General features: G+C 42.2%; 2 protein-coding genes, 1 long non-coding RNA gene and 2 pseudogenes across 27 annotated transcripts; 2 read left to right on the plus strand and 3 right to left on the minus strand.

The window, feature by feature from the left end:
• Positions 1-7627: 7627 nt before the first annotated feature.
• On the minus strand, positions 7628-26398 carry LOC129460835 (uncharacterized). Its single transcript, XR_008650319.1, has 3 exons — positions 25978-26398; positions 19265-19553; positions 7628-7758 (listed from the first exon to the last, which is right to left on the minus strand). It is a non-coding gene; the product is annotated as an uncharacterized lncRNA (long non-coding RNA).
• Positions 26399-26604: 206 nt separating this feature from the next.
• SEH1L (SEH1 like nucleoporin) lies at positions 26605-59778 on the plus strand. 4 transcript variants are annotated; one of them, XM_055239404.2, is made up of 9 exons: positions 26605-26918; positions 30516-30566; positions 34150-34296; positions 41720-41931; positions 45865-45963; positions 53483-53623; positions 54757-54914; positions 56268-56418; positions 57479-59778. In XM_055239404.2, exons 1-9 carry the CDS (start codon positions 26808-26810, stop codon positions 57489-57491), a joined length of 1083 nt encoding a protein of 360 aa, XP_055095379.1. In that variant the 5' UTR covers positions 26605-26807; the 3' UTR covers positions 57492-59778. The 4 variants fall into 4 exon arrangements, with proteins under 4 accessions (XP_055095379.1, XP_055095362.1, XP_055095371.1 ...); XM_055239387.2 differs by having other exon boundaries at positions 59098-59778; XM_055239396.2 differs by having other exon boundaries at positions 26706-28014.
• A 3787-nt stretch (positions 59779-63565) lies between these two features.
• CEP192 (centrosomal protein 192) lies at positions 63566-195875 on the plus strand. Of its 22 annotated transcripts, none has more exons than XM_055239275.2 (46): positions 63622-63715; positions 64371-64536; positions 71359-71526; positions 73375-73500; positions 80385-80560; positions 84868-84920; positions 87211-87331; positions 89054-89202; positions 90647-90782; positions 91249-91373; positions 101881-102220; positions 102684-102827; positions 109088-109152; positions 110228-110437; positions 113105-113231; positions 114457-114587; positions 121408-122230; positions 122314-122440; positions 127257-127428; positions 130105-131023; positions 131903-132051; positions 133399-133629; positions 142168-142293; positions 142431-142574; positions 142696-142759; positions 143186-143325; positions 143423-143515; positions 144073-144191; positions 145382-145555; positions 147119-147209; positions 147373-147549; positions 161379-161639; positions 161894-162009; positions 163816-163925; positions 166727-166877; positions 169849-170027; positions 170535-170658; positions 172208-172313; positions 173012-173219; positions 176209-176288; positions 177669-177764; positions 184576-184695; positions 185134-185255; positions 187381-187510; positions 188584-188642; positions 195473-195875. In XM_055239275.2, the coding sequence occupies exons 2-46, from the start codon at positions 64430-64432 to the stop codon at positions 195609-195611; spliced, it is 7728 nt and encodes a 2575-aa protein (XP_055095250.2). In that variant the 5' UTR covers positions 63622-63715; positions 64371-64429; the 3' UTR covers positions 195612-195875. The 22 variants fall into 22 exon arrangements, with proteins under 22 accessions (XP_055095290.2, XP_063497332.1, XP_055095299.2 ...); XM_055239356.2 differs by lacking the exon at positions 63622-63715 and having other exon boundaries at positions 63725-64536; positions 130105-130371; positions 130930-131023; XM_055239315.2 differs by lacking the exon at positions 64371-64536 and having other exon boundaries at positions 63566-63715.
• Positions 195876-210937: 15062 nt separating this feature from the next.
• LOC129489731 (mRNA turnover protein 4 homolog) lies at positions 210938-211653 on the minus strand (annotated as a pseudogene).
• Positions 211654-223982: 12329 nt separating this feature from the next.
• Positions 223983-225279, minus strand: LOC129488374 (WD repeat-containing protein 89-like; annotated as a pseudogene).
• Positions 225280-265340: the final 40061 nt, after the last annotated feature.

The following is a 265340-nucleotide window of genomic DNA, read 5'->3' on the forward strand; positions in this document are numbered from 1 at the left end:
AGGCAGGCGTTTACCAAAAAAGCTTTCATAAGCACATCAAAGTTCATATTTTAGCTGCTTAAGAAAAAAATTAACTATGGGACATTTCCATAAACAATAGACCAGGCATGGTAGCTCATGCCTGTAATCCCAGCACTCTGGGGGGCCGAGGCAGGTAGATAGTCTGAGGTCAGGAGTTCTAGGCCAGCCTGGCCAACATGGTGAAACTCTGTCTCTACCAAAAATACAAAACATTAGCTGGGCGTGGTACTGCACGCCTGTAATCCCAGCTACATGGGAGGCTGAAGCATGAGAATCACTTGAACCCGGGAGGTGGAGGTTGCAGTGAGCTGAGATCACACCACTGCACTCCAGCCTGGGCAACAAAGTGAGACTCCATCTCATAAATAAATAAATAAATATTTTGTCTTAATGACTCATTTGCAGAAGTCAATGTATCATTCAAGGCAATGAAGTTTAGCATTATAGAGTTCAAGATCATATACAAAGACCTGTCCTCAAATTCCCCTCAGATGAAAAACAGTATGCCAGTAAGCTTAGTAAATAATTCACGGAAAAAAAAAATACATCTCTAGAAAATGAATTTTTTAAAAATTTTGTTCATTAAATTGCACTGTTTATAATAGCAACAAATTGGATGCCCGCCAGTAGAAGACTGGTTAAAATACTAGCACATAGTAAATGCTCACTAAATGCTTACTGAATGAATACATGAATGATAACAGTTTCCATTGCTTCCAAAGCTCCCTTGCTTCCCTCCTATTCTCTAGGCTCCTGTTGATTCTGTGAGCCCCAAAAGCTCTCCAATAAATCTTGTCTCTGTTTATGATTGCAACCCAAAAAAGCTGATGGATATATAATATTAAATGTGGTAAAAAACCAAATTCACTTTATACCAATTCCATTCTACAAACAATATTATATTTCCGTTCAATATAATTATAAAGGTATAGCTTTAGAATTAGTTTGGTTGTTTCTTGATATACCAAATCCTACTTCAACCCTTAAGAGGTTTAAAAATAAAGTGAGGTCTCATCACTTGACATATGTATCAGAATGGAACACTGGTAATTAGAAGGACTTATAGGAGATCATAAGCTCCAATGGACAGAGATGTCCCAGACAGTCACAAGGTGAAAAAAGGCACACCAGTGACAATTAGGAAGACGCACAGGTTGGTGGTAGGCATATTGATTTAGTCGCAAGTAGAATCGGCCAAGTAGGACAATGAAGAAGGATACTGAAGGATATTGAAAGGATACTGAAAAACAGGGTCAAGGAAAGCAGAGGGCGCTCTTTAGTGAAGGACTTAATACAAAATAGGTAGCAGGAAAACCCAAGATTATCCTATTCAAAATATGGGACCTGAAGGACAGAACTAGTAGGGGAAAGCAGTTCTATGCTGTAACTTACACTCCACAAGTACTGCCATCCAAATAACCTGTATTTGGGCTGGGTGCCGTGACTCACACTTGTAGTCTCAGTGCTTTGGGAGCCTGAGGCAGGAGAATCATTTGAAGCCAGGAGTTCAAGACCAGGTTGGGTAACAAAGTGAGAGCCCATCTGTACAAAATAAAAAGTTAGCTGGGGCCAGGCACGGTGGCTCGTGCCTGTAATCCCAGCACTTTGGAAGACCGAGGCAGGTGGATCACCTGAGGTCAGGAGTTTGAGACCAGCCTGGCCAACATGATAAAACCCCATCTCTACTAAGAATATAAAAATTAGCCGGGCATGGTGGCGCGTGCCTGTAATCCCAGCTACTCAGGAGACTGAGGCAGAAGAATTGCTTGAATCTGGGCAGCAGAGATTGTGGTGAGCCAAGATCGCGCCACTGCACTCCAGCCTGAGTGACAGAGTGAGACTCTGTCTCAAAAAAAAAAAAAGAAAGAAAACTTTAAGATAAAAGAATGTATGAGTTGGCTTTCATTCATTTATGATTTGAACAAATATATTTGCATTTGCCAAGATGTATTAGTCCCTTATTCTACCTTGACAAAACCACGATCCGGGTACAATGAGGCATGAGAAACCTTGGCAGCAATTGCCTTCATGCCGTCCAGAGGCAGAAACATTGTTTCCAGGTGGGAGCTCCAGATTCCAAACTTCTCACCTGGAAGTGACCTTGAGTGGATGATAAAAATCTCCCTTCTCACCCCCATCTTTTACACTGAAAACACCCTTAATTTCAGTGAGAAATGGAATCAGTGTAATGATGGATGAATCACAAATACACACGCGCGCACACACACACACACACACACACACACACACTTGACCCTCTTGCCTCAGCCCCCCAAGTAGCTGGGATTACAGGCACCTGCCACCACACCTGGCCTAAAAAAAAACTAAGGTTTGCAGATTACTCCATGAATATTGAGTTATTATTAGCAAGTTCTGTAAGTTGACTGGAAAACATCTATCATAAGGCAGGGCAGCCACTAACGGGCAGAAACAGGAGCCATGCAGAAGAATCCATTACGTCGTCCTCCAGCATCACTGAGAAAAATGACTGTATGATAATTCATTGTGAAGGGCTGGACTCTACAAGGACTTTATAAATCCCAATGTCAGCATATCCATTCCTCACACAGAGTGGCTAATGTATATTTTTCATGCAACTTTCTAAGAATTAAAATGTATTCATATAGAAAAGTATCTGTCATTTATTTTTGCTGGATTCTAATTTATAATCATGAAAATCAATAATCTAATTTGAATTTACTTGCTCTTCTTACCATCATCTAAATCATTATTAAATGAAGCCAAGTGATCTGCTTCTCTTCATCTCTAAGTGGAAATGCACATTCAATTTATTTTAAAACATTTTGCAAAGCAACATCACTTTCGGAAAACACTTAATAATTGCCTGGCAAATTATTCTCTATGGCCTACTGCTATTCTTGTTGTATTCAAGAGCTCGATGCAGGAAAACCTCAGGGGACTGAATAAGGAGCATCCTCCTGTTCTAAAGATAGGCCAAAGGGAAAGAAGCCCAGTCTCCACAATCTTTCTCCCAAAACTTTGATGTTCAGTTAGCTACGTTTAGCTGTCCTGGCCCTTCTTGTGCTAAGCTTGGTTTGTTCCCATCTCTCTGTTGCACTCAGGAGCTGAAGGTGCCCTTTTCCATGCAGTGTAGACATAGTTGCGGAGGCACAGGGGAGACAGGGCACCCTGCTGCAGGAGGGTCTGAGGGCACAGTGCTGCCTGCAAAGCCTGTGCTCAGCATGGCTCTTCCTAGTTCAGCACAGGAACTGCTTGCCCTTCTTCTGTGTCCCCACGCCTAGAGGAGATATTCAAAATATGTAAGGGCCAGGACGGTGAGGGCACTGATGAATCAGAACAGATGCCCATCAGTAAGCTGAACCGGGACTTCCCAGCTAATGGTCAGCCCTGTTCAGACCCCTAACCCCTAAACTGCCTCCTCAGCTCTCCATCCACCCCAGCCCCTTGAGAGTGTTTCTAGATACCAAAGAGTAGCCAAATGTGTCAGGAGACATGGCCTAGGGCAAGACATGCGGGAGCAGCATTCTGGTCTGGACAAATGACACGGGAGGATGAGCCTCAAGGAAGACGGTAGGAAAGAGAGAGAAGTACCAAAGAAAGTAGAATTAAAAAGAGACAGGCTGGGCCGGGGTGGGCCAGGCGCGGTGGCTCACGCCTGTAATCCCAGCACTTTGGGAGGCCGAGGCAGGCGGATCACGAGGTCAGGAGATCGAGACCATCCTGGCTAACACGGTGAAACCCCGTGTCTACTGAAAAAAATACAAAAAAATTAGCCGGGTGTGGTGGCGGGCGCCTGTAGTCCCAGCTACTCGGAAGACTGAGGCAGGAGAATGGCGTGAACCCAGGAGGTGGAGCTTGCAGTGAGCCGAGATTGTGCCACTGCACTCCAGCCTGGGCGACACAGCAAGACTCTGTTTCAAAAAAAAAAAAAAAAAAGAGACAGGCTGGGCACAGTGGCTCACGCCTGTAATCCCATCACTTTGGGAGGCTGAGGGGGTACAGATCACTTGAGGTCAGGAGTTCAAGACCAGCCTGACCAACATGGAGAAACCCTGTCTCTACTAAAAATACAAAAATTAGCCAGTCCTGGTGATGCACGGCTGTAATCCCAGCTATTTGGGAGACTAAGGTGGGAGAATTGCTTGAACCTGGGAGGCGGAGGCTCCAGTGAACCAAGATCATGCCACCGCACTCCAGCCTGGGCAACAGAGGGAGACTCTGTCTTAAAAAGAAGAAAGAAAAGAAAAAGGAGATAGACACACACCCCGCTGCTGGGATACTTGCAGTTGGGCCAGGTCTGCAGGGACTCAGATGATCTGCTCTGGCTCTCACCCAACAGCTTGGAGTGGTCCAACTCATCTCACAGGGAGTGGGCAGTTAAAGGGTCTGCTCTTTTGCATGTTTGCACCTGGGGCATGGTCCTCAGAACAGGCAGGAATGCAGAAGAGGGGGTAAAGCCCCTCAGAGTGCCAAAGGGTGTGTTCATATGCCTGACAATATGCTCTTCTGGCAGGGAGATTGGCAGCTGCATATGCCTGGGAGGATTTGGGGAACCCAGGGACCTGCATGTCCAGCTGGAAATGCCACACTTCTTCCTCCTCTGTGTAGCCTTCTCGGAGTGGACATGTTTCTGTGTCCGCTGCCGTTAGAGAAACCTTATGCCATTTCATTGTTTGTGTTTTGTGAATCGCTCTCTACTGTGGCAGCAGCACACATACACATTTGCAGATAGATTCCAGAACAAGAGTGTTAATTGACCGTCCACAAAAGCACTTGGCTCCCAGGTTATAAGCCACATTTTCTATATTATTTATCTTTCTTCCAAGACAGAACTCCCGTGAGGAAAAGGCTGACTCACAACCATTTCTCCAGTCACCTCCCTTGAAGAACATTAGGGTGGGAAGCTTCCTGGTGAAAGGACCTTTGTTCCCTGGATGCAGTCTTTGGCTCTGTCTCCCCTAGACATTCCTAGGAAAAGGGGAGCACATCTAAGGAAAACAAAGCTGCAGTTTGGCTCATCAGTGGGACTTACCCTTGGAAGGTGATAGCTGAAAGGCAACCTGGAAGTGATTTTTGTTCAGCAGTCAGCTGTGTATAATGACAACTATTGAATAATGAGGCCTACGGCTAGTTGATTGATTAAAATGGAGCGTGGTGTAGTGCCTGGCCACTCAAAATACGATCCATGGATCAGTATCAGCACTACCTGAAGCTTATCAGAAAAAGTAGCACTTCGTCCCATCCCAGACCTATTGTGTGCGAATCTGCATTTTAACAAGACCCCCAGGTGAGCTGTAGAAGTGAGCTGCAGTTTGAGAAGCCCTGGTGTGGTGTGCAAAGGTGCTGGACTTGGAGTTGGACGATCTGGCTCCTTGTGCCAGCTCTGAGCCTTACTAACCATGTGACCTCTGAGCCTCAGCTTCTTTATCTGCAAAATGGAGATGATCCTAATAATCTCTTCGAATATTTCCTTACACGGTTGTTATAAATCAGCCTAAAATAAATATATGAAAGCATTCTGTAAATGTACGTCACTCTAATTAAAGCACTATGTTAATAAGGCCACGTATGTTTAGTGTGGATTTGATTCCTGTGTTGATGTTACCTAAAGCTCTATGTTGTCCCAGGCTTAAACAGTTGCTTGCAGACATGAGCCTTGATTCTCAGAGAATCCAAGTATGAGAGTGAACCGATTTAGGATTGCTGAATATGTGACATGTCTCATGCCAATTTCAGCCTCAAAGTTTTGCATTTAGGATATCTGCAATGCCAGACTCCGTGCTACTGCCAGCCCATGCTGCCTGCACTGTTTCTGTCCCCCATTCCTTTCTTTAACTTGAAGCACAAGGCATTAAAAAAACAAATAAAGGCAGGGCACGGTGGCTCACGCCTGTAATCCTAGCACTTTGGGAGGCCGAGGCGGGCGGATCACGAGGTCAGGAGATTGAGACCATCCTGGCTAACACGGGGAAACCCCGTCTCTACTAAAAATAGAAAAAATTAGCCGGGTGTGGTGGTGGGTGCCTGTAGTCCCAGCTACTCAGAAGGCTGAGGCAGGAGAATAGCGTGAACCCGAGAGGCAGAGCTTGCAGTGAGCCGAGATCGAGCCACTGCACTCCAGCCTGGGCAACACAGCGAGACTCCATCTCAAAAAAATAAAAAACCCCAAAACAAAAACAAATAAATACCCCATGGAGATATTATTTTGTACAATTTCCTCATATATCTAAAGCATTATAATAACCCCCACACTCCTAGTCTTTTATCTATGGCAAATATTGGTGACCTGAAAATTTTGCCTAAAATAGAAGATATTATATGTAACTATGAGAAATTTTAAGTTGAAACCTGATACTGTCCTGCAAATATCATAATCTGTGCATGTAGTGACATCATAGACATCTGCTTATGATTACTTAATTATTAAAACACTCTTTCTAGAGCCCGATTATCAACTCCATCTTAGAGATGAGAAAATGGAGGTATGAAGCCATTTTAAGTGACTTGCCTAGGGTCACATCGTAGGCAAGTGTTGGAGCCAAGTCAAAGCCAGATGATTTGATTCCGAACCCTGCATACTGGACCCCAGTTTTGTCCTTCCAGGAAAAGAAGGAAATAAGCACTAGGCCAACGGTCTCAACCTTGGCTACATGCTGGAGTCATCTGTGGAGCTTTGAAAACTACTAACGTCACATAGACTGGGAAAAAATATTCACAGCTCATTTATCTGACAAATGTCTTGTATATGGAATATATAAAGAATTCCCACAAATTAACTAAAAAAAGAGAAACAACACAGTGTTTAAAAATGGGCGAAAGACTTGAATACATGTTTCACAAAAGATGATATGATGATATACGAATAGCCAATAAGCAAATGAAAAGATGCTTAACATCATTTGTAATCAAAGGACTGAAAATAAAACGACAATGAGAAATCCTTTCAAACTCACTAGGAGGGCTAACATCAAAAAGATGATCACACCAATGTTGGCAAAGACGTAGGGTGACTGAAGCTCTTGCACATGGCTGTGGGGAGTTTAAAATAGGACAGCCATGTGGGAGAACTAGAGCAAATCTTTATAACAACATTAATGTTCAACCTAGAAATTCCTTCCTATGTACTTAATGGGGAGAGAAATAAATAGGTTCCCAAAAGAGTCTTCTCCAAGAATGCTCATACAACATTGTTCCAGTTTATCCAGTGTGACTAGAAAAATCCCCCCACGCTGGTGAAATACAACCAGCATTTTTCATGCCCATTGATTCTGCCCGTGGTCAGGAACTGAGAAGGGGCATAGCAGAGCAGCTCTTGTCTGCCCCACGATTGCCAATGTCGGGCACAGCTTGTCCTCAATGGCCCTCCCACTCACACGCCAGCCTTGGGGCTGGGCAGCTGAAGACTGGGCCCAGCCAGGACTTCCATTTGGGGTGTCTGCAGTGGCCTCCAAGCATGGCGGGCTCAGAGCCCTAAAGCCAGTGTTCCCAGAGAACTCCCAGCTCTGGGAAGCTGCCTGGCCTTTTTATTTGCATGGCCTTTTGTAACACAGCCTCAGAAGTAACATAGGGTCTGTAGTAGTCTACTCAGGCTGTCATAATAAAACATCACAGACAGGTGGCTTAAACAACAGATATTTATTTTTTTCTCACAGTTTTGGAGGCTGGAAGTCCAAGATCAAGGTGCCAGCAGGGTCAGGTCCTAGCTTGTGAACAGCCAGTTTCTTGCTGTGTGCTCCCAGTTCCTTCCCTCTGCACCTGTGCGGGGAGGGAGGGCGACTGAGCTCTGGTGTCTCCTCTTCTTATGAGGACACGCCAGGCCTGTTGAATCAGGGCCCCACCCTTATGACCTCATTTAATTGTAATTGCCTCCCTAAAAGTCTTACCTGCAAATACAGCCACACTAGGGATTAGGACTTTGACATGGGAATTTTGAGGGACACTGTTCAATCTTTTACTAGTCTCTATTAGTTGAAGCAATCCCAAACCTGGCTGGCTCCAGTGGGAGGGGCTATAGAAACCATTTCTGATGAGTGTCAAAGACTGTGGCCCTGCTTCAAAACCTCAGCCTCATTCATAAAAACCCCAAACTGTAAACAATTCAAAAATCCATCACCATCAAAATGGATAAATACATCATGATAGATTCATGTAACCAAATGTTACTCAGCAATAAAAAGGAGCATACAACCACATGGGTGAATCTCAAAAACATTGTTTTGAGCAAAAAAAGCCAGACCTACCAAAAAAACAAACCATGTGATTCCATTTATATGAAGTCTAAGAAGAGATAAAACTCATCTATTGTGATGAAAGTCTGAAAGTGGTTGCCTCTTGGGGTTGGAGTTCATTGCAAGGGGCATTATAGACATAATCTTCGGTTGTGATGGGGATGCTCTGTATCTCGTTTCAGATGTTGGTTACAGGGGTGTCTACAACTGTCAAGTGTCTTTGAAGTAAACATCTAATAATATGTACATTTCGGTGTCATGTGGATTTTTTTATCTATTTACAAAAGTAATAATGATGACGATGCTGGGTCCTGCTCCCAGAGATTCTCATTCAGTTAATCTGGGGCAGATCCTGGGCAAGAGGATCTTCAAAACTTTTCCACAGGATTCCAAGGGAAAGTAAAGCTGAAGACCACCATGCCAGGCCAGCACAGTTCTCAGGGGGAGGGGAGACCGACAGAGTATTCTTCGTGAGAATCAAGGGCTTGCTGTGTGACAGATGGCCACGCACTTTGCTTAAAACAACTCGAATTTGTTCTTACAGTTCTAGAGGTCAGAAGTTTAAAATTAGTCTTAAGGAGGCCCCTGGAGAATATCCATTCTGCTTTAGTCTATTTGGGCTACTATAACAAAATACCACAAATTGAGTGGCTTCTAAACAACAGAAATGTATTTCTCATAGTATGGAGGCTGGGAAGTCCAAGATCAAGATGGATTTGGTGCCTGGTGAGGGCTCATCTTCTCACTGGAAGGCGCAAGCTAGCTCTTTTGGTGGGTCTCTTTTACAAGGATGCCAATTTCAATCATGAGGGTCCACCTTCATGACCTAATCACCTCCCCAAGACCCCACCTCCCAATATCATCACCTTGGGGGTTAGAATGAAACACATGAATTTGGGGAGACACAAACATTCAGACCATAGTGCCTGCCCTGGCCCTTCCAGCTTCCAGGGCTGTCTATTTGCTCTGGAAAGAGCGACTCTATCTTCCAAGCAACTGCCCTTTGTTGTAAGCAGTGTAAGCAAACTGCCCTTTGCTTTGGAGAAAGACACTATTGTTTGTCTTCTAAGGCTGTTCATTTCACCAACATTCTTGAAAAGGTAACCCAGAACAAAGGGAAGCCAGTGTCTCACTGCAAGACATGGCCGCATCACTCCAATGACATCACCTCCTCTGACACTGACCCTCCTGCAACTCCCTTACAAGGACTGTTCCGTCACACTGGGCCCACCCAAACAAGCCACGACCATCTCCCCATCTCAAGGCTCTTAACTTGCTCACATCTGCAGAGGTTCTTTACCATGTAAAGTAACCTATTCACAGGTCCTGGGGATTGGGACATGGACATACTTGAGGGGCCATTATTCAGCCACCACACTGTGATGCTCAAAATGAACTTTGTTGAGATGTCAGAGTGAAGACTAAATCTTCACCTAGAATATTGGAAACCAAAGGGCTCAGAAAGTTTCCAGAGCCATCTCAAACTATTTCTTAAAAGTGACCTACAAAAAAATTTCCATATCTCCCTAGACTATAGCATTACACATCAGCTGTCCCAAATAAATGGGCCCTCGGGTAGTGGTCGCATTAACCGAAAACTCTATTTTCTTTTTCAGATCCCAGGACAACAAGCCCCATTACAACGTAGGAACTTGAGAACAGTAACTGCCCTTTGTGACAAGGGGAAGAGGAGGTGCAAACGTTAGTTACAATAGCAGTGAGGAGTACTGGTGGTGGCATGCATTCCCATTTCTCCCTTTACAGAAAGATTGAAGTGGATCCCAGCTGATTCTTACAAGTATGTTGGTAGGACTGATCATGAAGCATTCTCTCTTCTTCCCTCTCTCTGTCCAAACATTTTTAAGAACTTACTGTGTACTGGGCAAAGAACGCTTGGGAAGACCCTGTGCTTCCTTCCCCACTGTCTCATTCTTCCAGTGTCTTCCAGAGGCAATTCCTGCAGTTCTTGCAGTGGTTGCTAGTTTCCCTGCTTATGAACTGCCAATTGCTTACCTCTGCTTACAGGACAAAGTTCCGGGCCTCCAGTCTGGCACCTGGGGTCCCATCTTGTCTATGCAGTGTTCTCCCTCAGGACTCACAAAATGAATCTCACACCCCAGCAAAGTCCACCTAAATAGGGACACCTAGCCATTTTTTATTGTGTTGCTTAAATACTAAATTCTTGACATAAGGCATCATAAAGTTTCCTTCCTGCAGGATGCTGAAGTTGCTGGACCTCAAGGTTGCTGCCATTGCCACCACGATGCACAACGGCCTGAGAACTTCTCTGGCTCAAGGGCTGCTTCCTGATGCCCAGCCATGTCTGACTCTGCCTGGCTACACTGACTTCTTCTTGCCTAAACTCCAGAGACCCATCTGTTCTGTTACTTACCCATCACCTAGGAATGGTTTGATCCCAGTCACCTGACAAACTTCTGGAAACTCAAATGCATCACACTAGGAGAAGGTTGGATCCCTGAAACCCATCCATGAAGGCCTGAGTAGTCCCAGGATCTCAGCTAAGAAACTACTGGTCTAGGCCATCTCTGAGGTCCTTTCCTCCAGTGAAAATCTATAATTCTGTAATTTTACTCCAATTGTGTCCTTTCAATACATAATACAAATTATAGTGGGAAGAAAAGATCCCAGGGAAGTCAGCAAGGAAGACCCGCCCTTCCCTTATTCCCAGCCACTGCAGGCATCCCACGCCTGCAACATACACTCTTTTTGGCAAGGCAGTCAATCCAAAATGCTCTCTGACCCCTTCACAGGAAAGAGATTGAGCCCTTCATCCCTGCCCCAACTGTTGCTGCTTGGACACTAAGAAAGAGGCTAGAATAGCAAGGGTTTCCCTCAACAGCAGGACTGTTGACCCAAGGTAGAAAGGTGGCTCTCCTGGGCTCCTGCCACCTGGCTTTGCCCTTCTCAGCCCTGCTACTGCCTCTGCAAGAGCCTTCTCTCGCCTTCAACCTCAATCAGAAAGGAAAACATGCACTCGGGGCTTCTTTTGGTTTAGATAGGCTCCCCCTCCAGAGCACAGAAGTGAGGAGCAGAGGATGTCTGCATGACATTTTCTCCAGTGCTTGCTATGGGGAGACAAGAAGAACACCACTGCCCAAAAGTTCCAGAGGGGAATGCCACTCAAGGCCATGGGCCCCAGGCAGCCCATTACTGTGCAGATGGCAGTCTCCTGGTGCAGAGGACTGATGTGAATCCTCAGAAAGCCTAGAGGTGCCATTCTGCAGCCACCTCCTCCATTCTAGCAGCACATTTTTCTCCCCTACCACACCTCCCGGAGGAAGAGGACCCTCCTCATCCTCTATACTCCTGTTGCCAGAGGAGTCTCCCTGGATGTTTCACATTTTTGCATGCCTTGCAGTCTTTGCATGTCTGCCTTCCCTTTGTTCTGGGTTACCTTTTCAACAATGTTGGTGAAATGAACAGCCTTGGAAGACAAACAATAGTGTCTTTCTCCAAAGCAATGGGCAGTTTGCTCACACTGCTTACAACAAAGGACAGTTGCCTGGAAGATAGAAAGAGCAGCTCTTTCCAGAGCAAATGGCTAGGCAGGCTTACTGTCCATTGTGAAACATTCAGGGTCCCCAAGCTCAGAGACTGTCCTGAATTGCAAGCCACTGCTTGTGCGGGTGTCATCCGGCCCCACATGCTAGGACTTAGATAGGGCAAGGAAATGGGGGCACTATGGCCATAGTGATTGTTGTAAATAATAACACGGCTTCTAGCTAGGCACAGTGGTTCATGCCTGTAGTCCCAGAACTTTGGGGGTGCTGAGGCAGGAGGATCGCTTGAGCCCAGGAATTTGAGGCTGCAGTGAGCGATGATTGCATCACTGCACTCCAGCTTGGGCAACAGAGTGAGACCCTGTCTATAAAAAAAAATAAATACATAACACAGATCCTGCCAGTATCCATATCCACTAGTCTGTGGCAGCCCAACACATTAGCTGGCAAGTAAAGTCCCAGACCCCTCCAGGGCGTTGACACTCCCTAGTGCTGGGCTGAGGGCACATCAGCCCCTCTCCTCTCCCCCTGCCACAGCTTACTTCTGTGAAGCCCTCCCGTGTCCTGAGCACTTCAATTTTATTTTATTTTATTATTATTATTATTTTTGAGACAGACTCTCACTCTGTCGCCCAGGCTGGAGTGCAGTGGCGTGATCTTGGCTCACTGCACCCACCACTTCCAGGGTTCAAGCAATTTTCCTGCCTCAGCCTCCCGAGTAGCTGGGATTACAGGCACCCACCACCACACCCAGCTAATTTTTGTGTTTTTCGTAGAGACGGGGTCTCGCCATGTTGAGCAGGCTAGTCTCGAACTCCTGACCTTGTCATCTGCCTGCCTCGGCCTCCCAAAGTGCTGGTACAGGCGTGAGCCACTGCACCCGGCCAAATTTTATCAACTCAATTAACACCAAATTTAGAAATGTAAAGATTTTATTTCTAGTTTGACGATAAGCTGCCTGCCCTGTGACAGACCACTGAAAAATTCAGCTGTGGCTGACACCTAGGAATTTGCAGTTAAGGACATCTCCAAGTTCTATATGAGATGTCATAGTGCCACCTGCTGGCTCCTGTCTCACAGGAACTCTACACATGCAGATGGTGGGTCTTACCCCGCAGTGCGCACACAGTTCACGGATGAACCTGAGGAAAGTAGGGATGGAGCTCACAAATGTCATGTAGAACAAAAGGAGCTGGGTAAGAAAAGTATAGATTGTGTAATTTCATGTACAGGAAGCACAAAACAAGTGAAACTTCACAAAACAAGTGAAACTAACTATACCAGTCAGGGTTTCGCAGAGAACTAATGGGAGATATATGGATATATTTTAAATGAATTTATTTAAGGGAATTGGCTTATGTGATTGTGGGGCCTGGCTGGTCTATAATCTGTAGGGCAGGTCAGCAAACCAGAAAAAGTCTGGTAGGATTTCTGTGTTACAGTCTTGAGGCAGGATTCCTTCTTTTTCCCTGTTCTCTTGAGAGTCTTTGCTTTCAAGTCCTTCAACTGAATGGGTGAGGCCCACTCTCATTATTGAGGGCAATCTCCTTAAAGTCAATGGATTGTAGATATTAGTCATACCTACAAAATATCTTCACAGCAACTTCTAGACCTGGTGTTTGAGCAAACACCTGGGCACCATAGCTTAACCACAGTGACACATAAAATTAACTACTGCAGGCTGGGCGCGGTGGCTCATGCCTGTAATCCCAGCACTTTGGGAGGCCGAGGTGGGCGGATCACGAGGTCAAGAGATCAAGACCATCCTGGCCAACATGGTGAAACCCCGTCTCTACTAAAAATACAAAAATTAGCTGGGCATGGTGGCACGCACCTTAGTCTCAGCTACTTAGGAGGCTGAGGCAGGAGAATCACTTGAGCCTGGGAGGCTGAGTTTGCAGTGAGCCGAGATCACACCACTGCACTCCAGCCTGGCAACAGAGTGAGACCCTGTCTCAAATAAATAAATAAATAAATAAATAAAATTAACTACTGCAGTCAACTCTTTGTCAACGTGGCACCTCTACGTATCTCCTTAAACTATACTTAATCTCCAGATAACAGCAAAATCATACTTGCACCTCACCTGATTCAACTATCTTGGGTAAAATCAGAGACACACTGACCCTTCCCCAGAAGAGGACGTAGGGTTCTTGGGCCATGTTTACTCTTCTCTTTGGTATCCTATAACTGAAATACTAAGATATGTCTTATGTAATATAAGGGAATAAGAGAGAGAAGAAGACAAAGATATTTTCTTTTTTTTTTTTTTTTTGAGACAGAGTCTGGCTCTTTCACCGAGGCTGGAGTGCAGTGGCGCGATCTCGGCTCACTGCAGGCTCTGCCCCCCGGGGTTCACGCCATTCTCCTGCCTCAGCCTCCCGCGTAGCTGGGACTACAGGCGCCCGCCACCTCACCCGGCTAATTTTTTGTATTTTTAGTAGAGACGGGGTTTCACTGTGTTAGCCAGGATGGTCTCGATCTCCTGACCTCGTGATCCGCCGGCCTCGGCCTCCCGAAGTGCTGGGATTACAGGCGTGAGCCACCGCGCCCGGCCGACAAAGATATTTTCTAAACACACACACACTTCCTTATTGTAACCAAATAAGGAAGAAATACTCATAACAATTACAGTCCCCATTTTTGTAACTGGCCATATGGTTGTAGCTGGTATTTATAACTATCTGCTTCCACTACCCATTCTAGATTCCCTTTGCCCTCAGCAAGCACCTTAGCTGGTCATGGTTTGTCACCTGGTGGGGTGACCCAAACCTTCCTTCCTGAAGAGTTTGGACCATTTAGTAGTGTGGCCTGAATTAGGTTGTTACAGTTTTCCATTGACCTGAATCACAGTGCAGAGTAATATTGAGATCTCCTGTACTCCAGATGCACTCTTACTTACCTCCGTAGGGGAGTAGCAGCCCAATTTTCCCTTGGTAGCCAGGACCAATCACCCCAGAAAACACAGCAGCTCCCTTCTTAGCCTGTTGACTCAGAAGCATGAGGAGCCCCAAGTGGCTGGGTGGCATGTTAACTGAGAGTTCAGTGGAATCACTGTTGTGTTTCCTGGTGGAAGCACTCTTCCCTTTGGAACTAAGACTTTTAGATCAGCAGAGCATCAGGTCACAGAACAGGAAGGAAACATTTTGCTAGGGGGTCAGTATAGGGGTAATAGTGAATGGCGCCACTTCCGTTTCCATCCCTTGATTCCTGGACTTACGTATCATGGCTATTGGCAAAGCAGCACCCTATATTGGATGCTAACTTATATTTATTTATTTTGAGACAGGGTCTTGCTCTGTCACCCAAGCTGGAGTGCAGTGGCATGATCAAGGCTCACTGCAGCCTTGGCCTTCCAGGCCCAAGTGACCCTCCCGTCTCAGCTTCCTGAGTAGCTGGGAGCACAGGTGCATGCCACCATGCCCAGCTAATTTTTAAACTTTTTTTAAAAATAGCGACAGGGTCTTGCTATGTGTCTTAGGCTGGTTTCAAACTCTTGAGCTCAAGTGATCCCCCAACCTCAGCCTCCCAAAGTGCTGGGATTACAGGCATGAGCCACCACACCCAGCCCCTTGGGTGCTAATTTAGAGCATATACAACCTCCTGGAGAATACTGCCCCAGCCCTGCAAGGCATTACCACCTGACACTGTATCTGAGTCTTCAAAACGCTGTTTCACCGTTCTGATCAAGGCACTCACTTCACAGCAGAAAAAGTGCAGCAGTGGGCACAGGCTTATGGAAGTCACTGGTCTTACCATGTTCCCCACCATCCTGAAGCAGTAGGCAGAATGGAACAGTGAATAGAATAGAACAGGCTGAATAGGATAGAAGCAAGGCTTTGTAGAACCTACCACAGTGGTGAATATGGCATTCTTTGGATCCATGGATAAGTTTTGGCAGAGGCATTGTGTACAGGGAAAGCAAATCCATATTCAGATTAAATGTCCACTCCAGGAAGGACAAAATACCGACCTACCATGATGGAAGGAGTCCAATGTAACCAACATGCCACCTGTAGCTGGCTGATCATCCTGGGGAATGGTGCCATATTGGAGCCTCAGTGTTGGAATCTACTGCTGACAGACTGGGCACTTGGTGGTGGGTGTAGCCAGGTTGGCCTTAGTGAGTGGAAGTCCATGTTGCTGAACCCATGTGTAACCTCCATCCTGACACCATGGCCGCTTTGTTCATGAACTCATTGGGCATGACCAGGTGGCTACGGAAAGAGACTGCCTTGCATCCACAGAACAGGTCATTCTATCCTATTATTAAAATTCTCCTCTGTAGATGTCACCATTTGGTGGGCATTCATATGGAACACAAATATCTTCCATGTTTTGCTCATTCACAGAGAGAGAGAGACATCAAATTTCCTTGTCACCAATTTCCAATAATGTTCCTTCCAAATCCCTGACCATCAAGCAAAATCTCATAAGTGAATATACAATTATACCTCTTGCCATGTCTCCTTTCAAAAAAAAACCCACTGGATTCATTGCCCAAAGTTGGGGATTGCTCCCACTGGGAGGAATTCCCTTCACCACTGTTTCTTGGGGATGTCCCAGAAAGGGACTATTATGCTGTAGTTGTCCATATTGGGGTGCCCGCATATCACACAGAACCACCTATGTGCCTGGTATATTTCGTCTTGTCTTCCTCAGTCAACTGATTGTAGGAAACCCTGTATGAGGCCATAGATGGGGGCTGGAACAGATAAGATTGTGTGGCAGGACTAGAAGCCAAGGGCCCCACTCAGAACTAGCAGCTTTTTGGGTCACTTGGTTGATGAGCTGGAGTGGCACACCCAAATGAAGAATGTCTTGCCTCCAAAATCCAAAAGGGCATTGTACCTCTTTTTTGGTTATAGGTGGAGCCAAATGCAACAACTTGTCTTTCATTTTGTAAGGAATATCTTGACATGCCCTACACCATTGGATCCCTGGAAATTTCACTGAGGGAGAAGATCCCTGAATTTTAGTTGGATTTATTTCCCATTCTCTGACATGCACATTTCTTACTAATAAGTCTAGAGCAGTTGCTACATCAGGTCCAATCTGCATAATGTCATAAATGTACTAAACTGGTGTGATATCTTGTGGAAAAGAAAGGTAATCAAAATCCCTGAAGACCATATTATGATAGGAACAGAGAGTTTAATCTACTCCTGACATAAGACAATTTTTATGGACTGAATTGTATTCTTCCAAGTTCTTATGTTGACGTCCTAACCCCTAATCTGACTATGTTTGGAGAGAGGGCCTGTAGGGAGGTAATTAAAATTAAATAAGATCACAAGAGTGGGGCCCTTATCTGATAGAACTGGTGAACTTATAAGAAAAGGAAGAGACAACAGAGATTTCTCTCTACACATAAGCATAGAACAAAGGCTGTGTGAGGACGCAGTAAAAAGGTGGCTGTCTACAAGCCAAGAAGAGAGTCCTCAATAGAAATCAAATCTGCCAGCACCTCCATCTGGGACTTTTAGCCTCTGGAACTGTGAAAAAGTAAATTTCTGGGCCTGGTGCAGTGGCTCATGCCTGTAATCCTAGCACTTTGGGAGGCTGAGGTGGGTGGATCATCTGAGGTCAGGAGTTTGAGACCAGCCTGGCCAACTTGGTGAAACCCTGTCTCTACCAAAAATACAAAAATTTGCCGGGCATGGTGGTGTGTGCCTTAATCCCAACTACTTGGGAGACTGAGGGAGGAGAATCGCTTGAATGGAGGTGGAGGTTGCAGTGAACCAAGACCGTGCCACTGGACTCCAGCCTGGGTGACAGAGCGAGACTCTGTCTCAAAAACAAAAACAAAAAAAGTAAATTTCTGTTGTTTAAACACCCGGTCTGTGGTATTTTGTTATGGCAGCCTGAGCAGACTAATAAAACAGTAAAGATGTATTGCTGGCCTTGCTAGCTGGAAGCAAATTGCTTCTGGTAATCTTTATTAACAGATATTGAGGAAAAAGCATTTGCCAATCGATAGCTGCACACCAAGTACCAGGGCACCAAGGCATGTGTTAATTTACTCAAGCAGTGAAACCACAACTGAAACAGCAGTTGCGATTGGGGTGGCCACCTGGTTAAGTATACAGGTGTCATTCTCCAAGAGCCATCTTTTTTTCTGCACAGGCCAAATAAGCTAATTGAAGGGGATGTGGTAGAAGTCACCATCCCTGCTTTGTTCAAGTCCTTGATGATGACGCTAATCTCTGAAATCCCTCCAGCAATTTGGGATTGTTTTTGGTTTACTATTTTTCCTAGGAAGAGGCAGTTCTAGTGGCTTCCACTTGGCTTTTCCTACCACAATATCCCTCACTCCACAGGAACCAGTGTGGGGAATCTGCCAGCTGCTGAGTAGCTGGTCTATACCAGTTATGCATCCTGGAACTGCGAAAGTAACCACTGGATGGGTTTAGGGACCTACTGGCCCAGAGTGAGATGGACCTGGGCTCCATTGACCATTTTACTTCCATAAGCCCCTACTCTGAATGGCCTCCTGGAATTAGTGTGAGTTCAGAGCCAGTTCAGTAATTCCACTAAAGTCTGATTATTTTATTTTTCACAATGTACAATCACCATGGTAAAAGACCTTAGGTCCTGTTGGGGACACCTGAGAGGAAGATTAACAGTATACATTTTTGACAGTGTAGCAGGGTCCTTCCTCAAGGCGACCTTGATTTCCCTTCATTCAAGGGATTCTGGGTCTGGGAATTGAGTGAAGAGCTGCGACTCTTTGTTTTTATGATTCAAGTTAGGTGTTTGTTCACTTGACCTAGAACTCTTCTAATTATACAGATCAAGTAAAAATTTAATAGGCTGTCCGTCTACTGTCTTCTAGGGACACCACGATCAACAGCCAATGCCATAGGTCTCTGCCAGTCAGACTATTATTACCGCTTTGACTCTACTGCCCATTATGGTGACCATGCTCTCCTTGCTTTTGGCAATTACATGTTGCCACTTGTCCCCTTCTATCCCAGAAACCAATGATCTGCACTGCACCTAAGGATTCCCAGTTCTGTGACAGTAGATCCCACTGCAATTTCTGACCTACGAGGAAAAGCAACCACAGGAGCTCCTCAAGGATGCAGGGGCTCCCCTCACAAATGTATTTCTCAGTCATGGTGAAAGATGTGTCCTCTGGATGCTCCTAAGGTGGGTGAGCAGGGGTCACATGTTAAATCTAATATTCCAACCTCCCTATACCTTCCTCTACAGTACACAAAGTCAGCTCTGCCATTTCAGCTTTATTTAGTGTGGGCCACCTTTTGGTCCATACTTCAGCTAAACTAAACTGTCAGAGCCCTTTTCTAAGCCCTGGAGGTACAGCACTGAATCCAGAAGATCTGACTAGTGGGCCCATCTCAATAAATTACCCCCAATCCAACTTCATGTTCCTTGCATCATTATCCCACACCCTAATACTCATTCCCAAGATTTGTCTGTACAAATTGGAACCATCATGCAGTTCTTTTGGACCTCAGTGAACCTCCTGAGTCACATTTTGTATCTCACCTTTTGGGCCTTGTAGGGACTTGAGTCTTGTCATAGTTCTAGAAGCAAAGAGGGGTTCCTAGGGTAGGTCCTGAGGAATCAGCAGTGTCTTCTGAGGCAGCTACCTCAGAAGAGGCCACCACAGGTTCCCACTTGATAGCGGAGTCAATATCCTCAGATGGGGTGGAAGGCTTGCTTCTACTGGCAAAAAAGAATCCACAGAATTTAGGAGCTCAATGTCCCCAGTTTCACCAGGATCTTCCCACAGGTCCCCATTCAAATTTTTAGGTGTCCTTCTCATATGAAGGCACTAGGAGAGAGAGAAAAAATTCAGGACCCTGTTCCTTCCCAATTCCTGCCCTTACTTTAACAGCAGAGGCTCCTGTGAGGTTGGGAATTCAATTTGTGTCATAATTCAACCACTTGCAGGATGATACTCTGGATTTGGCTTTCAGAAACGTCAGCTCTGTGGCTACAGGAGATGTGTTTTTCTTTTATTTTCTTTCTTTCTTTTTTTTCAGGGCAGACACAGAAACTTTCCATTCAGTTATGTAATGGTTGAGCTGGGAGTTTGAAACCCTGAGTTCATCCTTTCTTTCCCTATCTTGTCAAGCACAATTAACAGCACCAGCCAATTTCATTATACTCATTAATTTGATAAAAATGTTCTAAGGTGGCAAATATATGGTCACTCAGAACCTTGCCTCTCATGAATATTTGAGTAGGAGTGTCCAATGGCGATATTTTGGGTATCTCTATTGCCATAACACACTATAGGTGCTCCCTTTACCACTGGAAGTAGAGTCATTACTGCATTAAAATCCAACCAGATTAGAGAACCAATTCCAGAAACCACAGAACCAATTCCAAAAACTCATCCTTAAGATTCTGTTCTTCTAGGCTGGGCGTGGTGACTCACGCCTGTAATCCCAGCACTTTGGGAGGCCGAGGCAGGTGGATCACAAGGTGAGGAGATGGAGACCATCCTGGCTAACACGGTGAAACCCCATCTGTACTAAAAATAAAAAAGAATTAGCCGGGTGTGGTGGTGGGTGCCTGTAGTCCCAGCTACTTGGGAGACTGAGGCAGGAGAATGGCGTGAACCCGGGAGGCGGAGATTGCAGTGAGCCGAGACCACGCCACTGCACTCCAACCTGCTGGGAGACAGAGCGAGACTCCGTCTCAAAAAAAAAAAAAAAGAAAAAAAAAGATTCTGTTTTTCTAGAACCACTCTCAGTATGAAATCTGTAAAATCTGTATCAGTCAGGGTTCTCCAGAGAAACAAGACAATATTTACATCTTTCTTTCTTATTTCTAGGAATACAAAAGGGTTTTTCTTAAGCAATTGACTCATGTGATTGTGCAGGCTGTTAAGTCTAAAATCCTTAGGACAAACTGGTGGGCTGGATAGGGGGTAGGAAAGGATGTTGCAGTCTTGAGTCTCTCATATGTAGGGTAGGTTAGGAACTCAGGAAGGATTTCTGTGTTACACAGACTTGAGGCAGAATTCTTTTTTTCTTTGGGAAACCTGAGTCTTTTACCTTAAGGCCTTCAATTGGATGGATGAGGCCCAGCTACCTTATCAAGGTTAATCTCCTTTACTTAAAGGCAACTTGTAGGGACAAGAGTGACTTTTTATTTTTTTTGAGATGGAGTCTTGCTCTGTCACCCAGGCTGGAGTGCAGTGGTGTGATACAGTGTCAGCCTACCTGGTTCAAGTGATTCTTGTGCCTCAGCCTCCTGAGTAGCTGAGATTACAGGTGCCCGCCATTGCACCCGGCTAGTTTTTGTATTTTTATTAGAGACAGGGTTCCACCATGTTGGCCAGGCTGGTCTTTAACTCCTGACCTCAGGTGATCTGCCTGCCTCGGCCTCCCAAAGTGTTGGGATTACAGGCGTGAGCCACCGCCCCTGGCCAATTTAAAATGCCAGTCTACCATGTAAGTTCCCACTAACCCTGAGTTTGAGAATGTCTCCAAAATGTCTAGTTGATGTATTACTCTTTATGTAGGAACACCTATTTATTGTAAGTTGCCTCCAAAACCACCTTTGTTGTTGCAGAAATCACAGGCTGTGATAACCATAGCCACCCACATGTTCCTTCCAGAGCACGTAGGCATTTTTCCCAAGCTGTGTGTCTGGGGAGTTATGGAGTGGGGATCTGCCTATCTTGCAGTCACCCAAGACTGCAAGACCCAAGACTTCTGTCTGTAAGTTCCCCTAGTAAGTCAATAAATATAATCCCCTAATAAATCCCCCAAAATATAATCCCCTAATAAATCATCCAAAACTGACCAACTGGATTTGTCTGCCTCTTTCTTTGGTTTCTCAGCTCCTTCGGCAGCTGAGGGTCTCTTCGTATATATTAATATGACCCTTTCACGGAACACAATTGATTGCAGATGTTAATCCCATCTACGAAATACCTTTATAGCAACATCTAGACTAGTGTTTGAGCAAAGAACTGGGCTTCATAGCCTAACCATGGTGACACATAAAAGTAATCATCACACAACCTATGCTGTTAGGAAGGAGGTCGGTAGTTACTGCTGGGGGAGGGGTGTAGAGACCAGAAGGGACCACAGGGGAGCTTTAAGGGTGTGAGTCATGCTCCCCTTTTCGAGGTGATGATGGCTGCATGGATGTGTTCAGTTTGTGAAAATCCAATGAGCTGTGTACACTTATGATATGCATACATTTTGGAATCTGTATTATACTTCATTAAAAAGTAAAATGTTAAGGACAAAGGTAGTAAGACAAAAAGCAATGGAAATAAGAAAAAAAGGCTTACATCAGATATGGAGACTTTACAAATTGCAAGACATTAACATATATAACTCTATATTAATAAGTTTAAATATTTCAGTGAAATGGCTGATTATTTATTTGAGACAGTGTCTCACTCTGTCGCCCAGGCTGGAGTGCAGTGGCATGATTTCAGCTCACCGCAACCTCTGCCTCCTGGGCTCAAGTGATCCTCTTCCTGTCTCAGCCTCTTGAGTGGCTGAAATACGGGCGTGCACCACCACACCTGGCTAATTTCTTTTCTGTAGAGACGAGGTCTCACTATGTTGCCCAGGCTGGCCTTGAACTCCTGAGCTCAAGCAATGTTTCTACTTCGGCCTCACAAAGTGCTGAGATTACAGGCATGAGCTACCATGCCCAGCACAAAATGGCTGATTTTTTAAAGGAAGATATAAATGATCAAAATTGTCTTGACAAAAGGTAAAAAATCTGAAAAGGCCATGAATAAAATAATTTTAAAAGGTAGTTAAAATTAACTATACCTATCATCACCAAAGGCATCAGGCTGATAAAATTTTGTGAACATCATCTACAAAATCTTCATGGAATCTTCTACAAAATCTTCATAGGAATCTTTCAGTTCCTATGCTATTTAAACTGGCTCAGAGCAGGAAAAAAATGTGAAAGCTTCTTAACTCATTGTAGGTTATTTATTTATTTATATTTTGGAGATGGAGTCTCGCTCTGTTGCCCAGGCTGGAGTGCAGTGGTGCAATCTCGGCTCACTGCAACCTCTGCCTCCAGGGTTAGAGCAATTCTCCTGCCTCAGCCTCCTGAGTAGCTGAGATTACAGGCGCTCACCACCACGCCCGGCTAATTTTTGTATTTTTATAGAAATGGGGTTTCACCATGTTGGCCAGGCTGGTCTTGAACTCCTGACCTCAAGTGATCTGCCTGCCTCAGCCTCCCAAAATGTTGGGATTACAGGTGCGAGCTGCCATGCCCAGCCTTCATTGTAGGTCGTATTCTTTCCAGAATACGAACTGGAAACCTCCAAACTTGTTTTTCCAGACTCTTATTAGCTCTCTATTTCTAGTTAGGTTCTGCCATTGAGAGACAGTAGGGGATTCAGATATAGGAGGAAGAAGACCTTTTCTCCAATTTGTGGAGACAGCTCACATAGCTGAGTAGTGGTGGCAATGGGTGAGCCTGGCTTCCTGCTCAGGGGTGATTTGAACAGCAGCAGTAGCAGCAGCATTCAGCCCTAGCTCCAGCAATACTAGCAGAGGCTCCAGGAACCTGAGCTGTTTAGATATTGTGGGCTCCCATGGCTGTTGCTCTGTTGGATGCCTGCAGTGTAAGCTGGAGCATTGGCTCCTGGCTTTCTGCCTGCTAGTGGTAAAGGTGCCAATGTCAGCAGCCTCAGAGTCAATGACGGTAGCTCTGGGTAAAACTATTTTCCCTTTCACGCTTCCAGCCCAGTTTCCCGTAGTTACTAGTCTCTGGGTAATCTCACATGTTCCCTTTTTGCTCTTAATTAACCCCTTGGATATATATGTAATCAGTTTCCTGTGTTAAATTCTTTTTTTTTAGATAGTGTCTCCCTGTGTTGCCCAGGATGGAGTCCTGTGGCACGATCTCAGCTCCACCACCACTCCTGGGGCTATTTTTTTGTATTTTTATTTTGTATTTTTAGTAGAGACGGGGGTCTCACCACGTTGCCCAGGCTGGTCTTGAACTCCTGAGCTCAGATAATCTGCCCGCCTCGGCCTCCCAAAGTGCTGGATTACATGGTAATTTAGCCACCAGGCCTGGCTGACACAACCACTTTGGAAGACAGTTTGTAAGTTTCTTGTAAAACCAGGCCAGGCACAGTGGCTTATGCCTGTAATCCAAGCCCTTTGGGAGGCCAAGGCAGGAGGATCGCTTGAGCCCAGGAGTTTGAGACCAGCCTGGTCAACATGGTGAAACCCCATCTCTGCAAAAAATAGAAAAATTAGCTGGGTGTGGTGGCACTGTGCCTGTAGTCCCAGCTGCTTGGGAGGCTGAGGTGGGAGAATCATCTGAACCCAGGGAATTTAAAGCTGCAGTGAGCCATGACTGTCTGCCATGACAGAGTGAGACCCTGTCTCAAAAAACAAAACAAAACCCCAAAAAACAAAACTAAACTTATTCTTACAATATGATCCAGCAATCATGCTTCTTGGTATCTACCCAAAGGAGTTGCGAACATGTCCACACAAAAACCTGTACACAGATGTTTGTAGGAGCTTTATTGATAATTGCCCAAACACAGAAACAACCAGAATGCCCTTTAGTTGGTGAATGAATAAACACTGTTACAGCCTGACAATGGAATAATATTCAGCACTAAAAAGAAATGAACTCTCAAGACAAGACATGGAGAAAGCTTAAATGCATATTACTATAAGGAAGGAAGCCAATCTGAAAAGGCTAGCCACTCCAAGATTCCCATTATATGCCATTTTGGAAAAGTCAAAACCATGCAGTCAGTGGAAAGATCAACGGTTGCCAGGTGTTGTCGGAAGAAAGGGATGAACAGGAGCACTAACGATTTTCAGGGCAAACTATTCCGCGTGATACTATAATCGTGGATGCATGTCATTATATATTTGCCAAAACCCATAGCATAAAACACCAGGAGTGAATCCTAATGCAAACTCTGAATTTTGGGTGATAATGATGTGTCAATGTAGGTTCACTGATCATAACAAAGGTACCACTTTGGTATGGGATGTTGACAGTGGAGGATGCTGTGCATGTGTGACAGTAGGGGTACATACGGGAACTCTTATTTTCTGCTCAATTTTGCTGTGAACCTGAAAGTGTTCTAAAAACTAAAGTCTATTTTTAAAAATCCAATGTTTCACCTAGTTCAACACTTCACTCCCACTCTGACAATCTCTGGCAACCACTGATCTGTTTACTGTCTGTATTTAAATTTAATTACAATAATTTTTAAACTGTTTTGATATTTTTATAATAATCCATATATTTGGATTGGACTTTTATAGTGAGCACTTTCTTTGGAAATGAGTGTCTTTGACCTTCAAAAAAGTTATAGTTGTTATCAGTTAATCATAAGAGGTGGGGCCCACCTCTTAAAGGCCGGGTGCGGTGGCTCACGCCTGTAATCCTAGCACTTTGGGAGGCCAAGGCGGGCGGATCACAAGGTCAGGAGATCGAGACCATCCTGGCTAACGCGGTGAAACCCCGTCTCTACTAAAAAAAATACAAAAAATTAGCCGGGCGTAGTGGCGGGCACCTGTAGTCCCAGCTACTCGGGAGGCTGAGGCAGGAGAATGGCGTGAACCCGGGAGGCGGAGCTTGCCGATATGGCGCCACTGCACTCCAGCCTGGGCGACAGAGCAAGACTCCCTCTCAAAAAAAAAAAAAAAAAAAGTAGCAATAAAATCTTATTTATGGTTGAAAAAGGTCAGGTCATTGCGCCACTTCTCTTTGCAGGTTTCTGTGCAATCCATCAGGGGACAGCTGGGACTAATCATTTAAAACACTTTCCAGCCTGCTAATTGTACCATACCTCACATTTTTGTCATTCCTGGCCAAAATCCAAAGGGCAAGTCCCTTCTGCAGCCTCATTTTTTTTTTCTGTACTTTCGCTCCCCTGACGCAAGCTTCCACTGTCTCTCATCCTAACTTTACCACTACGCCCTCTAGAATGCCTTTTCCAGATACGCAAAACCCCCTGAGTCGTTGGCGTCTCGGAAGAGGCTCCTCTACTTTCCGGTTTTGGCAGAATCCTTGATCTGAGCCAGGCCTCTTCCCAGGGGCTCTGGCCCTCTTCACTTCCTTTTCCCCGGAGGACTCTGGCTCCCGGCTAGCAGGCAGCCCACTTCCCCCGGCCGCTTCCTTCCCCCGGGATGACACGTTTCTACAAGCGGACTCTTCTAATTCATACTATTTCCCTACCCCAGTGGTGGCTCCTAGCACCCCCAGGCCTGTTCCACCTGTAAAATCTTGACACATTTAAACTACTACTTCTGATCCTTTCCTCTCCGTCCAGCCTTCGCTCTTCGGCTGCCGAGCCTGGACTGCTTGTCATCCCCTCAGGCGTCTCCCCGGCCCTCCCTGCTCTTCAGCCGTCCCGGCGGAGCGCGGCTCCAGACCAAACCCACGGTTCGCCTTCTCCACCTGCTCCGCGCGCCTCGCACGTGTCTAGGGGGAAACACATCCAAACGTCGACTTAAATGATTCGGCGCCGAGGACCGTGAGAGGCAGTCTTCACTTTTTCATCTTTCTTCATTTGCACAGTATACCAATAAGCTCTTACTACTTCTCAGCACAGGTAACTCGCCTTTTGCAGAGCAGCCTCCGCCGCCGAACGGTCAGAGCCTGGAGTAGCCCGCACCAGGATCGTAGGGCATGACGGGCCGGGGGCGGGACGAGGATTGACGAGCCGGGAACAGGGCGGGGCTTGAGGGGGCGGGAGGGTGGGGCGAGGCATGACGGCCCTGGGGTGGGGTAGGCGGGGCTTGACGGGCCAGGGGCGGGGCGAGGCTTGAGGGACCCGAGGGTGGGGCAAGTCATGATGGGCAGGGGCGTGGGCGGGGCTTGAGGGGCCAAGGGACTGTGTGGGACTTGACTGTGTGGGGCTTGCCGGTGGGTGGGGCGAGGCTTGAAGGACAGGGATGTGTGGGCGGGGCTTGATGGGCAGGGGCGGTGCGGGGGCGTGGGCAGCACGCGCCGTGCGCTCCCCGGCTGCGAGGTCTGGCTGGGCTGTGGGCCGCGCGCCGCCGCCGCTACTGTCCTCTTCGGAGGCGCGGGCCCGACGGAAACCATGTTTGTGGCTCGCAGCATCGCGGCGGACCACAAGGATCTCATCCACGATGTCTCTTTCGACTTCCACGGGCGGCGGATGGCGACCTGCTCCAGCGATCAGAGCGTTAAGGTGCGCGCGGCGCTTGCGGGCGGGGCCGACCCCAGAAGGAGGGGGAGTGGGTGGGCGGCGCGGGGAACGGGGCTGTGTCTTGGTTTCAATGACGCCGCTGGAAGCTGTGGGGTGGCGGGCGAGCCCTGGCTGGACCGGGCGGAAGCTCTCCCCGCCCGCGTATTGTGGGGTCACAGCGGCCTCGCCGGCCGCCCTCCCGTGCGCCTGCGCAGCTGGTGCCACGTGCGCGCTCCCGCCCGCAGGGTACGCCGGGCCCTCTCCCAGGCCGCGCTGCCGGGGCTGCTGGCGGGAACACGGGTGTCCCACCGTCAGCTTCGGCGTCGTGGGTCTTGCCCGCGCTGTTCACCCGAGGACCTGCAGTGGGACCTGGTGGGAGACTTTGCCTGGCTGGCGCTGCGTCGAGTTCTGTGCTCCGCTGGTGTTCTCTCACCAGGGCACATGGTTTTCTCCGTGGGTTCAGAGCAGGAGCTCGCTTTGTTACGCCAAGGAAGAAAAATACAAACCATTTACATCCGATGATTTCTCTGCTTGCTGCCCAGGAATCGGAGGGTTTGTTTCTTGAAGTTCCCGTAAACGTCTGTAGACACTTCCGACAAGCAGAATTTCTTTTTTTTTTTTTTTTGAGACGGAGTCTTACTCTGTCACCCAGGCTGGAGTGCAATGGCACGATCTCGGATCCCTGCAACGTCCGCCTCCCGGGTTCAAGCGATTATCCTGCCTCAGCCTCCCAAGTAGCAGGGATTACAGGTGCATGCCACCACGCCCGGCTAATTTTTTTGTATTTTTTAGTAGAGACAGGGTTTCACCATGTGGGCCAGGCTGGTCTCGAATTCCTGACCTCGTGATCCACCCGCCTTGGCGCCTCGGCCTTCCAAAGTGCTGGGATTACAGGCGTGAGCCACCGCGCCCGGCCAACAAGCAGAATTTCTAAAGTGGGGATGCTATATGAGATTTAGGAACCTCCCAGATGTGTTGCAGGATAAATGAAAGCTGGAGTGCGGATTATTTGGTTCTCGACAACTCCAGAGTAACTGGAAATCTAAAGGACAGTTTTTCCTTTTTCACATTCGAGTTTGATACCAGTGATCTCTCAAAGGTAAACTTTTTATAAATAGTATTGCAATTCTTAAAAGATGTAGTTTCTTTTTTAAAACAAGTGTATTTTTGTTGTAATAAACTACGTTAACCGTTTTTTGTTTTTGTTTTTTTTTTTAAAACGGAGTCTTGCTCTGTCGCCCAGGCTGGAATGCAGTGGCGCAATCTCGGCTCACTGCAAGCTCCGCCTCCCGGTTTCACGCCATCCTGCTGCCTCAGCCTCCCGAGTAGCTGGGACTGCAGGCGCCCGCCACCACGCCCGGCTAATTTTTTGTATTTTTAGTAGAGACGGGGTTTCACCATGTTAGCCAGGATGGTCTCGATCTCCTGACCTCGTGATCTGCCCACCTGGGCCTCCCAAAGTGCTAGGATTACAGGCGTGAGCCACCGCGCCCGGCCCACGTTAACCGTTTTAAAGTGTAGAATTCAGTGGCATTGAGCACAGCATTCACATTGCTGTGCAGCGTCGCCACTGCCCATCTCCAGAACCTTTTCATCATCCTAAACTGAAACTGTACCCGAGAGCACCCTGTTCCCCCACCCCATTCTCTGGTAACCTCTATTCTACTGCTTTCTATTAATTTGCATATTCTAGGTACCTCAGATAAATAGAATCATAGAATATTCGCCCTTTTATATTTGGTTTATTTCACTTAGTATAATTTTTTTTTCTTTTTTCTTTTTTTTTGAGACAGAGTCTGGCTCTGTCACCCAGGCTGGAGTGCAGTGGTGCTATCTTGGCTTGTTGCAGCCTCAACATACCAGGTTCAAGCCATCCTCCCACCTCAGCCTCCCCAGTAGCTGGGACTACAGGTGCACGCCACCACGCCTGGCCAATTAAACATTTTTTTTTTTGTAGTGGCAGAGTCTTGCTGCGTTGCCCAGGCTAGTCTCGAACTCCTGGGCTCAAGTGATCCTCTCACCTCAGCCTCCCAGAATGCTGGGATTACAGGTGTGAGTCACCTTGCCCAGCCCTGTTAGGTCCATTTATTCCAGAGTACTTTTTTTTTTAAAGGAGGAGCCATATATTTATTTGTATATATTTTTAATTGAGCAAGTAATATATTTTTCTTTTTAGAAAGTGAAAAAATTATAAACTTGTTGCTACTGTGTGTTAATATTTATTGATTTCCTCTGTTTTTCCTTTAACGTTTTAAGTTGTCATGGTAGAGTGTGTGTATATACATATATGTCTTGTAAGAAATAGTGTTGCACTGAAAATTTTCATTAGTTTAGCATTTTATGTATTTTGAATGATTTTCTTAGGCTAATTCTAGAAGATAAATTAGTGGATATTTTAAAAACTATTGAAGAGAATTGACAAGTTGCTATTTTGCAGGTCGTACCGTTTTATACTGCCAGTGATAGTATTAATTTGATAATGTTATTGCCCTCACTACATTTTTAACAGGTGAAATTGGCACCTTCTTATTGTAATCTATATTTTTTCTGGATAATAAGGTTCAATTTTTTTGTTTTGAGATGGAGTCTTGCCATGTTGCCCAGGCTGGAGTGCAATGGCTATTCACGGGCGTGATCGTAGCCTTAAACTCCTGGGCTCAAGTAATCCCTCCTGCCTCAGCCTCTTGAGTAGCTGGGACTACAGGTGTGCACCACCATGCCTGGTTTCAATATTTTTGCTTTACCATTTGTTACATGTACAGTTGAGCCTGTTGTTTGTAGATTCTGTATTTTTTGAATTTGTCTACTCTGAAATTCACTTGTACCCCGAAAGTCACACTGCTTTCGCAGTCATTTGTGCATGTGTGAGGAGCGGTGAAAAGTTTGAGTCTCAGGACAGACGTTTCCCATTGAGGTGAAACCAGGCGATACTCTATTTTGGCTCATACTGTAAGCAGGTGTTTTTCATGATCTATTTAGTGCAATGATTATTTGTTCTTTCTATTGGTGATTTTGCTGTTTAAAATGGTCTCCAAGCATAGTGACTGTAACTAATTGTCTCTGTTACCTAATAGAGCTCAGCTTCCTGAATCCCTTGGTGCTTGGCCCAGTGCTTGACACATTCAGGGTTCTCAATGTACATATATTTTTTGAGACAGAGTCTCACTCTGTCTCCCAGGCTGGAGTGCAGTAGCGTGAGAGTCTCAGCTCACTGCAACCTCTGCCTCCGGGGTTCAAGCGATTGTCTTGCCTCAGCCTCCCTAGTAGCTGGGACTGTAGGCATGCGGCACCATGCCTGGCTAATTTTTGTATCTTTAGTAGAGATGGGGTTTCACCACGTTGTCTAGGCTGGTCTCGAACTCCTGACCTCAGGTGATCCGTTTGCCTTGGCCTCCCAAAGTGCTGGGATTACAGGCGTGAGCCATCGCACCCAGCCTCTCAATAAATATTTAATTGAATGAATGAATGTTTACTTGCTGGTCGTATTCTTTTGTGAATTACATGTTCACCTCTTTCCTTGTACACTGATTCAGTCTTACAGTTTTTGTATCAATTTGTAGGAATTTTTGTATAAAATATCTGCCTTTTATTTTCTTATAGGTCTGGGATAAAAGTGAAAGTGGTGATTGGCATTGTACTGCTAGCTGGAAGGTTAGTATTTATTTTTACAGTTATTAAAATACAGAAATATTTACTGTTTATTTTATAGTTATCTATGAATTGTTTCGAGAAAATAACGTTTATACAGTAGTTCTTTTCCTGGGAAGACATTTTACTGTTTTTCGCTATTAAAGTAACAAGTGTGTTTCTCAGAATTTGAGAGTAAGAAAATCTGTAATTCTGTAGCATTCTAACATAATTATCTTAGTAATTCAGAATATTCCTTTTGCCTTTACATATTTTAATAGTTGTGATGTTTCATACATAGTTTTCTCTGTAAAAAAAACAAAAAGCCTTTACTCAAGTAGAAATTTTCTTCTTTTTTTTTTTTTTCTTTTTTGAGATGGAGAGTCTCGCTCTCTTGCCCAGGTGGGAGTGCAGTGGCATGATCTCGGCTCACTGCAACCTCCGCCTGTTGGGTTCAAGTGATTCTTCTGCCTCAGCCTCCCAAGTAGCTGGGACTATAGGCGCGCACCATGACGCCCTGCTAATTTTTGTGTTTTTAGTAGAGATGGGGTTTCGCCATGTTGGCCAGGCTGGTCTCTAACTCCTGACCTCAGGTGATCCACCCTCGGCTTCCCAAAGTGCTGGGATTACAGGCGTGAGCCACCGTGCCCGGCCGAGTAGAAATTTTCATACCTTAAAAGTCATCCATTTTAAATGTACAGTTCAGTGAGTTTTAGTAAACTTGCATAGTTGTGTAGTCATCACTATAATCCAGTTTTAGAACATTTCTCTCAAACTCAGAAATTCCTTTGTATCCTATTCCCACTCCAAGCCCCACCCAGGCAACCACTGATCCATTTTCAGTCTCCATAGATTTCTTCTCTCCTCTCCCCTCCCTCTCCTCTCCCCTCCCGGCCTCTCCTCTCTTTTCTTTTCTTTTCTTTTTTTTTGAGCTGGAGTCTTGCTCTGTCGCCCAGGCTGGAGTGCAGTGGTGTGATGTTGGCTCATTGCAACCTCTGCCTCCTGGGTTCAAGCGATTCTTCTGCCTCAGCCTCCTGAGTAGCTGGAATTACAGGCGCATGCCACTACACCTGGCTAATTTTTGTATTTTTGGTAGAGACAGTGTTTCACTATGTTGACCAGGCTGGTCTCGAACTCCTGACCTCAAGTGATCCGCCCGCCTTGGCCTTCCAAAGTGCTGAGATTACAGACGTGAGCCACCATGCCCGGCCTGGTTTATCCTTTCTAGAAAAAATTTCATAGAAACGGAATTTTGAAATACATAGTCCTTTGTGTCTGGCCACTTTCCCTTTGCATGTTTTGAGGTTCACCCATATTGTGTCATGTGTCAATTTGTTCCTTTGATACTGAGTAGTCCGTTGTACATATATTGCCACGTTTTGTTTGTTCACCAGTTGACGGACATTTGAGTTGTTTCTTGTTTTTGGCTGTTATGAGTAATGTTAAGAACGTGCCATGTAAGTCTGTGTGGACATATATTTTCATTTCTTTTGGATAGATGCGTAGGAGTGGAATTGATGGGCTATATATACTTAGCTTTCTAAGAAACTGCGAAACTCTTCCAAAGTGGCGTGCCCACCAGCCATGTGTAAGGTTCCAGTTTCTCTACATACTCACCTACACTTGATGATATCTGTCTTTTTTATTATAGCCATTTTAGTAGTTGAGAAGTGACCACAAAAATCATTGGATTTTGATTTGTATTTCCTTAATACCTCATGTTGATTATTTTTTCATATGCTTATTTACCATTCATGTATCTTCTTTTGTGAAAGGTCTATCCAAGGTCCCCTCCCTTTTGAGGTGAGATTAACTTATCATAAAATTAATAATTTCAGAGTAAACAATTAATTGGCATTTACTTCATTTACAGTGTTGTGTAACTACCACCTCTTTCTAGTTCTAAAACATTTTTATTACTCCAAAAGGAAACCCCTATCTCTTGCTTTTAAGCCTAACATATTTCATATGTACTTTTCTATATCTTTAAAGGCTTTTTATTAACAGCCAATAAATATACCATTTTGCTTAACTAGTGGATATTTGTTTCCATTTTATTGTGATGAGCATCTTTGTGCAAACCTTATTCTTTAGTTAGATTGCATTTTACTGTAAATCTAATAAAACTTATCTGCCTTAGTGTGCATTTTTAACTTTATAGCCCTGTATAAGTAAGAATTAAAGATGATACAGAAAAGACTGGACAAAACGAGGTTAAAAAAAGGGTGCAAAATGTACCTTTAGTTGGTGACATTGTAACCATGTAGAAGTTATTGGTTAAACTATTTTTATGTTGTTGAATGTAAAAAATGTTGGCTATACAGTGTGAAACACATTTTCTGAATGTTGTTTGTTATTATACAGTATTTTCCCTGAGAAGCACCTAGCAAATTCTTTTGATGGTGAAATTCTTTAAGACCTTTGTATCCCTTCTCCAACCCCCTCCCCTCCCACCCCTTGGCCAACAGGAGGGGTGTAAGGATTTGGGCTTCCCCATATTTGCTCTTCCTACAATAGTCTATTATCAATAGACTATATTGTCAGTTGAAATCATTTAAGCATTTTATGGCTATAATCTCTATATATTGTTAGACTTTTGAAGCAAATAATTTTTTTTTTGGAGAGAAGGTCTTGCTGTGTCACCCAGGCTGGAGTGCAGTGGCACAGTCTTGGCTTACTGCAGCCTCAACCTTCCAGGCTGAAGTGATCCTCCCACCTCAGCCTCCCAAGCAGCTGGGACCATAAGTGCACACCACCACGCGTGACTAATTTTTTGTATTTTTTGTAGTGATGGCGTTTTGCCTTATTGCCCAGACTGGTCTTGAACCCCTGGGCTCAAGCAGTCTGCCCACCTCAGCCCCCCAAAGGGCTGAGAATACAGGCATGAGCCACTATGCCTGGTTGAATCAAATGAAAAAAAAAAAGCCTTTTTTTAATTGAGCTATAATTTACATACCATAATGTGCACCCATTTAAAGTGTACAATTTAGTGATTTTAAGTATATTCATTAAATTGGCAACCACCACCACTTCTAATTTCAGAACATTGTTTACCACCTCTAAAGGAAACCCTGTACTCATTTAGCAGTCACTTCTTGTTTACTCTGCTCCCAGCTGCTGGTAACCCCTAATCTACTTTCTGTCTCTATGGATTTTGGAGCAAATAAATCCAATGTTATTTATTTTATTAGGTGGATATTTTCTGTAGAAACAATTTGCAAGTAAAATGGTGGACTTGTAGAATCTTTGTTTCAAAGGTTGGTTATGCTAAACTCTGAAGCAACTCTCCAACTATCAGCACTGGAAGTAGTCAAGTTTATCTGGCTAGATTTTTCTTTTATTAGTAAAATGTCAGAAGAACTGGACTCCAGAAGCATTACAATCCTAAATATAGAATGTCTTCTAAAGGTTAAAACATTCTGGAATTTAACTTTTTATTTACATGTTATGTTGATCAGTTTTCTCCTCCCATAGAAGTAAAACTATATTCTGCTTCCTCACGTAAAACCAGTATTTATGAAATATGAATAAGTATTTAGGGGAAAAAAAGCCGTGGGATAATGAATATTTGTTCTGTTCTTTTTTTTTTTTTTTTTTGATTCCCCAGACACATAGTGGATCTGTATGGCGTGTGACATGGGCCCATCCTGAATTTGGACAGGTTTTGGCTTCCTGTTCTTTTGACCGAACAGCTGCTGTATGGGAAGAAATAGTAGGAGAATCAAATGATAAACTGCGAGGACAGAGCCACTGGGTGAGACATTTGTTAGTATTCTGGGGACCGGGAAGACATGAGCAGCCAAGGAGCATTAGTCTGAAGGCTACCTCAGATAATTGGTAAAATATCACCACTCCCCTCTAGTTTTACCAGTTCTAAAGTTCTTTCTTCCATGTTTTTTTCTTCCTTGTTTATTTCATTTTAACTTGGGTCTGAAGCAATACTTAGGAGCATCATTGCATTGTTTAAAACTTTTATGATGAATCCAGAATATTTGCTTTGTATTTGATTTTACCTATTAGTATATTTTATGATAGTAATATATGATTTTAAAGTATTCTGGCTCACTGTAGTCTCAAAACTCCTGGCCCCACCTCAGCCTCCTGAGTTGCTGAGATTATAGGCATGAGCCACTGTGCCTAACTCTAAAATTCTTTTTTTTTTAACCTTAAACTCTTAAAGGTTAATAAAATTCTTTTTTTTTTTTTTTTTTTTTTGAGACGGAGTCTCACTGTGTTGCCCAGGCTGGAGTGCAGTGGCGCCATCTCGGCTCACTGCAAGCTCCGCCTCCCAGGTTCACACCATTCTCCTGCCTCAACCTCCTGAGTAGCTGGGACTACAGGCGCCCGCCACCACGCCTGTCTAATTTTTTGTATTTTTAGTAGAGATGGGGTTTCACTGTACTAGCCAGGATGGTCTCGATCTCCTGACCTCGTGATCTGCCTGTTGGCCTCCGAAAGTGCTGGGATTACAGGCGTGAGCCACCGCACCCGGCCTAGGGTTAATAAAATTCTTTGAAGACCAGGCGTGGTGGCTCAGGCCTGTAATCCCAGCACTTTGGGAGGCCAAGGCAGGCGGATCACGAGGTCAGGGGATGGGAGACCATCCTGGCTAACGTGGTGAAACCCTGTCTCTACTAAAAAGACAAAAAATTAGCCTGGCGTGGTGGCAGGCGCCTGTAGTCCCAGCTACTCAGGAGGCTGAGGCAGGAGAATGGCGTGAACCTGGGAGGTGGAGCTTGCAGTGAGCCGAGATTGCGCCACTGCACTCCAGCCTGGGCGACAGAGTGAGACTCGTCTCAAAAAAAAAAAAATTCTTTAAAAATTGTTTCTTCTGTTTTGTGGTTACTTTTGTTTTCTTAGGAAATATACTGTCCTCGGCTGGGCGCGGTGGCTCACGCCTATAATCCCAGCACTTTAGGAGGCCAAGCTGGACAGATCACCTGAGGTCAGGAGTTTGAGACCAGCCTGACCAACATGGAGAAACTCCATCTCTACTAAAAATACAAAAATTAGCTGGGCATGGTGGCGCATACCTGTAATCCCAGCTACTCAGGAGGCTGAGGCAGGAGAATCGCTTGAACCCGGGAGGCGGAGGTTGTGGTGAGCCGAGACCGTGCCATCACACTCCAGCCTGGGGAACAAGAGCGAGACTTCATCTCAGAAAAAAAAAATACACTCTCCTTTATCTGCATCTGCTTTTATCGCTGTCTTTGCCTGATTGGATGTTTGAATTTGGGCAAGAACATAATATAATCTGTGTGCTGTTGAAGTTCCTCATCTAGGCTGGGCGCAGTGGCTCACGCTTGTAATCCTAGCACTTTGGGAGGCCGAGGCGGGCGGATCACGAGGTCAGGAGATCGAGACTACGGTGAAACCCCGTCTCTACTAAAAATACAAAAAATTAGCCGGGCGTGGTGGTGGGCGCCTGTAGTCCCAGCTACTTGGAGAGGCTGAGGCAGGAGAATGGCGTGAACCCGGGAAGCGGAGCTTGCAGTGAGCCGAGATCGCGCCACTGCACTCCAGCCTGGGCGACAGAGCAAGACTCCGTCTAAAAAAAAAAAAAAAAGAAGTTCCTCATCTATAAAGTGAAAACATTGAACTAAGTTATATTGAAGACTCTTTCCAGCATTTTCATATGAAGGTATTACTGTCTGCAGGCTTTTTTTTCCCCCTTTATGATTTGTTTTTTGTAATAGATAATCATGCACATGGTTTAAAATTCAAAAGAAACAAAAGGAAGTATGTAGTGGGAGTGTCCTGCTATTACCCCTCACCTGCCCTCCCTAATGCATGATACTGCATTAGAGCCAGTCACAGCTCATTGCAGTCTCAACCTCCTGGGCTCAAGTGATCCTCCCACCTTAGCCCCACAAGTAGCTGGGATCACAGGCTTGCACCACAGGCTAATTTTTTTATTTTGTAGAGATGAGGTTTCACCATGTTGCTCAGGCTGGTCTTGAACTCCTGGACTGAAGCAATCGTCCCACCTCGGCCTCCCAAAGTGCTGTGATCATAAGCGTGAGCCACTACGAGGGCCATGATACAATTTTTTATTGTGGTAAAATATGTATAGCATAATATTCCTCATTTTAACTATTTGTTTTGTTTTTTTTTTTTGAGACGGAGTCTTGCTCTGTCACCCAGGCTAGAGTGCAGTGGTGGGATCTCAGCTCACTGCATTCTCCGCCTCTGGGGTTCAAGCGATTCTCCTGCCTCAGTCTCCTGAGTAGCTGGGACTACAGGCATGTGCCACCATGCCTGGCTAATTTTTTTGTCTTTTTTGAAGAGACAGGGTTTCACCATGTTGGTCAGGCTGGTCATGAACTCCTGACCTCAAATGATTCGCCTGCCTTGGCCTCCCGAAGTGCTGGGATTACAGGTGTGAGCCACCGTGCCTGGCCCATTTTAACTATTTGTAAGTGGTATAATTCAGTAGAATTAATTACGTTCACAGTGCTGTGTACCCATCACTGTTATCTGTACTCAAAACTGTTCATCATTGCCAACATAAACTCCATATTGTTAAAGAATGCCTCCCCCTTCCTCCTCCCTCTACCCCTATTCAACTGTCTGTCTATAAATTTGACTAGGTACTGCATGTAAGTGGAATCACAGTATTTGTCCATTTGTGACTGGCTTATTTCACTAAGTAAAATGTTTTCATGGTCTGTCCATGTTGTAGCATATATTAACTTTATTCCTTTTTATGGCTGGGTAATAATATTCCATTGTGTGTGTATACCACATTTTGTTTATCCATTCATTTGTAGATGGACCCTTGGGTTGTTTCCACTTCGTGGCTATTGTGAATACTACTACTTATGAGCATTGTTGTACAGTTAAATGTTTGAGACCGTGCTTTCGATTCTTTTGGAAATATACCTAGGAGTAGAATTGCTGGCTCATATGGGAGTTCTATGAGTCACGTTTTTAGGAACTGTCAGACTTTTCCATAGCAGCTACACCATTTTACATTCCTACCAGCAATGCTTAAGGATTCCAATTTTTCCAAATCTTCATCAGCACTTGTTGTGCTTTTTATTGTAGCCATCCTAGTGACTGTGTTGTGAAGTGGTATCTCCATTGTGGTTCTGATTTGCATTTCTCTAATAATTCTGATGTTGACCATATTTTCATGTGCTCATTGGTCAATTGTATGTCTTCCTTGGGAAAATACTATTCATATCCTTTGCCCATTTTTTTAAATTGGGTTTTTTGTTGTTGTAGGAGTTCTTTATATATTCTGGATATTAATCCCTTATCTGTTATAGGTTGAGTATTCCTTATCCATAATGCCAGGATCCAGAAATGTTTTGGATTTCGGATTTTGGATTTTCGAATGTTTGCATTTATACTTACCAGTTAAGCATTTGCCTACTTATTTATTTATTTAATAGAGTTGTGCAGGCTGGTCTTGAACTCCTGGGTTCAAGCGATCCTCTACCTTGGCCCCACAGAGTGCTGGGATTACAGGTGTAAGCCACCGTGCCCAGCCCCAGTTAAGCATTCTGAATCCAAAAATCTGAAATTCAGAATGCTTCAATAAGCATTTTCTTTGAGCATCATGCCAATGCTCAAAAAATTTTGGAGTTTGGAGCATTTCAGATTTCAGATTTTTGGATTTGATATGCACAACCTGTAAATGATTTGCAAATATTTTCTCCCATTCTGTGGGTTGCCTTTTTCACTCTTGGTGGTTTCCTTTGATGCACAAAATTTTAAAATTTTGAAGTCTAGTTTATCTAAATTTTTTTCTTTTGTTTCCCATGCTTTTGGTGTTATATCCAGGAAAGCATTGCCAAATCCAGTGTCATGAAGACTTTCCCCAATGTTTTCTTCTAAGGTTGTTATAGAATCCTCAATTCAGGCTTGATGTATCCCCAATGTGGAGCTGAGAGCAAACACTGAGTCACCGGTACTTGGAGATAGAGAAAGGTTTATTCGATTTGGCTAAAGTAAGAAGATGGGAGGGCAAGATCTCTCAAATCCATCTAAACAAAAGGAAGCATTGGGTAGTTTTTATGTGACTATAGCTAGTAAGGGAGGGGAAGTTTCACAGAATCTAGTGGAAAAGTCTGTGTTTTTTTAGTCTCAGATAACACCTTGAGCAACCAGATGTCTGGTTGTTAGCAGCTGGTCACAGTGTCTTTAAAGCCATTCATTTCTTCTGGCAACATTTTTCTTTACATGACACTGAAGTTATCTTCTCTTGATTGACAAACAAGCAGTACATCAACAGTTTATCATTATATTGTGGCAACAAGGGATATTCAGCAAAAAGTGAGTGGTTAACGTGCAAGCAAGCAAGGGCCTGATAAAAATTATTTATTTCAGTCATTAAAAAATGTTAGGGTGCTGAAATCTAGTTTTTCCAGCACCATTTATTAAAAAGACCGTTCTTTCCCCTGTTGAATGGTCTTGACACCTTTGCTGAAAATAATGGCTATATATATGGAGGATTGCGTTCTGGGCTGTCTTGTGGACCATTGGTCTGTTTGTCTCCTTGTCCTAATAGCACACTGTTTAAATTCCGGTAGCTTTGTAGCTTGAGTGGCTATTCAGACTGTTTTACAGCTCTTCTCGGGGTAGGAGTATGTCTGATTGCCTTTGCACTAGGGCTTCCCTAAGCCAAACAGCTGCTTATGGGGAGGAGGGAATAGAAATTTATAGAATTACAAAAGTTTTTTCGGCGTTATGTCTGAGGTGTGTCACTTCAGTATACTCTAGATTGGATTTGGGAGTGGTGGCATAAGAAGGACTTTTCTTCAAATTTCAAGATACTTATTTGTATTTAGTTTAGTCACCTTTCATTAATATATTAGCAGTGGCAAATCCATATGGGTCTGCAGCAGCCTCATTTCTTGCCTCTTCAAAAGAAAGAATTCCACCTAGGGGCATAAGGCAGAGTAAGAGACTAAGATAAGTTTTAGAGCCAGAGTGGAAATTTGTTAAAAAATTTTACAGCAGAAATGAAGTAAAATACACGTGGAAGAGGGCCAAGTGGGTGACTTGAGAGAGTCAAATGCATGGTTTGATCTTGGACTTGGGTTATTACACATTGGCATGCTTCCCAGGGGTTGTGTCTCTTCTCTAATTCTTCCGTTGGGGTGGGCAGTCCGCATGTGCAGTGGCCCACTAGTGCTTGGGAGGGGCCGCACGTGCAGTGTATTTACTGGAGTTGTGCAGATGCTCACTTGAGGTGTTTTTCCCTTAACAGAATGTTCCTAGAAGGTCATAGATCAGTTAAGCTCCACCATTTTGCCTCTTAGTGCACATGCTTGAGCCCAGTCCATCCAACTCCTCAGATCTTATCAGGAAGCTGCTGATCACCAGTTTCAGGTGTTTCTATCTATTGGGAGACTGCCTTTCCCTGGCACTGGCTGCAACCAATGATTAGTTTAGAGAGAAAGTTTAACTGCCTGACCATCACCTGATGGTTGCTTGACATTCCTGGTGGGGTGGGGTCCTCTGCTGCCCTGCTCATGTCTGACTACCTACTGTAACAAATGCATTTATTTTCTCAACGTTTGTGTTTATATTAATTATTCAGTGGTGTCTGTAGACAAAAGTTTGCTAAGATGTTATCTTTGAAGTTTACATAATATTATCCTTTTAATATTGAGACTCTTTAAGAAGCATTTTGGTAACCATAGCCAGTAATCTGTTGATTTCTAAACTTTATTGACTTTGTTTTTTTTTTTGAGACAAAGTCTCGCTCTGTCACCCAGCCTGGTGTGCAGTGGCATAATCTCGGCTCAGTGCAGCCTCCGCCGACCACATTCAAGCGATTCTCCTGCCTTAGCCTCCCTAGTAGCTGGGATTGCAGGCGCCCGCCACAATGTTTGGCTAATTTGAATATTTTTAGTAGAGATGGGGTTTCACTATGTTGGCCAGGCTGGTCTTGAACTCCTGACCTCAAGTGATCACCTGCCTCAGCCTCCCAAAGTGCTGGGATTACAGGTCTGAGCCACTGCATCTGAGCTTATTCATGTTTTTAGTAAAGTTTCATCTTATCTATGTGCCAGAAGATAACTTCTAAATGTGATGTTGGAATTTTACAGTGATCACAAAGCTTGCTTTCTACCATTCTTTTGGTCCCTGTTAAATGCCTTCACTTAAAAGTGCATGGTAGCTGGGTGCAGTGGCTCACACCTGTAATCCTAGCAACTCGGGAGGCTGAGATGGAAAGATCACTTGAGGCCAGGAGTTTGAGACCCGTCTGGGCAACATAGTGAGACCCCCATCTCTATAAAAATAAGAAAAATTAGCTGGGCATGGTGGCAGGTGCCTGTCATTCCAGCTACTGGGAAGGCTGAGGCAAAAGGATCACTTGAGCCATGATCATGGTACTGTACTCCAGCCTGGGTGACAGAGCAAGACCCTGTCCCTAAGAAAAAAAAAAAAAGAAAGAATAATAGTGGTCCAAATGGGATTAACAGGAAATTATTCTTGAGAGAAGAAATTGCATGCCTTTCTTAGTGTTTTTTTTTTTTTTTTGAGACAGGGTCTTATTCAGTCACCCAGGCTGGAGTGCAGTGGTATGATCTTTGCTCACTGTACCTTCTGCCCCACTGGCTCAAGCGCTCCACCCGCCTCAGCCTCCCGAATAGCTGGGGCCACAGGCGTGCACCACCACACCTGGCTATTTTTTTTTTTTTTTTTTTTTTAAGTTTTTAGTAGAGACGGTGTCTTGCCATGTTGCCCGGGCTGGTCTTGAACTCCTGAGCTCAAGCAGTCTGCCTGCCTCAGTTTCCCAAAGTTTTGGGATTACGGGTGTAAGCCATTGCGCCTGACTCATTTACTGTTAAAGGGTCTAATGCTTGCAGCATGCTTTGACAAAACTACTTGTTTGAAAATTCTAACATTTTCTTTTTTTTTGTGATCAGTTTGCTTAAGAGAGATTACTTATATAATAAAGGTAGGCTTTTGGAGGTAGACTTTTTTTTCATTAAAGGGAGTAATTAATTATAGCTCACTAATTTGTTAGTGATTCCCAGCTATATATGTGGTATTTTGCCGTGTACTTGTAGGAAATTGTGGCCCAGGCATGTATCCAAGCTTATATACCTAGTGAATGACAGAGGAGTTTCTGTGTGATTCCAGAGTCTGTGTGTCTTTTCAACTCTACCATGCTTTCTTTTTGTACATAATTTAAATTGCTAATTTTTTTTTTTTAGGTTAAAAGGACAACTCTGGTGGATAGCAGAACATCTGTTACTGATGTGAAGTTTGCTCCCAAGCACATGGGTCTTATGTTAGCAACCTGTTCGGCAGATGGTATAGTAAGAATCTATGAGGCCCCAGATGTTATGAATCTCAGCCAGTGGTCTTTGCAGCATGAGATCTCATGTAAGCTAAGCTGTAGCTGTATTTCTTGGAACCCTTCAAGGTAAGTTTAAATATTAAACCTCTGATAACATCCTAGTAAAATAAACTAGTAATTTTTAAGCTAACAATTTGATAATTTGTTCTGTCAAAGGTGCTTCTTGTCAAGATATATAGAGTATACGTTGTCCATTTTTCACCCAGGCATGTCACTTGTCCCTGTTTTCACTCCACAGAGGAAGCCAGCGTTGTAAATATTTTCATGTGAACCTTTTGAATGTTTTCTATGCATATACAAATAACTATTTAATGTAGTCATAAACACACATATATGCAAACATGCCCAGATATTTACTAGCACAGGTAGACACAGAACACACAGATATTGAAACCCATACATTTGATTGATCGATTGATTGGTTGATTGAGACAGAGTGTTGCTCAGTTGCCCAGGCTGGAGTGCAGTGGTGCCATCTTGGCTCACAGCAGCCTCCACCTCCTGAGTTCAAACAATTCTCCTGCCTCAGCCTCCCAAGTAGCTAGAATTACAGGCATGCACCACCACATCCGCCTAATTTTTGCATTTTTAGTAGAGACGGGGTTTTACCATGTTGGCCAGACTGGTCTTGAACTTCTAACCTCAGGTGATCTGCCTGCCTTGGCCTCCAAGAGTGCTGGGATGACAGGCGTGAGCCACTGCACCCAGCCAGAAACCCTTACATTTTCCTTCCTTGCAATTAGCTTTTTTCACTTAAAGATACATTGTGGGCATTTTTCCATGTATTAATATATCTAGTTCTACCTCATTTCTTTTTAACTGCTGTATAGAGCATGACTATATGAATATTACCATAGTTGCCTTTTATTAAACTGTTTTTAAACAATTATAAGCATCACTTGGTGAAGAAAAAAATTGAAATAATCTATAAGAATACAAAAAGAAAGGTAAGGTTCCTTTACCCCCTAAAAACAAATGCTGTTAATAGTTCTGTTTTCAGACTTTAATTCTGGTAGTCACTAGTATGTTTTTAAAGGATTTACTTATACCTCTGGTTCTTGCTATGTTATCTTTTTTTTTTCTAATTTTTATTCTGCTATTTTTCCACATGTTCTTGCTATGTTATCATTAAAGAATATCCAAACTGCCAAGAGCAGGCTGGGGCACCCTCAAACTGACAAAGCAAGAAAGATTTTCCATTGAGCACAATGAACCATTTGAGCATATTTTCTTCCTCCCTGCCCCTTTCCCTGTTGGTTTTGGAGTACTCCTTTATTTCCAGCTGTTACCTTTTCTCTTTCAAGTTCTAATTGTCTCAGTAAGACAATGTTTTTTGACCAAATCACTCCATGATTGTCCGTGACTCATTTCTATTCTTTGCATTTATTAATTGGAGGTTGGACCTTCTGGAATTTTCTACGTACTGCTGGTGATACGGACTCTTTTTTCCTTTGTATTTTCTTTCTCAGTCTGATTTGCTTCCTGACTTCCTGGAAACCCTCTAAATTTCTTGATTTCTAATGACACTCTTTCTAGATTTCTAGCCCTGTACAATAATATTCTTTCATCATTTCAGTGGGCTTTAGGATCCAGGTGATCTGTCTACACTATTCAGTCAGAAAGCTGGATGGTTTTTCTCACTGTTTAGCTGTGTATCATACTTAGAAAGTGGTTTAAATGTGAATATCTTATTTCTGGTTATACAGTTGAGGTAATCCTCAGTTCAGGTTGCTGTCTGGACATTTCATGACTGGATTTAAAAATATTTTTAAGGCCGGGTGCGGTGGCTCACATAATTCCAGCACTTTGGGAAGCTGAGGCGGGCAGATCACCTAAGGTCGGGAGTTCGCGACCAGTCTGACCAACATGGAGAAAACCCCTCTGTACTAAAAATACAAAATTAGCTGGGTTTGGTGGCACATGCCTGTAATGCTAGCTACTCAGGAGGCTGAGGCAGGAGAATCATTGAACCTGGAAGGTGGAGGTTGCGGTGAGCTAAAATTGTGCCATTGCACTCCAGCCTGGGCAACAAGAGTGAAACTCTGTATCCCCCTCGCTCCGCCAAAAAAAATAAAAAAATAAAAACAACGAACAGAGAATTTTAAAAATCTCACATTTTTTTAGCTGGGTGTGGTGGTGCACACCTGTAGTCCCAGCTACTTGGGAGGAGGATTGCTTGAGCCCAGAAGTTCAAGTCCAGCCTGGGCAACATAGTGAGACTCCAGTCTCAATTAAAAAAAAACTTGGCCAGGCGTGGTGGCTTGTGCCTGTAATCCCAGCACTTTGGGAGGCCGAGGCGGGCAGATCACGAGGTCAGGAGATCGAGACCATCCTGGCCAACATGATGAAACCTCATCTTTACTAAAAATACAAAAATTAGCTGGGTGTGGTGGCGCGTGCCTGTAATTCCAGCCACTCGGGAGGCCAAGGTGCGAGAATCGCTTGAATCCAAGAGGTGGAGGTTGCAGTGAACCAAGATCATGCCACTGCACTCCAGCCTGGTGACAGTGAGACTCCATCTCAAAAAAAAAAAAAAAAAAAAAAAATCAAAACTAAGTATTTGTAGAACACTGAAAATGGAAGTTTGTGGCCGGGTGTGGTGGTTCACGCCTGTAATCTCAGCTACTCAGGAGGCTGAGACAGGAGAATCACTTGAACCCAGGAGGTGGAAGTTGCAGTGATCAAGAGATCACCACTGCACTCCAGCCTGGATGACAGAGCAAGGCTCTGTCTGAAAAAAACAGGAAAAAAAAGCAAAAGGAAGTTTGTGAGATACAGAAATTGCTGTGGAATTTACATCTATTTGAATGGCCAAAAATTATTATAAATAACTTATAATTTTATTTTATTACTGTAGCATTTTGTAGTTTGCCTGGTAATTTTCTTAATTAGATAATTTGATCTAATTACCTGAAGCTTTAGTAATAAAGAACTAAATTTTTTTGTCAGTTACCACATTTTGTTTTTAGCTTTAAGAGGTTAGTAGTTCACAATATTGAGGCTAAAGGTTAAGCAAGGGTGCCAGGTTCACAGAGATATTAATTAATCTGGATAAGAGAGGCAAAGGAAATTATGTTAATTAGGCATAGAAATTAAAAAGTCATTCACCTTATAGTTCAAGAGAGCCATTCTTTCATTGCTTATCTTTTGCCTTTTTCAAAATGAGGTTGACCACAGATGAGTCTAGGGAGGGGAATGACATGGGGATCATGACGTCTACAGGGGTAGTCTTTTCCACTTTTCCCCTGTCCATCTGTTTTTTCTTCTTCTTTTCTTTTTTTTTTTTTTTTTTTGAAAGAGACTCTCACTTTGTCGCCGAGGCTAGAGTGCAGTGGCACGATCATAGCTCACTGCAGCCTCCAACTCCTGGGCTCAAGTGATCCTCCTGCCCCAGCTCCTAAGTAGCTGAGTCAAATGGCACACGCCACCACACCAGGCTAATTAAACAAAGTTTTTGTAGAGATAGAGTCTCATTATGTGGCCCGGGTTCTTCTTGAACTCCTGGCCTCAAATGATCCTCTCTCCTGAGTCTCTCAAAATGCTGGGATTACAGGCGTGAGCCACCCTGCCCCAGTGTTTCTTCTTTTTGTCAAAGCACTTAAGATCTTTTTGTCATGAAGTTAGTCACAGTAGGGTTACTTTTTGTTTCATAGTTAATGACCAAAAATTTCAGGAGGAAAAATTACTAAGACCTCTTAAGTATCTTTTAAAAATATGTTGAATGCTTGAAAGCTTTTTTTCAGGCAAAGAGCTCCTTTCTATCTGAGCCATAATAATATGCTAAAAACAGGTCATAAAGATGGAATCCTCAGTTCCCATGTGTGATGTTCTCAGGTGCATACTTGCAGTGTGGCCATGTCAGCGGTGTGGCAGAGACCTAGATGTCACTAGTAGTGACAGGCTGACTGTAAGCTGGCTGCTTGCCTCCAGTGTGTTCATTCTGTGAATGAAATGTGTATTTCTTTTGTTATCTAAAATGTTCTTTCTCCACGTTTCTAGCTCTCGTGCTCATTCCCCCATGATCGCCGTAGGAAGTGATGACAGTAGCCCCAATGCAATGGCCAAGGTTCAGATTTTTGAATATAATGAAAACACCAGGTCAGTCCCGCTTTGGTTTTAATAATTGTTCAGAATTGCATTTAATTTTTTAAAATGTTATTTCTTTATTCATTTACAGAATTATGTATTATTCATCATATGTTTGCTGATTTACTGTAATATACCAAGTTCTGTGCTAGGCTGTGATAGTACAGGCATGAGTGATAAAGAGGAGAAGGTAGACCAGCCTGGCCAATATGGTGAAATCCCGTCTCTACTAAAAATACAAAAAATTAGCCGGGTGTGGTAGCAGGTGCCTGTAATCCCAGCTACTCGGGAGGCTGAGGTAGGAGAATCGCTTGAACCCAGGAGGCGGAGGTTGCAGTGAGCTGAGATCGTGCTATTGCACTCCAGGCTGGGTAACAAGAGCGAAACCCTGCCTCAAAAAAAAAAAAAAAAAAAAAAAGAGGGGAAGGTAATTGATCTCCCAGTATGTACCATCTTGCAGTGAAACAAAAAATAATAGTAAAAAACGGTGATGAATTTTATAAAGTGGAAGAATTAGGGTGCTAAAGAGCTTACACCTGGGGAACCCAATCTGGTTTAGGGGCTAGGAAGATTCACCTAGAAGATGACCTATAGGGTGAGTAGAAGTTAGCCAGACAAAGAGGGCAGAAGCACTCCTGGTGGAGAAAACTGCATGTGGTAAGGCCCGTGAGCAAGAGAGGGGGAGTATATTTATCCTGTGGTTGGAACATGCTGGGCAAAAACGAGTGTGGAGAGAAATAGGCAAGACTTGTATCTATAAGAAGTAGTGTCCAGTGTTTCAGTTTTATCTTACAGGTGATGTGAATAGGGAATAATGGGATCAGATGGATCTTCCATAGGTGTGACAAGTGTTTTGGAGGGAAACATGGTGGATTCAGGGCTAGGATGCTGTGAAGACAGTCCAGGTGGGAGAGTACGTGGCTTTGGGATAGTAGTAGCAGTGGCATGGAGATAAGTGGACAACTTGAGAATAATTGAGAAGTGGTATCAATAGGATCTGGTGATTGATGGGATTTGAGAATTGAGGGAGAAGGGGGAAGGTGTTAAGATGATTTCCAAGGTTCTGGATTAAGAGTTCAGTGTGTAATTTCAATCTGTGTAATTTCTTGAGATAAGGAACTCTGGGAACAAGGCAGATTTGGGTAGAGTGTGGCAGCATGTGAAGGTAAGTTAATTTTGGTCAGCCGAGATACAAGTGTCTGCAAAGCTTCTGAGAGCCAAAAGCAGTGTCTCAGAGGCACACTACTCAGTCTTACAGGAGAAGAGAGCACCTGTCAGATGATCAGATGGGCTTCGTAGGTACTAGACAAAATTCTTGGGTCTAATAGCCAGATCTTAGGCAGGGCCAGCATTAGAGAAGGAACTAGTGTTACTCCTGTGGGCTCTGCAATTCCAAATGTTACTATCTGGGTTACCAAGGGGGTCTTACACCTTCTACCTTCCTAGATTGTTGATGTCTGCAGAGAGGCTCGGTCTTCAACAGTGCCATCCAGTAGAACGTGCTGCAGTGATGGGAAGTAGTCTTAGAGATTTTCATGGTGTTTTAAGCTGTAAAAACTATGAGCCCTATTAATAGCACATTTTATAGAGGTTTCATGAAGTGTTGGGCTTGTTAAAGTAAATTTCAATCTGAGCTAAGCAGAATGAATATGTAGACATAAGCCCAAAACGTAAAAGGTATATCATTGGCCATGTGAGGTGACTCATGCCTGCAATCCCAGCACTTTGGGAGGCCGAGGTGGGTGGATCACTTGAGTCTAGGAATTCAAGACCAGCCTGGACAACACGATGAAACCCTTTTCGCTACAAAAAGTACAAAAATTAGCTGTGGGGATGGTGGTGCATGCCTGTAGTTCCAGCTACATGGGAGGCTGAGGTGGGAGGATCACCTGAGCCTGGGAGGTCGAGGCTGCGGTAAGTCAAAATTGCACCACTTCACTCTGGCAGTGTCAAAAAAAATTTTTTTCTAAAACATAGGAAAAGAAAATATTTCATAAATAAGATTTGAGTAAAAAGACAAATAACTTGCAGTTCTGAAAGAAAATACAGGCAAATAGAAATTACCTAATTTTTTTTTTTTTTTTTTGAGTCAGAGTCTCACTCTGTCGCCCAGGCTGGAGTGCAGTGGTGCAATCTCAGCTCACTGCAACCTCTACCTCCCAAGTTCAAGTGATTCTCCTGCTTTAGCCTCCTGAATAGCTGGGATTACAAGTGCGTGCCACCACACCTGGCTAATTTTTGTATTTTTAGTAGAAACAGGGTTTCACCATGTTGGCCAGGCTGGTCTCGAACTCCTGACCTCAGGTGATCCATCCACCTCGGCCTCCCAAAGTGCTGGGATTACAGGTGTGAGCCACCACGGCTGGCCTAGAAATTACCTAAGTATTTCTAAATTACCTAAATAATCCAATGTTAAAAATAATCTGACATTGCATTTGAGTCTAGTCTCTTAGCTAGCAGAATAATTCTACACTGGGGCTGGATTCCCTGTATTATGTCATGTGACAAGGAGCCTGAGGGTGGAGCAGTTCTGGGGTTAGGTAGTGACTCAGTTGCTCAATGATGACATCAAGGACCAACCTAAATATTTTCCACTTTTTTCTTGCTGTCATGCTTAGTACATTGGTGACAGTTCCCTCTTATGATCACAAAAAGGCTGCACAATGTCAGGGTTTACATGTTGATACAAAGAAGGGCATTCTAGAAAAAAACACCTTTCCTAGAAGTATCTTAGCAGGCTTCTTATCAGGTGCTAGCAGCTGGAGTTTGGTCATCCAGCCATGCTTTAGCTGCAAGGGAGTGAGACAGCAAGTGTCTGGCATTTTCAGCATCAAAAATGAGGGGAAGTGGTATTGGGGAAAGAATGTCTGCAGGTGGGGGTGTGTGCTATTGACTTGGGAAGTAATCAAACCTATTAAGTTCAGCACTTTTTGGAGTTCTGTTGCTAGTTCTTTGAGGTAAGCATTGTTTGAAGGTTCTTATTTAGATTGAACGTGGAGGAGATGTGATAGTGGACTATGGAGTATCGTTATTAATACCTGTTTATCTTTTTCTTTTTTTTTTTTCTTTGAGATGGAGTCTCGCTCTGTTTCCAGGCTAGAGTGCAGTGGCGCAACCTTGGCTCGCTTCAACCTTCGCCTCCTGGGTTCAAGCGATTCTCCTGCCTCAGCCTCCCAGGTAGCTGGGACTACAGGCGCCCGCCACCATGCCCAGCTAACTTTCGTATTTTTAGTAGAGACGAGGTTTCACCACTTTGGCCAGGATGGTCTCGATCTCTTGATCTTGTGATCCGCCCACCTCAGCCTTCTAAAATGCTGGGATTACAGGCGTGAGCCACCACGCCCGGCCTGTTTATCTTTTTCTAAGTAGTATCACCATTTAGTAGACAGGAGACATTTGCCAAATTAACCAGTGTTGGATATATTTATTTTTATTTGTGAGTGAAAATACTAAAACAGATCTAGGATTGATAGTGATAATAGAACTGCCATGTGTTTATATAGGTTACAGGGCATTTTTATGTGTATTATGAAGTTTGAATCCTACCAACCACCTTGTAAGTAGGGGAGACAGCTTTTATTAACACTGTTTTACAAATGAGGAAACTGAGACCAACAGAGTGAATGACTAGTCTAAGATCCAGAGTCAGGACCAGAAACAAAGTCTTTTTTGTTCATTCCCTTCATTTACACTCTCATTGAGGACCTTATTTGGCTCCTTCTGATAGGAGAAGCTTTAGATAACCTTAATTATTTTTATTTTTTACTTTTTTTGAGACGAAGTTTCACTCTTGTTGCCCAGGTTGGAGTGCAATGGTGTGATCTCGGCTCACCGTAACCTCCGCCGCCTGGGTTCAAGCAGTTCTCCTGCCTTAGCCTCCCAAGTAGCTGGGATCACAGGCATGTGCCACCACACTCAGCTGATTTTGTACTTTTAGTAGAGACGGGGTTTCTCCATGTTGGTCAGGCTGGTCTCGAACTGCCGACCTCAGGTGATCTGCCTACCTCGGCCTCCCAAAATGTTGGGATTACAGGCGTGAGCCACCGTGCCCAGCCACCTTAATTAATTACAATATATAGCTTGCCTCAGGTAAGAAAAAAAAAATCTCACTTTTTCAACATTTCATAAGCAGCATGGACTGTATTAAGAGCTGAAGGAGCTCACAGCACCTAGGATATGGATGAGGATGGTCACCTGCTAGAGATGGCAGCACATACCTACTTGGTAGGGCAAGAAGTTTCAGCAGATGATGTCTGAGCACGAATCTTGAAAGACAGAGGGTGTTCTGCAGGCAGAGAGGAGGCAGGAGCAAAGACAAGGGCGTGGGGTCGTGGCGGTGGGTCGGGAGGCTAATGCAGGGGAGAGACAGGGGAGGGGCAGGCCAGCAGGCCAGGCAGATTTTGGAGAGTGATGCTTGCCAAGTCTGGTCTCTATCCTGGCAGCATTTGGACTTCTGCAGGGTCCAGTAGAGTTACTAGGTTGTATTTACCTTTTAGGGAGATGACTTTGGCAGCTGTGTGGACGGGGAGCAGGAACTCAGGGATGAATGCAGTAGCCCACTATGATGTGGAATGAGGACATGCACTGTGGCGTGGGATGAAGAGGGACTGGGGAGACTTGTCTAGGAGGCACCAGCTGTAGGTCACGTGAGTCTTGGTTTCTGACCTAGCTGATGGTAGTGCCACTTGTGGAGATGGGGACTGTGCAAAGAGGAGTGAATGTGGTAAGCACAATTTATTTTAGACATACGTTTGAGGTGCGTTTGGAACATCCAGGTGGGGATGTCTAAAGGCAGATGGATAGAATAGCTGAGATTAGTTGTCAATTGCTGCACGACAGCATTATCACTCAGTGGCTGAAACAGTACAGATTCGGTATTGCAGTGTCTGTGGGTCAAGAGTCAGGCCAGACTGGGAAAGACTCCACTTCGGAGCGCACCTGGTTGTTGGCAGCACTCGTGTTCCTGCCACAAGACCCTCCCTTGTGTCCTCACAGCACGGCAGCTGCTTCTGCAAGGCCTGAAAGCAGGAGAGTCTTCTCATAAGGCGGGCGTCACAGGCTTGTGCGTTGTAGTCACACAAGTGTTGTCCCACCACCTTGCCATGTTCCTTCCCCTGGGTAGAAAACAAGCCACGGGCCCCACTCACACTCATGGGGAGGAGCCTCCACAAGGGCGTGACCACCAGGAGGTGCGGTTCATGGGGGCACTTAGAATCTCTCTGCCACAGTACTGGTGTTCCTCCCACTTTATGGAGAACTTGCTGAAGGTCATTACCGCCTGGATTCAAACACGTTCTGGCTGCAGCATGTGTGCTCTTAGCTCTGCCTGTCCTATTTCTGGCCTTTGGTAGAAGGCCAGAATCTATCCCCTGAATTGCTGGGGATAGATTTAGGAATTATTGGTTTATAGGTACTGAAACCATGGGTGTAGAAACCATGCATATTCTGGCTGGACGCAGTGGCTCACGCCTGAATCCCAAAACTTTGGGAGGCCGAGGTGGGCAGATCACGAGGTCAGAAGATCGAGACCATTCTGGCTAACACGGTGAAACACCGTCTCTACTAAAAAATAGAAAAAAAAAAAAAAGTTGGCCGGGCGTGGTGGCGGGCCCCTGTAGTCCCAGCTACTCCGGACGCTGAGGCAGGAGAATGGCATGAACCCGGGAGGCGGAGCTTGCAGTGAGCCGATATCGCGCCACTGCGCTCCAGCCTGGGCGACAGAGCGAGACTCTGTCTCAAAAAAAAAAAAAAAAAAAAGCATATTTTGATTGTGTAGGCCCCAGGAGGGGGCTGAGATTCTGGATTTCCCAGAAGCTCCCAGGCTGCTGCAGACCACACAGTAGAAGCAGGGATGTGGATGAGATTGCTTAGGGTGATTGGATGGGTGAGAAAGATCAAGGAGAGAACCCTGAGGTGTGTACCAGCTTGGTAGATATTTTAGGAAGAATGTTGGGATGAAAAGAAGGTCAAGTACAGAATGCTGTAGAAAGGTGGGATGGGGAGATCTCTCCACCCAGTCTCCTACATGTAGGGTTAGGATATTGAATATCCTACATGCAGGATATTCAATCTTAGAAGAACCTAGTAGAAAACTCTGATCTACCACTACCTTCATTATCCTCTTATTCTGTATTTATAGATAAAGAAATAGAATTGCAAGGATGAAATAGCCTTTGCATAGTTTCCTTTTATTATCACTTAATTCCTGCTGGGCGCAGTGGCTCACACCTGTAATCCTAGCACTTTGGGAGGCAGAGGCGAGTGGATCACCTGAGATCAGGAGTTCAAGACCAGCCTGACCAACATGGTGAAACCCCGTCTCTACTAAAAATACAAAATTAGCCAGGCATAGTGGTGCACACTTGTAATCCCAGCTACTCAGGAGGCTGAGGCAGGAGAATCACTTGAACCCAGGAGGCAGAGGTTTCAGTGAGCCAAGATTGTGCCATTGCACTCCAGCACAAGAGTGAAACTGTCTCAAAAAAACAAAAAACCTCAATTCCTGTTACCAGCTTTACTTTTTTATTTACACTCAAATACTTAGGCAATGTGTTACTCTTTTCCTAAGAAAGATGTTAGTGGCTAATAAATCAAGACCTTTTTTTTTTTATTTTTTATTTTTACAATTGAGTCTTACTCTGTTGCCCAGGCTGGAGTGCAGTGGTGTAATCTCAGCTCACTGCAACCTCCGCCTCCTGGGCTCAAGCCATCCTCCCACCTCAGCCTCCTGAGTAGCTGGGACTATGGGTGTGCACCACCATGCCCAGCTATTTTTGTATTTTTTGTAAAGATGGGGTCTTGCTGTGTTGCGCAGGCTGGTCTTGAACTACTGGGTTCAAGCAATTCTCCCACCTCAGCCTCCCAAAATGCTGGGATTACAGGTGTGAGCCACTGTGGCCAGCCAAGACCTTATTCTAATTAAATTTTTATTAAAGCATTTCAAGCTAAATGTACATTATCAAAGGAGGTAACGTGGGAGGTTGTATTAATTTCCTAGGGCCGCCATAACAAATTACCACAAATCAGGTGGCTTAACACAGAAATGTATTCACTCACAGTTCTGGAGGTCGGAAGACTGAAATCAAGGTGTTGCCGGGGCTGTGCTTCCTCTAGAATCCTTCCTGGTCTAGTCCAGCTCCTGCTGGCTCCGGGAGTTCTTTGGCTTGTGGCAGCATAACTCCAATCTCTGCCTCTGTGTTCACATGGCCGCCTCCTGTCTGTCTCTGCATTTCTCCTCTTCTTTTTAAAGGATACTTACTGCACATTGGATTTAGGACCCACCCTAAATCTAGGATGTCATTCTGAGGTCCTTAATTACATTTTCCAAGACGCTTTTTTTGAATAAGGTCACATTCACAGGGTCTGGGGGTCAGGACTTGGATATATTCTTTTGGGGGCCACTGTTGAGCCCACTGCAGAGGTGAGCACTACATGATTGTGAGCAGTGTGAAAAAGTGAGATGCAGTGATGTGTGGATTTTTGCACATTTTATTTCTAAAATGTTAATGTAAATTGTTTGTTTTTCCATTAGGAAATATGCAAAAGCTGAAACTCTTATGACAGTCACTGATCCCGTTCATGATATTGCATTCGCTCCAAATTTGGGAAGATCTTTCCATATTCTAGCAATAGCAACCAAAGATGTGAGAATTTTTACATTAAAGCCTGTGAGGTGAGTTTTAGAAGCATATGAATTTGAAAATACTCTTGTCTCCTGATTACTTTTGTGGAGGAGAGAGTAGAGGTAACTATGATTTGGTTTATATTTCTGCTCTGGAAGTTTTACTTAAAAATGTAAACTCTGAAATATCTTTTAAAAATGGTCTTTTACAGTTACTTTTAAATTAATGTCATTTTTGAAGAATGGATTATTTAATGAACATTTTATATATAAATATATGTCTTTTTGGAAAGGTGAATTGAGTAAAGAGCAGATTTATATTCTCTTAACTGTGCTTTATTTAGGCTAATACTAACAATTCTCCAAATATAACTGATAATCTATAAATATTTAATGACAAGTGGCAATCTATTTAGGGAAAACTAAATTAGTATTGAGACAGTCTTGTGAATAACATATTTAACTTTAATTTTGAATTGTGAATTTCAGTTCTTTTCTTTCCGTTCTTTCATTCTTTGCTACTTGCTGCCCTGCCCTTTTTTTTTGAGGCAAGGTCTCACTCCATCACCCAGGCTGGAGGGCAGTGGCTTGATCTTGGCTCACTGCAACCTCCACCTCCCAGGTTCAAGCAATTCTCGTGCCTCAGCCTCCTGAGTAGCTGGGAATACAGGCGCCCACCACCATGCCTGGCTAATTTTTTATTTTGTATTTTTAGTAGGCATGGGGTTTCGCCATGTTGGCCAGGCTAGTCTTGAACTCCTGGCCTCAAGTGATCTGTCCACCTTGGCCTCCCAAAGTGCTGGGATTACAGGCGTGAGCAACTGCGCCTGGCCTTGCCCTGCCTTTTTAAATTAATTATTGTCATCTATTTTATTCTTCGGCCTTGTGTGGGAGAATAAAATCATCCTGTTTTGTTGTTTCTTTCATCCATGAAACAATCACTGAAAATCATTTATGTGCTGGGACCACTCCAGGTCTTGGCGAGTTAGATGAAAATGACATTGGCCCAGCTCAAGGGCCAAGGGGTGGCGTTTGTGCAGATGTGCACATTATTATAAAGTGATGTGGTGGTGAGTCCCACTTGTATTAATTTAGAATTTTATATATGTGTATATATATATATATATATATATATATTTTAAAACTTTGCTTGGAATGCCTCAGAAAATGTTTTTTATTAACAGGAAAGAACTGACTTCCTCTGGTGGGCCAACAAAGTTTGAAATCCATATAGTGGCTCAATTTGATAATCATAATTCTCAGGTCTGGCGAGTGAGTTGGAATATAACAGGAACGGTGCTAGCATCTTCAGGAGATGATGGGTGTGTAAGATTGTGGAAAGGTAAGATTTCAGTGAAGGGGTAATTGTTGGTTTATATTTCTGCTCTGGAATTTTTACTTAAAATGTAAACTCTGAAATATTTTTTAAAAATGGTCTTTTACAGTTACTTTTTAATGTCATGTTATTTTGAACATCAGTTTACCTAGTTCATAGCAATTAATGACTGAATTGGTTTTTAAGTTATATGGAACAGAGCAGCTTTTAAAACTAAAGTAATTACAACAGAATATGCAATATCTCCAATAAAAAGATACCAGTTGTCATATACGTACCTTACATGACTGCTCTACAAACTCAGGCTAGGACTGTAGACGCTCCTATTTTATCAAATAAATTGCTTTAGACAATCCGTCCTTAATAGGAGAAAATCCAGTATCTTCCCTGCTTCTTCTCTGCAGCTCCCAAAAATTAAGAGCCTTGGGGGCCCTGATTGTAAGTTTCTTATAAGTGCCAGGCTGAGTGAGAAGGTCTGGTCAGTTGACACTGACTGTGGTCTCTGTAGCTTGGTTCTGCACTTCTCCTTGGATGATTATCCGTTGGGCAGAGATGTCTGTGATTTGTGCACCACCATAGAATGGTGTCCCATACTTAGCATTCAAAATTATAGCTATCTTAGTTTATTTACCATTTAGCAGTTATTGTTTCCCAAAGTGCAGTTTGGGTAAGCTTCAGGGCCTCCCATGTTTAATTTTGGGCTTTGGTAAAACCAGCCCAGACCTTCCTTTCCTCAGTGTAATTTGATTTTAGGGGCTTTGCTGTCCTTTTCTGCCTCTAGGCTTTAGTCAGGACCACCTTGCCGTGCTCCCCAGCAGGCTGCCTCACTTGATTTTCTTGGCCTAATTGTCTTCAGAGACCAATTTTTCATTTAAACTAATAAGGCCATTTTGGATAAGCCACTGAAGCGCCAAAGGTTTTGTTACCTACATCCATTTCAGAAGACATTAGGTACCCTTATAACTTATACTTGCATAATTAAGAAGACAACTTCATTACCTTACATATATATGTAAGTGAAATTCATTATAATAAAGACTTTAATATTATAATGAAGATTTTAATATTAACTTCATAATGTGGTAGCTCAGAGAATTGTCTTTGCTAATATCTGTAAGATGGGTGGTGAAAGCTTTATATTTTTAAAATTAGTGATACTTTGAAGACTTCTAAAAAACTGTGAAAACTAAGATAATATGTCTTTCATTTAAAAAGTATCTTTAATGTTTATTCTGAAAGAAATGTAGCTCATAGCCTCTCTCTTGTTTCTTTAATTGTAGTTTAAGGACATGGGTACAGATTTGTGCCCTTAGGCATTGGTATTAATCATGTTAATGTATTTGATTATTTTCCTTTCAGCTAATTATATGGACAATTGGAAGTGTACTGGTATTTTGAAAGGTAATGGGAGCCCAGTCAATGGGAGTTCTCAGCAGGGAACCTCAAATCCTTCCCTAGGTTCAAATATTCCAAGTCTTCAGAATTCATTAAATGGATCTTCTGCTGGCAGGTAGGCTGCTTCATGGGAAAACTGGAAATTATCTTTGTTTTAAAATCATTCTGGTAGCCATACTTAAGGTGGATTATTTCATGGATTATAAGATGGAGTGGAAATGTTCACATGTGCTTATATTAGCATTTAAGAATTCATTTTGTTAGCTCTGTATTTGGCTTACTTGGTCATAATATTTGCAGGTAGGTTATGAGGTCATTACATTATATTCTGAAGCTTTAGTGGTTTATTGGTAGAAATGTTTACAGGTTTAAGATTCAACTTTGCTTCTGCAACAGTGAGAGGAAGGTTATCTGGTTTAATGGTAAGAGTTTTAGTCCAAATGAACATTAGTGTTTTTTTAGTGCTTGTAGTGTGGTTTTTGCATTAGGTCAAACTGAAATTTTAAATAAAATACATTTCTTAAGGCTTTTTAAAAGAGAGTACATTAAGTTATTTGGCTTTTGTGTTTAAAACTTTAATAGAAATAAGAGGAAATAATAAACCCGAGATTGATTTTTAGAATATTTAGCATATGTTACATTCTTGTATATCATAATAAGGAATATTTGATGTCATCTAAAGAGTCATCCTTTTGTTTCCATGTTCAAATTTTAAATATGTGAATTTGTAAGATAAAATTATTTTAATATGCCTTTGTGAATAATTTGGAATAGAATTCAGGAAACGTCAAAACACAGCCTAATGAATTGTCCTGTGGTTATATCCTCTTGTTATCCTATGTAAAAGAAGAAAATTGTATTTAAAATTTCAACTATTTTTATATTGTTATGTTTTTATAAAGAAGTCCTGCTTTTGATTTTGAGGTTTTAAGTATGTGCATCAAAACAATTTCAGGTTACCGTGGAAGATACCAGATTTTAAAGATTATTTCATGAAACAAATAATATTAGAGTTGATTTTTTAAAGTCTGGTTTTTGGTCACTGCCTGTACTGCATATTTTCTTTTGTAAATAGCTTCTATTTTTTGATCTGTATTCTTTATTGTGCCAATAGCCATCTGTGTTAGATCTGTGATGCATTTTCCCTTTTCCATTTGTATTATGTCCTTTAACAGAAAGCACAGCTGAGTACAAGCTAACTGGAGTAACTTTGCTGTTTTGCTGCTTGTTGCATGCACACAGGAATGGAAAGCGAGCTCCTTTTCCCCTTCCCCAGCGCCGTTTGACCTCTCCCAAGATACACCAGCAGCCTGCTTACTACTAAACGCAATCCAAAAGGCCTTTAAAAATACGGTGTATATTTTTTTGTACTAGTCAGTTTATTGACAGTATTTGAAACTTTTGAAATATAAATGGAGAGGCTTTCTGTTGAGACATTGTCACCAAAACAATTTTTTGAAATGTTCATGAAACTAATTTGGGTTTAAAGATTAAAAGGGTTGTTACCATTCTTATCTGAGTAGTTGGGAGGAGGGGAAATATCACTTTATTTCATTTGGAAAACATAGACATATTTCTTTTGCTTTCTTAAAACAGCTTAAAATGATGAACTTTTATAATTTGAAGATTCAATAAATATTTTTTATAAAGATTGTTTTGAGTGCTGATTTGTTTACTTTTTGTAGATTTGCTTTATACATGATATTCAGTACAACTCTGTCATTTCTTTGTAATATTTTAAAAATATTAGTAAAGGAGTGAATTAATAAAGTAGTAATAGTAAAGTGAAAGGAACTTGACTGTACAGTTTGTAGCCAGGTTAAGCATTTGGTATTGTTTCATTTACAATTTGGGACTAAGATGGAAACACTTTTTATAAGTTTTTAATTTATAGTCACTAAAGAGATAAATGTTTCTTATATATATTTGTGTATTTTTATGGTGTTATTTATTCCATGGCTTAGTTTCCTTCAAATCAAAATTTGGACACACACTATTAAGAGAAGCCATTAAAATTTTACTAAAATTGTGCATGTAAATTAATGTCAGCATTCCATGTCTCAAGATTTTCTTAATTTAGTTGGCTGTTTAAATTAATTCATATCCTGTAAAGCTCAGCTTTAAATTTTTTGATCTGTATTTATTTAAGTTTGCTAAGATGCGTAAGTATTACCAGTAAGTTACAAGATGGAAGAATAACAGTAGGGCACAGTCATTCTGTGAATCCTTTTACTTATCAAAATTTGGTAGCTATTCTAAGGCTTTTGCAGAAAAATAAGTGTTCAATGTTTGTAGTTCTTCAAAAGCATGTTGCAGTAGCCAGCCATACTATGTGTGTTCCCAGTATCATGTGTGCACTAAAAAAAATGTGTGCTTGCTGCTGCTGTGAGTGAACCATTGCTTAAGATAAAAAACTTACTAGATTTGTAAATGTACAGAATAGCATCAGATGTTTCTGAGAGATTAGAAAATGTTTTGAATTTATAAAATTAATGTTTTTTTTGTAACATTTATATTGATTTTTTTGACATTTTAAGTTTAACAGATTGTATTCCTTTCAAGTTTCTATACTTGCTTAAGCAATCTTGATTTCAGTAAGGGTCTTGATTTGTGCTATTATGTTCTGTTAGTTTTGGCATGAATATACTAAAGCTTTTTTTTTTTTTTCTAGCATGTGTTTTCTCCTCTTTGGTTCTCTTTGTATTTACTACTTTTCTCTTTTTCTTGTGTTTTTTTTTTTTTTTTTCCTGTTTTTGTTTTGTTTGGTGTTTTGTTCCTGTCTTCATTGTTTCAGGTATTTCTTTCCCCCTCTGGATTCCCCACGGGCTGGATCGAGATGGTCCAGTTATGCCCAGCTCCTTCCTCCTCCTCCTCCTCCTCCTCCTCCTCTGGTAGAGCACTCTTGCGATGCTGACACTGCCAACCTCCAGTATCCTCACCCTCGCAGACGATATCTCTCTCGGCCTCTTAATCCCTTACCTGAGAATGAAGGGGTTTAAAACACTGATTTAACATTGAAAGGCCTTATTCAAGTGCTTGTAAATGCTTTCATTTCTGGCTGCTTTTTGTTTTTCTTCATTTTCTTTCAGAAGATTTTTCTAACTTAGGGTCTGTCTTGCATGTATTACAACCAGAATACAGTGTTTAGAACCTAAATCTGTTTGTGCGTCTGCATCAAAGGAACATTTGCTTCACTGGGTGATAACCTTTGATGAAATGAGATATGTCCAAGTAACGTTAACTGTGAAGTTACACACAGTAGCTGACTTCAAAGTGCCTGTTCTATAAATTTTATTTTAAACTGTTACCATAGTCTTAAGTTGTTTATGCTTTATCAGACTGGCTAATATGAAAGCATATTATTATGAAGTTTATTCTGCCTTTGTGACCTTAAAAAATGGATTTCATTTTACAGGCTAATGTTGCAACTGACTAGTATGTAAAATAAATCATTCCTGTGTATAAAGCAGCAAAACCTAATGTGGACTTTTTGTTTTTTTGTTTTGTTTTTTTTTTTTTTTTTTTTTAAAGGAAATTGCCTTTCACTACTTGGAATTACTGTTTAAAGCTTTTGGAATTATTATCCAAGTAGGTTATGTAATAAAATATATTTAAAAATATACGAATCTCTTGCCTTATAAAAACAATGTATTTTATTTAAGATAATTGCTAAGGCTTACTCTGTCACAAAAAACCCAAACAAACAAAAATTAGGAGATGTGAGCAAATATTACATTTATTTAAAAGGTAGAAAGTCAGTATGTAGACTGCTAACATTTAGAATGGACAGATGTTGACTTTCAATCTAATTAGTCAACATTAGAATATTTTCTAAAATATTTTAAAATGAGAATGTACTTGATTGTAGTTGTGGTAAAATGGTTAAAACTAGTAATATGCTTGTTGGTTCAGTTTTGTCAGGAATTGTCAAGGGTTTAACCTCTTATCAGGGCTAGAGAGAGAGGTGTTTTGAACAGTATTTCATGTGTCTTATCAGGTAATCACATAGGTGACATAATTATTATAACTATTCTAATTTTCAAAGACGCCTTTCCTTGAATAGTGTCCTATCTCTAGTACTTCTTAATATGCAGAGGATTAAGAGCTGATAGAAAGATTCTATTCATTTTATTTTTTATTTTTTAAGACAGGGTCTCACCCTGTTGCCCAGGCTAGAGTGTAGTGGCATGATCATGGCTCACTGCAGCCTTGAACTTCCGGGCTCAAGCGATCCCCCCCACCTCAGTCTCTTGAGTAGCTGGGACTGCTGATGCACGCCACCATGCCCTGGCTATTTAAAAAAAATTTTTTTTTACTGAGGGGTCTCACTTTTTGCCTAGGCTGGTCTCAAACTCCTAGGCTCAATCCATCATCCCACCTTGGCCTCCCAAAGTGCTGGGATTACAGGCATGAGTCACCTCACCTAGCCTATTCATTTTAGTTTAAGGAACATTTGAGTTTTGTTGTCTAATAATCCAAGTGTTTTATCTCTAAAGTTAGCATTTCAATGTAAATATCTTTTTCAAATAATTCTCAAAGGTCTTCCGCTGGTTAAATGACTTGCTAGGCTTGTAACCTTATGGAGGATCAAACAAGAAGTCTTAATGCTGAATCTAACTCAGAATTAAGAAGCCACGTCTTTGAGCTTTCAGACATAGAGGTACCCGGGATAAGAATGGAATAATGAAATTGAGACCATTCTCCAATTTAATTTAGTGAATCCTGAGCATCTACCACGTGCAAGATACTGTGCCAAACACTGGGGTATGTAGAAAAATAGAAAGGTAGTCTGCACACAAACTTACACTCGTGGGAGGAGGCATTTTTAGAATTTACAAAAGATAATGGGTTCAGCTTTGTACTAATGGTAGAAATTGTATAGTAGGCATAAAAGAGACAAGTTATTTGAGCTGGCAGAATTTGGAAGGGATGTCTGATTTCAATAGGTAAAAGAGGGCCAGGGTGTGTTTACAGAATAGGATATAAGTAACAGTCTGATGAAAGAGTAGGGTTCATTTAGGGAACTAGTGGGACATTAACCTGAAATCATACCGTGTGGTTACATTGTAGAAGGTTTTGAGTATTGGTGGCTGAGGCATACCACTTTAAGCAGCTGGTAAAAGGAGAGCTGAGAGATGTCTGAACTTAAAACTGGATAGGCCTCACTTCTAATTCCCTGGGAGGCACCCGGGTCATGGGGCCTCTGCAGGCTCTACTCAGTGTCTAAAGAGATTTAGAAATCACAGTGGGAGTTCTGTTCCTCCTTTCCAGTTGGCAAGTGAGGTGAGATACTGAGGTATAAGATAATAGCTAATGTTTGTTGAGTATTTCCATGGGCCATTACTTTTCTAGATGCCTTACAGGAGTAGCTTTAAATTCTCACAGTAAGCCTCTGAGGCAAGCGCTTTAATTATCCCCATTTTACAGACAAGGAAACCGGCTGGTTAAAGCTACTTGCCCAAGGCTACACAGTTTGGAAGAGGGAGGTAGAGCCAGGATTCAGATCCAGGCAGCCTGGCGTCAGAGTCCAGGCTCTCCTTCTGCCGAGACTCTGAATCAGAGATCTCTGTAATAGAGTCCTGTCAGGTTACTGAGTGTTGTGGGGAGTGCTGTGGTGACTTGAGGATATTTACGGAGAAAGGACATTTATTAACAAGGATCTGGTGTGAGTGACAGTCCGGAACCTGTAGACACATTTAAGCAGTTCACCTCCAATGTGTGACCACTTTGTAGAAAAAGAGGTTAAGAGAGGTCAGCTCTAGGGCTAAGCATTTGGCATACTTTTTTGGGATTCAGAAAATCTGGAGATTTTCTGCATTTATCTTTGCTCATTGAGTGTGGACAAAGGTAGAATAAAGGTAATTACTCTTTGCAAATACCAAGGCTGCAGGGTTCCAAGAAGAGGTGTCGAACTGTGGAGATATCACTGAGTTTGACAATTAGGAGTCTATTCCTGATAAATGTTAAAGTTTTCAGGACCCAGCTAGACACCATGAAATGCGTCAAAATAAGGTGTAAAAAGTGGAAGCCTGGCTTCCTCTGTGGAAAAAAAAGTGGAGACCATTAAGGGAAGGAGACAAGAATGGTCATTAGGTAATGAAACAGAATCAAGGAAGGGGTGTGTGTGGGTGTGTGGTTTGAGTGGTTGTGTGTGGAGGGTGTGTGTGGTGTGTGGGTGATGTGTGTTGTGTATGTGGGTGTGTGTGGGGGGTGTGTATGTGGGTGTGTTGTGTATGGATGTGTATATACGTGTGTGTGGTGCATATGTCGGTGTGTGGGGCTGTGTGTGGTGTGTTTGTGGTGTGTGTGTGGTGTATCGGTGTGTGCTCTGTGTGTTTGGATAGAGAGGTGCTGCATTTTTGTAGGCAGAGAGAAGGAAACCAGTTGAGAGGATGTCCAAGAATGACAGGTGAGCCATGTTTGCAGGAGGTAGAAAGTGGTCAAGTAAACAGACGTCTTTCCCCACCAAGCAACCTCAGGTCTAGCGACTTCTAAACTTTGCGTTTTCCCTATTCTTTCCTCCAAGGTGCGCCGGGCGTCTTTCAGTAACTTGAACGAAGTTAAGGAGTTAGCTTCGGAAAAGAGGGGCTCTTTTCCCTCTGTGACTATATGGAATAAATTTTGAGATAAGGGACCTTACTGAAAAAGACTGATACATTTTGAGTGAAAGGCATGGTCTCAGTGAAGTAGTTAAGGGCCTGTGCCGAGCAGATGGCGGTGACGGGTTTTGTGGCCTAAGAAGGATGGAGAAAAGTAGGAAGCAATCGAGACAAAGCCTACTCTGCCACAAAGAGGCGACTGGATGTGGCGAAATGTCATGAAACTTGGATCCCGAGGAATTAGCTGATTGAAGGTGAAACCTGACGCCTTTCAGCGCCTACCTACAGGAAAGGTCTGCATCTGCCCACGGAAGGACGAAACCTATCGGGGGGGATTTGTTGGCGGGGAATACTTCTTTGCGCATAGAGTGACTGGCGGTGCCCTGGAGCCCCAAACTGAATAAAGTAAGCATTATTTTCAAATTCGCCAAGACTTTGTAGGCGGCGCCAACGGGAGCCGTCCCCCGAGTCCCAGCCAGCGCAGAGTTCCATCTCCTCCTCCGGAGTCGCAGGGTGCGCGGCTTCCTTGCTTCAAATTCAGGAACGCGCTGTCCCCACCAATCACCGGGCTTCTTCCCGCCCCATCTCTTCGTGCTGTCCAATCAAAAGCCGGCTCAGTCTCCTCCCCTTGCCTGGTGCCGCGAACAGACGTAAACCAGAGGCGGGCGCGGTACGGCCGTTCAGGGCGCCAGCCGGTGTTGGGGGGGGGCGCCACGCGCACGCGCACGCTCACTTGCAGCGCCCTGGGACACCCCTTCACTCCGTGGACCTTCCCGCTGCACGCTGCCATCCGCAGTCGGGGACGCGGGCTTGGTGAGGAGGGACGCCGGTGCCTGGGCCTGCGCCTGGGCGGGAGGCAGACGCATGCCCCTTTGGCCTACGTTTCGGCTGCCGGACCGGCGGGACAGTGACGGTTGGGCCGGGAGGGGGCGCAGGCTGTGGGGCGGCCTCTGGGCGCGAGCGGGGTGACTGCCGCGCTGCCCGCGCCTCTGCGCCTGGCCCAGCCTCTGAGCTGAGCTCCGCCTGATTGGGATTAATTGCACGCCTCTGTGTCATTGGGCTTTGGCCGGGCGTGATGAGACAGACTGTTAGGGGATCACGTCCTTCTTTCCTCCCCTCTTGTCTGAGGACTTCCACCTCTTGAGGGACAGGCCCTCTCCGTGCTTCCCTCTGGAGTTTCTTGCAATGTGCTTGTGAAGTGACCGGTGGTGTTTCCTTTATGTGCATTGTGATGGGCGGTTCTGTTTCTCCTTTTTGTTTAAAATTCTGACCAAGGAAGTAACCTTGTTAACTTAATGCTTAATGCCCTTGTCTTCCGTTTACTCACTTGATTTGGTTTCTGCTAGGTTGCGTTCATTTATTCCTAATAGTTTACCTACATTCCTTGCCTATGATTTCATTATCAACAGAACGTGAAATGAGACGAATGTTAATACACTCTACTTTTACTTTGCTGTTACTTTCAAAGTTTGTTTAGTAAAACATGAGGACCTCTTCAAGGCAGTCGTTTGGAGAACAGCTATTTATATGACCATATTTCCATTTGCTGTTACTATTTTGAGGTCATTCGATTGGCGTTTTTACTGCTCCAAAATCAACTTTTTCTCCAAATTTCAGTTTTCTGGGCAAAAACGGCAAGCCTTGAACAATAATATACCGAATGTCTACCTGGTTTAAAAGTATATCTTAAAGTGCCAAGAGTAAATTATGAGTTTTGGGGAAGTTTGACTCGGCTTTGGGTTCCACGGCGTGTGCTTTTAAATGTGTTTAATTGTATACATAGACCTACGATTAATGATTATAGTCAGTAATCTTTTATGTACCTAGGAATGTAATTAGTGAGTCCAGATGTGAAATTTGAGGTCACTAAGGAAATAGCAAGAGAAATTGCAAATATAGCTACTCAGTTCAAATATGGTAGAAGAAAAGATAACATATTGTCTTCACTTGAGATGATGGAGGAGGGGTGGGTAATGCAATAATGTGAGAAATTAAAGGAAATTTCCTTTAGGAATATGTTATGTCCCTGAATGGTTTACAAGTGTAATCTTTTCTGGAGAAGAAACTAGGTATTAGGTTACATCTTGAGGAATCTTCCTGTGGGTTTTGTTACCTTTGCACCTTTAGCAAAGCTCTGTTGAAGCACTCAACACTATCGTAGTTGACAGGGATTGTCAGCTCCCTGAGGGGAGCTGCCTTATTTATTTTTGCATTCTTGGTGCCAAGTAGAGGGTTCTTCATGGTTTGTGTTTGATAATGAATGTTGCATGAATGATCTTTGCATAATTTCTGAGTTTTCTTTGGATTAGGCCCTTATAAATCGGAACAACTGTTGAAGAGTTTTCTATAAATTTTAATAGTTTACATGTCTGTATATGAATGAATAACAGTAATTACAAGGCTAGACTTGGGGAGGCTAGTTGGGAGACTTGTGTGATAGTTCAGAATAAAAAGTGATGGGCAATGGGCATTAGGAATATAGAAGTAGGTCTCGGCTCCAGAGTTGTATTTGATGTTAGAAGCGTTAGAATTTGGTGAGAGGGCAGGAGGGATCAGGATGGTCCTAGGTCTCCAGCTTGTATTGCCAGTTAATAGGGATGGATTTGGGTGAAGACTAAAGATAACGGCAGGAATGAATGGAGGAAAGGTAACAAGTTTGGTTTTGTATTTTGTATTGCATTCGAGGGTAAGGTAGATGTCAGAGAGCCATTTGGAAGTATGGTCGTTCCCTCAAGTTATCCATGGGATTGGTTCCAGGACCTGCCCCTGCCCCAGGATACCAAAATCCTCTGGATGCTCAAGTTCCTTACATAGATTGGTGTAGTATTTGCATATAACTGATGCATATGCTCCTGTATATTTATTTAAGACAGGGTCTCACTTTGTTGCCCAGGCTGGATTGCAGTGGCTATTCACTTGCGTGGTCATAGCTCACTGCAGCCTCAAACTTTTGGGCTTAAGCCGTCCTTCCACCATGGCCTCCTGAGTAGCTGGAACTCCAAGGCATGCACCACCGGGAGGTGGAATTAGTGCAGAGGAAAGAATACCCTGGGGCCAGACTTGCCTAGGTGGGAATCCTCTGGCCTCATTTGTGCTGTGTGGACTGGAAAGTCTCTTAATTCTTTCAGCCTCAGTTTCCTCAATAATAGGGATGATGGCTACCTTACAAATTTGACATGGGGATTAGAAAAATGTATGTGAAATAATTAGCACATTACTTAATAATAGACACTGAGTATCAGCAAACTAGGGGTTATAGATTCTTTCTTACAACTCGTTTTTTCAATTTGTATTTCCAGTTCTCTGTCAGGTATTGGGAATATGTGGATGAACAAGATAGACATTTCCCCAAGAAGCTGCTCTTCTAAATTTATAGGGGTTAAAGTTAGAGTTTACCCACTGACTGAGAATGTTGTCATTCATTCCTTTCACAGATACTTAGTGAGTACCTGCTGTGTGCTAGGCATTGTTCTAAGTGTTAAGGAAATAGTGATGGACAGATAGGCAAGGCCCCTGCTCTTAGGGAGAAATTATTTCATTGGAAGAAGACAGATAAATACAAGAATAAATAGTGATAAATGCTGAAGAAATTTAAATGGATGTGATTGACTGTGGTGCTGTTTGACTTAAGAGATAAACTTCTATTAGAAGGTAACATAAATTGAGGTGAATGTTAGGAAGGAAGGAGCTAACTAGGCAAAGATCTGGGAGAAGAATATTCTAGACCTTGTGGGTGGGCTTTGCGGGTATTACAAGAATAGAAAATCTAGTATGTGGTGAATGAGCCTGAGAGGGTGGGAGAGAGTGACGGGCCTCAGAGTTTTCAGAAGAGGCACGGCACTTGATTCATAGTTAATGGTCTTTTTGCTTGCTTCTTGGGTAATTAATTGTAGGGCGGCAAGAATAAAAACATGGGGAAGGGTGAGGAGGCTTTTCAGTAGGGTAAGGTGGTAGTAATGGAGATAGGAAGATATAGACTATTTCAGGGTGTGTTTGGAACATAGACATGTTTTGCCCTCAGGAATGGACTACACCAGTAGATGTGTTTTGTTTGACAACAGTGTTTGTATTGAATTTAACTAGCTTTAGGTAGAGCCTGTAATTTCCAGCTGACCTCAGTCCTTATAATTCTGTTTTCTAACAATATTTGTTCCTGAAGACATTCGAGTTGAGATTCCCTAGTGTGTAAGAAGTAAATTGCATGATGCAAAGTCTGAGGTCAGAATCCTGGGTAACCCTAACATATGAGGAGCAAATAAAGGAAGAGAATGTCAGATGAGTTATGAAAGTATGGACTGTGGAGTATTCTTCTAAGATGCCTGGCCATGAAGGGAAGGTGAGAAGGTGGTGGCAGGACATGCAAATGAAAGATCAGGGCAGGTTGTTTCCTGCCTCCTCCATCCTAACATGGGAGACTTTTGAACATGTTTATGGAAATCAAGAAGAGAGAATAGTTGGAAATATCAAAGAGAAGAAAATGCTGGGGCATGATCTGAGAGCAGAGAGCTTATATGATGGTGATGAATTTGCTGTGTATTGACATAATTTGAAAATTTTTATTCATTCATTCACTCAAGTTTATTGAGCGTCTCATGCCAGCACTGTTCTAGCTAGGAATGCAGTGGCAAACCAAATGGGCAAAGTTCCTGCCCTCATAGAGCTTACATTCTAATGTGGGGAGAAAAAGAGATAACAAGTGAGTTACATAGCATGCAGGCGGTGGTCAGTACTGTAGAACAGAGAAAGCAGGGAAAGGAGGTTGGGAAGTGCCCTGTTCAAATCTGTAGGTTGATGAGGCAAGGCCTGACAGTTAAGTGAACATTTGCACAAAGACCTGAAAGAAGTGAAGGTATAAGATGTGTGAATAGCTGGAGCATCAGGGGCTGGGCAGAGGTCAGAGCTAGGGTGGAGGTCCTGGAGCGGAGCTGGCTTAGCATGTTTCAGGAACAGCAGGGAGGTTAGGATGGCTGGAATGGAGTGAGCAAGGGAGAATAGTAGAGGAGACGAGGTCACAGATTATCTGGGCCCTGGTTGGCCATCTTAAAGACTGCCTTTTACTCTGAATAAGATGGGGAACCAGTGGAGGGAGGGTTTCAGCTAAGGAGTAAGGGCGTTTCACTAATGTCATAGGGTGACTTTCATGTGTGGAGAATAGACTAGGGGAGGCAGAGAGGAGGCCTGGAGACCAAAGGCTGTTGCAGTGAGTGTCCAGGCAGGAAGTGGTGGTGGCCTGACCAAGGTCATAGCAGGGTTGGGGGGTAGGTTGGGGGGATGCAGCAAGGTCCTGGGCAGGTTGTTAATGTATAACTCTAGAGATTTGCATAGGGATTTCACATGATGGGGTGTGAGAAGGATCTCAGAGATGACTACGGTTTTTGGCCTAAGCAGCTAGGTGTTGGAGTTGTCATTTTCGCTGGTGGGGAAGGCTGAAGGGCAGGCATTTCTTGAGGGGATGGGAATGAATTGCAATCAAGATTCAAATATAGGTGCTTGTTAGACATCTAAGTGGAAGTGTTATATAGGCGGTTGAATATCTGAGGTTCGGGGAAAGGCCCAAGATGGAGGTGTACATTTTTCATGATATTTTAAGCTTTGAAATTGAAGGCAATCACCCAGAGAGGGTGAGTTGATGGAAGAAGTTGAAGATCAAGCCCTGGAGGCTTCCACTCTGTGGAGGTCCAGGAGATAAGGAGGAATTGGCCAAGGAGAAGGAAAAGCAGCAGCAGGTGGAGTTGGAGGAGAACCAGACAGCTGTGTCTTAGAAACGAAGCCAAGAAAGTATTTCCCCAAGGAAGGAGTAATCACCTGGATGTTAGGCTACAGAAAAAGGACTGGAGGTAGATTATAGTATGCTACGGCTTGGCCACAGGGAGATCAGGGCTGATGCTGACAAGCATTTTTTTGGTGATGTGGTGGGATGAAAGCCAGAGTGGGGTGCGTTCAGGAGAGGATGGGAGTGGAACTGGATGCCAGTCATGATTCCTCTGGAAGCCTGTGATAAAGGGAGCATGGATAGGTGTGGTGGCAGTTCAGGGGGATAATGGGCGTGTGAGGTAGAGGAAGGCTTTTTTAAAAGGTGGGAGAAATAACAGCATGCCCAGCGTGGGAGGGCTTGCACAGACAGAAGACTCGATCATGTTAAGGAAGGGGGCCGATTGGTAGAGTGGTTGTCAGTGCAGTGAGGGGTTGGGATCGAGTGCAAAGTGAAGAGGTGGGCTTCAGACAGGGGCATGGACACTTCATAAACTGATATGGGATAATTTAGGAGTCAGACCGAGGGGTCGAGGAGGATATATTATTTAGGTGCACCGGCCCAGTCGGATTAACATCCAAAAAGTCTGAGCCCTGAACAAGTCTGAGCCGTGAACAAAGAGTTAAGTTAACTTTTAAGGATTTCGTGGGGCAGCCGGGGGGATCTGTGCAGGAGGAAGCATATTACAGAAGCAAGAAACAAAGACAGTTATTCAATTAATTGAGACATGCATTATATCATTTCTTACTTTCCAAGGAAAAACGTGTTTTATGGCTTGAGTTTATCTGTCTAGTGACCTTGCAGCTGCACAGCTAGAGAAACAGGGTCTTCACAATGCCTGGGAAAGGAGGAGAGATAAGGCTTACTAGCCGCAGAAAAATAGGCAGATAATTTTTAAAGGGCTCCAGCTCTTTCTCTTTCTCAGGGGGAATTGGGTTTTCTTACATAGAACTGAGTTTCTGCTTACACATTCTTTAATTTCTTTTAACTCCTATTCCAAAACAAGTAAGTTCTTCTTATTTTGGGGGGGATAGAGTCTCGCTCCATCGCCCAGGCTGGAGTGCAGGGGTGCAGTCTCGGCTCACTGCAACCTCCACCTCCCAGATTTAGGTGATTCTCCTGCCTTAGCCTCCCAAGTAGCTGGGATTACAGGTGCCCGCCATGACGCCCAATTAGTTTTTGTATTTTTAGTAGAGACGAGGTTTCACCACGTTGGCCAGGCTGGTCTTGAACTCCTGACCTCAAGTGATTCGCCTGCCTCAGCCTCCCAAAATGCTGGGATTACAGACATGAGCCATCGAACCTGGCCTCATAATCTCTTTAGTGGTCATAAAACTTTTTCTTTTTATATTTTATAATTAGTCCATACTGTCTAAAATCTATGCTTTAATCCAATTTGTCATTGATCCTAGTGTACTCCGTTATTACTGAAGTAGCTCTTTGAATAGTCTTCCAGGTTTTTAAGTCCTCTCCCTTCCTGTATTATAGGTTGATTGTGTCAGTTCTTTGTTGGTTGCAGAATACAGTTCAAACTTTCCAATACACCATTTCAGACTTTTAGAATCTGGCTCCATTCTGTTATTCTAGCTTCGTTTACTGTGTTATTTTGTCCACCTGCTGCCAAAATACATTGGAGTATTTGCTACTGCCAGCATAGACCTAGCACTTAGAGTGGATTTTCGAGTCAGACCTGGGTTTGAATCTTACTAATTGCAACCTTGGGAAAATTGAGCTAATTTAGTCTCTCAGTTTGTTTCTTCACCTGTAAAATGGGATAATACCTACACTGTAAGATTTTCTGTGGATTCCGTGAGCTAAGTTAGTAGATATGCAATAAAATTTAATTCTTTTCCTTCTTGGCTCATGTTTGTCATCCTAAATAAACTCTGTCATCCCATACTCTGCCTGTAAAAGTTCTTCTCAGTCTTCAAGGCGCATTGCCAATATCCTCTCATTTTTTTTAGCTTTTCCTGATTATTTATCTTTTTATCCTCCTGTCCTTATTTCCTTTACTGATTTCCATGCAGTGTGTATATGATACGTACTCTGAAAAATTGCTGAGAGTGGCTAACATCTTCAGAGTACCGTGGTCCGGTTCTCTAGTAATAGCATAGGTTTTGTGCTGTTGTTTTCCAGATTTAGTAATTTGGGTACCCCTTTTACCACTTTTACCTTGTCCATGTGCCAACTATACTTTAACTGAAAATTTTTCTTTGAATGGGTTCACTTTTTAATTCACTCTTAACAACACTGTGAGATCCGGGCTAGATTTTTGCTAGTTGTACTTTTTCTGTTTCTTATTAGAATGAGTATGTAATACCAAACTTTTAAATATGTCCTAAAATCATTTGTATATACCATCAGTGTTATGCCATCTTTGCTTTCTTTACTAGATAAGTTTGTAGTAATTCATTTTCCTTGCTACACCAAGCAAAGGGCAAATTAAAATGTGTTGTATTGTATTATTATGTTAATTATAAGAAGGTAAGTTTAATGTTTAAGGTTTCTATTCTTATCTATAAAGTAGCAAAGTATTCTGAGATTTATTTTACCTCAGACTATTTGCCTATTTCCCCCTTACTGTTGCTAAAAAAAAAAAGGATTTTTTTCCTAAGGTTTATTAGTTTTCTAAGACAATGCTTGTAATCATTTAAAAACATTTTATGGTAATATGTGACCTATAGAAATACTTTTGTTATTGCAGTGAGATGGAAGATTTTCGAGGTATAGCAGAAGAATCATTTCCAAGCTTTCTCACCAATTCATTATTTGGTAACAGTGGGATTTTGGAAAATGTCACTCTTTCTTCAAATCTTGGCTTGCCTGTTGCTGTTTCCACACTTGCTAGGAATAGATCCAGCACTGATAACAGGTAAGATTTTGTTTGAACAGATTTTTTTCCAGGTCCGTAAAGCCTATAGCATGCTGATATTTATGTTCTGTTTCTCAGTCAAGCTTGAGATTTTTGTTTTATCTATGAGGAAGATGGCCAAATATGTGAAAAGAATATAGAAAAGACAGAATTTACTATCTCTTTCCCCATTGCATTGCCTTTTCAGTGGGTAGGTTTGGGTGGGTTTGGGATTTGAGCACCAGTTACCTATTTTGGTCTATTTTTTTTTTTTTTGTCTATAGTGTTTTGGATTTGTATTAGTTCAGTCATACTAATGGCTAGTAATGTAAAACAAGTTGTGTTAGCGAAGTTCAAAGGCAAATTAATCAGAAGGTTATAGGAGTACCTCTTGGCATCAAGGGGAGGAGTGCAGAGCTTTGCTGCAAGAAGGGACAAGAATTGAGATTTGGGAAGCCATCAGGACTTGGGTTTTTGTCATCCCACTCTATTACTCTCTGTATAACTCATTCTTTTCTCTTTTTTTTTTTTTTGCTAATTAAAAAAATATTTTGTAGAGATAGGATCTTGCTGTGTTAGCTAGGCTATTCTTGAACTCTTGGGCTCAAGTGATCCTCCTGCCTCAGCTTCCCAAAGCATTGGGATTACAGGTGTGAGCTACCATACCTGGCCTCTTCTCTTTTTTAATACACTGGTTTTATTTGCTTTTCTGTTCATGTTACAGAATATGGCAACACAAATTCTCAAAAGACATCTATGAATTACATTTCTAGCTACACAAGGAGACTAATGAACTGTCTCTTGATATCTCATGAGTTTCTGGTCCATCTTAGGTTAGGTGTCTGTTCCAAATCCAGTCACCTGTGACTAGAGTTTTAGGTCATTGGATCTATTTAGAGGTATGACAGAGCCTCACTTTTTAATTCGTTTCAGCCAGGTTTACTCTTTACTGGACTTGCATGGCTGTCTTTCTTGTTCTCTTCCAGCTTTCAATCTGTCCTGGGTTTCTGAGGTAACTTGGCTCTTGTCATTCTAGTAACTTTCAGCTCCTGAAGTCAAGTTTCTCTTTCTTAGAAACTCAACCAGGCTGGGCGTGGTGGCTCATGCCTGTAATCCCAGCACTTTAGGAGGCCAAGGCAGGCAGATCACTTGAGTTCAGGAGTTCGAGACCAGCCTGGCCAACATGGTGAAACCCTGTTTACTAAAAATACAAACATTAGCCAGGCGTGATGGCGCATGCCTCTAATCCCAGCTACTGGGGAGGCTGAGACAGGAGAATTGCTTGAACCCGGAAGGCGGAGGTTGCAGTGAGCTGAGATTGGGCCAGTGCACTCCAGCCTGGACGACAGAGGGAGACTCTGTCTCAAAAAAAACCCCCAAAACTCGACAGCTTTTATTTTCTTTACTTTTAAAATTTCTGTTTTATTACCAGATTGATGTTTGGTTAAATACACCTTGTTTTGTATCTTCAACTGGATTGTGTATAGTTTACACATCCATTACATGTAGGGTCTTGCATAATATATAAAGTTTGCCTATGCTTAAACTGGCCACTTTCTTGTCCTCTCTCAACCTAAACATTTAGCGAGGAGCACCAACTTGACCTTTGGGATGAAGGGGTTGTATTAACACTCTCAGCTCTTTTAGCTTTAAGATTTTTGTGACTGTATTGTTGAATACAGATAAACTCCCTATTGCCAAGCCACAGGTTTCTGTGCTTTGCACAGAGGATGATGGTTTGAAATACAGGGGCCCTATATGTTTTTACCCCTGGTGGTTGGTTTTACTGTCACGCAGCCCTATGTCATGATGACATTTAAATATGTGTAATTTAATTCTTAACAATTAAAACAAATTTTTTTTATATAGGTATCCTGATATCCAGGCATCTTACTTAGTAGAAGGCAGATTTTCAGTTCCATCCGGGTCATCTCCCGGAAGCCAGAGTGATGCTGAACCAAGAGAGAGGTTACAGCTTAGCTTCCAGGATGATGAGTAAGTTCATACCTTCATTTGCTTGTACTGTGTTAAAAGTGGCTCTTACGCAGTCTTGTGGAAAATGACAATGTGATTGTGTATGTAATTAATTCTGATTAATTCTAAGAATCTTGAAGAGTTTTCTTTTCTTTTTTTTTTTTTTTTTTGAGGCGGAGTTTCACTCACTCCGTTGCCCAGGCTATAGTGCAATGGTGTGATCTCGGCTCACTGCAACTTCTGCCTCCCTGGTTCAAGCGATTCTCCTGCCGAAGCCTCCTGAGTAGCTGGGATTACAGGCAGGTGCCACTACGCCCAGCTAATTGTCTTTGTATTTTTAGTAGAGACGGGATTTCACCATGTTGGCCAGGCTGGTCTCAAACTCCTGACCTCAAGTGAACCGCCCCGCCCACCTTGGCCTCCCAAAGTGCTGGGATTAGAATTGTAGGCGTGAGCCACCGCGCCTGGCCAAGAGTTTTCTTTATGCATTTTAATCACATGTTTAGTCTTTCAAAACATTTTTTTTTGGATTCTAAAAGTAACATGTGCTTTTGAAAAAAACAGACAATATAGAAAATTATTTGTAAGACAGTAAAGGCCTGTAATCCCACTAACTAGAGAGCAGCCATTGAGTACATTTTTATTTGTAGTCTTCCATACTATTTTGTATGTGTATTTATGCCTTTAAATCTTCTTTTTAATTCTAATATGAGGTTATAGAAAAAGAAAAATGAAAATAAATTTTTTTTTTTTACAAAATAAGATTAAACTCTTATTCTGTTTATTACACAAAAAATTAAGATGCAGTATTATCTTCAGCTTTCAATTACAATTAATATGAATCTGTGTCATAAAGTTAATGACTATACTCAGGTCTATGTTGGTCATTTAGATTATTGCAGTTTTGCTATTATAAATGTGATGAACTTCCCCATATGTACATTTATATATACATTTTTCACACCTAGGATATTAAGATTTCTAGGGTTTACATTGCTGAGGCAAAAATAGTTTATTTTAAAGACCATTACAAATTAACACGTTTCTCTTTAGAAAACTTGTACCAGTTTATTCTGAATGCTGACTTCTCCCAGCCCTGCCCAACATTTGATGGTGCTATTTTTAATCTTTGATTTTTAGAGGTAAAAATAATTTATATAATACACATGTATATATGCATGGAAGAAAGTCTGGAAGTCTAAAAAACGAAAATGGTAATGGTGGTATTATAGACAATCTTGTTTTCTGTGTTTAAATTTGTATTTGAGTATTTATGGGATTGAACCCACTTTAATGTCTGTTCATTACTTAAATTTATGTTGTGAATTGCCTCTTGATAGCCTTTATATATAAGTGCTTTCTTTATATTAAAGATGTTAACCCTTGTATATTCATTCCTTCAGTGTGTAATTTTGACTGAGTGCCTGCTGTGTGCCACACACTTTTCCAGGTGGTTAGGAAATACCAGTGACTAAAACAGATGTTAAACAAGACACTGAAATATGCTAATTTTATAGTACATTGGAAGGGAAAAGTGCTAGAAAAAAATAGAATATAATAAGGAGGGTTATTAAGTAGGCTGAAGGCAGTGGTCAGTATGGGTCTCATTGTGGACATAAGATATGAGCCAAGGGCACAATGGCTCATGCCTGTAATCCCAACACTTTGGAAGGCTAAGGCGGGTAGATCGCCTGAGGTCAGGAGTTCAAGACCAGCCTGGCCAACATGGTGAAATCCCATCTCTACCAAAAACACAAAATTTAGCCAAGCGTAATGGCATGTGGCTGTAATCCTAGCTACTTGGGAGGCTGTGGCAGGAGAATTGCTTGAACCTGGGAGGTGGAGGTTGCAATGAGCCGAGATCACGCCACTGCACTCCAGCCTGAGCAACAGAGTGAGACTCTGTCTTAAAAAAAAAAAAAAAAAAGAAAAAAGGTATGAGCCAAGACTTGAGGGAGGGAGTTAACTATGTGGATGCCAGGGGGAAGCAGACTTCAGGCCAAAGGTGCGGCCAGCTTGAAGGAACTAAGGCAGGAGTGTAGCCCATGTGGTTCACAGGGCAGCAGGGAGGCTGGGGAGGTGGTGAGCAGGACCTTGACTCTGACTCAGAGATACGGGAAGCCACTAGAGGGCTCCATCTGAATTGTGTTTTAAAAGTCCCACCCTGAAAATCACTTGAGCCCAGGAGATCTGGGCTGCAGTGTGCCGTGATTGCACCACTGCACCCTAGCCTGGGTGACAGAGTGAGACCCTGTCTCAAAAAAAGGCCCACTCTGGCTGTTATGTGGAAAAGAGACTGTAGGAGGCGAGAGTGGGAGCATCATGGGCACAGAGCCTTGATTGTCTGGGAGTGAGGCAGGTGGAAGAGAGCAACCAGGCCTGGTCCTCAGGATGCTTCACAGTGAGAAGCTGGGGACAGGAGGAATCAACAGCGAGATTAAGAGTTAGTGATCAGAGGCAGGAGGAAAACAAGCATCTTGGAAACCATGTCAAGAGCATGTATAAAAAGAGTTACCCAACTATGTCAAATAAAATGAGGGCAAAAAATTGACCCTTGGAATTAGCATAGATTAGGTCATTGGTAACCCCAATAAGTAGTTTGGTGGAAGTAGGGGCAGGCACCATGGCCTACTCAGAATGAGTTTCAGAGAGAACGGGAGTTACTGTTAGAGGCAGTAGACAGCTTGTGGAGTTTTGCTGCGAAAGGGAGCAGAGAAACGAGGTTATGACAGCTGGATGGTTGTAGTGGATGAAGAGAAGTTTCACTTTTTTTTGTGGTGGGAGAAGTTGCTGCATGTTTACTTGATAATAGGAATAATATCCTGGAAAGGGTAAAACTTGCTGATGTAGAAAGGGAAGAGAATTGCTGCAGCAACGTCTGTGTCAGTAAGAGAGGGTAGGCCACAATGTGCAGTGCGGGGAGTGGCTTTAGCTGGGTAGGACTGCGGACAGTTCCTCTGTGGGAACAGGTGGGAGGACGGCCTGGGTGGGTGCATGTAGTGGTAAGAATCTGTGGAAGTTACCTTTTCAGTGCTTCAGGCTGAAAGTAGGGTTAGTGAACTAGGAAGCATAGTCATCAAGTCAGAGTGAGGGTGGAGGAGGAGGCATTGGTGGTTTAAAAAAAAGATGTAAAATTATCACATGGGAGCATAGGAAAATGAATGGACAGGGTTGAAATGTTAGGATTCCTGGACAACATCAAGGGCTCAACTTGAGGGCCATGGGCATGACTGTTCAGGATGATTGTGATGTTTCCTCAGCCACACTGAGCTGTAAGAGTGCAGATGAAGAGGAGGCAGAGAATTGGATTTAACCAGAGTTGTAGTTTATAAAGGGAGTGAGGGACAAGGTTGCTGAGGATGTAAGATTGGCCATGGGCTTTAGGTTAAGGAGGAGGAGAGGATATGGACAAGGGGAGGGAGAGTGATGTGGTGGTACAGATGGGTTGGAGGTACAGGTGGGGTTAGCATCATATAGTTGTGGTACTAGAGGCAAGAGGGGTAGTAGGTGATTCAAAGCTGTGAGGATCTAGGGAGAGCAACCTGGAAGTGGCACTGAGGGGAGGAAGGGCGTATATATATTCCATCTCCACACCAGGTGATGATGCCACAGCTGTGGGAGAGATGAGGGTCCCCACTTATCAGAGCTTGGGGGTAGCAATGTCCTCACAGGCTATTCAGGCTTTCATTAAAGCAGTAAGGTGAAAGGAATGTTCAGAGAAGAGATTCAGGAATGGCAGATCTTGTCAACCCAGCTCGGTAAATTATAGAAGGCACAGTAGAAGGGTTTTGTTTGTTGGGGAGTAGAAGGGCTGTGCAGTCTTAAGGGGCTTGGAGTGCCAGCAGTGAGGCATCCTGGGCTGCTTTTAGGAGCTGAAAATCAGTAAAGGGCATTGTGAAGTTAGTCCCACTCACCTGTTGCTGTGAGGAAACCGCAAATGTCAGGGATGGGAGGGCATCTTGAGGGTATCCTTTTGACTCTTGCTGGAGGCCAGGAGTTCTGGAAACTGGTCTTGTTGGTCCTTGTTGATTGAAGACAGGAGGCCTGGCGAGGTGGAGTCTTAGACTCAGTGCCTGGGGAGAGGTAAGTGCTTAGAGCTAGCTCTTGACTCTTGAAGAGTCTGAAGCCCTGAGTTGCTGGTCTGAGTATAGGGCCTCCTTGGACACTGTACTAGAGGGTCAGCAGCCTGGAGGGGCATGGCCTCAGTCTCCTGGTGAGGGATGGCTTCTCTGACCCCTTCTTGGGGAGAAGGGAATTTGTGTTTCAAAATGTCTTTATTCTAATCTTGGAATAAACTAATACTTTAGCTGAGTATAGAATTTAGGATAAATATAAATTTTCACACAATTTTGAAGATACTGCTACATTGTACATGAAGTCTGGTATAATCTTGATAGTTGGTTTTTTATCTGAACTATGTTTTCTCTCTGGAAATTTTAGAATCCCATCTGAGTCCCTTGTGGGTGGGGCTATTTCCCCCCATTCACTGAATTCTAATTGGCATTGGTTTAGAGATCAGTTCTAGATAATTATGGTTTTTCTTCTAGTTTTTCCTTTTCTTTTTCCAGAACTACTGTTTTGGATTGCGTGGGTTGTTCTATATCTACTTTTTTTTCCCTTTTTTTCTGTTTTAGTGCAAAAAGACATTGTTCTAGGTAAGTTTCTTTTTTTTTCCTGCTCATTAAATCATTTGGCAATCATAATTTTAATCATGAGAGCTCTTTTTTTTTGACGGGCCCTTTTTGTGGATGTACACTTGACCCTTGAACAACCCGAGTTTGGACTGTGTGGTTCCACTTATAAGCAGATTTCTTTCAACCAAACGTGGATGGAAAATACAGTATTCGTGGATGTGAAATCCGAGTGTAGTCAGTGCTAACTGTAGGACTTGAATATTGCATATTTTGGTACACGCGGGGGTCCTGGAACCAGTCCCCCATGTATACCGAGGGTTGACTATAACAGCTACATGGATACTTTTGAAGATTCTAATTAGAAATTTTGAAAGTTCTGTAAACTGTTCCTTTTCTCCGGGGCTGCTTGCGTAGTTTGTTCATTTTTATTTTTGTCTCTAGAGCTGCTCCTTTTTTTCTTGTCTGATTTGTGGCTGTCTTCTAGGCTGCCTAGTGTGGGCATCCTTATCTTTTGTGTATGTAACTCTTATTTCTCATTGGCTTTCACGCAAGAGGGATGTTGTTCCTGGCCATTTACGGTAGAGTGTGCAGGTTGGAGTCTTAAATTTTATGCCAGATGTTTAATGCTTTCTTCTGGGTCGCTGTTACTGCTGTCGCTTCGTTCTCCACAGGCATTGTCTGTGCCTTGATTGCAGGCAAGCCCTTCCCTCCCCATTATCAGGTGTTCACTGTCGTGTGTGCATGGCTGTTGTCTCTGGGGTGGGAAAGAAGGGTGGGTGCTCCTGCCATGCTTCATGCCGTGCTTTCACTACCCCCTCTCCTGCCCTCCCCGACTCCCTCCTGCCCTCCTTCTGACTGTAGTCACGGAACATTTTTGTGTTTCTCCCTGGCAGATTTGTTTCCTTTTCTGCTTCCGGGCCCTTCTGTTCTTGGATTGTGGCTTTCTTTCCCCCTGCACACCCCATCTGCTTTTCAGATTCCAGAATCTGGGGTAAGCGTGGGTTAGGACTGGTAGTTCTTACCCAGATTGCTTCACTTTTATAGATTTCCTTACTGTCATTTTATTGGACACTTGGAAGTTTCTCTTGCCTCTTTAACTTGAAACTCATGACTTAGTTTGAAAAATTTTTTGAGCTAATAAAAATATGGGATAGCTATAGTTTTGAGGAAGTAGCATTTTTAGAGGGATGGTGGTGAATGTAGAGTGCCCTGCTCTCAACTGTCCCTGTCATTCGAAAGTTCTGGTGGTCATACTACATGCTTTTCTCAGAGAGGGCTTTAAACATGGAAATGGACCTAACTGTCCTGACTTGTTTATTTATTTCCTATCACCATCTTGCTCCCCCCCTCTTTTCCTTTCTGTCCTTGCTACCGCTTGACTTTGTAACTATGTATAGTCTTTCCACCTATGCCTTTCCTTTCCTGTACTCAATGACATTTTCCTGTACCTACCCACGAGTGCACCTTTGGCTTAAGCTAGTGACTTTTTATGTACTATAGCCCCAGTAAAGAGATGGAGAAACTGGGAAGTAAATTGTAGTTAGGGTTGGAGAGTTGCCTCAGGCATGAAAGGTTGGGATTTGAGAAATATGGAAGGACTTTAAAAAAAAAAATCCATCCTGGCCAAATATGAGTCTGGCTCTAGGTATCAGTTTGTCATGTAATGAATTTGTTGCATTTAGAGGCTTTTTCCTGAAGTTCTGTTCCCACCCTTCTCTTTCTGTGGTGAGCTGCTCTAGACCCAAGAGCTTTTGGAGTAGGGTGGGAGGAAAATTGCCTGTAAGAAAAATACTTTCATCCACACAGAAAACAGCAGAGGTAGAAAGAAAGATAAGGACAAGAACTAGGACTAGGGATAAAAGTAAAAATAATTGAAACCTTTATTAATTCAGAGATTTGGCTGTTTTGGCAAATATGCCAATATCCTTTAAGTCTGCAGATTTTAGAAAGCTGAATTATGTAGACTGGTAATTTCAAGGTTACTTATTTTGGAAGTAAAAAAACCACTTTTTGCTGCTTGAAAGAGTAGCAGTATGACGTTCTCTTTGATTTTGGTAGACTGTGTATCACTGGACCCAAAATGTTGGTTCAGTCCCCAGAATACACTGCAGTGTTAGCAGTTGTAGTTTTCTGGCTAGACTCAAATGTTTCTTTTTATTGCTTCCATTTTTTCTTTTTAAGAGGTGAAATACATAACTGATTAATAGATATTTTGTAGATTTACCCAAGGTAACTAACATTTTATCATTCTTCTGTTTCCTAATAAAAAAGTTCTATCTCTAGGAAAAAGAGCTATGTGGAAAGTCAACGTTTGTCAAATGCTCTCAGCAAACAGTCAGCTTTACAAATGGGGACAGCAGGACCAGAAGAGGAGCCAGCTGGAGCTACAGAATCCTTGCAGGGCCAAGATCTCTTCAATAGGGCTTCACCACTGGAACAAGCACAAGGTACTGAGCTATTTGAAATTATTTCTTAATGCATATGTTTTAATTTCCTTTTTCATTTCCTTATCTTTGGATTTTTTTTTTTTTTTGAGGCAGGGTCTCACTCCTGTCGCCCAGGCTGGTGTGCAGTGGCGTGATCACAACTCACTGCAGTCTCAACTTCCTGGGCTGCTCAACCTGTCTTCCCACCTCAGCTTCCTTAGTAGCTGGGTCTACAGGCACACACCACCATGCTAGGCTAACTTTTTGTGTTTTTAATAGAGACAAGGTTTCACCATGTTGCCCAGGCTGGGCTCGAACTCCTGAACTCAAGTGATCTGCTGTGCCTTGGCCTGCCAAAATGCTGGGATTATGGGCATGAGCCACTGTGCCTGGCTTTTTTTTTTTTTTTTTTTTTTGCTTAATTTTGAGATGGGTTCTAGCTGTGTTGCCCAGGCTGGTCATGAACTCCTGGGTTCAAGCAATTCTCCCTCCTCAGCCTCTCGAGTAGCTGGGACTGGATGCGTGCATCGTCACTCCTGGCTTCGATGTATTCATCTTGTACTATCATACTGTAAACTGAAAATGCTTTGGTTTGCATTGTACCTATTAATATCATATTTACAGTACTTTTATAGGAAAGGTCTCCTCTTAACCTTGTTGACTGATTTAAGCTGAAATTCTCTTTGCTTTGGAAACCATGCTGTCGGATGGCCACAGCATACTTGATATTCAAGACAAGCCTATTTTTAGTGCATCTTCCACTTTTCTCCCACCAATTTATATTCTTATCGAGAGTCAATTTTGTTTCTAAGCCTATTTTTTTTTATAAAACTGGTGAATTATAAGTTCTAAAAGAAATTACTGTTTCTAAGAAAACTAGGTTGAATGCATTGGAAATACTCAAGGGTAAGTCATTTGAAAAATTGCCCTAGGGCCAGGCATGGTGGCTCACACCTGTAATCTTAACACTTTGGGAGGCTGAGGTGGGCAGATCACCTGAGGTCAGAAGTTCAAGACTAACCTGGCCAACATGGCGAAACCCTGTCTCTCCTAAAAATACAAAAATTAGCCAGGCATGGTGGTGGCTACCTGTAATCCCAGCTACTTGGGAGGCTGAGGCAGGAAAATTGCTTGAACCCGGGAGGTGGAGGTTGCAGTGAGCCGAGATTGTGCCACTGCACTCCAGCCTGGGTGACAGTGAAAGACTTCGTCTCAAAAAGAAAAATTGCTCTCAAATTAGATGTGGAGAAGAAACTACAAAAATATGGGGGGTCAGGCACTGTGGCTCATGCCTGTAATTCCAGCTGAGGTGGGTGAAAGGCTTGAGCCCAGGAATTCAATATCAGCCTGGGCAACAAGGTGAAACTCTGTCTGTACAAAAAATACAAAAATTAGCAGGGTGTAGTGCTGTGCTCCTTAAGTCCCAGCTACTTGGGAGGCTGAGGTGGGATTGCTTAAGCCCAGGCGGTCAAGGTGATCATGCCATTGCACTCCAGCCTGGGAGACAGACCCAGACCCTATCTCAAAAATAAATAAATAAAAAAATATATAGGGAAAGTGGTTTAAAAAAATCATAGGCTTCTGCTGTCTGATTCCTCTTAAGTACTCCACATTCACTTTCATCAGAGAAATCAAAACTGGAAATTGAAAAGTACATTCTATGCACTTACATAGTGTGGTATTCTGTAACTCCAAACTAGTTCAGTACTCAAAAGGACTTGCCTGATTGTATGTTGTAAGATTGGTGAATGAGTACACATTATGTTAGAAAAATTTTAAGAGAGGTTTGTATTTCTCTTGATGAAAAATGTTATATATATGAAAGAAAAGAGTGGTATTATCACTCAAATAAGCAATAAAAGAAAAAAATGGATGAATTGGATTTCAGAATTAAAAACTTTTATGCTTCAAAAGACACTATCAAGAAAGGGAAAAGACTGGGCCGGGCATGGTGGCTCACGCTGGTAATGTCAGCACTTTGGATGGCCAAGGTGGGCGGATCACCTGAGGCCGGGAGTTCGAGACCAGCCTGACCAACATGGAGAAATCCTGTCTCTACTAAAAATACAAAATTAGCCGGGCATGGTGGCACATGCCCTTAATCCCAGCTACGCGAGAGGCTGAGGCAGGAGAATCGCTTGAACCCAGTAGGTGGAGGTTGTGGTGAGCCGAGGTCACGCCATTGCACTCCAGTCTGGGTAATAAGAGTGAAACTCCGTCTCAAAACGAAAAAAAGAGAAATTGTACAAATGGCCAGTAAACACATGAAAATATACCCAGTATCATTAGACATCCAGGAAATGCAATTCAAAACCACAATGAGGCGGGGCACAATGGTTCATGCCTGTAATCCCAGCGCTTTGGGAGGCCGAGGTGAGTGGATCTTTTGAGGTCAGGAGTTCGAGACAGCCTGGCCAACATGGTGAACCCCTGCCTCTACTAAAACAACAAAAATTAGCTGGGCGTGGTGGCGGGCGCCCGTAGTCCCAGCTGCTTGGGAGGCTGAGGCAGGAGAATCACTTGAACCTGGGAGGTGGAGGTTGCAGTGAGCCGATTGCGCCACTGCGTTCCAGCCTGGGTGACAGAGAGAGACTCTGTCTCAAAAAAAAAAAAAAATAAGTAAATAAAAACAGAACCACAGTGAGATGCTGCTTCACACTCACTAGGCTAACTATAATAAAAAGGAAAATAACGTGTTTGTGAGGATATGGAGAAATTGAAATTCTCATACATTATTGGTAGCAATGTAAAGTGGCACAGCCACTTTGGAAAGCAGTTTGACAGTTCCTCAAAATGTTAAACATTGTGTTACCATGTGACTCCGCATTTGCACTGCTAGGTATATACCCAAGAGAAAGGAAACCGTATGTCCACACAAAAACTTGTTTTTGTTTTGTTTTGTTTTTTTTTGAGACAGAGTCTTGCTCTGTCACACCCAGTGCGTGGTGTGATCTCGGCTCAGTGCAGCCTCTGCCTCTTGAGATCCAGTGATTCTCCTGCCTCAGCCTCGCAAGTAGCTGGGATTACAGGCATGCACCACTACACCCAGCTAATTTTTGTGTATTTAGTAGAGACGGGGTTTAGCCATATTGGCTAGGCTGGTCTCGAACTCCTGACCTCAAGTAATCCACCTGCCTCAGCCTCCCAAAGTGCTGGGATTACAGGCATGAGCCACTGTGTCTGACCTCACACAAAACCTTGTACATGAATGTTCATAGCAGCATTACTCACAACAGCCAAAAAGTGGAAGCAATTCAGATGTTAATCAACTGATGAATGGACAAAGAAAATGTAGTATGGCCACGTGAGTGGAGTAGTACTCATCCACAAAAAGGAGCAAAGTACTGATACATGCTTTAATACAGGTGAGCCTTGAAAACATGCCAAGTGAAAGAAGAAAGACACAGAAGGCCACAAAATGTATGGTTCTGTTTATCCATAGGGAAATCTACAGATACAGAATAGCAAATAACAGAAAGTAAATTATTGGTTGTCAGAGGCTGGAAGGTAGTGGGAATGGGGAGTGATTGCTAATGGGTGTAGTGTTTCATTTTGGAATAATGAAAATAGTGGTGATGACTGCACAACCTAGTGAACATACTAAAAGCCACTGAACTGTATACCTTAAAAGAGTGAATTAATGATATATGAATTGTATGTATCAATTAAAAAAACTTCCCATGTACCTATCCATTGGTATAAGATTTTGTCATACTTGCATCATCTCTCTTTTTCACTACTTTTTTCTGATATTTAAAAATTTTAGATGCCGTTTGTGCATATTTCAGTATGCATCTCCAAAAGCATGGACATTTTCTTACATAACCACAGTGCTATTAACACAGCTAACGAACTTAGTGTTTCTTTTTTTATTATCTGATACAGTTGTTTGTATTGATTTGTGTGAATGGGGGTTCTGAGAGAGGTTTTGTTATGCTGCAGCACCTTTGTTGCATTTCGTGTGTCAGTGCCTTGTTGAAATACTCTAGGTCAGTCACACTGTAGTTTGTCCCGCTATTTGGGTTTGTCCCTTTGCTTACTCAAGGTGCCATTTCTCTTGTTTCTCTCTCCACATCTTCAAAGCAAAAGTTAGCTGTAAAGTCTTGATTAGATACATATTCAAGTTCTTTGGTACAATTTTTTTTATGAATTCCCCACCCTAACATTTAAAAACATGTAACTGACCTATGATGGATTCGTATACATCATTTAAAAGTGCTTTTATTCTATTTCAACAGAAAAATATTTCTTGCTATTTTTAGGTATCGTTGGGTATTTGGTTGATAAAATAACCTGGTCTCTCAGTTTGTTTTTGTTTTCTTATACAGACTCACCTATCGATTTTCATTTACAGTCATGGATGAATAATAAGGAACCCAAGGTAACCTTTTATATATTTGTTATAATTTTCTGGAGTATTATAGGGCAGTAAAATTTCATATTTCGCATATATAAGTGTTAATATTAGTTAGACGTCATCTACTTTTTTTCTAGTAGAGCTCTAACTTATCCAGCTTCAGTAAAAATGGGAGTTTCTCTCAAATAATGAGAAGGTTCAGGGGTAATACTGGTGCCTAGGACTGTATTCTTGGGCTTGGTGATGTCAGAGCTGAGTCCATCTGTTTGCTCTGCTTCACTCTGTACCGGCTTCATCTAGAGTGTTAGCTCCATGAGGGCAAGCATTTCTTTGTGTGTGTGTGTATGTGTTTCATTGTATCCTGAGTGCCTGAGTGTCTGGAATGGTTCTCGGCCCTTGGTTGTCACTTAATAATTTGTTAAATGATACAGAAGCTGTCTCATTTGTTGGCAGCACAAGCCTATACTCTTAACACTTGTGATCAGAAAAGAGAAAAAAGACAAGTCTAATGAGCTCACTTGGCTCATATGTCCTCACCTCTGCAAATCACTGTGCCAAGGGATGGGTTGGGATGAGCCTGGATCTAATGTCCACTTCTGTGTGTGTGCTTGTGCATGAGTGTGTATACATGCGCAGATAGAGGAATGCAAGTGACAACCCCACTGGACCACGTGAAGTATAAAGGATGGGCTCTTCAAAGGAGAGATGCTGAGAAGATAAACAGTTTATGCCCAACATTACCACCAAACCTGAATTTATGAGACTTACTTACAAAATATAAGCTAAACACTGTTAAAACTTATAAAAAGGAGGGACACTTTTTGTTTTGTAAGAGTTGTAAAGTTTATTTTTATAGAATGATTGCAAAAGGGTCTAAAGTAAAAGTTATTTCCCTGTGCCAGTGATTGGCAAACCATAGCTTATGGCCTGCATCCAGTCTGCTGGCTGTTTTTGTAAAGTTTTATTGGAATACGGTTGTGCCCATTTGTGTATGTTTTGTTTATGGCTGTTATTTGTACTACAACAGCAGAATTGAGAAGTTGTGACAGAGATTGTACTGCTCATAAAGCCTGAAGTATTTATTATCTGGCCCCTACACAAAATGTTTGTTGACCCTGCCCTATGCACTCATCCTGTATGTGACCCCTAGTAAGTTTCAAGTGCGAGAGATGCTTTTTAGAGGAAGTTAGGTGGAGTGAAATTGAAATTAATTAATTTTTGAAATTAATAATATAAGGGACCTTAAAACTGGAAAGCAACAAAAGTATAGAAACATGAGACGCTTGATTAAAAAGAGGAAGAAATGAGAATAGGGGAAAATAAATGTGTTAGAAAACAGACTGAAGGGAGCTGCTACTATGTGTAGGTCTCATCTCACCTGTGGAGCTATACTACTTTATCAGAATGGAGACATTTTCCAGGGACCAAGCATGGCAGAGTACACGGCGTTCTCAGTAGCCAACATGACCAAAAAGACAGGGATGTTTTACATATTGTGCTTTCCCATACAGATTTTTTCCCAATTTGTATATTATAAAAACTTTCAAAGCACAGAGCTTATATTGCACAGCTGTTAACATTTGCCATATTCTGAGTGATCATCTATTTTAAATAACAGTAGATTATAGTAGTCCTTGATGCCCCCGGTGCTTAGATATTTGTGAGAATAGCTCAGCACTGTCCTCTCTAAATGTAAAATTGGATTAAGATTCCATGTTTCTGTTTTAAAAATCAGTGTGCATTTTGCAATATAATTCCTATGCTGGTGTTATTTACATATATATGTAATATATATGAAATATAATCACACTTAGAGGGAAATGTTACATTTTCATTCTGGGCCTTGAGTATCCTTATTAAATGGCTGCGTGCCCTTTAGGGTTACGTGTTCCCTGGTTGAGGAGCAGAGAAATTGATTTTTCCAATGTAATGGTGCAAAGAGTTCCTTAGATACAGGCTGCCGGGTCTAGCTTTGCTGTTATCTTCACTTTCTCGTAAGACTTGTGTTGCTCAAGTTCAGTTATGTATTTGTGTACTTACTATGTTACCAGCCTCTCTGAGCATGTGCACAGTTTGAGAGAAGCCTTAAGTTTTAAGGACGTTTTATTGGGTAGGTCAGGTGAGGGAGGTGGCGTGGGGGAAAGGGAAGTTATTAATACATGTACAATTGCTAGCCCTTTATTGCCTAAGCTGTGATTTACAGATACTGAACACATTGGAGGTTGAGAACGTACTTGGTCCTTTTTGTAGCCTTGTACTATGCTCTTCAGAGCCCTGAATGTGTTTCTCTTACTTGCCATTTTGTTTCTTATAGATTGTTGTGCTTGATGCTGGAAAACATTTTGAAGACAAGACTCTAAACAGTGACCTAAGCCACACTAGCTTATTAGAAAGTGAGAAACTTATGTTACCGACAAGCTTGGAAGATTCTTCTGGTACTGCAGAGTAACCTGTGTTTCCCTGGTCTGCACCTTGCCACTCCACTTTATTCTTCTTTGTTGCAGTAGTTATGATGCCAACTTTTTGGGGTTTTTGTCCTTACCTTTTCTTCCTACCTGCCAGCACTCAAATGGCCACTTCTATTAAGTGATGGAATTCAAGAATTTATTTCTATATATCTATCCTGATATGATTATACTCATCCTCAGTTTAACATTGTTAGAGTACAAAGTAGTCACCTGGAGGTGCCCTTCGGTATATAGCACTGTGTTTAGAAATTGGGGGAACCATGAGATTTTTTTTTTTTTGAGATGGGGTCTTACTCTGTCACCCGGGCTGGAGTGCAGTGGTGCGATCTCGGCTTACCACAACCTCTGCCTCCTGGGTTCAAGTGATTCTCCTGCCTCAACCTCCTGAGTAGCTGGGATCACAGGCGCCCACCACCATGTCTGGCTAATTTTTATATTTTTAGTAGAGACAGGGTTTCACCATGTTGGCCAGGCTGGTATGGAACTCCTGACTTAAAGTGATCTGCCCACCTCGGCCTCCCAAAGTGTTGGGATTACAGGCGTGAGCCACCGCGCCTGGCCGGAACCATGAAATATTTGGCCTCTGCTCTTGGACACCTTAGTCAGGTGCAGAGAAGAGATGCAGAGCCAATTGTCATATTGGGTTTCATAAACCCAACAGGCCCCAAATGTGCCTGGGAATTATAGGGGCTGAGAAATTAACTCTGATTGAGGCAGGTACTGAAGCTTTCTAGAAAAAGGATGGAGCCTGTGCCAGGCCTTAGATATGGAAGGAGGAGGACATGTCAGGAAGCAGGAACAGCATCAGCAAAGGCCCTGCTGTAAGCACGTGGGTTGTGTTTTGGGGAACAGCCAGGGGTTTTGTGTGGCAAGTTTACAGCACCTATAGGAGGCCACATTGATAAATAAGCCCAGAAAAGTAGACTGGGGCCACATTATGCATGGCTTTGAAAGCCAGGCTGATGAGCTGAGTGAGCATCACATCCATGGAGAGCAGGTTTTGCTACCAAAGGAGTTTTCAGACTTTTTTGGATTTGTGGATAAATAATCGTTGACCTGAATGTATCCAATCTTTGATTGCTTTAGTATGCTAGATTCTTGTAGACAGAATTGCTAAGATATAGGTGATGAGTGTTGTTGAGACTCTTAATGTTGATTGCAAAATTGATCTCTAAAATGACATTGCCAACTTAGAAGACCATGACTGATTGAGAGTTTATGTTTTATTTTGTGCTGCTGAGCTGGGTGTTACACTGTTAAAAACCCCTGCAGTGGCCTTTCTCCTTCCCACCCTCCTCCCTCCTTCCTCCCTTTCTTCCTTTTACTTCTCCTGTGATAGGCTTATCTATACTTTTTTGATAGAGGTAACCATTTGCCACAACATTTTCTGGAAAGTCTGCTTTCTTCTCATTGATCTGTGATGCCACATTTATTGTATCCTGACTTTTGATAACATGCCAGGGTCTGTTTCTGTCCTGTCTTCTCAAAGAGGTTAAATATTTATCTTGTATTAAAATGTTCATAATGGTTTATAATTGACTGAAGTTACAATAGTTTTCTCATGTCAAAAAAAACCACCAAAATCTTAGTCCATTGACTCATTTCTGTCTTATCGGCCTTTTTAATTACAAATTATTGCTTAGTCACTACTTTAAAGCATGTACTATTTTTTCTCGATTTTATCAATAGATGATGATATTGATGATGAAATGTTTTATGATGATCATTTGGAGGCTTATTTTGAACAACTGGCAATTCCAGGAATGATATATGAAGACCTAGAAGGACCAGAACCTCCAGAAAAAGGTTTTAAGTTACCTACAAATGGTCTTAGTCAGGTGTGTTCCAGTCTTTATGATTTTTCAGAAATTTGACATTAGAAAATTACTATTGGTCTCCTTGAATGTTCACATGAAATGTAAGCCTTTGGACTTTGGACTCTGTGTTTCCGAGGTGTGAATTGATGAGAAATGCCTACCCTTTCTTCCTTCTTGGTACCTTTCCCTCACCTACAGGAAATTAAAGGAGTAACACAGTGGACATCTACACCCTCTTCCTCCAGTTAACCAATTGCTAAAGTTTGCCACCTTTGCATTTTCTTTCTCTCTCCGTAAATACTTTCTTCTCTGAATCATTTGAAAGTAAGTCACAGAGAGTATGACATTTCACTCGAATACTTCAGCATTTATCTTTTGTAGATAAGGACATTTTCCTGCATAACCACAATTCTGTTACCTAACTTTGATATAATAATTTAAATTACTGTACAGTCCATATTCACATTTACCCAATTATCCCCAGGATATCCTTTATTCTTACTATTTTTTATCTACAATTTAATCAAAGATTAACCTTGCCTTTGGTTGTTGTGTCTCTTTATTCTCTTTTAATTTGGAGTAGTTCTTACATGACATGATCTATTTTGTAAAATCTAGGCCCTTTGTTTTGTAGAGTGAACCATAATCTAGTCAGGAGGGAAAAATAACCATAATCTGTTTTCCCTCCTGACTAGATTAGATTAAACATTTTGGCAAGAATACAGATTAAACAGTTTCTCATGAGTGGATTCATAGTAAACCAGGCAGTGTTGTGTACTTCTCATTGCCCTACACCGGGAGATGTTTATCTCTCCCACAATTGGTGATACTGTTTTTGACAATTTTGGCTAAGTTGATGTCAGCTAGATGTCTCCTTGTGAAGGTAGCTTTTCCCCTTTGTTATTAATAAGTCAACTGTGGGCCCGGCGCGGTGGCTCACGCTTGTAATCCCAGCACTTTGGGAGGCTGAGGCGGGTGGATCACGAGGTCAGGAGATCGAGACCACGGTGAAACCCCGTCTCTACTAAAAATACAAAAAATTAGCCGGGCGTGGTGGTGGGCGCCTGTAGTCCCAGCTACTCGGAGAGGCTGAGGCAGGAGAATGGCGTGAACCCGGGAGGCGGAGCTTGCAGTGAGCCGAGATTGCGCCACTGCACTCCAGCCTGGGTGACAGAGCGAGACTCCGTCTCAAAAAAAAAAAAAAAAAAAAAAAAAAAAAAAAAGTCAACTGTGGGATGAGATATCAGCCCTTTGATCATCTTATTCCCTGACAGCTCTTCACTAGCTGGTTTCAGTGTCCTTGCTGACTCTTGGAAATATTGATTACTCTCGTGGTGACAATGGCGATTTTTCTAATTCCTTCTACATTTATTTTCTGGCATCCTTCAGTAAAGCCACATTTTCTCCCTCAAAATATTTCATTTTAATTTAAAAGATTAATACAGCTAAGATATTCTTTCAACAGGCAAATGAAAACGGTAGCTTAAACTGCAAGTTTCAATCAGAAAATAACAGCTCTCTGATTTCCCTGGACTCACACTCTTCTGAAACAACTCACAAAGAGTCTGAGGAAAGCCAAGTTATTTGTCTACCTGGGACTAGTAAGTATAGAAATATGATTCTTTTGTTCTTAAATTCTAGTTTTGACTTTACCTTTTTTTAAAAAAAAATATTTCTCGGGTATGATTTAGCATATATTAACTCTTCTAGTCCCTCAGGTCTTTAGACAGTCTAAAACTTTTCAAAAGAGCTTTTAATAATAGCTGAGTAAATTAGTGTTAATAGAAATACTGTAGTATATATTTCTTGGATTGAATATTACAAATAATTGTATTCTATCCAGACATTGATAATTAAATATGAATTCTTTGGGTATGGTAGCAGTTTATCATGTTTATTATTGCTTCTTACTGTTGCTTATTTTCTCTTTATAAAAATGGCTAAATTTGTCATAGGAGTGCTAAGTATTAGGTTTACATAAAATAATTTGACTAGCAAGAATCAGTTATTATGTTAGATTACTCAGATTTGATGTGGCTACGTTAACATTTTTCTTTATTTTTTCAGGTAATTCTATAGGTACTGGAGGTAGTAGAAGGCACACAGATGATATTTTACCATTTTCCTCTGGTACTTGGGGAACTGAGAAAGAAATAGAAAATTTGAAGGGTATTGTTCCAGATCTTAACAGTGTAAGTTATGCATTTTTCTTAGATATCCTATGAAAAAAGGAATAAGGGATCTTTTGTGTTTATATGATACCAGTTTTTTTCAAAGAAACAGTTACTGTTGACTTCTGGAAAATACAGAAAAAGTAAAGAACTCACTACTGATAATGTTTTGATATGTTTATAAGTATCTTTCATACAATTATATACATTTTCTTGCATTTAAATATTTAATGACTTGATTTAGATTAGTCATTTGGAAAGTTCTTTAGCCCAGTGTCCAGTCATTACGTGAAAAAGCAAACGGATCTTTTACCTTGCTCAAACATATTTGTTTTTCATTGTTTCAGTTTTTTTCTGTTTGTTAATAGTACCCCATTTCTCCTGTGCCTGAAGCTTAGTAGTCATTTCTGACTCATACCTATTCATTATGCCCTTTTTTAGTAGTGTTATTATAGTTTTATAAACTGTGATTTGAATTTTGCGTGTAGGTTAATTTTTTCTCACTTAGACCCACTTGTCTAGTATTGATTAAAATAATGCTTGCTTTTTTGCTTTATTCTGTGCATCTCTATTTTGTACATGTTAAATATATTTTTAATTTAAATTTTAACTTGTAAAATACATGTAACGTAAAATTTACTATCTTAATCTTTTTTTTTTTTTTTTTTTTTGAGACAGAGTCTCACTCTGTCATCCAGGCTGGAGTGCAATGGCGTGATCTCAGCTCACTGCAACTTCTGCCTCCCAGGTTCAAGCAATTCTCCTGTCTCAGCCTCCCAAGTAGCTGGGATTACAGGCGCACATCACCACCCGATTAATTTTTGTATTTTTAGTAGAGATGGAGTTTCACCATGATGGTCAGGCAGGTCTCAAACTCCTGGCCTCAAGTAATCTGCCCACCTTGGCTTCCCAAATTGCTGGGATTACAGGAGTGAGCCACCACTCCCGGCCACTATCTTAATCATTTTTAAGTGTACAGTTCAATACATTTACAGTTAAGTACATTTACATTGTGCAGCCAATCTTCAGGACTCTTCGTCTTGTAAAACTAAAACTCTACCCATTAAACAACAAACCTCAATTCCCTCCTGCCTTCCACCTCATGGCAACTACCATTCTACTTTCTGTCTCTATGAATTTGCCCACTCTGGGTAACCTCATATGAGTGAAATCATACAATATTTGGCCTTCTGTGTCTGGCTTATTTTATTAAGTGTGATGTTTTCAAGGTCTGTTCGTGTCGTAGCATATATCAACATTTCATTTTTTCTTATGGCCAAATAATATTCTATTATATATACCACATTTTATTTATCCCTTCATCCTTCTGTGGACACTTGGGTGTTTCTGTCTTTTGGCTTTTGAGTGTAATGCTGCCATGAACATCAGTATAGAAATACCTGTTCGAGTCCTAGCTTTCAGTTTGTTTGGATATATATGTAGGAGTGAAATTGTTGGGTCATATGGTAATTCTCTGTTTAATGTTTTGAGGAACTGCCACAGTGTTTTTCACAGCAGCTGCACCAGTTTACATCCACCAGCAAAACACTAGGATTCCAATTTTTCCACATCCTATTTAACACTCTTTACTTTTTTCCCTTTTCAAATTATAGTTATCCTAATGAGTATGAAGTAGTATCTCATTGTGGTTTTGATTTGCATTTCCCTGATGACAGTGTTATTGAACATCTTTTTATGTGCTTCTTTTCATGTATGTCTTCCTTGGGGAAATGTTCATTTAAGGCCTTTGCCCACGTTTTAATTGAGTTTTTTTGTTGTTGTTGAATTGTAGAGTTCTTTATGTCATCTGGATATTAATTCCTTACCAAATATATGAATTGCAAATTTTTCTCCCATTCTGTAGGTTGTCTTTTACTTTCTTGATATTGTCCTTTCACGTGCAAAAATTTTAAATTATGATGTAGTGTGATCTATTTTTATATTACTACCTGTGCTTTTGTTGTTATAGCTATGAAATTGTTGTCAAATTCAGTGTCATGAAGATTTTCCTGTTTTATTCTAAGAGTTTTATAGAGTTAGCTCTTACATTTAGATTGTTGATCTGTGACTTTGTGAAAGAAAAAGGAAAAAGGGAAAAAGAGAAAACGATCGTTGATTTGTTTGGAGTTTATTTTTATATATGGTGTTAGGTAAGGGTCTAACTAACATCATTCTTTTGCATGTGGATATTAAATTTTCTCAGCACCATTTATTAAAAAGGCTGTTCTTTCTCCATTCAGTGGTCTTGGCACTTTTGTCGGAAATCAATTTATCATGTATGTGAGGGTTTATTTCTGGCTTCTCTAGCCCATTGGTCTATTTGTCTGTCTTTTTGACAGTGCCACACTGCTTTAATCACTGTATCTTTGTAGGACGTTGGGAAGTGTTAGTCCTTCGTCCTTCAACTTAATTCTTCTTTTTCAAGATTTTTTTGGCTGAGGCCCTTTGCAATTCCATATGAATTTGAGGATCAGCTTTTCCATTTCTTTAGAAAAGGCTGTTGAAATTTTGAGAGGGATTTTGTTGAATCTAGAGGTCACTTTGGGTAGTATTGATACCTTTGCAATGTTAAGTCTTCATATTCATGAAGACACAGGATGTCTGTCCATTTGTTTAGGTCTTTAGGTCTTCTTTCTTTCAACAGTGTTTTGTAGCTTTCAGTGTGTCTTTCACTTCCTTGATTAGATTTATTCCCAAGTACTTTAGTCTTTTAGATGCTATTGTAAATGGAATTGCTTTCTTAATTTACATTTTGGATTGTTTATTGCTGGTGTTCAGAAACATCTGATTTTTGTGTGCTGATCTTGTACCTTCTAGATTTTTCTCCAGTGTTATCTTCTAGGAGATTTATAGTTTTGCATTTTACATTTAGGCCTGTCATCCATTTTCAGTTAATTTTTGTGAAAGGTGTAATGTCTTTTTTGAGATTCGTTTTTTTGCATATAAATATCCAATTGTTCCAGCACCATTTGTGAAAAGACTATCTTTGCTTCATTGTGTTGCCATTGTTCCTTTGTCAAAGATTAGTTTGACTATATGTATGTGGATCAGTTTTTAGAATCTCTGTTCTGCTGATCTGTTTGTTCTTTCACCAATACGTCACTGTCTTGATTACTGCAGCTTTATTAAGTAATGAAATTGAACAGTGTCTTCTCACTTTATTCTTATTTTTCAAGATTGAGTTGGTTATTCTGGGTCTTTTGCCTCTTTGTGTAAACTTTATTTTTTTAATTTTTCTTTGTATTGTTTGAGATGGAGTCTCTCTCTGTCACCCAGGCTGGAGTGCAGTGGCGTGATTTTGGCTCACTGCAACCCCCACCTCCCGGGTTCAAGTGATCCTCTCTCCTCAGCCTGCCAAGTAGCTGGGATTACAAGTGTACGCCACCATGCCCAGCTAATTTTTGTATTTTCAGTAGAGATGAGGTTTCACCATGTTGGCCAGACTGGTCTCAAACTTCTGATTTCAAATGATCCACCCCCCTCTGCCTCCCAAAGTTCTGGGATTACAGGCATAAGCCACCATGCCCAGCCTGTGTAATCTTTAGAATCAGTTTGTCAGTATCCAAATTCAGAACTTGGCTGGGATTTTGATTGGTATTAAATTGAATGTATAGGTGAAGTTGGGAAGAACTGACATACATTGAATATCTCTCTATTTATTTGGTTTTCTTTTATTTCTTTCTCAGAGTTTTGTAGTTTTCTCGAATATAGATGTTATATATATTTTGTTAGATTTATACCTAACTTATTTCATATATGGGGGTGTTAATGTAGATAGTATTGTTTTAAATTTCAAATTCTACTTGTTCATTGCTAGTGTATAGGAAAGGAGTTAACTTTTATATAATAGACATGTATGCTGTCATCTTTTATTAGTTCCAGGAATTTTTTTGTCAGTTCTTTTGGATTTTCTGCATAGATAATCATGTCATCTACAAACAAAGACAGTTTATTTCTTCCCAATCTGTATACATTTTATTTCCTTTTCCTGTCTTATTGCATTAGATAGGACTTAAAGACAGTTTTTATTTCCTCCCAATCTATATACATTTTATTTCCTTTTCGTGTCTTAATTGCATTAGCTAGGACTTATAGTATGATGTTGAAAAGTAGTGGTGAGAGGAGACATCTTTGCCTTATTTCTGATCTTAGGCTTCTAGCTTCTTACTATTAAGTATGATGCTAGCTATAGGTTTCTTAAGGTTTTTAACCTTTATCTTATTTTTATCAAGTTGAGAATGTTTCTCTCTCTAGTTTACTGGGAATTTTTATCATGAATGGGTGTTAGATTTTTGTCAAAAAAAATTTTTTTTTTTGCAGCTATTGATATAATCACGTGATTTTGTTTTTTTTTTGTAGTCTGTTGATGTGATAGATTACATTAATTGATTTTTGATTGTTGAACCAGGCTTGCATGCCTGGAATCTCCTTGGTTATGATGTATAATTCTTTTTATATATTATTTGATTTGATTTTCTAATATTTTGTTGAGTTTTGAATCTGTGTTTATGGGATAAATTGGTCAGTAGTTTTATTTTTTCGTGATGTCTTTAGTTTGGGTATTAGGATGATGCTGACTTCATAGAATCTGTTAGTAAGTATTCCCTCTGCTATTTTCTGAAAAAGGTTGTAGAGAATTAGTATAATGTTTTCCTTAAATGTTTGGTGGAATTCACTGTTGAACCTATCTGGGCATGGTGCATTCTATTTTGGAAGTTTATTCATTATTGCCTTAATTTCTTTGTCAGATAGGAGCCTACTCAAATTGTGTATCTATTGTGTGGGTTTTTTTCTGATAAGAAGAATGTGTATTCTGCTGTTTTTGGGTGAAGTATTCCATAGATGTCCATTATATCTAGTTGATTGTTAGTGTTGAGTTCAACTGTGTTGTTATTGAATCTCTTCTCACTGGATCTGTTTCTGATAGAGGAGTGTTGAGGTCACCAGTTATGATAGTTGGTTCATCTATTTCTCTTTGTAGTTCTATTAGTTTTTACTACCTGTATTTTGATGCTCTCTTGTAAGGTGTTTACACATTAAGGATGGTTATGTCTTCCTAGAGAATTGATTCTTCTATATCATTATGTAGTACCCTGCCTTATCTCTGATAACTTTCCCTACTTTGAAGTCTGCTCTGTCTGAAAGTCATATAGCTATTCCTGCTTCCTTTTGATTCGTGTTTTAATGGTATATCTTTCTCCATCCATTTACTTTTAATCTACATGTTGGTTTCTTGTAGACATCATATACTTAGGTCTTGTTTTTTGATTCTCCTCTGAAAATCTCTTTCAGTTGGTGTGTTTGTTTGTTTATTTATTTATTTATTTTTTGAGGTGGAGTCTTGCTCTGTTGCCAGGCTGGAATGCAGTGGTGCGATCTCGGCTCACTGCAACCTCTGACTCCCTGGTTCAAGTGATTCTCCTGCCTCAGCCTCCCGAGTAGCTAGAATTACAGGCATGCACCACCACGCCCAGCTAATTTTTGTATTTTTAGTAGGGACGGGGTTTCGCCATGTTGGCCAGGATGGTCTTGATCTCCTGACCTCATGATCCACCCGCCTTGGCCTCCCAAAGTGCTGGGATTACAGGCGTGAGCCACCATGCCTGGCGTATTTATTTTTATTCATTTATTTTTTTGAGACCGAGTCTCACTCTGTTGCGCAGGCTCTAGTGCAGTGGTGCGATCTCAGCTCTCTGTGACCTCCACCTCCTGAGTTCAAGCAATTCTCCTGCCTCAGCCTCCCGAGTAGCTGGGATTACACGTGTGCGCCACCCCACCTGGCTAATTTTTTTGTATTTTTAGTAGAGATGGGGTTTCACCATGTTGGCCAGGCTGGTCTTGAACTCCTGACCTCAAGTGATCCACCCGCCTTGGCCTCCCAAAGTGCTGGAATTACAGGCGTGACCCACTGCACCCAGCCAGTTGGTGTATTTAGACCATTGACTTTGAAAGTGATTAATTGATATAGTTGGATTAATGTCTACCATGTTGTTCTTGTTTTTTTTCCCTATTTTTTTCTTCCAGTCTTATTCTTCTCTTTGTGGTTTTATTTTAAGAATATTATTATTATTATTATTATTATTACTATTTTGAGACAGGGTCTCTATGTTGCCCAGACTGGAGTGCAGTGGCAGGATCATAGCTAACTACAGCCTCGAACTGCTAGGCTCAAGCAATCCTCCTGCCTCAGCCTTCTGAGTAGTTGGGACAACAGGCACATGTCACTACACCTGGCTAACTTTTAAATTTTTTGTAGAGCTAGTGTCTTGCTATGTTGCCCAGTCTGGTCTTGAGCTCCTGGCCTCCTGAAGTGCTGGGATTACAGGGGCCAGCCACTGTGCCTGGCCTCTTTGTGGTCTTAATTCAGCATTTTATATGATTCCATTTTCTCTTTGTTAGCATATCAGATATAATTCTTTTTTGTCCCACTTTTTTTAGTGGTTGCTCTAGAGTTTGCAGTGTATATTTACAATTAATCCATATTCACTTTCAGATAACATTATACTGCTTAACAGGTAGCTTGAGAAATGATAATAACAAAATATTCCTAATTCCTCCCTCTCATTCCTTGTATCATTGCTATCATTCATTTCACTTACATATAAGTATATATAAGCATATATGTGTGTCTGTATATAGACACACACCCTCACCTATATATGCTCATACATACAGGTAAGCATACATAATTGAATACATTGTTGCCATTATTTTTCTGAACATTGTGTTATTAGACCAATTAAAAATTAGAAAAATAAAATGTTTGTTTTACCTTTACTTATTCTGTCTTTGATGCTCTTCCTTTCTTTGTAGATTTAAGATTCTGATCTATATATTTTTCTTCTCTCAAAATAACTTCTTAAAAAATTTCTTGCAAGGCAGGTCTGCTGGCAACAAATGTCTTCAATTTTTGCTTGTCTGAGAAAGTATTTCCCTTTCATGTTTGAAGGCTAATTTCTCAGGGTACAGAATTAGAAATTGATGGTTTCTTTCTTTCAACTCTTTAAAGTAGTTTACTTCACTGCCTTCTTGCTTGGCATGGTTTCTGAGGAGGTGCCAAATGTTGCTCTTTGTTCTCTGTGAGTAAGGTGATTTTTTTTCTCTCTGGTTTCTTTAGGATTTTTTCTTTATCTTTGATTTTCTGTAGTTTGAGATGATATGCTTAGGTGAAGTATTGGTTTTGGTTTTTATTTATTTTTTTCTAAGTACAGCCCTGTTGCAGTATGCCTTTATCTTGTTTGGTGTTCTGTGAGCTTCCTGGTATGTGGCTTGTTGTCTGAATTAATTTGGAGAAATTCTCAGTCATTATTGTTGCAAATATTCTGTTGCTTTCTGTTTGTCTTCTCTTTTTGATGTCTCCGTTATGCATATGTTATACATTTTGTAGTTGTCCTGCAGTTTTTTGAGATTGTTTTTTTCATTCATTGTTGTCTTTGCATTCAGTTTTAGAAGTCCATTGGCATATCCTGGAGCTCAGAGTATCTTTCCTGTGCTGTGTCCAGTCTACTAATGAGCCCAGCATAGACATTCCTCACGTGTGACAGTTTTTGACCTCTGGCATTTCTTTCTGATTCTTTCTCATAAGTTCCATTTCTCTGTTTACATTGCCACTCTGTTCTTTCATGTTGTCTGCTGTATCCATTAGAGCCCTTAGAATATTCATCATAATTGTTTTTGATTTCTGGCCTGAGTATACCAACATCCCTGCCATATCTGGTTCTGCTGGTTCTGATGCTTGCCTTGTCTCTTCAAACTGTGTTTTTTTTGCCTTTTAGTATGCCTTTTAATTTTTTCTTGTTAGCTGGACGTGATGTACCAAGTAAAAGAACTGCTGTAAATAGGCCTTTCATTATGTTGTGGTAAGGTGTTAGGGAGGGAAAGCATTCCGTAATTCTGTGATTCGGTCTCAGTCTTTAAGTGAGCCTGTGTCTTTAGACTGTGCACTCCACAAGTGTTTCTCAGTTTTTTCCTCCCCTTAGGATGGACAGGGTGGCTAGAGGGAGCTGGAGTTTGGGTATTTACCTTTCCCCAGGCTACTTAGGCTCAGATAAAACCCCAGCAGGTTAGGTTTTCTTGAGGTTTGTTCTTGTTTTTTCTAAGAACAAAGTGTCCTGTTATATTTCAAAATTTCCCCTTTCTCCTCCCCATACTGGAAGCGCAAGGGGATTTTTCTCCATTATTTGCTATGAGAACTTGGTCGTGCTGCAGGTAAAACTCACAAAAGCATGGGGCCCACCTATGACTGGATCCTCTGGAGTTTTTAACTCTCAGACTTTTCCACACTGAGCCTGCAGCAATTCACCAGTTACATGTGAGGTGTTCCTTCTCTGCTGGTTACTGTGGAGGTTTCTGCTTGGGAGTATATCCCCTGGTATGTTAGGATTCTCTGTATTTGCCTGTCTCTCCAGTTTTAGAGGCCCCAGTTTATCCTGTTACCTTCTCTTAGGGATCTAAGAAGAGTTGTTGATTTGTCAGTTTGTTCATCTTTTTACTTGTCGTCGGGATGGAGTGGCGACTTCCAAGCCCTTTACACTCAGAACTGGAAGCTAGAAGTTGTAACTGCCTCCTTTATTCAAGATTAAGTTGCTTTACGGATGAGACAGCCAGTTTTCCACATTATGTTTCTTTTTAATCTTTGCAAGTGTTGTATATGAAAAGCAGTTATCTTGTTTTAAATGGCATTTGACATTTTTTTTTCTGTTGGGGTATTTGTATTTTAACTTAATTTTATAAGGTTTTTATGTTATGGAAATATATTGATTTTTTATATGTTTTAGGCTTTAATGTGTGTATGAGCTTCCTAGGTGGCCAGAGCAAATTACCACAGGCATGCCTAAAACAACAGAAATTTATTTCCTCACAGTTATGGAGGCCAAAAGTCTGAAATCAAGGTGTTAGGAGGGCGGTTCTCCCTCCTAAGTCTCTTAGAGGAGAATCTTTCCTGGTTCTCCCGGCTTCTGCTGGCTCCTGGTGTTCCTTGGCTTGTAGCAGCAGCACTCACATCTCTCTCTCTGTGTTCACGCAGCCTTGTCCTCTGTGTCTTTGTCTAAAATTTTCTTCTCTTGTCTCTGATACAGACATTGGTCATTGTGATTAGGGTCCCTAAATCCAGGATGGTCTTATCTCAAGATCCTTAAGTTAATTACATCCGTAAAGACCTTGTTTCAGAATAATATCACAATTTATAGTTACCTGGCTTAGGACTTGGATATATCTTTTTGAGGGGACACAATTCAAGACATTAGAGTGTTACACTTAGAAGATGTTATCCACTGAAGAATATAAGACAATCCATCAGTATTTTTTCCTAGTACTCTTATGTCTAAATCTTTAAGTCATCTGGAATTTATTTTGATGTTTTGTTTATTTATTTTATTTATTTATTTTTTGAGACGAAGTCTCACTCTTGTCCCCCAGGCTGGAGTGCAATGGCGGGATCTTGGCTCACTGCAACCTCCGCCTCCCGGGTTCAAGCAATTCTCTTGCCTCAGCCTCCCGAGTAGCTGGGATTACAGGCATCTGCCACCATGCCCAGCTAATTTTTGTATTTTTAGTAGAGATGGGGTTTCACCATGTTGGCGAGGCTGGTTTCGAACCCCTGACCTCAGGTGATCTGCCCGCCTCGGCCTCCCAAAGTGCTGGGATTACAGGTGTGAGCTACTGCGCCTGGCCTTGATATTTATTTTTATATAGTAATGTTGGCAAAGCACCCAGTTAATAAATGGTGGCACTAGGATTTGAACCTATGTCTTTCTTATTCGAAAGTCATCACTTATTTAGAACGACCTTCTTTTAGTGTTGTAACTTTCAGAAACTGTGCCTTACCACGTTGTTCTTATTGCTTGTCTTATTATAGCAGAAAGGACTGCTGTTAATAAGTTTCATTGGCATGCGATACCATGGTGGCAGCCAAATGTCCACGAACAGTATTGAAGACACTTGAGCCCTTTTTCAGCAGTTGTTATTTTAGGAAAGCATAAGAAGTGCCCCTTGGAAAAATGTTTTGGAGAGCATAGTTTGAAAGCACTGGATTAATTTGCTCTGTCTGATACAAATTTTACTGGACTGGCCAGGGCCATTTGTAGTATAAACTGCTTTACTCCTATTAAAAGATATTAATATCTGATATTAATATCAAGGGCTGTTTATCCATATTAATTTTATGAGGCTAGTCACACTAATAGGCTTACCATGTTTGTAGAGACTTTTATTGGTAATGATAAAAGTTGGGCTGACAGCATTTCTATCATCCTGTAATGTAATGCACACATAGAGCCCACTTTTGGTATGTAAATCTCTTGATGTGTTTCCCATGACCACATCACAAAGTTTGGTTTTGGTAAGTTGCTCATCATTGGTTCATATATTCACATATAGTCTAGAATCCAGTGAATACTGTGTGTTCTCTTCTTTCATATAATAAACATTTTATATCAACTATATAATTTTTCCCATAAATTTTAAAATAAGTTATAAAAAACAAGACTTACTGTTGCTCTGTTAAAAAATCTGATTTTTTTTTTTAAAGGAATGTGCAAGTAAAGATGTTCTGGTGAAGACCCTCAGGGCTATTGACGTGAAACTTAACTCTGATAATTTTCATGATGCAAATGCCAATAGAGGTGGTTTTGACCTGACTGACCCTGTAAAACAGGTGGCAGAGTGTCCTCATCAAAATAAGACAGTTTTGCACATGGATGGATGTTTAGACACTGAGACTCCTACAGTGTCCATTCAAGAAAATGTGGATGTAGCCTCTTTGAAGCCTATTAGTGACAGTGAAATTAATTTCACTGATGCCCTTTGGTCACCAGCTTGTGAAAGGCGAACATGTGAATGTCACGAGTCCATCGAAAAGAATAAAGACAGTAAGTGGACTTTTAAAAAAATAGAGTGAAAGAAATAGATGTTTGTACATTTTGAATAGGACATATTTTCATGTGAAACGTGCCCGTCTTTCCTGTTGAAATATTTTAGTGTTTTATAGTTTAAACAAAATTTTAAATCTACTCGTACAGGGAGGATTGCTCAGAAATGGTATCTTTTCCCAGAGATCTAGTGAAAATGTACCTTTCTAGCTAAGTCTTAGCGTTCTTTCTTTATTCCTCATTCTCCATTATAGACTTTTTTTGTGAGTAAGGCTGGCTTGCTTTCCATCAAAGAGATACTTTTCTTTTGGGGAAATGGGATTTCCTTTTTCAAACTAGCTTTGGCAAACTTCAGTACTGTTGATAACTAAGGTAGTCATCTAAATTTAAAAAAAATTGAGAATGTTTTGTCATTTTAGTTGTTACATGTGTCATTTGATATTTTGGGAATTTTATTTTATAGAAACAGATCTCCCACAGAGTGTGGTCTATCAAAATGAAGAGGGTAGGTGGGTCACAGACCTTGCCTATTACACATCTTTTAATAGCAAACAAAATTTAAATATGTCTCTAAGTGATGAGATGAATGAAGACTTCAGATCTGGTTGTAAGTATATGGATAAACATTTATGGTGACATTTTCACTGTTTCTGATCTTTCTGAGATTACTGTGTATATGTTGGTCAGCCATATCAGATCCCTTCTGGACTATCACTGTATTCTGGAAGCACTTCACTTGTGTTTATAGGACCCAAGGTTTTAGTTAGCCAGTCTTAATCATTGTAGAATGAGCCAAGCCATTTCCTTAAGCAAAGCCAATGAGTGAGAATAGCATTCATATAGTACCGTGTAGACCCCATAGTATTCCAGGGCTGGAAGGGACTTTAGGTTTTGCTTGTCCCTTTAAAATTTCTGACCTGAGCAAAGGAAATGTCCTGATAAATCAGCAGTTACAAAAACCAGTCTATGAAAGGTAGAAAGTGTGGTAGAAATGATGGAAGAAAAGTAACCAAAAAGATAATGAAATCTCAAGGGATAAAAGCGTGAAAAGCAGTTAGGTTGTTGATTAGCATCATCCGTGACAGTGAGTATAGAAACTGGTTTAGGTCTACACAACGCCAGGTCACGGGATTTTGAGCCGGAGGCTGTGAAGATGCTATGCTGCAACCCTCAGGGCTGAGCTCTTCTGTAACTGGAAGGAGCCATGCTGCTCAGGGGCCTGTCAAGCCTGGCCTTATTGTTAATAGGCTTGCGCCAGAGGAAGAAATTATCCCACCTACTGCTTGTACTAAGCTTCTTTAAGAAAGTCTCGTGATGTGGAATTACAGCAATAAATGAGATAGTATGCCAGTCCTTAAGAAACTGTTTATCAGCCCAGAATGATGAGACAAGAATGCAGTACACAGTCATCGGCATCATGAGAAACTCAAACCAAAAGCACTGTTATTTAGAGAAGAAACAAACGTTGCATGAGTAGGTAGCAAAAGAATTTCACATAGGAAGCCACTTTTGAGGTAGAGTTTTCACAGGTAATCGTTTGGGGGCATGAGAAATTTCAAATGGAGAGAAAGCTCAGTTGGAAAGGAATGAGATGGTGAAGTGTGGGCATGTTTGAGAAGGTGCATGGTCCAGTGTGGCCAGCCTTTATGGCAGGATAAAGGGAGAGTGGCCAGAAGCTAGGAGGTGAAGCTGGAGAGGTCAGTAGGGCCAGGGAGTGGATTGAGTTTTGACCACCATGCCCAAGATTGAGGCTTGTCTGGAAAGCGTCAGGACTCATTGCTTGTGGAACTTGCTTGGTGAGTCTTCTCCTGGTAGTCAGGGTTGTTTGGGATAGTTCTTAGGATGTTGTAGAAATCTAGGTGTCCCAGTGAAAATGAAGAGAGTAGCTAGTGAAAGACGTAGAAGTAAAATGGTTAGGATTTGATGGCTGGATTTCAGGGGATAGTAGAGAGGCAGGAAGGGAGGAGGGTCTGTGGTCTGAGTTACTTGGGTCGATGGTGATACCATTACCTGAGGCGGGGAGTCAGAAGAAAGTGTAGATTTTGGGTGATTGTGGTTTGAGGCAGAAGTAGTCATTAGTGGAAATAGGGGTCAGAAGTGTGAAGCTGAGTTGCGGTTAGGACTTGTTCAATGATATCTTGATCTAAAAATGATGATGCAGACTGAATGGTGGATATTTATCACTTAAAAGATCATGGAATTCTCATGTGTTGCTGGTGGGAGTGTAAATTGGTACAGCCGTTTTGGAAACCTGTTTGACAGTGTCTTGTAAGGGTGAACTTTGTGAACTTCATACTTAATGACCTAATAATTCTACACCTGAGTACATATGCAGCAGAATAGGGTGTGTGTATTCACCAAAAGACATACTAAAATGTTTATAGCAGCACTAATTTTATCAGCCCCAAATTCTCAAATTCCCATCAGCAGTGGAAGTTTCCAAGTCACTGCAGAACCACCCTCCTCTCCCTCAGCCATAGAATGGATTATGTTTATTCATACCCTGGAATATTAGGTTGCAATGAGAATGAGTGATGTGAAGCTACATGCAACAACATGGATGAATCTCAGGAACATGTGGAATGACATAAAGCTGACTAAGAACACACACTCTGTAGTTCTATTTGTATACAGCTCGGCAGTGCACTCCTGCAGAGCCAGCCACAGGGTAGTGGCTACATGTGGATGGGCAGGTAGCATGGGAAGCAGGCTCAGGTGGTTTGGGTACTGGCAGTATTATGCTTCTTAATCTGTGCCGTTGGCTACGCAGATGTGTTCAGATTGTGAAAATTCCTTGAGCTGTACACTTCACCTCTCTATCGTAAAAAGTTTTTAAAAATTAGCAAACTGAGAATAAAAGATTTGCAATTCATATTACAGGTTTAAAGCCCATTCCCCTAATATATAAACAGTTCTAATAATAATAAGAAGACCAACTACCCCAAAATTGGAAGCAATTTATAGAAAAAGAAATAAAAATGATCCTTAAGTGTACAACAAAAAATGTTCATTTTTACTCATGGAAAGAAATGCAGTGTAAATCCACCCAGTCATAGTATTTTTCAGTTATTTCCTTGGTAGTGATCCAAAAGTTTGGCAATAAAACTGTCTTAGCAAAGATGTGAGGGACACAGGTATGCTAGTCCATTCTTGGCACAGCCTCCACATATAATGACATTGCAGCATCTAGCAAAGTTACGCATGTAGTATCCTGTAACCGAGCAGTTCTGCTTCTGGGAATTTATTCTTCGGATACACTTGCACAAATGGTACATGGTGTATGTGCAAGCTCATTACTTGCAGCATTGTCTGTAATAACAACGTTAGAAGCAATGCAGATGGACAAAATAGGGTATAAATTAAGGTGTATCCATACAAGGAAGTACCCTGTGGCTATACAGAATGGTAAAGGAGCTCTTTAGTTACTCAAATGGAATGATCACCGGAATAAATTAAAGGTAAAATCCACCTCAAAGCACATAAAGTGTTCTAATATTTGTGTAGAAAGGTAGGAGAGGGGAGGATGTACATACAGATATTTGTAAAGACATACAACGGAAAGATAAAACAAGATACTGACTACAGGAATGTCTAGCTACTTGAACTCAAAAATCAAACATTCAGATAGACATTTCAGAAATATTTTAGCTATTGGTTGCTTCTGGGGGTGTGGGAAACTAGGATCAGGGATGGGGAGATAGTTTTCAGTATATACCCTTGTAAGTCTTTGGTTAACTTTGAAAAGCTCTTTATTGTGGTGTCATAAATGCACCTTTTAAATTTGAATTATTAGATGTGTTACTATTAAAAAATAAAATAAAAAATGATAATGGAAAGATTGAATGAAACCATCCTTGTGCTTAGGGAATGAATACTAGTCTGGTTGGAAAGGATGACTATTATGGGTGGGGAGGAAAGGGAAACGGGGAGATGGAAAACTATTAAAAAGGTTGGTGGACAGAAAACCTGATGGGTGCTGGGAAGGATGGACTAGATCCAGGGAACTAGGGGTGAAGGTAGCATTAATGAAATGGGAGCCTTTTTACTGAAAAGGAGAAAGGAACTTTAAAAATGTAATAGGAGATATTCAGAAGAGGAAGGTTGGAAAAAAGGGTGTAATCTTGTAACGTCCAAGTCATTTTAAGTGAAAATTTGCCTACTTATAAACTTTATTCAGAACAGTTCCTTAAGAGCGCCTGCCTCGGCTGGGTTCGGTGGCTCACGCCTGTAATCCCAGCACTTTGGGAGGCCAAGGTGGGCGGATCGCCAGGTCAGGAGACGAGACCATCCTGGCTAACATGGTGAAACCCTGTCTCTACTAAAAAAAAAAAAAAAAAAACAAAAAATTAGCCGGGCGTGGTGGTGGGCCCCAGTAGTCCCAGCTACTCAGGAGGGGGCTGAGGCAGGAGAATGGCGTGAACCCAGAAGGTGGCGTTTGCAGTGAGCTGAGATTGTGCCACTGTGCTCCAGACTAGACGACAGAGCAAAACTGTCTCAAAAAAAAAAAAAAAAAGAGAGAGACTGCCTCCTCTTCTTCCCCATGCCTGCCTTCCTCCTTGCCGATAGCTCAGCTCCATCTATTCAAGGTGCTGCATTGCTGCTGCTTATGACCTGAGAGTTTGACAGTGGGGGAAACACAAATGGGCTGCTTCCATGTTTAGCCTCGGAAGCATTCAGTACAAGAGGATTGTTGTTTTAGGTATGCCAAAGAATTGGCATAGATTCTCATAAAAAGTGAAGTTCTGCTTTCTTATTGGCTGTGATTCATTTCTGATGAGTAGACAAGATAACAGTGTTAATATTAGATGTTTCTTTGAAGAATCCCTTATAGTTCAGAGAAAACACACTTAGGATTATAGTAAATCCTATTTTGAGCTGTTTGGTCAATTATTTAAAAACCAGGTGATATTAAGTCCTCAAAGTAAATTTTCTTTTGGGTTACCTTCTGTATTAGTTCGTTTTTATGCTGCAGATAAAGACATACCCGAAACTGGGAACAAAAAGAGGTTTACTTGGACTTATAGTTCCACGTGGCTAGGGAAGCCTCAGAATCATGGTGAGAGGCAAAAGGCACTCCTTACATGGCGGCAGCAAGAGAAAAAATGAGGAAGAAGCAAAAGTGGAAACCCCTGATAAACCCATCAGATCTTGTGAGACTTATTCACTATCATGAGAATGCCATGGGAAAGACGGGCCTCCATGTTTCAATTACCTCCCTCTGGGTCCCTCCCACAACATTTGAGAATTCTGGGCGATACAATTCAAGTTGAGATTTGGGTGGAGACACAGCCAAACCATATTACCCTCTTTTGGGCTGAGTTTCCTACTTCCCTTCTCTTGGCTGTCAGATTTGGTTGGTTGGTCCTTTCGTCTTTTAGGGCAGTGGTTTTTAACTTAGCTTGAGTCATAGATTCCACAATGAATCTTCATAGAAATATATGAAATGTATCATTTTGCATATAATTTTAAGGGCTTTATGGTTCTCCTGATGCTCATTCCTAGGTTCTATGCTGTAGGTTAAGAATGTGTTTTTTCTTAGGCTGGGCATTTTGGCTTATGCCTGTAATCCTAGCCCTTTGGGAAGCCAAGGTGGGTGAATTGCTTGAGCCCAGGAGTTTGAGACCAGGATGGGCAACATGGCAAAACCCTATCTCTACCAAAAAGTACAAAAATTAGCTGAGGGTGGTGGCACACGCTTGTAGGCCCAGCTATTGGGGAAGCTGAGGCGGGAGAATCGCTTGAGCCCAGGAGGTAGAGGTTGCAGTGAGCCAAGATTGTGCCACTGCACCCCAGCCTGTGCAACAGAGCCAGACCTTGGTCACTTAACAAGGTAAAGAACTAGCAGTGTTCTGACAGGTAGGAAGCCTCAGTGGTCTTTGGTGCTCTGCTTTTCCTGAATAGAAATATCCTGTGCCTGCTTTTCTTTTGTCTTAGGTTGTGAATGTGGAACACAGTCTAGGGTCCCAAAGGAGCAGTGTGGATCTGATTGGTCCCTCATGGACACATGATAGTGGGGAGCCTCCGTCATGTTTGGGCCATGAGTAGACTGTGCCCTCTGGGTCACCATTCACTTTTCTCCTTTCTGCTCCAACCCTGCAGTGCCAGGCAGAGGCCCAGAGTGCTGCAGCCAGGCAGTCTGGCATCTGGCTAGTATACATTTCACCAACACATTTAAAGTTCTTGGCAATTCTGATGCCTCAGCCAGGGTCTTGGGCCTCCTAGTTTGCCATGAATCCACCACTCCCAGTTGTATTTCTGGCCCTGGCCCTCTTTGCCCATTTGCCCCATCCCTCTGAGGCATTTTAGTGATGGCCTTTGGCCTGGGGTTGAGTGTGCTTAGGCTGGCGTTCCTTTCCCAGGGGGAGCTGAGGTGTGCGGCAGGAGCCTTGAGGGCAGACATTAGGGGACTCCCAGTCTTTATCCAGACCGGGGTTCCCTGGGATGGGGGGCAAGCGGTCCTGGGGCACCCTTGCAGCTATCTTCATGACAAGCTTATAGAGGGCTTATTAGTCTGATGACTCCCGATGAAATTCCACCAGCATTCATGAATGAGTGCCTCAATGCAAGAGTGCCAAACTCTCCAAAGCAAACATTAATTTTAGAAAGAAAAAGCTTTCATTGTAAAGCCCCTGAGTAAATTGGGGTAAGTTAGTGACAAAATCAACTACAGCAAGGTGTTCTTTAGCAAAAGTTTGACAACCACAGACTTAAGCATTTAATACAGATGCATCAATCATGAGTGCAAGCTTTTACATACTTGTTACAACTTTATTTCCTTGGTATTTCATTTTCCTAACTTGTATGTGTGTGCTAGTGCTTGTTTAGGCATTAATGTAATGTGTTTATATAAACATATTCTTTTTTAAGCTGAAGCATTTGATTTGATTGCACAAGATGAAGAAGAATTTAATAAAGAGCATCAATTTATACAGGTTTGTAATTATTTGTTTTATCCAAAATTTAAAAATTTTCCTGTATTAATGTAAGTGTAGGCAAAATGTTCATTTCTTTCTGAATATACAGTTAGTATAGAATTATTTCATATTTTTCTTATGGCTAGACAACTTCTGCATTTTCCCTCATACTCTAAATAAAATACTCTAAATTATTAATTGAAGATCATTGACATACTGAAATATATCTTTAATTCACTTAGAATTGCTTTAATGGCATTAATGGATATTTCCATAGTTTATTTTTATTTTTTGAGACAGGGGCTTGCTGTGTCACCCAGGCTGGAGTGCAGTGGTGATCATAGTTCACTGCAGCCTCAAGGTTTTGGGCTCAGGTGATCCTCCTGCCTCAGCCTCCTGTGTAGCTGGGATTCAGGCATGTACTACCATGCATAGCTATTTTTTTATTTTTTATTTTTTGTAGTGATGGAGGCTTGTTACGTTGCCTAGACTGGTCTCAAACTCCTGGGTTCAAGCAATCCTTCCATCTTGGCCTCCCAAAGTGCTGGGATTACAGGTGTGAGCCAGTGTACCAGGCTGTATTTCTATAGTTTTAAAAATATGTTTTAAAGTGAAGTAATCCTATTTGTTTTTTTATGAAGATTCTTATTTATGACAATCTTATTTCAATCTTATTTTGAAGATTCAAAATTTATGATAGTGTTTGATGAAGCAATAGATGAAGATAACATTCTTATTATTTTTCAGATGGGGTCTCGCCATGTTGCTCAGGCTGGTCTTGAACTCCTGGGCTCACACGAGTCTCCCGTCTTGGCCTCCCAGGTAGCTGGGATTACAGGAAAGCACTGTCATGAGCAACTCATGATCGTGTGTATTATAACTCAAGTGTTCAAAAATACTCATTTTCCTTTTCCGGACTTCATTAGCTGTGGTAGCTGATGATACTTCAGTTTGTCCCAATTTTTTTTTTGTCTAGTTTTTTCAAAATTACTTTTTAAATTTTCTTGGTAAGACTTTTTTAGTTTTTGTATATTAGAACAACAGAAAAGTGACTTGCTGGGGGAAAGAAACGAAACAATAACTTTCTCCCTAGGAAGAAAACATAGATGCTCATAATACTTCGGTTGCACTGGGCGATACGTCCTGGGGAGCTACAATTAATTACAGTCTGTTGAGGAAATCACGTAGCACATCAGATTTGGATAAAGATGATGCCAGTTATTTACGTCTATCTTTAGGAGAGTTCTTTGCTCAAAGATCTGAAGCTCTTGGTTGCCTTGGTGGTGGTAACAATGTGAAAAGAGTAAGTATGGAATCTGTTGGAAGTGCTCACAGTCACCAGATTTTAGATTTTGAGTATTATGATGGCACAGTGACTTTAAAATGGAGATAGAATAGGGTGGGACAGAAGAGTGGTAAAAAACGTAGGTTTCATCATCAGTCAGACCTTTACCGCAGTTCTAGCTCTGTCTTTTAGCTAATTCTAGGACATTGAGCAATTTAACTCCTCTGTGCCTTAATTTCCCATTTCTTAACAGCACAGTTTTATAGGGCTTTGTAAGATTTAAATGTGATGGTTCACGTAAAGCATTTAGCACTAAGCCAACATGTAGTAAGTATTTAATAGTTGTTAATTGCTGTTGTTATTGTTGGTTGGTGTGAAGAATTCTAAAATTGATTTTTAAAAACTATTGTCTAAAGAGATGTTTTGAAATATAGAAGTGTTTTGATTTAATTAAATGTAATGCATGTACAATTAAAAAGACACAAGTTATTCAGATAGTGATAAGTGCTGTAAAGCATGAGTGAGGAGAAGGAGCTACTTTAGCTGTGCTGGTCAGGCTGACATTTGGGGGAAGACATTGAGTTGGCATCTCAGTGATGAAAAGGAGGCAGCAGGCTGGGCGCAGTGGCTCACACCTGTAATCCCAGCACTTTGGGAGGCTGAGGTGGGCGGATCACTTGGGGTCAGGAGTTCGAGACCAACCGGCCAACATGGTGAAACCCTGTCTCTACCAAAACTATAAAAAATTAGCCAGATGTGGTGGTGCGTGGCTGTAATCCTAGCTACTTGGGAGGCTGAGGTAGGAGAATTGCTTGAACCCAGGAGGTGGAGAGTTGCAGTGAGCCGAGATCACGCCATTGCACACCAGCCTGGTCAACAGAGCGAGACTCCATCTCAAAAAAAAAAAAAAAAAAAAAAGTGTTTTTTTTTTGTAAGAAGAAATAAGACTTCTCCCTACATTAGTGACCTGGCCTTTGTCTGTGTGCAGCCCTGGAGGTAGGAACCAGGGTGGCATATTGGAGGAATGGAAAGCAGGCAGGCAGAGCTGCTCTGAGGAGCAGGGTAGGCGGGTGTGAAGGGAGAATGGCAGATGATTCCAAGGGCAGATCATAAGGGCTTCTGGTGGGGGGGGGGGTTTATCTCAGATGAACTAGAAGAAAGTGCTTAGAGGCACAGGGCAACTTTGTTGTGGTGCCGGCCCATCTCCAGGTGCAGCAGGCTGCTGCCATATGTCAGGTGCCCAGGTAGTGAAAGTCAGCAAAAGACAGAAGAGGGAAAGAAGCAGGCAAACACTTAGGAAATGGGAGAGACGTGATGAAGGCTGGGGACAAGGATGACCTAGTAGAAGCAGAGAAAAGGGCAAGAATTCAAGATTTATTCTATAGAGTCAAAGAATTTGTTGATAAATTCGACAGGGAATTAGGGTTATTGGAGGGATTGTTTATCAAAACTGGATTTCATTAAGAGTATGATTTTGAAATAACAGATGTAGTGTTAGAGGTCACAGATGATTCATAGAAGTTTGAAATTGAACTGTGGTCATGCTCAGTGCAGTGGATTGAAAAATGAAAATAAATACTTTAGAAAGGTAGATTTTTCTGCTTGAATTGATTGTGCCTTTGAGATTATGACAGAAGTTGAAGAGTAACTGAATTCCTTATTAATGGAATTATAGTAGGGAAAGATAAGGTAGACAAAACACTGGATCATGAAAAGAATGGATCTAATATTTGGAATTTTTGTTTTGGTATAAGTGATGAAGTTTTATTTGCATTCAAGTTACTGAATCAAGGGAAGAAATTAAGATATTAATCACAATTAATAAATTAATCACTTGGGAAAGTGAAGACCAATAAAAAATTGAGTGTATTTAATGAGTTCACTTTTAGTTCTGTCATGTGACTGCTGTATAAGAAAGACAAGTGGAAACTGCCTACCCTTTAGCAAGCTCCTTGAATGGAAACCTTCCAGAAACTTTCATGCAAGTTGGTAGGAGCATCCCTAATCTTAATACACATTTTTCAAGGATGTGTTTATTCTATAAAATAAAGTACCTTTATATTGTAATTTCCAGGAAGCAGGAGTTTTTATCGTTTTTCTCATTAATATGTCACTGATGATTAAACAGTGCCTAACACATAATGGGTGTTCAATAATAATTATTGAAGGAATAAAGTATAATTTCTGTGTTGTTTTTTTGAGACAGAGTCTGCTCTGTTGCCCAGGCTAGACTGCAGTGGCATGATCTCAGCTCACCACAACCTCTGGTGCCTCAGCCTCCTGAGTAGCTGGGATACCGGTGTGCACCACCATCCCTGGCCAATTTTTATAGTTTTAATAGAGGCAAAGTTTTGCCAAGTTGGCCAGGCCGTGGCCTCCCAAAGTGCTAGGATTACAGGTGTGAGCCACTGCGCTTGGCCTCATTTCTGTTGTTTTAATTTGAATTTCTTAGTAAGGGCAATTTATTTGACAATATGAGTTCTAATGATTAAAAGGTAGCTAGTATTAAGGAAATGAAAGGTTCTACCTGGACCTTTGAAGGTCATCTGTAGTAATTTGAGGTTAAGTGGGAAGAACAGTTTTTTGATGTCATTTAGCCATTTTACCACTATTAGATAAAATAATCTAGAATTTCTCAAAGCAGTTGAAAATCAAAGAAATAATTTACATTTAATTATTTTGTAGCCATCATTTGGCTATTTTATTAGATCACCAGAGAAGAGAGAACCTATTGCCTTAATAAGAAAATCTGATGTATCGAGAGGTAATTTGGAAAAAGAAATGGCTCATCTTAACCATGATCTATATTCAGGTAACGGATTCAATGAAGGGGCTTTTAGGAATCTTTTTTTTCTTAAATGTGTAACTTAGGGGTTAAATGTGTGACCATGTTCTTTATGAGTGAAAATGTATGTAACACTTTATAGTTTCTCAGTGTTGGTTATAGATTTGATTCATATGTAACCCCATATATCCTTTTCAATCTAAAGTGCAAACAAGTCAGCCAAAATCTATCTAAATTTGTAAAAACCACAGTAAATGAAATAATTTCAGATGGGCTAGTTAATGTTGGCTATTGAATTATTGAGTTAATTAATCGTAGATATAATTTATTATTTAGGTTGACTTTTAAAGAGATGTTTTGAGATTTAGACTATGATAATCTTTGAGAAATTTTTATGATAAATATCTATAATATTTTTAATCAAATGTTCTTGGTCAACTTAGAATTATCAAGCAGCTACTTTTTGTTAGTACAATGTCTTGTGCTACATATCATATAAAGTTGTATAAGATATGCTCCATTCCTTAAAGAGCCTGTATTCTAGCAGGGGAGTTGGGACAAAGGCTCCATGTATACAAATTGAGCTCATTTTCCATTTCTCTAAAGATGCACTCACTTATTTCTTTCTTTTCTTCTCTTTTTTTGAGACAGAGCCTCTGTCACACAGTGGCATGATCTCGGCTCACTGCAATCTCCACCTTCTGGGTCAAGCGATTCTCCCACCTCAGCCTCCCAAGTAGCTGGGATCACAGGCTCGCGCCACCACACCCAGCTAATTTTTTGTATTTTTGGTAGAGATAAGGTTTCACCACGTTGGCCAGGCTGGTCTCAAACTCCTGACCTCAAGTGATCAGCCCACCTCAGACTCCCAAAGTGCTGGGATCACAGGCATGAGCCACCGCACCCGACCAAGAAGTACTCAGTTTTAAATTCAACTTATTGTATGTTTGTGAAATGTTTCAAGCTGAAAAATATTTAATGAGTTTATGTGTGCATTTGCAAGGGAGAGATTAAAATCCACAATCCTCCTTCAAAGTTTGGACTCTGCAGCATTGAGCCAAATTAACTATGTTGTTGTTCTCTGTCCAAGTGACTATCTATACGTTTAAACTGTTTTAGTGAAGGCAACTGACATTTGGGGTACAAAGACATCTTCCTTGGTAAATTAGTCATTTTGCCTGGTCCTTATTCCACAGACTGTGTTTGTCAAATAGTGTATACTTATAAGTTGAATATTATATATTTCCTGCAGGAGATTTAAATGAACAATCCCAGGCACAGCTAAGTGAAGGATCAATTACACTTCAGGTTGAAGCAGTGGAGAGTACTTCACAAGTGGATGAAAATGATGTGACGTTAACGGCTGATAAAGGCAAAACAGAGGTAGCTTAAGCCTTTCGTAAGGAAATCTAAGATTATCTTGTTGTAGTTCTTATGTAGGATCAAGATGAGATCACCTGTGAAAAATATATGCCATTTAACATGTTTTTTTTCCTGACTTCAAATTTCTTGCAAGTGTCCTTTAAATTTTTTTTTAAGTTTTTGTCACGATATAATATACACACAGATGAGTTTATAAAACAGATTTGTAGTCAGTGAATGAATTATCACAAGTCATACACTTGTGTATACCTCAGATCAAGAAAGAGAACATTGCCAACAGCCCAGAAACAAGTTTTTTTGCCGCCTCCAGTTACCTGACCTTCAACTCTGTATTAATTTTATCTGATTCTAAACTTCACTTAAAAGAAACCATGTGGCATGTATTCCTTTTCTTTGGCTTTTTTCACCTCACCTTACATTTGTTAGATGAGTATAATAGAAACTTATTTTTATTACTGTATGGTATTCTGTTATATGAATATTCTGTTGCTTTTATATCCATTTGTATTGTTGGTGAACATTTGGGATATTTCCACTGCTGGACAATTATAAAACAATGCTCCATGAACAGCCTAGTACCTGGGAAGTGTGCACACGTTCATGTGAGGTGTGTGTATGTCGTGGGGTTTGCATACTTTCATTTCAGTGGTTTTGACAGTTTTCCAGAGTGGTTGTACCATGTAGATTTGTTTAAGAGTGTGTGCTTCCTGTCACCACATGTCCTCGCCAGCACCTGGCATTACTCGTTATTCTGGTGGGTGCACAGTGGGGCCTTCTTGTCTTCATGTGCATTTCCCTGATTACTAATAAAGCTGATTCTTGCTCATGTTTGCTGGTCATTAGGAGGCTTATTTTGTGAAGTGCGTGTCCGAGTCTGTTGCTCATTTTTCCAATGGACAGTTCGTTTTATTTGATTTGTAGGTGTTCTTTACATTGGATAGGAGCCTTTTGTCAGTTATGAGTGTTCCATGTGTCTTCTTCCAGTCTGTGGCTTGCCTTTTCACTTTTTAAATGGTATTTTTATTTGTTGATTAGGCCATGCTTTCATTATTTCTCTAATGTGCTAACTTTGTCATAAATCAAATACCATGACATTGTGGGTATATTTCTAGAGTCTCTCTTGTGCTTCTTTGGTCTGTTTATCTATCTTGTGTCAAGATGACACTTGAATATTGTAACCTTATTATAATAAGTCTTGATATCTGGAAGAGTAAATCCTCTCGTATTTTTCTTTAAAAGTATCTTGGCTATTCTTGGCCCTTTACATTTCCTTGTGTGCTTTACAGTCACATGGTCAGCTTCTACACACCAACCACTAACCACCAACAACCCTGTTGGACTTTTTTGGGGATTAAATTTAATTTACAGCACAGTAAAATTGACATCTTTATAATATTGAGTCTTCTAATCCATGAAACTAACATATCACTTCATTTATATGTTTTAATTTCCCTTTGTATTTTATGAGTTTTGTGCAGATTTTTCACGTCATCTTGTTAGATTTCTTCCCAAGTTGTTGAAACTTTTAATTTTTGTGGGTACATAGTAGATGTATATATTTATGGGGTACATGAGATGTTTTGGTACAGGCATGCAATGTGTAATAATCACATCATGGGAAGTGGGGTATCCATCCCCTCAAGCATTTATCCTCTGTGTTATGAACAATTCAATTATATACTCTTAGTTATTTGTAAATGTACAATTAAATTATTTTGACCCTGTTGTGCTATCAAATGAAACATTATTTTAGTATTATGTTTCTTTATTTTCTGTTTGTTTTGGCTAAACAAATACACAATTGTATTTGTTTTTTAAATATACTCACCTTATATCCAGCAAATTTACTTATTAACTCTAATTATCAACTCTTTGGATTTCCTACATACAGAGTTTTGTCATCTGAGCATAAAAGTTTTATTTCTTCATTTTTAATTTTTATACCTTTGTTTCTTTGTATTGCCTTCCTTGACTGGATGGACCTCAGAACAGTGTTGATGTCATGATGTTGGGTTTCCCTCATTTAGTGGGAGCTCTTTTCGGTATTTCATCTTTCAATTTGATGCATGCTGTAAGGTTTTTGTTTTGTTTTGTTTTAAATTACTGGATTAACAAAGTGGTCTTCTAATCTTTGTTCACTAGTTTTTTGTTCTGTTTTGGATTTGGTTTTCACCTTGTAAGAGGATTGAATCTTGTTGAATGCTTCTCTAGATCTGTTAAGAAGAACATGAGCTTGCTCTGTTTTGTTGATGTGATAAATTTTGTCTAATGATTTTTGAATATTAAACTATTCTTTTATACTTGGAATAAACCTCACTAGGGTTGTAATGTGTTATCTTTTGATATATCATTGGATTTGGCGTGCTAATGGTTTGCTTAGAATTTTGCATTTTTGTGAGTGAGATGAATGCCCTTACAATGTTCTTGTCTGGTTTTGGTATCAAGGTTTTACTGGTCTCATTTTTTCTGTTTTCAAGAAGAGTTTTTGTAAGATTGGTGCTTTTTTAAAGATTTTGGTAGAATACATTGGTGAAATCACCTGAGTCTGTTATATTCTTTATCTAATGCCTTTACTTGCAGATTCAATTTCTTTAATAGTTGTAGTACTATTCTAATGTTTTAATTTTTTATGTCAGTTTTAGTAAATTGTGATTTAGATTGTAATCTTCCTCTACACTTGAAAATTTATTTTACTATCATGCTGACCATAATATCCTCTTGTGATTAATATCTTACGTTGTTAAGCTATGTCTCTTTTGTTATTTCTATAATTGACTGTTTTGGCTCTCTTTTTCTTAATCTCACCAGATACTTTCAGTTTTGTTAATTTGTCAATTTTATTTATTCTCAATTCTGTTTGTCTTTCTATTTCATATTTTCTGGTCTTCATTTCTTTCCTTCTACTTTCTATGGATTTAATGTGTTGTTTGTCTAACTTTTTGAGATGGATGCTTAGTGTGCTTATTTTTCTGCCTTCCTGCTTTTTCAGTGGTGTAAGTGCATGGGATGCATGTAGGAGATTTTCTGGTTTTTGAAATAATTGATTTTAGGCCAAATGTACTATAGTCAGAGAATTTTTAGTTTTAGGCCTTTGAAATTTGTTTAAATATGTTACATAACTCAGCATTTGTTCAATTTTTGAAAATATTTTCTGTACACTTGTAGGGAATGTCTGTTATGTGACTTAATGTCTGTTTCACTTAGGTGAGATTTATTTAAATCGGGATGCTCAAGCTGCCTGCGTTCTTAAAATTATTGTGCTGTTTTAAAATCTCCCACCATGATTGTGGGTTTGTTAATCATTATAGGTATATCAATATTTGCTTTAAACATTTGAAGCTATATTTTTAGGTACATACAAATTGTGCATAAAATTTGTTGTATTAAATTCTTCATAAAATTTTTTGGTTCATAAAAATTGTTCTTGCTAACAAATCAAATCCTTTATTGAGCATGTCTCCCCTCAGTGTGTAATAATGCTTTTTTCCTAAATCTAGTCTGAGATTAACAATGTCAGTACCAGCTTTCTTTGGTTAGTGTTAGCATGTTATATTTTTTGCCATTATTTTACTTTTAATCTTTCTGTATCCTTATATTTCAGATGTTCTAGGGACATACTGTTGGATTTTGCTTTTCAACCAGTCTGACAGTCTGTGTTAGGCTGTTTCTTGCACTGCTATCAAGAAATACCTGAGACTGGGTAATTTATAAAGAAAAGAGGTTTTTTAACAGGCCCATAGTTCTGCAGGCTGTATAGGTAGTGTGGTGTGGGCATCTGCTTGGCTTCTGGGGAGGCCTCAGGAAGCTTGCAATCATGGCAGAAGGCGAAGTGGGAGCAGGCATGTCACATGGCCAAAGCAGGGATGGGGAAGGTGCCACACACTTTAAACAACCAGGTCTTAGGAGAGCTCACTACTGCTGCAAGATATCACCAAGCCATGAGTTGTCCACCGCTATGACCCAAATACCTCCCACCTGGCCTCACCTCCAACACTGGGGATTACATCTCAACATAAGATTTGGAGAGGCATCCAACTATATCACAGTCTTTCTACTTACACTTAATGGAATTTCCAGCATGGGGGTTTGAATCTGCCCACTTTATTTGCTTTTTATTTGTTTCACCTAGACTTTGTTCTTTTTCTTTTGGCATTCTTTGAGATCGTTTAAGTTTTATATGATTCCAATTTTCTCCTCTGTTGATTTGGTAATTATATATATTTATATTATTTTAATGATTACCCAAATAATTATAACCTGTCTCTTGGCTTACTGATGTTTAGTAAAAATTCTTTGTTTTCTTTTAAATGTCTTACTTGGCATTCCAAGGATCACAAAATACTCAATTTACTCCATACTTAAAAAGCTTTTCTTGTTTTGTGTTTTATTTCTATATTTAACCCAAAAAGACATGCTGATGATTTATAAATAACCAATATTTCTGATCTTTCATCTGAGATTAGTTTTCTTCTTAAAGAATATCCTTACTTTTTTTTTTTTGTAAGGGACTGCTGATAATGAATTTTGTTTGTTGTCTCTCTAAAATGTCTTTATCTCCCTGTTATTCTTGATGTGTATTTTTGCTTGCTATAGAATTGTTAGGAGCAACTTTTAGCACTTTGAATGTATTTTTTCATGTCATTTCATTTTAAAAGTTGGCTGTCAGTCTTTTGTTAGTTTTCTCTTTGGTTTTTATCCATCTTACTGTGATGTGCTTGGGTAGCTTTTGTTTTACCCTACAGTTTAGAGGAAAAATCGTTGAAATAATTTGAGGCTAAGGGAGATGATATCTTCCAGACTGGATTTATGTCTGCTTCTGACAGGGAGCAAGGAACACTAGCAATTGCAGATCACTTTCATTCATTTATTGGAATTGAGCTGATTGGAGCTGAGCCTCATCCTATGAGAACCAGTTGGATGTTGGTTTACCTTTACTCTGCTGGGTTGTATCCCTTTGTGGTCTCATCCCAAAGCATGGATGTTTTACTGTGGTATCTTTCTCTCCCTCAAACATACACATTCACACCCCTCCTAACCCCCCAATGCCAGTCATTCATTGGCAGACTCAGTTTTTATACCTGCACTTCCACAAGAACAACTTTGCTTAGCCTTTTCTTGAAGCAGCAGATACGCTTAGGGAACAGCATCCCCAGTGTTGGGCTTACCTCTCTGGGTTACTTTCTTCTCTTAGATTTTGGCCCCATAAATTTATACTGCTTTTTAAGCTTGCTAGTGCTTTCAAAGATAAGTTTTTGAATGTGCTATTCAGTTCTAACTGTTCTTAGCAAGAGGTTGGTTTGCTTTACCTAGTCTGCTGTTACTGGAAGCAGAAGTCTTAACATGTATTTTTTGTTGTTGTTGTTAAATAGTTTATGTTTCTTTCTTTTTTTTTTTTTGAGACAGAGTTTTGCTCTTGTTGCCCAGGCTGGAGTGCAATGGCACGATCTCGGCTCACCGCAACCTCTGCCTCCCGGCTTCAAGTGATTCTCCTGCCTCAGCCCCCTGAGAAGCTGGGATTACAGGCACGCACCACCACGCCTGGCTAATTTTGTATTTTTAGTAGAGATGAGGTTTCTCCATGTTAGTCAGGCTGGTCTCGAACTCCCAACCTCAGGTGATCCGCCCACCTCAGCCTCCCAAAGTGTGGGGATTACAGGCGTGAGCCACTGCGCCCGGCCTTTAAATAGTTTATGTTTTTTAACGTTGGGCCCATTTCAGTTTTTTACTCATGGTTCCTATTTATGTCTTGCTTATAAATAATTCTAACAGTTGAATGAAATTACCAATAATTATACTTGGAATCACAATGACTCAGTGGCTTTTCAATCTCAATATCTTAAGTTTTTGGTTTTAAATTATTATCTGATTCAATTTTACCATGTCTTTCATTCCTGATGATTTTTAAAAAACAAATGATAATCAATTTTGTAAATAACCTGGTACTATATAATTAAAGTTGATAGCAGCTGTCTTTTTCATTAGGATATTTAACTGGTATGCCCTTAATTTTTTTGTTGCCATTAGATCTTACATCATGCTTATAAAGATCAAACTAATACAGTAGCCCCCTCTTTTCCACAGTTTTGCCTTCTTCAGTTTTAGTTACCCATGGTCAACTGAGGTGCAAAAATATTCAGTGGAAAATTCCAGAAATAGTTCATAAGTTTTAAATTATATGTCATTCTTAGTAGCGTGATGAAATCTTCCCACCAACTTGCTCCATCCTGGTAGGATGTGAGTCTTTCTTTTGTCCAGCTTCTCCACCTGTCTTCACTTGTTGCCCGTTAGTCACTTAGTAGTGTTTGGTGATCAGATTGACTCTAGTGATATTGCAGTGCTTGTGTTAAAGTCACTCTTATTTCATAATGGCCCCAAAGTGCAAGAGTAGTGTTGCCTACAATTTGGATACGCCAAAGAGGAGCTATCAAGTGCTTCCTTCAAGTGAAAAGATGAAGGTTCTTGACTTAATAAGGAAAGAAAAAATAATGCTGAAGTTTCTGAGGTCTGTGGTAAGAATGATCTTCTTTATGTGTAATTACAAAGAAGAACAGAGAAATTCATGCTTTGCACTCCAAACTTCAGATGTTCCAGCCACAGTGAGTGATAAGTGCTTAGTTAAGATGGAAAAGGCACTACATTTGTGAGTGGAAGATAGGAACAGAAACATGCTCTGATTTACGGCAGTCGAATTTGGTACTATCTAAGGTTTTAGGTATCCACTTGGAGGTCTTGAAATGCATCTCCCAGTGATAATGGGGGACTAATGAATGTTCATGGAACTGGGGTAAATTTATCTGATGTTTAATTTTCTCACTTCTAGGACTCTTTCTTCATGAGCAACAAACCCCAAAGATACAAAGACAAGCTACCAGATAGTGGTGATTCTGTGCTTAGGATCAGCACCATTGCTTCAGCCATTGCAGAGGCATCAGTTAATACTGATCCTTCCCAACTTGCTGCTATGATCAAGGCACTTTCAAATAAAACCAGAGACAAGACTTTTCAGGAAGATGAGAAACAAAAGGACTACTCTCATGTGCGTCATTTCTTACCTAATGATTTAGAAAAAAGTAATGGATCCAATGCATTTGATATGGAGAAATACCTTAAAAAAACAGAAGTTAGTAGATATGAAAGTGCATTGGAAAACTTTTCAAGGGCTAATATGTCTGATACTTGGGATCTATCTTTGCCCAAAGAACAAACTACTCAAGACATTCATCCAATGGACTTAAGTGCTACTAGTGTAAGTGTGAGGGAACCAGAAGAAAACACAGCAGCTATTGTTTATGTTGAAAATGGAGAGAGTGAGAATCAAGAGTCATTTAGAACCGTAAACTCTTCAAATTCAGTTACAAATAGAGAGAATAGCAGTGCAGTAGCTGATGTGAAGACATGTTCCATTGACAACAAATTACAAGATGTTGGTAACAATGAAAAAGCTACCTCAATTTCCACTCCATCTGATAGTTATTCATCAGTGAGGAACCCCGGAATAACATCCCTTTGTCTGTTAAAAGAGTGTGAAGAAATACGAGATAATAGAGAAAATCAGAGGCAAAATGAGTGTGTCAGTGAAATAAGCAACAGTGAGAAGCATGTGACTTTTGAAAACCATTGCATAGTCTCACCTAAAAATAGTGGTAAGTGTCTGAGTTGTTGGTCACATTCATAAAATTATAAAGTTTATTTTCTCTTCTCACTGGAAAATACCCCTTTCTGATAGATTTGAAAAATACCTCTCCTGAGCATGGTGGACATGGCTCAGAGGATGAGCAGGAGAGCTTCAGACCTTCCACATCACCACTAAGTCATTCTTCTCCTAGTGAAATTTCCGGAACAAGTTCATCAGGGTAAGTGTGTACTTTCTTTTTAAAAAAATAAAAATATGTGTTCAGTACAGGAACTTGGAAAAAAAATTTGTAAAGAAGAAAAATTACTCATCTATGCATTCATCTCTCAAAGGTAACTCTTGTAAGCTGTGAATTTCTTTCCAGCTATTTTTCTGTGCAAATTTTTGTATACTGCTTTTTTTTTACTCTTTATAACAATCATTCTCTGAATTTAAAAGAAAACTAGTAATGTTACAGACTGCATAATGGATCTGTCATGGTTCATTTGATACTTCTGGTGAGTACTTTGTATCTTAACTGATTTGCTATATAAATGATATTGGGATGAATAACTGTTCATAAAATTTTAATTTTATGAATGTCTTTTGTGGCTTTATAAAAGATCTTTAATATGTTTATTGAAAGAGTCTAATAGATGGAAAAACTTGCCTAACCAGCAAAATTATCAAAAATGTTAAATGTAGTTTTGATTTGTTTCAAAATATTGGATTTCAAAGATACCTATTAACTATTTACCAAGCTGCCATTAAAGTTTTTCATGTTCATCTGAAGCAACATGGTGTGGTTCAGCTAGTGCTAAATGTCAGTGGAGAGCTTAGTTCTTTCTGTGACTCCTTATGGATGCCTCAGTTTGAAACACTTTCATATACATACACACAGTCACTTCTTATTTAATAGTTAGTTGCTTTTTTTTCTTTTTTTTTTTAGACGGAGTCTCGCTCTGTGGGCCAGGCTGGAGTGCAGTGGTGCGATCTTGGCTCACTACAACCTCTGCCTCCCGGGTTCCAGCGATTCTCCTGCCTCGGTCTCCCAAGTAGCTGGAACCACAGGCACGTGCCACCATGCCTGGCTAATTTTTTTATTTTTAGTAGAGATGGGGTTTCACCATGTTGGCCAGGCTGGTCTTGAACTCCTGACCTCAGGTAATCCACCTGCCTCGGCCTCCCAAAGTGCTGGGATTACAGGCATGAGCCACTGTGCTTGGCCTGCATATTTTAACAGATGTATTACTAGTCGTCCAACCCAAAGCAAATTTGAAGATCATCTGGCTGTGACATGGTGTAGTATGTTTACAATCTTTGGCTTACACGTTCTTCCCTTATGTTTCTTTTTTTTTTTTTTTGGTTTTTCATAATGTATTTTATTTTATTTTATTTTTATTTTTTATTATTATACTTTAGGTTTTAGGGTACATGTGCACAATGTGCAGGTTTGTTACATATGTATCCATGTGCCATGTTGTTTTGCTGCACCCATTAACTCGTCATTTAGCATTAGGTATATCTCCTAATGCTGTCCCTCCCCCCACCCCCCACCCCACAACAGTCCCTGGAGTGTGATGTTCCCCTTCCTGTGTCCATGAGTTCTCATTGTTCAATTCCCACCTGTGAGTGAGAACATGCGGTGTTTGGTTTTTTGTCCTTGCGATAGTTTACTGAGAATGATGTTTTCCAGTTTCATCCATGTCCCTACAAAGGACATGAACTCATCATTTTTTATGGCTGCATAGTATTCCATGGTGTATATGTGCCACATTTTCTTAATCCAGTCTATCGTTGTTGGACATTTGGGTTGGTTCCAAGACTTTGCTATTGTGAATAGTGCCACAATAAACATACGTGTGCATGTGTCTTTATAGCAGCATGATTTATAGTCCTTTGGTATATACCCAGTAATGGGATGGCTGGGTCAAATGGTATTTCTAGTTCTAGATCCCTGAGGAATCACCACACTGACTTCCACAATGGTTGAACTAGTTTACAGTCCCACCAACAGTGTAAAACTGTTCCTATTTCTCCACATCCTCTCCAGCACCTGTTGTTTCCTGACTTTCTAATGATGGCCATTCTAACTGGTGTGAGATGGTATCTCACTGTGGTTTTGATTTGCATTTCTCTGATGGCCAGTGATGATGAGCATTTTTTCATGTGTTTTTTGGCTGCATAAATGTCTTCTTTTGAGAAGTGTCTGTTCATGTCCTTCGCCCACGTTTTGATGGGGTTGTTTGTTTTTTTCTTGTAAATTTGTTTGAGTTCGTTGTAGATTCTGGATATTAGCCCTTTGTCAGATGAGTAAGTTGCAAAAAATTTCTCCCATTCTGTAGGTTGCCTGTTCACTCTGATGGTAGTTTCTTTTGCTGTGCAGAAGCTCTTTAGTTTAATTAGATCCTATTTGTCAGTTTTGGCTTTTGTTGCCATTGCTTTTGGTGTTTTAGACATGAAGTCCTTGCCCACGCCTATGTCCTGAATGGTATTACCTAGGTTTTCTTGTAGGATTTTAATGGTTTTAGGTCTAACATTTAAGTCTTTAATCCATCTTCAATTAATTTTTGTATAAGGTGTAAGGAAGGGATCCAGTTTCAGCTTTCTACATATGGCTAGCCAGTTTTCCCAGCACCATTTATTAAATAGGGAATCCTTTCCCCATTTCTTGTTTTTGTCAGGTTTGTCAAAGATCAGATAGTTGTAGATATGCGGCATCATTTCTGAGGGCTCTGTTCTGTTCCATTGATCTATGTCTCTGTTGTGGTACCAGTACCATGCTGTTTTGGTTACTGTAGCCTTGTAGTATAGTTTAAAGTCAGGTAGCGTGATGCCTCCAGCTTTGTTGTTTTTGCTTAGGATTGACTTGGCAATGCGGGCTCTTTTTTGGTTCCATATGAACTTTAAAGTAGTTTTTTCCAATTCTGTGAAGAAAGTCATTGGTAGCTTGAGGGGATGGCATTGAATCTATAAATTACTTTGGGCAGTATGGCCATTTTCACGATATTGATTCTTCCAACCCATGAGCATGGAATGTTCTTCCATTTGTTTGTATCCTCTTTTATTTCATTGAGCAGTGGTTTGTAGTTCTCCTTGAAGAGGTCCTTCACATCCCTTGTAAGTTGGATTCCTAGGTATTTTATTCTCTTTGTAGCAATTGTACTGTCCCTATGGAAGACTAGAGGGATATCTGAGACTAGCCTGATTCTTTTTGCCTTTGAATTGACATGATGTTTTTGCCAAAATTCTTTATTTTTCAAGTCTAATAATTTTATTAGAGTATATCTCTGTTTGATTCTTCATTGTTACTTTGCTCTGTTATACAGTATACCCTTTCAGTATGTCTCCCCTTTTATTTTGCATGTGTCTTGCAGTTCACTTTTCATTATTTGAGGTAATTTCACCTAAAAGCATTTGTTCTTGTTAACCAAAGGAGTCAAACTAATACAACACATCATCCAGTGACTCAGAACATTTTCCATGCTATATCATGCTGTGTGCATGTGTGTGTGTGTGCATGCGTGTGTGTGGGAGTGCGTGTGGATACGGAAACCCATGTTGGTGCATGTCATGCGGGAGCTAAAGAAGGCCTGAAGCAATTTGGTTAGTAATACTTTGTTGCCATTGGTTAGAAACTTACTAACTGGTATTTTGACAATACCGTCTTGATTTGGGACTTTTTATTTTTTATTTTTTTGAGACAGAGTCTCTCTCTGTCGCCCAGTCTGGAGTGCAGTGACGCAATCTTGGCTCACTACAAGCACTGCCTCCCAGGTTCACACCATTCTCCTGCCTCATCCTCCTGAGTAGCTGGGACTACAGGCACCCACCACCATGCCCGGCTAATTTTTTGTATTTTTAGTAGAGACGGGGTTTCACCATGTTAAATGGGTTGGTCTTGATCTCCTGACCTCGTGATCCACCCGCCTCGGCCTCCCAAAGTGCTGGGATTACAGGTGTGAGCCAACACACGCAGCCAATTTGGGACTTTTTAAAAGTTCAGGATTCAAATTTGAATTTTCTGTGTACATCCATTGCCTAGCTGAGTATTCTGAACTTTGTACAAAAAAGAAAGATGATGGAATCCAGTCAAGTGAAGGGCTGAATTCAAGCTAACCAGCAGAGCGTAGGTGTGGAGACTGTTTCCAAATGTGGCTTGACACTTATTTCCTATCCCCTGTGCTCTTTTGCACTGTGACTTTGCTGCTTCTCCTCAAGATGTGCAGTCCGTTTCCCGCTCCTTGCATCTCGGCTGGCGGCCTGTGAAAGGTGCTAATGAACAAAATAAAGAGGAAGTAACCCTGGTGTGTGTGCAGATAGTTGTGAGACTCACTATTTGTCACTTTCTGATCTTTTCATTTTACGTTGTGTAGCAGGGACATCTTTCTGAACCAAGGCTAGAACAGCATGCTTTTGAGTGGCTGCATAGTGTTGTATTGCATGTTTGTGCTCTAATTTCTGTAGCTCAGTTCCTCCTGTCTGATTTAAGCTTTCCCACTTATTGTCCACAGTGATGTGGACATTTCCTTTTTGTGAAGTCTTTATATTTATCATTAATTTTTTTTCTCAGAAGAAATTCCTAAATGTAGAATATCTGAGTCAAAAGGCCTTTGATATGTACTGCTTAATTGCTCAACCAAAAGTTGTACCACTTGATAGTCCCACAGTGGTGTGTGACTGTTCCCATTTCTTTGCACTTATCTGCATGATTTCTTTTTCCTCTTTGCTCGTTGAGGGTTGGAATTCTTCTGTTCATTTCTCTATATCAGATACTTAGCAGATTTTTATAGAATGAATAGCTAATTGCTAATAATGAATTGCTGTGTGTCTTTATATGGTATTTATTAATGAAAATGCCACAATACATTTTACACTAGCTTAACAGATGCTTCATTCAATGGGAATATTCTTTACAATTTTAGATAATTAAGTGTAAACATTGAATTCGTGGTTGAGTCATTTGCAAGATTGTAGGCACATAGGAATGGTTTTTTGCTAACGTAGATAGTTGAAGGACTGGAGAACTCCAGGTGTGAGCTACTCTTCTCTTTCAGGTGTGCGTTAGAGTCCTTTGGTTCAGCAGCTCAGCAGCAGCAGCCTCCCTTTGAGCAGGAGTTGTCTCCCTTGGTGTGCTCACCTGCTGGGGTGAGCAGGCTAACGTATGTGTCTGAACCAGAGGGCTCCTATCCTACCACAGCCACAGATGATGCCCTGGAGGACCACAAGGTGGGCAGCCACTTGGATTATTTATTACTAAGGCTTTCAGCTCTTAAAAGTGTTAACAGATGTTTGATTCAGACTACAGTTCAAGCCTATATAACTTCAGTGTTGCTCTTTTATCTTTAAAATGATTTTTGTATTTGTGTGTGCATATTAAATACCTACTCATGCTGGTAGGCACAGAGGTACAAATATTTTAGGATCTGCCCTTGAAAAGCTCTGTCTGGTGAGGCACACTGTGTAATGAAGTGCATCATGCTGCGCACATACTATGGGGACTCAGAAGGCGGTGGTTGGAAGTCTGACTGCCTTTGCTTCAGCAAAGGTTTCTGCAGGGATAAATACACTGAAGCCACACTTTGCAGGACTGCTAGGAGTTAGGCAGCGGGGAAGCAGAGTTAACAGATGGGGAGGTAGAGAGTTGTAAGATACAAACTGCATCTGGGCACTCCAGGAAGTTTAGAACGGCCACAGTGAATCACGTCAATGGGGAGAAGTGGATGAGGCTAGAAGAGGGGGGACCAAACCGGGAAGGGTGCTGGGTTTAAAATATGGGAGTTTGAAGGCTTTTTAGCAGGTCACTGTCATGATCTGTTTTGATTTTGTTTTGTTTTTGTATTTTTTAGAGACGATTGTGCTCTGTCACCCAGGCTGGAGTATGGTGGCACGATCACAGCTCACTGCAGCCTGGGACCCCTAGTCTCAAGGGATCCTCCTGCCTCAGCCTCCCAAGTAGCTGGGACTACAGGTGTGCACTACCACACCTGGCTAATTTTTCATTTTTTTGTGGAGACAGCTTCTTGCCATGTTGCTCAGGCTGGTCTTGTACTCCTGGGCTCAGGTGTTACTTCTGCCTCGGCCTCTCAAGTAGCTGGGACTACAGGTGCCTACCACCACATCTGGCTAATTAAAACAGATTTTTTTTAGAGATGGGATCTTGCTGTGTTGCCAAAGCTGGTCTTGAACTCCTGGCCCCAAGCGATCTTCCTGCCTTGGCCTCCCAAAGTGGTGGGATTACGGGCATGAGCCACCAAGCCCAGGCTGGTTTGATGTTTTAAAAGCTCACTCCAACGGCAATGAGGAAGAAGGGACAAGTAGGAGCAAAATTAAAATCGGAGATTTGACATGAGGCCACTGTAGTGGTTCAGGCAAGAGACAGTGCACGCTTGGGCCAAGACAGTAGCAGTGGGAATAGAATAGAAGATCAGAGAGATTTATGTGGGAGAAGCTAGTGTTACCTGTTTTTGTGTGTGGACGTTGTGGATGTGACAGTGTTCAGTTTTTTGATGAGCTAACTATGACTGCTGTGGGTATGCTGCATAGTCTTCCTCCACCATGCTACTGAAGAGTTACTGAATACACAGCATAGTGTTAGAGCATTACACCCCTTTCTTTGAAAGCTGTATTTTTCATGTTGTGTTAGATACTGAGTCTGCATGTTCTTAGCGTAGTGGTTGAGAGCTGGGTTATGATGTCAGATAACTTATCTTCTGCTGCCTCCTCAGACAGATTACTAAACCTACCTCAACCTGTTTCTTCATCTGTAAGGAGGAATAGTATGTGAGGGCAGTGCTTGTCACCTAGTAAGTCACCACTGGATACATATTATTTGTTATTATTAATTGGCAAATAATATAGTCTTTGTTTCTTAGTGTCTTTATTTCTGGAGCTTTGGCCAGGAGAAATGTATAAACCAAGTACCAAAGCAGTCAGTGAAGGTTATGTCTATCTAGTCTGTAAATTTCAGCTGGTCCATCCTGCAGAGCTGCAGATGTCACTCCGCGGATTATGCATTATGTACAAATAAATGAGTGTGGACATTTACCAGTACTGTTAACTTCATGCTTCATAGAGCCACACAAGTTTAGAAATGGGAGAGGGCTTAGAATACATAAACGTTAACATCTTTGGCCGGGCGTGGTGGCTCATACCTGTAATCCCAGCACTTTGGGAGGCTGAGACAGGTGGATCACCTGAGGTCAGGAGTTTAAGACCAGCCTGGCCAACATGGTGAAACCCTGTCTCTACTAAAAATACAAAAAATTAGCTGGGCATGGTAGCGGGCGCCTCTAATCCCAGCTACTCGGGAGGCTGAGGCGGGAAAATGGCTTGAACCCGGGAGGTGAAGGTTGCAGTGAGCTGAGACTGCGCCGTTGCACTCCAGCCTGGGCAACAAGAGCGAGACTCTGTCTCAAAAAAAAGTTAACATCTTTGAATCTTCAAGCCCAGGCAGTAGCATGGACAGATAGTGGGGTGGGGCCCTGCCAACCTGCTGAGCCGCCGCCTGAGCTCAAAGTCGTTATCATTTCAAGCTTGCTCCGCCCCCACTCCTTCATTACTAATTTATTTAGATTTTTATTGTAAAGTTTACAGAAATCCCTTAAATCTTCAAAAAGTTACTAGACTTGGTCCTTTATCTGTGCAAAATTTTCAGATATTCTTAGTGTATACCTCCTATTTATTTTCCTCATAGTATAATTCTTTTTACAAAACAACAAACAAATTTTCTAATGTAAGTCTGCATTTCACAACTGCAAGACTACTATTTTTGTGTAAACCAGTTTTTTTTCAAAGAGACACCTCATGCACATCTCTTTGTTACTTGAGCTTTTACCAGCATGTTTCAATTTGTTATATTAAGTTTATCTGTGGATTATTAAAAACAAATTTTATTGCACTCAGAGTGATATCACCGGCGAGTTGAGTACCACAATTATTCAAGGCAGTCCAGCCGCATTGAAGGAACGGGCTATGGAAAAATTGAGAGAAAAAGTTCCATTTCAGAATAGAGGAAAAGGAACATTATCATCTGTTATCCAGAATAACTCTGATACAAGAAAAGCAACTGAAACTACTTCTCTGAGTAGTAAGCCTGAATATGTAAAACCTGACTTTAGATGGAGTAAAGATCCTTCCTCCAAAAGTGGAAATCTGTTGGAAACCAATGAGGTAGGTTTGACATCAAACCCTGAGGAATTGGACCCGATCAGGCTGGCTCTCCTGGGCAAGTCAGGTCTGAGCTGTCAGGTGGGGTCAGCCACATCACGCCCTGTGTCCTGCCGGGAGCCTATAGTTGAAGATCAAAGAATAATTCCTAAAGATAAGTCAACTGCTGGCCGTGAGTTCAGTGGCCAGGTTTCTCATCAGACCACCTCCGAAAACCAGTGTACTCCTATTCCCAGCAGCACAGTTCACAGCTCTGTGGCTGACATGCAGAACATGCCTGCTGCTGTGCACGCACTCTTGACAAAACCCTCTCTCAGCACAGCTCCCTTTGCTCAGCGGTATTTGGGAACACTCCCTTCAGCTGGAAGCACCACCTTGCCTCAGTGCCATGCTGGCAGTGCCACAGTCTGTGGCTTCTCAGGAGGCCTTCCCTATCCGGCTGTTGCAGGAGAGCCTGTGCAGAACTCTGTGGCTGTGGGAATTTGTCTAGGATCAAATATCGGCTCTGGATGGATGGGTACCTCTTCCCTCTGTAACCCATATTCTAATACCTTAAATCAGAACCTGCTAAGCACAACAAAACCTTTTCCTGTGCCATCTGTTGGTACAAACTGTGGAATTGAACCGTGGGATTCAGGAATGACATCAGGATTGGGTAAGATGACTTTTCTCTGTTATTTTTGTTTGCTATTATTTTCTCAAATGACACCACAAAGCTAGTTTGTTTCAAGGAGTTACTGGTTAGCATTAATTCCGTGTAAGTTTTGTGCGTCTTCCTAAACTGAGAACACCGTATATTTCTGAGCAAGTGTCCCTAAAGTTGGCTTAGAAAAATGCTACACTTATGCAGGTGACAGGCTGCCTATGGCTCTGTCTTCCTTATCTCTCTTTTGCTCTGCCATTCCAGTTTTGTGATTATTTCCCCTAGGAAATGTCCAGTTTAGAGTTGAATCCCAGAATGAGTGAGTGCCTCCACCTTGTGAGTCTCTGGGTGGCTGCGGTGGTGGAGAGGCAGCACTCTCGGGTGCATTTGTGGGGCAGCTTCTCTCTGGGAGCTGTGCTTTTACTGACATTGTGCACACGGCCACTGGGGTGCTGTCTTCTCTGCCCTCCGGAGCAACTGCATGAGGATGTTGGAAGATTGGTGGTAGTATTAAAATCTGATACGTGTCCACATCTGGAAAGTTAGAGCCTCTGGAGTTTTTTTTTTTTTTTTTAGGATAAGCAATCACTTATAATTTATGAGAGAAAAGGAGATTACTTACAGGCAGTAACCTCAAAGAATTGATTAGCTGTAATTGTGAGTTTGATCCAATTTTAATTTTTCTTTTCCTGGGCTGGATGGAAGCAGGAAAAAATTGTTGGCAGGCCTCTGAGGCTCATGCAGCATCAAGGACTCCTTCATCTGAAGCACTTTGACTCTAGCTCTGTGTAAACAGGCCATCTTATAAACTCATCGCCATTTATCAGATTTGGCTTATAATCAGGGGTTTGCTGTAACTTGCATTTTTGACTGTGCCTTATTCTCACCCAGGGAGTGTCCGAGTGCCCGAGGAGTTGAAGCTTCCTCATGCTTGCTGTGTCGGGATCGCTTCCCAGACCCTCCTCAGTGTGCTCAATCCAACTGACCACTGGCTGCAAGTCAGCATCGGGGTCCTCAGCGTTAGTGTTAATGGTGAAAAGGTAGCTTTCTATGTCTTTCTCACTTAACCTAACAGTTGCATTGTGATTAAGGGCTTGATTTCCCCCATCTCTAGTGCTAGGTTCTCCCTTCACGCCTTTATTAATGCACACAGTCATTGCCATGGTATCTTTCTCTCAGACCCCTTTTGTTGTAGTGCTTGTAGAGTGTAAAGTGAAACAGAGTTTCGCATTTTCCATCATTTATTATTTATATTTTATTGTTATTTATTTGTAAAATCCTATACATTTGCTTTTAGTGCTAGTATTTAAATCATCAAAAGTTCTGAGTTTCTTGTGTTGCTACTTGTCAGCTTTGTTAAAGGTGATTGAATGTAAGTAACCATGACTTATAAGAAAAAAAAAGAAAGCAGTTACTCTTGGAGCTTATGCCTTCATTTGGCAAGGGAAGTCTTTTTGACTAATTTATCTGATGATTTTCTTACATGAGCTTTTGAAATACCTGGAAATGCAGTTTTAATATGAACTTTTAAGACGATGTCTCTTACATGATCAATTACAGTTGCTATAATCCTAGACTCTAAATCTTCTCTCCTGGTTACAGTGACCATTTGAACATCGGTGAGTGGGGAGGGGGGGCTATATGGTCAGCAGCTGTTTTGAAATGTCCCGGTTTTACGACTGTTACTTGTGAATCAGCATTGGTGGATGCTTCCCTCGTGCCTCTTAGTGGCCATCGTTTGCCTGGTAAAATAAGATCGCCTCCCCCCACGCCTTCTTGGCTTTTCCCTCTACTTCCAGTCCTCAGGTTAGATGAAAAGTAGGTGATTGAAGGAGAGGGTTGAGGGTGGAAGGTGGGCTGTGAAGACTTTTTAGGGGCATCCTGGAGTCTGTGAATGAAGCAGTGTTGTCTATGGAAGTGGGGAGTAGAAAAGATCCCCACTGACAGTGAGGAGGGAGGGTGGCTGGAGTTGTCACTGCAGTCGAGGCAGAGTCAGGGCTGTGGGACCTCAACGGTTAGCCTGACTCTTCTTCCCCCCAGCCCCCGCCCACCGCTGTGTTGTGTGTCCTAGAGAGATTTACGGGGCTGTGAAAGAGTGACCCTTGTCAGTGTCCTTTTTAAGACAAGTGAGTTTACAGGTCAATGTGCTTGCTTGGAGATGGACTGTGGAGACAGCCTTGGTGCAGCAAGAACATTCAACTCATGAAGCATTTGACTCATTGTACTTTAGAGACCATAAATGACAAGGTTTTGACATTTTTGAAGAGATAATAAATGTATTAATTTGGCAGTTTGAGTGATTGGGGAAAGGAATCTTAAACTAGGTGATTCTACTTGATTTTCAGTGTGAAGCCATTAATAATGAACTTTGTGGCTCTTTTTTGAAGGTGGATCTTTCAACATATCGTTGTTTAGTTTTCAAGAATAAAGCCATCATAAGACCTCATGCCACAGAAGAGATAAAAGTGCTTTTTATACCATCCAGTCCTGGGGTTTTCAGATGCACATTCAGTGTTGCTTCTTGGCCATGTTCGACAGATGCTGAGACCATTGTACAGGCGGAAGCTTTGGCCAGCACCGTCACTCTCACTGCCATTGCCGAGAGTCCTGTTATCGAGGTACCTGTTTGTAAATGAATCGTTGTCATACCTGGCATTTTAAAGAAGACTGTTTAACCTTAGAAGTAAAATTTGGGAAAAAGAAATTTGTGGACGAAGGTGCCACAAAATTAGTTTCAAGCTGAACTTTGGTTCTTAATATCTTTTTATTTCAAAATTTAAAATTATTTTTAGTTTTACAGAAACACAAGTATACTTGCTTAGATATCTATAAAGCAGAGTATAAGGTTAAACACTATTTTCCAACTAAAGCAGAGTATAAGGTTAAACACTATTTTCCAACTGATTTCCATTGTATTATTAGATGTGCACTTAGCAACGTGCCAGTGGTTCATATTCTTTTTATATTTCTATACCTGGAGATTATTTGCCAGCTAGAAAAGTTTCCCTTCTCTAGTCACCTATTTTCTGGAAGCCAAAGAAATTAGGTCTGGCCAAGTTGGGATAATAAGTGGTCATTGGATTATATGCTCATTTAGGATGATGACTCTCAACCGTGGCTGCACATGGGAATAACACTGGGGGCTTTTAAATGTACCCCAATACCTGAGTCCCACTTAGACTGACTAAATCAGAGTGAGGGGGGGTGTGGCTGCCTCTCGGTAATTTTCAAATCTTCCCATATGATTACAAATCATAGCCTTAGTTAACAACCAGTGCTTTACAAGAGCTATGTCCTCTTAGTTGATAGTGAAATCAGAACTAACATATTGAAAAAAATTAAGGAATGTGAGAGGGAGAGATGGGAGGGTGCAGAACAGAGGAAAAGCACAACAGGTCTTGATACAGTCCTGAGTCGCTTAACAATAGGGATATGCCCTGAGAAATGTGTCCTTAGGCAATTTTGTCATTGTGTGAATATCACGGAGTATACTTACACAAACCTAGATGGCACAGCCTTCTGCACATCTAGACCTTATGGGACAGTCCATTGTTCCTAGGCTATGTACCATTGTTCCCATACAGCTTGTTACTGTACTTAATACTGTAGGGCAGTTGTAACACCATGATAAGTGTTTCTATAGCTAAACATAGAAAAGGTACAGAAAAAATACATTATAAAAGATTTAAAAAATGGTACACTTTATAGGGCACTTACCAGAGGACTCGAAGTTGCTCTCTGTGAGTTAGTGGTAAAGGCCTAGGACATTACTGTACACTCTTGTAGACGTTATAAACACTGTACATTTAGGCTACACCAAATTCATTAAAAAATTACACTGTGATATTATGATGGCTATGATATCACAAGGTGTTAGGAATTTTCCATCTCCATTATAATCTTATGGGATCACTGTCCTGTATACAGTCCATCATTGGCCAAAACATCATTATGTAGCATGTGACTTTAATTAAAAATTAGTTGATTTCAGCTGGGCACTGGCACACACCTGTAATCCCAGCACTTTGAGAGGTCAAGGTGGGTGGATTGCTTGAACCCAGGAGTTTGAGACCAGCCTGGACAACATAGTGAGACCCTGTCTCTACACAAAATTTTAAAAATCAGCTGGGTTTGGTGGTGCATGCTTGTGATCCCAACTACTCAAGAAGCTAAGGTGAGAGGATCACTTGAGCTCAGGAGTTTGAGGCTATAGTGAGCTATGTTCACATCACTGCACTCCAGCCTGGGCAACAGAGCGAGACCCAGTCTTAAAAGGAAAAAAAAAATGAACTGATTTCCTAATATGTGAATTGAACTTAACATATTTAGCTAACCACACTTAACAGATGTTACTGATATCCTCCTAAAGTTAATTAGTTGTTTCAGGCCAGGTGCGGTGGCTCATGCTTGTAATCCCAGCACTTTGGGAGGCCGAGGCGGGCAGATCACCTGAGATCAAGAGTTAGAGACCAGCCTGGCCAACATGGCAAAACCCTGTCTCTAGTAAAAATATAAAAATTAGCCAGGTGTGGTGGCGGGTGCCTGTAATCCCAGCTACTCAGGTGGCTGAGGCAGGAGAATTGCTTGAACCTGAGAGGCGGACGTTACAGTGAGCTGAAGTCACGCTATTGCACTCCAGCCTGGACAACAGGGCAAGACTCTGCCTCAAAAAAAATAAAGTTAATTAGTTTTTTCATTCCACAAAGCTGTAACTGTGACTTGCAGTTTAGAGGTAGGTGTTGGGGATGAGACACAGGGCAGCCACTCTGGGAGACGGGTGAGAATCACCAGTGTTTTCCCCACAGTACACGTTCTCCAGGGGAATGCTTAGTAACCTAGCTCAACGACTTTATTTTCTAGGGCATGGAGGAGGAATTCGATTGGAAATGTTCTTATAAAGTTTTTTTTTTCCATGTTTTCGTGTTCCCGTGTTCTTATGTTGATACTTGCACGTATTATAAACTTTTAGTGATCTTTTCCTTTTTGGCTAAGTGCCATTTTATATACTTCTCAGTCAGCTCTGCTCTGCTTGCTTTTCTTTAGGTCAAGGTTTTTTAGCATTAACTCTACTGCCATTTTGGGCTAGAAGATTTTTTGAGGGTGGAGAGGGCTGTCTTGTGCAGTGTAGGATGTTTAGCACTGGATGTCAGTAATACCCCTTCCCCACTGTGATAACCAGTAACATCTCCAAACATGGTCAAGCCACCCCTGGTAGGAACTACTGAGAACTGGTGTTATTAACCTCCTGCATTTAAATACATTTCACTATACCAGACTGTTGAGCCTGGCTTTAATCAGCTTACCTTTCTGTAGCAGACATGATAAATCACATTTATGCAATATTTGGCATTGCTGAGTCCCGAGTGGCTCACATATATCAGTGGTGTTTGGTAGTAGAAGGCAGTGGTTCCCTACTGGTGTGCTCATTGGAATCACCTGATGAACTTAAAAAACTACTGATGTCTGTGTCTGAGTTTTGAGTCCAACAAACAGACAAGTTTGGGAACCACTGGTGTAGGGGATAGTTCAGTGTTAAGCCAGTTAAAAGCTGCCTTCTTGGAGGAGTGGAACTAGAGGAATTAGGCCCTGATGGTTCAGTAGGATTTGACTAGGGAACAACATTCCCTATTAGAGAGCATTCAGGAATTTTATACAGAGGCCACATGCATAGAAACTGTTAGATTACTTTCTCAACATGATAAAGGGTCTCCCAGGTACATAATGCAAATGTTATAGTTTAAAGTATATGCACCTTTATTTTGGCCAGATATTGCCAATTTGCTCTCTAACTTACATTCCTAGAAGAAATGTGTGCAGGTTCCTGTTATTGCTAACATCTGGTACTGTTAAGATTTTTTTTTTTTTAATCATTCTGGAGTGGTATGGAATTTTTTTTAATTTAAAATTTTTCTTTTATTTAAAAAATTTTTTGTGGATACCTAAATAGGCGTATATATTTATGGGATACATGAGATGTTTTGTTACAGACATGCAGTGTGAAATAAGCACATCATGGAGAATAGGTTATCCCCTCAAGCATTTATCCTTAGAGTTACAAATAATCCAGTTACATACTTTAAGTTATTTTAAAATGCACAATTATTATTGGCTATAGTCATCCTATTGTGCTGTCAAATAGTAAGTCTTAATTCATTCTTTCTATTTGTTTAGTACCCATTAACCATCCCCACCTCACCCCCAACCCCTACCCTTCCGAGCCTTTCATAACCATCTTTCCATTCTCTATGTCTATAAGTTCAATTGATTTGATTTTTAGAACCCTCAAATAAGTGAGAGCATGTGATGTTTGTCTTTCTGTGCCTGGCTTATTTCACTTAACATAATGATCTCCAGTTCCATCCATATTGTTGCAAATGACTGGATCTCATTCTTCCTATGGCTGAATCATACTCTATTGTGTATATGTACCACGTTTTCTTTATCCATTCATCTGTTGATGAACACTTAGATTGCTTCCAAATCTTAGCTGTTGTGAACAGTGCTGCAACAAACATGTAAACAGTGCTGCAATAAACATATCTCTTTAATATACTGATTTCCTTTCTTTTGGGTGTATACCCAGCAGTGGAATACCTGGATCACATGGTAGCTCAATTTTTATTTTTTTGAGGAACCTTCAAACTGTTCTCCATAGTGGTTGTACTAGTTCACATTCTCACCAACAGTGTATGAGGGTTCCCTTTTCTCCACATCCTCATCAGCATTTTTTATTGCCCATCTTTTGGATATAAGCCATTTTAACTGGGGTAAGATGATATTTCATTGTAGTTTTGATTTGCATTTCTCTGATGGTCAGTGATGTCGAGCACCTTTTCATATGTCCATTTGCTATTTGTATGTCTTCCTTTGAGAAATGTCTATTCAAATATTTTGCCCAGTTTTTGATTGGATTATTGGATTTTTTTCTATAGAGTTGTTTGAGCCCCTTATATATTCTGGTTATTAATCCCTTGTCAGATGGGTAGTTTGCAAATATTTTCTCTCATTCTGTGGGTTGTTTTTTCACTTTGTTGATTGCATCCTTTGCTGGGTAGAAGCTTTTTAGCTTGATGTGATCCCATTTGTCCATGTTTGTTTTGGTTGCCTTCGCTTGTGGGGTATTGCTCAAGAAGTCTTTGCCCAGACCAATGTCCTGGAGATTTTCCCCAATTTTTTTTTTTTTTTTTAAATGGAGTCTCGCTGTGTCACCCAGGCTGGATTGCAGTGGCGCGATCTCGGCTCACTGCAACCTCTGCCTCCCAGGTTCAAGCTGTTCTTCTGCCTCAGCCTCCCGAGTAGCTGGGATTTACAGGCGTGCACCACCACGCCTGGCTAATTTTTGTATTTTTAGTAGAGACGGGGTTTCACCATATTGGTCAGGCTGGTCTCGATCTCCTGACCTTGTGATCCACGCACCTCGGCCTCCCAAAGTGCTGGGATTAGAGGCGTGAGCCACTGTGCCTGGCCCCAGTGTTTTCTTGTAGTAGTTACATAGTTTGAGCTCTTAGGTTTAAGTTTTTAATCCATTTTGATTTGATTTTTATATATGGCAAGAGACAGGAGTCTAGTTTCACTCTTCTGCATATGGATATCCAGTTTTCCCAGCACCATTTATTGAAGAGACAGTCTTTTCCCCAGTGTATGTTCTTGGCACCTTTGTCAAAAATGAGTTCACTGTAGGCCGGGCGCGGTGGCTCATGCCTGTAATCCCAGCACTTTGGGAGGCCGAGGCAGGTGGATCACGAGTTCAGGAGATCGAGACCATCCTGGCTAACACAGTCGAACCCCGTCTCTACTAAAAATACAAAAAATTAGCTGGGCATGGTGGCAGGCGCCTGTAGTCCCAGCTACTTGGGGGGCTGAGGCAGGAGAATGGTGTGAACCCGGGAAGTGGAGCTTGCAGTGAGCTGAGATTGTGCCACTGCACTCCAGCCTAGGTGACAGAGTGAGACTCCATCTCAAAAAAAAAGAAAGAGTTCACTGTAGGTGTGTGGATTTGTGTTTGGGTCCTCTATTCTGTTCCTTTGGTCTGTGTATCTGGTTTTATGCCAATACCATGCTGTTTTGGTTACTGTGGCTCTGTATAATTTGAAGTTAGGTAATGTGATTCTTCCAGTTTTATTCTTTTTGCTTGAGATAGCTTGTCTATTCTAGGTTTTTTGTGGTTCCATGTAAATTTTAGGATTTTGTTTTTCTATTTCTGTGAGGTAGTGTGGACGTTTTAACAATGTTGATTCTTCCAGTCTGTAAACATGGAACGTTTTTCTATTTTGTTGTGTCCTCTTCAATTTCCTTCATCAGTGTTTTATAGTTTTCATTATAGAGGTCTTTTACTTCTTTGATTAAGTTAATTCCTAGGTATTTAATTCTATGTGTAGTATTGTAAATGGGATTACTTTTTAAATTTCTTTTTCACATAGTTCAGTGTTGGCATATAGAAATGCTACTGACTTTTATATGTTAATTTTGTATCCTGTAATTTTACTGAAAGTTTTTTAATCAGTTCTAATAGTTTTTTTTTTTTTAAACATGGTCACTTACTTTAATAACAATACGTATACCATGTTATCACCATGGGATGTAAATTCAGGTTAGACAAAATAATTTCCCAAGTGTAACAGCATTCTGTAGTATATAAAAGTTTGTGTATGCTCTCCTGCCAAACCAGCTTGCTCAGAAGTCATTAATCAGTTCCATTATAGGTAATTTGTTTAGTTTAATGTTTACAGTTCTTATGGAGAAAATAACACACATTTAAAAATTGTTCACTTTTTCCATGAGTGCTTAAAATACATATTTCTATTTCATGATGACATTTAAAAATTATTCTAATATAACAACAGCAAAAATATAGTCTGCAGTTACAAAAGAACTAAACTAGAATCCATAAGTTATGCTCATGTGTACAATTGTGATTCTTTAATCAATACTATTCCTATGCAGCTCTATTGTAAGCTTTCGAGATTTGGTTTAAACACACACACATACATACTGTCAGTTGTGGGAGGCTTTACAAGTTATATTCCATGCACTCTTTGGACAGAGTTCTGAAAGAGCCAGCCAATCCACAAGATAGGCAGAAAAAAGTTAAATTAACTGGGACAAATAGGACTCTTTTTTTTTTATATATAACATCCAAAACATGAGATTCTGCAACAAACTGGGGGTACTACAGGGTTGGCCTGGTATCTTCTTTAGAACTAATTTCATCACACAGTTTAAGATGGACATTTCAACACCATCAAGTGCATTTAGGTGACATGTTTCTTTTATGTTAACTTGACTTCCTTGAATGGCCTAGTTAGTAAACTAGTCACTAGTAATTCGGTCAACAGGCAAATCAAGCCTGCAAGAAAAGAAGTCAATATTCAAAATGCCATGTTACCATCTGAACTCACTCAGTTTACTTTCAACATTAATATGTAACTTCAATAATGAGATGTCTAACTAAAGCAAACTCCTTCAACAAGACGAAGACAGCATCTCATTTAAATGCTCATCTTTTCCTTCCATATTACCTTTGACTAATGTTTTAGTTCTAAACAGTTTTTACAGTCCCAACGTTAACATTGTTAACAGATTTATCAAGCTATTTATACATCTTTTTGCTAACCATTGCTTCATGAATCTCTTGCTTTTCCCTTTGTTACGGACTCTGTTATCTACATTTAAAGTGAATTTACTTCAAAGTTTATTTCATGTTTCTAGTTCTTGGGTTACTAATGCTTCTGCTAGTTACTTTTGCTCAGTCTTCCTGATTTTCTTCTAGTGGCTTCTAGTTTTTCGATATTTAAAAATTTTTAATGTGAGTTCACATTCATTGAGGTTGCTTTTTGCTTTAGGAATCCAGTGATGTGTCCTAGTCTTTGGAAGCATCCCTTGAGAGTACTTTTGCAGAAATGTTTGAGGTGTTAAAAGCCTTTGTGATTTTTTTCAGCTTGGGGCTCCCATGTCCCATGTGGCCTAGGCGTAGGCTTTCACGTTCTTGCAAATAATCTTCTATGCCACCCATCTCTGGACAGGTTCCTTGTTGACTCCATAGACATGTGGACAGTTTTTTCAGTTCATTCCTTTGAGTTTCTGGGCTTTATGTGCAGATTTCAAATTCCATTCTAGCCTCGCCCTGCTCACAACAAGCTTGAAGTCACATCTTCTGTTCTCTGGAACGTATTAAAGCTCTACCACCTTGAGGGCAAGTCTGGAACCCAGACCTTTCTGGGCCACCATGGAAATCAGCTCCTACTTACTGGTCTGCCTTTGATCTCCACTTATTTTGTGTTTGGCTAGAGCAAAACAAAATGTGTGCACGTGTGTGTGTGTGTGTATAATACAGTCTGTCTTCTGTATCTGTGGGTTCTGCATTCTTGTGTTTTACTAACCTTGGATCAGAAATATCAGAATAAAAAAAGGGGTAGTTGCATCTGTACTGAACACGTACAGACATTTTTTTCTTGTCATTATTCTCTAACAATAAAGTATAATGGCTATTTACATAGCATTTACATTATATTAGATACTATCAGTAATCTAGAGATGGTTTGAAGTATACAGGAGGATGTGCCTAGGCTATATGCAAATGCCATGACATTTCCTATCAGGGACATCCACGAGTTTTGATATCCGGTGGGGGTTCCTGTACTGTCAAACATTTCCACATGTGGGTGTGTGAGGGGTCAGAGTTTGGTTGGTTTCCTGCATTTAGGGAAGTGAGTCTGTCATGATCATAGGCACTTGTTTTAAACTTCTGATATGTCTGTTTTGATACCATTTTAACATTTGCAGATTAAATCTGAAAATGCCAAGATATTCATGATATTTTTAAAAGGAATTGAGAAGTCATTATTCTAATAATAGAACTCATTGAAAAGGGGTCTATAGTTTTATAAAATTATCAGTTCATCTTAAGATACAGTCTTTTCAAAGTAACAGCAGCTGAATTCTGTAGTATATTTGGGTACGTAGACTACCTCAAAAGAAGAATTTAACATTTATTTTTGTAGAAAATAAGCAATTGTTAAATAGCCTGGGAAAACGTAGGTAAGTTTTACTTACTGCTGACTCATAATTTGTGGCTAGAAATGGCAGTGATATGAACATACATGTTGTGCTATTAATGTATTGCTTTTCATAAATCATTCCCTTTTTTTGGTAATTAGGTAGAAACAGAAAAGAAAGATGTTCTCGATTTTGGTGACTTGACTTATGGAGGCTGGAAAGCCCTCCCACTAAAATTGATAAACCGAACGCATGCCACTGTGCCAATTAGACTGATTATTAATGCTGTAAGTATGAACATACAGTAAGAAACCGTTTACAGAATGCACTGATCTTATGAAAGTACATTTTTTTAAGGATTTTGTTAACAAACTTAGCATTACACTGTTGGCTTTACTGAACTGATTCTTGTATTTCTAAACAGAACGCTGTAGCCTGGCGCTGTTTCACATTTTCCAAGGAACCCATCCGAGCTCCTGTGGAAGTTGCTCCTTGCGCTGATGTGGTCACTCGGCTAGCAGGTCCTTCTGTGGTCAACCACATGATGCCTGCTAGTTATGATGGACAGGTAGGAGAGAACTGGCTTAGAATTAAAGAGGAAATTAAGCTTCTAAACTGCTTTTCTTTCATTAAGATTTTAATCTTAATACCAGTTTACATTAAGGCAAATTTTTCTTTTGATTTTATAGGATCCAGAATTTCTGATGATTTGGGTTCTTTTCCATAGTCCAAAGAAACAGATCAGCTCTTCAGGTATCATGTTTACATTGTGTGGGAATTCTTTTAATCTGTAGCTAGATAAACTACAAATTTGAGATGTATTTCCTTTGTCAGTAAATGTCAATACTTCGAAATTTGTCAAGTATTTTATGTTTTTTGAAATTGAGGCAGATGGCATGCTGTTTTGGGTCAATCTTGTGTAAGTGTGGGTAACTCCTGCAGATAGCACTGAAAACCTTTTAGAATATTTTCTGTTAATTGATCTTATCACATTTACCAGTTGGATGTTTTCTTTCTTTTTCTATGTTTCTCTTCACTCATTTCTATTCTTTTAACTCTTTAAAAAATCTTCTTGCCTAAATTTTCTTATTGCCCCTAAGGGCACTGTGTAGGACTAATGATGGCATTTAGAATTAAATAACTCTGGTCTCCGAGCTAAAAGAATGAACTTTTTTTTAGAGATTCTGTACTCAGCAGAAGAATTCTCGGCAAAAGTTGATATAGAAGTTGACAGCCCAAACCCTACGCCCGTTCTTAGAAGTGTGAGTCTCCGAGCAAGAGCAGGAATAGCTAGGATTCACGCTCCCAGGGACTTGCAGGTAGCCTTAGTCCTCCTTTCTGCCATTACTGCTTTCATTCATGCTGATTTCACTTTGTGACAGTTCGTTGAAATGTCTGTCTTGCCCCATCCTCCAGACGATGCATTTCTTGGCCAAAGTGGCTTCCTCAACAAAGCAGCACTTACCTTTGAAAAATGCTGGGAACATTGAAGTTTATTTGGATATCAAGGTATGCACTTCCATCAAAGTGCCATAAGATAGTCTTTCCTCAGACTGTGAGAGCTCCTTGCTTTCTGCAGGCTGTTGTGCTTTTCCTGGCCCAACAGAGTGCCCTGAACCTCAGATGAAAGAATCGCTGAGAGTTTTTAAAAACTGGGTGTTAATATAGCATAAAATATATGCTGTGGTGCTTTTTAAGTTTAAAGTCCAGTGTCTTGAATATGAGAACCAAGTTCTTAGATTAGTTCCTGAAAAACATGCATGTCACCTTTTGGTTGGAGTTGGTGAAGAGTGATCCACACATGTTGACATCATTTCTGAGACCTGAGGGTGAGTGAGAGGGGGTTAGTGATCCAAAATTGGGGGTGAAGTGGAAGATAAGGTTTGTTGTAGAAGAGAAAGAAATATCCTTTCCAAGAGAATAGGACAAGTTGAGACCATGACAGACGAGAAGGGGACAAACAACCTGTCCTGGTAAATGAGAAAGGCACATGAGGCAGGAGCCACTGATCGAAAACTGCGTTTTTGTAAGTCGGCATTCAATTATGATTATGTAACAATATTTAGGTCCCAGAACAAGGAAGTCACTTTTCAGTGGATCCAAAGAATCTATTCCTTAAACCTGGAGAAGAACATGAGGTTGCTGTCTCATTTACTCCAAAGGATCCTGAAGCCTGCGAGGAAAGGTAATATAAAAATGTTATAATGGACCGGGCACAGTGGCTCATGCCTGTAATCCCAGCACTTTGGGAGGCCGAGGTGGGTGGATTACCTGAGGTCAGGAGTTCGAGACCAGCTTGGGCAACGTGGCGAAATCCCGTCTCTACTAAAAATACAAAAATTAGCAGGGCTTGGTGGTGTGCACCTGTAGTTTCAGCTACTCGGGAGGCTGAGGCAGGAGAATCGCTTGAACTGGGGAGGTGGAGGTTGCAGTGAGCCGAGATCACACCTCTGCACTCCAGTCTGGGCGACAGAGTGAGAGTCCGTCTCAAAAAAAAAAAAAAAGTTTTAATGACAAAGTTTTACTCGTCTCTCAAAACAGCCACTCACATGTGCTTCAAAATTCCACAGCCTGAATGACAAAGTCCATATATTTCTTACCTAATAGATGGTGTGACTCTGTTTAATCTCCTTTCATTTAGCTTCAGATTGTCTTCTCTTTTTTTAACTAAAAATCTTCTTTTAAAACAGCTGAATAGAAATGAATAAATTATTATTTTCAAGTATATTCTGACAAAAGTAAATAATAAAAGATCAATTTGATGTTTCTCACTTTTTCTCCTGAAACTATTAGTTGACCTTGTTAGCTATTAAGATACCTTTCTCCATTTCTTCTCCAAGCCCATGACTTCTTGGCACCCAAATCATAAGTGAATATCAACTTAGAGTCAGAGCCCCACTGTCATGAGTACTGAGCTTGCTTGTGTAACCCTAGCTTAAAGTGCACTCTCCTCCGAGACACACATGGCTTATCCCCCTGCCTGGGTTATAGAACACTTTATCGTGTGCTCAGTCTGTTCTTGTGACCTTACAGAAGAGGAGAGTCAGGCCTGCACCAGTGTGAATGCCTCCGCCTGGAATGCTTGCCCTCAACCTCCCTGGGCTGGCGCCTTCTGGGAGACTTTCCTCCACTCTTCCCAAATGTCTCATAAATAGCATTTCCAAAGCACGATGGCTTCTCACACCCCCCCGTGCAGATGGCATTGTGATCATCTCTCTTCTTGTCTGTATTCTTCTCTGCAGCACAAGCTGTAAGGGTGGGAATATCATCGTATCCCCAGCACCTAGTTCAGTCTTTTGGACAATGGAAACATGGGAAATAGTTGTGAAAGGAATCGAATACAGGACCTTCTACTTAGAATTCTTTCTTTTTTAGGATCTTGAAAATATTTGTGCAGCCATTTGGACCTCAGTATGAAGTAGTGTTAAAAGGTGAAGTCATTTCTTCAGGAAGTAAACCTCTGTCACCTGGACCTTGCTTAGATATTCCATCGATTTTGTCCAACAAACAATTTCTGGCTTGGGGAGGAGTCCCTCTTGGTAGAACACAGTAAGTGTCAAAGACTGACAAATAGTCCACTATTTATACATATTTTGGAGCAGACTACAAATTAATGTTTGCAGGAAAATTTTGTCATAATAGACACTCTTCAGGCTCAATTGTGCAGAACTGGAAAAACCTCCTAGATGGGCATGTGTCCTGATTCAGCTTTTCTTTAACATATATTCCAGTCCTGCAAAGAGCACCCGACACATGACCAACAATACAGTTGCTGCTGAGGAGGGAATATCCCCTTAAATTCACTGCCACTCCGTGTTTTTCAAAAGCCAGCTGAGAGAGAGATTTATGGAGAGCTGCATAGAGAATATGCAGTACATCCATTCTTCTAAATGATCTAAATTTCTCAGTCAACAACCACATGGTTTTAGCAAAACTCATGGAAATGTTTTTAATGCACCAGACTTGGGTGTCATACTTCCTGACCACACTGAATGGAGCACCTAAGGGAGAGGGGTACCTTAGGAAATGGGAGGTAGTATTTACTGTAAAATTGTTTGGTGTTTTTTTTTTTTTTTTTTGAGACTCCCTGTATTGTACAGGTTTATCTTTAAAAGGATCTCTGGAAGAAACCTCTCTCAGAAGCCTATGGCAGAAACAGTTACACTTCACTCAAGCAATAACTGGCTTGTTCTTGACTTTTGAGTACATTTAACTGATGATATGACCCTATGGAAACCTAGCCTCTCCCATCCCACCTGATAACTCTATACTTGAAAATGATAACCACAGTGCTTTATAAATTATAAAATAAATACATGAGAATGAAAACTTTACAAAATAATGTTTCTTTCAGGTAATTCTTCCCCAGTCATTGTACCTTTGGAAGGCTTTTCCTGGAGATGTCAATAGCCGGAGATGTCAATAGCCAAATTTGTCTGCGTTTCTCTTAACACAAGGTGGATGAGATGTAGACCTCAGCTGCTGATTTATTAGCTGCTGATCTTCCCCAAATTTGAGTAAAACAGAGATTTACTCATGTATTCTCTGTTCTCCAGTGAAGACAGGATTCACATAGTTTCCACAATTGAAGTGTTTTTATCAGTCAGGTGCTATTTTATGTCCATTCTTTTGCATTGTAGCTTCTTTAAAAGTAGAGTTAATTCAATATACTATTTAAAAGACTACTTTGTGCAAATGAGCCTCTTAGCCTAGGACCCCTTGTTTCCCTGAAAGCTCGCTTGGTTGAGCTAGGTATTCCAGCTAGGTGTGATATTGACTTAATGACTCGATGAATTTCTTCACCTGGATTTTCGTTGATTGATGTTTTATATGACAGATAATACCTATACACATAGTATAAATAATAAGGTCAGCTGCAGAGCTATAACTGGAGAGAGGTTAAACCAAAAAGCCTCTATAAGGTGAGTCTTGAACCTACATTTTCAGAAACGTAGAGTCTAGGCCTGTGGGGAGACAATTCCAGGCTACTGAAATGGCTCGTATAGTTAGTCCATCTCTAGACATTGTAGTTGGTTTTAATTGGCTTTATTCTTCTAATGAGAGCAATATCCATGGAGAAAAACCATATTTAAAATGTGTAATTGTTTTTAGGCTTCAGAAACTAGCTTTAAGAAATAATTCTGCATCTACAACTCAACATTTACGACTGCTTATTAGAGGACAAGATCAGGACTGCTTTCAGGTTCGTAGAGTACGTGGATTCTTGTTATGTCTTCTTTCTGGGTCTGGAACACTTATATATGCAGACCTTTTTGTGTTATTTAGCTTTTAAGAATTTGTGTTAATGGTGTGTTTTATTTGTGCTACTGCTTTGTTTTATGCAGTTAACTGTTTTTAAATTGTAGCTTCAGAACACTTTTGGTTCAGAACAGCGATTGACCAGTAACTGTGAGATCAGAATTCACCCAAAGGAAGACATTTTCATCTCTGTATTATTTGCACCTACTCGATTATCTTGCATGTTGTCTAGACTAGAAATCAAACAACTTGGAAATCGATCACAACCAGGCGTTAAGTTCACAGTAAGATAATTTTATTGCCTTTCCCTTCCCCTGGAGTTTATGCCATTTTATAACTATTGGTTTAATGTTGTAAATTATACACTCTGCCTTTTATAAGTGAAAATATGTAATTATCTAGACTTACAAACAAGTTAGGGAGTAATTTATATGCTTTGTAGAATTGGCAAGTTATAATAGCAGCCAGCGTAGTATTCCTGTAAGTATTAGTCTTTCTAATGCTTTTAAGTTTCATTTTAATTTGGAGATTTTAAAATGTACCCAGCTTTTTAGGAACACATCTTTGGGTAAATCCATGTAGAGCTGTTTAAGATATTAACTTTCCCATTAAATTTTATTTTGTCAATTATCAGCAAAAATACTGTCTTAGTCTATTCAGTCAGCTATAACTAAATACCACTGAGTAATTTATAATAAACAACAGAAATTTATTGCTCACAGTTCTGGAGGTTGGGAAGCCCAAGATCAGAGCACCAGCAGATGCAGCATCTGGTGAGGGTTGCCCTCTGCCTTTTTGTCCCCACACATGGTGAGAAGGACGAGAGTGCTGCCTCCAGTCTCTTTTATAAGGGCACCAAGCCCATGCATGGGGCCGGAGCCCTCATGGCTTAATCAGTTCCCCAAAGGCGCCACCTCTTAGTACTGTCACATTGGGGACTAGGTTTCAACATGTGAATTTGTGGGGGGACATCACCATTTAGACCATACCAAATACCCATTGACTGAATTTGCTAGCTCCAAGACAAGAGTTTTTATGCTTTTTAATTGCCAGCATAATACGTAAAAAAGGATTTGAAGCCATTTGTATAGACACATTCAAAGCAATGAGAGATAAAAGTGATAAATCATAGAGGAAAGGAAGCAACGGCAAGGCAGTCGGAAGAAACTCCAGCTACATGGTTGTGCATGCCTTATAACTGCACAGGTGTTTGGCAGTGGGGCTGGGGCTCAAATTTTGTTTCTATATCCTAGTGTTAAAGAGGGGATGTGATAAATTACAAGATTAACAATATCTAAAAGTTTTTAAAATTAGGTATGTATGACAAATACAGCTTTGACGCTGGAGCTTGACCTCTGTTTCCTGTGGAGTCATTTGATTGGCCCCATGAGATGCGGTGGGCAAAGCTGTTTAAAGATGTTAGTGGTCATTTTTAAAACTGGCGTCCTTCCATGTGCACCCAGGAGACACTGCCAGAGACTTTAAGCTCTCTGACGATCTGATTTTGTGTGAGGATAATGCCTGGTTTGTGGAGAGGACTAAATGGGCTGTATTTTTCAGACTTCTTGAATATGTTCTGATTTGTTTAAGTTTACTAGCCATGATTTTGAGGTTGTTCTCAAGGAAGAATCTCTACTAAGTCTCTGGTGATTTAGGGCAGAACCATTTGATTTAATAATCAACCAAGCAGGGATTTGACATCCTTTGAAGACAAATCGGATCCTGGTGGGATTCCTACCCACATAGATGGCTGCCCGGTCCTCTCACAGAAGTGGGCTGGATGGGGTTTGCCTGTGGGTTATGGATAAATATGGCTATTATTTCACAAGAAGACTCAGAGTATTAACATTGCTGTGCCTTTGTAAAGATAAAGTAGCCTGGCAGAGTGGCGGAAGAGCTGTTAACATGACAGGAGAACCCAGGGAGCCAGCCCTGTCTCTGTTACTTACGCTCACCTTGGCATTTCCTCTCTCATCTCATCAGAAGCTACTTGCTGTCCCAACTTGCCAGTTTGGTTGTGAGGAACAAATGAAATGATCTGTGTTTTGAATACCATAAAGCATGATAGGACTGCAATAAAAATGTATTGATTATTCCATGTTGATTGTATTCCGGACACTACCCTCAATCACTAAGTGGATGCTGTAATCTGAATGTGTCTCCCAAATTTCTGTATTGGAAACTTACTCTGCAGTACAACAGTGTTGGGAGATGGATCCCTTTGGGAGGTGTTTAGGTCATGAGGCTCTGCCCTCGGGAATGGATTAATGCTGTTATAAAAAGGCCTGAGGGAGGGAGTTTGGCCTTTTTGCCCTTCTGCCTTCTGCCATGCGAGGACACAGCATTTCTTCCCTCTGGAACATGCAGGATTCAAGGTGAGATCTTAGAAGCAGAGAGCAGCCCGGCCGGGTGTGGTGGCTCATGCCTGTAATCCCAGCACTTTGGGAGGCTGAGGCAGGTGGATCACGAGGTCAAGAAATCAAGACTATCCTGACCAACATGGTGAAACCCCATCTCTACTAAAAATACAAAAATTAGCTGGGCATGGTGGTGCACACCTGTAGTCTCAGCTACTCAGGAGGCTGAGGCAGGAGAATCGCTTGAACCCGGGAGGCGGAGGTTGCAGTGAGCCGAGATTGCGCCACTGCACTACAGCCTGGCGACAGAGCGAGACTCCATCTCAAACAAAAAGAAGCAGAGAGCAGCCCTCACCAGAAACCGGCACCTTGATCTTGGACTTCCAGCCTCCAGAACTGTGAATAATAAATTTCTATTCTTTATAAATTACCCAGTCTATAGTATTCTGTTATAGCAACACAAACAAAGATGGTGGATTGTCAGATTTTTATCTTCAAAACAACCATTCGAGATACTACTCTTGCCATTTTGCACATGTGTAAACTGAGGCTGAGAGAAATGCGTGGCCGTGATCGTGCATCTTACTTGCTGGTCAGTGGTAGACACAAGGTTCAAATTCAGTCTGGCTGAATGCAGAGCCCACGTTTATGTATAGTGCAGTCTCTAGGGTGCTAATAACAGCTCTGTGTATTGTCATCTGGAGCAGTGGTTCTCAACCAGAGCTTGTGTTACCCCCAGGGGACACTGGCAGAGTCTGGAGTTATTTTTGGTTTGTCATAACTGGGGGCAGGACAAGAGTGCTACTGGCACCAACTGGGTAGAAGCCAGAGAGGCTGCTGAACATCCGAGAAAGCCCAGGACAGTTCTCACCACAAAGAATCATGCAGCTCAACATTTCAGTAGTACTGAGGTTAGGAGCAATAGTTTTTCCTGTTTAATCTTTGGATTTACGGTGTTAGGTTTGTTTCATTTAATCATTATTTTTTCTTTTCTTTTTTTGAAATGGAGTCTTGCTCCATTGCCAGACTGGAGTGCAGTGGCATCTCGGCTCACTGCAACCTCTGCCTCCCAGGTTCAAGCAGTTCTCTTGCCTCAGCCTCCCAAGTAGCTGGGACTATAGGCACGTGCCACCACTCACAGCTGATTTTGTATTTTTAGTAGAGATGGGATTTCACCATGTTGGTCAGGATAGTCTTGATCTCTTGACCTTGTGATCCACCAGCCTTGGCCTCCCAAAGTGCTGGGATTACAGGCATGAGCCACGCACCTGACCAATCATTCTTTTTACTTAACCTTGTTACTCAGTAGTAATTTGTGATTTCTTAGGCTTTGAAAGTACAGGCAGAATACTTGTAATGAGTGTTTTCAAAGGTACCTTTTCCCTCGTTTTTTTGCTATTTAGTTTCATTGATAAAATTTACTTCTACGTTTCTATGGAAAAAGAAAAATTAGAAACATTTTTGCTGTTGAAACTACCAGAGGTCACTTTGAGTGAGGGAGGATTTGTAGGAGCTTCCAATCTGAAACCCTTTGAAATGCTGTTTATTTATTTATTTATTTTGAGACATCATCTCGCTCTGTCACCCAGCCTGGAGTGCAGTGGCGTGATCTCGGCTCACTGCAACTTCCACCTCCCACGTTCAAGCGATTCTCCTGCCTCAGCGTCTCAAGTAGCTGGGATTACAGGCGCCCGTCACCACGCCCGGCTAATTTTTGTATTTTTAGTAGAGATGGGGTTGTGCCATGTTGGCCAAGCTTGTCTCGAACTCCTGACCTCAAGTAATCCGCCTGACATGGCCTCCAAAAGTGCTGAGATTACAGGCGTGAGCCACTGTGCCAAGCCTGAAATGCTGTTTACTTGTACTAAAAGTCAAGACAGTACAAACTGATGAGGTGCCTGAAAGTAGTTTTTCAAAATGTTAGTTTAGTTAAGTACATAACAACTCGGAATAAGTTATGGTAGTTTTCAAGTTTGCAAGAAAGTATTTGCGACCTATTTTAGTACAGATTGAGTATCCCTAATCTGAAAATTCAAACTCCACAATGCTCCAAAATCAGAAACTTTTTGAGTGCCGACATGATGCTCAAAGGAAATGCTCTTTGGAGCATTTTGGATTTTGGATTTTTGAATTAGGGATGTTCAGTATAATGCAGATATTCCCAAATCTGGAACACCTCTGGTCCCAAGCACTTTGAATAAGGGATACTCAACCTGTAATTAGGAATGAAAGATAATTTTTAAAGGCGTGCGTTTCAAAGAGTATGGAAAGTTTCCAGCAGGGTGAATATTTTCCTTACATTCGAATTTGTGGGATGTATTCTGTGAAGCCTTGCTTCCTGCAAGGGTTGAGCCCTGTGGAAGCAGCAGCAGATGGATCCCCAAGCCTGACTCTAGTGTGCTGCTTCCTCCGTTGACAATGTGTCTGTCGTTGAAAAGTTGTTTGAGTTCTTATCTTTAGCTTAGTCCCATCTGCATGCTTTTCTCTGACATTGGCTAGACTGCACACTAACAGGATTATAAATACAGTTTTCCCCAAAAACATTCTATTATGAAAAGGTTCAGAATTACTGAGAAGTTGAAAGGATTATACAGTAAACAGTCACATACACTATCACTTAGATTCTGTAGTTAACATTTTGCTATATTTCTTCTCCCGCATATCCATCCATCAGCTCATCTTTTTTTAATTAATTAATTTATTTATTTTTATTATACTTTAAGTTCTGGGATATGTGTGCAGAATGTGCAGGTTTGTTACACAGGTATACACGTGCCATGGTGGTTTGCTGCACACATCAACCCGTCATCTACATTAGGTATTTCTCCTAATGCTATTCCTCCCCTAGTCCCCCACCCCCTGACAGGCCCCAGTGTGTTATGTTCCCGTCCCTGTGTCCATGTGTTCTTATTGTTCAGTTCCCACTTATGAGTGAGAACATGTGGTGTCTGGTTTTCTGTTCCTGTGTTAGTTTGCTGAGAATGGTTTCTAGCTTCCTCCATGTCCTTGCAAAGGACATGAACTCATCCTTTTTTTATGGCGCATAGTATTCCATGGTGTATCTGTGCCACATTTTCTTTATCCAGTCTATCATTGATAGGCATGTGGATTGGTTCCAAGTCTTTGCTATTGTGAACAGTGCCGCAGTAAACATACGTGTGCATGTGTCTTTGTAATAGAATGATTTATAATCCTTTGGGCATATACCAAGTAATGGGATTGCTGGGTCAAATGATATTTCTAGTTCTAGATCCTTGAGGAATCACCACACTGTCTTCCACAATGGTTGAACTAATTTACACTCCGACAGTGTGAAAGCGTTCCTGTTTCTCCACTTCCTCTCCAGCATCTGTTGTTTCCTGACTTTTTAATGATTGCCATTCTTTTGTTGTTGTTGTTGTTAGTTATACTTTAAGTTCTAGGGTACATGTGCACAACGTGCAGGTTTGTTACATATGTATACATGTGCCTTGTTGGTTTGCTGCACCCATTAACTCATCATTTACATTAGGTATATCTCCTAATGCTATCCCTTCCCCTGTCCCCCATCCCACGACAGGCCCCCATGTGTGATGTTCCCCGCTCAGTGTCCAAGTGTTCTCATTGTTCAGTTCCCACCTATGAGTGAGAACATGCGGTGTTTGATTTTCTGACCTTGTGATAGTTTGCTGAGAATGATGGTTTCCAGCTTCATCCATGTTCCTGCAAAGGACATGAACTCATCCTTTATTATGGCTGCATAGTATTCCATGGTGTATGTGTCCACATTTTCTTAATCCAGTCTATTACTGACAGACATTTGGGTTGGTTCCAAGTCTTTGCTATTGTGAATAGTGCCACAATAAACGTATGTGTGCATGTGTCTTTATAGTAGCATGAATTATAATCCTCTGGGTATATACCCAGTAATGGGATTGCTGGGTCAAATGGCATTTCTAATTCTAGATCCTTGAGGAATTGCCACACTGTCTTCCACAATGGTTGAACTAGTTTACACTCCTACCAACAGTGTAAAAGTGTTCCTATTTCTCCACATCCTCTCCAGCACCTGTTGTTTCCTGACTTTTTAATGATCACCATTCTGACTGGTGTGGGATGGTATATGATTGTGGTTTTAATTTGCATTTCTGTGATGACCAGTGATGATGAGCATTTTTTCATGGGTCTGTTGCCTGCGTAAATGTCTTCTTTTGAGAAGTGTCTGTTCATATCCTTTGCCCACTTTTTGATGGGGTTGTTTGTTTTTTCTTGTAAATTTGTTCAAGTGCTTTGCAGATTCTAGATATTAGCCCTTTGTCAGGTGGGTAGATTAAAAAATTTTCTCCCATTCTGTAGGTTGTCTGTTCACTCTGATGGTAATTTCTTTTGCTGTGCAGAAGCTCTTTAGTTTAATTAGATCTCATTTGTCTATTTTGGCTTTTGTTGCCATTGCTTTTGATGTTTTAGTCATGAAGTCCTTGCCCATGCCTATGTCCTGAATGGTATTGCCTAGGTTTTCTTCTAGGGTTTTTATGGTTTTAGGTCTAACATTTAAGTCTTTAATCCATCTCAAATTAATTTTTGAATAAGGTGTAAGGAAGGGATCCAGTTTCAGCTTTCTACATATGGCTAGCCAGTTTTCCCAGCACTATTTATTAAATAGGGAATCCTTTCCCCATTTCTTTTTTTTGTCAGGTTTGTCAAAGATCAGATGGTTGTAGATGTGTGGTGTTATTTCTGAGGCCTCTGTTATGTTCCATTGGTCTATATATCTGTTTTGGTACAAGTACCATGCTGTTTTGGTTACTGTAGCCTTGTAGTATAGTTTGAAGTCAGGTAGCGTGATGCCTCCAGCTTTGTTCTTTTGCTTAGGATTGTCTTGGCAATGCAGTGTCTTTTGGTTCCATATGAGCTTTAAAGTAGTTTTTTCCGATTCTGTGAAGAAAGTCATTGGTAGCTTGATGGGGATGGCATTGAATCTCTAAATTACCTTGGGCAGTATGGCCATTTTCACAATATTGATTCTTCCTATCCATGAGCATGGAATGTTCTTCCATTTGTTTGTGTCCTCTTTTATTTTGTTGAGCAGTGGTTTGTAGTTCTCCTTGAAGAGGTCCTTCACATCCCTTGTAAGTTGGATTCCTAGATATTTCATTCTCTTTGAAGCAGTTGTGAATGGGAGTTCACTCATGATTTGGCTCTCTGTTTGTCTGTTACTGGTGTATAAGAATGCTTGTGATTTTTGCACATTGATTTTGTATCCTGAGACTTTGCTGAAGTTGCTTGTCAGCTTAAGGAGATTTTGGGCTGAGACGATGGGGTTTTCTAAATATACAATCATGTCATCTGCAAATGGACAATTTGACTTCCCCTTTTCCTAATTGAATACCCTTTATTTCTTTCTCTTGCCTGATTGCCCTGGCCAGAACTTCCACCGCTATGTTGAATAGGAGTGGTGAGAGAGGGCATCCCTGTATTGTGCCAGTTTTCAAAGGGAATGCTTTCCAGTTTTTGCCCATTCAGTATGATATTGACCGTGGGTTTGTCATAGATAGCTCTTATTATTTTGAGATGTATTCCATCAATACCTAATTTATTGAGAGTTTTTAGCATGAAGGGCTGTTGAATTTTGTCGAAGGCCTTTTCTGCATCTATTGAGATAATTATGTGATTTTTGTCGTTGGTTCTGTTTATGTGATGGATTACATTTATTGATTTGCATATGTTGAACCAGCCTTGCATTCCAGGGATGAAGCCAACTTGATTGTGGTGGATAAGCTTTTTGATGTGCTGCTGGATTCTGCTTGCCAGTATTTTATTGAGGATTTTCCCATCGATGTTCATCAGAGGTATTGAATTAAAATTCTCTTTTTTTGTTGTGTCTCTGCCAGGCTTTGGTATCAGGATGATGCTGGCCTCATAAAATGAGTTAGGGAGGATTCTCTTTTTTTCTATCGATTGGAATAGTTTCAGAAGAAATGGTACCAGCTCCTCTTCGTACTTCTGGTAGAATTCAGCTGTGAATCCGTCTGGTCCTGGACTTCTTTTGGTTGGTAGGCTATTATTGCCTCAATTTTAGAGCCTGTTATTGGTCCATTCAGAGATTCAACTTCTTCCTGGTTTGGTCTTGGGAGGATGTATGTGTCCAGGAATTTACCATTTCTTCTAGATTTTCTAGTTTATTTGTGTAGAGGTGTTTATATTATTCTCTGATGGTAGTTTGTATTTCTGTGGGATCGGTGGTGATATCCCCTTTACCATTTTTTATTGCATCTATTTGATTCTTCTCTCTTTTCTTCTTTATTAGTCTTGCTAGCGGTCTGTCAATTTTGTTGATCTTTTCAAAAAACCAGCTCCTGGATTCAATGATATTTTGAAGGGTTTTTTGTGTCTCTATTTCCTTCAGTTCTGCTCTGATCTTCGTTATTTCTTGCCTTCTGCTAGCTTTTGAATGTGTTTGCTCTTGCTTCTCTAGTTCTTTTAATTGTGATGTTAGGGTGGGCATTTAGTGCTATAAATTTCCCTCTACACACTGATTTAAATGTGTCCCAGAGATTCTGTACGTTGTGTCTTTGTTCTCATTGGTTTCAAAGAACATCTTTATTTCTGCCTTCATTTCATTATTTACCCAGTAGTCATTCAGGAGCAGGTTGTTCAGGTTCCATGTAGTTGTGCGGTTTTGAGTGAGTTTCTTAATCCCGAGTTCTAATTTGATTGCACTGTGGTCTGAGAGACAGTTTGTTGTGATTTCTGTTCTTTTACATTTGCTGAGGAGTGTTTTACTTCCAACTATGTGGTCAGTTTTGGAATAAGTGTGATGTGGTGCTGAGAAGAATGTATATTCTGTTGATTTGGGGTGGAGAGTTCTGTAGATGTCTATTAGGTCCTCTTGGTGCAGAGCTGAGTTCAAGTCCTGGATATCCTTGTTAACCTTCTGCCTTGTTGATGTGTCTAATATTGTCAGTGGGGTGTTAAAGTCTCCAATTATTATTGTGTGGGAGTCTAAGTCTCTTTGTAGGTCTCTGAGGACTTGCTTAATGAATCTGAGGGCTCCTGTATTAGGTGCATATATATTTAGGATAGTTAGCTCTTCTTGTTGAATTGATCCCTTATGATTATATAATGGCTTTCTTTGTCTTTTTTGATCTTTGTTGGTTTAAAGTCTGTTTTATCAGAGACTAGGATTGCAACCCCTGCTTTTTTTTGCTTTCCATTTGCTTGGTAGATCTTCCTTCATCCCTTTATTTTGTGCCTATGTGTGTCTCTGCATGTGAGATGGGTCTCCTGAATATAGCACAGTGATGGTTCTTGACTCTTTATCCAATTTGCCAGTCTGTGTCTTTTAACTGGGGCATTTAGCCCATTTACATTTAAGGTTAATATTGTTATATGTGAATTTGATCCTGTCATTATGATGTTAGCTGGTTATTTTGCGTGTTAGTTGATGTAGTTTCTTCCTGGCATTGATGGTCTTTACAATTTGGCATGTTTTTGCAGTGGCTAGTACCAGTTGTTCCTTTCTATGTTTAGTGCTTCCTTCAGGAGCTCTTGTAAGGCAGGCCTGGTGGTGACAGAATCTCTCAGCGTTTGCTTGTCTGTAAAGGATTTTATTTCTCTTTCACTTATGAAGCTTAGTTTGGCTGGATATGAAATTCTGGGTTGAAAATTCTTTCCTTTAATAATGTTGAATATTGGCCCCCACTCTCTTCTGGCTTGTTAGAGTTTCTGCTGAGAGATGAGCTGTTAGTCTGATGGGCTTCCCTTTGTGTAAAGTAACCCGACCTTTGTCTCTGGCTGCCCTTAACATTTTTTGCTTCATTCCAACCTTGGTGAATCTGAAAATTATGTGCCTTGGGGTTGCTCTTCTCGAGGAGTATCTTTGTGGTGTTCTCTGTATTTCCCAAATTTGAATGTTGGCCTGCCTTGCTAGGTGGGCAAGTTCTCCTGGATAATATCCTGCAGAGTGTTTTCCAACTTGGTTCCATTTTCCCCGTCACTTTCAGGGACACCAGTCAGATGTAGATTTGGTGTTTTCACATAGTGCCATATTTCTTGGAGGCTTTGTTCATTTCTTTTTACTTTTTTCTCTAAACTTCTCTTCTTGCTTCATTTCATTCATTTGATCTTCAATCACTGATAGCCTTTCGTCCACTTGATCGAATTGGCTATTGAAGCTTGTGCATGCATCACGTAATTCTTGTGCCATGTTTTTCAGCTCCATCAGGTCATTTAAGGTCTTCTGTACATTGTTTATTCTAGTTAGCCATTCATCTAATCTTTTTTCAAAGTTTTTAGCTTCCTTGTGATGGGTTCGAACATTCTCCTTTAGCTCAGAGAAGTTTGTTATTACCGACCTTGTGAAGCCTACTTCTGTCAGCTCGTCAAAGTCATTCTCTATCCAGCTTTGTTCTGTTGCTGGTGAGGAGCTGCGATCCTTTGGAGGAGAAGAGGCGCTCTGGTTTTTAGAATTTTCAGCTTTTCTGCTCTGGTTTCTCCCCATCTTTGTGGTTTTATCTACCTTTGGTCTTTGATGCTGGTGACCTACAGATGGGGTTTTGGTGTGGATGTCCTTTTTGTTGATGTTGATGCTATTCCTTTCTGTTTGTTAGTTTTCCTTCTAAGAATCAGGTCCCTCAGCTGCAGGTCTGTTGGAGTTTGCTGGAGGTACACTCCAGATCCTGTTTGCCTGGGTATCACCAGTGGGGGCTGCAGAACAGCAAATATTGCTGCCTGATCCTTCCTCTGGAAGCTTCGTCCCAGAGGGGCACCAGCCTGTATGAGGTGTCATTCGGCCCCTGCTGGGAGGTGTCTCCCAGCTAGGCTACACGGGGGTCAGAGACCCACTTGAGGAGGCAGTCTGTCCGTTCTCAGAGCTCAAACACCGTGCTGGGAGAACCACTGCTCTCTTCAGAGCTGTCAGATGGGGACGTTTAAGTCTGGAGAAGTTTCTGCTGCCTTTTGTTCAGCTATGCCCTTCCCCCAGAGGTGGGCTCTATAGAGGGTGTAGGCATTGCAGAGCTGCGGTGGGCTCCACCCAGTTCGAGCTTCCCTGGCTGCTTTGTTTACCTACTCAAGCTTCAGCAATGGCGGACGCCCCTCCCTGTGTCAGGCTACTGCCTTACAGGTGGATCTCAGACTGCTGTGCTAGCAGTGAGCAAGGCTCTGTGGGCGTGGGACCTGCCAAGCCACGTGCAGGATAAAATCTCCTGGTGTGCCATTTGCTAAGAGTGTTGGAAAAGCACAGTATTTGGGTGGGATTGTCCCGATTTTCCAGGTACAGTCTGTCACAGCTTCCCTTGGCTAGGAAAGGGAAATCCCTGAACCCCTTGCGCTTCCTGGGTAAGACAATGCCCCACCCTGCTTCAGCTCACCCTCCATGGGCTGCACCCACTGTCCAACCAGTCCCAGTGAGATGAACCAGGTACCTCAGCTGGAAATGCAGAAATCACCATCTTCTGTGTCAGTCACGCTGGGAGCTGCAGACCGGAGCTGTTCCTATTCAGCCATCTTGGAACGGAGTCTCTAATGATCGCCATTCTAACGCGTGAGATGGTGTCTCATTGTGGTTTTGATTTGCTTTTTTTTTGAGACAGAGTCTTGCTCTGTTGCTCAGGCTGGAGTGCAGTGGCACAATCTTGGCTCACTGCAACCTCCGCCTGCTGGGTTCAAGCAATTCTCCTGCCTCCGAGCCTCCCAAGTAGCTGAGCCTATAAGCACATGCCACCATGCCTAGCTAATTTTTTGTATTTATTTATTTTTTTTTGTATAAAAGGGGTTTCACCATGTTAGCCAGGATGGTCTCGATCTCCTGATCTCGTGATCTGCCCACCTTGGCCTCCCAAAGTGCTGGGATTACAGGTGCGAGCCACCGTGCCTGGTCGATTTGCATTTCTCTAATAACCAGTAATGATGAGCTTTTTTTCACATGTTTGTTGGCTGCTTAAATGTCTTCTTTTGAGAAGTGTCTGTTCATATCCTTTGCCCACTTTTTGATGGGGTTGTTTTTTTTCTTGTAAATTTGTTCAAGTTCTTTGTAGATTCTGGATATCAGCCCTCTGTCAGATGGATAGATTGCAAAAATGTTCTCCCATTCTATAGGTTGCCTGTTCACTCTGATGATAGTTTCTTTTGCTGTGCAGAAGCTCTGTAGTTTAATTAGATCTCATTTGTGAATTTTGGCTTTTCTTGCCATTGCTTTTGGTGTTTAGTCATGAAGTCTTTGCCCATGCCTGTGTCTTGAATGGTATTGCCTAGGTTTTCTTCTAGAGTTTTTATGGTTTTATATCTTACATTTAAGTCTTTCATCCATCGAGTTAATTTTTGTATAAGTTGTAAGGAAGGGGTCCAGTTTCAGTTTTCTGATATGGCTAGCCAGTTTTCCCAGCACCATTTATTAAATAGGGAATCCTTTCCCCATTTCTTGTTTTGTCAGGTTTGTCAAAGATCAGATGGTTGTAGATGTGTGGTGTTATTTTTGAGGCCTCTGTTCTGTTCCATTTGTCTGTCTTTCTGTTTTGCTATCAGTACCATGCTGTTTTGGTTACTGTAACCTTGTAGTATAATTTGAAGTCAGATGGCGTGTTGCCTCCAGCTTTTTCATTTTGCCTAGGATTGTCTTGGCTATATGGGCTCTTTTTTGGTTCCATATGAACTTTAAAGTCGTTTTTTTTTCTAATTCTGTGAAGAAAGTCAATGGTAGCTTGATGGGAATAGCATTGAATCTATAAATTACTTTGGGCAGTATGGCCAATTTCTCGATATTGAGTCTTCCTATCCTTGACCGTGGAATGTTTTTCCATTTCTTTGTGTCTTCTCTTACTTCTTTGAGCAGTGGTTTGTAGTTCTCCTTGAAGAGGTCATTCACATCCCTTGTAAGTTGTATTCCTAGGTTTTTTATTTTCTTTGTAGCAATTGTGAATGGGAGTTTACTCATGATTTGGCCCTGTTTGTCTATTATTGGTGTATAGGAATGCTTGTGATTTTCACACATTGACTTTGTATCCTGAGACTGCTGCAGTTGCTTATCAGATTAAGGAGATTTTGGACTGAGACAGTGGGGTTTTCTAAATATACAATCATGTCATCTGCAAAGAGAGACAATTTGACTTCCTCTCTTCCTATTTGAATACCCTTTATTTCTTTGTCTTGCTTGATTGCCCTGGCCAAAACTTCCAATACTATGTTGAATAGGAGTGGTGAGAGAGGGCATCCAACCCCTTGCGCTTCCCAGGTAAGGCGATGCCCCACCCTGCTTCGGCTCACCCTCCATGGGCTGCAGCCACTCTCTAACCAGTCCCAATGAAATGAGCTGAGTACCTCAGTTGGAAATGCAGAAATCACCCGCCTTCAGTATTGATCTCGCTAGGGAGCTGCAGACGGAAGCTGTTCCTTATTGGCCACCTTGCCAGCCACCAGTTCATCTTTTTAGTGCATTTCAAAGTAAATTAAAAATATTTGAATATTTTACTCTATAAACTTCTTAAGCATATCTGTACTAATCTTTGTATTATTCCTGTGTCATCTAAACTTGGCTTTTGAAATAGTTAATTCTTAGCATATCAGAAGCCAGATACTTTTGCAGCTCTTTGGTTTGTTTTTTCCTTAAAACAAAGTCTTGAATATACTGCTGGACTGGAAATGGGGAACTACTACCCAAAGTACACAAACATTAAAATTTTTAATTGTGTTAAATCTTTCTGAATTTTCTTCTCACTGTAATTCAATGTTGTGCTTTCTGCTTAACATTAAAATAATTTTATATATGTATATTCTTTTAGATACCTTTGTCTGGATATGGAGGAACAAGCAATCTTATTTTGGAAGGCGTTAAAAAATTATCTGACAGTTACATGGTAACAGTGAATGGCTTAGTACCTGGCAAAGAAAGTAAAATTGTTTTTTCTGTCCGCAACACTGGCTCCCGAGCAGCTTTTGTTAAAGCAGTAGGTTTTAAGGATTCTCAGAAAAAAGTTTTGCTGGATCCTAAAGTATTGAGGATTTTTCCAGATAAATTTGTACTCAAGGAAAGAACACAAGAAGTAAGTATAAAAGTTTCTGTGCTAAAAACATCAACTCATTTTAAAATTAAGTTAATAATTATGTATTTTAAAGCCAAAAGCTAAAATAATACTTGAAAATAATGTAGGAGTAGAAGTACTTATGTGATCTTGGAAATGCCATGCATATGCACTTGTGTCTGTGTCGAATTTTTAGGCTCATAAGATCGTTGAATCAGAATGAAATTACTTAAAAATATTTAATATTTACTCCGATTTTTTTTTCTTGGCATCAGGATGTTACTTTAATATATAATCCATCAGACAGAGGAATCAATAATGAAACTGCAACAGAACTATCAACTGTATACTTATTTGGTGGAGATGAAATTTCAAGACAGCAGTATCGCAGGTAGATTACTGATCTTACACAATGTTGGGAACCATTCAGTAGAAATGATGAAGGCTTCTGTGGCTTGGGATTTGGAATTTTTAGAATATTTCACTATTTATTAGTGAACTGGTAGATGAAAAATGTGGGTGATGAGCTACCACAATGTGAGGAAAAAATACCCGTAGGAAATTCATCTCCTATATTTCCTTAGAATGTGCCTTCTTTTCTAGATGAACATTTTGTGCCACTCTTCCTTTACTCAGTAGGTGCATCATACTTCATAATAGGACCATTTCCATAGTGTACTCTTGATGACATGTCAAGTGACAGTGTCAGTTTTATAAAAGATTTAAGAACTACTGAATGATTATATTGTATAAACACAGATGACTAGTTAGTAATATTTCTGGTAATGCTGTGAATTACTTGAAAGGATCAAGTTGAATTTTCGAAATGTGTAAGATGTTTAACTTGTAGATACTTAAAAAGTATGAACTACTATAAAATCTGATACATCTAATTTAAATATAGGGCGGCTGTGTGGCTCATGCCCAGCACTTTGGGAGGCTGAGGTGGAAGGATTGCTTGAGGCCAGGACTTCAAGACCAGCCTGGGCAACATAATGAGACCCTGTCTCTAGAAAAGAAATAGAAAATTTAGTTGGATGTGGTGTTGTGCACCTGTAGTCCTCGCTACTTTGGAGGCTGAGGTGGGAAGATCACAATCCCAGGAGTTCAAGGCTGCATGCAGTGAGCTATGATTGCACTCCAGCCTTTGTGACAGAGCCAGACCTCTCTCATAAATAAATACATACATACATACATACATACATAAATAATTTAAACATAGTTTGATATGCCGAACTTTTGGAAAATTTAGGATGTTGATTTAGGTTTAGGCGTGATTTAAAGATATGAATTCTCTTATTGTAAAGTGTAGCTTCCTAGATTAAAGGACCTAACATAGGTTGAGTGCAGCTCGTGGTGTGTCATCTGCTAATAAAAAATCACTAGAAAGGGGGTGTGGAGGAATACGCCTGTCTCCTTCCGACCCTTTGTGCTTGACTGTGTTTTATTCTAATACAGAATTTGGGAAATCGTTTTGTTTTTAATTTGTTGAGGGTCATTGGAATGTTTTACAAGAGGGAATTTAATGGCAACTTGCTACATGATGTTAGAACAGACCAAATAAAAAGCTTGCCTTTGAACCTGGTTTTGTTTCTTAATTAAGTATTTTGGAAATAGAAACTGACATTTGGAGAAATCACATTATGAGGTATTCTGATGTGTTTTTTTCTCTCAATTGGGATATAGAAATCAGCGTATTGTTTTCAAACTCTTTGCCATAAAATTACAGTAGTGAGATTTTTTTTGTGTACATCTGAGTATTATAGAGAAATTTACGTTTCAGTTTTCTCACCTCAGATTCTCTGGAAGGAGCCAGATAAACATAGTTGTATGGTAATTTAGGTATTCCCCTTCAAATGTTTCCATTTTTAGCATGTTCTTTTGTGTTCTGAGACAAATTTCTAGCTACGACCAAATTATCACAAATAATGAAAATGTAGGACCTGAAAAGAATCTAATTTTACTCTTCTTTTAGGGAATTCTTGTTTGATGTTAATATTTAACTGAAACTGATAATTTTACAACCATGTGTAATTTTTGAGGGAACTTCCAAAACAGGTTTTTCTTTTATGTGTAAGGTCTGTGTACTAATATATCAGTATTAGTGGGATTTGCCAAATGCATTAGTGAAAATCTAATTAAAGTTATTTTATATATAACGTCACTTTTAAATAAAAAAAAAAATCTCTCCTGGCAGGGCCCTGTTACATAAACCAGAGATGATAAAACGGATACTTCCAGAACGTAGTGTGCTTCAAAACATTAATTTTGTTGAAGCATTTCAAGATGAACTATTAGTAACTGAAGGTAAGAATCTCGGCATGTCTTGATGTATTTAATCTTTTGGGTCATTTATAGTATTATCTAGGTCCAATGATGTGATATAAGAAGGAAGTGTTAGTTTAGATACAGTGTCAGGCAGAATTTGAGCCACAGCCCTGCTGTATGAGTTTGAACAAATTACATCATTGAATGTCAGTTTCCTTATCTTGTAAATGGAAAGAAGAGTGACATCTAGCTCATCTAGCTTTTCATCCATACAGAGTTGTTATAAGGATTCGATGAAAGAGCTTTGCTGCTGTATAAATGTTACATGTTACTTTCTGCACTTATTCTCTAGGCAACTTTGTAAACAGGAAGAGGAAAATGGTCACTACTAAATCAAATTAATTGCTACTTAGATTTGATTGCAAACTTGCACTCATTTTGAGGTTACTGTGCTATCGTGCCTATTGTAAGATTTATGGAAGATGTGGTGGCAAAAAAACTTCAAAATAGACAGTAATAAGGTGACACTAACCTACATGGTTAGCCCTGTTTACACTAAACATTTCAAATATTTAACCATATTTATTATTCATACAAAATATAAATATATTGAGACATACAGACTGTGTAAAAATGTATATACAGATTTTCACCATGGTGTCATTTATAATAGCAAGAAGCTAGAAGTAACCTTAATGCCCAAGAATAGGGAGTTATTTAATTATGTGGTAGAATATTTGAAGCCATTAGAACAATAATATGAATCTGTACTGAATGACATGGAAAGCTCTTCATTTATCACAAAACCTTTTTGAAGTTTGCATAGTAAGATCTCATTTTGCTAAAAATTATTACATATATATTTACATAAGTAAAATTACAGGCATATACACACCAAAATAATAAGTGGCTAGTTTTGGTGGTAAATTTCAGGTGGTAGCTTTTCCCTGTTTTTGTTTTCCGTTTTTTAGTGATGGAATATATTTTGCTTCTGAAATATGAAGTGATGAAAGGATATTTATGCCTTGGTAGGGGTGATGTTGAATAGTCTGTGAACTTTTCAATAAGTGGGGGTCTAGATCATCTGCTCAAAGGGAAGGCAAGGATGAGTGGGTTAAAAATGACAAAAAGACTTGAAATGGACTTGTCAGGAGTGTGCTAAGGGACCAGAGCAAAGGAAAAAAACCTTGGATTTGGAGTTGAAACTGAAGACCCATCTGTCCCACTGCAGCCCCACATCTTCCTCATAGGAAGGATCCAAATATGAGATAAGCTGAACTGTGCTATGGAGATGGAACACTAACACTTAGTAACATGGTCCAACTGTGGTGAAGACTGTAGGGAACCAGAGTTTGCAGTGGTTCAGAAGTTGGCATAGCCCCACCATATAGCAACAGTCCTCTCATTGAATGGTGGATGCATCCTGAGAGAACAAGGTGCCAGTAGGTCTATGGACACTGGATGCCGAGGTACTGGATGCAGTCCTTGTCCATGAGGGTCTTACAGACTCAGGGGAAGACAGATGACTCAGCTGTGATATGAAAAGCGCTGTTATAGAGAGAGCTGTGTTTACAAATCTGGGAGGGCACCTCACTTAGAATGAGATGATTCTTGAGGTATACTTGAAGAAAGAGGAGGAGTTGGCAAGGTGAAGATGAGACCAGAATGAGGAAGAATGCTCCAGGTAGAGCTGCATGTCCAAAAATTAAGTCACATATTGTATTAAGAGTTGTGTTGACACAGCCAACCAAGAGCTCAAGTAGCCTGTCAAGATCACCCATCTAAGATGGGGTTGAGCTGGGACTCAGGCCAGGTCTTTGGGACACCAGAATTTCACCTCAAGGAATACTGTATTCCTTGTGATTGTAAGTTTATTGCCCAGAGGAACGAAGGAAACAGTTTCACTTTTTCCTGTTGGTACCATAGATCACCTGTGAGTATACAGCAGTTGAAGCTTTTATGTGATGAATTTCAGTAACATTTGCTTGAGCATGTTACTATTCCAAGGATTTGTAACAATCTTGCTTTTACAAAATGTGTAATTTGTAGCATATATTTTTGTCGTTGATTTAAACTTTTTCAGTCAGGAGTCTTGCTTAAGTTATAAATTTAAATTTATAGTTACTGTGTTCTTTTAAAATTTCCCTGTCAAAATATATGACTTAAAGACTATCTAATTTAACACTTCTTGTATATACAAATTTGGGTGGCCTAATCTAGAGATGTTAATCTTGAGCACTATTTCATTAATCTATAAATATTTAATTAAATTAATAGTGCTAGTTTCTACATTTACTTTAAATTGAATGTCTATGAGACTGCCACTTAAAAATCATGGACCCTTAACTTCTGTACTTCAGATTCTTCCTCTTTGCAGTAGAGGTAATAGTACCTATCTCAAAGAATTGTTTTGAAAATTAACTAAATTAATATATATAAAGGGATTAGAACAATGTCCACATTAAGCTTCATATAAGTGTTTGTTGCCGAATATATCTACAAAACCATTCTTATTTTAATGCTCACAACCCCTGATACAGATCGTTACTCTATATTATAGTTGGGGAAACTAAGTTCAGAGAGGTTAAGTAACTTGCCAAAAGTGACAAAGTAAGTGAGTGGCAAAGGTAGTTCAAATTCAGGTTCCAAGTCTGAGCTGTCAGCCACTGGTGCTGAATTGACTGTAATTTTGTGCCAGGTGGTATACTAGTAATCCAAATGTCACCTCCCACAACCCAGGAAACTAATATTCTATAGCTATAAATATACAAATGTATCTGTTACTTTGTGGTATGCTTGTGTAAACATTCATGTATTTCAAACATTATTTTCTATTTCAGTATATGATCTTCCCCAACGACCTAATGATGTTCAGCTCTTTTATGGAAGCATGTGTAAAATTATACTTTCAGTAACTGGAGAATTCAGAGATTGCATTTCTAGCAGAGAATTCCTTCAGCCTTCTTCCAAAGCTAGCTTGGAATCTACAAGGTAAAATAAATGAACAGAAATCTTTCACCAGATTTCAGGATGATTCGATTCATAGCAAAGCTGATCTTTTTTCCTGTACTTTACTATTGTTATTATTTTGTCTCAAAATTTTTATTTCACCTTTATTTTAAAATTTAAGTTGAAATAATTTCAAACTTTCAGGAAAGTTTAGAAATAGTGCAGAGAACTCCCATATACTCTGCACTCAGACTCACCGTTGTTAACAGTTTACCACCTTTACCTTATCATCCTCTATTTGTATGGAAGGTTTTTCTGGACCATGTAAGAGTAAGTTTCAGGCATGATAACCAATTAGCCCTAAATTTCCTAAAAACACTCTCCTATGGCCAGATGTGGTGGCTCACGCCTGTAATCCCAGCACTTTGGGAGGCCAAGGCAGGCGGATCACGAGGTCAGGAGATTGAGATCATCCTGGCTAACACAGTGAAACCCTGTCTCTACTAAAAATACAAAAAAAAAGTTAGCCAGGCATGGTGGTGGGCACCTGTAGTCCCAGCTACTGGGGAGGCTGAGGTAGGAGAATGGTGTGAACCCAGGAGGCAGAGCTTGCAGTGAGCCAAGATTGGGCCATTGCATTCCAGCCTGGGCAATAGCAAGACTGTCTCAAAAACAAAACAAAACAAAACACTCTCCTACATAGCCATGGAAAACTCATCCAAATTAGGACATTTAATAGCAGTATACTACAATCATTTAGTCCACAGGTTCCATCCACATGTTATTGTTTGTTCCAATAATGTCCTTTATATTATAGTTAAATGACAAAACAACAACAACAAAAATAACCTTCCTCTTTGCCGTTTCCTCTGTGGTCCAGAGTGTAATCTAACATCACATGATGCATCTGGTTATCCTGTCTGCTTACTCTCTTTCAGAATAGAGTTCCTTAGCCTTTCCTTATCTTTCTTGACTGAGATAATACAGAAGGTTCAATTATTGTATCAGATCCACAGAATCAGACTTCATCCAGAATTAAGCTTACTAGTAATTTTAGGTGAAGCCTGGAGAAGTCTGGGACTGGCGGTGGCGCTTCCTAGGTCCTTTTGGCAGCATTAATACTTGAGCTCTTGTTCAGATTTGACACAAGGTCTCTAAATTGTGCATGTGCTACATGGCTTACCCGAAATGAAGAGCTATATTGAGCATGAAAGTTCTGTTTTGCACTTTGATAATTACATAACTTATGTGGTAATTTTTCACATAACTGCATCCCATGAAATCAGAAGCTTCAGGTTTCTTTACCACAAATAATTCTAGACAGAGCAGATACATCTTGCAAAAAGCATTCCATAGATAAGGACATTAGTGTGTGTGCTAGGAGATCTGTCATTAGCAAGATCACTGGGAGATTTCACCAAATCATCTTTCATTTTTCTTGAGCATTCCCTGGTAAAAAGGAGAAAATAGATTGCAGGCCGATTGCTAATCCTTTCTTACCAATGACCTTGATGTTTTTATGGAGTCCAGGCCAGTTACTTTGTAAAATATCTCGCAATTTCAGTTTGCAGATTCAATTTTCACACTTTTGGCAGGAATGATGCTGTTTGTTTTCTCTGTGCATCTTCTCAGGCAGTGTACAATGCTGATTTGTCCTATCACTAATACTATTTTCATCACTTAGTTAGAAATGGTGCCTGCCAGATTTCTCCACTGTAAAACTAATGAATATCCTAGAGGGAGTTCTTTAAAGATCATGATTATCTTGTTCCTCATCAAACTGTGAGCATCCATTGATGCTTGTTGCCTGAATTATTTTCATCATGGTTACCAAAGGGTGATTTCTAATTCCATCTTTCTACATTTATTAATTGGCTTTTTACTATGAGGAAGAGATTTGCTTTTGGCCCTTTTATGTAATTATTCACTGATATTGGAGTGGACTCTGGGTGCAGTGTTGATCCTTCACTGTCGTTATTTGGTCCTGCATTGCATTCTGGCTTCCGATCCTTTTGATAGGTCTCCCGTCCTTCTTTGCGCGCTTTCTTACTCATTGGCACAGCAGGATGTTTAGGCTCATCATATACTTTCCCTGCCCCACCCTGGAATAACCATTTCTCTCAGAAGCTGAGAATAGAGAATGGTGTTAGAAACCAGGGTGCAGGCACTAGGTGTGCTCATGCTGTTGAGGTATCCTTGCTTCTAGGCCCTCCCTGTGGACAAACCCAGGAAACGTGGACTAATATACAAATCCACGCACTTCTATATTTACTTCTGTTTATAAATATGTTAAATGAGCTTACTCTGAAGCCTCCAATTCTAATCTAACACCACAGTGCCTTTCCACATTTATACGCTGTTCTCCAGTACTCGAACCCTAGCCCCATTATCTTCAGTATATTTACATTTTTACTTAATCCCCCTATTTTTTAACTAATCTTCCCATTGCACGGCTGTCTCCCTGAGCCCAGTGCTGCTGACCCAGACTGGCTGAGTGTTCCCTGCAAGTCCCAGTGCCACCACCCACCCCTGTCACCCCTATACTTTATGTATTTTTTTAAAAGACAGGGTTTTGCTGTGTAGCCCAGGTTGGACTCCTGGCCTCAAGTAATTCTCCTGCCTGAGCCTTCCTGGTAGCTAAGACTACAGACACCTGCCACCACTCCCAGCTAATTTTTCTTTTTTCTTTTTGTAGAGGTGGTGTCTTGCTATGTTACCCAGGCCGTTCTCAAACTCCTAGCCTTAAGCAATCCTCCCGCCTTGGCCTCCCAAAGTGCTGGGATTATAGGCATGAGCCACCACACCCAGCCTATACACATTGTAAGCTTTACACAATATGAATAATTTTTATTCACTAAAAAAACCTGATACGCACTTTTAACTTTGTCTTAATGTTTTTAGATTTATGAAGAATTAATATAAAAATATGTGATACAATCTGGCCTTTTATCATTTTTAACTTCTCTGTCTCTTTCTTCTTGTCTAACTTTTTCATTTTTAAATAATTTTTTAGCGACTTGGGAGCTTCTGGGAAACATGGTGGCAACGTCTCTTTGGATGTTTTACCAGTCAAAGGTCCTCAGGGTTCTCCTCTTCTCTCACAGGCGGCTCGCCCGCCTCCAGATCAGCTGGCCTCCGAAGAGCCGTGGACTGTCCTACCCGAGCACTTGATTCTGGTAGCTCCTTCTCCTTGTGAGTATGTCAACTGTGACACCTCAGAGGTCTGTTCTGGCGTCCGGGTCTGCACTCCCTTTGTGCCCATGGCCCATCCAAGACACACATGGGCTCCTGCACATTGAGCTGTGACTTGCCCAGGCCCTGCTTCCACTGTTGGAGACCCCACTCAGACTTGCCTAGAGCAGAGTCCTTGTCCCAGGGCCACACTCCTCAATGAGGCTCCCAGTTCCGTTCCCCAATGGCAGAGCCACACCCCTGCCCGCAGAGATACAGCATTGGTTCAGAGTAGAGTGAATCTGCTACGTGGGTGTGAGCTCAAGTTAAGACCAAGTAGTGACAATTTCCAGGATTCCTTTTTCCTCTTTGTTTACTACCAAGGATTGGAAATTTCTGTAACTGAGCAGTTGAGAAAGCAGTAGCATACTCGTGTATCTATTGAGGGTTCTGGTTTATTAGTTGTTAATATTTGTCTTTTTCACTGTTGTTAAATGTAAGTAACATTTTATTTATCTGACAAAATAGGTGACATGGCAAAAACTGGACGTTTCCAGATTGTGAATAACTCTGTGAGGTTACTGAGATTTGAGCTGTGCTGGCCAGCGCATTGCCTCACAGTCACGCCGCAGCATGGATGTGTCGCGCCAGAGTAAGTCTGACTTCTGTGTTCCTCTGCGTGTTACTTAGATGCTGGCTTGGTGACTTTCAAAAGATCAAATAATATGTCATTGTAATTTATCCAGTTAAATTTTGCACCGTGCTGACTGCACAAAGCACGTGCATGGTGCTGCAGGTCAGCTGTGAGCTCAAGTGGTAGGCGGTCTAGTGGAGCAGAGATCTGCACACACCTGGTTATGCTGTCACCCAGGAGGGTAAAGGGACACACACATTTGAGGTGGAACAGAGTCCCTGGTATGGAAGACTTCAGAGCATTTCCTTCTTAGGACTCTGCCCATGAAATTACAAAGCAAGGAATGCAACTGGACATGGGATGAGGGGTCGCGACGTGTCCCGAGCCCAAACACTTCTGCCGTTTCTTACCTTGGTTTGGGTTGTGTGTTCTGCTGGCTTTTTCTGAATGATGTTTTTCAGACAAAGCTTCTTCAATTTTAGTATGTATGAGCCATAACCTTGCTTACGGTTTTCTATGTAGAATATTCTAGGACAGAAGGAAGTCTTTTGGGGCCAGCCATTTATACACAGCTGCCTGCCCTCTGTCCACAGCCTGGTTGTTGATAGGTGGGAAAGCCACAGCTCTGCAGCTTTTCAGGACTTCATCTGGTCAGCACATGACTCCCACATCTGCACGTTCCTTTATATCTGGGATTAGCAACTTTGCAGAAAGACAACATGAAGTTTATTTAGTTTTTGCAAAATGATATGCTAAAATTTTAGGAGAGTTTACTTGCCTGAGACTTTTAGCTGAGGCATGGTCAGGGACACTCCAGAGAGCATTGCTGGGACCAGAGCAGTCAGTTCGGCATGCAGCAAGCGTTTCTCATGTGCCACACACCCTTTCAGCTAATGGTAGAACAGGTTCCTCACAGCCCGCTTTTTCTGTAGCCCCATGTGTTTAGCAGGGGAAGACAATCTTGCCCTGTCATTTTTGACATGTGTACTGAAATAGCTTTTCAGTCTGGTGATTTCTTTAAAATCACAAATCTGATCCCATTGTCCACTTTTAAACTCTTCTCTGGCATCCCCTGGTTCTTGAAGAGAATGTTGAGCCCAGAAAATATGAGCATCCGGGTCATACAGAAACACGTTTTTTTCTTCATTTCTTCTCCATCTCCCCCACCCTTTTTTCCAGTTTCCTCTGCAGCTGCTTCTTTCTCCCCGTGCTATACTTGCATTCTTCTTTATTCTCACGTGGCTCAGAGCTTTTGTAGTCTTGGTTTTTTGCTCTAGAAATTTTTACCGTGAGTTGCTCTTAAAATGGTATTCCTAAGGCATGGTTTGTTTTCACATGAGTTTTGCCCTTGCGTCATGGGTTCATGCTGGTGAGTTCCTTGTTAACCGTTGAGTCGGGTGGAGGCGGGATGAGCATGTGGGAGCCGCATGGGAGTGAGCTCTGTTCTTTGCTCTTCCTGAGCAGTGAGGAAATGGCCATTGGCTGGTAGACAGTATTTATAACTCCTGTGATTACTGCTGTTAAAATGCAGGCTCTTTTTAATTTTCTTACTAATTTTTTTTTAAAGGAGTAAACTACAAATTCTTGTGAGTCCTAATTCCTCCTTATCCACAAAACAGTCAATGTTCCCGTGGAGTGGTTTGATCTATATACACTGTGATGATGGACGGAAGGTACTTTTAAAAGTGGTTTGGTTTTTTTTTGAGTGACAATTCTGTTTGTAGCTTCAGTTTCGTAATCCTTATTAGCACTTAATGTGTACTTGACCCTTCATATTTGTGGGTTCCACATCCAAGGATTCAACCAACCACAGATTGAAATTATTTGGGGAAAAAGTAATACAAATAAATACAGTATAACAATGTTTGCATAGCATTTGCACTGTACTAGGTATTATAAGTACCCTAGAGATGATCTAAAGTATATAGGAGGATGTATGTAGGTTATGTGCAAATACTATGTCACTTTATATACAGGACTTGAGCATTGAGGATTTTAGCATCCTCAGGGAATCCTGGAACTAATCCCCCATGGATACCGAGGCATGATTATTTGTATTCCGAGGCCAACTAGTTAGAGCATTGATATAGAATTTTTCCATAGTGATCAGAACAATTCTCTTGGGGAATGGGTGTGGAGAGTGGATCCTAGAAGTGATTACTAATTTTTGAAATTTGCTTTAAAAAAAAAAGGTGATGGGAGGGAGGAGATAGAATCACAGATTTACCTTGAGATCTAAATAAACTTTAATTCCTAAATTTATTGATGTTTTGTTTGTTTGGCATTTCTTTACCATGATTTAAAAATGGAATTGTTTCGTTTAAAATGATAGATACATTTGTAGCTTATCCCTTTATTTGGCTCATTTCAGAAAATTGTGAAAGTTCAAATTCGAGAAGATTTAACTCAAGTGGAACGTTTAACTCGTTTGACCTCCAAACCATTTGGAATTCTTTCCCCAGTATCTGAGCCTTCAGTTAGTCATTTGGTCAAACCAATGACAAAACCGCCTTCCACAAAAGTTGAAATAAGAAACAAGAGTATTACTTTTCCTACAACAGAACCTGGTGAAACTTCAGGTATTGTATCACAAAATTATGTAATTCAAATGTCTGCTGATATATTGAGTCTAATGCTTTATTCTTAGCCATAAGTTGGTGATAAATACAAATTTCCTCCTACTTCAGGAGAAAAGTGGACATTAGCAATCATTTCAATGATGGGCTGGATTTGGGATCTGAACAATCTTAAAATGTGAAATCTTGGCATTTACTAACTCTGTGTATTCCAGGAATCCTAGGTTTTATTTGATGGTCAGAACCTTTCCTGCACCTCTCACCAGATCCTTGACCAGAATTGTTAATAAGTTAGCTGATGAAGAAGACAGGACAGTGGGTGGAGCCTGGCTTCATCACTTACTCACGTGACATTGAGGCTCCAGACAGGTCCAATGGACTTGCTCAGTTTCCCCATTTGTAAAATGGCCTTTGGAATTAACTTCTTCCACAGAGGGCTTCAAGGATAAATTTAGTAATTCCTGTATGGGCAGACCCTGACTTACGGTGGCTTGACTTACCATTTTTTGACCTGGTGATGGTGTGAAAGCCATGTGCATTCAGTGAAAATCGTATTTTGATTTTTGACCTTGCCCTGGGTAGCGACACAGGGTGCTGCACCCTCTTGTGATTCTGGGTGGCGGCAGCCCTGAGCCACAGCTTCTAGTCAGCCACGATCACAAGGGTGAACAGCTGATACTGTATTCTGCAGTGCACTGTCTTCAGTAAATGACATGAGATATTCAACCCCTTGTTATAAAATGAACTTTGTGTTAGAGGATTTGCTCAACTGTGGGCTCAGGTAAGTGTTCTCAGCACGTTTAAGGCAGGCTCGGCTTACGGTAGGTTAAGTGGATTAAATGCATTTTCCACTTAGGATAATTTCAGCTTAGGATTACTGGGACGTGAGGAGCATTCGTGTTCAGTAATAGTGATATATGTACAGCAGTTAGCATGGTGTTTGTTGTCTGTTAGGCACTCTGTATTGCTAACATTCCTCGAGAGTCCTGAGATCATTTATTTTTGTCCCTGTCTGTCTCTCTCACTGCTGGCTCAGGCTGAATGAGCAGTGTTGTCAGGGGACCTGTTAGAGAGGATATGGGTGCATCTCTCACCTGCCATCTAGCTCCTTGCCTCTCCATTGATTTTGTCTATCCCCAGCCTCAGCCTCCTGCTTCCATGGTCTCCCTCCTGGACCTTGCCATTCAGCCCTGAAGCTCCCTGCCCTGAGCCTGGCACTTGCTGACTGTCGCCCATCTCTTCAGCTTACTCACCGAGGGCTCACAGCAGTTCTCTGGCCTCCCTGAGACCCCCTGCCCGCTGGCCCTGCCTGTTTTGTGCTCTCTCCCAGCCTGCCCATGCCCCTCTCCTCTTGTCACTTCTGGACTCCTGAGTCTGTCCTTATAGTTGCTGTTTCACAGGCTTGCATGACTGCCGGGTGCTCCTCTCCCTCTCCTTTCCTTCCTGGCAAGATCCCAACCCTGGCTTGTCCCAGGAGCCTAGCTCCTCCTGCCTCCACCCTTGCAGTGAAACCACACTGGAGGGAGCTTCTCCGCCCTGCTGGGGGTTCCTGGTGCCCCTCCACATGAGGCTTTGCTGCCTCTGCTCCTGTGTGTGTCCTGCAGCTCCCGCCACCCCCCACAGCTGGGGGCCCTTCTTTCCTCTAGAAGCTCCTGCCACCTCCCCTGCTCCTGCTGTCACTCTTCCTAACTCTTGACTTTGCCTCACACGTGAAAAATAGACAGGCCCTGAGACTCAGTGAAAGGCTTCTGTTTCCATCACAGATGAACCCTCTGCCTGGAACCGGGCCTATCCATTCTCGCCTCTTGGGGGGCTTCCTGTGGTCCCCCCTCTCACCAGAGCCATCAGCTTCTCCCTCTTTGTTGATGTGTCTCCACCAGCACCAAGTACACTCCACCATCACCGGGTTAAGAAGCATCTTCCTCGGCCCCCACACCCTTTCCTTGTGGCTACCCCTGTCTCAGCAGCCCCCTGCCCTCACTTCCTTAGGCCATGGCTGCCGTCACCTCATGCCCGGAACTCCGTCCTATGGAAGTCACTTAAGAGCTCCATGTGCCAAATCCAGGGTCCGTTTTGTGTCTTGGTTGACTTGACCTCCCAGCACCGTCGACTGTTCCTCCACTTTGGAGGACTTCTCTGTGCAGCTGCTGTGCGCCGGGGCTCAAGTTTTCCTGCCTCACCTGCTCCTATTCAGATCCCTTGCTGACTCCTCTCCCTGGTTTCTGAAGACTGGCAGGGTCCTGGCCCAGCCTGCCTGTGCCTTTCCTTCGCTTCTGTCTGTGTTCTCCTGCACAATGATGGCCTGTGGCCTATGACTCTCATGACTTCCCGTGTGCTCAGGCCCAGGCATCGCACCCCAGCGCCTGCTTGGCTTCCACATGTGGGCGTCTCACGGGCACATCAGATGTGATATGCCCAAGAGAGGTCCTACGCCTCCTCCAGGCTCAACCTCATGTCAGTAAGTGGCAACACTATCTGTTCATTGGTTGTTATTTCTGATTTATCTTCTTCCTCCCTCCTCCTACTCAGTCCATCAGCAAGTCCTTTGAAGCTTGTCTTCAAAGTAGAGGCCACACATGCCCATGTCTTTTTCTCCCCTTTGCCACTGTCCAAGCTGGAGGCAGTCACCCTGTGCATCATCTCATAGCCAAACTGCTGCAGCCATGACTTACCTGGGCTTCCTCGTCCCCTTCAATGCCTTGCAATCTCTTTTCTACAGAGCAGTCTGTAACACTTTAAAAATGTAAATCATCTTATTGCTCCTCTGCATAAGTCCTTTGGTATCTTTGCATTATACTTGTAATAAAACCTAAAACAGAATATCTGACATACCTGATTTTTTAAGAAAATACTGTGGTTCTTGTTGAACTCCTTTAGGGATCTAATGATTGGTGTTTTTTAACCCCAGTCTGAGGTAGTAAGGCCCGTCACAGTCATCTGCTTGTTCTCCAGTTTCTCCGAATTTGAGTTATGATATATGTGTTCCTTTTAGAGAGCTGTCTGGAACTCGAGAATCATGGCACCACAGATGTGAAATGGCATCTGTCATCTTTAGCGCCACCTTATGTCAAGGTCAGTCATGACTGCCTCAGATACAATCGTTTTAATGTTTAAACTTTATCCAGTATGTTCTAAAAACTGACTATGAGCATAGGTTGATATTGCTGGTTATTTGCTTGTTTGTTTTCTGAGACAAAAGTCTTGCTCTGTTGCCCGGGCTGGAGTGCAGTGGTGTGAACACTGCTCACTGCAGCCTCAGCCTCCCAGGCTCAAGCAATCTCCTGCCTCAGCCTCCCATGTGGCTGGGACCACAGGTGTGCACCACCATGTCCAGCTAACTTTTTGTTTTTTTGTAGAGATGGAGCCTCACCACACTGCCCAGGCTGGTCTCGATTTCCTGACCTCAAGCAATCTTCCCACCTCAGCCTCCCAAAGTGCTGGGATTACAGGTGTGAGCTGCTGCACCTGGCCTTGCTGGTTGTTTGTTCCACCAATTCATTTAGTTGGTTTTCTCTTTAGATGAGGATGATATATGCCTAGTCTTTTTCACAAGGTGGTTTTGAGCGTCAAATTAGAGAATATGTACGGAAATACATGTTTGCTCCATTTAATGCTGTCTCCTAGCCCTGATTTTATCTGAAATAACTTTATTTTGAGAAATATGTAAAAATTGTATTTCTGAGCATTGTACGTGCACATGCATGGCTTTCCCCCTCGTGTTCTGAGTGCTGTCGTATGTTCCCAGCCAGCAGTGCAGGAAATGGAGCTTAGCGCTCTTTACCTACTATGTATTGCAGTAATCTCCACCAGGGCACCACCTGAATTCAGCGGGTGTGTCATTGGTGGTGTTTAGAACACTGTGGTCTCTCTGCCATGTATTTTGTGTGATAGTAACAGTTTTGAGCCATAATACTACCAAAATGTGTACAAAAAAGAGTTTCTGGACCTACTGTGAAAAAATTAAAAACTACTTGGGAGGCTGAGGTGGGAGGATCGCTTGAGCCCAGGAGGTTGAGGCTGCAGTGAGCTATGATTACGCCACTGCACACCAGCCTAGGCAACAGAGCCAGACCCTATCTTAAAAAAATAAATAGATAAAAATTAAAAACTGGTATTGCATAAGTTATTAAAATGCACATTCAACAGGGTCTTCAGAATCTTTGAGGAAAAGATAGTTGTTTGACATTATGAGCCTCACTATAAAGATCACTATAGCCAGGGAAGTGATAAAAGTCGCCTTGTGTGACCTCTCCTTTGGTGATGTGAGTCAGCATGATGGCCTTCTGCAGAGCTCAGTCAGGTAGCACTCCCATTTTGGGAATACCTTGTGTTCTTCTTGTCCACTGCTAAGTGTGTTGGTGTGTTCTCAGCAGCCATAGAGGTAATAGTGTCTCTGTGGGATTGATCCATTGGCTTTATGGTTTTTAATTTGCTTAAATGATTGCTTTGCAGGGAGTTGATGAAAGTGGAGATGTTTTTAGAGCTACCTATGCAGCATTCAGATGTTCTCCTATTTCTGGTCTACTGGAAAGCCATGGGATCCAAAAAGTAGGTTTTGATATTTTTTTCCATAGGCAGTTAGTAAGAATATCATGTAAATTGTCCAGGAGTGCCTCATTTGATTCCACCCATTTAGCTTGTTTCACCTGGAGCCGTGCTACTCACAGAGCCAGTCTGCACACAAGAGAAGAGTCTGCCTCACTTACAATGCACTGTAGCAGATAGTGTGAAAAAGTGGTCAGCTAAACAAAACGGCACACTTAGCAATAAAGACCACAGACTGCCAGTGCTTACAGTCATACTGCACTGATGGAGACGAGAGTTTTGTCTGTCAGCCATAGCCAGAAAAACCTGCCATTACTCAAAAACAGCTCGGTATTTGTGGCATAGTCAACAGTATATCTTCATGGGTGACAGATCCCTCCAGCTACTATGACCCTCTTAAATGTTAATTCATTTCTATACCTGACATATTCCCTTCAAATGTCTCCTAATAACACTAATCACCCACTTGGCCTCAGCAATATGCTTTTTTTTTCATTCTAATTGCTGAAACTTACTGGCTCATTTATTAGACAATCAGACTTAAAGTAAGTTATAGAATGTAGCTGTGAACTGAGAACTGACTGTAAAAGAATCTTGAAATAGCTGTAGCAGTTGTTGCAAACTGCGCACTTTACTGGGTCTGTATAACAGGCTTTCAGAGGGTTTCTCAGTTTTTTTGGAAAGACACACAGTTCTACAAGTGTAGTTTAGTTCGCTCCCCAAACCACAACAGAAGCAAAGCAGAAGAACAGGGGATAAGCACATTGCTCAAATGAAGTTCAGCGTATGAGGCGGTATTGCAAAAAGAAACCCAACAAGAAAGACATCCCGTGTCAATCGATCAGAAGACTTAACCTTGTTAAGACAGCAGTACTCCCTAAATTGATCTACATACTCAGCACAGTCCCATTCAAAACCCCAGCTGGGCTCAAAGCAGTCTACAGTTAATTCTGTTCCTATCAAACTACCAATGTCATTTTTCACAAAACAGGAAACAACTATGCTAAAATTCATGTGAAGCCAAAAAATAGCCTGAATAACAAAAACAATCCTAAGCAAAAAGAACAAATCTGGGAGGCATCATGCTACCTGACTTAAAACTATACTATAAGGCTACAGTAACCATAACAGCATGGTAGCAAAACAAAAACAGACATAAACCAATGGAACAGAATAGAGAACCCAGAAGTAAAGCCACACACCTACAGCCATCTGATCTTCAACAAAGTCAACAAAAATAAGCAATGGGGAAAGGACTCCTTATTCAATAAATAGTGCTGGAATAGCTGGCTAACCATATGGAGAGGAATGAAACTGGACCCCTGCCTTTCACCATGTACAAAAATTAAGGTGGATTAAATATTTGAACATAAGACCTCAAACTATAAGAATCCTAGAGGGAAACTTAGGAAACACCATTTTGGACATTATTCTTGGGAAAGAATTTATGACTAAATTCTCCAAAGCAATTGTAATAAAAAAACACAAAAATTGACAAATGGGACCTAATTAAACTAAAGAGCTTCTGCACAGCAAAAGAAACTATCAACAGTAAACAGACAACCTACAGAAGAGGAGAAAACATTCACAAACTATTCATCTGACAAAAGTCCTAATACCCAGGATCTATAAGGAACTTAAAACAATTGAACAAGCCCAAAACAAATCACCCCATTAAAAATGAGCAAAAGACATGAACAGACACTTCTCGGAAGAAGACATACAAGCAGCCAACAAACATGAAAAAATGCTCCACATCACTAATCATCAAGAAATGCAACTCAAAACCACAATGAGATACCATCTCACAGCAGTCAGAATGGCTGTTATTAAAAAGCTAGCAGCCTGGGCAATATGGCGAAACTCTGTCTCTACAAAAAATACAGAAATTAACTGGGCATGGTGACAAAAAATACAGAAATTAGCTGGGCATGGTGGCACACACTTGTAGTCCTACCTACTTGGGAGGCTGAGGTGGAAGGATTGCTTGAACCCAGGAGGCAGAGGGTGTAGTGAGCTGAGATTGTGCCACTGCACTCCAGCCTGTGTGACAGGGTCAGACCCTGTCTCCAAAAAAATAAATAAAACATAAAGTCAAAAAACAATAGATGCTAGCAAGGCTGCAGAGAAAAGGGAATGCTTATACACTTAGTGTGAATGTAAATTAGTTCAGCCACCGTGGAGACCAGTTTGGAGATTTCTCAAAGAACTTAGAACTAATATTCAACCCAGCAGTCTCACTACTGGACATATACCCAAAAGACAGCAGATTGTTTTACTAAAAAGATACATGCACTTGCACATTCATCACAGCACTATTCACAGTATCAGAGACATGGATCAATCCACCATTGATCACCGGTGGATTGGATAAAGAAATGGTGGATTGATACATGTATATCATGGAATACTGTGCAGCCGTAGAATCAAATCATGACCTTTGTAGCAACATGGATACAGCTGAAGGCGATTATCCTAAATGAATTAACACAGGAATAGAAAACCAAATACCACATTTTCTCACTTATAAGTTGGAGCTAAATATTGGGTATTCATGGATATAAAGATGACAGCAATAGAAACTGCGGACTACTGGAAGTGGGAAAAGCACTGAAAAATTAACTATTGGGTACTATGCTCAGTACCTGGGTGATGGGATCACTCATACCTCAAACCTGAGCATCGTGCAGTATACCCAGGTAACAAACCTGCACATGTACCCCCTGAATCTAAAATAAAAGTTGAAAAAGGAACAACAATATGCCCATTTTCCATAGTGGTAAAGATATAGGTGTCATGCATCTATTTTAAAAAGAAAAAAATTGAAAGTAATGAGCTAAGCAGTCATTTGAAGAATGGTGAAAATAACAAAAAATCCAAAGAAAGAAGAAAAAAAAAGTTCTAAAGCAAAACATAGTAAAATTAAAAACAAAGAAATGAGAGAAGATTAACATCTCCAAAGCTGCTTTTTTTGGAAAAAATAATAATAATAACAGACAAACCTTTGGCAAAATTGACCAAGGTGGGAAAGAGACAATTTTACACGAAAAGCATTTGTCAAGTGAGAATCTAGCAGAATGAGATTAATCAAAAATTCAAAAAAACTTTAAAAGAATTAAAGGTAAATAAATGTGTTGCAAAAAGAATGACTTAAATATCAAAGATTTCTAAAATGCCTCTTTCATGAACCCCTCAAATATGTTTTCCAAAATGGTCTTTATGGGTTGTCCTGAGAATTTATACACCTTATACCATTGTATAACTTTGTCCCCCCTGCCCTGCAAAAAAATTGCACCAAAATCTAAGCCCACTTTATTCTTTGTTCATTCTAAGATTTAGTGCACAGTTGTAATTAAAATCTAAATTTAGCTAAATAAAACAGAAAAACTAATTTAAAAATAAATCCAGCTGGGTTTTGTTTTAAAATTGAAAGGCTGATTCTGAAATTTATATAGATATACAAGAGACCTAGAATAATCAAACAATCTTGAAATAGAACAAAATTGGAGGATTTACACTCCCTGCTTTCAAAACCTACTACAAAGCCACATTACACAAAACAGTGTGGTATTGACAGTTCCACAGAACTATGGAATAGGAATGTGAGTCCCAAAATAAATCCTAATATTTATAGTCAATTGATTTTTTTTTTTTTTTTCAATAAGGGCACCAAGACAGTTCAATGGGGAAAGAATATTTTTCAACAAATAGTGCCTGGGAGAACTAGATAGCCACATGCAAAAGAATTAGGGTAGACCCTTACTGTATTAGGGTTCTCCAGAGGGGCAGAACTAATAGGATATATGTATATATGAAAGGAAGGTTATTAGGGAGAATTGACTGACATGATCACAAGGCAAAGTCACACGATAGGCTGTCTGCAGGCTGGGGAAGAAAGAAGCCAGTAGCAGCTCAGTCTGAGTCTAAAAGCTTCAAAAGAGGGAAGCCAACAGTGCAGCCTTCAGTCTGTGGCCAAACTGACTGTCAGAGGGCCCCTGGCCAAACACTTACATAAATCCCAGAGTGCAAAGGCTGAAGAACTTGGAGTCCGATTTCCAAGGGCAGGAGGAATGGAAGGAAGCATCCAGCACGGGATAAAAATGAAAGCCAAGAGACTCAGCAAGCAAGGTTATCCCACCTTCTTCCACCTGCCTCCTTCTAGCCTGCTGGCAGCTGATTGGATATGCTCACCCACATTAGGGTGGGCCTTCCTCTCCCAGTTCGCAGACTCAAATGTCAGTCTCCTCTGGCAACACCCTCATAGACACACCCAGAAACAATACTTAGCAGCCTTCTAGGCCTCCTTCGATGCAGTTGAGTTGACACCTAATATTTGTGGGGTTTTGTTGTTGTTTTGAGATGGAGTCTTGCTCTCTTGCCCAGGCTGGAGTGCAGTGGTTCAATCTCGGCTCACTGCAACCTCTGCCTCCTGGGTTCAAGTGATTCTCCTGCCTCAGCCTCCCGAGTAGCTGGGACTACAGGTGCCCACCACCACACCTGGCTAATTTTTTTGTATTTTTAGTAGAGATGGGGTTTCACCATGTTAGCCAGGATGGTCTCGATCTCCTGACCTTGTGATCCGCCTGCCTTGGCCTCCCAAAGTGCTGGGATTGCAGGTGTGAGCCACCGTGCCTGGCCTGAGTTGACACCTCATATTAACCATCACACTTACCTAGTACCATATACAGAGATTCACTGAAAATCAACCATAGACCATAAACATTAGACCTAAAGCTATAAAACCTCTAAAAGACAACATAGGAATAAATCTTCATGACCTTAGGTTAAGCATTGGTTTCTTAGATTTGACACCAGTAAAGCACAAGCCACAAAAGAGAAAATAGGTGAATTATCAAAATCAAAAAGATCTGTGCTTCAAACAACACCATCAAGACAGTGAAAGACACAGAATAGGGACAAAAATTTGCAAATGATATATTTGACAAAGGACTTGTATCCAGAATACGTAAAGAACTCTTACAACCCAGTAAAAAGAAATGGCCCTATTTTTTAAATGAGCAGAGGATTTGAATAGACATTTTCCCAAAGAAAACATACAAGTCGTCAATAAACATGTGAGAAGATGCTTAGAATTCCTAGTCATTAGCAAAATGCAATCAAAATGAGAAGTGAAGTATCACTTAACACCCACTAAGATGGCTGTGAGTTTTAAAAAAGCAGAAAACAGCAAGTGTTGGTGAGGATGTGGGGAAATTGGAACCCTCATGCGTTGCTGGAGGGAATGTGAAATGGTACAGCCGCTATGGAAAATAATTTGGCAGTTTCTCAATAAGCCAAACATAGAATTACTGCATGACCCAGCAATTCCACCTCTGGATATACGCTAGAAAAGTTGAAGCAGATTTTCAAACAAAAACTTGTTCACAAGTGTTCACAGCAATGTTATTCACAATAGACAAAAAAGTGGGAATCACCCAAATGTCTGATGGGTCGATAAACAAAATCTGGTATATCTGTAAAATGAAATATTATTTGGCAGTGAAAAGGAATGGAGTTACTGGTACGTGCTATATCCAGATGGATGAACCTTGAAAACATTATGCTAAGTGAAAGAAGCCGGTCACAGAAGCCCACAGATGTGTGATTCTATCTCTGTGAAATGTCTAGGATAGGCAGATCTATAGAGAGAAAGTAGAGCCTGCTTGCCAGGGGATTAGCTGAGATACTGAATGTTAAAGTTGTATGTGCCTAGGGTGTAACATGCGGTAATACTAGTTTTCCCCTCCTCTGTTCTGTTGTGTTTTTGGTATTTGAAGGGGTGTAGTTAGGATTTCATAGTCCCGTAGTCCCCAGTGGTGGTTTTTATCCATTCCTTTGTTTTTCACCCTTTCCTTCCTTCATCTTCTTAGAGTCCAAGTCCCTGGTGGTGTAATTCTCTAGTCAGATGCTCTCCTCTCCCTGACCAGTCCTGCTTTTGCCTCCAGGCTCTCAAAAGCCTTGAGCTCATGCTGGCTGGGTTATTATGTTTAAGGTTCTGCATGGGCAGAAATTAGGCCACTTATGCATTTTAATGTTTAAGTCCAGACTCAGGAATACTGATTCATTATTAACCTGATTCATTGTTAACCTGATTCATTGTTAACTGATTCATTGTTAAGTGATCAGTATTATCAACACTAAATTATCTGATAAAGCTAAACGTCTTAATATTGGTAATTGTTATAAAATGCTATTTTTAAACATGACAGTTTTCTCATGATTGAGCTTTTTACAGGTTGTACACATGCAGGGTGTGTTTATCACTGAGCTATGTACCCAGGGTAACTGGCTGTGACTGACATTTGGAAGCTAATCATAATGCGAGCTGCCACTGTGGAGCGTCTGGTGCTTGTCTTGTTCTGCCTCCTGTAGCCGCCGCCCCCCTCACTGTTGTCAGTCCTCTACAGCTCCTGGCCGCTGTGAGGCCTTTGTCCTGGTACTGCTTGGCCAGCAGAGGGTTCCATAAGCACGCAAGGGAAGACGATTGCAGGTCTGTGGTTGGACCTTCCTCGTGTAGGTGTTGTGCTTGACAGCTTCAGTGCTTTCTGATAATATTCCCCCCACAGTAAAGCATTTATTGTACATTTTAAGAAATATGTTATATAAAGCCTTAAGCAAAAATGTGTTTTGGATCTGGTATAGTAACCTGCTAGAAATGAAATTGTCCAAATTCTTTCAATTAGTGGGAAAACTAGCCAGTGCAAAAGCATTTGTTCCTTTAATTTTTTTCATACCAAATCTTTGAACTGGTGATCTAGCTACCACTGTGTTTAATGATCAGTGTCTAAATTTCTCTTCTGTATGTATTTCGTAGGTCTCCATCATATTTTTGCCCAGAGGTAGGGGGGATTATGCCCAGTTTTGGGATGTTGAATGTCACCCTCTTAAGGAGCCTCACATGAAACACACGTTGAGATTCCAACTCTCTGGACAAGTGAGTAGTACACTAAATTTAAGTAAATTATTGTTTGTATTTTAAAAACAGAAAGGGAAATTAACAAGAAAAATTGGCCTGAAAATGCAGAATATAGCCCCATAATCTTAATTTTCTTATTTGTCTTTATTAATTGGCATGTTGGAGGACTGGGTTTGGCTGTATTGTTCATACAGCCCATGAAACCCATGTTTGACTTAGTTATATAAGAAACTCTGTGTGCTTGTGCATCATGTATGTACATGCGCACATGAGAGAGAGGAACCAGGCAGTACACAGAGAGCAGAACCAGGCAGAACAGAGTACAGAGCTTGCAATTTAGGGGATTTAAAAATCTTAAATCTCCTTAAGGAAATGATAGAGTTCAAATAAGTAAATGTCCATATATTTTCTTAGTTTTTATTTCTTTCTCCCTTACCCTGTGATTTTTCTGTACAGAGCATCAAAGCAGAAAATGAGCCTGAAAACGCATGCCTTTCCATGGATTCCCTCATTAAAATAGATCATTTAGTTAAGCCCCGAAGACAAGCTGTGTCAGAGGCTTCTGCTCGTGTACCTGAGTATGTTGTTTTTGTCATTCTTACTGAGTTTTTTCCCAGTACTTTATTGAGGAATAGAGTCAGTAAAATGCTCAATGACTTTACCTGAGTTCACATGTGTTACCAGCACTCCAGCCAAGATACAGAATATTCCTCTCGCCCAGAAATTTCTTACATATCCCTTTGCAGTCAAGATTTGTCCTGTTCTGATTTCTGTCATCATAGATTCATTTTGCTTGAACTTCATATATGTGCATATGTATGTATACATTCTTTGTGTCTGGCTTCTTTTTCTCAACATACTATTTTTAAAAATCCATTCATGTTATTGAATGTACCTATAGTTCATTCCTTTTTATTGTTTAGTATCCCATTAAATGAACGTATCACAATTTATTCATTTTCCTGTTGACTTTTGGATGTCTTATAATTTGGAATTATTATGAATTAAGGTGCTATGAATATTACTGTATGTGCATTTCTAAAGATGACATACACTTTCATTACTTTTGAGTACAAATACCTAATTTTACCCAAAATTGCCAGGTCACATGATAACCATGTGTTGAACTTTAAAATAAACTGCCAAATAGTTTTCCCTAAATAGTTGTACCATTTTATGTTCCCATAAGCAGCATATGAAAGTAGATTCTTAAAAAGCTTTAAAATGTAAAACTTATACCAGCCGCATATATAGCTTTAATGAGAATATTATTTAGTATTCTACCTTATGAAAATATTTCTTATAATCCTTAATTAACTAGTAATTAGATCTAATTAAGTTCTTGAGGAGGATGCCTGGAAAGACAATATATGTTAAATATCTGCTGAATTTAATATAAATTTAGTCATTTATTTTTTAATGGGAGCCAATAATGTATTTGGAAGAAATTAGAGCCCTTTAATGAATGCATGTTCTTGGCACACTCCCTCCGGGCTGTTATCTCTTGCTTCTCTCTTGCTCTCTACGCCCCGCACCTCCACGGCTCCTGTCTGGAGACACAGCCTCACCAACCCAGAGCCCACATGGGCTGCAGGGAAACAAATGAGAAACTGGGAGAAGTGACAGAGGCAGCTTGGTCTGTGAAACCTGGGAAGGACTTCCGTGAAAGGGGACATTTAAGTTGAGGAGGATGAGTGGAAACGGCCTAGGTGAGGAGGGTGGGAGAAGTTCCCAGGAGAAGTTCAGTGTGAGAGGGGAGTGGTGGGGGGCAAGGCCAGAGCTGGGCCTAGGAGGTGGTTGCTGTTCTGGAGAGCTGGGAAGCCAGGGAGTGACATGATCAGGTATACGTGTGTAGGACAATCCCCTGGCTGTGGTATGACTGATAAGAAGGAGGTGAGGAGGGGCTATTTTAAAGGAGTCCAGGAGTAAAATAGTGTCAAGGAATAGGAAGAGAACGGGCAGACTGGAGATAGGAGGGCCTCTGCGATGGACTGGATAAAGGGGGATGGCTGTGAGAGAGTCGGCTCCTGGATATCATTCAGCAAACACAAGTGGAGGATCAGGTTTGAGGACAAAAATCACAAGTTCATTTTTGTATTTGTGGAGACTGAAGGTGTTTGAGCTATCCTGAGGGACCGTTGTGTAGTGAGTGAATAGATAGGGCTGCTGGGGGGTGCCAAGCTAGGTGTGAGGGGAAGGTCAGATGTGCAGAGAGTTGGGGGTGGAGGGGAGCCTGCAGAGACCCAGGAGTGGCCAGAGAAAGGAGAGGCAGCTGTGCAGGGTTTGGGAAGCCCAGGCAAGAGCCAGTGCCACCACCAGCAAAGATTGCCCGGAGGCCACACCTGCATCAGGCACTTGGAGCAGCGTGTGTCCCTGTGATAGTGAAGTACAGTCGGTACTGCAGCGTGACGGGGCCAAGTGAAATGAACTGAGATAAAGGGCCACCTTCATACAAACTGGGCTTCTGGCAGGTAGTGACCCAGGCTGTGAGGAGTGTGAGACCTATCCAGCACCCTTTATGAGAGGATTCCTGCTGTCATCCTCTTCACATAAATTAGATAAGTTGTCATTACAAAACTTATATTTGAAAATAAATTGCCGAGAAAAACACAAATTAATGCAATACTACATAATTTCAATATATAAAAACGGTTTAAGTTACTGTGGATTTCAGATTCTTAACTTTTACACCTATTCCCAAAGCAGGCAGCTTGATGTGACTGCTCGCGGAGTTTATGCCCCAGAGGATGTGTACAGGTTCTTGCCGACTAGTGTGGGGGAGTCACGGACACTTAAAGTCAATCTGCGAAATAATTCTTTTATTACACACTCAGTAAGTTGGAAATATTACTATGGGTTTTGGAAAAATAAATGCATTCTACTCTGATAACAAACATTTTCCTGATGATTCTATAGACTATAAGTTGTAATAATGAGGTAATTTTTCTTTTTTTGGAGATGGAGTCTCGCTTCGCCCAGGCTGGAGTGCAGTGGTGCGATCTCGGCTCACTGCAAGCTCCACTTCCTGGGTTCATGCCATTCTGCTGCCTCAGCCTCCTGAGTAGCTGGGACTACAGGCGCCTGCCACCACGCCTGGTTAATTTTTTGTATTTTTAGTAGAGATGGGTTTTCACTGTGTTAGCCAGGATAGTCTTGATTTCCTGACCTTGTGATCTGTCCGCCTCGGCCTCCCAAAGTGCTGGGATTACAGGCATGTGCCACCACGCCCGGCCATAATGAGGTAATTTTTAAAAATGCAATGTAAGGCCAGGTGCAGTGACTCACACCTGTAATTCAGGACTTTGGGAGGCCAAGGCAGGAGGATTGTTTGAGCCCAGGAGTTTGAGACCAACCTGGGCAATATAGTGAGACTCCATCTCTACCAAAAAAAACCAGATTAACTGGGCGTGGTGGCACGTACCTGTAGTTCCAGCTACTTGTGGGGCTGAGCTGAGAGGATCGCTTTAGCCTGGGAGGTTGAGGCTGCAGTGAGCCGTGATTGTGCCACTGCACTTCAGCCAGGGTGACAGAGCAAGACCCTGCCCGCATCCCCCCAAAAATGCCTTAGTATTGTATTTGAACATAAACTCACTGGAAGTTTATAATCTTTTACTTGAAAATCAAAAATTTGTTTTATATTTTAATTTTTAACCTTTTCTTTTTCTTCTGTACTATTATACACACATATTTCTGGACAACCTTTACTTTAGTTAAAACTAGATTAAATTCATGTTAAAATGTTCTTAAATATGTTTTCATTACGTTAGCATTTATTGTCCTACCTAATTTTGTGGCAATACCTAAATTTACAAAATGTATCTGTAATAAATAAATGCTTGGTATGCTTATGTATGCTAAAAGATCTAACTTTCATAACTTTATAAAGTGTTTTCTATTAAATTCCAGCTGAAGTTTTTGAGTCCCAGAGAGCCATTCTATGTCAAACATTCCAAGTACTCTTTGAGGTAAGTTTATCGCAGATCACAGTGTTCTCATCAGCGATGCAGGACTTTTGTCTCTTGGGAGTTGGGGCTTGTGAGGTCCCCTCTGCTGCAGGTCCCCCATATTCCTCACCAGCACCAAACAGCATTAGTCAGAGTCTTCGCAAGTAGAAGCAGAGAAAAGGAGCCTGCAGGGGGCCAGCTCCAGACCATCCGTGGTGCACTCAGCAGTGCCGCAGTGCACAGCATTTGGGCTGGTGTGACTCCTCCCACCCAGGATTTGCAGCCACATAAATCTTAGAGCTGTGGCCGGGCGCGGTGGCCCATGCTTGTAATCCCAGCACTTTGGGAGGCCGAGGCGGGCGGATCACAAGGTCAGGAGATCGAGACCACGGTGAAACCCCGTCTCTACTAAAAAATACAAAAAATTAGCCGGGCGTGGTGGCGGGCGCCTGTAGTCCCAGCTACTCGGAGAGGCTGAGGCAGGAGAATGGCGTGAACCCGGGACGCGGAGCTTGCAGTGAGCCGAGATTGCGCCACTGCACTCCAGCCTGGGCAAAAGAGCAAGACTCCGTCTCAAAAAAAAAAAAAAAAAAAAAAAAAAAAAAAAAATCTTAGAGCTGTAATTATCTTAAGATTGACTTTTAGAGTAATTCCTCTTTCAAACGTTATTTTCACTGGTATGCTGAGAATCAAGGACTTAGATTTTCATTAATTGGGACAAAAACCTTTCCGGGTTAATTGGGAAAACTTTTATTGTGGTGTTTTCCAGTTGCCATTCTTCAGACACTCCTTACTGTTCTTAAATCAGGGCCTCATTTTCTTGTTATCCTTGCTAATTTTTTTTTCTATATGATGCACATTTAGGTTGAACTCTCGAACTGGGTTGTCACTGTTATTTAGAACTTAATAGTAGGGTTCTGTTGGGCTTAATGCTGAAGAATAATTTTAATTTCATCTTTGAATCTTTAAGTCATTTAATTATTGTAAAGTCTCTCATTTTAGCATTAGGAGACTATTCCAGAAACATGTTCTATTCTATGAAAATTTGGACCACTCTGCAAACATTCTAGGCCTGCCATTTATGCACTTACTAAGACCAGCGGTGCTGTACAATTGAAGTCACTCACAGCCCTGGATACCGGAAAGATGGCTTGATTGAGGACTGTTCCTTCTACCTTACTCTTTCTTTTTATTCTTTTATCTCTCACACCACCTCTTCCTTCTCCTATGGACTATAAAATATCTTAATATGCTTGAGGGCTAAACCCTTCCTTTCTCTCCCAGGAGACTGACCTAAAGGCACAAACTATAGATTTTAGTTCTGAAAATTCAACAATGAATCCATCTAAAAATTATCATAAACTTGATAAACTGGCCTCAATTTCCTTATTTGTAAAATGGAGATGCCAGTGCTAGCTACTGACAGCATAGAATTGTGAGGAATGTAAGAGATGTGGTAATAATGCCCAGACATAGCAAGCGTCAGGTGTTAACATCATCATCATCATCATTAAATCTCCCCTGTAGGTGACCTTGGCTGGCAGGATGCATCAACACTCACTCTACAGATTTTGATAGAACCTCATTTTATTATCAGTGTGTCTTCGTTTAATCCCTATGACAACTACATAGAAGAGAAAGGCCCAAGTTTAAAAATCAGCCAAATCCAAGTTTTCCAACTTCTGTTCTCCAAGTTCTCCTCTCATAGTAGTCTGTGGATCTCTCCAGTTATTGTAGGCTGCCCCAATTGATTTGAGACTAGTGATGCTCTAGTGTGCGTAATAATAGGTTGGAACTACTAAAATACATGGTAGCACAACTGCAGAGGCAATTAGTTTATTCAGAAAAAGATCATTTAAATTTCTAATTGTTGTAACTATTTTTAGTAACTGAGTACAAATAGATACTGAATAAATTATCCTGAACACTATTATTATCTAAACTCAAATTTTATCATAACTGCATTATTCATTCTGCTTCCTCAGATTGGTTCACATCCCACATCTTCACCAGCTTTTTGCAGAGTATATTTTTAAACATGCAGTAGATCAATGGAATACTTCTGTATAAACTGGCATACATCTGTCACAAATTGGAGGGACTTTAGATTTTTATTTCAAGGAGCTCTTCTTACCTTAAAAAATATTTTTTTTAGGCCGGGTGTGGTGGCTCACACTTGTAATCCCAGCACTTTGGGAGGCCGAGGCGGGTGGATCATGTGAGGTCAGGAGTTTGGACCAGCCTGGCCAACATTATGAAACCCCATCTCCACTAAAACTACAAAAATTAGCCATGCATGGTGGTGGCCGCCTGTAATCCCAGCTACTTGGGAGGCTGAGGCAGGAGAATCCCTTGAACCTGGGAGGTAGTCGTAGTGAGCTGAGCTCATGCCACTGTACTCCAGCCTGGGCAACAAGAGTGAAACTCTGTCTCAAAAATAAATAAATAAATAAATAAAATATTTTTAAAAGCTTCTAAACAAAGTTTCATTTAAAAAAATTATCTTGAAGAGTCTAGTACCAGCTTTAAAAAAACAGTATTTACATATACCTCATCCTCATCTGTAGTTTTGATAAAGCATCATTATTTAAAATAAACATGTTAAATTATAGCTTTATGTCACTGTTCTCCATTTTATAGCTAGGTATGAGGCAGTCAAAACTTTCCTGCAGTTAAACAGTCATTTTCCAACTTTCATTATTGAATACGCTGTCATTTCAAATTCTTTTTTGATGTTATATTCTTTGCTTAATTTGCCTTCACAGATTTTTTTTAAAGAATTGCATTTCTGCCAAAATTTGTGGGCCAATTCAGATTTGACTCTTTCCAGAGAAAGAACCTAAACCTATTTCATCACAATAGTGCTACAGATGGCAGAGTCTATTTCTGATATGGAGTGTAGGGACAAGACCAGCCGAGTGGAAATCAGATAAGGGGATTTTTGAAAGATGCCTAAAACATTTTTAATGAGAAACTCAAATTTTATAAATGAGATGACATTTTGCTTAGCTTCAACTTGTTTTCTATAAACCACTTTTGAGATATGAAATGTGTTCCTTGCTGGTCATGTAAAAGTAGACATTTTTGTGGACGTTAACTTGTAGACTTGCTGTTCCAGTGCATAAAGTTAAGAGTCATGAATTACAGCCCTGCGTTCCTGTGCAGCTGTGTCACATTAATGGCATCTGAAGGAACTTAGAAACGTGAGAAAATATTTCTAAATTAAGCAAAATTTGGACAGTTCAATTAAGTTAGCATTTAAAATAGTATTGCAAGGTGCATAGTTTGTACTCTGAACATATTTAAATCTTTTTAAACTTTTATGCTTTGAAGATAAATTTGAATGAAATAATTTTATACTCTATTACTGGCAGACACTTAAGTTATTCTGATTATGGTGAGTTTCCAGAAAGTCTTCATCGATATTAACTATCACTATAGGACTACAGGGTAAATGCATAATAGTACCGATTTCAGCAATAGCTTTAATAGCAGCAGCTCATTGTAAATTTGGTAAAGTATGAGTAAGAAAATCATGTGTATGAAGCACTAATTCTGTGATCTGTTTAACCAAATGAACTAAACTCTGGGTTATAGGAAACTTTTAATTTTACACAAAGAAAGGTGGAAACACTGGCTCCTTTGTAGCAGAGAATGACCTGTGTTGACCTTGGAGAAGCAGCAGGACAGTAGAGGCAGATGCCACAGGAACCCCAGTGACAGTTCTTACCACAGAACTGAAGTCATGGGCACTTACGGCATTGTGTGCTGTTGTATTTGTCCCAAACACGAGACACTGTGACTTTAGACAAAGGCTCACAAAACATAATTGCCAGATGAGACCAACAGTTAGCTTGCCTTGGCAGTGGAACAAAATCTGTGTTCTTAAAGCCCTGAGAAGCAATTCCCAGCCTTTACTTAATCACATTTTTCATTTGGTAGATCACTGTCTGCTCTATGACACCATTAACTACACATTTCCAAAGTAATAATAAGATTGTAGTCATCTATAGGGTACAGGAGATAATTACTTACAAATATGCACTTTTTCCAAGGCCACCGGAAGGCCTAGTGGGGCTGCTCTCCGAAAGCTCCAGCACTAGCACAGGGAAGTGGCTGTTCCCTATAGGCTGTAAGCTGATTCTAGCTTAAGGAGGCAGAAGAGTTCCCCCAAGAAGGTACAGGGGTTTTGCGCAGTGCAGAGGTGGGTGAACACGAATGTATGATAGATTATAAGTAAGGTAATAGGGAAAAGGAAACATTACTAACAGGTTTTCTTATAAAGGTTCTTTTTTGAGGGTTCTGAGGGATCGTCTCTTTCTTATATCTTTTTTAAAAGAATTTATGTTTCTACTTAGTCCCCAAAAGCATCTTTCTCTTAACCTATTGTTTTATGAACATCTAATCCCAGCTGAGTTGTTGTAGCTAATAGGTTTCACCTCATCTGTGCCCTCATGTCCTTGCACAGTGCAAGGTGCACAATCCTGGCATACCCTGCATGTCATTTGGGAGAGAAGGACAGTTCCTAGAAAAGTGAGAAGCCAAGGAATAGAGTTATCATTGAGCTGCAGTGACCCCTCACCCATGTGTGGGAACAAATTTTATTACCTTTTTCAGTTTCTTTGATAATGGTGGTACCTTGTATGTGCTAGTGTACTGACTTTTTTTCTGTGGAAACTGTTCCTTTAAAAAAATGTTTTGGGCTGGGCATGGTGGCCCATGCCTGTGATCCCGACATTTTGGGAGGCCAAGACGGGCAGGTCATCTGAGGTCAGGAGTTCAAGATCAGCCTGGCCAACATGTGAAACCCTGTCTCTACTAAAAATGCAAAAAGTAGGCAAGGCGCGGTGGCTCACGCCTGTAATCCCAGCACTTTGGGAGGCGGAGGCGGGCGGATCATGAGGTCAAGAGATCAAGACCATGCTGGCCAACATGGTGAAACCCCGTCTCTACTAAAAATACAAAAATTAGCTGGGCATGGTGGCGCATGTCTGTAATCCTAGCTACTCAGGAGGCTGAGGCAGAAGAATCGCTTGAACTCAGGAGGCAGAGGTTGCAGTGAGCCGAGATCGTGCCACTGCACTCCAGCCTGGTGACAGAGCGAGACTCCGTCTCAAAAAAAAAAAAGCAGTAGCCGGGCCTGGTGGCATATGCCTGTAGTCCCAGCTGCTCAGGAGGTTGAGGCAGGAGAATGGCTTGAACCAGGGAAACAGAGGTTGCAGTGAGCTGAGATCGTGCCACTGCACTTCAGCTTGGGCGACAGAGCGAGAATCCGTCTGAAAAAAAAAAATGTTTTGAAAGAAAGGAAGGAAGTGTGGTTGCTAGAATTTGTAGGTTCCACTAAGCCCTTTCCACGTAGATGGGGCCTGCAGGGAGTTGGGAGCTGAGCGTGCACAGCCTGATGGCCTCTCTGCTCCCTAGATGCATTTCTGCTCTGCGTGCCTTTGCAATTACATCTATCATTAGTTAGAGGATCTGAACTAGACCTCCCCACTGGGTTCAGAGGACTTTCCTGCTACCTTTTCCCATGTGTGTGTGTGTCTGTGTAGAGATTAAATTAGTTCTTAATAATAGTATTACAAAGTACTTTTTAAAATATATCCATCTTGCTGGGAGTGTTCTATAGCCGTATTAAATGTTGTGGTTCTTTCTAAATTGCATTCCATTTTATTCAGTGTATCTGTAAATCTAAAGCAGATGATATATTTTTAATCACAATATACTTAAATTTTCAGTTTAATATAGAACAATTCTGTATTCTGTGATGAAATTTATTAATAATGAGTTCTTCCAGAGATTTTTTTGGGGATATTATTTTTTAGTAATTCATAAGTTATAAAGCCTCTTAAATAGGCAAATGGTACTATATTTATCCAAGTATTGACCGCCAACATGAAAGAGAAAATTGTAGCTAATGGCATGGGCCAGGTTAGTTTTTTTTAAAAAAGTACATTATCTTTGACATGGTAAAACAAGTGTAATGCCTTTGGGGAAAATAACCCAGACTTTAAATAAAAATAGGGCACTCGTTACCAGCCTCTATATTACTGTAATCTGAAAGTAAAGTTTCTAGAATATTTTTGATGAAAGTTTTGGGCCGGGCGTGGTGGCTCATGCCTGTAATCCTAGCACTTTGGGAAGTCAAGGCGGGTGGATCACTTTAGGCCAGGAGTTTGAGATTAGCCTGGCCGACATGGTGAAACCCTGCCTCTACTAAAAATACAAAAATTAGCTGGGTGCAGTGATGGGCGCCTGTAATCCCAGCTACTCGGGAGGCTGAGGCGGGAGAATTGCTTGAACCTGGGAGGTTGAAGTTGCGGTGAGTCAAGATCATGCCATTGCACCCCAGCCTGGGCGACAAGAGTGAAACTGTCTCAAAAAAAAAAAAGAAAGGATCATGAATTTTAGAGCAAAAACTGCACAGCCCATTAATGATAGGGTTGGGACAAGTTGTTTTAATCTTTCCAGTACAATATGCTGTCTGGACTGAGTAAAACAGGCATTTAGGGTGTTCCCGAACCCTTTCTTAGGTAGATAGCTTTTGCAGGCAGAATACAAAGCTATATGTATGATAGTTTAGACCTCTTATTTTCCTTTTTATATATTAATAGTTACTGGATAGCCAGGAATATATAGGTATGCAATACTGTTTTAATACAATTTTAGATTTTTCTCTCCTTTGTGTTATTTTCTCATTAAATAATAGCATCCAGGAAATTATAAATACATTTAAGCTGAATGTAGCTTGACCAAGCTCTTTCCTCAACACCTGAGCCAGGCACTGTGCTGCCTGCGACAGGGTCGCGGATGCTGTCATGACATGCCTCTGTCATGTGCCTGTCTCTTTCCAGAGCCCAGCATTACATCAACATGCCCGTGCAGTTCAAACCGAAGTCCGCAGGCAAATTTGAAGCTTTGCTTGTCATTCAAACAGATGAAGGCAAGAGTATTGCTATTCGACTAATTGGTGAAGCTGTTGGAAAAAATTAACTAGAATACATTTTTGTGTAAAGTAAATTACATAAGTTGTATTTTGTTAACTTTATCTTTCTACACTACAATTATGCTTTTGTATATATATTTTGTATGATGGATATCTATAATTGTAGATTTTTTTTACAAGCTAATACTGAAAACTTGACTGAAATATTATGTATCTAGCCTACAGTATTGTACTTAACTTTTACAGATGAGAAGAGAGTTCTGTGTTTGCGTTGATTATGATATTCTGAATAAATATGGAATATATTTTAATGTGGTATATCCAGAAATTTTTCAGTGAGCTTGTCTTTTTCTATGCTGTCATACAGAAATGAGAATATCACTTTATTCTCTTAAGTATTTTCCAGCCTCTGGGTCTGTTCTGTGCTTTTTATCCTCCATCACACAGTTTCCTTTCTCCTAAGAAATTCCTTCTCTGTTCCTCTGTCGTTTAGCCAGTTGCCCAGAGTAGAAAGGACAACTTACTTTTCAAGCAGCTGGTTCTTTTACTGAGGGAAAGTCTTCATAGTCTGTGCAAACACAGTGAAGAGGTTCTCTGAGCCCACGTACTGTATGTAAAGCTAGACAGGACAACTGCTGCAGAAGCTGGTACAGATGGGGTAGGTTCCAGTGGGATACAGGGAGAGCAGTCTGTGGTAGGCTTGAGGTCAAGACGGTGACACAGTTTTACCCAGGAGGAATGTAGTTATTAATTGCTCTTCTCACCATTATTAGAGAGTCTCCTGATGAAGCTTTCTGAGCCCCAGCTCATTGCCTTTGACTTTGAAGCAACAAAATCCCAGATTGTGTAGTAGCTCGGGGATGATCACAATTGGATATTATGTGGAGTGGAAAGACCTCGAGGCTTGTAGAAAGCTGGCCGGATGACTTAAACTAATTACAGTTTAAAAGCAATGATTGTGAACTTGATAGAAAAACAGATCCCTTTTTTCTTCTTCCACTTCACTTTACTTTTGCCAAGTAATTTTTGCTTAGAAATCAAATTTGTAAAAACACTTTTTTTCACAAGTTAAACAGGTGGTACTTTTACTGATACTGCTTGACTTCTGTTCTAGATTTTGTGCATCAAATATGAGATGACCTCATGCTTGAATTTGTGCTAATTTTTCAACAGTCAGCCTTAAACATTTTAAAACCATGCTATTGCTTTTTAAGACTGTTTGCCATGGTCTTTTAAGTGTTTGCCAAGGTCAGTTTCTAGCAGTCATAATAATTTCAGTTCTGTGCAACTGTTACTTTGCCTTTCAATTTATACTCAGAAGGTCAAAAAACAGGGTTAAATGATAACACTGTAAAGGTGACTCTTATTTATTTATTTTGAGACAGAGTCTAGCTCTGTCACCCAGGCTGGAGTGCAGTGGCACAATCTCGGCTCACTACGACCTCCACCTGGGGTTCAAATGATTCTCCTGTCTCAGCCTCCTGAGTAGCTGGGATTACAGGCACCCACCACTATGCCAGCTAATTTTTGTGTTTTTAGTAGAGACGGGGTTTCGCCATGTTGGCCAGGCTGGCCTCCAACTCCTAACCTCAGGTGATCTGCCTGCCTTTGCCTCCCAAAGTGCTGGGATTACAGGCATGAGCCACCATGCCTGGCCAAAGGTGACTCTTCTTTAAAAGTGACTTTTAGGGATCTGCAGTTTGTCCTTTGCCTCCATGATTTGGAAACATGATGCTTGGCATTTTAAGAGCACGTGGATATGAACAAATGATTTGTGCAACCAGTCGCCACTCCTAAAGCAAATGTAGACTACGCTGTCTTCAAGACAGCTGCCAACGTGAAAGAGCAGTGCCTAGGCAAGGTTGCAGCAGAAGCTTGGCTTTAGCAAGCCTTCTATCGGAAATCTGTCTCCGTTCTTTCCCATCCCTTCCAACATTGATGTCTCGAGTCTCCACTTCTCTGAGCTCCTGACTCGGGTCCAGCCAGATGTTTCCATTTGGTTATCAGCTCAAACTTCTGATTTCCCTCCCTGCCTCACAGGCTTCACTTGCTTTCCTCATTCTACCAACCCATTTCCTTACCCTCAAGCCCTCATGTTGCTCCCTCTAAATTGTGCCTCTAAGAAATCCTCATCCGTCCATCTCAGCGGTGGCCACAGCAGCCTGAGCTCAGTCATCTCAGGCCACTGCAGTCGTCTCCTCACCAGACCACCTGCTTGCTCTTAGCTCCAGAGCTCTCTCTCCACAGAAGACAGAGTTACCTTTTGAAAGAGGTAAACCAGAGCCTAGGTTCCCTGCTCATACGTGAGGATAGTCGCTTGCACGTGGCATAAAGCCCAGATTCCTCCCTGTGGTCTAGAGGTCCTCACCCCCGGCCACTGCCATCCTCCCTGAGCTCCAGCTGAGTGGCCTCCCTGCTCTTCCAGCCAGCTCAGTGCTTATGTCTCAGGTTCTTCCCCAGGCTTTGGCGTGGCCAGCTCCGCTTCTCAGAGAGGCTCTCCTGCCCCATCCAAGGCAAACTCCTCCTCCGCACATCACACTGTCCATTGTGGTATGGCCCTCATGTCTGCCGCATGTGTTTCTGCTTGTTTGCTCTCCCTCCTGTGGAATGTGAGCTCTGCATGACAGGACACCTGGCTGGCCTTGCTCACCCGCATCCCCAGCACCTGGACAGCCTCGCGTGGCCTGCAGGAGTGTGACTGACCGCCCAGTGGCTCCGGTGCGTTTGCCACACTCTGCTGTTCTGGAAGGCTGTCTGCTCACCGCCCTGCTGCAGATGCCCAGCTGTTTCTCCCCACTCCCAGTAAACACCGTCTTCTCGGAAAAGCCTCCACTCTTGCCCCAAGATTTCTTACCGGTTTCTTATGCGTCTCCAGGACATACTTCCTAGTAGTAACAGCTAAATGTATACTGTTGCCTCCCATGTGCCAAGCGGTGTCCTAAGTGCTCTGTGTCTGCTGTGGTACTTAATTCTCAACAACTTTATAGAGATTGGGCTTTTTATGGCGGAGGGACCTGAGAGTGGAGAGGAGGGACAGAGCCCTTCCTCCTACGGTGGTCCATCCACAGTGGCATCTGTGGACAGACGGATTTATAGGAGGCTGGGTCTGGGTCTGGTATGGCCCATGGAACTGATACTTGTATTACGTAAAGAAAGGCTCAGAGGGGTTAAGTAATTAACCAAAAGTCACACAGTTAAAAAGTTCGAGCTGGGATTCAAACCTTGTTTTTTTTCTGACTTAGGTACCCAGTTACAGATGGTAGAAACTGTTCTTAGCGTAGAGAAAATGTAATATTAGTATGTCGCTGCTTTTAAAAGTTTGTGTTTGGTTGTAAAGCAGCCCTAAGATTGTAAATTAATGTGTCCTGCCAGCTGAGATTACTGGAGTCCACAAGAGTGAGGATGCTTCTTTTGTCAAGCAGGTAAGACATTCTGCAGGCAAAACTTGAAGTTCTGTAGAGCTCAGTGATGATGAATGTGCATCATTACTGATTTAATGAGTCCAGAAATGAGACTGTGTAAGAGGGCATCTGTTTTTAGTTTTCAATAAAGGTTGGGATGATTTTATATATGCAATACATAGATTTTGTGGGACACAGATTTCTGCACAGAATTACACAAGTTCACAACTGTTTGCTCTCCCTCCCATGGAATGTGAGCTCTGCATGACAGGACACCTGGCTGGCCCTGCTCACCCGCATCCCCAGCACCTGGACAGACTCGCGTGGCCTGCAGGAGTGTGACTGACCGCCCAGTGGCTCCGGTGCGTAAACAACTGTGAACTTGTTCTCTTTCTTAACTAACATTCCCCCTTTTCAATTCAGTATTAATTTCTTAAATTTTGATACTTAACATGATAGATTATTTTATAGAAGGTTGATGAAAGCCTTGCTCCAAAGAGAAAAACTATTTTCCCAGCCTCTTCCTGAATTAGATAATTTTTTAATATGTCTTTTTCATTAATGAAAACCCACTTGTCAGTTCTCTTAAAGGTGCATTTCCAGGCCACTGCACGTTTTTGCTACCCAACTCGGTTAGGATGTATGGGTTTCATACTGATGCTTCCTAAACTCTCAGAGCAGATTCACTTGGCATCTGATAAATTTTACTCACTCTTTAACTTTTATGTAAGTTTTTGGGTTTGCTAGTTGGCATTTATTGAATTTCAAAATGCCACTTTGCAACTTTGCGAACCCCACAAACACAGGCCCAGCTTCTTGTCAGTTCACCTGTCACTGCCATACACACTTAGGACTCCTTGCTCCACACCTCCTTCTAGGTCCAAAAATCCCACAGGACCACTTTTGGGGAAATTGTTTGATACAAATTTATTTTTCTTTAAATAAGGATTAGTTTGTTGACTTGTTTTGTGTTTTTACACTATTTCCTATATTACCTGAGCATGGATAGGAGAATGAACAGATAACTATAAAAATGTTCAGAGCAATGCCATTCTAAAAATAGTTCCTTTGTAAATAGGATTATTAGAGTAAGAAATAGGCGGATGCCTAGGCAGCTTCTAAGGGGGCCCACCATGGTCCCCACGTGGCCTTGTGCAGTCCTTCCCTCCAGCCCCTTGTTTCCATCCAACAGAAGGCCTCCACATTGAGGGAAATTTCACCTGCCTGATCCCATCACAGAAGATTCCAACTCTTGTCTGGCTACCAGACCCTCCCTTACTGGCCTCAGTAAAGCAAGCTGCCATCCCAGGGAGGGCCACATGGCAAGGAATCAAGTGAGGCTGGAATTGACTGGCAGCTAGCTGCAAACTGAGGCTCCCAGCCCAGCAGATCAGAAGGAAGTGGATCCTGCTGGCATCAAGTGAAGGCACTTGGAAGTAGGTCCTTCCTCAGTGGGGCCTCAGATGAGACCCCGTTTCGGGTGACACCATACCTGCAGCCTGAGAGCCCACAACAGAGGACCCAGCTAAGCTGTGCCTGGATTCCCGATCCCGGATGCTGGAAAATCCATGCTTGTTGTTTGAATCCTTGGCGCCTGTGTAAATTCGTTCCACAGCATCAGATAACTAACACAGCGGGTGTTTAATTAAAGAGGAACATCACTGCAGATATAACCAGCTCTTTGAAATCAGCCACCTTGGTGGTAAATAGTTGCTTATAAAAGATTGAGACAAGCCAACAACTGTTGATGTTTTGTGATTAAAAACTCTTTTAACCTTTAATAAAACACACACTCCCATCTTTTGTTTCACTTTCACTATTTTTTTTTTTTTTTTGAGACAGAGTTTTGCTTTTGTTGCCCAGGCTGGAGTGCAATGGTGCGATCTTGGTTTACTGCAATCTCCGCCTTCCGGTTTCAAGCGATTCTCCTGCCTCAGCCTCCTGAGTAGCTGGGATTACAGGCGCCCACCACCACGCCCAGCTAATTTTTGTATTTTTAGTAGAGACGGGGTTCCATCATGTTGGCCAGGCTGGATTCTGACCTCATGATCCGCCCACCTCAGCCGCCCAACGTGCTGGGATTACAGGCGTGAGCCATCGTGCCTGACCATATTTTTAATTTTATGCCTCAGTGTAAATGTAGGTGCACTGGTAAAAGATCCTGTAAGTTAAATACATGCCAATATAAAGGAGTAGAAGGATTCAGAACTTGGGGAACAGTAAAGGAGATTATGGAAATGAAAGTAAACATGACCCATCTGGTCTTTAAGGGATTTGCTTGTCAAGATGGGAGAGGGGTGCAGTGAGGATGCTAGCACCCCTCAAATGAGAACCCAACTCTGGAGGCTGACAGCCAAGGCCTTGGGCTTTGGAGAGTGGCACTGAGTGAAGGTAGAGTTGAGCAAGCAAAGCCGCGGTTGGAGCCAGAATCCTCCCTGGTGCGTTCATGACAGTTCTCATCCTGCTGTGTCCTGTACCCACCCAGAAGATGCACAGGAGCACATGTTACTGGCAGGTAGGTTCTGCGAGCATGTTGGCATGGAGAGCCAGGCCAGGCAGCCCACTTCCCGGTATGACTTCAGAGGGGGAAGGACTCCCCCAGCCCCATCCCCACTGAGTGCAGCCAGATTCTGCTTACGTTTTGGTTGCCCCACGAAATCGCCCTTCTGTCGAATCAGTGTGAGGAGAGGTGGTCATTTATGCCTTGCCATGCACGAGACGCTGAGGCAGGACAGGGAAGGAACCCACATCATCTGAGCAGACTCCCAGGGGCGTCCTCAGGATGTGTCCAACGTGGACAGAAAGGCTGCTGGGAGATCTGGGGAGGGTGCAGAGGCCAGGCCTTGCCACATCACAGTTTTGCAGAGGCCACCTCTGTCTCCGTACAACGTGTACATTTTCAGTCCTGGAAGTTGGTCTTCGGCAGCCACCCTGGCCCTGTCTTTATGGAAGTGTCTAGAGAGCTCCATGTGCTCTGCTGGTGGAGCCTGCTTGCCCTCGTCCTGTGTCTCTGCAGCCTCGTTTCCCCTCACTTGCTCCTCATGTCACATCCACCCTCATACCCCTGGAGTAGGGCAGCTTCTTCCCCACTTGGGCCCCAACACCTCCTGTCTTCCACCAGGACACCTTCCCCAGCAGGAGGATGTCTCTTTCCTGCCTGCCAGGTCCTCAGGGAAGATGGCCCATCCGCTAGTGAGGAACTGCTGGATGATTCTCTGTTGAGCGTCTGTTCTGCTCATTAAACCAGAAGTACCACGAAGTAGGGACCAGGGCTGTGGTCACCTCCAAAGCCTTGGTGCCCAGAGCAGAACCAGCGTGTGGTGGGGCTCAGACCTTGTGAGAAAATGGATGCGTTGTCCAGGGAGGCCTCTGTGTCTTTAGGCAATGGAAATGTCAAGAGGATGTGGACACTGGTTTAACATAGCAGCGCATTTATATTTCAAGCCAAACGCGCACCATGTGAGTGAAGAGACGCTTAAAACTGAAGTCGGGAGCAGGCCAGGACTGTTCACCACAGCTGCATACCACATGGCAGGATGGGCCTCTGATGGCCACCTGGCCCTGGAGGACGGGAGGAGATGAGCTGCGAAAGATCTGAAAGAGGGAGGCCAACATGTCATTCACAGCTGCCTTCATTGTTGATAGGGAATTCCAAGAGAATTCCTCCTGGAAATGATAAGCAGTAAGAGATGTGTACCTAGGAATGTGATGGTGCCAAATTGATATATACAAATCAATAGTCTTCCTATACATAAGGAAATAATCGCCAGAAAACAGCCGAAGACAAAACAGCAGAAATACACTTAGAAATGTGTGACGTGTATACAAAGGAAACTGTCAGGTTCCCCTGGAGCACATTGGAGACTTGAGTAGGAGTGACTTACCGGACGGCACCGGGGGCCTTCTTATGTAGCGTGAAAAGCGCCCATGAGTGGGGATGGGGCTGGGGCCACAGCAGTCCAGGCAGCATTTCCCCCAGCAGAGGGGGAGCTCTGCAGGTGCCCAGCCTCCCACGCTGTTTCAGTAGCTTGTTAGGAACTCTCCCAGACACGGGTAGTGGCCCAGCTGCCCGTCCCTGCCGTCAGTGGGTCTGAGGGTGGCCTGTCCTTTGTTTAAATCCTACATTTAGCTGGCCAGACTCACGCCTGTAATCCCAGTGCTTTGGGAGGCTGAGGCGGGTGGATCACGAGGTCAGGAGATTGAGACCCTCCTGGCTAGCACGGTGAAACGCCATCTCTACGAAAAATACAAAAAATTAGCCGGGTGTGGTGGTGGGCGCCTGTAGTCCCCAGCTACTTGGGAGGCTGAGGCTGGAGAATGGCGTGAACCTGGGAGATGGAGCTTGCAGTGAGCCAACATCGTGCCACTGCACTCCAGCCTGGGAGACAGAGTAAGACTCCATCTCAAAAAAAAAAAAAAAAAAAAACCCTACATTTAGCATATATCTATATCAAGATTTTACATGTCTTTTTAACTGTGCCAGAATTTTATGAGGGTTGGTATGGCAATTTTATTTTATTTTGAGAGACAGGGTCTCACTCTGTGACCCAGGCCAGAGTGCAGTAGCACGATCGTAGCTCACTGTGACCTTGAACTCCTGAGCTGAAGTGATCCATCCTTCTCAGCCTCTCAAGTAGCTGGGACTACAGGGGTGCACCACCACACCTGGCTGATTTTTGTATTTTTTGTGGAGAACGGGTCTTGCTATGTTGCCCAGGCTAGTCTCAAACTCCTGGGCTCAAGGAATCCTTCCACCTTGGCCTCCCAAAGTGCTGGGATTACAAGCATGAGCTACCGCTTTGGCCCAATTCTTCTTGGTGTTAGGTACAAAGTTGCAAAGATTTTGAGTAGTCAGCCCCAAACTCTCCTTTACTCATTAGCCCGATTTTACCTTGGGAATGTGAAGCTTATGAGGAACGCATATTTTGTGTTAAAGTAGAAGATAACAATAACTAAAGCTGTCAATTCTCCCTAAACCAATTTCTACATTTAATGCCTTTCCAATAATGATAGCTACAAGGTGTTGATTCAAGTAGAAAAGTGGTTCTCAGGTTGGCATGTTGGTGCCAACAGGACAGGCAGGATGTGCTGCAGAGGGAGAGTGATGGCGTCTGGTTCTACTGGGCACACCACACAGGATGTCACTGTCAGCCTCCTGGTGCTGACATCAAGGTGAGGAGATGTGTGCTCCCTCGGAGAGACGGTGGGAGCCTCCACCTCGTCCTGGGCGTTCTCTCTGGAAGGGACCAGTCCTCAGGATTCACATGTGTCTTCTTCTGCTGGTGGTCCATTTCTGCCATGTTTGGTGGTTGGGTTTAATTCAGGAGGGAAGCTATTATGAAGAAACATAGCAACAACTAAGCTTGTATGTCAGCCTCTGCCTGCTGGAATCCCAGGTCTCTCAGTGGAAACTCGTGGAGCCACATCCAATCCTAACAGTAATTAAAGCAGCCTGGGTGAGACTGGCTTATGAAAAGATCAGTGAAACAGAATGGAATCCAGAAAGACCCAAATACACACAGAAATTTAGTAGATGGTAAATGGCAACATTTCAGTGAGAAAGAGATGGGTTGGCCCAAAATATCTTCCAGGTGAATCACATGTAGAAATAAAACGAAGAGTCCCAGAAGAAAATATGGGAGAACAATTTCAGTTACTCATTTCCAATTAGAAACAAAATTGAAGTTTTCTCTCACCAGCACAGCATGTGAGTTCTCAGAATAACCAGGTAGCTTCACACAGGAATGTCAGCTTTGCACACGAAGTGTGTTCTAATTTGGTGCACACCATGAGGAAACAGAGGCTGAGCAAGCAAAGCAATTTAGTTACCTTCTGGGCTAGTCACCCTGGAGGTCCTCTGTGAGAAAAAGACCTGGACAGATTTCTATGGTCATTTTGTGTCCGGAATTGGTGGGTTCTTGGTCTCACTGACTTAAAGAATGAAGCTGTGGACCCTCGTGGTGAGTGTTACAGTTCTTAAAGGCAGTGTGTCCGAGGTTTGTTCTGAGTTTTTTCCTTCTGGTGGGTTCGTGGTCTCACTGGCTCAGGAGTGAAGCTGCACGCCTTCACGGTGAGTGTTACAGCTCATAAAAGCAGTGCAGACCCAAAGAGTGAGCAGCAGCAAGATTTATTGCAAAGAGCAAAAGAACAACACTTCCACAGTGTGGAAAGAGACACCAGCAGACTGCCACTACTGGCTCGGGCAGCCTGCTTTTATTCCCTTATCTGGCCCCACCCACATCCTGCTGATTGGTCCATTTTACAGAGAGCTGATTGGTCTGTTTTACAGAAAGCTGATTGGTCCGTTTTGACAGGGTGCTGATTAGTGTGTTTACAATCTATGAGCTAGACACAAAAGTTCTCCAAGTCCCCACAGAGCACTGATTGTTGCATTTACAAACCTTGAGCTAGACACAGAGTGCTGATTGGTGTATTTACAATCCCTTAGCTGGACATAAAGGTTCTCCAAGTCCCCACTAGACTCAGGAGCCCAGCTGGCTTCACCTAGTGGATCCCACAGCGGGGCACAGGTGGAGCTGCCCACCAGTCCGGCGCCCTGTGCCTGCACTCCTCAGCCCTTGGGCAGTTGATGGGATAGGGTGCCGTGGAGCAGGGGGCGGTGCTCGTCGGGAAGGCTCGGCTGCGCAGGAGCCCACGGCAGGGAGGCGGCTCGGGCATGGCGGGCTGCAGGTCCCGAGCCCAGCCCTGTCCGGAGGCAGCTGAGGCCCCGTGAGAATTCGAGCACAGGGCCAGCAGGCCAGCACTGCTGGGGGACCTGGTGCACCCTCTGCAGCTGCTGGCCCGGGTGCTAAGCCCCTCACTGCCTGGGGCCGGCCGCTCCGAATGCGGGCCGCCAAGCCCACACCCACCCGGAACTGGCGCTGGCCCACAAGCACAGGGCGCAGCCCCAGTGTTGCCCACGCTTCTCCCTCCACACCTCCACGCAAGCAGAGGGAGCCGCTCCAGCCTTGGCCAGCCCAGAGAGGGGCTCCAACAGTGCAGCCGCCGGCTGAAGGGCTCCTCAAGCATGGCCAGAGTGGGCGCCCAGGCCGAGAAGGCGCCAAGAGTGAGCGAGGGCTGCCAGCACACTGTCACCTCTCAGTTTTTAGCTCAGGGCTGCTGTCCAGCACCTGCTCTTGCTTGGATACCTTCAGTGGTGTGGCTGCTGGTTGCTGTATTGCACGACAAATTTTTTTTTCCTCTGTTAGTTTAATAGCAATCTTAAGCCACCTAAGAGGTTTTAAATGTTTCCAGTTATTTAAATCTTTAGACCATGAAGAAGGCCATTGTTTTCTTGGGTGCTAAGGAGGGTGATGGGCCGGTTCCCATCCAGAGCCTAAGCCTGAGGCTACCCCTAAAACTGATTAAAGATCAGTTACTAAAATATGTTAATCATTGCAAAGATGACCAAAAGAATAAAATTTAAAAGATGTTGCCAGGCGCGGTGGCTCACGCTTGTAATCCCAGCACTTTGGGAGGCCGAGGCGGGCGGATCACGAGGTCAGGAGATCGAGAGCATGGTGAAACCCCGTCTCTACTAAAAATACAAAAAAATTAGCCGGGCGTGGTGGCGGGCGCCTGTAGTCCCAGCTACTCGGAGAGGCTGAGGCAGGAGAATGGCGTGAACCCAGGAGGCGGAGCTTGCAGTGAGCCGAGATTGCGCCACTGCACTCCAGCCTGGGTGACAGAGCAAGACTCCATCTCAAAAAAAAAAAAAAAAAAAAAAAAGATGTAAACAGTATGTATAGTGTGATCCTTTTCTGTAAGGAAAATTACTCATGTTGGATGCATGTGCACCGAGAACATCTGCAGGCAGAGAAAGCAGGGTGCCTTTGAGACGGCGGGTGGCAGGATGTTTATTGTTCACGTTAGGTCTGTCAGGTTTGATTTTTGAATAATATGTATTATTTCTGTGGTCTGAAAAGAAAAGGTGGAGGAGAGACCGAAAGTCAGAGAATATAACCAACTCAACACATCAGAAGCTAGTGAAGCCCTGTGAATGGCTGATCCCAGGTAAGTTCCCATGTGCTAAGCTGGAATCAAAAGTGTGGGGTCTTCATGGGGCCCGGTGCATATACAATTGAGTGGATCTGCTGCCAGCACGTGTTGTGTTGTGCCTGCACTTGGCGTGGCTGCACAGGGCTTGCGTTGGTACCAGGCTGGGGCGGTCGTGGGGAGGGCCTGGGGAAGGCTGACTAGGGCCTCCACTGTGGGACCCAAGTCCCCAGACCTGGCTGCTTTACTGTACAGTTACAAACCAAATGGGGGTGCAGACGTTTTATGTTGGACAACAATGGGGGAATCAGGTGGGTGTGCCCCGGCATCCTTGCTCCTCAGTGCGCAGGGCCCTCGAGTTAAAAGCAAACGTCCCCGCCGGTGGGGACGGTCCCCGGGCAGCTCTCGGCTACACCTTCCTGCCCGGCTTCCCTGCGAGGCGGGCGGCAGTGGAACTCATTCCACAAAGGCTGCCTCTCACTGTGGCCGCCGTGTCACCAGCCAGAGCTGTCAGGTATGTCAGTCATGCTGCTTTGTGGTCATGTCACTGGCATAATCCCAAGATTAGGTGGCCACAAAGAGCCATGAATGAGGTAGTAATTTCGCTCAAGGGAAAAAGAGTTAAAGAAAAAAAGACTACTTTCTCACAAGATCCGTGAAAGAAGTGACAGCTAATATTTTAAAGCTGGAGCAAGATAATTGTGGTGAGAGATCTTTGTGTGTTCTCTGGAAAATGCTGCATGCGCACAATGAATATTCAAATGCCATTTTGCGCTGTGAATACCAGATCGCCGGGCCCGAGGCCATCTGCATGGGCCGTCGGCGGAGTCCGCCGGGCCGCGGGAATGAGCGGGCCACACGGAGGGCCTGGGCGCGCTGCTGGGGACGCCGGCTCCGAGCAAGGGGACAGCCACCCCTCGGGAGTCGCTGGGAAAGGAGTCAGCGCCGGGCAAGCAGCCTGCAGCCTGTGCCGGGGAAACCGAGTCAGCCGTGCTCGGCTGGGGGGCTCGCTCCGCACTCTCGGTGCCAGAAAATGCACAGAGGAGCGGGGCGGCCCCAGAGCCTCCTTTCGGGGCGCGAGGCCCAGCGCGTGTGTGCGGAGTCCAGTCCCCGCAGGGAGTGGGGCGCCCGCACCTTCCCCTCGGCGCTCGGAGCCACAGGGGAGGCCCGGGCAGAAGCGAACCGTCGCCACCCTGGCGGGGCCTCATGACTGCGGCTGCAGAACTGGGGTCCCCGCGGGCCCGTGTTTCAGGGGTCCTGAGGCGCGCGTCTGCGGGGTTCCCAGGCAGCACCAGGAGGCGCTGGCCTAGGAGGAATCCTGATCGAGACAACTGCGGTGGCGGCTGGGCCGAGGCTGCCGTCGCGGTGGAAGGCGGCAATGCTGGCAAGTCCACGCGGGGCAGACGGAGGCGAAAACAGCTCGCTTTCGCGGCGCAGGCAAAAGCAGGAATGGCGACTCCTCTGCGGGGGACCTCAGGAGGAAACGTCTGGCTTGGGGAGTCCGCGCTCGGCGCCAGTGGTGAGGGTGGCCGGGCGCTCTGGGGGGCAGTTCGGTGCTCCGAGCTCAGCCTCGTCTTGCTTTTCAGGGGTTGGAGGCGGAAGGGAGCCATGGAGCCCACTCCCGATGGACAGAAGCTCAGGAGGGGAGGAGGGCCGGCTGGGGAGGCTGGTCCCCGCCGCAGCCCCGCAGCCCCTATACCTTGGCTCCAGCGCCAGAGCTCCGCCGCTGCGCCCCTGGCTTTCTGCCTCTCCCCCCACCCTCTGCCCTCTCTCTCCTCCTAAAGCCGGTCCTTCCTGTTTCTCCTGGGGGCTTCCCCAGGGTGCTCATATATGTCTCAGCACCCCTGCTCTGGGGTAAAGAAAGGGCGCCGCCGCAAGGCGGCCTGAGTTTAAGGGTCTGTCCACCAGACTTATGGTACTTTACCTCTCTGTGCCTCAGTTTCCTCATCTGAAAAGTAGAGCTCTTATTAGCCCTGACCTTGTAGGTGGTGAACATCAAATGAACTCATACAAGGGAAGTGGTCGTGTTACCGGTAGAGGGTCCTAACTGCAAGTTGTCCAGATTGTTGGCCTTTTGAACAAAGAATTGGACAAAACGTGCTGCAAAGCAGGGAGAAAAGGAAGCAGCGAAAGCAGGGATTTATTGAAAACGAAAGTACTCTCCACAGTGTGGGAGCGGCCTGAGCAGGCTCAAGTGCTGCCTTATAGAATCTTCTCGGTCCAAATACCCGCTAGAGGTTTCCCGTTGGCCACTCATGTGCTCCCCTCATGTAAATAAAGTGGTGGCCCATAATCGGTCTGATTGGTTGCGGAAAGCAGCCAACCAGAGTCTGAAGTGAAGTTACAAAGGTCACACTCCTGTGCAAACATCTGATTGGTTGCAAAAAGCTAAGGTTAAGAGGCTAAAGTGAAAGTTACAAAGTTGGACTTCTATGCAAAGGAAGACTGGCGGCAATCAGTCTGATTGGTTGTGGACAGCCAATTTCCCTTCGGCCCCACAGAAAAGGTGGGGGGTTTGCAAAGGGAGTAACCTCTGGTCCTTTTGTTACTTAGGGGTGGAAAGTTAGAGTTTTCCTTTCAATATAGTTCTAGGAAGTCCGCGTGAAACGGCCTTAGGTTCCCTGCGCCCATACCCTATTCTTCTGCCTCACTTAGACCCGCGAGTCCTAGAAAGGATGGCCATCGCTGGCCGCCACATCATCGGGGTCTCATGAATCCCTGCTCTTGTACCTCAAGAGGCAAGGCTAGGCTGCCCTGGATTAGGATCTGCCCTTTGGAAGTGCCGTGTTCTGTTTTGGTTGTGCTCCTTTGGTTGTTTGGTGGGAGTTGGCAGGGCAGGGGCAGCAAGTGGCGCCCCTGGAGAGCTGCGGGCCCAAGCACTGGGGTGCAGCCCGACTGTGAATCCATGCACTGAGCCGCCGTCACCTGCCCTGGTGTGGGTACCTGTGCGTCTTGCTTTGTGGTCATCCTGGTTGCTGCAGCACACTGGTGTCTAATCTTCAAGGCAGAAAGAAGACGTGGTCACCCCCCAAGCCCTAGACTCTGTATGTGTGTGCAGTTTTCAGAGGGTTATCTCAGGCGCTGATTGAGGGGGCAAGGAGAGGTGCTCAGCACGCAGGAACTGCAGCACCAGACAGGAAGTCACCAAAGAGGGAGTCCAGGTCAAAAGGGACTTGGAGACACAACAGAAGCAACCACAAAGACCTTGTCTGAATCCTGACTCGAACAAGCCACCTGGCAAAAGACATTTTGAGACAAGAGAAATTGAAAAACGGACAAGGGGTTAGATATTAAGGGAGTACTGTTAATTTTGTTGGGCGTGATAATGATAATTTTTTAAAAATTTATTGGCTGAGTGTGGTGGCTCATGCCTGTAATCCCAGCACTTTGGGAGGCTGAGGCCGGAGAATCATGTGAGCCTGGGAGTTCGAGACCAGCCTGGGCAACATAGCACGACCTCAACTCTACAGAAAATTTTAAAACCTAGCCAGGCATGGTGGTGCTGCCTGTAGTCCCAGCTACTCAGGAGGCTGCAGTGAGCCATGATGGCCATTGCACTCCAGCCTGGGTCACAGTAAGACCCCGTCTCAACAAAATAAATAAATAAATAAATAAATAAATAAATAAATAAATAAGTAAATGAATAAATAAAATGTCCTTATGTTGGTGGAATACAAAGAATCAAATACGGGTAAAATGATGTGTTGTCTTCTGGGATTTCCTTTAAGTACTCTAGCAAAGCAATAGACAAAAGCTGGGAGGGGAATAATATATGAAGCAAAACTGAACAACGTTGGTAATTTTTTTTTTAACTTTATTTGACATCCTGCAAAGCTTTGTTCTTTACAGGAACAGTCAGTGCCCATCAGTCCCTGTCAAAAGCCAAATAAGCTGCTCTCTCTAGAGGGGTGGCAGTAGTCCTGTGTGGTCCAGTGAGATCCAGAAGGTTCCAGGAGACCTTCAGTCCTGAGTCCCTTTCAGTCATCATCGTCTGAGTCTGATTCTTCTGCTGAGTTGGACGCACTCTCTGGCAGGTCGTCTCCCATCTGCTGGACCCTTCCCGACTGTACATCCCACATATATTTGATGGTCACCTTAAATTCAGCCATCTCATACCCAGAAAGCATCAGAACACCAGCCTGCTCCGGGGCCAGCAGGTGGCCCTCCTTGTACACCTTGTTGTCGGACAGCAGGGTCACCACACCTCTCTCAAAAGGTGGTGGGCAGGCCCGGCTGCCTCAGCTGTGGCTTCATGGAGTGGGGAACTGCTCCAGGGGCCCTGGGTCCAGGCTCACGGTGAAAGCTGCTTTGTTACAGCTCACCTGTAGTCCATTTCCGTGTATTCTGTGAAACACTCATTCACCTCCTCCTTCCTGTGGTTGGTGAACAGGAGATCCGCTTCACCCCTCAACCTTTTGCTGACCTGGTGTAGGTTGTCTTTGTACTCACCCAATGGGCTCCGACCCAAGGCCGCCATCATCACCTTGTTTTTGCCAAAGAACATCTGGCTGTGCTTCCAGGCATTCCGGATGTCCTTCAGCTTGCTGTTCCTCGTGTTGGCCACAGAGAGAATAAAAGGTACTTATCAGTGTCCACACGTTTCCAAAGCTCTTCTATCAGGTGTTGTTTCAATTCCAAGCCTTTCTTGGCAGTTTTGGTTAGGGACTTTCTTGTCATGCTTGGATTTGGGCATTGTTCTGAAGCCATGTGTGGCGGAAGACGGTGCCGCCCCAATGCTGGTAATTGCTGATGGCAGGGGGTGGATGTGTAGGGCTTTATATTATCTCTTCTCTACTTTTGTGTATGTTTACTTTACTATTTATTTTATTTTATTTGAGATAGGGTCGTCTTGCTCTGTCACCCAGGCTGGAGTCCAGTGGCTCAATCTTGGCTCACTGCAACCTCTGCCTCCCAAGCTCAAGTGATTCTCCAACCTCACCCTCTTAAGTCGCTGGGACCACAGGTGCATGTCACCACCCCCGGCTAATTTTTTTTCTTTTTTTCTTTTCTTTTTTTTTTGTAGAGACAGGGATTCGCCACATTGCCCAGGCTGGTGGTGAACTACTGAGCTTGAACAATACATGCTGGGATTAGTGGGATGAGCCACCACACCCAGCCACTTTTGTGTAAACTGTTGGCTGGGCACAGTGACTCATGCCTGTAATCCCAGCACCTTGGGAGGCCAAGGTGGGCGGAGGACTTGAGGTCAGGAGTTCGAGACCAGCCTGGCCAACATGGCAAAACCCCGACTCTAATAAAAATACAAAAATTAGCCAGGCATGATAGTGCACACCTGTAATCCCAGCTACTAGGGAGGCTGAGACATGACAATTGCTTGAAACCAGGGGGCAGAGGTTGCAGTGAGCCGAGATTGCGCCACTGTACTCCAGCCTGGATGACAGAGCGAGACTCCATCTCAATAAATACAAAATAAATAAATAAATAAATAAATAAATAAATAAATAAATAAAATGTCTGCAATAAAAAATGTTTTAAATCAAAGAGTAAGATCACAAAAATAATACTCAGATATAACAAGTTTTTCTTCTGTGACTCATGTGAAGGACTCCAGAGGCCAGGATGGTGGTGAGAGCCACTGCCTCCATGTGGCACGTGGGTTGCCCAGTGCTCCAGGCCTGCCCCGCCTCAGGGCCTGGCACCTGCTGCTCCCTTGGCCTGGAATGTTCTCGCCCAAGACCCCTGCATCTGACTGTCACCTCCTTCCTTGTGTGTTCCTCGCGTGGCTTTTTCGTGAGGTCTTCCTTAACTTCTCTGAATAAAACTCCCACTTCTCATCCTCCCAATCCCTCTCCCCTCTAGTTTGACACCAAAGTACCTTTCACCCACTGAGGTCTTGTGTGTCACAGAATGAAACTGTAGGGGCAGGGTTTTGTTCTGCTCACCAACGGATATCCTTGGACAGTATGTATGTATGTATTTCTGTTTGTTTTTCTTTTCTTTTTTTCCTGCTAAACAACCAAACAGGCAAAATCTAGCACAGTTTTTTTTGTTTGTTTGTTTGTTTTCCCCGAGACAGAGTCTCGCTCTGTCACCCAGGCTGGAGTGCAGTGGCACAATCTCGGCTCACTGCAAGCTCTGCCTCCCAGGTTCACGCCATTCTCCTGCCTCAGCCTCCCGAGCAGCTGGGACTACAGGCGCCCACCACCACGCCCAGCTAATTTTTTGTATTTTTAGTAGAGACGGGGTTCCACCGTGTTAGCCAGGATGGTCTCGATCTCCTGACCTCGTGATCTGCCTGCCTCGGCCTCCCAAAGTGCTGGGATTACAGGCGTGAGCCACCGCACCTGGCCAACCTAGCACAGTGTTTAACGGTGGGAGGTCCCTGGCAAGTCTCTGCCAGGTCTCTGCCAGGACATGAAGGAGTGGCTTGGGTTCCAGGCTTCTGTCAAATGCACCGGCCGCCTAGGCTCCCAGGGCCTTCTATTCTTACAGCAGGTGGCTGCCATGCTTCTGACATTTCCCTGACACACAGGCTGCCTCCAGGGCCATCGCCAAGGATGGTGCAGATTTGCAGGCCCGCTTAAACCCAGCGGGCCCCTTAGAGGTTTGGGAAGGAGAGGTCACCATTGTTGGCTCTACTGTGACTGTCCTGACTTGGCCCTCACTGGGCATTTATGCTTCAATTTCACAATGCGCTTGGGCAGATGCTCCCTGGTCCTAAGAGAGGCCCCGCTCATCCTAGGCATACTTAATTAGTATTAGAGACGTCCATCTTTTCTGGATGGAGGAAATTGAAACCTTGAGCCCATGTAATGTCCTCAGTGGAGCAGTTCAACACCAAGACATGCTAGAAACATTCTAGAGGCCTTCACCAATGTGGTCACCCTGCTCAGGGAAAGGGGCTGAGGCTGTCTCTACAGCAGCCACCTCCCTCTGGAAGGAGGAAGGACCCAAGACCTACACCCGCTTTCCACCCGACCAGCCCTAACTCTTCTTGTTGGCTCAAGAGTCCCCTTTCTTCTTCACTGAGCCACAAGATACAGAGCAGTGAGTAGCATCAGAGCAGCCTGTAAGAGTCTGGATGCCAGGAACGGAGTGGAACCCGGAAGTTCAGCTTCCAACATGTGAAATAGAATGAGTAGATTTGTGTTTTGATATAAAAACGTAAGCTATATTATTGAGTGAAAAAGCCAAATTGCCCACCAGTATGCAAAGCAGATTTACTCTTATTAGAAATGGAGGCCAAGTGTGGTGGCTCACGCCTGTAATCCTAGCACATCAGGAGGCCAAGGCGGGCAGATTGCTTGAGGCCAGGAGTTTGAGATCAACCTGGGCAACATGGCAAAACTCCATCTCTACAAAAAATACAAAAATTAGCCGGGCCCAGTGGTGCATGCCTGTAGTCCCAGCTACTTGGGAGGCTGGGATAGGAGTATCAATTGAGTGCAAGAGGTGGACGCCGCAGTGAACCAGGATCGCACCACTGAACTCCATCCAGTCTGGGTGACAGCAAGATCCTGCCAAAAAAAAAAAAAAAAATCTAGCAGAGGACAGAGGAGTGTATACAGATAAACAAATACATATTGTGTTTGCAGCCCCTATATTAGTTTTCTATTGTTGCATAACAAACAGTTACCAAAACACCAAGGGTTTGGTCTAGATCCTGCTGCTCACAGCACAGAAAGCCAGTCATCAAGACAACCAGTATTGGCAGGGAAGAAAGCTTTAATTGGGTGCTGCAGCTGAGGAGATGGGAATTCAGTCTCAAGTCCATCTCTCTGACTATCTAAAATTGGGGGTTTATATAGAAGGGAAGAAATGTAACTACATGCAGGAAAACAGTAATTAGGGAGGAACGAGGAAGAGGAGTTGGTCAACAGGCAGCAGGTGGTGCTCAGCAATCATGAGGGTTGAGGGCCTGGCCACTCATCCTCCAGAGGCTGTGAGCTTGTAAGTTTCAGCTCCTTGATACTACCTGGGAGTGCTGAGGGTTGGTTTCCTGAGAAAGGAACTTAGATAAGACAAATGTAACTTTCTCAAGTTTTAAAACTGAGAGGGTCAATTTCTATGTTTATTCAAAAGAAATGATAAACATCAGTTTTATGGGACAATTGGTCAGGTTTCAAAACTACCACAAACTCAGTGGCTGAAAATAATGCCTGACTTTTGCTCACAGTTCTGTAGGTCAGAAGCCAGCACTGCCTGGCAGATTCTCTGCTCATGGTCTCAGGAGGCTGAAATCCAGGTGTCAGTCAGCTACATTCTCATCTGCAGCTTGGAATCCTCTTCCAAACTCATTCAGTATTTGGCAGCATTCAATTCCTTCTTGGCCATCAACCAGGAGTCCCTGTCTCCTCCTAGAGGTTTCCCAGCTTCTTCAGCACATCACAACATAGATGCGTCCTTTCCTGGTTGGTATCTGTGGGGGATTGGTCCTGGGTCCTGGGACCTGTGCAGATAGCAAAATCTGCAGGTTCTCCTGACCTGCAGTCGGCCCTGCAGAACCCGTGGGTAGGAAGAGGCAGCATCCACTCTCCAGATCTGCGGGTTCTGCATTCCACAAATACTATATTTTTGGTAAGCAGTTGGTTTAATCCATGCATGTGGAACCGTGGATATGAAGAGCTGACTGGGCTTGCTTTCTTCCAGACCAGCGGAGTACATGAAACTCCAGGCTTCAAAGGGCTCATATGAATAGGTCAGACCCACCCTTGATGATCCCTCTTTTGCTATAAAATGTGACATGATCAAAGGAGTGACATCTGATTCTACTTACAGGTCCCTCCTCAAAATCTCAAAGGACCCCAAAGAGCCAAAGCAGTCTTGTAGGGAAAAAAAAAAACTGGAGGCCTTACACATTCTGATTTCAAAACATATTGCAAAGCTATAGTGATCAAAACAGTATGATACTGGCATAAAGACAGAATAGAGTCCAGAAATAAACCCTCACATATATTGTCAAATAATCTTTGACAAGGCTACACAGTGGGTAAAGATAATCTCCTCAACAAATGCTGTTGGGAAAACAGGATATCCACATGCAAAAGAATGAATTTGGGCTCTTACCTTATACCATATACAAAAGTTACCTCAAAATGGACAAAATCCTAAATGTAAGATCCCAAACTGTAAAACCCTGAAAGGAAAATGGAAAAAGCTTTATGGCATTGGAATGGGCATTGATTTCTTGACTATGACACCAAAACAGAAAATAGACAAATGGGACTATGTCAAACTTAAAAACTTCTGTGTGACAAAGGAAACAATCAACATGGTGAAAAGGCAACCCACAGAATGAAAGAACATATTTGCCAATCATTTATCTGATAACACATTAATATCCAGAATTTATAAAGAACTCCTACAACTCAACAACAACAAAAAAACAAACATGCTGATTAAAAACTAGATAAAGGACTTTAATAGACATTTCTCCAAATAAGATATACGAATTGCCCACAAACGTATGAAAAGATGTGCAACATCATCATTAATCACCAGGGAAATGTAAATCAAAACCACAGCGGGATATCACCTCATACCCATTAGGATGATCACTATACAAAATAAAAATAAAAATAAAACTTAAAAAAAAATAACAAGTTTTGCTGAGGATATGGAGAAATTGGAAACCTGCATTGCTGCTGGGAATAAAAATGGTGAATGTTTTAGTCCATTTTGTGTGGCTATGAAGGAATATATGAGGTTGGGTAATTTATAAAGAGAAAAGGTTTATTCGATTCACAATTCTGGATGGCTGGAAAGTGCAAGGCTGGGCATCTGCATCTGGTGAGGGCCTCAGACTGCATCTACTCATAGCAGCAGGTGAAGAGCAGTCAGCATGTGCAGAGATCACATGGTGAGAGAGGAAGCAAGAAGGCAAGGGGGGTGGTGGTGCAGGTTCTAGTTAACAACCAGCTCCCACAGGAATAGAGCAAGAACTCATTATCGCAAAAATGACACCAAGCCATTCATGAAGGATCTGCCCCCATCACCCAAACACTTTTCTCAACACTGCCACATTGAGGGTTAAATTTCAACATGATATTTGATAGGAACAAACAAACTATATCCAAACCATAGCAGTGCAGCTGCTATGCAAAACAGCATGGAGATTCCTCAAATAATTAAAAATGGAATTAACATACAATCCTTCAATCTTAATTCTGGGTATATATCCAAAAGAACTGAACACAGGTCTTGAAGAGCTAACTGCACACTCACATTCATAGCAGCACTGTTCACAAAAGTCAAGAGGTAGAAGCAGCCTAAATGTCCACCAATGGATGGTTGGATGGATGGATGAATAAAATGTGGTGCTTAGGTACAACAGAATATTATTCCACCTTCAAAAAGAGGAAAATCCGGTCATGGATGAACCTTGAGGACAGTTCACTAAGTGAAATAAGCCAGTCACAAAAAGAAAAATGCTACAGGATTCCATTTATATGAGGTATTGAAAGTAGTCAAACTTTTAAAAACAAAGTAAAGTAATGGTTGCCAGGGTCTGGGAAAAGGGAGAAAGGAGAGTTTTTCTTCAGTGGGTCTAGAGTTTCAGTTTTATCAGATGAAAATTTCTAGAACTCTGATGCACACAAGGTGCTTACAGTGAACACTACTGAACTGTGTGCTTAGAAATGGTTAAGACGGTAAAATTTATATGTTTTTGTCCACAATTTTTAAAAAAGAAGTTTTATGATGACATAGACCATTAGTATATCTCCAGGGTCTAACACAAGTCTGGCACATAATAGGTGTGAACTAAATACATGCTAAATGAAGGAATTCATAACTATAAAGCCGATGGTCTTAATTATTGTGGAATATACTCTTTCTAAAATAGTAATAATCATCTCATATATATATCTATATATATAAATTGTTATTTATATGATGAGGGAGGGAACAGGGTATTGGAAACAACAGATGGAAGTTAGACTAATCGGAATGTACCTTCCTTTGTTGTTGATTTAGATTCCTTTGTTTCAAAAAAATTCCTTTTTTTCAGATTTGATTTTAGAACCATGTAAACATTTTACATAATAATTATAAATCAATATTAAATAAAAAATTTAAAAGCAATCCACAAAAATAAAAACAAAAGAAATGAAACTAACATTTAGCATTTTTCTTTTTGTGACTGGCTTATTTCACTTAGTGTAGTATTCTCAAGGTTCAAGGATTGTATGTTAATTCCATTTTTAACTGTTTGAGGAATCTCCATGCTGTTTTCCATAGCAGCTGCACTGCTATGATTTGGATATGGTTTGTTTATTCCCGTCAAATATCATGTTGAAATTTAACCCTCAATGTGGCAGTGTTGAGAAAAGTGTTTGAGTGGTGGGGGCAGATCCTTCGTGAATGGCTTGGTGTCATTTTTGCGATAATGAGTTCTTGCTCTATTAGTTCCTGGGGGAGCTGGTTGTTAACTAGAGCCTGGCACCACCCCCCTTTGCCTTCTTGCTTCCGCTCTCTCCGTGTGATCTCTGCACATGCTGGCTGTTCTTCACTTTCTGCTTATGATATTCTTCCCCCTGCTAAGTTTGTTTTTAGTTTGTTTTTATTTTTCTGATTTCTTGAAGTGTAAAGTTAGGTTGTTGATTTGAGATCTTTGTTATTTCTTAATGTACGTGTTCTGTGCTATAAACTTTTTCCTTAGTACTGCTTTTGTTACTCTCATAACTTTTGTTATGTTGTCTTTTTATTGTCATTTTTCTCAAGATATTTTGTAATTTCGTTTGTGTTTCTTCTTTGACCCATTGGTTGTTCAGAGTGTGTTGTTTAATTTCCACATATTTGGGAATTTTCTCCTTGTCCTACTACTAATGGTTTCTAGTTTCATTCCATTGTGGTTTAGAAAGATGCTTTGTATGACTTCGATCTTCTTAAATTTGTTAAGAATTCCTTTTGTGGCATAACCTGTGATCTGTGTACATCTGTGTACACTTGAGAAGAATGTGTATTCTGCTGTTGTTGGGTGGAGTGTTTTGTATGTGTCTGTTAGGCTTAGTTGGTCTACGGTGTTGTTAAAGTTCTTTCTTTTCTTTCTTTCTTTTTCACTTAATATAATGACCTCCAGTTCTATCCATGTTGTTGCAAATGACAATATTTTATTCTTTTTATATTATAAAAATACAATATAAATACTATATAAAATATAACAAGCTATATAACGCATTTTCTTTATTAATCCATTTAGTGATGAGCCTTTAGGCTGATTCCTTATTTTGGCTATTGTGACTAATGCTGCAATTAACATGAGAGTGCAGATATCTTTTCAGTATCTTATTTTCTTTCTTTTGGACATATACCCAGTAGTGGAATTGCTGGAGCATATAGTAGTTCTATTTGTAGTTTTTGAGGAACCTCTATACCATTCTCAATAGTGGCTATACTAATTTACTTTCCCACCAGTAGTGTACAAAGGTTGCCCTTTCTCCATCCACATGCCAACATCTGTTATTGCCTGTTTGATAAAAGCCATTTTAACTGGGGTGAGATCTGTAGTTTTGATTTGCGTTTCTCTGATAATTCGTGATGTTGAGCATTTTTTCATATACCCGTTTGCCATTCGTATGTCTTCTTTTGAGAAATGTCTATTCAGATCTTTTGCCCATGTTCTATTGTAAACTTTTATTTTAGGTTCAGCAGTACATGTGCAGGTTTGTTATATGCATAAACTCATGTCATGCGGGTTTGTTGTACAGATTATTTAACGACCCCAGTACTAAGCCTACTATCCAATAGTTACTTATTTTACTCCTCTCTCTTCTCCCACCATCCACCTTCAGGTAGGCCCCAGTGTCTGTTGTTCCCTTCTTTGTGTCCAAGTGTTCTCATCACTTAGCTCCCACTTATAAGTGAGAACATACGGTATTTGGTTTTCTGTTCCTGCATTAGTTTGCTAAGGATAATGTCCTCCAGCTCCATTCATGGTCCTGCAAAGAACATGATCTCATTCCTTTTTATGGCTACATAGTATTCCATGGTGTATATATACCACATTTTCTTTATCCAGTCTAGCATTGATGGGCATTTAAGTTGATTCCATGTCTTAGCTATTTTGAATAGTGCTGCAGTGAACATATGCATGCACCTGACTTTATGACAGAACAATTTATATTCTTTTGGGTATATACCCAGTAGTGATGTGTCCGGAATTAGTGGGTTCTTGGTCTCACTGACTTCAAGAATGAAGCCGCGGACCCTCGCGGTGAGTGTTACAGCTCTTAAAGTGGCGCGTCTGGAGTTTGTTCCTTCTGATGTTCGGATGTGTTCGGAGTTTCTTCCTTCTGGTGGGTTTGTGGTCTCTCTGGCTTCAGGAGGGAAGCTGCAGACCTTCATGGTGAGTGTTACAGCTCATAAAAGCAGTGTGGACCCAAAGAGTGAGCAGTAGCAAGATTTATTGCAAAGAGCGAAAGAACAAAGCTTCCACAGTGTGGAAGGGGACCTGAGTGGGTTGCCACTGCTGGCTCGGGCAGCCTGCTTTTATTCTCTTATCTGGCCCCACCCACGTCCTTCTGATTGGTAGAGCCGAGTGGTCTGTTTTGACAGGGCACTGACTGGTGCATTTACAATCCCTGAGCTAGACACAAAGGTTCTCCATGTCCCCGTCAGATCAGTTAGATACAGAGTATCGACACAAAGGTTCTCCAAGGCCCCACCAGAGCAGCTAGACACAGAGTGTCGATTGGTGCATTCACAAACCCTGAGCTAGACACAGGGTGCTGATTGGTGTGTTCACAAACCTTGAGCTAGACACAGAGTGCCGATTGGTGTATTTACAGTCCTTGAGCTAGACATAAAGGTTCTCCAAGGCCCCACCAGAGCAGCTAGATACAGAGTGTCGATTGGTGCATTCACAGACCCTGAGCTAGACACAGAGTGCTCACAATTCCTGAGCTAGACATAAAGGTTCTCCACATCTCCACCAGACTCAGGAGCCCAGCTGGCTTCACCCAGTGGGTCCTGCACCGGGGCTGCAGGTGGAGCTGCCTGCCAGTCCCGCGCCATGCACTCGCACTCCTCAGCCCTTGGATGGTCGATGGGACTGGGCGCTGTGGAGCAGGGGGTGGCGCTCGTCGGGGAGGCTCGGGCCGCACAGGAGCCCATGGAGGGGGTGGGAGGCTCAGGCATGGCGGGCTGCAGGTCCCAAGCCATGCCCCGTGGGAAGGCAGCTAAGGCCCAGTGAGAAATCAAGCGCAGCGCCGGTGGGCTGGCACTGCTGGGGGACCCAGTACACCCTCCGCAGCCGCTGGCTTGGGTGCTAAGCCCCTCATTGCCTGGGGCCGGCAGGGCTGGCCAGCTGCTCTGAGTGAGGGGCCCGCCAAGCCCACACCCACCCGGAACTCCAGCTGGCCCGCAAGCACCACGTGCAGCCCTGGCTCCTGCTCACGCCTCTCCCTCCACACCTCCCTGCAAGCTGAGGGAGCCAGCTCCCGCCTTGGCCAGCCCAGAAAGGGGCTCCCACAGTGCAGCGGTGGGGTGAAGGGCTCCTCAAGTGCCGCCAAAGTGGGAGCCCAGGCAGAGGAGGTGCCAAGAGCAAGCGAGGGCTGTGAGGACTGCCAGCACGCTGTCACCTCTCAGTGAGATTGCTGGGTTGAATGGTAGTTCTGTTTTCAGCTCTTTGAGGCATCACCATACTGCTTTCCACAATACTTGCACTGATTTACACTCCCACCAACGGTGTATAAGCATTCCCTTTTTCCACATCCTCACCAGCATCCGTAATTTTTTGACTTTTTAATAATAGCCATTCTGAGTGGTGTAAGATGGTATCTCATTGTGGTTTTGATTTGCATTTCTCTAATGATCAATGATATTGAACTTTTTTTCATATGCTTGTTGGCCGCATGTATGTCTTCTTTTGAAAAGTGTCTGTTCATGTACTTTGCCCACTTTTTAATGTTTTTTTTTTTTCTTGTAAATTTGTTTAAGCTATTTGTAGATGCTGGATATTAGACCCTTGTCAGATGCAGAGGTAGCAAATATTTTGTCCTATTCTATAGGTTGTCTATTTACTCTGAAGTCAGGTAGTGTGATGCCTCCTGCTTTGCTCTTTTTGATCAGGATTGCTTTGGAGATTCAGGGCCTTTTTTGGTTCCATATACATTTTAGAATTTTTTTCTATTTCTGTGAAGAATATCACTGATAGGGTTCACACTGAATCTGTAAATGGCTTTGAATAGTATTGTCATTTTGGTAGTGTTCTTCCAATTCATGAACATGGAATATTTTTCAATTTTTTGAGTCCTCTTCAATCTCTCATCTTTTTTTAATAGTTTTCCATGTATAGATCTTTTACTTCTTTGGTTAAATTGATTTCTAGGTATTTTATATTCTTTGTAGCTATTGTAAATGATTTCTTTCTTTTTTTAATTTATAAAGGAAAGAGGTTTAATTGTTTAATTATCACAGTTCAGCATGGCTGGGAAGGCCTCACGGAACTTACAATGATGGGGGAAAGCAAAGGGGAAGCAAGGCACCTTCTTTACCAGGTGGCAGGAAGTAGAAAGAGTGAGGAGCAAAGGGGGAGAGCCCTTTATAAAGCCATCAGATCTCGTGAGAACTCACTCACTATCATGAGAACAGCATGGGGGAAGTGTCCCCATGATCCAATCACCTCCCAGCTGGTCTCTTCGTAGACAGGTGGGGATTATGGGAATTCCCATTAAAGATGAGATTTGGGTGGAGACACAGACAAACCATATCAGCCACTTATGTTATTTCTAATAACCCACTGCTCCCATTTCTTTTTTTTTTTTTCACTTTCTAAAACTGTTAGTCTGGTTTTAGGCCCATCTACTCATACCAACACTATTAATTACTTTTGAATTTTCAATATTTTTAATTTAAAAAAGCCCTATTGTTTTGATACTGTTTTATGTTTTGTGAATGTAATTGTTTTATGAATGTAGTTCCTCAAGGAAATCTTTCAAACCAGTTTTTCCATTTACTACATAGCACTGACTTATATTTTAAAGATTCTGAAAAACATAATTTTTTAATGTTTACGTAGTGCTCCATCAAAACATCAATGTACGAAGAATTTGAGCAGGATGAGGCATCATCGGATGGTTTTGTTTCTCCCCCCCACTTCCCCACCTCCACCAGGTCTATTTTTTATGGTTAGCCTAGAAGTAGCAAGAAGGATAAACTGAAGCAGATTAGAGATGGAGTCTGTAATCTAGGTGGGAAATAACAAAAGTCTTCTCTAAGGTAATAGTGGTGAAGTAAAAGCAAAAGGGTAGCTGACAGATGTTAGGAGGTGAAATGGCATAGGACTTGGTGAATAACTGGTTAGGAGAAGAGGGAAGAGAGTAGTCCAGGTTATCTTCAGAGTCATGCTTTGGACAACAGCAAGAATAGGGATTTCTCAAAGTCAAGTCCTATTATAAATATTTTCATTTTTATATTTCACTTTGAGTCTCAATTTAGTAAGATAACTTCCTTTTCATCAGCAAAACACCTGTTTACTGCTTACTAACAATATTAAGGGTGCAAATATTTACTAAATATATTTTTCTCATTTTAGAAAGATGCCTATCATTTTATTTCTAAAAAGGTTTAATTCTATTTAGAGTCATTAAAATACTTACACTTAAATACTCAAACATAATACATTAGGTGTGTTAAGCATATAGATGCTCGTCAAATGAAGAATATTGTCTGATTTGGTTTCATACACAATGAAGATAATTTAAAATATAAAAAATTGGGCTTAAAAATGCAGCCAACCACTTGTTTTATTAAATTTTACCAGGTATCTACTTCTAAAAAGTCCTTATCGGTGCCATTTCTTAAACCCAACATTTAGTAACTTAACAGATGTGTTTTTAAAATTAGAAATTTTACTTTCAATGTACTGATTTTATACTTAATTAGTGGCTTTAAAATTTTTTAGAATATGTGAAGACCTGCATTAAACCGTTCTTGACATTTTTCAAGGATTGTTTGCTAACTGGCTTGCTTTTACATAAAGTTTTAAACATGTCTACCATCGGTAGTAAACAAGAATGATCACTTGAAACTATGAAACCTACCAAACAAAGTGCCAGTGTATTAACACTGCTTTTTCTTTCTTTTATAAGAATCATTACTATTAACTCGTACTTGGTGCGCAGAGGATGCTATTTTCATGCTCTCTTTCTTTATAAAGATCTTCTCTATAGCTCCAGGTTTCCAAAGTATAACTGTGCATCTTCTCCTCCAGTCAACAAAGAATCATCCTGCACATTCCAACATAAAGAACGAACTGTAACAGTATGCCCTCCCTGAAGGCTAGTCACATGGGCCAATCCTTATGTTCATCAACCGAATCCTTCCTTTGTTATCCAAAGGAAGGATAACAAGCAATCAAGCAATGTTTCCATCTTTTCATGATATAGACCACCAATCAAATAGTCTAAAATATCTTCTTTCACGTTAACCATTTCTCCGACATCCTGGATGTTCAAACATGTAATTGGTTCATCAGCATCCAGATGATTAAGATCCCACCAGTAAAATCTTTCATCATGTGTCATGCAGTAAATCTGTTTGTAACCTTTCCCAGACCAACTGATACAGCTGACTGATGAAATTGAGTTACAGGTTGTAACCAGTGCACCCTCTTCATTATCAACATTAATATCAAATACATTTACCAGGCCATCAGGTAAACCTGAGATTATCATGCTGGGATTGCTGGGATGGAAATGTACTTGAGTGACATCATTGCTATGTGTCTCTGAATATGCACAATCGGGTCTTTAGTTGTAGATAAATCCTGAGAATTCATCCTTGCATCCCAAAACACCAACCATGCATCATCATCAACTTTTCTGTACCACCACAAATAATATGATCATTACAGTTAATATCAAAATGGATAAAAATATTGGAAGGGTAATCCTTGAAGAGCTGGACAGGTTTTTCACTGGCTACTCGAGCTTCCCAACATTTTACAGTGCCATCAGTGTATTCTGGATATACACCGTCACAGGAATTCACCAATTTGACTCCATTAAGAAGTCCGCGATATCCACTAAGTTCTCAGAGTACATTTAATCTTTCTCTATCATATATTCTGATTGATCCATTAGAATATAAAACAGCAACCAAGTTTTCTTTTCCTGCTTGCACAGTCTTTGATATGTCTATGCCAAGAAGGTAAGTGTGCTCTTTGGTTCCTGAGGAACATTTAACAATGTGCAGATTAGTAAACTATTCCTCAGTCTTTTCCATGTCAACAGTAGCATCCAAGGGTAGTAAAACTCCAGCAATCCCACTGTTAGGTATTTACTCAAGAGAAATAACAACTTATGTCTACACAAACACTTGTACACGTGTTCATCACAACTTTATTTATAACAGCCAAATCCCTCAGCAGGTGGCCCCCAGTGAGTACTGGAGAAAATGCAGGCTCCCAGATTTCTTTCTTAATTTCTTTTTCAGATTGTTTACTTTTGGCATATGTAACTGCTACTGATTTTCGAATGTTGATTTTGCATCCTGCAACTTTACTGAATTTGTTTATCAGTTCTAACAGTTTTTTGGTGGAGTCTTTAGATTTTTCTAAGTGTAAGATCATGTCATCTGTGAAAAATGCTAATTTGACTTATTTCTTTCCAATTTTGATGTCCTTTATTTCTTTCCCTTGCCTAATTGCTCTGGCCAGGACTTACAGTATTATGTTGAATAAAAATGGTGTAAGTAGCCAGGTGCAGAGGCTCACGCCTGTAATCCCAGCACCCTAGGAGGCCGAGGTGGACAGATTGCTTGAGGCCAGGAGTTCAAGACCAGCCTGGGCAACATGGTGAAACCCCATCTCTACTAAAAATATAAAAATTAGTCAGATACAGTGATGCATGCCTGTAATCCCAGCTACTTGGGAGGCTGAGGCATGAGAATCACTTGAACCCAGGAGGTGGAGGTTGCTGTGAGCTAAGATCATACCACTAACTCCAGCCTGGGTGACAGACCGAGACTCTGTTTCAAAAAAAAGAAAGGGTTGAAAGTAGGTGTTTTTTTGACTTGTTCCATATGTTAGAGGAAGGGCCTTCAATTTTTCCCTATTCAGGAATTGTTATATATAGCCTATATTATTTTGAGGTATGTTCCTTTTATACTCAGTTTGATGATGGGTTTTATCATGAAGGGATGCTGAGTTTTATTGAATGCTTCTTCTGGATGTGTTGAGATGATCATATAGATTTTGTTCTTGGTTCTGTTAATGTGATGTATCATATTTATTGATTTGCATATGTTAAACCATCCTTGCATCTCTGGGATAGATCCCATTTGACCATGGTGAATAATCATTTTAATGTGTTGTTAAATTCAATTTGCTAGTATTTTGTTGAAGATTTTTGCCTCTATGTTCAATCAGTGATACTGACCTACCATTTTCTTTTTTTGTTGTGTCTTTGTCTGGGTAATGCTGGCTTCATAGACAAGTTTGGAAGTATTCCCTCTACTTCAACTTTTTTTTAGGAGTTTGAGTAGAATTGGTTCTAGTTCTTTATAAAACATTTGGTAGAATTCAACAGTGAAGCCATTATGTCCTGGGCTTTCTTTCTTTTTTTTTTTTTTTTTGAGACAGAGTCTTGCTGTGTTGCCCAGGCTGGAGTGCAGTGGCATGATCTCGGCTCACTGGAAACTCCGCCTCCTGGGGTCATGCCATTGTCCTGCCTCAGCCTCCTGACTAGCTGGGACTACAGGTGCCCACCACCACGCCCAGCTAATTTTTTATTTTTGTATTTTTTTTTTTAGTAGAGATGGGGTTTCACCATGTTAGCCAGGATGGTCTTGATCTCCTGACCTCATGATCCACCTGCCATGGCCTCCCAAAGTGCTGGGATTACAGGCATAAGCCACCACGCCTGGCCACTTTCTTTCTTTTTTTAACAGCAAACTTTTTATTATGGCTTCAATTTTGTTACTCATTATCAGTTTGTTGAAGTTTTCTATTTCTTCATGGTTCAATCTTGATGGGGTGAACGTGTCCAGGAATGTATCCATTTATTCTATGTTTTCCAATTTGTTGGCATATAGTTATTCACAATAGTCTCCAATGATTCTTTGTATTTCTGTGGCCTAGTTGTTATGTTTCCTTTTTTGTTTCTAATTTTATCTATTTGGGTCTTCTTTCATTTTCTCTTAGTCTAGCTAAAGGTTTGTCAATTTTATCTTTTCAAAAAAATCAACTTTTCATTTTGTTGATTTCTGTATTTTTTTTGTCTCAATTTTATTTATTTTTGCTCTGATCTTTATTATTTCTTTTCTTCTACTAATTTTGGGTTTGGTTTGTTCTTGCTTTTCTAATTCCTTGAGGTGTATTTTAGGTTGTTTATTCGAAGTCCCTTTCTACATTTTTGATATAGCCATTTATTGCTATAAACTTCCCTCTTACTACTGCTTCTGCCACATCCTATATATTTTGGTATGTAGTATTTCCATTTTCATTTGTTTCAAGAAATTTTTAAATTTCCTTTTAAATTTCTTCATTAACCCATTGATCATTCAGGAGCACATTGTTTAATTTCCATGTGCTTGTGAAGTTTCTGAGGTTCCTCTTATTATTGATTTCTACTGTTATTCCATCATGGTCAGAAACACATACTTGATATGATTTCTGCATTTTTGAATTTGTTTAGACTTGTTTTGTGGCCTAAGATATGGTTTATTTTGGAGATTATTCCCATGTGCTGATGAAAAGAATGTGTATTCTGCAATAATTGGGTGAAATGTTCTGTAAATGTCAGTTAGGCCTAGTAAGTCTTGGGTATAGTTTAACATTTTTTTTTTTTGGCTTTCTGTCTGGATGATCTGTCCATTAATGAATAGGGTGTTAAAATCCCCTACTGTTATATTTCAGTCTATATCTCCATTTAGATCTGTCAATGTTTGCTTTATATACTTGGGTGCTCTGGTATTGGGTGCATACATATTTGTAATTGTTATATTCTCTTGCTGAATTTACTCTATCATTAAATAGTGACCTTCTTTGTATCTTTTTACAGTCTTTGATTTGTAGTCTGAGATAAATGTAACTACACCTTCTCTTTTTTAGTTTCCAGTCCCATGAAATACCTTTTTCTACCCCCTCACTGTCAATCTATGTGTGTCTTTATAGGTGAAGGTGGTTTCTTGTAGGCAGCATATATTTGGGTCTTGTTTCTTTATTCATTCAGCCATTTTATGCCTTTTATCTAAGAGGACTGAGTCCATTTATATTCAGTATTATTCATCATAAGTAAGGACTTACTACTGTCATTTTGTTGCTTGTTTTCTGGTTGTCTTGTACATCCTTTCTCCTTTTCTTCGTTTCTTACTGCCTTCTTTTGTTGTTAACTTATTTTGTCTTGTAGCATGTTTTAATTTGTTCCTTCTTATTTTTAGAAAATCTATACAGGTTGTGGATTATGGCTACCATGAAGCTTACAAAAAGCATCTTATAAGTTATTTTAAAGAGATGACAACTTATCTTAGATCACAAAAAAAACCAAAATAATTCTGCACTTTAACTCCATACCCCCACATTTTAACTTTTAGTTGTCTCAATTTACATATTTTTACATTACCTATTTCTTAACAGGCTGCTATAACTATTATTGTTTTTGATATATTTGTCTTTTGGACTTCATGCTAGAGCTATGAGTGGATTGCACAAAACAATTGCAATATTAGGTTATACTGGGTTTGTCTGAGCTGAATACTTAATTTTACCTGTAGGCTTTATACCTTCAAATGTTTTTCATTTTTTATTTTTTCCTTTTGGCATTTTAGTGTTTTTTTTTTTCAGATTAAAGATCTATCTTTAGCATTTCTTGTAAGATGGGTGTCGTGGTGGTGAACTCTCAGTTTTGTTTGTCTGAAAAAGACTATCTCTTCTTCATGTTTGAAGGATAACTTTGCTGGGTACAGTATTGTTGAATGGCAGGGTTTTTTTTTGTTTCATCACTTTGAAAATGTGGTCTCACTCTCTGTTGGCTTGTATGGTTTCCATTGAGAAGTCTGTTGCTGGACAAATTGTAGCTCCTTTATGTATGATTTGCTTCTTTTCTCTTGCTGGTTTTAGGACCTTCTCTTTGTTCTTGACCTTTCAGAGTTTGTCTTATTTGGGTCAAATCTGGTGATCTCTTACCTTCTTGTACCTGGTTATTTATATCTTTCTCAGGTTTTGGAAAGTTTTCTATTTTTCTTTTTGAATATGCTTTCTACCCCCCCCTTACTCTTGTTCAACTCCCTCTTGAACACCAATAATTCTTGTTTGTTTTTTTGAAGTAATTTTCTATATCTTATAGGTAATCTTTTTTCCTTTTCACTCTTTTTTTCTCTTTTCTCCTCATACTATATATTTTCAAATAGGCTGTCTTCAGCCTCATTGATTCTTTCCTGTGCTTCGTCCATTCTGCTGTCGAGAGCCTCTAATAACTTTCAGTTCAGCACATGTATTTCTCAGTTCTAAGAGTTATGTGTGATCTTTTTAATTATTTCAATCTTTTTGTTAAATTTCTCAATTGCTTTTCTGTGTTATCATGAAGATCATTGAGTTTCCTTAAAACTGCAGTTTTGGGCTGAGCATGATGGCTCACACCTGTAATCCCAGTGCTTTGAGGAGCTCAGAAAGGAGACCTACTTGGGGCCGGGAGTTTGAGACCAGGCTGGCCAACATAGTGAGACTCCATTTTTACAAAAAACATAATTAAAAAAGAAATCAGCCAGGTATGGTGGCATACATCTGTAGTCCTAGCTACTTGAGAGGATTGTTTGAGTCCAACAGTTTGAGGTTGCAGTGAACTAAGATCATGACACTGCATCCAAGCCTGGCCTCGGTCTCTAAATCAAACAAACAAAAAAACCCTGCAGTTTTGGATTCTTAGAGAGCTCACATATTGCCATCTTATTAGGGTCAGTCACTGGTTCCTTGCTTTTTCTATTTGGGGAGGTCATGGTTCCCTGTTCACAGTTGTTTCTTGTGGATGTAGTCTACATGTTTGCATTGAGGGATTAGTTATTTAAGTCTTCTTTGTCTGGCTTGTATTGGGTATGTTTGTGCAGAGCTTCTTTACCACTAGGTTGCCTGGCTCCTTTATAGCTGTAGGTGGTGCCTTAAATCCAGGTTCACCAAGCTGTAATAAATGGTATGAATGCTGCCCTTCTTGAATGGGGGAGGCCCCAAAGAGGATATTCCAGCAGTATCAGAAGGCTGGAAAAGGGTTTATGCCCAGGAGACCTGTGAAATCAATTTTTACATGTGGTGCTGCTGAACAGCCTCTCTCATTTGGTGTCTTCTTTAGCCAAGTTACAGAGCAGAGTTTCCAGAGCTGGGGATGGTTGTCCTGCCTGCCCATTTTGTCTCTGCCTGTCCCCAAGGATATTTCTCCCTTCAGGCACTCATAATGCTTTCCATGGGCTAAGGCAGGGTCAAATGTGCCAGAGAATCCAAGATGGTGGGGGACCTGGTTGTCCACCTTGATCTCACTTTTTCAAGTGTAGAAACTGTGAGCTGGGGGAAGATATTTCCATATGCTTGGCGATAGGCAGAATGAGGGGAGGGGCATCACAAATGTGGAAGTCCAGTTCTCTTTCTGTCTGCTTAGAGTTTCTTTATTTATCTGTGGCCCTGGGAACTGTCTGATCTTCATTTTTGAGTTCAGAGATATTGCTGGCGAGAATCTCAGTGCTGTATAGATATATTTTTCAGTTTTCTAGGGCAGGGGGTTGGAGGGAGTGAAACCAGCTTGCTTCTACACTGCCGTTTTGAAACAGGAAGTTCTTGCCTTCAAGTCTGAAGACAATTTTACTGGCTGTAGTATTCTTGGTTGGCAGTTTTTTTCTTTTAGCACTCTAAATAGATCATTCTACTACCTTCTGGCCTATAATGTTTCTCCTTAGAAATTACTGATAGTCTCAAGGAAGCTCCTTTGTATATGACAAGTCACTTTTTTTCTTGATGCTTTCAAAATTTTCTTTGTTTTTGACTTCTGACCTGTTTGGACCTGTTTATGTTCATCCAAGTTGGAGTCCTGTGAACTTCTTGAATTTGAATATCTGTTTCCTTCCTCAGATTTGGAAAGTTTTCAGCCATTGTTTTTCCAAATAAGCTCTCTGCCCCTTTCTCTCTCTTATCTCTGCCTGGGACTTTCATATGACATGTATTGGTTGGCTTGATGGTGTTGTATCATTCCCTTAGGCTTTCTTTACTTTTTGTCATTCTTTTTCTTTTCGTTTCTCTACTTTAATAATTTCAAAAAACCTATCTTCAAGTTTGCTTATTCTTTTGTTGTTGTTTGCTTGATCAAGTCTGCTGTTGAATCCCTGTAGTGAACTTTTCTTTTTCTTTCTTTCTTTCTTTTTTTTTTTTTTAGACAGTGTCTGGCTCTGTCACTCAGGATAGACTGCAGTGGCATGATCTCAGCTCACTGCAACCTCCACCTCCTGGGCTCAAACAATCCTCCCACCTCAGCTTCCCAAGTAGCTGGGACTCCAGGCACATGTCACCATGCCCAGCTAATTTTTGTATGTTTTTGGTAGAGATGGGGCTTCACCATGTTGCCCAGGCTGGTCTTGAACTCCTGACCTCAAGTGATCTGCCTGCTTTGGCCTCCCAAAGTGCTGGGATTATATGTTTGAGGCATTGTACCCGGCCCCTGTAGTGAATTTTTCAATTCACTTATTGGATTCATCAGCTCCAGAATTTATGCTTAGGTCTCTCTGTCTTTTTTTTTTTTTTTTTTTTTTTTTGCAGTTTTTATCTCTTTGTTGATAACCTGATTTTGTTCATGCATTGTTTTCCTGATTTAATTTAGTTGTTAATCTGTGTTCTCTTGTAGTACATTGAGTTTTTTTAAGAGAAATATTTGAAATTATTTTTGAGGTAATTCATAGACCTCTATTCATTTAGAGTCAGTTTCTAGAGATTTATTTTGTTCCTTTGATTCAACCATGTTTTCTTGCTTCTCCATGGGTCTTATTATTTTATGCTGTGATTTGTGCATTTGGAAAACCAGCCACCTATTGCAGTCTTTTAGGACTAACTTCATAAAGGGAAAACTTTCACCAGTCATCTGGGTTGGAGAGTCCAGAGGCCTCTCAAACCTTTGGGATGTGTTCTCTCTGGGCGTGTGCATGTCATTTCTCAGTTAGAGGGGTTTTCTGGTTTCTTTTTCTGGAGCTTGTAATCTCTTACTCCCTCTGGTGTCTATCTGAAGTATTGCAGGTTCTTTGGAGCTGCAAGAAGCTGCTGAGCTCTTTTGTTCTCTGTGGCTCCCAGGATATCCAAAGTATATCAGCTCCATCAGTGATCCAATTCAAGTGAGATAAAAACCGTTGCCTCAGGCAGCCCCTGAAAAGTTGGACTGTTGGACACATGCTCCAGTCTTCTCTTTTTCCCTTGAGGGAGAAGCTGTGAACGGGGTGCTTTCTGCTGATTGTGCTGCTTTGAGGAATGGCTTTTGGGGTTGAAATAAAATGGCTTTTCTTACCTTTTTCAAAGTGGCTGTTCTGGCTTTGAGTTTGCCTGGGGTGCTGCAACTTCTTAAATGGTTTCTGGAGTTCTCATACAGACTTTTTGGACCATATATTTTTAAGTCAGTGTCTTGGGAGGAATGACACTTGAGGCGTCTTATTCCACCATGTTGGTGATGCCACTCCCTTATGGTGACTTATATGACAGCAATAGAAAACATATCAGCGTCACAGGGAAGCAGTGAATAAAATTCACATGGTGAAGAGCTAGAGGACCACTACTTCTAAGGAGTCATGTCCTTCGCAGGCCTGAGCCTCATACCCTTCTTTCACTGTGAACAGAGAAATCGGCCAATTGCCAAACATACACTGAGTGTCTCTCTTGCATGAAGTGCTGCTGACCAGTGTTCTAAGGGTCCCAGTCTATGCATTCTGGCGGTGGCACTCTTGTTGGGGATGCAAAGGGTCCCCAGTTGTTGCAGTCAGTGGGTGAGAGGTGTCTCGACGTGGGGACAAAGGAAGGGCCTGTGGCCTGATGCAGGCCGGGGAGGCACCAGTGGAGGGGGGGCTTGAGCCAGCTGCCGAGGGACTCCAACAGTGCAGGAGTGGGAGGAATATTCCAAGGTGGGACGCGGGAAAAGGAAGTGCTATGTGTGTGTGGCAGGGGTGGTAAAATATACACCTCATACATTTACCATTCTAACCATTTGTTTTTTTGGTTTTTTTTTGATACGGAGTCTCGCTCTGTTTCCCAGGCTGGCGTGCAGTGGCGCGATCTCGGCTCACTGCAAGCTCCCCCTCCCGGGTTCACGCCATTCTCCTTCCTCAGCCTCCCGAGTAGCTGGGACTACAAGGCGCCCGCCACCACGCCCGGCTAATTTTTGTATTTTTAGTAGAGATGGGGTTTCACTGTACTAGCCAGGATGGTCTCGATCTCCTGACGTGATCCGCCCGTCTCGGCCTCCCAAAGTGCTGGGATTACAGGCGTGAGCCACCGCGCCTGGCCCATTCTAACCATTTTTAAGTGTCCGGTTCAGTGGTGTGAAGTGAGATGTGCTTTTGAGTAGGAAGTGATTTATTTTGGCAAGGGTAATCCAGGGTTGTCTCTTTCAATGGCTAAAGGACTAAAATCCTCTCAGAGAAAAAAGTAAAAGGCTGATTACCAGGCAGTAAATCCTTAAACAAATGTGCATTGCTTATAGTATTGGCTAAGGAGATGATAATTTGACTTGAATAATCTTGCAAGGTGAGATGAGATCCCCACTTCCCAGATAAGGAAGCTGAAGGTCTGATTAAGTGACCTGCTCCAGTTGCACAGGAGGTGGGGGCATATCCAGTACCAGAGCCCAGGTCTCTACATTCTTCATCTAGGCCTCTTTTCTCTCCCCCTTGATGGCTGGCCTGCCCCCTAGACCGACTCTTTCTTGGTCTGTGTACAAAAGTACCTCCCGAGGAGAATGCAGGGTGCCAGAGCTGGTTAGTGGCAGGGAACAGCAGTGATTGGACTCCAAGCTACTGGAGCTACGCATTCTGTCCTCAGGGTATCACCACCCCATTCTAGCCACCAATGAGGACAGGGCTTAGCATGTCGAGACGAGGGGTTTGAATTTCATGTTTGTGTGCATTCAGTTTGTTGGGAGGCACTGTCCCTTCAGTGTTGTCATTCATAGTGAGACCCTCTGCATGGTGCTGGTTGCCAGAGGCAACCTGGAGCCCTGGAGTCAGCATGTCACCATTGGCACATGGTGCATGGGGAATCACAGAGAGAGTGAGCTGCCTGCTGGCTCAAATACACTGAGCCATAAAAAGTCTCAAGAATAGATCTTGGGTGTCTGGGGGATGCGCGGCTGTTCTATAAGAGCTGAGATGACCTCGAAGCCTTGTGAGCACGGGCTCCTTGGGACCCCTTTGTGGAACCATGCAGCGGGACGTGAAGTCAGCCTTGCCTTGGAGCCTGACTCTTTCAGCTCCGGGCAGCCTCCCCACGGCAGTGTACTCAGGTCTGTCTGTCCAGTCATAGCGGGAACCCTGGCTTTGAAGGGGGTGCAGAGTCCACATGGCCCAGGTCTCTCCCTAGGGAAATAATCCCCTCCCTGCCTCCCACAGGGGTCTTGGTCTTTGGCCAAATAGTCCCAGGAGTGAGAGACCCACTTTTGGGAGGCAAGCGTTTTTTATGTTGGGTAATAGCTATTATCTATCATCACCGTCCTCTTCTCCGCCTCCACCTCTTCCTCCTACCCCCCAGACAGCCGGCACCATCCTGTGCCTTGCAGCGCTGAAGGCTCTGCCTAGATCACACATCCCAGGAGGTGGAGACAGTGGGGAGGGCTGAGGGCGGGACCTGGGTACCCCACCTGTCGGGCTTTGTGCCCTGGCATCACTGCTATTTAAGCAGCTTTCTCTCACACAGAGACCCCGTGCACCTGCCTGGAGCCAAGGTCATCAGTTCCAGCTTGGTCCCCACAGCCACCAGGAATTGCAGGTGTTAAGAGAAGGCAGGTAGGAGTGGCCCAGAGAGAGTTAGGATTTCATCCGAGCTTTGCCACTAACTGGTTGTAGGATCTCAGGCAAGTCACACTACTTCTTAACAACTTTTTTTCCGGTTGCAAAATGACAGACTTAGACCAGATTTGATTTGTTTGTTTTTTAGCACAGTTGTGAGCATTTTCCATACGTTGTGCTCTTTGCTGGATGCCAAAATGAGAAGACAATCAAGGCAGGGGACTGAGCCACACACCATGGTTATAAGTTGGACGAGGTAAAAGCACAGCCATGGAGGCTGTGGGGTCACAAAGCCCCTTCCACAGCAGCAGCCTGGTGAGGGAATTGGAAACGTCTGTGCCAAGGAAGGGGCACACCGGGTGGGAGGTGGGCACTACAAGCCCTGAGGCCTAAAAGTCTGCGAAACCCCATGCCTTGTGGGAATGGAAGTGTCAAGAGTCCAGCAGGAGAGAGGAAAGGCCGGGAGACCACATCAAGCTGGCTCTGTTGCCCAGACTGGAGTGTAGCAGTGCGATCACAGCTCACTGCAGCCTTGAACCCCTGGGCCCAAGTGATCCTCCTGCCTCAGCCTCCCTGGTATGAGAAAGGGTTTTTCTGAGGCAAGTGGCCGATCCAATTTGCCCTGTGGGGAAGCTGGCACTCTGGGAGTCCCAGCACAAATGGCAGACAGAGGGTCTGCAGGAGAGGAGCCCAATTCAAAGGAACAGAAAATTGGATCACCCAGATGTGTCCGGTGGGGAACACTGAAGGGAAAGGAGCCACCTCAGGGTGTGGCCCATATGTAACAACAGAGAACGCCAGGAAGCGTTCCTCCAGCCTTACCTCTTTGAAGACATTTGCTGAGCCCACCACACGCCTCCCCTCCCAGGGCTAAACATTCCCCATGTCCCCGCTGTTTCCCACGCACATGTGGGCCCTCAGCCTGCTCTGGGCAGAGGGAGGGCCTTAGGAGTGTGGACACCCGTCCAAAGTTCCACCTTTGGTCCTCCATGAGGCATTTATCACGCCTTACCACACACAAGTTTTTCTCAAATATAACACTATAAAAATCCAAACAATTTGGTCACACAATTTGTCCAATTGTGTCCGGAATTGGTGGGTTCTTGGTCTCACTGACTTCAAGAATGAAGCCGCGGACCCTCGCGGTGAGTGTTACAGCTCTTAAGGTGGCACGTCTGGAATTGTTTGTTCTTTCTGATGTTTAGATGTGTTCGGAGTTTCTTCCTTCTGGTGGGTTTGTGGTCTCGCCGGCTCAGGAGTGAAGGTGCAGACCTTTGTGGTGAGTGTTACAGCTCTTAAGGCGGCGCGTCTGGAGTTGTTCGTTCCTCCCGGTGGGCTCGTGGTCTCGCTGGCTTCAGGAGTGAAGCTGCAGACCTTCGCAGTGAGTGTTACAGCTCATAAAAGCAGTGTAGGGCCGGGCGCAGTGGCTCATGCTTGTAATCCCAGCACTTTGGAAGGCCGAGGTGGGTGGATCACGAGGTCAGGAGATCGAGACCATCCTGGCTAACACAGTGAAACCCCGTCTCTACTAAAAAATACAAAAAATTAGCCGGGCGTAGTGGCGGGCGCCTGTAGTCCTAGCTACTCGGTAGGCTGAGGCAGGAGAATGGCATGAACCCGGGAGGCGGAGCTTGCAGTGAGCCGAGATTGTGCCACTGCACTCCAGCCTGGGCGACAAAGCGAGACTCCATCTCAAAAAAAAAAAAAAAAAAGCAGTGTGGACCCAAAGAGTGAGCAGTAGCAAGATTTGTTGCAAAGAGCAAAAGAACAAAGCTTCCACAGTGTGGAAGGGGACCTGAGCGGGTTGCCACTGCTGGCTGGGGCAGCCTCCTTTTATTCTCTTATCTGGCCCCACCCACGTCCTGCTGATTGGTAGAGCCGAGTGGTCTGTTTTGACAGGGCGCTGATTGGTGCATTTATAATCCCTGAGCTAGACATAAAGGTTCTCCACGTCCCCATCAGATCAGTTAGATACGGCGTATCAACACAAAGGTTCTCCAAGGCCCCACCAGAGCAGCTAGATACAGAGTGTCGATTGGTGCACTCACAAACCCTGAGCTAGACACAGGGTGCTGATTGGTGTATTTACAATCCCTAAGCTAGACATAAAGGTTCTCCACATCTCCACCAGATTCAGGAGCCCAGCTGGCTTCACCCAGTGGGTCCTGCACTGGGGCTGCAGGTGGAGCCGCCTGCCAGTCCCACGCCGTGTGCCTGCACTCCTCAGCCCTTGGGTGGTCGATGGGACTGGACGCCATGGAGCAGCGGGTGGCGCTCGTAGGGGAGGCTCGGGCCGCACAGGAGCCCATGGAGGGGGTGGGAGGCTCAGGCATGGTGGGCTGCAGGTCCCAAGCCCCGCCCCACGGGAAGGCAGCTAAGATCTGGTGAGAAATGGAGCACAGTGCCGGTGGGCTGGCACTGCTGGGGGACCCAGTACACCCTCCACAGCCGCTGGCCCGGGTGCTAAGTCCCTCATTGCCTGGGGCCGGCAGGGCCGGCCAGGCCGACCGGGCCGACCAGCTGCTCTGAGTGCAGTGCCCACCAAGCCCACACCCACCCGGAACTCCAGCTGGCCCGCAAGCACCGCATGCAGCCCTGGTTCCCACTCCCGCCTCTCCCACCACACCTCCCTGCAAGCTGAGCGAGCCGGCTCCTACCTTGGCTAGCCCAGAAAGGGGCTCCCACAGTGCAGCGGTGGGCTGAAGGGCTCCTCAAGTGCTGCCAAAGTGGGAGCCCAGGCAGAGGGGCCACCGAGAGCAAGCGAGGGCTGTGAGGACTGCCAGCATGCTGTCACCTCTCACAATTATATCCTGATAAAAAAAGGACAGATTCTTACTGAATCTTTGCAAATAATGCCAATTAAAGCAAAGAACCTCAATAAAAATACTTATGAATCCTAAGAGATGAGTAAGATATTAAAGAATGTTTTGTCTCAGCTTGCAAAAGCATAGTTTATTAAGCTAAAGGTTAAAGACAGATCCAGTAGAAGGAGAAAGGCTTCATCATATACTGATCACAAAGAAAACACAAAAAATAACAGTGGCAAAACTCAGATTTCCCTCATGCATCCACTCAATCCCACTTCCAAAGGCTCTCAAACCCGGCCTATTATCACTTCTTGAATATCAGACTAAATACTCCAAGACCACTTTGGTCATTTTAACAGAGACAAGACCCAATTCTAGTCTGGCATTAATGTAATATTTGGCAGCAAAGGATTCATATGCTTTTATTTTTTCCTATGAACAAACCCATTAAGTATGAACAAATTTTGCCCAAATTGTAACACATTTCATTGTTTTTTTTTTCAGACTCATTATTTGCAGATATTTGGAATCAAGGAAAATAAGGTTTACTTTCTTTAAAACTTCCATAATTTTCTATTTTCATTCAAGTTGTATCTTTCACTACTCTCTTTCCCATTCTGGAGCAAACACACACTTTAGACAAAACGAATCTCTTTATCCTTGATGGACAAAAGCACATCCCATTGAATGCACAATCATATTTCTTCGCCCCTATTGCTCCTAGTGTAGTCTCAGTCACTAATGTTAGTTATAAATGTTAACCCAAGCCAATAACTTCCATTTGCAGGTAGAACTGGGAGGTGGGGACAGAGAACCATCTGTTGTCACACAAGCCATTTTAGCAGACAGTGTCACCCCAAAGGTGGGGGCCTCTGGAAGCAGTTGCTGAGATGGAGCTAGGGGTGCAGATGGTTTTTAAGGCACAAAACTTGGGCAAATGGAGAAGTCAAGCCACAATTCAGCCCAGAGAAAGCCTTGGCCGGCCCAGCGGGGGACACTCAGGCAGGAGCTGACGGTGAGAGGTCCTGGCTGGCTGGCTGGTGGGGCTCGGTCGCAGGTGTGGCCCAGGCCATGTGGGTCTCAGGTGAGGTGGCTCCATGCTGCTGATGAGGGCCCTGGCAGCAAGTCCTTCCTCAAAGGGGCACCTGGGCCGGCACCTCCGTGTCCACCACAGCCAGAGAAATTCACAAACACATAGAAGAGGACCCGTTACAATACATACAGCAAAGTGGCAAAGCTGAACATCTGTTAACATGGCCCAAAGGTGTGCCTACACTACAGCATATAAAAATAAGAAGAAATGAGTATTTAGAGATTGTTAATTGAGTAAATATAAATCCAAGGTCTTAAGGTTATTAAGGACTTTGGAAATTCTGTGTAAAATAACATACCACAGAACATAATTACTATTGATATAACAAAGTTTGTTAGAATTTTAGTTCAATTTAGTTGAACACATTTTACATTTTTCTAAATCTAAAAATTCATATGGAAGTACTATTAGTTTATCTGAACAGAAAAATCAATATAGGAAGTTTAGAAAAATCAAGTTATCTGGACTATGCAAGACAAAACAAGTTTACATCTGGTCAAAGAAAATGACCGATAGGAGGCAGGAGTAAATTGCAGCTCCCACCTGGACAGACAGCGCAGCGTGTGGAGACTCACACCGGTGAACTTTTGCTCCAAGAACTACCACAGGAACCTACCAGGATAGCGAGAGAATCCACAAACCCTTTGAAAGAAGTAGATTGCTCCTGCAGGCCCCAGGAGACAGCCCCCAAACTGTGGGTACCCAAAGTGTGAAAGGGGGATCATCCACCCCTGAACACACACCCTCACTAGGGAGACTGAAGGTCCAGATTACAGGAGAAGGAATTGACCTCACCTGGAACTGAGGTAATTTAGAGAGCCGTGCAAAATACAGGGGTTGAGGAAGCCGTGGGGAGAGCCCTGTGGGCTCCCTTGGTCCCCAGGGAAGCCATTTCTGACTTCATCTTCCAGAGATCCTTAGGGAGGGCTGCCAGAGGAACTGGGAAAAGACCACAGGAGAAGGAAACTTCCAGCTGAACTTTGTAACAATTTTAACCAAACGCGAAGTTTCCCGGACAGAACTCGGGCGAGGGGGTGAATCGGAGTGCAGACATAGCACAGAAGCTGCAGCAGGCGGGGAGGCTTGAAACCTGAAAGCCCTGCTTGCTCTCTCAGCCGGGAGGCCGGTAGCCTGGGGCCGGTTCTCAGCCATGTTCACCAGCTGCCTGGAAACAAACTCGGTGCTGTCCGGTGGGGGCTGGGGGGGCCACAGTGGGAGTGAGACTGGCCTTTTGGGCTGTGTAGGAGCTGAGTGAGGCCTGTAACTGCCAGCTTCCCCTCACTTCCCTGGTGACCTGTGTGACACAGCAGAGGCATCCATAATCCTCATGGGAACAGAACGCCATTGTCCTGACAACCATCCCCCATCCCTCACAGCAGCCACAGCAAACCCCACCTAAGGAGAGTCTGAGTTCAGACACCCCTAATCCTGCCCTCACCTGATGGTCTTTCTCTATCTGCCCTGGTAGCTGAAGACAAAGGACATAATGTCTTGGGAGCTCTAGGGCCCTGCCCACCACCTGATCCTCCCTATACTACCACAACTGATGGGCTCTTGAAAATGCCACCTCCTGGCAGGAGGCCAACCAGCACAAAACTAGTGCAGTAAACAGACTACAACCAAGGATCCTCACAGAGTCCATTTCACTCCCCTGCCACCTCCACCAGAGCAGGTGCTGCTATCCACGGTTGAGAGACCTGAAGATGGTTCACATCATAGGACTCTGTGCAGACACCCCCAGTACCAGCCTAGAGCCCGGTAGCTCCACTGGGAGGCTAGATCCAGAAGAGAAATAACAACCACTGCAATTCATCTCTCAGGAAGCCACATCCCTACATGAAGGTGGAGAGCACTACATCAAGGGAGAACCCTATGGGACAAAAGAATCTGAACAGCAGCCCTTGAGCCCCAGATCTTCCCTCTTACATAGTCTACCTAAATGAGAAGGAACCAGAAAAACAGTCCTGGTAATATGACAAAACAAGTTTCTTTAACACCCTCAAAAGATCACACTAGCACATCAGCAATGGATCCAAACCTAGAAGAAATCCCTGAATTGCCAGAAAAAGAATTCAGAAGATCAATTATTAAGCTATCCAGGAGGCACCAGAGAAAGGTGAAGTCCAACTTAATGAAATAAAAAAAAGATACAAGATATGAAGGAAAAAATCTTCAGTGAAATAGAAAGCATAAATAAAAATCAATCACAGCTTCTGGAAATAAAGGACGCACTTAAAGAAATGCAAAATGCACTGGAAAGTCTCAGCAATAGAATCGAACAAGCAGAAGAAAGAACTTCTGAGCTCAAAGACAAGGTTTTTGAATTAACTCAATCCAACAAAGACAAAGGAAAGAGAATTATAAAAAATGAACAAAGCCTCCAGGAAGTTTTGGCTTATATTAAACAACAATTATACCTAAGAATAATTGGTGTTCCTAAGAAAGAAGAGAAACCTAAAAGTTTGGAAAACATATTTGAGGGAATAATCAAGAAAAACTTTCCCAGCTTTGCTAAAGATCTAGACATCCAAATACAAGAAGCCCAGAAAACACCTGGGAAATTTATCGCAAACAAATCATTGCCTGGGCACATTGTCATCAGGTTATCTAAAGTCAAGATGAAGGAAAGAATCTTAAGGACTATGAGGCAGAAGCACCAGGTAAGCTATAAAGGAAAACTTATCAGATTAACAGCAGATTTGTCAACAGAAACACTACAAGCTAGAAGGGATTGGGGCCCTATCTTTAGCCTCCTTAAACAAAAGAATTATCACCCAAGAATTTTGTATTCAGTGAAACTAAGCTTCATAAACAAAAGAAAGATACAGTCTTTCTCAGACAAACAAATGCTGAGAGAATTTGCCACTACCAAGCCAGCACTACAAGAACTGCTAAAAGGAGCTCTAAATCTTAAATCCTCAAAATACACCAAAATAACACCTCCTTAAAGCATAAATCTCACAAGACCTATAAAACAAAAACACAATAAAAAACCAAAACAAAACAAGGTATTCAGGCAACTAACAGCACGATGAATGGAATAATACCTCACATCTCAATATTAACATTGAATGTAAATGGCCTAAATACTCCACTTAAAAGATACAGAATGGCAGAATGGATAAGAATTCTCCAACCAGGTATTTGCTGTCCTCAAGAGACTCACCTAACACATAAGGACTCACAAAAATTTAAGGTAAAGGGATGGAAAAAGATATTCCATGCAAATGGACAGCAAAAGTGAGGAGTAGCTATTCTAATATCAGACAAACTCTAAAGCAACAGCTGTTAAAAAAGACAAAGAGGGACATTATATAATGATAAAAGGACTTGTCCAATGGGAAAATATCACAATCCTAAATATATATGCACCTAACACTGGAGTTCCCAAATTTATAAAACAATTACTACTAGACCTAAGAAATGAGATTGACAGCAACACAATAATAGTGGGAGACTTCAACATCCACTGACAACACTAGACAGATCATCAAGATAGTCATTTATATCCTAAAATAAATGGACTTAGCAGATATTTACAGAATATTCTACCCAACAACTGCAGAATATATATTCTGTTCATGAGCACATAGAAAATTCTCCAAGATAGACCACGAGAAGCCACAAAACAAGTCTCAATAAATTTAAGAAAATTGAAATCATATCAAGTACTCTCTTAGAGCACAGTGGAATAAAATTGGAAGTCAATTCCAAAACGAATCCTCAAAACCATGCAAATACATGGAAATTAAATAACCTGCTCCCAAATGATCACTGGGTCAACAATGAAATCAAGATGGAAATTAAAAAATTATTTGAACTGAACGATAATAGTGACACCACCTATCAAAACCTCTGGGACTCACGCCTGTAATCCCAGCACTTAGGGAGGCCGAGGCAGGTGGATCACGAGATCAGGAGTTTAAGACCAGCCTGGCCAAGACAGTGAAACCCTGTCTCTACTAAAAATACAAAAAAATTAGCTGGGCATGGTGGCGGGTGCCTGTAATCCCAGTTATTGGGGAGGCTGAGGCAGAGAATTGCTTGAACCTGGGAGGCAGAGGTTGCAGTCAGTTGAGATCTCACCACTGATCTCCAGCCTGGGTGACAGAGAAGACTCTGTCTCAAACAAATAAGCAAACAAAAACACCAAACAAACAAACAAACCTCTGGGATATGGCAAAGGCAGAACTAAGAGGAAAGTTCATAGCCTTAAAAAATGCCAACATCAGAAAGTCTGAAAGAGCACAGACAATCGAAGGTCACACCTCAAGGAAGTAGAGAAACAAGAACAAACAAAACCCAAACCCAGCACAAGAAAAGAAATAACACAGATCAGAGCAGAACTAAATGAAACTGAAACACAAAAACAATACAAAAGATAAATGAAACAAAAAGCTGAAAAGTTCTTTGAAAAGATAAATAAAATTGATAGACTAAATTAGCGAGATTAACCAAGAAAAGAAGAGAGAAGATCTAAATAAGCTCAGTTAGAAACTAAATGGGAGATATTACAACCAATATCACAGAAATACAAAAGATTATTCAAGGCTACTATGAACACCTTTATGTGCATAAACTAGAAAACCTAGAGGACATAGATACATTTTTGGAAATATACATCCCTCCTAGATTAAACCAGGAAGAAATAGGAACTCTGAACAGACCAAGAACAAGAAGCGAGATTGAAATGGTAATGAAAAAATTGTCAACAACAAAAAAAAGCCCAGGATCAGACGGATTTACAACTGAATTCTATCAGACATTCAAAGAAAAATTGGTACCAATCTTATTGACACTATTCCAAAATACAAAAAAAGAGAGAATCCTCCCTACATCATTCTATGAAGCCAGTATTACCCTAATACCAACACCAGGAAAGGACATAACAAAAAAATAAAACTACAGGCCAATATCCCTGATGAATATAGATGCAAAAATCCTTAACAAAATACTAGCTAACTGAATCCAACATCATGTAAAAAAGATACTCCACTATGATCAAGTGGATTTCACACCAGGGATGCAGGAATGGTTTAACACATGCAAGTAAATAAATGTGACACACCACATAAACATAATAAAAACAAAAATCACATGATCATCTCAATAGATGCAGAAAAGCATTTGACAAAACCCAGCATCCCTTTATGATTAAATCCCTCAGCAAAATAGGCATAGAAGGGACATACCTTAATGTAATAAAAGCCATCAATGACAAACCCACAGCCAACATAATACTAAATGGGGAAAAGTTGAAAGCATCTCCCCTGAGAACTGGAACAAGACAAGGATGCCCACTCTCGCTACTTCTATTCAACATAGTACTGGAAGTCCTAGCCAGAGCAGTCAGACAAGAGAAAGAAATAAAGGCATCCAAATCGGTAAAGAAGAAGTCAAACTGTCACTGTTTGCTGATGATATGATCATATACCTAGAAAACCCTAAAGCCTCCCCCCAAAAGCTTCTAGAACTGATGGAATTCAGGAAAGTTTCAGCATACAAAATTAATGCACCCAAGTCAGTAGCTCTGCTATACACCAACAGCAACAAAGCTGAGCATTAAATAAACAATTCAATCCCTTTTACAATAGCTGCAAAAAATAAAAATAAAAAATAAAATACTTAGGAATATACTTAACTAAGGAGGTGAAAGACCTCTAGAAGGAAAACTACAAAACACTGCTGAAAGAAATCATAGATAACACAAACAAATGGAAACACATCCCATGCTCATGGATGGGTAGAACCAATATTGTGAAAATGATCATACTGCCAAAAGCAATCTACAAATTCAGTGCAGTTTCCATCAAAATACCACCATCATTCTTCACAGAACTAGAAAAAGCAATCCTAAAATTCATATGGAACCAAAAAAGAGCTTGTGTAGCCAAAGCAAGACTAAGCAAAAAGAACAAATCTGGAGGTATCACATTACCTACTTCAAACTATACTACAAGGCCATAGTCACCAAAACAGCATGGTGCTGGTATAAAAATAGGCAAATAGACCAATGGAACAGAATAGAGAACCCAGAAATAAACCCAAATACCTGCAGCCAACTGATCTTTGACAATGCAAACAAAAACATGAAGTGGGGAAATAACACCCTATTTAACAAATGGTGCTGGGATAATTGGCAAACCACATGTGGAGGAATGAAACTGGATCCTCACATTTTGCATTATACAAAAATCAACTGAAGATAGATCAAGACTTAAATCTAAGACCTGAAACCATAAAAATTATAGACGATAACACTGGAAAAACCCTTCTAGACATTAGCTTAGGCAAAGACTTCATGACCAAGAACCCAAAAGCAAATGCAACAAAAACAAAGACAAATAGGTGGGACTTAATTAAACTAAAAAGCTTCTGCACAGCAAAAGAAACAATCAGCAGAGTAAACAGACAACCCACAGAGTGGGAGAAAATCTTCACAATCTATATATCTGACAAAGGACTAATATCCAGAATCTACAAGGAACTCAAACAAATTAGCAAGAAAAATATCAACAATCTCATCAAAAAGTGAGCTAAGGACGTGAATAGACAGTTCTCAAAAGAAGATACACAAATGGCCAACAAACATATGAAAAAATGCTCAGCATCACTAACTATCAATACCACTTTGGGGGGCCAAGGCGGGAGGATCACTTGAGGTCGGGAGTTCGAAACCAGCCTGGCCAACGTGGTGAAACCTTGTCTTCACTAAAAATGCATAAATTAGCTGGGCATGATGGTGGGCGCCCGTAATGCCAGCTACTCGGGAGGCTGAGGCACGAAAAATGCTTAAACCTGGGAAGTAGAGGCTGCAGTGAGCTGAGATCGTGCCATGGCACTCCAGCCAGGGTGTCAGAGTGAGACTCTGTCTCAAACAAACAAACAAAAAGAACAAAACCACAATGCGATACCACCTTACTCCTGCAAGAATGGCCATAATAAAAAAAAAATTAAAAAAATAGATGTTGGTGGGGAAGTGGTGAAAAGGGAACGCTTTTACATGGTTGGTGGGAATGTAGACTAGTACAGCCACTGTGGAAAACAGTGTGGAGATTCCTTAAAGAACTAAAAGTATAACTACCATTTGATCCAGCAATCCCACTACTGGGTATCTACCCAGAGGAATGGAAGTCATTGTAAGAAAAAGATACTTGCACACACATGTTTATAGCAGTACAATTTGCAATTGCAAAAATATGGAACCAGCCCAAATGCCCATCAATCAATGAGTGGACAAAGAAATTGTGTTATATATATACACCATGGAATACTACTTAGCCATAAAAATGAATGAAATAATGGCATTTGCAGCAACCTGGATGGAATTGGAGACCATTATTCTGAGTGAAGTAACTCAGGAATGGAAAAACCCAACATTGTATGTTCTTATAGGTGGGAACTAAGCTATGAGGAAACAAAGGCATTAGAAGGATACAATGGACACGGGGGAATCAGGGGACAGGGTGGGAGGGGGTGAGGGATAAAAGACTATAAATTGGGTGCCATGTACACTGCTTGGGTGATGGTGCACCAAATCTCAGAAATCACCACTAAAGAACTTACTCATGTAAACAAAACCACCTGTTTCCCAAAAACCTATGGAAATAAAAAATAAAAATAAAAATAAATTTATAAAAGAAATAAATATTATTAATAATGATACATGGATATTTTATTTAGGAACCTAATGGGATTTATTTATTTATTTATTTATTTTGAGACAGGGTTTCTCTCGTTGCTTAGGCTGGAGTGTGCTGGTGCAATCTCAGCTCACTGCAACCTCCGCCTCCTCGGTTCGAGCAATTCTCCTGCCTCAGCCTCCCGAGTAGCTGGGATTGCAGGTATACACCACCACGCCCAGCTAATTTTCATATTCTTTTGTAGAGATGGGGTTTCACCATGTTGGCCAGGCTGGTCTCGAACTCCTGACCTCAAGTGATCCACCAGCCTCGACCTCCCAAAGTGCTGGGATTATAGGCACGAGCCACTGTGCCTGGCCGCTAATAGGGATTTGAAAACAGGAAATATACATGTTTAAATGTCTTGGTAAATATATCTAGATCATAATGGTATGTGTGAAATTGTGAATAGCTTTGAAAATAAAACAAAAAAAGAGAAAAGAACTGGGGAATTTAAACACAAACAAATTTACATCTTATCAAAAATAAAATGTATGCCTGCATTATATGCAGCATAGAAAAAAATGAAGGAAAAGGCATATTTGCTGTGTTTAAATCAAATTTATCAAACTGGTCTGATTTGTTTAATCGCTTTGATTATATGAACTTAATTTCTTATAAAAAAATGCTATGAGGGATAGTAATTTTGAGGAGAAATATTTTTTCTTGAAAGGCTAACACATTTAAAATACTAGAAGGCCAGGTATGGTGGCTCATATGTGTAATCCCAGCACTTTAGGAGACTGAGGTGGGAGCGTCACTTGAGGCCAGGAGCTCAAGACCAGACTGGGCAACATAGCAAGATCCCATGTCTAGAAAAATAATAAAAATAAAAAATAAAATATTAAAAGTTCAGTTTCTATATTTTCTGGGGATTTTGAGGATATTAAATTCATATAAGCACTTATCAGCCATTCAGGACAAAGTTCCTTTATTGTAAGAAACTTTGTAATCTAATTTATTAATACATTGTTGATATAAGAAAAGATTTCAGACACCAGGAGAGGTGAAGGCTTTTCTCGGTTGGAGGCTCACAGACCCACTGAGTGCATGTGGCTTCTGTCATGCATCCTCAGCCACAGGCCACAGCCAACCCAGAAGCACCACTCACGGGTCCAGATCCTAAAACCTGTTCTCTTTTCCAGGGGGCGCAACACATCCTTTTGATGGAGTTGAGCTCACAGGAGGACAGGAATGAAAGAACCAGCTGGATTTTCTGTCCTCTCTCAGTGGAGAATGGACCCCTCATGCCCCAATAGGGACAGATCCCCCCAGGGCAGACCCGAAAACCTGGCTGTCAGTCATTGCTGAGAGGACTTGCACATTGGATAGGGCCAAACCAGAACCAGAACTGAAGCAGGCCCCAAACCAGGAAGGAACACAGCAACACATGGTCAGGAATAAAGCAGCGTGGGGAGTCAGTGTGGGAAAGGGCTTGTGCCATGTGGGGCCTGCCGTGGGCCGAGACTGAGTGTGTCTGCAGCGGGTTCAGCAGCTTCGAGGCTCGTTGGCAGGTGGAGTTCTGTGGCTTTGCTGGGTGAGTTGCAGAGGCATCTTGGCGGGACCCCCAAAACCTTCAAACGAATTTGCAAAAAGATGAAAACATAACTTTCTACAAATATAGAGTGAACACGTGTCCTAGATTTAGTGAGCTCGTTAGCGAAGAGCCAGAAGGAGGCTGCAGCTCGTGCCCATGTTCCTCGTCTGAAATATCTTTCTGGTGGGCTGAGCTGCATCTGAGAGTTTACACAAGAAGTCACACTGACCATTCCTACAAGGTGGCAGAACATTCCAGAACTCCTTGACCACGTTCTCCACATGGGCCTGTGACAATGAAACAGCAAAAGAACGGGCACAACTAGCTCCATTTTTGTTGAAGGGGCCTCTACCCACTCGTGCACGTAGGCTAGGATAATTTTAGAGCACTGAGATAAAACACAAAAACAGCAATCATGTAGTTTTTGAAACTAACTCTGGGATTAAAAGGGAAGTATGTAAACAGCTAACTATGTTTTGTTAAGATTTATAGAAACAGGGAGGTTTAGCTACCGTCACATGAGAGACCATTACGCATGGACAAAGAAGTTTTACAAACTTCCCCCAGACCCTTGTTGGCGCCCAGACAATTGCAGTTTTCAGCCCCCTCCTTTCCCTCTCACATAGAAGACAAGGCAAAGCCCACAAGATTCCGAGATGGATCTCTGGGACGTTAGTTTCTACCATCTTCTCAGTTTGCTGACTCTCTGAGATAAAGTCGCCTTCCTTGCCCCAGCTCCGTGTCTCTTGACTTATTGGCTGCCGTGTGGCCGGCAGAGCAAGTTTGGACTCAGTCACGGCCTCTCCATGCACCTGACCTCAGTTAGAAAGGGAAGGGTTCCACCGCCCCTCGTGGCTGCCCCTGCAGGAATAGCACGTGGAGGAACCAGCTGGCTTTGGATCCTGCTGTCTGAAGCCGGTGTGCATTCTGAGGGTCCACTTGGAAGAGGATGCAAAGCCTGCGTTGTCCGTGGTACCTCCAATTTCCAGGGATATGAGGCCATCATCCAACAGAAGCACAGTGAGCCTCTGTCAGTGGAAAAGAGCCACGGTGAAGCGTGAAGCCTGCCCTGCTTTTTCACAGAGAAATGTTAAGAACCCGTTAAAGATCCTCCAAGTCTAAGTATTTGTAAGATGGAAAGTGCTCTCAAAACCTAAGGCTGAGGTCCATGGAGCTCGGAGAGAGGGGGCAGGTAGACCCAAGCAACTGGAAAATGGGAAAACGTCACTGTACTAACATAAAAAGCCAGCATGTGGATACATAGAGAAAAATAAATTTATTTATACATGAAGTAATTTTATCCTTAGAGGCTTTAGCTGAGGCGTTCCTCCTGCTGTAGGGAGAAGGGGACTTGTTTCAGATGAACAGTGTCACTCTCTAAGGGCCACCTGGGCCTCAGCCTCAGCCGGCGCCCATGGGCACTTTGAGCTCTGGAGAGGTGGCCCCTCAGCCACTCACACTCCCACAGGCAACAGTCACAAACTTGAGACAAAAAAATAAAAAACAACTGTGCGCGGTGCCAGAGAGAGCCCTGAGGAGGCTGACCCTGGACGGAGCCCACGCCTGGAGGAAGGGGCGGCAGGGGCCAGCCGCCTGCTTTCTGTTGCTTTTCCCTAGAGGATGGCCTCAGTCCAAGCCAAGCAGAGGCAGCAAGAATCTGGACATCTGGACAAAAAGCCGCAGCTTATTGCCTCAAAGAGCCAAAGAACAGAATTTGGGCAGCTCAAGAATCCAGGAAAGGAGAAAGCCAGAGAAGGGGAGTCCTACCTTCCGTGGTCACCTAAATCTCCCGACACTAATAATCAGCACAGCCCTTATACTGGTTACCATTTTAATCCTAGGCTTGACTTGTGTAGGAGGCCCCAGCCGGGCTGAAAGCAAAGTTGAGCAAAATTGGTCAGTCAGCCTCCCTACTGCCATACCTCATGAGTTTTAAAAATCACATTGTGAGCCTGAGTCAATCCTTCAAGACAGATCCTGAGTGGCTAACTGGTCCTAAGTTCAAAATAGTGCCATGGAGCCATTTGCTGGAAAACCCACATGCTTGTGTAACTTTGGGACTTTCATAGCTCTCTGCTCCTGTTCACGCCACCTGAATCAACAGCTGTCAGGAAATCCCATGTCGCCTCCTGGACCTTAACCCACAGACAGTACCTATGTTGACCAATCATGACTAAACAAGCATTGGCCAATCAAAACTAGGCAAGTGTGCATCCTTCATTTGCATAAGCAGACCAGAGTGGGAACCTGGGAGGAAACCGTCTCTACAAGATAATGCTTCTCTTTGTTTCCTTGGAGCACGCTGATGTTTTGTACCAAAGGCTGTGTTTCTCCAGTTTGCAACACTGCTCACTAGAATGAAGTCTTTCTTTTTTTAAAGAAAATCCTTTTTTGTAAACTTTTTGACAATATCAACATGGCCTAGCAGCATATCATGATGTGGTGATGTTATTTATTCTGAAATTAACTATGCTAGGAGAAACTGGTTATTTGCAGAAATTGAGTATATATACACATAGTGAAATGGTTACTATAGTCAAACAAATTAACATATCCATCACCTTACATAGTTACCCATTTTTTGTATGGCAAGAACACTTCAAATCTACTCTTTCAGCAAAAATCCCCAATACGGTGGGGTCTTATTTCTCCAGCCCTCATGCTGCTCATTCGCTCTCTGGACTGGCCTCCTCCTTATCTGCTTTGTCTCCCTTGGCATACATCTCCCATTTCCTCCCCAGCCCTGGGAACCACCCTGTTATTCTCTATCTCTGTGCATTTGACTGTGAGGAAACAGAGGCCACAAGAGTCTGAGTGACCTGCTGGGGTTGCTGGGTGAAGATGCTAGGATTTGGACTAAGGCCCTGACAGGGCTCCTGGGCCCCAGGAGATGGGATTTTGTCCTAAGCACAGATGTTGAAAGACAGTTTCTACATCTATATTAGATGTGTAAACTATATTTTATCAAAATACAAGGGCTCCGAGAAAATTAGTAAATGGTTTGGGCTTTAGCAGGCATGTTTGGGTGGTGTGCATCTCTATGCTAAGGTGGGAGCCTGCCTCTGCTCAGTGTTGGTGACCCACGAAGGCACAATCCTCACTCCGGCGAACACGGAGCCTGTTGTGTGTGTGACGCCTGAACACTGCGAGCGGATTTAAAGGTGTAGTTGTGAAACTGAAAGTGTTACTGTAGTTCAGCAATACATGAGGCAGGACTTGGAAAACAAATGACCAGCATGAGAAACCATTTCAGGATTCCACGAGGAGCGTGAGGAAGGGGCCAGCCAGCTGCTAGTCTGTGTGAGGTGGGCACAGGCATGCTTCTCAGATTCTCACCTACGGGCAGTGCCTGGGACGTGCGTTTCTCTATGCTGTGAGCTCAGCAGCACAGTCTCCACACTAGGGAATGGATCACTTGGCAAAATGTATAGGGTTTTTTTTGACTAGGCCATATTTATAGTGGCTTTAAAAAATCATGTACACATCTTATACCTTTAATTAATGTAAAGGCGTCACATACATATTTAATACATGTATTTATTATTTATTGTGTGGTTATATTTTCTCAACAGCAGACATCCATATGTTGCTATTTCTAGCAGACCTGCAGGGCTTGCGTCTTCATTGCTGCATAGGTCGTCTGTCATGCATGCAGCTTTCACCTTCTGTGTTGACGGACAAGCTCAATCTGTACCATCATTAAAGAGCAGGCCATTTTGTTTTTGTGGTTGCATGTTCTCATGGAGTTCTAAATTTCTTGTAAAGAATATGTTTAAAATTTTATTATTATTATATTTTGACAGTCTCGCTCCGTCGCCTAGGCTGGAGTGCAGTGGCACAATCACTGTTCACTGCAGCCTCCACCTCCCAGGCTCAAGCAATCCTCCCACCTTAGCCTCTAGAATAGATGGGATCACAGGCGTGCCACTCCATGCCTGGCTAATGCTTTTATATTTTGTAGAGACGGGGTCTCCCTATGTTGCCCAGGCTGGTCTCAAACTCCTGGGCTCAAGTGATTGAGCCTTCCAAAGTGCTGGGATTACAGGCATGAGCCACTGCACCCAGATGATATGTTAAATTTTATCGTATTTTAAAAAGTTTCTTCCTAAATGAATTTAATTTGAAGTAGGACAAAGAGAATTGAGTCTACATCAGCTATTTTCTGTGTTCTCCTTTGTTTAGAGTTTCATAATTATCTCCCTGATGGAATACACAAATAATACTGACCTTATTATCACATTGTAATTCTTCAGCTTTCATTGTTAATTGCATTTGTCAGTGCCTTCAGTATATGAGACTATTGATCAAGCCATATAGGACATACAAATATGACTAAAGCTTCCAGTGGTTTGTGAATGTTATGGACAGAGATTTGTTTCCAGGTTGAGATTATCTGTTGTCTGTCCCGGCAACCATGGGGTTGATTCGAACAGAAAGAACTTAGCCTGAGGCCTGTTCCAGGGGCCCAGGGTGGGTGGCCCACGGTGAGGGGGCTACGGAGAGCCTGCGTGCCCTGCCCGGCACCTCGCACTTCCTGGGGTCCCAGCAGGCCCTCACCCCCTCAGAGGCACATCTTCCATCCGGTTCTCTTATCAGGCCTATTGCCAAAAAATTTTCTGAGACACTTTACAGTATTAAGACATATAGGGCTCTCAGACAAAAATAGTCTGGAGACTTTTTGGAAAAAAGAAATGTAATTATTCCAGCCCCCTGGCATGTGGTCATTATTGCTTTTCTGCAGTAGGGGGGAGTGGTTATTTGTTTGTTTGACCGCTTCATTAAGATGTAATTGATAAAGCTGCGAAGATGGCGGAGTAAGGCGTGCCGCTGTAAACTGGCCTCTGGGCCGGGGGCGGGCACTCCCCGGGAGGCCGAGTGCATCTGTTGGACCGTGCGAGGAGAAGAAAAAAAAGAGATCGGCCAGAGGAAGGAATTAACCGAACATTCTTCCTCGCTACCTTACAGAAGGGAGTGGTCATCTACGCTAAAGCAAAGTGTCACGCGCGTCCGTGCGAACAGACCACCAAACAGGCTTTGTGTTCCTTATCACAGGAAGAAAATTTTCCTTGACCTTTAGGTGCTTTTATATTCATCTCAAAAACAAAATTCTGAACTCAGGACTTGGCAAATGTCTCTATGTTGTCTCCTAGAGTGGGTAGTCCTGCTTCTTTTACCCAGTTACTTTCCCTATTCTTGCAATGTGGCTATCACTTCTCTACACATTACGTCCATGATTTGGAATGGAAAAGGCCACTTTTCTTTTTGTTCTGCCTCTCAAATTCAACACAGGGGAGCTCCTAGGATTCCAGTTATCCTGCTAACATCTCCAGGAAGAAAGAAGCAACTCGCATGGGTCTTCTCCTGTTTGCTTAATTATAAAGACATCATTTTGCAAGCTGAAGGCTGAGTTTCATTTGAAACAGGTGCTTAGGTGGTGGTATTGTGAATACTTTTCATTCCAAGCAAGAAGACTAAAGAAGTAGCAAGTATGGATGACTTCAGGGTTTTAAAAAAATGTCTTCCAGTTTCAGCCACTACCATGATAAGCACAGTTGAGACTGCAGCAGTAAATTCCAAATATGTGTTTCTAATTTGACATGAAAGATACTAAAAATTTGTATTTGTATATTTAAATCCTGGCTCATCCTGTGACACAGATTTACTGAATAGGAACAAAGGCCCAATTTTAAACAAAAACCTAGGCCGGGTGCGGTGGCTCACGCCTGTAATCCTGACACTTTGGGAGGCCAAGGCAGGCGAATCACCTGAGGTTGGGAGTTTGAGACCAGCCTGACCAACGTGGAGAAACCCCATCTCTACTAAAAATAGAAAATTAGCCGGGCGTGGTGGTGCATGCCTGTGGTCCCGGCTACTCGGGAGGCTGAGGCAGGAGAATTGCTTGAACCTGGGGGGCGGAGGTTGCAGTGAACTGAGATTGCACCACTGCACTCCAGCCTGGGCGACAGAGTGAGACTCTGTCTCAGAAAAATAAAAAAAAAAAAACAACTCTGGACATAGAGGAGTCGGGGGCAGAGGGGGGAGGATGAGAGAATTTTCCATGTAACTCTTTTTCCTTAAGAAAAAGAAGCAAAAATGCCTCATGCAGTGCCATCTGACTTTATGGTGTTTCACATTATATAGTTACATTTTTTTGTAAACGCATAAGATTAACTCTTCCTGCAACCCAAGGTGGATACTTGGATGTTTGATTTTTATTTTTTTATTTATTTACTTTTTGGGGCGGAGTCTCTCTCTGTTGCCCAGGCTGGAGTGACTGGCGTGATCTCTGCTCACTACGGTCTCTCCCACCCAGGTTCGGGCTATTCTCCTGCCTCAGCCTCCCGAGTGGCTGGGATTACAGGCGTGCACCACCACGCTCAGCCTGATTTCTTACTCTAGATATTAGGTATAATGTTAGGCTGAAAAGGCTGAGACTCAGGTACTTTCCCCAGTTGGGACTGAACTTTCTCATCAGAGAATGGGCCTCAGAAGCAATGTTCCCAAACTTGTGGTTGGGTCGTCATGGAAAAGAAACCTCAAATAAGAAAAATAACTACAATAAGAAATGGATTTTCTTTTTTCCCACAACAGTTATGTGTTATAAAGAACAGACTGTCGTAGAAAACAGTCCTTTCTTCCAAATCAGCAGAGGACCATTGTATGTATTGTCAGGTCTTTATATAAGAGTGAAACCTTTATTTATGCTTCTTGTGAGTAGATAATAAATTTTAAAACTAATTAGATGAAATTAATAAAAAAAAGATGTGACTGATATACAGTCAACCTTTGCACAACACAGGTTTGAACTGCCAGGTCCAACTGACATGTGGATTTTCACTGGCCTCTGCCACCTCTGAGACAGCAAGACCAACAACCCCTCCTCTTCCTCCTTCTCCTCCTCAGCCCACTCAATGTGAAGATGAAGAGGATGAAGACCTTTATGATGGTCCACTTCCATTTAATGAATAGTAAATATATTTTCTCTTCCTTATGATTTTCGAATAACATCTTCTTTTCTCTAGCTCACTTTATTGTGAGAATACACTATATAATCTATGTGGCATACAGAATGTTCATTGACTGTTTATGTTACAGGTAAGTCTCCTGGGTAACAGTCAGCTATGAGTAGTTACATTTTGGAGGAGTCAAAAGTTATACTCAGATTTTCAACCACATGGGAGGTTGGCGTCCCTAACCCCCACATTGTTCAAGGGCCAAGTGTACAATTAACTGCACATATGTAAGGTATGCAATTTGATGAGTTCTGACATTTGTATACACCAGTGAAACCATCACCACAATCAAGATAACGAACACAAACCACAATTACTCATGGCCATTACTACCAGATCACTCTTGCAGGAATACAGACAAGAGAATGATCAAAGCCAAGTCAAAGTGAGTTTCTATTTCATACCCACCAGGATGGCTGTAATAAAAAAAAAAAGCCAGATAATAACAAGTGTTGGTGAGGATGTGGAGAAATTAGAACCCTTGTACACTGCTGATGGGAATGTAAAATGGTGCAGCTGATTTGGAAAACAGTCTAGCAGCTCCTCCGAAAGTTAAAGGTGGAGTTACCATATGACCCAGCAGTTTCTTTCTTGGAGAACTGAAAACATACGTCCACATAAAAACTCGTACTCGAATGTTCACAGCAGCATTATCCGTGGTAGCCAAAAAGTAGAACAACCCAAATGTCCATCAGCTGATGAATGGATAAACAAAATGCAGTGCATCCATATTGTGGCATATTCAGCCACAGGCAGGAATGAAGGGCTGCCATGTGCTGCCACATAGACGGACCTCGAGAGCCTCGTGCTTGAGTCAGTAAGCCAAAGGACGCATGTTATATGACCCCACTTCTGTGAAATGTCTGCAATAGACAAATCCAGAAAGAGTAAATTCGAGGTTGCCTAGGGCAGGGGGTTGGGGAGGGTGGTGAGTAGGGGAGGTAGGTAAAGGGCACAGGATTTCTTTTTGGGGTGAGATGACGTATTCTAAAACTGAGTGTGGTGCTGGTTGCACAGGTCTGTGACACAGTGAAAACAATCGAATTACATGCTTTAAATGCGTGAATTGTGTGGCATGTGAATTATAGCTTGATAAAGCTGTTCTTTACAAAAGAGGTGCTGATGACCGATAACACCAACGAGTCTCCATGATTGCTCTGCGGAGCCCTCTGTGCCCCATCCCATTTAGTGGCCCTAGTGATAGATGCTGCCATTTCTGTGTGAGAAAGCTTAGTGAGGGTCAGGAGCTTGTCCAACATCTTCCCACTTAGCCAGTAAGGGGCAGAATCTGGTGATTTAAAAAACCCTGGCTTTCTTATGGTGTAATTGACATACAATAAACTGCACCATTTTTTTTTTTTTTTTTTTTTTTTGAGATGGAGTCTAGCTCTGTCACCCAGGCTGGAGTGCAGTGGCACAATCTCAGCTCACTGCCACCTCTGCCTCCTGGGTTCAAGCGTTTCTCCTGCCTCAGCCTCCCAAGTAGCTGGGATTACAGACGCCTGCCACCACGCCCAGCTAATTTTTATATTTTTAGTAGAGATGGGGTTTCACTGTGTTGGCCAGGCTGGTCTTGAACTCCTGACCTCATGATCCACCTGCCTCAGCCTCCCAAAGTGCTGGGATTGCAAGCGTGAGCCACCGCGCCTGGCCAAACTGCCCCACTTGAAAGAGTACAATTGCCTAAGCTTGGACACAGGTGTGAAACCATCACCATAATCAAGACAGTCAACATGTTGCAAAAGGGACCCCAATTCACTCTGCCAAAAGGAAAAATACCAGGCTGAAAGCTGAGTCATGCAAGAAGCTGCCTTTCCTTTTATTCCTAAGCAGATAGCTACAGATAACAGGTTAAACATCTCTGCAGGGAGCTACTCTATGTTCACCTTCTCTTATGTAAAGTGCTGGTTTACTTAGCAGGAGACCAATACATAATTGACTATTGCCCTACCTGCTCCTTTTCTTTGCAACACATGGATTACCATACCCCTCCTCTTTCCACTCCAGCCCACTTTTCCCCTTTAAATATTAAAGCCTCAAAATCGCCTTTGGAAAAAAGCACAGACCACGGACTGTTCCTGGGATTCTGTCTTTTCTTCTGCCGGGCACGTCTTTAACCTTGGCAAAATAAACTTGTAAATTGATTGAGACCTGTTTCAGATACTTTTTCATTTACAATATCCATCCCCCAGAGTTCCCTCCTAACCGGTCCTAATAATCTCCAGCATCTCCCTGCCCGCCACCCTGTCCCCAAACAACTGGTGGTCTGTTTTCTCTCATTAGAGATTAGTTGGCATTTTTATATAAATGAAAACATATGGCCTATTTCTTTTTTGTCTGGCATTTAAAATTCCGTGTTGTTGTTTTGAAATTCTTCCGGGCCATAGACAACATGCATATCAATAAATCATTCTTTTTGATGGCCAAGTAGTATTCCACTGTATTGATTATACCACAATTTCTCTATTCATCTATTGATGAGCATTTGGGTTGTCTACTGTTTGGGACTCTTACAAATACAGCTGCTATGAACAATTGTGTACAAGTCTAAATGGATAAGCAGTCGTCCCCTCTTATCCATGGGGGATGCCTTCCAAGATGCCCCCCACAGTGGGTGGCTGAAACCTCCAGTAGTACTAAAGCTGACTGCCATCCATTGGGACACGTCTCCACTCAGGACTTCCATCCACAAACTTAACGCTTTTTCCATCTTAGCCAAGCACTCACTATACACTGTGGCTGTAACTTTTGCAGTTTGAGGAGCAATAGCAAAACTAGCATGAATTTCTTTTTTCTTCTTCACAATTTCACACATAGACGCTTTGTTCTTACTGCAGAGCTCAGCGTGTGATTTTTTTCTTTCCTTATTAAGTCAAAAACGTTCACCTTTTCATTTGAAGGAAGCAATTGATGGCTTCTCTTTGGCGTATCCGAATTGCCAGCACCACTACTCTTGCACTCTGGGGCCATTCTGAAGTAAAACAAGGGTGACTTGCACACAAGCACTGTGGTACCGTGACACAAGTCGATCTGATCTGGAGACAGCTCCTAGGTGGCGATGACAGTGCGGACATGCTGGAGAAAGGAAGGATTCATGTCCCACCTGGGACTGAGCGGGACAGGGCAAGCTGAGTGACGGTACTCAGAATGACATGGAATTTAAGACATGAATTGTTTATTTCTGGAATTTTCCATGTAACATTTTCAGACCACAGGTGACTGTGGGTAACTGAAAGTGCAGAAACAGAGATAAGGGGTGGCTGCTGTATGTTTCCTTTCTCCTGGGTAAATACTTGGGGGTGGAGTGGCGGGGTCATAAGGTGAGTCTATCAGAACTTCTTAAGAAATAGCCAGGCTGGCTTCCAGAGTAGCTATTCCTTGTTGTAGCCCCCACAGCCGGGGGTGAGAACACAGCTACCATTTGGAGTTCAGCTGCCCAAAAGCAAAGACCAGGAGGGCTACGGTCACGCGTGTGGTGGGGCTGATATGCCACTGGTGTGCTGACCCCGCAGCTCCTGCAGCCGCTCCCCTGGACCCGCCTCCACTAGAAGCAAACAGCCGAGGCCCGACCCTCGAAGGGGATGATCCCCCTTTCTCTGGTGTCTTTCTTACGGCTTTGGTGGGAGCTGTTGCTTGTCTGTCACTGTCTACCAGAAAGTAATAAAACAAATGAGCCAGCTGCAAATGAAATGGAGTTGAAATTAGGAGTTCACTTTTAGTAGAATAATTTGTTATTTTCCATTAATGTATGCTTATGATTAGGACTTTATATTTCCACCTATAATATATTGATCTTTAAAGGTGTTCCACACAGAGCTCCTTGATTTCCCATCTGAGCCTAGAGGGGGACACAGGAAACCACTGGCAGCTTCTGGGGCAGGGAGTGAGTTGGGGACGAGGAGATTGCCGTTCTGCCCTTGTTGTGATCATAGAACAGTGACCACATGCGTGTACGTGCTTGAAATAAAGAGACAAATACGGCTGGGCACAGTGGCTCATGCCTGTAATCCCAGCACTTTGGGAGGCCAAGGCGAGTGGATTACCTGAGATCAGGAGTTCGAGACCAGCCTGGTCAACATGGCAAAACCCCGTCTCTACTAAAAATACAAAAATTAGCCACACGTGGTGGTGGGTGCCTGTAATCCCAGCTACTCGGGAGCCTGAGGCAGGAGAATGGCTTGAACCTGGGAGGCAGAGGTTGCAGTGAGCTGAGATTGTGCCACTTTAGTCCAGCCTGGGCGACAGAGTAAGAGACTCCGTCTCAAAAAAAGAGAGACAAATACAACTTCTGTTGTCATTCTTTATTGGGGAAGCAGATGGTAAAAAATAAAAATGAATAGAGGTAGGCGCACATGACATTAGTTGCTGTGTAAAAGGAATAGGAAAGACAGATGAAAATTAGAGGAATCAGACAGGATGCTATTAAAATTAGGGTGACCATGTAATTTATTTTTTGAACTAGGATAATTTTTTAAAAGCTTTTAATTTTGAGATAATTGTAGATTTGCACACTGTTGCAAGAATTAACACGGAATTCCATATGCCCTCGCCCACTTTCCCCAGCAGAAATATTTTGCATAACTCGTCCACTACCACAGCCAGATAACGCATTGACGCACTCCCAACCCTGCTCAGAGCTTACCAGTTTCACATCAAACCGTGATGATTTTGAGAGTGTAAGAGAACAGAATTATAATTTTTCCCAGATGACAGATGTGAACTATGACTGCCCATGGTCTCCCGTGCTTTTTCTAGGAGCCTACAGAACCTGTTCAGGGAGATAGAAAGAAAAAGGGGACACAGACAGTTCCTGCCATGAGGACTTTCTGTCTACCGGAGGGATAACCTCAGAATTCAGACAATCCTATGCAAAGTGGAATGTATGAAGTGAATAACAGAGTAATAGGATGCAGACAGCATTAACCTCCACTTGAAAGGCTGGGGAAAGTGTCATGTTGGACAAGACAGCTGAGTTCGTCCTTGACCCCTGGGTGGCTGCCTCTTGCAGTTCCTGGCATAGGTTAGTGGCTAGGAGCCAAACTGTCCAGGCTGAAATCTTGCCTCTGTCCTCACTGCCTGTGTAACTGTGGGCAAGGCGCTTGACCTCTGAGCCTCCATTTCTCCTCTGTAAGAATGGAGGAGTAACAGCACCTAGCTCGTGGAGGGTGGGGAGGGCTGCCCGAAACACACATACAGAGCTCAGAACGCATGCGGCCCTGAGGGTGTGCGGATAAATGGCTACTTTGCTATCACCCACATGTAGAGGATGCTTAATATGCATTCATTGACTGGGCATGAAAGTGGAGAACCTGGCTAGCCATCGGGTGGGAGTGAATGGAATATTTAACTTGGGGTTGAGTTGTGCCTACAGAGAAGACAGGTTGGGTGCGTCACGTGGAGCTGGGGAGAAAGGCTGTGGCTAGAGATGCAATTCTGCAGGGTTATTCCTGAGGACGGGACAGTGTGAACCCCGAGGATTCAGGTGGCAAAGTCAAGTCAGGCGAGAAGAGGATGCAAGACGGGGCGACAGGCTCTGCTCTTCTGGGAGTTAAGAAGGTCCTGCAAGAGCTGATACTGCCCAGGTGGGTTTTTTGGGAAGCAGCTCTGGAACTGAGGCTCGTGCTCAGCAAGGGGAAGAGCAGTGTGGGCCAGGGACACTGGGCCACCTGCCATCTCCATGGTGGCCTCCGCCCATCCCTGCAGAGGGCTATGGTGTGGATGGCCTTTGGAATTGTCCTGGCTGTGGTGAGGGGGCCCGGCCCTCACACTGCCAAGATGACAGATGGCTGGATGGGGGCTGTGCCTGGAAGGAGGGGTGACGGGGGTGTGAGACCCTCTCTCCTGAGGGCAAGCCAGGTGTGCACTGAACATCTTTCACATGGGAATGTGGCTGACTGCTGCGGGGTCTCTAGGAGGGGTGAAGGCAGAAGGGCCTGGCAGTGAGGAGCATGAGGACCTAGGAGCAATTGGCCATGGGGTTTAGGGATCTAAGCCTTTGGCGATGCCAGGGAGGCTGGGAGCGCGGGAGGACATTTCCTTGTCAGTACACGAGGTGAGGAGGTGGAGGCAGAACCGTGAAGGACTTGTGGCCAGGAGCCACGTGGCCCAAGGAGGCCTGGCTGGTGGAGTAAGGATTGATGAGAGGGCTTGCTAGGACTGGGACACAAAGCTGCGCTGCCCTCACTGGGGGGTGAGACTTCTGCCCTGAGGCTTCTCTGTGCAGCTGGAAGGTGCACCCAGGCCTGCGCTTCCTGGAGCTGCCACCTCTCCCTGCAGGTTAGGCACCCGGGCTCTGTGCCATGCTGGTGAGATCCTTGGCATTGGGAATGTAGTTTGTGCTGGAGCTGGATTCTGAGCAGCAGAAACTGGGCCTATTCGGCTTCCCTGTTGCTTTTCAGAGGCTTCGAGGGCAGGGTGTCAGGCATCCAGGGAAAGAGAAGACACTTCCACTGACTGGCGAGCCCACACTGCCACAGCGGAGAGCCAAGAGGGCCTTCGAGACTCAAACGGAGAGGCAGACCTGGATCCCTCACCTGCTCACTGGAGAATCCAAAGGCTTCGCTACAGCAGAGAAGCCCTGTGCGTGGCTGGGCTGAGCTTTGGTGCCACGGTCCCATGTCTGAAGCCTGGAGTGGCCACAGGGCCCTTCTGATCTCCTCATAGGCCTCAGTTTCCTCATCAGTGAAACCAGGGTGGAGAAGAATGGTGTTACCTGCAGAGATGTTGGGCTCAGAGATGAGCGAGATCATGGAAGCAGAGCATTAGCCCCTAGGGTGTTGGGTGCGTGTTTGCTGCTGTTACAACGGCTGCGGGTAGGTGAACCCGTTTGTGTAAAGTTCAGCTGGAATTGAGCAACTCTGTTTTGGTCATGATCAGCAATCCTGCTCCCAAACACATGACTCCCACCTGGGTACCTCCCCTCCCTTCCTCTGACACTGAGGGCTGCCAAGGTCAGGGGTTTCAGAAGGTGGCAGGGAGAATCAGCAGAGCATCCACTGCCATCAGCCAGCACGGCCCTACATCAAACAACACCAGCAGTGGTAGGGCCTCCTGGGTGGGTCAGCTGGCAAGGACCCTGCCCTTGCTGTGGGCTCTGGGGGCGGCCACAGCCACTCTACAGCAGCCACATGCAGGCATCCTCTGGCTATAGAGCAGCCGCTGGCCCATGGCCGAATGTGCACTCGGCTGTGTCTCAGGGGACAGCCTGGCCAGGTGGGGTCCGGGTCAGTGGAGGAGACAGGCCTCTGTCACCCAGCCCAGGCCCAGGGAGAGTAAGGCATGGACAGGTGGCTAGCAGCCCCTACAGCAAGCGGCCGGGATGGTGCCCCTGTGCACAGGAGTAGCCTCTCTGAGGTCAGTTCTAAGCCACACATTCCCAAAAACAAGGCTGAAGGAGCCCCTCTGGGAGGCAGAGGCTCTCGCCTTATACCTAGGGGTCCTGGGCCCACCCCATCCCATCTGTGCCTGGCATCGTCCCCTCCTTGGAAGCTGCTATTCCCTGATTTGTCTCCCTTTGCCCTGGTGGATCATTTAGAGCCGGGTCATCTTTATTTTTGTATCCACAAGGCCTGGCACAGGTGGGAGTTAATAAGTCCACCTGGCTGCCCACCAGCACCTTGGGCGGTGCTAGCCCAGGATGATTGCACCTCGCTCAGACCCTCCCAACAGCTCTGGGGCCCGACAGCTCAGCAAGTGGGCTTCAGGCTCTGCCCAGGGCTACGGTCGGGCTCAGGATGCAAAGACCTGTCCTCAGGAAGCCCAAGATTCACAGGAAGATGCGAGGTGAAAACACCTTAGGTTTCCACAGGGCCTTCATCCCAAAGATTGCCCTCGCATAAACTCTTCCACTTTCAGCACCCAGGGGGTGCTGCCAGATCAGTCATTCTCACCTCCACTGCAGGCCAAGGGCCCAGAGCTGCTGGACCATGGGTCAGAGGCGAGCGGCGCCTGGAAGCCACACCCCTCTCTCCTCCCCAGCACACCCCCAATTATGACACAGTGCGCCGCATGCCCCGGAAACCTGATGGATCTTTTCAAATGCCTGAAAGGCTCACCTTGCTCCCAAGGGAAAACTGTGAGCCAGGTACACTCTGGCAGGGAGAAAATAAATCCTTCTGAACTTTGATGCCCTTGTTTGTTGATCACAACTCTCATGTATGCCTGTGGGTTTAAATAATGCCACCGTAAAAAACCCATTGCATATTTACTGATTGGTGTGGGAGGCACTGTGCAGGGAGGCCTGGCTCCTGGAGGCTGACTGTGGAATTACTGTGGAAGGAACTGGAGTTACTAGTTCTTACCTGTGACTTTTAAACAAAGGCCATCAGAGAAAGGGGAGAAAGGGAAGAAAGAGATTTCATGGAATAAAGAAGCAATACTATTTTCCAAGTCATGCTGTTAGCTAAGAAAATTCTGTTTTCTATAACGTAACTCTTCATAACATGCAGGTATAAGGATGACATGCCAAATATAAATACCATGATGAAAATGAGATATTCCTCCATATGCATGCATTACATTTTGTGAATTGTATAGTATGTGTTTTCTTCTTTGTATTTATAGTTCTTCAATAATTATTACCTCACCAAAGGATGTGAATGGCATAAAAGTTGGAACCTGATTCCTAATTTTTTTCAGCTTACTTCTTGTATTTAGGAGAAATGTTTTTGTGTTTTGCCACTGAGGCATCCTCTAGAAATGAACTGCCCTTCTTGCTCCCCAGAGGAGACTGCGTCCTGCCCAGCCAGATCACCGGGCCATTATGGTCTCTTTGTGCAAGGGCCCTGGGCCCAGAGCCCCGCAGGAGTCTGAGAAGCTGTGCATGCCATAGACCAGGCTTGGAGGGAAAAGAGCTAGGAAAATGTTTTAGGCTCATTTTATTTCAAAATTAAGTTTTGAGATTCTTTTAACTATCAGACATTTCACCTAAATTTCATGTTAACAATGTTTTAGGACTCGATTCTAAAGCTACACAGGTACAAATACCAAGTAACTCAGGCACATGGCACATGGTTATTCATCGTGGCCTCATTTGTAAACGCAACAATTCTCTGTGAGCAGGGGTCTGGCTGGGTGAACCACAGTCTGCCCACAGTGGGGCCGAGGCCCCGAGGTGCACCAGGGACTACTATGCAAAGATGAAAAGGGAGAGCTCAGAACCTGGTTAAGTGGGAAATCAAGATGCAGAAGTGTGTGTATTCGATGCTCACTTTTGCTAAGAAAGGTAGAGAAACATGAGTATGTTCTAGCAACTTGCTTGTATTCATAAAAAGGAACACTGGAAGATAAACCAAAATCTGCCCAGGAGGGAAGGGACAGAGTGAAGAGGACAAGGATGTGAGATAGAGGCTTCTTTCAATAGAGCGTGCAATAGGATTTTGACTTTGGGGTCAGGTAAGTACCATATATATTTTTAAAATACAAAAAGCAAGAACAACTCCTAAAAATTAAAAAGAAACTGAAATGAATGAACCTGTGTGGTTGTTGACATATGCACCGAGAGAAAATGGTTATTTTAAGAGACTTTAGAACACAGTATTTACACTACCCATCCTTAATGGAAATCTTCTAGATAGCAGCAGACCTGCAAAGAGATAGAACTTTAACCTCATTCAGTAGTCTTGTCATTCATAGGAACATGGGATTGCTAACTGCTAAACCATTGCATATATAATAGATAAACCATTTTAGATATAAAACATATAATATAAATGCATGGATATGTGTGTATTTTATATGTGTATTAAATGTATTCACAATTTTTACATATATATCTTGATAAAGCAAATAAATTAGGTTACAGTTGTTATCAAATAAGATTTTTAGAAGATAAAATATTATGATGCAAAGGTGAAATCTAAGTATTAGGTAAAGTCTCTTTGAAGTTAAATTTAAATCAGAAGTATTAGCTTCACTCATGATTTTGAAAAATTCGTATTTCCAGCTCTGTCCACTAAAAGTGTCTGCAAGGAAATGTAACTCACTGACAATGGCCCCCCTAGAAAAAAATAGATACATGTACAAGTGTAGATACAAGTGCTGTGTATCTATGATTTGGGGAATTATTTCAATGTTAATCTTGTTATATTAAACAATGTAATTAAGAAAATTAAAACCTGAAGCTTATATTCAGGTTATGATGTCATGTCTATAATATACAAATTGAACTGAATATCTGTAATTATTGTAGATTAGTCAATATGAATAATTCAATCCTCAGCATGCATTGTGTTTTATTGTTCATAATGATTAATTTAATTAATTATCAAATTTCAACATTGTTTTTGTTGCATGGGTGAAGACTTTTACAACAATACTCTGTATTGCATCTATA

Source organism: Symphalangus syndactylus, chromosome 1, assembly GCF_028878055.3.
Source record: "Symphalangus syndactylus isolate Jambi chromosome 1, NHGRI_mSymSyn1-v2.1_pri, whole genome shotgun sequence".
Lineage (NCBI taxonomy): Eukaryota > Metazoa > Chordata > Mammalia > Primates > Hylobatidae > Symphalangus > Symphalangus syndactylus.

Coding starts and splice junctions, on each gene's coding strand:
- SEH1L (XM_063641500.1), top strand. CDS start 27,886: ATGTGTTGCAGGATAAATGAAAGCTGGAGTGCGGATTATTTGGTTCTC. Junction 28,015..30,515: donor ATACCAGTGATCTCTCAAAG/GTAAACTTTTTA, acceptor ATTTTCTTATAG/GTCTGGGATAAAAGTGAAAG. Junction 30,567..34,149: donor ATTGTACTGCTAGCTGGAAG/GTTAGTATTTAT, acceptor TTGATTCCCCAG/ACACATAGTGGATCTGTATG.
- CEP192 (XM_055239275.2), top strand. CDS start 64,430: ATGACCATATTTCCATTTGCTGTTACTATTTTGAGGTCATTCGATTGG. Junction 143,326..143,422: donor ACGCTCCCAGGGACTTGCAG/GTAGCCTTAGTC, acceptor CCCATCCTCCAG/ACGATGCATTTCTTGGCCAA. Junction 145,556..147,118: donor GTCCCTCTTGGTAGAACACA/GTAAGTGTCAAA, acceptor AATTGTTTTTAG/GCTTCAGAAACTAGCTTTAA.